This window comes from Tursiops truncatus, chromosome 16 (assembly GCF_011762595.2).
Source record: "Tursiops truncatus isolate mTurTru1 chromosome 16, mTurTru1.mat.Y, whole genome shotgun sequence".
NCBI lineage: Eukaryota > Metazoa > Chordata > Mammalia > Artiodactyla > Delphinidae > Tursiops > Tursiops truncatus.
The window spans coordinates 14,041,962-14,285,754 of record NC_047049.1 but is presented as its reverse complement, the minus strand read 5'-3'; the positions used below and the strand labels follow the sequence as shown (position 1 = coordinate 14,285,754).

The window sequence follows — 243,793 nt, the reverse complement described above, 5'->3', positions numbered from 1 at the left end:
CAGGGGACACGGGTTCGTGCCCCGGTCCGGGAAGATCCCACATGCTGCAGAGCGACTGGGTCTGTGAGCCATGGCCGCTGAGCCTGCGCGTCCAGAGCCTGTGCTCCGCAGCGGGAGAGGCCACAACAGTGAGAGGCCCGCGTACTGCAAAAAAAAAAAAAAAAAAGAGCCATCCTCTGGTCACCCAGGTTAAAGCCACGCCCCAGTCCCTTTCATCATCACACCCTATTTATTTCAAAGTAATAACCACTTCCCATGTATTTAGTGCTTTACTGCATGCGCACACCATAGGCACCTTGCCTGAATTAGCTCACATGATCCTCAGACCCACCCTGTGACATACGTGCCGTTATCATCCTCATTTCACAGATGAGTAGACCGAGAGCACGGGCCAGCTCACATTTTATTTGTTCACCGTCATAAATTCTCCTCCCACGACTGTGTAAGCCCAATGAGAAGAAAGGCATGTCCTCTCCCATCCCCCACCCCATCCCCTCTGCCGAGAAGGATGCTTGGCACAGAGTAAGTGCTGACCTATGTTAGGAAACCCAGTGGGTCAGAGGAGGTGGAGGGAGGAGGACTCCTTTGTGGGCAGGCTGGCTGAGGAGGGGGCTGGCTCTTCCCAGGGAGGTGGGAAATACTGGAAGCGAGTGGGGATGTAGGGAAGACAGCCCTGGGTCATCACTCCAGGTGGCAACTGAAGCCTGGCAATGAAGGAGCTCTCCAAAGAAGGCAGGGCAGCAAGAAAGAGCAGAGGAACAGAGACCGAGCCTTCCCCAGCAGGGAAGCCACCATCCTCTGCCTCTGCTGCATTTGTTGGTCCATCACAGCTGAGGCTTCTGAACCAGTGAACAGCACAGAGCAAGGCCGCCCAGCAGACAGGCGCGAAGGATCTGGATCTGGCTATCCCTAGATTACAGAAGGCATTATTCAAAGAACACTTAATACCCTCTAAAAACTGCCTTGAAAAACTCAGTGGAATTAAAAAAAAAAGACACTCTAGATGCACTCGGCAAAAGCTGAGAGTCCATTAAAATAGTTTGCAATTTCCCAGTGAGCGGGAAGATGCCGGCAAAGAGACAGGAAGCTAAGGAGAAGGTCACACGGTGGGGGGATGAGTGAGAGCTACCGAGCTGCAGGGGCTCCTCTGCCACTCACCCGATAAGGGCCTTTCTGGGCCTCCATTTCCACATCCATAAAATGGGGGTGATCAACTAGTTCCCCACCCGCCAGTGGGAGAATGGAAGGAGAACGTGTGTGAAGGAGCTTGGCAAACTGTAAAGCCCTTGCAAGTTAAGGAGATATTGTCTGAATACCCTAAGGATCTTCCAGGGACAGAAATGTTTTGGAAGAATGAAAACAAAGGGGCTTTGCATCAAAGTGTGGTCGCTTTCCTGTTCTGATACTGGTACCCACAGACAGAGGGAGGGGGTCAGGGATTTATCCTCAATGGACTGGAAGGGAAGCAAACTTAGATGAGGAACATGCATTGCAGGAAACACCCTTTTCTTTCTGCCTGTTGTCCATTTTCTTCTCAATTTGGTAACATTTTCTTTCTGAAGATCCTTTCCCGGAGTTTGGAATGAAATCCTGGCAAACCAAGGAATAAAACCCACTTTCCATCACCGATCTTGGTCTGGCCACTTCAAAAGTAGTTGTCCCGGTCCTGAGATAAGATGAGAGCAACAGTTTGATAGAAGTTCTCCAGGTGAGGGCTGCCAAAGCGATGTGCTCTCTTCCCCTACATCTTCCAGCTGTCGGGCAGAAGTGGGAGAGGTCAGCATTTAGGGCAAGATGGGTACGAAGGACTAAATGGTTTTCCTGAGCCAACCCCCCTGCCAGGGGTCTGCTTCCTGCCCTCACCACGTCCCCAGTGGCAAGAGTTCCGGTTCTCTGGGGCCACCATCATTGTACTGAAGACAGAGGAGGCCCAGGAGTGACAGCTGCCAGGGCGGGGGGAGGTTCTGAGGAGGGTGACAGGACACCCCTCCGAGTTGGAGCTGAGTCAAGTGCTTCCAAAGTTGCACAGTAACAGGCCAGCCATGTTTTTCTGGGCACAGTCTGTGGGTAAATTAGATCTTTAAAGCAGTTAGGCAGGCTTTTGTCACTTGGTGTTAACTGTGTATGTTGCAACGACTTTAATTGGTTTCATGTCTAGAGTGAGGGACTGAGATGGAAGTGGGACTCTCAGGGGAGCGGTCCTGGCACTCAGATGGCTTGTCACATTTCTTTTTTAATCTGCTGTTCTTTTCCTTAAGGCAAGGGAGGTAATGTAATTATCTTTTGAAGACAAACGCACGCTGCAATATGTCAGCTTGGGCTGCTCTCATAACACAGCCCCAAGTGTGGGTAGAGGGAAATGAAGTGGGGATGCGGGTGGGTCTGTGAGCTTTCCAACTCAGAAGCCAGGAGAGTTTTCCCCATAAGGCTGCAGGGCAGAGTTTGGGCACTGGCATCAAAAAACTGAATTCCAGTCCCGCTCTGCCGTCCTTAGCTGTATGACTTTGCATCAGTCACTTGCCCTCTCTGCCCTCTCTTGCCTCAGTTGCTTTCATTGCAAAATTAGATTAATTCTACCTGGGAGTTGTGAGGGCTGAATGAGATCACGTACGCAGAGCCCATCCATCCTGGTGTGGGGGGCATGTGGTGAGCACCCCGTACTACCAGCTCTTATGGTCATGAGTGTTCTGAGGGCGCAATCCACAGGGTGGGCTAACCCTTGACACACCTGCCACCAAAGGAGCTGACCCAGTCTCCCCTTGGGCTGTGTGGGCCCTGCGTAGAGAGGACTCATCCTGTGTCACCAGCCACAGAGTAAGCAATTATTTAAAAATCCTCCTATGCACACAGTGCACACAGAGCCCGTGAGGTGCTTCTTCCCCAAATTGCAGCAATTCATCTCTGAAGAGGTTCTGCGGGGCAGACAGTTACTCTGCGGGGCTTTGCTGGACTCAGTAGGAACCTTTAGTCCTGAGCGTGCACTGAGCCATGGCCACATCTGCCTCTTTCTTCCAAAGAGCAGGGGCCAAACCCTGAGCTGGGTTCCAGACATTGCACAGTTCAGCTTACTTTATTTTTTATTCTCTAAAATGACTGGTAAAAAAAAAAAGTTGCATAATATTCCCTTATCCAGATGCACCATGAGTTCTTTCACCAGTTCACTGTGGATGGACATTCAAGTCGTTTCAAGTGTTTTGCTATTGCAAACTATTCCGCCATGAAAATCCTTTTGCATGGATCTTGCCACACTGTGTAAGAATGCAGGGTAAATTCCTTACAGTGGAATTGTTGGCTCAAAAGGGATGAAGATTTAAAATTATGATACATATTGTCAAACAGTTTTCTAAAAAAGATTGCCCTTTTTTTTTTTGCGGTACGCGGGCCTCTCACTGCTGTGGCCTCTCCCGTTGTGGAGCACAGGTTCCGGACGCGCAGGCCCAGTGGCCATGGCTCACGGGCCCAGCCGCTCCGCGGCATGTGGGATCTTCCCAGACCGGGGCACGAACCCGCGTCCCCTGCATCGGCAGACAGACTCCCAACCACTGCGCCATCAGGAAAGCCCAAGATTGCCGTTTTTAACGTACCCGCCCAAGGTTTTCTCAGGCCAAGCGCTCACTTTATCTTTGAAAAATGGTGAATTCTTTGTCTACAAGCCTGGATGGGAGAACTCGTCACGAGGATAAAACCCATCAGTGCAGCCAGCGCTGCCAGTTTATGTGACTTTTATGGGTACTCCTGCTCGTATCTTTCACATCATTGTGTTTTCGTTTATGCTTTATTTATATCATCACACACAAGCAGTCCTGTATCTGGTTTCTGCCACAGTTTTTATTCACTTTCTTGGCATTCCTCTCAGGGTTTTATTAGTCATTTCTTGTTCCAGCTCCTAAAATTTCTATCACCTGCATGCTGAGATTTGGTTGTATTAGGGAGGCGATCAGAATACTGAGGACTGTGGGAGGAAATTCCAGGTCCCCAGAGTACTACTCCCTCCCCCTTTCTGTTTGATGGTTCAGGGGACATCAGAGTCCTTCCCTTCCTGGGGCCAGCCCACTGCTGCTGGCAGGAGACGTTCACTTCCCTGCGACTAAGCTTAGAGATTTCTGCTCAGCGACCCAGAGCCGGGTAAGATGTTGGGATCTAGGGTTTTGCTATACCTTTGAAATACCAAGCTCAGTTCCAAAGGCTCACAAACTTTGGATCCAAGCTGTGGAGTTTGGCAGAAGTCATCCTAAACTTGGTCAACTGAAAGCAGCTCAGAAAGCAAGGGAGTAGGAAAACCCAGTTGAATGAAAAAGAACAAAAGTGTTCTACAGAATCTCAAGTGAAACACAAGCTTCTGTCCTACAAAACAGCAAGGTCTTCTTGGGGTTGAGTGGGCTGCGATTTTCAGACTGAAGCGAACGACAATGGTGAAGTTAATTACTGCGATTTGGGTTTTAATAATTCGCCTTAAAAATCCTGGAGGTGATAAGGTGCCAGAAATGATAACTTCCACAGGGAAGTGGGGGAGTCATATTTTGAGCAACCATGATTATGATGCTAATTCTAAAAGAGAAAATCTGGCCTCATGTGATATAAAGTGATTCTTCCTTTTTTTTTTTTTTATTGGAGTATAATTGCTTTACAATGGTATGTTAGTTTCAGCTTCACAACAAAATGGATCAGTTATATATATACATATGTTCCCATATCTCTTCCCGCTTGCGTCTCCCTCCCTCCCACCCTCCCTATCCCACCCCTCCAGGCGGTCACAAAGCACCGAGCTGATCTCCCTGTGCTATGCGGCTGCTTCCCACTAGATATCTACCTTACGTTTGGTAGTGTATATATGTCCATGCCTCTTTATCGCTTTGTCACCGTTTACCCTTCCCCCTCCCCATAGCCTCAAGTCCATTCTCTAGTAAGTCTGTGTCTTTATTCCTATTTCACCCCTAGGTTTTTCATGACATTTTTTTTTTCTTAAATTCCATATATATGTGTTAGCATACGGTATTTGTCTCTCTCTTTCTGACTTACTTCACTCTGTATGACAGACTCTAGGTCTATCCACCTCATTACAAATAGCTCAATTTCGTCTCTTTTTATGGCTGAGTAATATTCCATTGTATATATGTGCCTTGCCAGCCACTGAGCTGGATGCTGGAAGTAAGAAAATGGCTCACTCTGTCTTTACTTTTGATCAAAACACTTACTATTTCTAAGTTTATACAAATAATTCAATACACATATGAGAGTAACGAGAGAACCCACCCACTCTATCCTGTCAATATAAAACTGCATGCTGAAGACATGAGATAGCTATCAGCCGTGGCCCTACACTAGAACCTAGTTCCTTTTGGTATTACACGTATGGGCTGTTAGGCTGGGTCTAAACAGTGGCCTCAACAAGGCGGGCCTCGTTGCTGCCTCCCCCTCCTAGGGATTTGACATTGTCTTTGGCAGAGGGGAGACGTTGCCACTGGCATCTAGTGGGTAGGGACCAGGGACCCACAGGACCAGACACCCCTCAATGTCTCGACACTGGGGATTTCTAGTATTTGGAGATCTCAATATCACTTTCCAGTGAATTAAGATAAAAGAAGAAGACACAATAATCATTGTTTTTAAGAAAGAAAACAACGTTTATTAGGATATTCTGGGGTGAGGGAGACGGCTGAAGGGACTACGTACATACATTCTGCAATGCTTAGGCAATATGCTAACAGAAAATTTAAACCTCACAAAACTACTTCCAAAGTCCGAAGAACAAAACGTGTACTTCTGCGTGGAGATGGTCTTCCGTGGGTGACGGCAGTAAAGCACGTTGCAAAACAGCTGTGTGAGGAAGCCGCGAGGGAAGGACCCCAGGAGAACATCCAGGTCCTCAGGAAGCAGGTACACGAGATGATGAAATAAACGCGTTATCTTCTACATGTGGAAAACTCAGGCAACACACAATATAAAATGGCGACCGGAAAGAAAGCTGCTCACCCGTATCCTCTCCTAACTGGGGGCTTCAGCGGGGCTCCCTCCACCCCTCACCCCAGCTCTGGCGAGGCTGAGGGTCTGAACCCCTCGCCCGGGACAGAATTCTAAAAAGATCCTAAACACCAGAATCCTTCTTCTCTTCCACCTGTATTGTGAACTTGCATGAAACAGAACGAACGCAACTGAGACTACCCTCGGGTTAAGAGTAAGAATGCAACACCGTCCAAAAGATACAGCAAAACAATCCCACTTCCTACAGCTCACACAGCTTCTCAGCAGGAGCTGGATTAAACAAGAGAAAATAATTTCAATATCAAGGGAAAAGGCACAGAGGATGAGAAAACTCTTTAAAGCAAACTCTGGTAAAAAGCGTTTCCCCACCGCCTCTGGGGGAGAGAAGGGAGAAAAAGAGAAAAGACAGATAATTAGGAGAACTGTAAGGCCCTGCATTTCAGGTTTCTGAAATCATTTCTTCAACCCTCTGAGGACAATCTGCTATTTCTGAATCCAGAAAAGCGCATCAGAAGTGTCTGATTACTGGGAGACCACACCAAATAGGCAGGGCAATCTGTGATTTGGTTCTATGGCTTCCATTCTCCTTCCCCCCGCCCCGCCCCCATTTCAGAAATGCCTTCAGCTAAAGCTAAAAGATAGAAAAACCAAATTCCGGATCAAGCATGCTTTGCGTGCCAGGAAGGTAAAGCTGGATCACACAGCCCTGCAGCAGCTGCGACACAGAAAGAGAGAGGGAGCTTTATCGAGACAGCTTTAAGCGCCACTGGTGTCAAGAAAGCCGAGTACCTTCCCCTGGACCTGCAGACGCCCGGCCGGCTGGCTGACAGACGACAGGCCTTTACCGACTCCTAACAGCCTGCGTTTCCTACACCCAGGCATCTACTGGGTGTTCCAATTCCTCATCCTACTTTACTCTGGTTCTAAGATCTGTGTTATGTTTGGCGGACAGCTCTGGTGTCTCCCATTCCCACCAGCACCACGGCTGGTCCCTGACAGCTGGGACTTCCACTGGCCTACAGGCCTGGCCGTGCTCACGGCCCTCTGAGGATCAGAGGGGTGACCCCACTGGGCTCTCCATGGCGGCCTTGCGGGCACAGGCTGAGGGTGGGTGTATCTGCCTGCTTCACGATGGGTAGGCTGGGTGGGTTGTACGCATGTGGACTGGGACTTACCTCTTAGAGACTGAGTCTGAAAAACAGCTTCACGGACTATATATAAAGAGAATTTAGATTCTCCGAAGGATATCAAAGTGAAGGATTCTGCCAATCTGGAAACGACGGTTGTTCCCCTAAGCTGCTGTCAAAGGGCCCTAGATTCTCAAGTTACTCGTGCGGGAGCTTCGGCTCCAAATGAAGCTTCATTCAAGTACAGTAGATGTTCCCTAAGTGTGCTGAATTGTTAAGCACCTGAGTTCACTTCTCAGGATGCTGGCGGAGGCTGCATCTCTGGGGTTGGTCAGGACTGGCAGGGTGGTCCATCTTTCTTGCCAGCATCCTGCACTTGAGGCAGATTAAAACATCATCAGACTCACCGGCTAATTTCCCACAAAGTCTACCCCATTTGGGGTCCTGTCCTTCCTGGTGGACGCCGTGAGCCTGCTGGGACTGGCTGGTCATGCTCAGCTCTTCTAGGGACAAATGCTAGTTTTCCACCTCTCGGCAGGGAATGCATCAGACAAAGCCGCTTTGATCCTAACGCTTTTTATCACCCTTTCTCCCAAGTCACCCTCAATAACCTCAGGAGGACACCTTCAGCACCAATGCATAACAGCTCAGTGCCGTGAGATGATGCAAATGGGCCAGTCCTTGCTACTGGATTTCAGAATGAAACCCTTCAATGTCCTAAAGTTTTTCATTCACCCAGAAGTGTTTAATTTCCTACTATGGGTCATGCTTTCTGCTAGGGAAGCTGTTAGGGTGAGCGGGAAGAGAGGTTCAAAAGAAGAAAGGGACTGATGGTCTCCGGCCAGTCTTTTGGCACGTCCTGCAAAACGAAAAGTGGGGATTGGTAAGACAGCCGGACCTGGGATGAAGAGAAGAAAATCAGAGAAAACCTTCTATTGATGCTGGTGCTGGGTTTGGCAGCTGCCCTTGAGCAAAAATAAATTCCCTGTGGCAGTGGAACAAGATGCTGCTATGGGCACCTGCCAGAGGCAGACTGCCGAAGTTGCAGCTGCGCTGGTCAAATGAGCCTGGGGACCTCAGGGGGCTGGGAGCTCGATGACTGTTACAGGCTGCGGTTCTCTGCAGGCAGTTTATTGAAACAGGGCTGGCGTGCCTTCCCCACCCCTCTGGGCTGGGTCTCAGAACAATCAGGAGTGCAGGTGGTGCATCCCGCTGAAAGACCCAGGCTGTCTCCGGGAGGGAGGAGAAGCTCGTCAGAGAGCTCTGGGAACTACAAAGGGATGCTTGGCGAGGAGGCAGGAGACAAGACAATCCCAGAGCTAAGAAGGGGGAGCTCAGGGGAGGGCTGGATGGATGAACTTTCTACTCTGGGATTAGCATCCTCTTCAGATCGCCTGGCTCCTTAGAGACTTCTCTGTCTTCAAAAAGCCAGGGTTACGTGCAGGATGGGCATCTGACAGAACAAGAATGAATTTGGGTAGGACTAAATTTAGAATGATTACGATGGAGAATTGATGGGAAGGGACTCCGTTAAATACTTGGGCAACAAGAAACAAGGGTGGGGACCGGGGTTATCAATAATCGATACGCGAGAGAAGGGAATCCGCCAATGTCTTAAGATAATGACCCTTGGGAAATGAAAGTGTCCCACTGAATACATCCCAGGATGGAGGCGGTGGCAAAACCCACAGATTTAAGGCCTCTGCAGTGAGAATATATTTCAGAGGTACAGTCGTCTTGAAGAATTCTAGACAACAGAATTCAAATAAATGGTCACTTGAGAATAAAAGCTGTGTCAAAGTCAAGAGGTATCAGATCTACACACGAGATGCTTATCTCAGGGATGAGCGAAAAACATAGCTTGTAAGGATATCTAACCAAATTCCCAGCTCCTTTGCTGTTTTAGAATTTCTGAAAAGAAACTCCTTCCTCTGCCCTCCAGATATTAGCTCTGGCATGCTTCCTACAAAGGCGCTGGTGTCTAATTCAAGGAACTCTGGGTGTTTTGTTGGGACAAGTTTTCTGTTTGGACCAGACTGCATGCTCCATTCACCAAGGGCACGTGGTCTCTTGCGGTACCTTGATTTTGCTTCATCTCTTCAAACTCCCCAAACTCAGTGCAGACAGGCACTTTGGCCAACAACATGTTCAGGCCATTGGTAACTGACTCTTGTGTGTTGTCATTGCTTTTCGGTCTTTCTTGAAATGATGGGTCTGACATGGTCTCGTTTGTTTTATCAAAGAGCATAAGCAACAAAGATCGCGGGGGTATGAATCCAAGAGCTCAAGAACAGCTTGAAAGAGAATGAGAAAATGTGCATTCATTTAAGCAGGTCATTTTCTGGCCCGCAGTTTATTGACTCAAATAAGTCGTGCATGCCTGACGACATGAATGAAAACTTATTTTCCAAAAGACAGCTCCTCCGAGGCCACTGTTTTGTAAATAATAACAACAGAAATACATTTTTGTTGGATTCTAAGAACAGAATTTGCTAATTATATAAACTCTCACTGCTCTTACATGTCTTTTTCCCAAGCACTTAACACTGATTTAGAAATGCTTCCTCTCTCCCACTTTCCTAGCTCAGCAGATGGAGTGTTTGGGAGTGTCTGATTCAGAGTACAAAGAGGCAGGTGGGAAATGGGGATGCAGCTGGAGACAACCCATCCTCGGAGCATGTGCAAGATAGAAACAATCTTAACATAGACTAGATCAAAGGCCACAGCAGCTCTGGAGGAGCCCTGTCCTATATTTGTTTTCCTTGAAGAAGTAGCTTCTAAAACATTTTTTACTACAGAATAAAGAATCGTTTAAAAAAATTTTTTTAATGGAAAACCACGCTCCTTTCACACTTTGCATACAGTTTGCTATACTTAATGTAAAATAATCTATGTCATTCTCAACTTACACTTTTTTTTTACTAGAGGCTTGAAAAAAACGAGATATGGAAAAATATATTCAGGTGGCATTCTGAATTCCCTCTCTTTACTGTGCCCTTCTTCCTTCGTGTGCTCTATTTAAAAAGATCCTCAAACACCTCTCGGTCAAATATTCAACATCAAGGGGACTGAAAATGTGCTTCTAATCAGTTTGGCAATCTTGCCTTTTTTTCTCTGAAATGGGTAGAGCATAGCCAGACTTGATTTGGGAGCCACGGTCTCCAGGGATGTGAGTTACTGTTTTTGTTTGCCAGAATCAACTACAAGGAGATGCCTTCTCCAACAGGCCCAAACCTCAGCAGGCAGCCCTTGTATTTTGGTGACACTTTCCATGCAGGGCCTGCAGGACCGGAAGTAGTGAACCATTTTTTGCTTTTAGCACTGCCAGAGGAAGCTGGGTAGGTAAAAGGTTTTGCCTGCTCCAGTACTGGGGCAAATGATGGTGTTTCTGGGGCACCGTGTTCAACTGAGATCACCCCAAATGGCAGAAACACTTGCTTGGCATGATTTTATAAGAATCTCTCTAACAAGTTGTCATGGAACATCCTTCCCTCTGTTTACTTAAGCAGTAATTTATTTTCAAATGGACGATTTGGTCACTCTCCTATGCTTCTATCTCTGAAGAAAAATGAGATCTGTGTTGGTGAAAAGATGAGGCTTTTCACAATTTAATTTATGTGCTGCACATCCATGGTTCTTCACTGAAAGCCACGCGTTAGCTCTGATAACTCCTATTTCCTCTTTGGTCATCTGAAGCTAATTAGAGCTGCTGTTTATTACAGAAGTAATCAATAGCTTTCTACAGTAGATTACATAGAATCAGACCTCTATGCAGTTAGTCCAATGTAGATACATAGAGATACCTTAATTAAAACAAAATATGCTCTGTAAGAGATATGCTTTCACAGATGACTGGAATTCCAAGTATTTCGACATGTTGAATGTGTTTATTCAAAGGAAGAGTCTTTAGGAAACCTTTCACTAATTGAATTTGTTTGATGAGTTCCCCTTGAAAACATTTTGAAGTGAAAAAACTCGGTACTTAGTATATACATTTATGTTTATTAACATTTGGATATAAATGTACTTCAAACACCAATAGAGCTAAAAGGCTATGCCTTCATCTTGGGTTTAATAGATTTCCCACCCTAGTAATCTGATTAATTCTTACAAGGCAAACATCCGTGGGCAAAGGGAATCAGGACGAAATGTGCACTGTGGGTCTCCCCCCTCCACCCCTCTACTGATATGGGAAGAAAGCGAACGCTTCCAATACTCTATTGGGTGGAATCTCCTCGCCTCTATTCAGTTTCAAAGAAACATGGCTACTAGCACTCGATCCTTGTAGATTTCGAATCTCACCATTTCAACCAGACTTCAAAAGTGCACTTTTGAGTCTATTCGTTTAAGGAAAAGAACGATAGAAGAGGACGTGCAGCAACAAGCCAAATGCCTTATATCCAGAGTCCTGTTCTGTTCTGTGTCTCTGTGCCAATCAACTCAGCTCCACAGACCTTATTCGTGACCCTCTGGATCCACAAACCTTTTTTCTTTGTTGCAGAATCAGTCACAGTCTGTCATGGAGGACACAGAACAAGCAAGCAGACTCCCCATGACCTTCAGACCAAACTGCTCTACGCAGCGGCCAAGCCGTGACAGATGGGAGTCAAGACAATCCTTAGGAAAAGAACCGTGTACCCTGGCATGGATCTGCTTCCGAAGAAAGGGCAGCAAGTCCCAACCCCCGTCCCAGTCAAGTAACATGAACACCAAGGTACCGGTCTGTGTCAACTGGCAAGGGTGCCCCTGGACAATGTAGAACATTTACGAGTGGCTGCTGGTTTCCTCACAGGTATGCACGCTTGCGTTTCAAGAAATGATAAGACAACGCTTGGCTGCTCTGTGTCCTCCTGCCTGTCCACAATCACGTGATGCAGAGCCCGCTTTTGAAGAGCTGTCTTCGTGAACATCGGAGTTAACGCTACTTATGAGAGGAAAACAAGCTCCGTGTATTTTGTATTAAACCACCAGTAAAAAAAACGAAGACTATGTCATTACTTTCAAAATACAGAAAGCCAGTAGTTGAAATCATTTAGTAGTAAAATTTTTTTCTACATATAACCTGATATGTGTAAAGAGTATTGGAATGGTGCTTCAGCTGTATTTGACTCTTGTTAGTTTAAGGGCTTCTCACTCAGGTAAGGCTTAGGAAAATGTCTCAGTGGTCAAGGTTCTGTGAAGTCTCATGCCCACTCTCACTCTCTATTTTGACTAGAAGACAGACACTACACTGGGATGTGACAGGTATTTTTTGTTTTTGTAGGAGAGTGCAGAACTGTTTACAGCACATAAACTTAGCACGGAAAATACTAGTACATATAGAAAAGTGAACATTGGTACAAGCCTGTTTGCACAAAGTCCATCAAGATTGTCTTGATGAGGATCTTCACTTTGTGACCAAAAAACCCTGGCATCCATGTACCGCTGCAGTCATGTCATCAGAAATAAAACCTATTACATGAGATATGGAAGATTCTTTAGAAATACTAACTCCTTCTCTAGCTAGTGAAGGCCAGAGTTAAATTGTTAAAATCACCATCCTCATCGTCCTCTTGAAAAACATGGCCCCAGTTTGCTTTACAGCCAAATCAACAAACTGTCCCCTTACAATACAGCATGCCCCAAAGCCTTCTGAGTTTGGAATGTAGCACTGTATCGGGGATCCCATATAAGCCCTAAGGATCACAAGAAGCTTTCTTAGAAAAAAAAAAGAAAAAAGAAAGAAAAAAGTTCCAGTTGGATGAAACTGTTTTAGCAGTGTCTCAACTGAGTTCCTAAAACTGGAATTTCAGATATACAAGAGGACAGGAAACAGATAACTTGGTTTTTGTCTTTTTACATGTCCATATTGTTTTTTAAATGCAGCTACGATGTGTCAGCCAAAGATAAAGATAATAGGGTGGACAGGGCAGTTACCACCAGGACCAGCAGTGGGCTCAGACTGCAGCTTGGAGAGGCAGCCATTGATTTTGTGGTTATGTGGCTGGAAGCCCCAGCAAGACCATCCTTTTCGTAATCACGCTGTAAGAAAGAATGTTTTCATTATCACCCACTGCACGTGTTCGTTCCATCAAGGCATATTTTAACCGCACTCTTTCTCTCTCACTGCTCACCAAAGCTGACCCGAGATTTTACCCCCACTCCCAAGGTCCCCCAGCAACTGTGCAACATGGAACCATTCTCCTTCTGGGTACCAGGGACCGAGGAGGGATGCTTGCTGTCTCTCTCCATCATGAAGGAGGGCAGGAAGAATCATCTTGGGAAACTTGCCCAAGCAAGTATGAGTTCATGCAGAGATGGGTCACAAATCGCATTGGAGACTGGCAGAGAAGGCAGTAGCCTTTCCCTCCACTGGCTGGTTCAACCACGGACTTCATAGATGAAGGATCTCGCCCTGCTTTTCAGAGAGTCCCGACCAAAGCCCAGGCTCCCAAATTCCCAGTCAGCACAGCTGTCCTTCCCCAGGATTGATTCCTTCATCCCCATCCCTAGCACCTGCTCAATCCCATAATGCCACATCCCGCCACAATGAGCTATGATTGTGACAGAATCAACCACCCTCTCACTTGTAGATCGGGGAGTGTAATGCGGCCCGCCTTGGCTACTTCTGGGTTGCTGTGGAGGTCAAAGGACATCTGGTAAGGAGCGAGAGTTGTTATGTATCTTCTCTGTGCCAGATGAATTTATGTGACTGTGACCACAGAGATTATCATGGTACTGGGACAATGGTATTTGTGCTGGTCCAGTTCTGAGATTAGGATCCTGGGGTCCACACTTGGTTCTCACTTTGGGCACTAGGATCTGAAGACTGCACCTGGCTCAAACGGCAGAGGGACATTGAGGGTGACTTAGATTTTTTCTGGACCTGAAACCTTGTTGTCTTTGAGCCCTTCACATCATATCCTGTTCCAGGGTCCCAAAGGCTCTGTTTCTATAAATGCAGGGAGACTCAGAAAGAAACAACTTACATCAGAAAGACAGAGGTGTGGACTTCCCGACATATTGGATTTCAGCTTCTGTGCCTGGAAAGAGACAAAAACGCACACACACAAAATCACTCATACATACTATGGAAGAGTAATTACTGATGATTAACTGTCTAGGACCGTGCCGTTTACAGAAATATGTGAGCCACAACTGTGAGCCCATATATAACTTAAATTTTTCTCCTAACCACGTAAGTGATAACAGGTGAAGAAAATTTTAATCACATTTTCTTTAACTCAATATATTACCATTTCAACATGTAATCAATATAAAAGATGATTAATGAGATACTTTACATTCTTTTATTTTCATACTAAATCTTCCAAATTTGGTGTGTTTGACATAGTACATCTCAGTTTGTACCCACCTCATTTCAAAGTCACTGCACAAAGTCATTTACATTTTGAACTCATTTATAGTTCTGAAAGTTAATGTTTAGGAACTGCCTTCTAGGTAAAAATGGTGCAATAAAAATCCACATTTATTAATAATATAAAGATAGGTCTTCCTGAAGCTTGTGTGTTTGTTCATTTGTTTATTAGTTGTTCCAGTCCACAAACACTTACCGAGCTATTTTCCAGCGCTGGGCATACGGTGATATGACAAAAACGGATGTGGTCCTGGGCTCATGTGGCTGCCCTCTAGTGGGAAAACCACTCAGTGCTTGGGGGCTAAGGCACAGGGCAGGGACTCTTTCAGACAGGTCCCCTTCAGGAATCGTGAAGGGCATTACGGACCCCAGATCCATCCATCTTAAAACTGCTTTAGGTGGTCACAAAGCACCGAGCTGATCTCCCTGTGCTATGTGGCTGCTTCCCACTGGCTATCTATTTTACGTTTGGTAGTGTATATATGTCCATGCCACTCTCTCACTTTGTCCCAGCTTACCCTTCCCCCTCCCCGTACCCTCAAGTCCATTCTCTAGTAGGTCTGTGTCTTTATTCCTGTCTTGCCCCTAGGTTCTTCATGACCTTTTTTTTTTTAGAATCCATATATATGTGTTAGCATATGGTATTTGTTTTTCTCTTTCTGACTTACTTCACTCTGTAGGACAGACTCTAGGTCCATCTACCTCACTACAAATAACTCAATTTCGTTTCTTTTTATGGCTGAGTAATATTCCATTGTATATATGTGCCACATCTTCTTTATCCATTCATCTGTTGATGGACACTTAGGTTGCTTCCATGTCCTGGCTATTGTAAATAGAGCTGCAATGAACATTTTGGTACATGACTCTTTTTGAATTATGGTTTTCTCAGGATATATGCCCAGTAGTGGGATTGCTGGGTCATATGGTAGTTCTATTTTTAGTTTTTTAAGGAACCTCCATACTGTTCACCTAAAGGGGTGGGATAGGGAGGGTGGGAGGGAGGGAGATGCAAGAGGGAAGAGATATGGGGACATATGTATATGTATAACTGTTTCACTTTGTTATAAAGCAGAAACTAACACACCATTGTAAAGCAATTATACTCCAATAAAGATGTTTTAAAAAAATACATGTACATTACCTATGCAATACAAATAAATACATATTTTATTGAAAACTGCTTTAGGGCAGTTACAAGTTCCTGAGCTGTGAGGGCTTTAAGACCCCTATTTCCTCACAAATGAAGCAAGTTTCCACTGGGTTTCTACCTGAGAACTGAGGTGGAGGGAAGGTTCCATTGCTCAAACAATTACAATAAAAACTGCTAACCCAGTGCAGCTCTCTTGTTTTGTAAAGGAAAACAAATTAGAGTGCAGAGAAGTTAAGTGACTTATCCAAGGGCACACAGTGAACTACTTTAGAGTCAAGATTTAGATAAGTCTCTGAAACTCCTGAATGGAACTGTGCTCTTTCCTGCTTTACAGTTTCTCCCAGGCAACCCTGGCATGCTTGGGTCTTCATGCTCCCCCTGCCCCCAAAAGCCACACAAAGAATCCCTCCCATAGCCCCCTCCCCCTGAAACTAGGAGACCTTTGGCGTCGAAAGACCAAGAACTCATTTGTCGACAGGATGACCCTGGTTAAGCAAAACACCTGAATCTAGGAGTATCTGGGCAACCAGCTCTGTAGGAATGCCCTGGCAGGCTGCCTACTGCGGGACAACGTTTGCAACTTGTTGAAGACGTGCTAGCCTGAAATGATAGCATGTTCACCCAAGGAGTAATTTATTGACCATAATGCTACGTGGGAGGTGTCATAACCTTTACCTCTATTTGCATATGCCCGCTGTGAATATGAAATAGAAACCTTTAAACAGGCGTCAAGAAAAAGACACTGTGAAGCATCCCTGGGCTATTCAAAGGTCACTAAATGTTATGTATAAGAAGATCAGAGGGCAAATCAGAAGAGGAATTGAGCCTTACTCAAAAGCCTACTTTTAATCCATATTAATAGCAAATCTGGTCCATTGCATTGTAACCTGTAGAGAATAATATGTAGAACTTTGCACGTTTTATTTCTGTTCAAGGTTGGAATTGTGCCAGACACCAAAATGGCCCTAAAACATCACATTCTGTCGTTTCTAGGCGGTAATCTACAAAAGACAACCCTCATTAAGGGCTTTTGCATAACTAAGTAGTTCACTAAAACGTGCAGAGAAGGCAGCCTGACTTCTAGTCTGGGCCACATTATTTCTTCAGGTTGTTTCTGTTCTGTGCTGTGGTCACAGCTAAGCTCCACCTCAGTGTCCTAGACTGCAGTGCCCTCTAAGAGATCCAAGGGCTGGTAGGCCTCCTCCTCCTTTGTTCTATATGATTAGCACCAGCATGCAGTGTATCGCTCATCACCTATAGCATCTGAGATGCATCTAGTGACTAAGCTACACTTAGTCACTTCAGGGACCTGTTAATGTACTAGTAAAATGCCCATCTATTACATGATTGTAAAGGGGGCTTCCACCAATGGACTAGAAAAGGTCTCTATCTCAACCAATTTTCTTAACTGGACTCTACCTCAACATAGGTAGATTCTGGTCCTCAGTGGTCACTGAGAGCTCGACTTTGTACAGGATTAGAGTCATACAACCGGGTAGACATGCTCTTGCCTCCCATCTGAGAATGGCTGGGATGACTGTTTGATCACACAAGAAAATACATTGAGACCAGCTCCAAGTCTGTGAAGGCTCTGGGATCTTCTTCCCCCAAAGCAGGCATCTTGTTGGCCTGTATCTAAAGCAAATAATCAACCTCTGGCTTTGTCTCCCTGTATCTCCACTGGCTTTACTTAAGGTGGAGGCAGCAGCTCCAAGCTCATCTGGCCTTGAGAGCCATTCTGGTGGGCAGAACAGGACGAACCGCTGAGTGAATATAACCGTGCGCCACCAGGCCTCTGCAAAGGCTCTGAGAAAATGCCTTCTCTCCTGTCCAACCTTTTCCTAACCCAGCAGAAGCACCTAGCGCTCCAGAGGCTTAGCGGTCCACGCACACTGGCCTCAACAGCCTCTGCCTACATAGCGTATTAACACTGCTTCCCACTGAGAGGTCTGGGGGGCCGGGAACCCCCCAGAACTGCAGAGGCAAAGAAGAGCAGCCCCCCCAGTTCCGCCAGAACTTTGCATGAACCACACTAACACCTGTGAGTGTGATTAGAAGGCAAAGAACAGATGTTAGTGGTTGTTGGACTAGCAGGCAGCACCTGGGTAGAATAATCGAAGGGCTGCACATAGACATGAGATCTTTAAAAATCCTACACCAAACCTGGGGTATATATTACAAAATGAGGGCCAGTGGGTCTGCTGCTTGGACTGAGTGGCATCAACTGGGCGTCCAGTGACTCTAAGGGCTCGTAAGCTGCAGATGGAGGGGCAGAGCCTGGGGATTCAGACCTACGTATGTCTAGCTGGCGGCATGCTTATAAGTCCTGTATTCAGTCTGAACCCCTCGGGTGACCACCGAGGGTCAGAAATCTACCTATGCAGATCCAAAGTCCACTTAGGAAAATCTGGCTCTTAAAGCCCCTTGTAGAAGCCTGAACAACCTGCTGTTTCCACATTTTAAAGGCTTTTATCCTGAGCCTTTTTTAAAACATCAAGCTATCGCTGTCTTGCTAGTCAGGTTTGATAAACGCAAGAAGATAAAATTATAGGGCATCTCTCACCTTCAACTATTGCAAAGAGTATTTACATATTTTAAACATTGCCTCCGTTGATGAAAATTGGGACCGTCCCAGGAAAATTAAAGAAACAAAAAGAAAACCAAAACTTCTGAGATCTTGCAAGTTAGAAACTGGAAGAGCACCATTGCCGAGCCCTAAACGGGTAAAACCAGGGATGTAATAATGGAACAAGTCCTGTCTGCAAGCTCGACAGCCCTGCTCATTAAGAGGATAGGCAGGGGCCCAACATAGAGCCTGGCCAGCCCAGACCTATCTAGGCACCAAACCTTACAGTTTGTGGCTTTAAAATATCGTATCTCTTAAAAAGGAGACAGGGATAAAGAAGAAAAGAGAATGGATTTCAATTTTTCTAAAAGTCAATTTTAACCATTGTTACAGCATGTTGAAAAACGAATTATTTAATCCCTTTTATGAAAGCGGGTTTCGTAACAGCTCACTCATAGTTACGCGGTTATGGGAGAAGCTGCCTGACTCGGAGTTGGGGGAAACAACACCACCAAAACACAGTACCACGAGGTTTTCATCGTGAGAAGGTGAAGAGGATACTGGAGACACCATCCACAAACCAGTAGCTTTGCTGTCGTTCTGGAAAACCAGGGGACTTGCTCTTTAGGCTCTTCATAAGCCTTGTCCCTGCAGCAGTCTCATAAAACTGTCGCTGGCAGTAATCCCCAAGTCCAGGAATGTCGCATAATAGAATCTCCATGGCACCGTAATTGTGGCCAGACCTCCCCAGGCCCTGGCACTAAAGGGTTAATAAATGCATCGGATGCCGTTAACCTCTGTTACTCCCTTGCTTTTTACCCCTGTGATTAGCATTTGGAAAGCCTGCCTGGTGCCGACTGCTCTCCGGTACAGGATGCCCAGGCACACATACAGTTCATAGCTCTCAGTCAAGCCAGCTCGTCGGGCACCGTGTACACAACACGTTCTGCCCGCGGTGGGTTCTCCCCGAGCCTCGGGTCAGATCAGGCTTTGGAGCTGCACGCTTGCTCTGCTTATGGAATTGGAGACTTAATAGCATACCCACTTGCAGTCTGGCCTTTGCTGCCCCAGGACTCCATTTCTGTAGAGAAGCCAGTGTTTAATCTTGGGTTTTTAGGCAGCTGTCAGCCAGCAGGGCATGGAACATTTCTCTACTCTCCTCCATGTATAAGAAAAGCCAGTTTCTGCTCTACCTCCAGAAAATAAAACCAGAGGAAGTTGCTCAATCCAATAGCAACAGATTGTCCAGGCCGCAGCCAAATGGTCATAATTAATGATGCTTCTGCTTCTCTTCTCCCTTGCTTTACTGATTAGAGCGATTTGCTATATTAAGAACCTGTTTGCTTAATGACAGAATACAAGCAATAAACAGAAATACACAGACTGTAAAACGCCATCAACATTGCTCTCCAGTACTAAGTACCGAGCTGCATCTATCACCCTTGTCAATATCAGTTTATCAGCATACCAGCCTCTTCTGCAGCATAAATTGGACCTTTGCTAGGGAAAACCATTGCATGAGTTCTTTCCAAAATAGTCCAGGACTCAAAGCCATTTCTCCGTTTAAATCTACGCATCTTACATTTTCTTGTAAGGCAAAACATAAGAAGGCTGTCTACCTAATTTGAAGGATAACTTATTACTTTCTCATTTTTCACTTTGCATTTTAATCAAATGGATTCACCAGATTATAGACTTTTATGAGTAGAACTTACTACATAACAATTCTGTTGTGCACTAGACACATATTTGCCCAAATTAATTTCTACGCACACAAAAAAGACAGAAAAAAGTAGTTGCCTGCTTAGTGAATCCAAGCTAAGGAATGGTCGTGTGCTCAGTGCGCTGTAGTCTTATACTCTTTTCAGCTTTTTGGATTTCGCCTGTTGGATTTGGGAGAGCCAGGGGAGGTTTTATTTCTGGTCTGGTCACAAGCAATTGGCCAGTCTTTCTAAAATCCTTGTCACTGTCTATTTTGAAACTCACCTTCCCGGTGAGTTCTGCTTTCCTATGAACTTGGTAGCAACCACTGGTCTGAATAATGTGTAGTCAAGTCAGTGCTTAAAACAAGTGGACACATAAATAAGGTCTACTCTGAGCCGCTGGGCGTGGGCGTTTGTCTCTCAGAGCCTGTGTTCAGCTCTGTTTCCTCTAAGCCGATTTCTGCCAGCCCCATGGGCTCTGGCACAGGTTGGGGAGGGGCTGAGGGGCTATGAGGAGGGACAGAGCGAGATGTGGGTGGTGATAATTCTTGGGCAGCTTTCCTACCATGTCTCATCTACCTTCTCCCACCAAGACACTGTGTCTACATATTACCTGAACCTCAGCCCAAAGGCTTTCATTACATTAAGCTCTAAGAAGACCTTGTAAAGATGTTTCACCCTGCACAGGTTTAGGAAGGCCCACTGGGTGCCAAGTTTAGTTAGTCTGGCAGGCTCTGGGCAGGTCGAGCCTGGTCATAAAAAGGGGCGGGGAGAGGACTGGAGGCCTGAAGTCACGCTTCCTTAGCCCAAGGAAGCACAGGCTCAGATCCCAGATGTGCTGTTTAGACAAGGCCCCCATGAAGTGAGGCCAGATTGTGTGTGTGTGTGTATATGTGTGTGTGTGTGTGTGTGTGTGTGTGTGTGGTGGTCGTAGCCTTAAAGGTGATATGGTTTCCTGTCTTAGGGCCAAGCCTAGAGTAGAAACTCTTTTACCTGATGGCACTGGGGGCTGGGGGCTGGGCCCTTAGGTCATTGGTCAATTGAGAAATGACGTTAAAGAGCAAAATCATTAAATCACTTAAAAATTACACATTTGTATCTAATTTTTTAATTTAGAAGCTTTTTTTTTTTTTTTTTTTTTTTTTTGCGGTACGCGGGCCTCTCACTGCCGCGGCCGCGGCCCCTCCCGTTGCGGAGCACAGGCTCCGGACGCGCAGGCTCGGCGGCCATGGCTCACGGGCCCAGCCGCTCCGCGGCATGTGGGATCCTCCCAGACCGGGGCACGAACCGGCGTCCCCTGCATCGGCAGGCAGAGTCTCAACCACTGCGCCACCAGGAAAGCCCCAAGAAGCTTCTTTTTTTAATGATTGTGGTAAGAATACTTAACATGAGGTCTACCCTCTTAAATTTTGAAGTGTACAACACAGCACTATTATCTACGGGCACAATGTTGTACAGCAGACCCAGCACTTACTCATCTTGCATAACTGAACCTACATACCTGTTGAACAGCAGCTCCTCGTGTCCCCCTCCCCCAGCCCCTGGAAACCAAAATTCTGTTCTTTGCTTCCACGAGTTTGACTATTTTAAATACCTCGTATGAATGGAATCATGCAGTGTTTGTCCTTCTGACTGGATTACTTCACTAAACATAATGTCCTCCAGATTCATTCATGTTGTTGCATATTACAGCATTTTCTCCTTTTCAAGGTGAATGATATTCCCTTGTATGTATTGTATCAAACGTTTTAATTTAGAATTTGAATGTCATTCACTGATTTTTGGATACATGATCAAGGCCACTTTCTTAAAAAGGTTTTTTAAAGGAAGAGTTTGCTGATTGGAATTCCCTGGCTTACGTTCTGCACAAGCTACGCCTATCATTTACAAGCTACAGTTTCCAGTTTTCGTTTCATTAAAACAGGAATGGCATTTGTTTGACACCCACCGAGGGATCTCAGTGCAGAATCTTTCTACATTTTTACAATTTTTCTCAGTCTTTTAGAATTGTCTGGGCCACACCTAATCAAAGGCATTTTTTTTAAAGGAATTTGAACTTTTCTAATGTATTCAACCTAGTTTTCATTGAAACAACTTTCTTTCTTTTGTGCTCCTATGTCAATCATTCATGTAATATTTAATTAAATTATGTAAGCAAAATACCAAATACAGCAGCACCCAAAGGTTTCAGAACAAATGCTCCTGAATCTTTTAAACCTGCGCCTCCACTGGAGAGAGCAAGGGGCCCAGGTAAGCAGAAGGAGAGAATGCCCACTAGCTTGGGGCATTCAGCCTGCCTTGGGCATTGGATCTTTACAGGAGAATGGCAGAGAGGTTGGCTTCTGTGGTGAGTTGGTGAAATGAGGGTCAGTTAAGAGAGCTTCTACTATGATTTAGAACTTGCTCTTGGTACCAGATTGACTGATAAGGTATGCTAAAAAGAGGACAGGTTAGGAAGGTCCTGGTCCTAGCTTTTCAACCATCACCTCTAATGACAATAACCCCCGCCCTACTACGGCCTACCTCACGAGTTGTTGTGCGAATCAAACGTGATACTCGGGGTGGAAATCCTTTTAAAATCCAAGTTGCTGTTGATGATCTCTTAGCCTCTCTGCGGTCCCTATACTGGATGTTCTTGGATTCAAGCAGGGGTGTGAAAAATACAAAAGATTAAGCTAATTTGGCTTGTGATAATGTGATACTGAATAGAACTGGCTCATGATCTTCTTTCCTCGGATTTAAAAATGAATGCAATGAAAGAGATACAGTCCTGTAAGATATATCAACGGTCCTCCATTAGCTAAGCAGTCCCTCGGGCTTGCCTGTCAGTCTCCCGCACACCATAAAAGGATGTCTGCAGCCCTGCGCTTGTAATTTAACACTAATGGCAGGATGGCAAGCAGCGCTGTGCGCAGACACTGTCTACAGCAGGGAGCTTACCAGGGCGCTTGGGCTGGCCTTTCTTCCTTCCCTTTACTCCACAGGATCATCTTACATCTATTTTGCTTTTCCCCAAGTTGGGGCGAACACAGGTTGCCAACTACATTAGAGAACTGTGTGTTTTTGTTCATGGTTAACTTGCTTGATTAGTAAACTATTCAGACAAGAAGCAATTACGAGCTGCATTTTAGAAAATTATGCCCAATTAACAATAAGATTATGCCAAACACTGTGTGAAAGATGTTTTAGTTTGGGGTGGGGGAGGGGTTTTGTAGAGCAAGCATTCAGTGATCATGGTGTAATGGTAACTAGGGGGATGGCCCTAAAAGGAAACATTTGTTTTCTCAAAACGTGCATTTGGAAACGCAAGTGTGCAGAGAGCAGCAGCAAAGATTCATCGTGGTCCCTGACGAGAAGTGCATGAAGCCGATCTCATCAGACACGTGCCCTCATCACCATCAGATAATATTTATTAAGCCTCTCATTCTCTTGTGCATTTATGTGCAGCTGAGAGCAGCCCTGTAATGGCTCTGTGACTTATGGTGGTAACTAAGGTCTGATAGAAAATGCCAGGTCTGGAGACAGCACGGACCCAGGGCTTTTGTTCACTCTCTGGGTGGGAAGACGGAGCACTTGTGGTGCTGCAAGAAGCAAGGGGAAAGCAAAAAATTTAAAAACTTAAAAAAAATGTACTTTCAGTAGACAGAGAAAAATATTGAAGAAAATAGAGGAAAACCAAATAGACTAATAGTGATAATGACTGTGACGATTACTCTTAAGAAAAGCCTCCATTGGTAATGATCCCATCCACATTTTACTGCATACTCCCCAAGGACTCATATGACTTTCGGAGGGGGGCTACTCCCCTTTTGTACAGATCAGGAAGCAGAGGTTTCAGAGAGGTCGGGACCTGCCCAAGTTTCCACAGCCCCGAGTGGCTGCGCTGAGATTTGAATCTCTTTGACTTCAGCCTCTTCGACTCTCAAGCCCACGCATACTGGCTCTGCCAGACACGGTACCATTATCTCTCGTAATCCTTAGATCAACCCTTAGCATAATAAGGGTGCTAAGCCCGGGGTCCCACAGCCAGCACGCACAGAGCCAGCGCGGCAGCCTAGAATCAACCCAAGGAGTCAGAGGTCAGGCCAGCGCTGGTGATTTTCACTCCCCCGACAGCCTCCACAGAGGAGCACCCCGCATGTCATATCTGAGGTCCCTGCAGCCCTCAGGGTGGCAGGGGACAGCCACCCTGGGGAAAATTCCCACAACGTCTTCCCAGTGCCCCCCATCCTGCGTTTCCTCTCTAGCCTTGTCCACAACGTGACTCCTCTTGGGCCTTGAATCTGAGGAGCACACGGGAGGGGAGCTCTTCACTGAACCTCACCCCCAAGAGAACCAGAGCCATTTTCCTCCCACAATTGTGCTCCACGGCTCAAGCGCATGGCAGAGTCTATTATGCAGGGAAGCACGGTTGGTTAGAAGTCCTAAGGATAAAAGGTCAGTAGGGGATACAAGAAATTGGATTTATTTATAGTATGTGATCTAAGTGTGCGCAGAGGTATTCTCGTAGGTTGCCCAGAACGAGAGCATGTTTATAGCCAAGATGGTGCAGACGTCCTATTCCTTTTTATTAAGCATGTTTATTATGCAGCAATTGGGTTACACAATTGTCCGACTGCTGAATTACTATCCTTCTGATGGGCCAGCCTCACTACCCTCTGGACCACAGGGGCGGGTGGCCTAATGGCTTTTCCCGAAATGCACTGAGGGGGCCTGGTCTTCCCGTCCCTATCCTTAAGTGGTTATTCTCACTTTTTGAGAAAAGTAGAAGAAAAAAAAAAAAGTTTAGGAGAAGACATCAAAAAAGGGTGACAATAAAAATTGTTTCAACCACAGGGTCCACACCCTATACAGCACCCAAGTTCATTTTCCAGATGAATTTTGGGATAAAAGTCACCAAATTGTCCCTCAGTGCTCAGGCTCCTTCTGTCTCACGGTCAGCAGAGACGAACCAGGAGGATAAAATAATGATAAAAAGTTACTGTGCTGGAGGCTCAGTTACTATGCTGAAGAATTTTAATTTGTTTAATTATCACAACCCTCCCAGGTGGCTGTGCTCATTATTCCCACATTACAGACAACAAACCCAAGGATTAAGGAGATGCGACTACTCTCCATTGTAGACCACAGGAAGGCTTGATTTTATTGTAGAGAGAAGCCTGGTCCTTCAGTATTTTCCACTCTTAAGCACAACAGCCTTTTTCCTAAAAAAGCAACTTTGAGCAATTACCATGCCACTGTTTGCCTACTGTCTGCACGATCCCTTGTCAAGAATCGGAACAGCAAGGCTTGAGTTACATTACCTGAAAGTGAGCTTGGTTTTGGAGTAAAACAAATGATGGCGCTGCCTTGAGTCTCCAAAGGAACTCAGAATCACTAAGTGCTACCCTCACCCTGATATAACGTAGGGGGTGCCGTGTGCTGGGGCCGGAAACAGCTGAAGCCTGGAGCAAATGCCTGTCCCTGGGCAGCAAGAATACCCTCCAGCTGTGGCCTCATGGCTGAGATGACCGTGACCTGGCAAAAGATACCCAAATGCTGTTGGGATGCACAGCCTTATGTTGTTCTCAAGCAACACCAAACGTCAGCTAGAAATTCTCTGGAGCTGACTAAGACGGGTGAGGCAACTAGAACACTGAGTGGGAGACAGAAAAGGAGGGAAACTCGTGTCATCTCGGGGTGATGCAGGAGAGGGGCTGCAGCCCCTGCCGGTGACCTCTCCCGTGCTTCCTTCTCAGGCGGGCAGCTCAGAGCCAGCCTCCCCGCCACCCGCATCACAGACACAGCTGCATGTAACACAAAGCAGAAATGGACTGTGGGCCCCGAGTCCCTGGACTGCACCTTAAAGAGGAAGGAGCCCAGCCACATGGGACTTCCTCTGACTGTTGCCATTCCTCTGTAACAGAAACAGGGCTCCGAGCCAGGGCCGGCTCGCTCAAGAATCTCACTGCACCCAAGGATCCTGGGACCGCATCCCCAAGGTATGCTCCGTAAGTTCCATGGTTACTGTGTTTGTGTACCTGGCTCAGGGCCTCCTATTTATCGACTTTAGTGGTCTGACAATACACCCCGGAAAATCCCAGAAATATAATAACGTGAATTACAATTCCAGTGACAAGATGACACAGTGCCTTCTCCCTGATGCTATCTGCCAACACTTTTATTAAGCGTAATGATAGTGTACAATTATATGATAATGTAGGCCTCCCCATTTTGCCACTTACTTCACAGAATGGTGAAGTAGGGGTTATTTGGAGGCATAGATAAGAGACCTGATTAGAGTTAAGAGTTGGGGTTGAAGTGGTGAGATCAAGGGGCCATTTGTAAAATAAAGAACCTTCTTAAGAGAAAACCAATTCACTCCCTGTTCCTACTGAAGCTCTTCTGACCCGGCTGCTGTTCACCCTGTGGGGGCAATAGGCTTATTCCAGCTCTAGGAGATTAGGGATAAAAGAGGAAAAAAGAAAAATTATAACTCAGAGATACTGCACTCTACGTGCTTAATTTGCAGGGCTTTGTGGTTGAGAAAAATAGATGCCGCGATCTGCCTTTGTTGAAAAGGTGACATTTGGGTTCATTAAAGGTGTACAATAGATTTTCAGAAAGGCTATTTTTCTAAGTCACTAAGTTGGTTTTTAGGAACTTTACACTCTCCTTCATTTGAACAATTATTAAACTATATAATAGAATTGTACAATTGCTAAAATTTTACAGCCGGGTATAAAATGCTGTATTATTAAACTATAATGAAGATGCTCAAGCCCATTACAACTTTTTAAATGAATTATAAAACCCTTTGCTGCTGGTAAAATATCTTAAATTACAGTATTGTGTATTCTAACAATATGTTGAACCAAAGTTTGCTACAATGCAAATATGCCACTCACAAAGAAACCATTACTTGAATTAAGTTTGCAGAAGCCCGAAATCTGATAGCATCTGATTCAGCAAAGCAGACAACACCTGATGTTTGCAGGCTGGGTGAGATAGCTGGTCCCCTGAGGGAGGTGCCTTTCCCCACATTCCTTTGACCACAGAACCAGCCAACAGTCAGAGCCTCTCATATTCAAAGGCTGTACAGGTGACACTTAGCAGGGCCCTGGGGACTGAGGAAATGCTTGTTGTAATAGCAGTCTTCTCCCCTTAAAGTCACCCCATAGGTGAGATTTTTTAAATGTCAGATGTTTAGTTGCTGAGTACCTGCCACTTACATGTATGTTACGGGCTGTATGGTGTCCCTCAAAAATTCATATGTTGAAGTCCTAACCTTTAGTACCGCAGGGTGTGACCGACTATGGATGGAGACAGGGTCTTTAAAGAGGTGATTAAGTTATAATGAGGTCATTAGGGCGGGCCCTCATCCAATCTGACTGGTATCCTTATACAGAGAGGAAATTTGGACACACAGACACCAGGGTGCACACACACAGAAGAAAGGCCATGTGAGGACACAGCAAGAAGGCAGCCATCTGCAAGCCAAGGAGAGAGGCCTCAGGAGAAACCAGACCTGTTGACACCTTGACCTTGGATTTCCAGCCTCCCAAACTGTGAGAAATACACTTCTGTCGTTTCAGCCACCCAGTCTGTGGTACTTTGTTACGGCAGCCCCAGCAAACGAATATGATGTATGACACTGCACTCTGTGATATAGGGTGATATGCATATGTACCTGCCAGGAAGCCGGGCCTCCGAGATGAAATTCCTGTTTTTTGGTACCAGTTATACCCTGCAAGTTTCCATTTCCAATAGGGTTTGAATACACAGCTGAAAATGCCTTTTGCATCCTGGATTGTACGGCAGCCTTAACAGAGTAATACCCAATTTTGAGCTCTGAATTCAAGCACTCTCCTGGATGAAGGGCTTTGAAAACACTCTATAAGCAGTTATTTCAAAAAGCGTTTTTACAACAGCCTATTTCCTCCCAGGGCTACCATGGGTGGATGCTGGGCTGTAGCTTCCCTCTGAGCTCATCCGCTGGCACCTGAAGCCAGGAAGATTAAATCCCAGGAGGCCACTGTCAGTCTCTCCATTGCTGCGAGTAGCCGGGCCCATCACACAGGGCCCCGGGGCCACTTGGCAGGCTGGTCCTGAGCTCCGTCAGGAGGCTGCCAGGGGAGCCCAGAAGCAGCCTGGGTGGTGTGCCCTGTGGCTTCACACTCCTGCTAACGTAAGACCCTCCCACAGCTCATTTCTCCCAGGACTTAAACTCGCTCTAAGCAGGAGAGCATTATGCAAAGGAAATGCTAGGTAGAGCCAAGATTTGGAATTTTCTTTATGAAACGAAAACAACAGTGGGTGCTAGAAAACACTGTGGATTACACAGAAATGATGGCAACTCACAGAAACCATAAACCAAATGCCACAAACAACATGCTGCACCAAGACCGTTTTCTTCAACAAAAGGCCCAGGAAATGGCACCTAGAAGCCACAATCATTTAGATTCAGTGCACGTGCTGAAGGCTCAGTGCTGACCTGTCTGGTCAGCAGTCAATGTCAGCCCCTCCTAAAACTCCCCCATCCTCAAAGTCCATGCATGAGAACCCCAGCTGTGGTTTGGTATAAGCACTTCCATCTACTGTGGTGGTCCAGCGAAAGTCTCCTTTGACATGTCACCTGCAGGGTACTCATCTGGGATGCTGGATGGGGGAAAGCATCACTCAGGGTGAGGGTGGGAGGTCCTAAAGGCCGCGGACTCCTGCGGGCCCCTGGATGATGGGAACCTGGTCAAGAGCCTCGGTTAACACCACATGAGTCTACCCCGGGGGTCACTCTGAGGGGAGTGCTGCCTTGGGGAAATTAATTTAAGTGTCCCCAGTTGGGCATCACGTGGTCACCAGAGCCCCGTTTCATTGTTCGCGCTGGCACGGATTAGGAAAGATTTGGTCCAATGCACCCGTCTACTCTTCGATCTCCTGAAGCCCCTCACCACACAAGGAGAAGGAAACCTGAAAAGACTCTTACATGCCTCCATTTTCCATGTTGGCAGAAAGAAAAGGGGGTTTTTGAGGCAGCCCTCATTTCCCAGGCAGTGGTCTTCAACCAGGGGCGATTTTGTCCTGCAGGGGACGTTTGCTGTGTGGCGGGACATCTTTGGTTATCACAGTCGGGGAAAGGGGCTCCTGGCATCTAGAGGGCAGAGGCCGGGGCGCTGATCAACATCCTACAAGGCACAGGGCAGCCCCACAACAAAGAATCACCAGGCCAAAGGGCAGTGGGGCTGCGGTTGAGTAAGCCTGACCTGGAGAGCCGTTCAGTTCATAGCCGAGAAGTCACTAAACAACCTTTATTGAAGTTTCCACGATGGGTAGTGAGGTGTGTAGCCCATCTTCAGCAAAGATGCCAGGGAAGCAAGTGACTTCCCCTGGAGAGGCATCTGACACTAAACCATATTTCAAAACCATCACTGTGACAAGGCCTCACATTTTCTCATTTACTCTACAGGTGCAAAGCCCCACAGGCCACCAATATCAAAAAAAGCCACTGGAAAACAGGACCCACAAGCAATGCATAGTTTAGCCTGGCCCCTTGGAGCACTTCTCTGCTACTAAAGACGGGACAAAGGGGGCCAGTGATACCCAAGTGCTAAAAGTCCTTTGAAGCTTACAGCGCATAAAAACTTCCTTAGGGCAGAGCACTGCCCTGAGAACGCATGACAAGTAGGATCACATTTAATCCTCATAATACCCGAGGAGGCACTCTTACTGCCGTCCTCATTGCACAGGCGATAAAACTGAGGCAGAGAGGATAAGTGATTTGCCCAAGGTTTCAAGGCTGGTAAGTGGTGAAGGGAGCCCATGCTCAAAATTTCAACTCCAGCTTCCTTGTGAGAAGTTTCACAGTGTGTCCCTAGAATTAAAATTCTGCTAACTTTTATTCCCGGTTCCTAGGAGATAAGTTCTAAATCCTTGGAAGTTCATGAATGATAGGAGTGTTTTGACTATGGTGATGGTTATGGCTCTGTTTAGACCAACCGTGGGTCAGGGGGTTGGGGTTTTGAGCCACATGAGGTCAGCCTGATCTCCTGACCTCCAGGGAGCAAACAGGAATCAAATACTGCGTTCAATCCCATGCCCAATGGATCAGTCAACCATGCCTATATAATGAACCCCAATAAAAACTGGTCACTGAGGCTCAGTGGGGCACCCTGGATGATGAACACACTGATGTGCTGGGAGGGTGGCATGCCTGAATTCCACAGGCATTTCACAGGGAGAGGGCATGGAAGCTCTCCTCGCAGGCTCCAGCTTAAGTGTCTCTTCATTTGGCATATCCTGATTTGTACCCTTTCAAATAAAACTGTACTTGTAAGTATAGTGCTTTCCTGAGTTCTGAGTCATTCTAGTGAATTGAACCTGAGGGCATCACGGGAACACCTAAGTTTGTAGCCAGTTCGTCAGAAGAGCCTGGGAACTCCTGAAGTACGGTTGGCCTCTGCAGTGGGCAGTCTTGTTGGGGACCGTGCCCTTAACCTGCGGTATCTGTGCTAACCGGGGGCCGGTGTCAGAAGTGAGTTGTACTGCAGGATGCCAGCTGGTGTTAGACTAGGCATCATTCGCTTCCTTTATGCTCGTTTATGAACCGGCCTGGCACCTCAATTTGCCAGATGGTCGACAAGAATTTAGGGACTGATTTAGTCTCTATTGAATGAATAATGTTATCCAGAAACAAAAAGGTCAAATGCTCCGTTTTAGGTATTACAGTGTAGCCAGTTAAAATGCACAGAGGAGAAACATGCTGCTGTTCTATTTCCCTTCTGATCAAGCCTCTCTGTGTCTCAGGTCTATTGTCGGAGAAATGAGAATAATAATAGTACTGACCTCATGAAGTTACTGTCAAAATTAGTTTATATATATACGTATATATGCACACATACATATATGTATGTATTTATATAATGTGCTTAGAATAGCACTTGACCCATGGAAAGTACTATTTGCATATTTGCTTTATTAATACAAAACCACAAAAAGCAGAGGTGATGCAAGTTACCGCAGAAAATAGCTCTAGGATCCGTCATACGATTAGATCGTTTGTAATGTTTCCCAAAGTGGGGTTTGGGAACCAGTGGTGTATATGACTTTATTTAGGTGGCATAAAACCATTTTTATTGCTTTCATTTTAATATTTATATAATGACTTTTTAATATAGAGAGAGCTATTGCATTGATTCATGTTTCACAAATGTTATTAATAGTATATTTCGATACTGAGTTTAAAGATGAATATTAAGCAAACAATAGCACTGGTGGAATGCAGTATGGGAGAGCCTGCGAATTCCTGGTCTTTGAGGCTAAGAGGCAGGGCTAGCTCTCAAATACCATCTTTTCTGCAAATAAGAGTGTTTCCTGTTTACAATTGTGTCACCTCTTCCCACTGTCAGCACTAGTTAAAGAGATATGGCAATGGCCTCTGGCAGGTGGTCATACTCTGACACCCAGGCTGGACCAAGACCTGACTACTGTCACAGCTCCAAGTTCACAGCACCAAGAATCTGATGGTTAGGAGGATCTCTTGAGAGACTCCTGCGCATGGAGAGATGGAATCTGAAACAGTTCTAAGCCCAGTTCAAGACCTGATCCTTTCTTTATTGTCTTGTGGTTTCCTTCTCGTCTTCGCCTGGTGTCCATAGAATATCCCACACCTTCCCCTCCTTCCTTGGGACTTTCTACAATGACCGCATCTTAGAACCAGCAGGATATCACTCAGTTCAAAGCCTTCTTACAAATGAAGGAAGCAAAACCTAAAGAGCTCCATCTTTTTCCATCCATGTGCCCCTACCCCCACCCCAATCCCTGGGAACAACCTTCCTATATGGCCCCAGGGTCCACAGTTAAAGCTCTAACATGTGTCACCAACCACGACAACGGTGGTGTCCACTTCCAAGTGCAGAGGGTTGGCCAGTCGTGCTAGGCCCTCTGCATACTGGCACTAGTTCTTTAATCCTCACAACAAACCCCAGAGGTGGGCGATAGCTTAAAGGAGACATTCAGAGACGGTAAGAAACATGACCCAGGTCATGACAGAGCAATAGGAAGTGAGCTGGGAACCTCGCTCCAGTTCAACCAACTCCAAAGCTCATGCTCCCCCCCAGCAAAGCAACTCGTAGGCTGTCAGCCACAGGGTGAAATGGAGGTACCGGAGGGGGGCTTTAACCACTGGCAAGGGTGGCGTGAGTACAGGGGATGAGTGTCCCCGCGCTAGGGGCCTGGTGTGGAAATAAGCGCCTCTCTCCATCTCCTTCCAGCTTCCCACCTTCCCACCAGTCAGCCTGTGCAAAATCCCACCACCCTGTCTTTGCTCTCAAGTATTCTTCTCCAGAAGATTAACAGGACGCCAAAGCTCCCCATTGCTCTGCTAGCATCAGTTGCAAGAAAAACATTTAGAATATTGATTAAGTGCTTCACGCTAGAAGATTTAAATTTACCTCCTGTATTTCCAGGATTAGCTGACACATGGGGTCAGCCTGCTGGCACAAATGATTTACAAAACACCCATTGGCAGCTTTCCTTTTTAAACTCAACAGTTAAAATGTTCACTTGGTCACAGCCAGTGGAGTCCTGGGTGTTCAGCAGGTTTGGATAATCACCTTCTTGCCACATTGAGACTTGTGGGGTTTGGCCCTGGGAAGAGCTTCAAAATCATTTCCAGTCTGGTCTGGCCCTATCCAGTACAGATGGACTCCGTTTAGGTCTGAAGAGGTACCGGGGCAGTGAGGGGGTAACACATACTGTTCCTCCGGGATGGAAGGTCTTGTTTCAGAGAGAGATTTTTGCAGTATTCTAATATCCAGTGTTCTAATCCAATATTCAAATATTCTTCACATGTAGGAGTTAAACGGGTTATAAGCAGGTGTTAAGGAGGCAAAGTGCATCTGCCCCCTGCCCCTACTACCAATCTGTAAACGTTGTGCTGCAACATACAAGTGCCCAGTGCGTTTCTATAAGCTTCAGACTGCACTTGGCCAAGAGAGGGATTGTACTGAGGCTTTCCTGGGAGGCCAGGGAGGTACAGACCTAGACTGAAATCCACTGAATCCAGGTTCTCTGCTCCAGGAAAGATGCCCACCTCAAGGCATTTGCCCCCATGGCCCACGGACGGCCAGCACTGTTCCTCTTAGGGCTAGCATAGTCTGACTGCCAAAGTAGGTGACACGATTGCTAAGGCGGGTGAAGGGACAGGGAGCCTTTGCATTGCTCATTTTAGCAGTAAGCATTCTTGCAAAAGCTATTCATTTGGACCCTGCTCACATCTCTTTTATGAATGAGAAAGCTGCTTTGCGAAGTCCTTTTTCTATAGAACGCTGCTTAAAAGTTCCATTAAGATGAGGGGAGGAGACTTGAGATCCACAATTGCTGTACCTCCATGTCTCACTCATAGATATGTTTTATTCGGTTCCCAAAAAAACTGACTTTGGATGTGGCTCGCCCTGTTCCCTGGAGCCCCGAGTAAGTGTTCACAGCTTCCTACACCCTTCTGCCTGCCCTGCTCTGAGTGTGCGCCCCCCGTCCATCAGACTTTCTCCTCTCGGTCACACGTCACGTCTCTTCCTGAGGAAAAGCACAGAGACAGTGAAAACTTCTCAGGGGTCCTCAGCCTTAGTCCCAAGGCTGTATTCCCCAAGTTTCTACAACCCTATTTGACCATGGAAATCAAGGGCCTAAAGTCCACTTTAAGAGGTCTTCACTTCAAGCCACCAGAGTTTAGTGATGTATAATAATGCAAAACAGAGATTTTTCCAACACCTACACTTCCCAAATTTACTTTAAATAAGTGACAAGTACAGTCCATTTGATTTAAACATTCTGAGCTTTTCCAGCTACCAGACCACTCAAGTGCACAGAAGATGAAATAATTGGTAGGATTCTTAATGTTTCTTTGTCACGTGACCACTTTGTGCAAGTCAAAGGGATATATGCCAGCAACAGCACAGCCTGCGTCATGCTCGTTGCTAATACGCCTGCCAATTAATCCTGACATGGGAGCTTGGCTGGTTACCCAAAACCTGGTATTTTATCATCTCAGGGGGTTAGCGCTTGGACTTTTCTATGACATTTTATACTAATCAACCAACTTTCCTTTTTTTAAAGCTGAGCCTTTCATAGGAACTGCAGATGAGTCCTATATACACCACACGCAAGGCCACTCATTTTCCCCAAACAGAATTGTGTTTGGTTTGTTGATAATTACACTCTGAAGCCGATTTTTGAAAATGTTTATTCTTCCCTTCCGAGGGGAAATCTATCTCAAATGTTAAGACAGAAACCCAAGTCCCTCAGAGTTTTCTCATATTATTGTATATTTAAAAATATTACAAGAGGGTGCTTCTCGAGGGTAGTGAACTTTAGAGCTGCCAAAGATAGTTGACTTGCTCCAAATCTGTTACCAATGGATCCCAAGCTGGTTTAACTCAGTTCTATTCTGAGTAATGACACATATGGCTGGGACAAACGCCACTCTAAGATATTTCTAGGACCCCCGGCAAGTGGTAATTTATCTGAAGATAGCCAGGCAAAGGAAGGACAGATGGGAAGAATAAGTCTCCTGGGAGCCCTACATGGAAGCAAGAGTCCTAAATCAACGCCAGGGACCACGTTCTCATAGGCTAAGTCCCCTCTCATCACTCACCCACTCACCCCCAATCCTCTGGCTTCCAGTGATTCTTTCAACCATTCTTAATATAGGTCATTCTAAAGAGATAATCGAGCTACAACAAGTTTTAGTGGCAAACTTTCAGTCTTTCCCCTGTACCCTGTCTGCTGGGATTTCAGCATGAAGCATCCCAGCCTACAAGCTTTCTGTTTTTCCCATCATTCGAAGCACCCCCTTCAGGAAGCACTGGGACATATGGGTCTCTCAAATCCAGCTTCTCCCTTCCTCTTTTACTATTATTCACCGCCCCCAGATTTATTGAGGTATAATTGACAAATAAAAATTGTATTTACTTCAGGCATACAACTTGATGTTTTGATATATGTATACATTGTGACAGGTTTACGGCAATCAAGCTAATTAACATATTCATCACCTCACACAGTTACCATTTTGGGGGGTGGGGTGAGAACAGCTAAGATGTACTCTCTTGGCGAATTTCAAGTATATAATATGGTACTGCTAACTATAGTCACCGTGCTCTATGTATCCAGATCTTGTTCAACTTGCATGTCTGAAAGTTTGTACCCTATAACCAACATCTCCCCATTTCCCCACCCCCAGCCCCTGGTAACCACAATTCTAGTCTCTGCTTTAACAAGTTCAACTTTTTGAGAATCCACATATAAATAACATCACAAACCTGGAGGACATTATACAAAGTGAAATAAGCCAGACACAGAAAGACAAATACTGCATGACCTCCTTTACTATTTTTTTTTTGGTATGCGGGCCTCTCACTGTTGTGGACTCTCCCGTTATGGAGCACAGGCTCCGGACGCGCAGGCTCAGCGGCCCTGGCTCACGGGCCTAGCCGCTCCATGGCATGTGGGATCCTCCCGGACCGGGGCACGGACCCGTGTCCCCTGCATCGGCAGGCGGACTCTCAACCACTGGCGCCACCAGGGAAGCCCTCCTTTACTATTTTTTTACTTCTTACTCTCTGCCAATTCCTAATTCAAAGAAAGAGCCCAGGTTGTCCAAGGTCATGGAACAAGGCAAAAAGTACACTGGGCTCAGAGTCGGAAATCCTAGCCCCACTACAGAATTACTGTGTGATCTCAGTTATGTTCCTAGCCTGTCCCTGCCTCATTTGCCTCATCTGTAAAAGAGAAGGATGTTTATCATACCTGACTCATGGGCTGTTGTGAGGACTAGAGGGCACAATGCATGCAAAATGTTTTGCAAAATGAGACACACTATATACCTGTTAGTGCAACTCACACCAATGTTCCCTAGTGTAACACCCCAAGCAAGGCACAACGCCACCATCCATCTCTTGCAAAGGGCCAAATGGCCAACTGACTTGGGATTAAGCATCGCATGTGGCATTCTGGAGCATTCACTCTGCCCCAGGCACTGAAACATTACCCCCATTTAATCCTCTTAATCTAGCAGCTGGGCAGTCGTAACATTTTGTAGCTGAGGAAGCAGAGGCTTGGAGAGGTCATGATGCTGGTAAGGGCAAGAGCCTGGGTCTGCACACAGGCTTGGCTGTAAAACCCAAGCCCTCACCCCCTGCCTCATGGGTGCAAAAATGGGCTCAGACAGGTAGTCGTCGCAGGAGGTAAGGTGAGGTTTTGTGGAACCCTTAAGAGCTCCCTAGAAGTAAAATGCTGTTTAGCTTCAAGATGTGTGGATTGCGTGTGTGTCATCGGGGAGAGAGGTGTGGCCGCCCCTCCTTCCTTGGTGTTCCCACGTCTCCATTTCCCCCTCTGCTGAGAAGTTAAATGGCAGCCCTGAGAGAAACATCATGCTTTCATTTTTACTTTAATTTTACTTTGTTCCGCTGTTTATGAGGCAGAGTTCCTATCACTAATACAGCAGAAGGAAAGGCTGTTTCTTGGGAAAAGAGCTCATGTCTCCCCTGACATTGCCAGGGTGACCTTGCAGTGGCACAGAGTCCCCCTGACGGGGAGGGGTGGTCGGGCAGATCTTGCTGGAGGTAAACACCATGTGGCCAAGCCAAGCACTGTACCCCGAGAAGCAGAAGCCAGGTGATTTGGTGGGGCCGGGGGAAGGGAGACGGGGAGAACACCTCCGCATGGCTGTCAGACTCCTCTCTCATGGGGGTAACTAATTTCACGGAGTTTCCAGTGATGAGTATTCTTCTGAGTTGCCATCTATTAACTTAGTCTGACCTTCCAAAAATGCTGACGAGCTGCATCTTGCCCACTATTTGTACGTTCACTGAGGACAGAATTTTTTTTGAATGCCCATCTCCATGAAGTTTCCAGAACACAAAAGGAGCTCAATAAACAGGGTGAACACTGCCTCTGCCATCATGCTCTGTGCACTTAGACACGAGCAGAGAAGAAACCGGTTTTGCTGCAGCCAAAGCTTGCCTCTTCTTGTGGTCAGGAACCACCTCTGGCCACTGTCATCACCTCATCCTAACAGGGTCCTACCCTCCTCTGGCCACCTGTCTTTACAGATGCTGGAAGCTGAGCGGACCCGACAAGAACAGAAGGCTGACCTGAGAGGAAGCAGGACGCTGAGGCCTGGCCAGAGATAAAAAAGAAACTGTGCTCCGTGGTGCTGTGTCTGCGTCTAGACCCACCTCTAACCAGCTGGGGGACTTAGTGCAAGTCACCTCCCCTCCCTGAACCGCAGGGCTGTACTGCAGGATGGGGCAGTTAGATGCCATAATATTCCCCAAGCTTCCTCCTAGTTCTGGCATTTCCTGCACAGTGCACTGGAGATGGGAAGGGCTCAGGAAACACTTTAGAAACACTTTAGAAGAACATCTGGTTGACCTTAGCTTGTGTCTTCCCTCCCCGCCTTCTCCTCAGGCTTGTGTGTGGGTGTAGATGATGGTGTGTGTTGGTAGGGACCCAGGAGGACGAAGACAGAGACTAAAGCTCAGCTGAACGGCAGGTAGATATCTAAGAAAAAGAGGGGAGTGTTGGGGGTGAGAAGAGAGCAAGCAAGTCACAAGTGGAAAAACTGCCCGAGTACGTTCTAGGACACAGACTGGGTTGTGAGTCAAGAAGGTATTTGGCAGAGAAGTTTCCGGTGAGCGTTCTGGTGAGGATGATCTCGGCAGGGCCTGGGCCGGGGGTGGTGGGGAGATGGGAGGATGGATTCCTGTGACAAGTGTGAACACACACAGTGCCTGGCACAGGTCCCCTCTCCTGGCATGGCAGCAGGCAGAAGTCACCACGTGGTCACTGCTGCCTCTCAAATCAAGGAAGAACCGTGGAAAGAACACAAGCCTCTAGATTCCAGGGCTGGTTCTGTGACTCGCTAGCTCTGCAGGCTCAAGCCAAAGCGTCCCCTTGCTGAGCCCCACGTCCTCCAAGGCTCCAGTAACAACACAATCAAGGCATCTCTCTAGCAGCTGTCAGGAGGGTAACATCCGAAGAGGTGAAGTGTGTGAAAATACTTGGTGAGTATATGAAGATGTTCCAAAATAGCTGAATACTCATTATGATGAAAAAAATCAACAAAAAGAATCAACACTCTGCTTTGACTAAAGTTAGGAAATGACTATTTGTAAGTCATTGTGGTTCTTTCCCTTGGAGATCTGAATCAACTCCAAAGAAGTCTTTGGGCCGTTCTCACTGGACTCTATTCACACGAGGGGTTTTCAGAGCCTCACAGCTCCTCAAACCACGAAAGAGCATCTCCTTCTGCTTCCTGAAGAATGAACCCGAGCAGGACGCTACAGTTGCCTTAACACTTTGATAGTAACACTGTCTCTGGCTTATCTTTAGATAGAGTTAAATATTCCACATTCAGTCTAAATGGCAATGATGTTGACAAAGCCAAGAGCCCCCAAGACAACCCACTGAATGGGAGAAAATGTTTGCAATGATATGACTGATAAGGGATTCATATCCAACATATATAAACAGCTCATACAACTCAACATCAAAGAAACCAACAGTCTGATTAAAAAATGGGCAGAAGAGGGAGATTGGTTCAAGATGGCAGAGTAGAAGGACATGCTCTCACTCCCTCTTGAGAGAACACCAGAATCACAACTAACTGCTGAACAATCATCGACACAAAGACACTGGAATTCACCAAAAAAGATACCCCACATCCAAAGACAAAGGAGAAGCCACAATGAGATGGTAGGAGGGGTGCAATCACAATAAAATCAAATCCCATAACTGCTGGGTGGGTGACTCACAAACTGGAGAACAATTATACCACAGAAGTCCACCCACTGGAGTGAATGTTCTGAGCCCCACGTCAGGCTTCCCAATCTGGGGGTCCAGCAACAGGAGGAGGAATTCCTAGAGAATCAGACTTTGAAGGCTAGTGGGCTTTCATTGCAGGACTTTGACAGGACTGGGGGAAACAGAGACTCCACTCTTGGAGTACACACACAAAGTAGTGTGCGCATCAGGACCCAGGGGAAGGAGCAGTGACCCCATAGGAGACTGAACCTACCAAAGCCCCAGCCCTCGTCAATGGCAGAGTCAGTTCCAGAGCCCATCCTTCTCTCCACTCTAGAGAATATCACGGTCTCCATCTCTCATGGTTAAAATGCACTTTTGAGACTCAAACCTGAGCAGCAGTCTATCATTCTCCCTCCATCTCTAAATGCATTTCAGAAAATGCATCTGTGTTGCCCTCAGAAGTAAAGCACCGACAGGGAGTTCAAGCCCCTGCTCTTACCTGTAAATTTGCACAAGGTGGTAAAACATGAGTGGGGATTTCATTCTCAGAGCCTGCTGGCCCCAGGGGCTTGTTCTTGACCCGGAAGGCTGTGGTGGTGGTGGCAGTGGTGGTCTGAACTGGGAGGGCTGGCTGCCACACGGTCACATCTGAGCCATTGCCAAAGGCTTGAATTGCATTTTCTGCAGTAAAACAGGAGGAAATCCAATTTTAAAATCAAGCAGCAAATGTAACAGACAGTCTACATGAAGGCAGAGAGGCACACTAGAAATTCTGATGAGAGCACTGGACTTCTGTGAACCAACCCCATCTATCCATCCACCCTCCACACGCTGAAAGCCAGCCGTGGGTCAGGTGCTCAAAAATTCATTCATTCATTAAACCCTGAGCTGGACACTTAGCTATGCTCTAAGTGCAACAAATATGTATTGTGTCCCTATTCACGTATCAGGTGGGGAGCAAGATCCTTGCCCTGAAACACCCATCAGTCGAGCCTTTTGAAAGCCAGGCTCAGACCTGTTATTTGGGATCACAGTCACTGTTCCATCTTCCAAGAAAATGCTTGTGTCAAAATTCTATACTAAAAGCAAACTATTTAGTGTTCTTGTTTGTTTTTTGTATTTTCTTTTTAAAATTTAATTTATTCTTTTATACAGCAGGCTCTTATTATTCATCCATTTTATACACATCAGTGTATACATGTCACTCCCAATCTCCCAATTCATCAAACCACCACCCCCACCCCCGCCGCTTTCACCCCCTGGCGTCCATACGTTTTTTTCTCTACTTCTGTGTCTCAATTTCTGCTCTGCAAACCGGTTCATCTGTACCATTTTCTTGGTTCCACATATATGTGTTAATATCTTTGTTTTTCTCTTTCTGACTTACTTCATTCTGTATGACAGTCTATAGATGCATCCACGTCTTTACAAATGACCCAATTTCGTTCCTTCTTATGGCTAAGTAATATTCCATTGTATATATGTACCACATCTTCTTTATCCATTCATCTGTCGATGGGCATTAGGTTGCTCCCATGACCTGGCTATTGTAAATAGCGCTGCAATGAACATTGGGCTGCATGTGTCTTTTTGAATTATGGTTTTCTCTGGGTATATGCCCAGTAGTGGGATTGCTGGGTCATATGGTAGTTCTATTTTTAGTTTTTTAAGGAACCTCCATACTGTTCTCCATTGTTGCTGTATCCATTTACATTCCCACCAACAGTGCAAGAAGGTTCCCTTTTCTCCACACCCTCTCCAGCATTTGTTTGTAGATTTTCTGATGATGCCCATTCTAACTTGTGGAGGTGATACCTCATTGTAGTTTTGATTTGCATTTCTCTAACAATTAGTGATGTTGAGCATCTTTTCATTTGCCTGTTGGCCATCTGTATGTCTTCTTTGGAGAAATGTCTATTTAGGACTTCTGCCCATTTTTGGATTCGGTTGTTTGTTTTTTTAATATTGAGCTACATGAGCTGTTTATATATTTTGGAGACTAATCCTTTGTCCATTGATTCCTTTGCAAATATTTTCTCCCATTCTGAGGGTTTTCCTTTCGTCTTGTTTATGTTTTCCTTTGCTGTGCAAAATCTTTTAAGTTTCATTAGGTTCCATTTGTTTATTTTTGTTTTTATTTCCATTACTCTAGGAGGTGGATCAAAAAAGATCTTGCTGTGATTTATGACAAAGAGTGTTCTTCCTATGTTTTCCTCTAAGAGTTTTATAGTGCCCGGTCTTACATTTAGGTCTCTAATCCATTTTGAGTTTATTTTTGTATATGGTGCTGGGGAGTGTTCTAATTTCATTCTTTTACATGTAGCTGTCCAGTTTTCCCAGCACCACTTATTGAAGAGACTGTCTTTTCTCCACTGTATACCCTTGTCTCCTTTGTCATAGATTAGTTGACCACAGGTGCGTGGGTTTATCTCTGGGCTTTGTATCCTGCTCTATTGAACTATATTTCTGTTTTTGTGCCAGCATCATATTGCCTTGATTACTGTAGATTTGTAGTATAGTCTGAAGTCAGGGAGTCTGATTCCTCCACCTCCGTTTTTTCCCTCAAAACTGCTTTGGCTATTCGGGGTCTTTTTTGTCTCCATACAAATTTTAAGATTTTTTGTTCTAGTTCTGTAAAAAATGCCATTGGTAATTTGATAGGGATTGCATTGAATCTGTAGATTGCTTTGGGTAGTAGAGTCATTTTCACAATATTAATTCTTCCAATCCAAGAACATAGTATATCCCTCCATCTGTTGGTATCATCTTTAATTTCTTTCATCAGTGTCTTATAGTTTTCTGCATACAGGTCTTTTATCTCCCTAGGTAGGTTTATTCCTAGGTATTTTATTCTTTTTGTTGCAATGGTAAATGGGAGTGTTTCCTTAATTTCTCTTTCAGATTTTTCATCATTAGTGTATAGGAATGCAAGAGATTTCTGTGCATTAATTTTGTATCCTGCAACTTCACCAAAATCTTTGATTAGCTCTAGAAGTTTTCTGGTGGCATCTTTAGGATTCTCTACGTATAGTATCATGTCATCTGGAAGCAGTGACAGTTTTACTTCTTCTTTTCCTATCTGGATTCCTTTTATTTCTTTTTCTTCTCTGATTGCCGTGGCTAGGACTTCCAAAACTATGTTGAATAATAGTGGTGAAAGTGAACATCCTTGTCTTGTTCCTGATCTTCGAGGAAATGCTTTCAGTTTTTCACCATTGAGAATGATGTTTGCTGTGAGTTTGTCATATATGGCCTTTATTATGTTGAGGTAGCTTCCCTCTATGCCCACTTGCTGGAGACTTTTTATCATAAATGGGTGTTGAATTTTGTCAAAAGCTTTTTCTGCATTTTTTGAGATAATCATATGGCTTTTCTCCTTCAGTTTATTAATATGTTGTATCACATTGATTGATTTGCATATATTGAAGCATCCTTGCATTCCTGGAATAAACCCCACTTGATCATGGTGTATAATCCTTTTAATGTGCTGTTAGATTCTGTTTACTAGTATTTTGTTGAGGATTTTTGCATCTATGTTCATCAGTGATATTGGCCTGTAGTTTTCTTTCTTTGTGACATCCTTGTCTGGTTTTGGTATCAAGGTGATGGTGGCCTCGTAGAATGAGTTTGGGAGTGTTCCTCCCTCTGCTATATTTTGGAAGAGTTTGAGAAGGATAGGTGTTAGCTTTTCTCTAAATATTTGATAGAATTTGCCTGTGAAGCCAGCTGGTCCTGGACTTTTGTTTGTTGGAAACTTTTAAATCACAGTTTCAATTTCATTACTTGTGATTGGTCTGTTCATATTTTCTATTTCTTCCTGGTTCAGTCTTGGAAGTTTATACCTTTCTAAGAATTTGTCCATTTCTTCCAGGTTGTCCATTTTATTGGCATAGAGTTTCTTCTGCAGTGTCTGTTGTAACTTCTCCTTTTTCATTTCTAATTGTATTGAGTCCTCTTCCTCTTTTTCTTGATGAGTTTGGCTAATGGTTTATCACTTTTGTTTATCTTCTCAAAGAAACAGCTTTTAGTTTTATTGATCTTTGCTATTGTTTTCTTTGTTTCTATTTCATTTATTTCTGCTCTGATCTTGATGATTTCTTTCCTTCTGCTAACTTTGGGTTTTGTTTATTCATCTTTCTCTAGTTCCTTTAGGTGTAACATTAGATTGTTTATTTGAGATTTTTCTTGTTTCTTGAAGTAGGCTTGAATAGCTATAAGCTTCCCTCTTTGAACTGATTTTGCTGCATCCCATAGGTTTTGGATCATCGTGTTTTCATTATCATTTGTCTCTAGGTATTTTTTGATTTCCTCTTTGATTTCTTCAGTGATCTCTTGGTTATTTAGTAACGTATTGTTTAGCCTCCATGTGTTTGTGTTTTTTACATTTTTTTCCCCAGTAATTGATTTCTAATCTCATAGCATTGTGGTCAGAAAAGGTGCTTGATATGATTTCAATTTTCTTAAATTTACCGAGGCTTGATTTGTGACCCAAGATGTGATCTATCCTGGAGAATGTGCTGTGTGCACTGGAGAAGAAAGTATAATCTGTTGTTTCTGGATGGAGTCTCCTATAAATATCAATTAAATCTATCTGGTCTATTGTGTTATTTAAAGCTTGTGTTTCCTTATTTATTTTCATCTTGGATGAGCTGTCCATTGGTGTAAGTGAGGTATTAAAGTCCCCCACTATTATTGTGCTACTGTCGATTTCCTCTTTTAGAGCTGTTAGCAGTTGCCTTATGTATTGAGGTGCTCCTATGTTGGGTGCATATATATTTATAATTGTTATGTCTTCTTCTTGGATTGATCCCTTGATCATTACACAGTGTCCTTCCTTGTCTCTTGTAATAGTCTTTATTTTAAAGTCTATTTTATCTGATATGAGTATTGCTACTCCAGGTTTCTTTTGATTTCCATTTGCATGGAATATCTTTTTCCATCCCCTCACTTTCAGTCTGTATGTATCCCTAGGTCTGAAGTGGGTCTCTTGTAGATAGCATATATGTGGGTCTTGTTTTTGTATCCATTCAGCAAGCCTGTGTCTTGTGGTTGTGGCATTTAATCCATTCACGGTTAAGGTAATTATCGATATGTATGTTCCTATTACCATTTTCTTAATTGTTTTGGGTTTGTTTTTGAAGGTCCTTTTCTTCTCTTGTGTTTCCCACTTAGAGAAGTTCCTTTAGCATTTGTTGTAGAGCTGGTTTGGTGGTGCTGAATTCTCTTAGGTTTTGCTTGTCTGTAAAGCTTTTGATTTCTCCGTCAAATCTGAGTGATATCCTTGCTGGGTAATTTGGTTGTAGGTTCTTCCCTTTCATCGCTTTAAGTATATCATGCCACTCCCTTCTGGCTTGCAGAGTTTCTGCTGAGAAATCAGCCGTTAGCCTTATGGGAGTTCCCTTGTATGTTATTTGTTGTTTTTCCCTTGCTGCTTTCAATAATTTTTCTTTGTCTAATTTTTGCCAATTTGATTACTATGTGTTTTGGCGTGTTTCTTCTTGGGTTTATCCTGTATGGGACTCTCTGTGCTTCCTGGACTTGGGTGGCTATTTCCTTTTCCATGTTAGGGAAGTTTTTGACTATAATATCTTCAAATATTTTCTTGGGTCCTTTCTCTCTCTCTTCTCCTACTGGGACCCCTATAACGTGAATGTTGTTGCGTTTAAGATTGTCCCAGAGGTCTCTTAGGCTGTCTTCATTTCTTTTCATTCTTTTTTCTTTATTCTGTTTGGTGGCAGTGAATTCCACCATTCTGTCTTCCAGGTCACTTATCCGTTCTTCTTCCTCAGTTATTCTGCTATTGATTCCTTCTAGTGTATTTTTCATTTCAGTTATTGTATTGCTCATCTCTGTTTGTTTGTTCTTTAATTCTTCTAGATCTTTGTTAAACATTTCTTGCATCTTCTCGATCTTTGCTTCCATTTTTTTTTCGAGGTCCTGGGTCATCTTCACTATCATTGTTCTGAATTCTCTTTCTGGAAGATTGCCTATGTCCACTTCATTCAGTTGTTTTTCTGGGGTTTTATCTTGTTCCTTCATGTGGTACATAGCCCTCTGCCTTTTCATCTCGTCTATCTTTCTGTGAATGTGGTTTTTGTTCCACAGGCTGCAGGACTGTAGTTCTTCTTGCTTCGCTTTTTGCTCTCTGGTGTATGAGGCTATCTAAGAGGCTTGTGGAAGGTTCCTGATGGGAGGGACTGGTGGTGGGTAGAGCTGGCTGTTGCTCTGGTGGGCAGAGCTCAGTAAAACTTTAATCCACTTGTCTACTGATGGGTGGGGCTGGGTTCCCTCCCTGTTGGTTGTTTGGCCTGAGGCGACCCAACACTGGAGCCTACCCAGGCTCTTTGGTGGGGCTAATGGTGGACTCTGGGAGGGCTCACATGAAGGAGTACTTCCCAGAACTTTTGCTGCCAGTGTCCTTGTTCTAATGGTGAGGCACAGCCACCCCCCACCTCTGCAGTAGACCCTCCAACAGTAGCAGGTAGGTCTGCTTCAGTCTCCGATGGGATCAATGTTCCTTCCCCTGGGTCCCAATGCACACACTACTTAGTGTGTGCCCTCCAAGCATGGAGTCTCTGTTTCCCCCAGTCCTGTCGAAGTTTTGCAATCAAAGCCCACTAGCCTTCAAAGTCTGATTCTCTAGGAATTCCTCGTCCTGTTTCCGGACCCCCAGGGTTGGAAGCCTGACGTGGGGCTGAGAACCTTCACTCCAGTGGGCGGACTTCTGTGGTATAAGTGTTCTGCAGTTTGTGAGTCACCCACCCAGCAGTTATGGGAGTTGATTTTATTGTGATTGCACCCCTCCTACCGTCTCATTGTGGCTTCTCCTTTGTCTTTGGATGTGGGGTTTCTATTTTGGTGAATTCCAGTGTCTTCGTGTCGATGATTGTTCAGCAGTTAGTTGTGATTCTGGTGTTCTCGAAAGAGGGAGTCTATTTAGTGTTTTTTTTAAGTACCACATCCGTAATTATGATACTGGGGCAACTCAGTGGCATTCATAGAAATTTGGCAGCCAGTAAAATCAAACAGCAAAAAAGTGTGATTCGCTACCACAGAGCACCTACTATGAGCCCAGCATTGCTCAAGGTACAAACGCAACCAGTTTCTTTAAAAGAAAAATCTATCCCAAACCTCATCAATAATATATAGTGAAAATTTAAGTAAGATTATTTTTTCCCTTTTTGCTCCCAGTTGTCCAAACAAAATCTGCATAATTAGGAAGGAGCAGCCCTGTTAAATGAAAAGTTTAAAATGTAAAACTTTAAAATCCTATTACAATTTCATGGGATTAGATTGTTTTTATGTCACAAGTAAATTGGATGTGTGTTGTTCTCCTCCCTAAGATGAATAAAAAACAGTTTTTAATCAGGTCCTTGGGGATTTGGCGTGGATTTAGGAATTTTTTATTTCATATTCATTGTATAAGATATCAAACTCTTCCATTTGGGACCTGAATGTGTAAATTTTTAATATATGACTCTTAGCTGGCATTTTTCGATATACAAGACAGAATAATTTAAGCCTAGTCTTCCTCTTAGAAGGGACATTTTGTTCTAAAATTGTTGTCCTTTAAGTTTAGCAAATTGGAAGCTTGTTCTCTAAAACGACATTTTTTAGGCTGTAAGAAACTGCTTCAAATTAATATCAATGCTTCTAATGCTCCCATCCATGTGACATGGCTTAACGGGTGGGAGGAAGGTAAAGAAAGAGGTACTTGGGGGACCAGTTTCCTTAAATGACCCAGGATAACAACAAGAAAACAGCAAAACCTTCCTTTTTCTTGTTAAGGCATGTAGATTCAGGAAACCCATGTCACTTGTTGAAACTGTCTGTGATTTCTAGCGTGTTTGCCTTGCCATTTGGGAAGACCGTTTGTCCACCTGCTCATTCATTCATTCAAGTGTCAATGGAACATCTATTGAGTGCCAGTCACCGCTCTGTGCTGGGTATCGGCAGGGGACAACAATGACAGCAACAAGAGACAAAAGTCCCTGTCCTTGTGGAGGTCACATTCTGGTTGGGGAGGCAAATAAGTAAAGTATATAATACATTAGGTGGTGAGAAATGCTTGGAGGAAGATGACACAGAGGTGGGGTTCAGGGAGCACCAGGATGGGAACGGGGAGCTGGAGTTTCGATGGCGTGGCCCAGGAAGGCGAAGGTGGCACCTGAAAAAGGACTTGAGTGACAGTAACTGATGTCTCATCTCTGCCCCCAGACCATTCCGCTCTCTTCCCTTCACCTCGGCCATGTACTTTGGCTTGAAAATAACTGTCTCCTCCCCAATTACCAGAAGTACACAACAGGCTGGAATCACGCTCACGATAAGAGAACTGGAGGGTTTTGGTTAATTTGCAGGGAGCAGAATTGGGTTATTGCGTTTGGGTTGGAATCTACATATTCCAATTCCTTCTACTCCAGGGCCTGTTGCAAGAGACTGAATTTACAGCCCTGTGTCTTTGATAGGCTGTGCTCCATCTAATCAAAGTATAAATGGAATGACTATGAAAAATTCTGGCTGGCTTTGGTCACCGGTGAAGACCAAACGCATTTATTTTTATTGAAAAGTCATTAACAATAAGATACCATTATCCCCTTCACCAAAATATTATTAAGCAGGGACAACTTTAATTTCTCTATGAGGCAGTGGTTTTCCAGCCCAAGTGAGTATAATCTTTTTTCTCACACTGACCTCTGTTGTCATTGCTTTATCTTCATTAAAACTTGGATTCTGCCAGAACAGTGTGCAGGATGTGAAAAAGAGGATGTGTGTGTGTGTGTGTGTGTGTGTGTGTGTGTGCACGCGCTTATATATATTTATTTTTTTTTAGTCAAGACCAAATAAAAGGCTTAAGGTGTAGTTCCCCGGGGTGCCCAATGTCTTGGCAAACGTCTCCATACTTTCGACTAGTTTTATGGGTTTTAATTTCACTTTAGTGTCCAAAAGCTTGTTTTAGTTTTAAGATGATCAAAGCATTGGGTTATAGCCAAGCACCTACTGAGCAAATCACTAAGATTTGTCTTTTCAACAGAAGAGACAATTGAGGAGGTTTTAGAAGTAACACTTAAAAGCTTTCCCACGCGTGCAGTAAATAGTTTGCTAATTCTTTAGAAATCACTCAGAGCACCATGGAGAAATTGTCACCTGAGGGCACAGTGCTCAGAGGGGTAGGTGAAGCTTGGTCCGCACTTCCCACTGGGAAGTCATACCTGGTCCCCGACGTGCAGGCACGAGTTCTTGTCCATCAGGCCCTTCAATATCAGGCCTGACACAGAAGCCCTCAGGTCACAGTGGGCCGCAGAGGAAGGAACTCGGGCTTTGGATCCTATCTCTGGCATGGCTGGTTTAGGTGAATACCAGCCATTTATTCAACTGTGAAATGGAGGTAACACCCGCATCTCCTAGGTGCAGGTTACAGTCAGTGCGACAATGTATACGGTACAATTCTCACAGACTGAATTTGCACATAGAGCAGGCACCCGATAAGTTAATGGTGGCTGCACCGCAAAATGCGAATAAGGTATTCAAGCATCTCAGCTGGATCATCGCCTAGAGCGTGCACATCTCGGTGGACAGAAGGGAGACCTGGCACAGTGCTTACAGAGTTCATCTGATGAGGCCCATCGCTCACACCCATACATTTCTCTCTATCCCTCTCCCTTTGGGAAACATGCTTCCAAGTTGCCTAAAGGACCCTGCAATAATAACCAGTACTGTTCCCAAGCAGAGCCCACCGCCCGCCCCCCATCCCCGGCTCAGCTCATCTCCAGAGATAACCGACCTCCTGAAGCTCCTGGCTGCATCACCAGCCGATCTCGCTCAAGAACCGTTGCTTCTCCTCGGAGCCAACCCTGAACATCCAGGGGGCTATTGATGTTAACATTCTAATTTTTCTCAGAAAGCCCTTGGAGGCCTACCCCTATCTAACTCGTCTGAGCGTCTCACATTGTATATTCTGACCAGGTTTTAAGAACTGCTGGAACTGACTTGGGGTTGGTTGCCAAGATCAAAATCTCAACTGTGGGTAGAAATGTTCTTTCCCACACAATGTACCCTTGGTTATTTGCATCTCTCACTCTCCTGGGCCTCTGGACTCGCCGTCTTAGCAGCACCTAGTTCATCACTTGCTCCGGCCCCGCTGCATTACGTAGTGAGGCCAAAAGGAGCTGGATTCACTGGCAGCGATCAGGAAAAAAAGGGACACAGAGACAGAGAGAGAGAGAGAGAGAGAGAGAGAGAGAGAGAGAGAGAAGGCAGACACAAGAAACACAAAGGGCCAGCTTAAACTTAGAGGGGAAAACACGTTTGTGTGTTTGTTGCCTGTTGTTTTTGAAACTCACTAAGACATGTGTTGTCCTTGAAGAAATTCAGAAATTTCAAGCACTCCTCCAGGTCGTTTCCACTATTGTTGCAGTCACACCAGGGGGCCACGCTGAGGCTACTGGAGTCTATGTAGTTGGGGGTCATGACTGTACCTAGAAGAGTAAAAAACAAGGCGTTTTATTCTTGTGTGATGGTATAACCTTTCCTAGAGCCTAAAAAGAAACAAATGTTTCTCTGACAGTGGATGCACCCGTGGAGAATTACAGACATTGTGTTTGCTGAGTGGAAAACTAGGTTAAACAGTGCATTTTCTTGGCAATTTATCTTGAGCACATAAAATAATTTACACATTTACTTAAAAAATTCTAACGGAACTCCTTGAGCTGCGCTTAGGGTGTGTTTCGCCGCACAAATGGTGCGGATGCCATGGAGTAGCGGAGAAGTAACTTAGAACGCGTGAGCTGCCAAGTCCCTTGCATTTTCTTGAAAATGTCATTAATCTTCATAAATAGATAGAGCTGGTCTGATACATCTTAAAAAACCCTTTCAGGACTTTGCCTCTACCTCCCTCGGAAGCAATAGGTTCCTTCAGAGTAATCCAGAGAAGCTTAGAAGCTACCCTTATGGGTTACCCCACATGCTGGATGTATACAAGGCGGCCTCTGCTCACTAGACTCTCAACTGATTCAGTGTTCCACGTTGTGATGGAATTGGAACTAAACAAAGGAAATTCTCTAAGCCAATGGCTCCTCGAGTATTGTGTTAGGAGTCCTCAAAGAAATGCTGGGTGGTCACTCTTGCCTACCTCTTCCTGTGTATTCATTGTTCTTCTGATGAGTTCTGTACTGGTACAAATAAACAATGTGTGTATACTTAGCATGACCCAAGTGTCTTCTCCTGGGTGGCTCACACCAGGCAAGGCCTACTCATGCCAAGAAGCCTTCTGTTTTTATACAGTTTGTGGAATTAAGAAGTAGTAGGCAGTCCAGTGAGCCACAGGATATATTTGGTTCAGAAACAGAAAAAAAATTCTTTTTAAGCTCTTCTGGGTCAAGGGCATATCTTCTTTGCCCTACATTCCTTACTGACTTGAACTAAATAATGTCCCATTATACCTTGGGATGAAAACGTCAACCCACAGCAGAGAGAAGCTTCTAACTTTGGGTGAGAAAGGAACGGGCACCCCAAACGCTGAGTGAAGAGGCTAGAGTATGTCTACTAAGCATCTGCTGTATGCCTGGCACCAGAATGGATCCCTGCCATTTGGAAGAAGTAGGAACAAGCTTTGTCCTGAGAGAAGTTAGAACCCAATGACCAGACTGGAGGGAAAGAGTTGGACCCAAGAGAGAAATAAATTTTGGTGCACAGAATGCATTGTCTCAACCAGTTATTCCCTTAAATAATGAGGATTTCATCATCCTCAGGCCAGAAACACCTGGCAGCCCTGAGGCTTGGCGCCGTATGGAGTATTTCATGAGCGTGTGCACCTAGAAGGTACGGACTGAGGTGTAAAGAGTGATTATATCCTGGAGTGGGGCTGTACGTCTTTAACATTGTCTCCTTTGCGTTCTCTGTATTTAAAAAAAAAAAACTCTTTACAATGAGCACTCCTTACTTAATTCAGTTATTTCTTAAACCTGTAATTCCATAGTTGATAAATAATCCTACTAGGGACTACTTCATTTAAGAAAAGGGGAGAGTGGATGCGAATTTGGAGAGCTGACTTAAGGGAGATAAGCTCATGGGACCTATCCATGAGAATGGTCAATAGCTGGTGAATGGTATTACCCAAGAGAGCACAGGTATCCTTGCAAAAAAAAAGTTGGGATGAGTGTGCAGGCACCTGCAATATCCCTGCATTAAGTACAGTCAGTGATTTTCCCAGTGGCTCTTGCTGAAGACACTCTGGTGACAAAGAATTTGGTCTGTGCTGTCACTCTTGGTGGGACTTTCTTTCTGCCTGGTGACATGTGTGATCCTGGCAGGCGCTCGCACCCTGGCTGAGCCGTCAGGCTCTGACAACCGTGATTTCCCTCATCCTTCCCCAGCCTTCATTACCTGTTGCTTCTCAAACGACAATCGTGAGCGAGTCCTGCCACCAAGGCTTCTGCAGCCCTGGCACCCAGAGCCCTTCCTTTCCTCCTGCTGCCCCTGTTTATCCTTGGGTACAGATCTGCCTCTTTCTGTCCCTCTTCCGACTCGCACTGGTGCCTCATTTATTTGCACTGTTCCCCTGAATGCCAAGAACCTGGTTCCTCTAACGCCTTAGGTCTTGAAGGACAGAAAACACTATTTATGCTATGTCTGTTCTCAGGGGAAAAAATTAGGCAAAACACCCCCTACCCACCAGGAGCTGAATTACCCAGAATATTAATGGCGAGCAGGACCCCCAGTATTCAGGGATTTTCTTTCCAAAGGGCCATTTCTGGAACACAGCCTTTCTGACTTCCCCAGACTGAATGACTTCCAAGTTCCCTCTCTCCAAAGTTCCCCAATTCAATTAACTTGGTTTGACTTGCTCTCCTCTTCCATAACCACGCTTTCCCCCCTACTTTTTTTTTTTTTTTTGCAGTACGCGGGCCTGTCACTGTTGTGGCCTCTCCCTTTGTGGAGCACAAGCTCTGGACGTGCAGGCCCAGTGGCCAGGGCTCACGGGCCCAGCCGCTCCGCGACATGTGGGATCTTCCCGGACCAGGGCACGAACCCGTGTCCCCTGCATCGGCAGGCGGACTCTCAACCACTGCGCCACCAGGGAAGCCCTCCCCCCTACTTTTGTTCTGTGCGGTCAGTTCTCCAACTGAGACGCTTCCCAGGTCTTCACACTGGCTGCCTTCCAGTTCTTTAATAATCCCTGCTTCCTGCCTTTGCGCATCCATTGCATGCATTTTCCTCCTTTTTCTTCCCCCCTTCTTCAGAGGCGAGTCCTGAAGGACCCAACATCAAAACACCAGCACAGAGCATTCCTAGGAGATTTTTACATCCATGGGGAGCGGCAGGCTACAATGGAAGGAGTCTGAGTATTTGTAAACCAGCATTTTCTCCCATCCCATGTCTCCCCAGTCTTACCAATAAGCCCCGAGTAGGCGAGGAGGCAGTCAGCGTAGTTTTCCTTTAGGCAGCTGCTGACAGACCTTGACTCCGGCTGGCAGTTGGTAAAAAAATCCGCCAGGCGAGATCTGCAACAGGAAGAAAGCAGGGGGTGGGGAATAGGCTTTAAAATAGCCTAAGCTTCTGGACAGACATAACTTTTCTTTACTCCTTCCTTGATAGGCCTTTTTCCACACCAAAAAATACAGAGAACGTGAACTCTTACAATATTAGCATCCTCTCTTATGCGCGCCCCTAACCGTCCCCTCGCCCTCCTGTGTGGGCGCCTTGCAGAGAAGACTTCAGGGCCTATAACTGGAGAAATCTAGATGCTTTGAAGTTTCCATTCAATATTTATTTCTGACTAGGCTGATTTGCATCTTTAGGAAATGTGCTTCTCCACACACTCACCGGAGGCCCACTCTGGGAAAATATTTACTTTATACAGAAACATGTCCCTGGCATCAAAACAGGATCCTATAGCCCAACTGCTCCTGTAATTACTAGTGGCTTTAAAAATACGTGTATCTGTCACCTAAGTCATCTCTCAGCCACCACCCCAGGGAGGGGGCAGTGGTTTATTCCAGCCAAGTGATACTGAGGAAGAGCTCGCCTTTCCAGAACTGAAGGGAAAGGCAAAAGGGACAGGGCGATGCTGGCTCAGGGTGCAATTTCACTGTCTGACTGGGAGTAGGGGGTCCACTGATCAAAGCGAAGCATCTGTCTGCAGTTTGCTAAGCGTCCAGGGGCCAGCGCAGTCCACCCAGAAGACCTGGGTGGTGGTGAAGGTGCAGAAGTGAAGACAGGGCCGTAGACAACACCGGTCTGGGGAGGAAAAGGGCTCTTTGTGGCCAACTGGCTCTTTTTCAGTCTAAAGGGGATATTGTTGCAGAAATCCTGAATGAAAGCTGGGGCACCTCTGAGGTCATCCGAGCAGACCACAGCTCTGTTTCTATGTGAATAACACAATGGACTTCAAGAGAATTTAAATTATCTGATAATTATGGGACACAATGGACGTTTGTCTTAGCTTTCTTCCCTTCAGCTCCCCGAGTTGCCAGCCAACATACCCAGAGCTGTTTTTACTTCTATCCACCCAAGAAACTGTATTTACTTAGCATCCTTGATGATATAAGCAAGCTTGCCTGGGTGGAGCTGAACAAGGGAGGATGTCTGGAGAACACAGAGGTTTGTAAAAGGCCTGTAGGATGCACATTCCGGGTCCCTTTCCTACAACTTTAACTGGAAGGGGATTAAAAGGCCTGATGAAATTATCTAAGTTCACAGCACATTGAAAAGGATGGTTCGTATGGGATTGGTCTCTCCTTGAACCCTTGTAAACAAGGCGTGTCTGAGCTTCCCTACCTGTGCCAATCTGTACATCCCGTATGTCGTGTGCCTGGTTCCATCACGGTGACTCCCCGGGGCAGGTGTTGAAGCTCTGCTTCATTTTCTTTGCGCAGCACCTGACACTCCTCAGACAGGCCCTTTAGAACGCTTCCCAAGCAGGGCCATGTGCTGAAGCTAAGTGGCTTGGTAAACTCCTCCAGATGAGGCTCGTGCGTATGCCTGTGTACGCGCCTGGATCTCTCTCACGGTCTAAGCCTAGTTGGCGTTTTCTGACTCGAACTGAACACACTGAAAGGCATAAAACCTGTCCATTTTCTGTAGCCTGGTTAAAGGATTTATCTTTCAGAGGAAATCCCTGAAGGTGACTCAGGCTTACTCAACTGGCACTGATAGCATCCAGCTTGGATTGAGTGTTAATTTCAGAAGAGTTTCCCTGGTCATGAAAGTTAATGATCTCATGGCATTGGGCTACTAACTTTGCAAAGGCCAACTGTGGTTCAGGCAGCTGCGACTCCAGTTCTGCACACAACCTGATCAGCTCTCTGACCTGGCAGCCTCGCGCTCCCAGCTGCCCCGCAGAGACGGTGGAAAGGTCTCACTCTCTCCGAGTCTCCTGTTTCTCGTAGCCTCTTGAGCAGACTATTAACTGAACAGCACCGTGATGCGGAATACTATCCTCCAGCGCAAGGCTAATGCCACCAGATTCATTTTACTTAACAACCTCAGAACGGACTTACAATTGGACTCTGGAATGAAAGGCTAATTGAGTCAGTCTGCTGCAGAGAACATCACCCTGATTGGGAGGATAAAACTAGATATACTGCTCTGAGCATCACCCCAGACAGGTTGGTTTTGGAGAGAAGATCGTCAGCACAGATCCCGGTCCTAAGACAAAACCAAGCCAGTGGACAGCAAGAGTTTCAAAATAATCGTGAGCACATGCAGCACAGCTAAAGCACGAACATTTCCCTGTCTCCTTCACCTTTGACCCACCTCCCCTGCCATTTACACTTGGAGACAGGATGGCCACTTTCTGTGATTCACATTTTACAGATAGAAAAACTGACGTCAGAAGAAGTTTATACAGTGGCTCCTGGAGTCAGCTCATTACGGGCAGACTGGTACCTTTTCGCGAATTTTGCGAGTTGGTTAACATCACAGTGGTAGCTTGAAAGTGGCCTTGGTGGGAATATTTACACAATGGTAATCAGCAAGTGCTACAAATCAGGGTCTTGTGCTGTTCTTGGAGAACCAGTTGCTACATATTTACTGGCACAGTGCTCTTTAAAAGCCAGCATGATGTAGTCAATCGCAGAGATGAAGGATGTGTCAGGTCTTGGGAGTTGAGTCCCAGCTCTTCCAGGACAGGCTTCCTCTCCCTTTGTGTCAAATGGCATGTGAAATGGTGTCGTAAATTAACCTCCAGTCTCCAGTATTTTCCAAAGAGAGAAAACAGTCCTCCCCAAAGATCCTCACATCCCAGCAGCACAGTCCTCTGAAATCTCTCAAAGCAACGTGTGCAAATGATTACATGTATTGACAAAGGCTCTGACTTCCTGCCCGTTCCATTCACTGAATGACGGGTCAAGTGCTCGTGATAATAACGATGAATAAGTTCCCTGTCCCTGAACTCATAACCTGCCATCTAGAAGCTAAGAGAAACAAGTAAAAAGATTATAATACTACAGTGGCTAGCTCTTGATAAAAGGTAAGAAAAGCTGCTAACAAAAATAACACAACGTGAATGAAGTATTTAGTATATATTAGGTATGCCTTCATACACTTTGTATTTTTCCCTGACAACTCTAATAAGGTAAGGGCTATTACTTCGTTTTCCTAATTTTACAGAGGGGGAAACCACAGCCTGAGAGGCTGTAATATTGAGACTGAGACTTGGAGGATAGCTAGGATCCTTCAGGAAAAGGTGGAAGCGGGTACTCCGGGCAGAAGGAAGCAGTATGTGATAAAGTAACCATATTCTTAATAATTACGGAGTGTTTCTACCTGCCAGGCACTGATCTAAGTGTCTGGCATGTATTCACATATTTAATTTTCACAACAACCTTAGTAGGTGATACTATCAGCCCCATTTAACAGATGGAGACACTGAGGGAAAGAGAGGTTAAGTAACTCCTTCCAGGTTGTAGAGCTCTGTGCCGGAGCTGGAATGTGACCACATTCAGTGGGACTCCGGAGCTGGAGGACATTCTCAACCACTACACCTAACACATGCATCATCCAGAAAATTGTCAGTCGATCACTTGAGATGGTGGGACCATGGGAGGCAAACGGCTGAGTGACAGAGATGGTGCTGGCAAGATCACCAAGGGCCTTGAATGACCTAAGAGTTTGGATTTTATCCTGAAAGCAGTGGGAGTCACAGAAGGATTTTAAACAGAGAAGTAACATGAGCAGATCTGCAGAGGAGGAAGACTCTTGGGTGTCTCAGTTATTAAGCAAAGATTTGCTTGAGACCTCTTCTGTGTCCCCCCTGCTCTAACAGCGATGAGAAGAGCAGGATCAGGAAACTGGCCAAAGGCAGGAGGGACAATGGTGCTGGAGGCTGCAGCCAGCGGAGAATTGAGGGCCAGAAGGGGAGGAGGGAAGGAGGATGCCCTGAACGGTGGGTGTTGCTAGAATGAAGGTCAAGACTGCAAAAAGGAGGGGGCAGAATCAGGGTGTGAACAGCTCAGTAGACAGTGGTGCCGTGGAATGTGGAGGGGGACCCAGGAGAGGACAGTCTGCAAGGAAGACAGTGAGGTGGGCTGTGGGCGTGCTAAGGTCATGGCGCCTTGGGAGTCAAGCGTCTAGTAGGTTGTGCGAGCCCCGGACCTTCATCTGTCCAGTAGCCAACCAGCCCCAGTATCCCAGGACCGCCCCCTGCACACGACCTCCTGCCCACCCTGGGTTAAGAATCACGCCGTAACCTTTTTCAGTGGCTTCCTCCACCTGGGCTGCAGTGATGCAAACAGAAAAGCTTACATGGCCAGTGTGGGATTAACAAAGAAATTCCACAACTGCATTTCTTCTGGAGACATGAAATCTCCATGACGACAGCAGTGATGAACCTGATTGTTTTTCTCTAAGAAAATGAATAGGCACTAAAGTAGAAATGTATCTCCCTGCGAAAGAGAAATTTCCCACCCTTAAAGGGAAGGAAAAGGCCGGCAAATGCCAAGTTGGCCTTAGGAAATCTGCTGAAGAGAAAACAGTGGTTTATGCAGAAAATATCATATTAAAGGAAGCATGCTGTTAACTGGAAATAGAAAAATGATTATAATGATAAAATCTAGGCGCGTCTTAAACAGCAGATGGTCTTTTGACAGTGGGGGGAAAATCATTTACCTACTTTTTCTGTTACCATTTTTAGGAAAATAGTGTCATGGCGAACAGGTAAAAAACATACTAGGGATACCCAGTTTCACTCATCGTGGATTATTCTAATCCTTTAAATGTTTGTTTGTTTGTTTTTTTTCCCCAGGGAAAATCCCATACTTGGACACAAGCTGTGTGGTTGCTGGAATGGAGACCTGGACAAAGAATTGTGAGATCCTGAAAGAGATCCAGGCTCTGACACTAATAAGCCAGAGTTCCTGAACACGATGCTTGACTACTTAGCTCTTGGATTTCCCTTCCACTTCAGAAAGACAGTCTATTGGACACTTGAAGCTACTTGCGGGAAAAAAATCCACTTGTTTCTGAAGCATTCTTATTTTCATCCATGGTCCCGTTCCACCATTACACATGATTTAGTGCCAAGGCATTTGGTTTCCTTTGAGTACAGAGACCAGATCTTTTTAGTGGATCCCCTCGTGTCACATGCGAGAAAGCTGAGGGCCAAAGAGGTTAAGGTCCTGTTCACTGTCACATGGTAAGTGGTGGCAGAGGGGCCTTCACTGGAAGAGGAATCGCCAACTGCCTGTAACAGCCCTGGAAGGAGAGAGTGAGGAGGGTGCTGGACTTTACCCTGGGATTGAATGAAAGTCGTCAAGTGTCTAATTGCTCCGTGCCTCCCACTGTCTGACCAGCTTTTCTTCAGAGCCTTCTTCCTAAGGTTCCACTGATTTCACAGCCTCAGTGAGTGCTTTGCCTGCAGTGCTGGGGCTCAGGAGGGGCCAGAGGGTGCAGTTAGACTCTGCCCAAGAGGGTGGTGAGTTTCTCAATGAATGAGGCTCCCCTTCCTTAAGGAGCCTTTGGGACAACACCACTGCCCATACAGGACTGCAAGACTTGCCGATCCACTAGCAACTCAAACTTGGAACAGGATCCATTGATTAATCTGCTCAGGTAAGAAATCACTGGCATTTTTCTCTGAATCCAACGTGAATGTTAGGGCTTTAAAGTCTTGGTTTTCAACTCAAGCCATTTAGTTTCTGAAAGCTTTCTCAATGGGTCAGTTTAGAGGAGCCCCAAAATGACAGGCCTGGGAGTGACACGCATCTGTTTCTAATCCCAGCCCTACCTTCCATGGTTAAATACCTTAGTAAGGTACTTAACATCTCCAATCCTCAGTTTTTTCACCTGGAAAATGGGGCCAATGGTATCTAGAGGTGCCTTAAATGGTTGCTGTGACACCTAAGTGACAATTATATAAAGCACCTCGCTCAGAACCTGGAATACACGTTGCCCAATACACTTTTACTTCACATCCCTTCATCTTTTCTCCCCCATTTCTGGTCCATTCTAATGTGAAGCCCTTGCAACAAAAACATCTAGCAAGCTCGACACAGAGAAACATATATCTTTATCTTCTGCTGGCCCTTATATTACATACAGGCAGACCTCAGAGACATTGCGGGTTCGGTTCCAGACCACTGCAATAAAGTGGATATTGCTTTAAAGCAAGTCACATGAAATTTTTGGTTTCCCGGAGCGTAAAAAAGTTATGCTTCACTAAACCACAGTCCATTAAGTGAGCAATAGCATTATGCCTAAAAAAATGTATGTACCTTAATTAAAAATACCTTATTGCTAAAAATGCCAAAACAATTGCAATAATAACATCACAGATCACAGTAACAAATACAGCAATAATTTAAAAGTTTTAAATATTACAAGGATTACCAAAATGTGACACAGAGACGCAAAGTGAGCAAATACTGTTGGAAAAATGGTGCTGATAGACTTGCCCAATGCAGGGTTGTCGCAAACCTTCAATTTGTACAAAACACAGTTTCTGCAAAGTGCAATAAAATGAAGTATGTATTTAGAACAGGTTAATCAGTGTAACTGAGGGCTGTAAGTCTGACCAAAACAAATTTGATGAGTCCGAAGCCAGGAATCCTGAGGTGTTACTTAAAACCTCTCAGTCATATGAGCTTATAGAATAAAAGCATTTTAAGAAAAGCTACGTTTTCCCAGGCATTTATAGGGGGAAAAAACATATTTTTTTAAATGACTCAATATCAGTAAGTTTGTTAATACTGCTAACGTTTTATGCAGAATAAAATCAATTAGAAAAACATGCTGCCCAAGTCAGCCCTGGGATGACAAAGCAAGAGCACTGGAATGGTAATTTTCTGGAACAGCGACACAAAACAGATTTTTCCTCTTTCTGTTTTTAGAAAATTACCTTAGCCCTGCTTCTCCGGCAACCTACTGGAGAGCACATCTGGAAAGCATCCTTCAGCAAATCAGAGCCTATGTTAAACATATTTTGCAGGGGGTGTCTTCTTGCTTTGCTGTTTCCCACTTTGGATTGTACATTCTGGCTTCCCAAAGCAGAGGCCCAGTGTTTGCCAGGGGCAGGCTGTGAAGCCGGGGGGCTCGGGCTGCTCTTCAGAAAGATCAGGTCCTCCCGCTGCCTGGGAGCAAATGTGACCTCTCTGGAGCACCGGCCCTGGGGCAGGTTTGCACGCCCCAGGCACAGATGCTCAAAGCTCCACTGTGTTCCTCAGTCCCTTAATGTGGGTCCCCACTCCTGGCGGCATGAGGAAAGCCTCAGCCAACGATGTGCTTCTTGGTGACTTAGCCAGACCGTGGCCACAAGTTGTTGGGAAATAGAGCCGTGAGGTCCTAGAAGCCCTCAAGACTTGCCTAATGCTTTTGTTTCCTGGGACAGGAAGGCCCCTGTGACCAAGGCGAAATCAATGCGTGTTCCCCCCAGATCCCTGCTCAGCCTCATTCAGATTCTTAGGGAGGTTGCAGCCCGTTTAACCAAATGCCCCACACCTGTGCCCCTCCCCCTGGGGAGTCCCGGCTCATCTGGCTCCTTGGCAGCTCCCGGCTTAGCACGTGGGTCACAGGAGGCTGCGGTCACTGTCCTCTGAGCTTGACCCACAGGAAGATGGAATGCAGGTGGAGCCACGCCTCAGTTTAGCCCATGTGTCCTGCTTGGGGTCTATCTCTAAGGGTGAGGGCTCAATGAAAGCAAGCTGCAGGGCAGAGATGCGATGCCTCCTTAGCCTTTCTGATCACATCAAACTGCAGCAGCCCCGCCCCCCCCCCCCCCCCCACCACCAAGGGAAGCCCAGGTCAGCATCAGATCAATCTCAGCATCCCTCAGGAAGTCACCTTGCATGAACACTGACAGCCATCAATCAACATCTGCAGAGCAGCTGACACAGCTTGACAACTAACCTCTACGTGGCAAATCTGGAAAGCAAGTTATGGTAGTTGGCAACGGAATCCATCCCAACCTAGCAGAGGCTCTCTGCAGCGCCTGATGGGATGCCCCAGAGCTGCCCTTCAGCTGGGACTCCTCCCTTCCCCTCCCTCAGCAAATTTCTCCAATGCACACACTGATGGCCACACTCTAAGCAGACTGTAAGTCATCATGGGAGCACAGACACATTGCGAACAACCCTATGCTTCGTGGCCAAGTCAAATAAGTTGTTTTGTATTATCTGTGCTACAGCACGTCTCTAGCGCAGAAAATGTAGCTTTGGTGGTACTTGCTTTTACGGGAAGAAACTGAGGGAGAAGAGAAATAGGGGGGTTTTCTGGGTGATGAAATTATCATTAAGCTTTCAGGTATCCAACAGCTGTCTGTGACAAAGATGCTAAAACTCTTTGAGTAAATCGTATCCAATAAGTTTTCTATATTTCTGCAGGGAATCTTTAGTAATCAGTTTTGTGACTTTTGGCCATGAGGAGAAAAAGAAATAGAAATCTAGATGTTCAACCAATCCTTCGCCAGTAGAACCACACCTTAAAACTCCAGACCAACACCTTGTGAATTTACTTCATGTAGAATTGTGCAGGTACCTCCACCTTCAGGAGTGAATTACAGAAGTTGCCTTACATTCATCCTGAAATCTAAGAAGCTCTAAGTCAACTGCTCAGGTTCCCAGGGCAGGAAAGGTCACCCACCATGCTTCCATTTACTTATGCCCACTCTTGCTTCAGAAAAAATCTTGAGATGAATTCGAATGTAGCTTTGATGCAACAGAATAAATGTAAAAATTAGAGAGGGTATTTGGGGCCAAAGAAAGGTAAGACAGAGGTAGAGGTGCAGTCAGTACAAAACGCACACATACACCTGGCTAGATGAAAGCTAAGTACTTGGCTCTGTGCTTTCTAGAAACCACTGGGAAGAGGAGGGAAGTAACTAGTTCCACAATTCACGATATACCGAAAATCAGAAACAAGATAGATTCTCAGAAGAAAATCTACTGTGGGAGGCGGAACAATGACCCATGAAGGTGTGTACACTCTAGGCCCTGGAACCTGAGACCTAAGGCTATGTCACCTGACATGGTAATAGCACCTTTGCAGATGTGATTAAAGTTGTGGGCCTTGAGGGGGGTAGATTATCCTGCACTATCCAGGTGGGCCCAATGTAATCCCAAGGGTCCTTAAAAGTGGAAGCGGGAGACAGATAAGGAGGTGAGAGCAATACAATGGGAGAAAGACTGGACCAGCTTTTGCTGATTTGGAAGATGGAGGGAGGGGCCATGAGCCAAGGAATGAGGGCAAAAGACAATAAAGTATATTTGCCCCTAAAGCTTCTGGAAGGAACTCAGCCCTGCGGATGCCTTGAGTTCAGCTCAGTGGAATTGGGGCAGTACTCCTGACTTCCAGAACTGGAAGAGAATATGTCTGTGTCACTTAAAGCCACCACGTTTGTGGTAATCTGTTACAGCAGCAACAGAAAATGAAAACACTATGAAACGGCAGTAAAGGTTTTGCAGATGCAATCTGAAAATGGGCCAGGACTTAAATTTCAATTCAACCATTTACTAACCATGACATTTTGGGCATGTACCTTAACTTTTCTGAAGCTTAATTTACTCTGGTAGAATGACAGGAAGTCCTTCCAATGGTTCCTGAAGGATTATGTACGTGTACCTGGCACCTAGCACCTGTTTACAACTGTTCCAGATTCCTAGATGAGGACAGAGCTCATCAGTGCTGTTGTTTCCCGTTCTGCTCTGACCTTGAGACCTCTATGAAGCCCTAGGGTAGAGATGAAATACACTGGTATTTCCCTTAGAATCCATCTGCTAATAACTTGACAGATGAAATGCTTTTGTCCTGCGGTCACTAATTCACCTATTCAAGGTCTGTATGTGCTCAATAATCTCACAATTAACATCGGGCTTACACCTTCCATTAGGACCGAAGAGAGATTTCTCCTGTGAGTCCTCTACATCTTCAAGCAGAAAAATGAGTTTTACAGGACAATGGACTCAAACCCATGGAAAAACAGTTCAAGGCAATTCTACAGGTCACTACATATGATCCCTATACGATGTCCTCTGCTGGCCTGGCTGGCATCAAGCCTGTGTAAATTTAAGGAGGTGCTGTCTGCAGCCTCAGAAGCAAATGTCAAGCCATGATGTTTATAGCTCGAGAAATTGAACTCTAATTACTTCAGGGAAACACAGGTAAATTCTAGAAATTATCCCAAATGCTGCCTGGCCTCCTTCAGTCAAACCTTGCTTCTTCAAGGGTTCCCAGAAGATGAAAAATTAAAATTACACAGGCTCTCTTGACTTTACTAATTTGCCAAACTCCCCCCTTTGCCCCTACCCTCAAAGGACAGCCCTGTGGTACCTGAGCCCCAAGCTTCAAGCTCTGCTCAGCCGAATATTAATTTATCTTCCACACATTGAAGGAGCCTAGTTTCTGTGCCCTGGGAGGGGGGGTGGGGATGGCGGAAGACACATGGATGTCTGAATGGTAACAGCCTGCACTTGCACAAACAGACTTCAAGCAGAAACATATGAAAAGAGGATCTCCTATTAATCCTTAATAGGGTTTCAGGCTTCCTAAGGAAAATTATGTTCAATAGTAAATACACACTAGGTCATTTTTCTTCCAGGCAAGTTGTTTTAAGGTCAACAGAGACTTTGAGCTCAGCAAATAACTAGTCCCTAATATCTTCCTTCCTAGATGGGGCATCGCTCGGGAGATGGAATTGTGGTGTTACATGTCAAAAGAATAAATCACTTATTCCACCGCTATCAGATGATAATTCCCCCCTTTTTTCAGAAAATCCCTACTCTTGGTAGTGATCCATTCTCATGTTTAACATCCTCTTGTCAACAGTACCCTTCCACCCCACTCCATACCCCATTGCACCCCACCATCCCAGTTTCTACATTTTACCTAAAGCTCTCAGCTGCATTTAAAACTACATTCCTCCTTTTTTTTCCCTGTAGGGCAGAGCAGCTGTTTTCCATGGCTCGCATAAGCCATTTTCTAATAAACTGTCCCCTCAACCACTCCACTCAAACAGGGCTTATTTTGACCCATTCACAGTGAACTCAAGGGTCTCCTCTGAGCCCTCCCACCAATCCCCTCCCTGGCTCTGAGCCCCATGGAGGGCGTGGCTTTGGCCTTTCGGCCCACACCTCCCCTCCATCACTTTCTTTTTCCCATCTTCACTTTGATGATACACTGCTTGCACCATAAGAAGGTGAGCACCTGGGATTATGCCTGGCACAAAGCAGATGTTCAGAAAATATGTGTTGAATGAGTGAGTGAATAAATGAATGAATGAATCCAGTGCCACACACTATGGCTCCAATCACCTAGAGACCAATACTCATCATGGACATCTTGGCGTTACAGTTGGGCACAGGTGAGCAGAAACAGCAGCCCCCGTCTAATTCCTCCAGACACTGCACTAACAGCTATGTTCGTCTAGAGCCGGTCACTGTGCCTGACGCTTCATAAGCCTGGGTCACTTAATACCCAATAACCTGACCAGCCAGGTTAGTCTTATTTTACAGTGGAGGACCCTGGGGTTCAGAAAGGCCAACATCCAGCCAAAATCACGGAGCTGGTAAGAGTTAGAGCCCGATTTTGAAGAGAAGACCACAGACTCTCCAGCTCACGCTCACCCCCACAGCAATGAAAGAATTGATGCTCCGTCTTTTATTTTAGTTCTGGGGCATTTGCCGCCATTTTGCTGTGAACCGTGCACACAAGAAGCCGAAATCTGATTTAGGGGGATATAAGGGATCTTTACTAGGCCCAGTAAAGTGTAATGACAGAATCAGTGGGCATTCTTTCGGTTTAATAGTGCTTGCAGTTTAAAAGCATAAAAAAAATAATATCTGTTGTTACTGTTCAGTAAGGCCCAAATGCAATCCTACGACACAGCCGTGTTCATCTCGGCCCAGGCTGGGCATCCCACCTCCCCAGGCTGTGTACACCATCACCCCTCATCGAGAAGTGAGGGGGGCAAAAAGTGGGGCTCCCCAGACCCACAGGGAGAAGCCAGCAGCCCCTCAAGCACCCTTTCCTGGCTGCAGGGACCGCTCCTAAGGCTGGGGACAGGAGGCACCAGGCAGCAGCTGGCCTGGCCAGGATCATCTCCTCGAGTGCCTTCCCACTGTGCCCGGCACCCATCGGCTCCGGGAAGGGCAGACACACATGTGGGCCCCTTCCCGGAGCTGATGGGTGCCGGGCACAGTGGGAAAGGGAGTGAGCCCTGAAGTCAGACCAGGGGTTCCAATCCCAAGAGCCCCTGCTGCTGTTTCAGCTCTGCATTTCCCCAAATATGAAACACAAGCACCAACAGCAGGGCTGTGGGCAGATTAAGGCCCAGAACCCAGTGCCTGGCACAGAGTTCAGTGCTCAATGAAGGGCCGATATGAGTGTTGCCATTACTACTCTCAGGGTGCTCTCAACGCCGGCCCTCTCTCTCCAATCATAGCTTTGTGAGGCAGGTAATGGGGCAGGTCATGTCTCTCCTCTTTCACACGAAGGGACAGGTGTACGGGAAGCAAGTGCCAAGGAGGGTCACAACTTCAGCTGGGCTCTGGAGGCACCTGAGGCCAGCACACCCTGCCCCAATGTGGACAAGGACACTACGCCTGGCTCCCTCAAGAGGGCGCTCTCCCACGCAGCCTGGAATAGAGTCCCGTGGACAGGCAGCATTTCGTGGCACCTCTTGTATACCCAGAAAACACCCCTTCCTGCTTCCTCTGAGCCGAGGGATGTTGGGGAGCAGCCTAGAGAGAGCCCCGGGCCTGAGGCTTGTGGAGTGGACTCGTAAAGGTGCCTCGGCAACCAGTCGCCCGGGACCAAGGGTGCTGACCTCCAACTTGGTCATCCAGCACCTAGCTCAGTGCCTGGAGCACTGGGTTCAACAAGGACACCAACCTTCCAAGGACCAGGGTCACTAAGCACCTACAATGCAAGATGCTGTGTGGGGGGCTTCCCTGGTGGCGCAGGGGTTGGGAGTCGGCCTGCCGATGCAGGGGACACGGGTTTGTGCCCCGGTCCGGGAAGATCCCACATGCTGCGGAGCGGCTGGGCCCGTGAGCCATGGCCGCTGAGCCTGCGCGTCCGGAGCCTGTGCTCCTCAACGGGAGAGGCCGCAGCAGTGAGAGGCCCGCGTACCACAAAAAAACAAACAAACAACAAAACAAAACAAAACAACAAACAAGATGCTGTGTGTGAAGCAGTGGCTGTAGCGGGACAAGGAAAAAGATGGAGATGCAGCCCCGCTGAGACACTGCATCTGACCTCCCACCAGCTGCACCCATCACCTGCCCTCTCCTGCGACCAGCAATGAGCTGGGAGTGAAACAGCCTCTGCATATGTATTTGTGCAGGTCAAGGCTCACGGTGATCTTGGCTCACGGGATCACAGCACTTCTGAATCTTGAACGTCCGTGTGTGGTTGAGTAACCCACATCATAGCCCCACCATAGGCGCTGCCCGTCCCACACTCCCTCCTGAGAACCCAAGATGCTTCCACTTGGAAAAAGTGACAAGAAAAGCAGAGTAAAGCATGTCAGCTTTCCTTATTTGAATAGCTCAGGTCAAAGATTGCTCCGAAGGTCATTTTAGAAGGAGGATTTCTATTCAAATAATTGCTTTAAAACACTGCTTTGCTTTGCATTTTTTTCCAGCATAACTCAGACAAATGAATTCCAATCTCAGGCCAAGCTCAGCCTATGGACAACAGGCTGTCTACTTCCTCTGCACACTGAGGGCGAGGTTCCGCCCGGCAGTGGGGCCAGTAAATAGATACATGTTGGTCATGGCTCAGCAGCCTCTGTTTCTGAGGAGCTATCACCTGGGCAGACCTTAGAGTCCTTCACAGTGGATCCCACAGCCCTCCCAACAGAGCCCGACCTTAGTGCAGCCGAGAAACTGCCCAGGTGTTTTCTTCTCCCCTTCCCCAACCTGGGCTAACAGTCACCTGTCACAGCTGTGAGGCCTCTCCTAGGTCCCCTGCTGAGTCTCAGTGCCCCACAGGGCCCACCTGGCTGCTCACTCCTCATCCTCAGCTTGCAGAGCCCTCAAGCAGGGCGAAGCTCAATAGCCTAGGTCATCACCTGGTCAACATACCTTAAGGCGGTGGGTTTCCAGGTGTGGACCCCAGACCAGCAGCAGCATCACTGGGACTGATCTAGAAATGCAAATTATCCAGCCCCACCCGGACCTCATAGATCAGAAACTGATCTTGACTGCAGGCTAAAATTGGAGAACCACTGCCCTGGAGCAACGGCACCTGGGAGAAGTCCGGAACCCCCTCTTCCAGGAGGTGTGCGCATACACTCCATGTTGATGCCCTGGGCCCTGCAAAGCCCCCGGCACTCCAGTCCTGCTGAGCCAGTGAATGGACCAACCACCCACCAGAACGCTGAGCAGAAAACTTTCTCAAACCATATCTGTAGCTAAAAATGTTTCACCTCAATTTTTTTTTTTTTTTTTTTTTTGCGGTACGCAGGCCTCTCACTGTTGTGGCCTCTCCCGTTGCGGAGCACAGGCTCCGGACGCGCAGGCTCAGTGGCCATGGCTCACGGGCCCAGCCGCCCCGTGGCATGTGGGATCTTCCCGGACCGGGGCACGAACCCATGTCCCCTGCATCGGCAGGCAGACTCTCAACCGCTGCGCCACGAGGGAAGCCCTCAACTCGAATTTTTGAACTTGGAACATGGAAGAGGCATTTCCCATTTGCTTTGGTCTACTTCCACAGAAAGGTTTTCTAGCATGACAATATCAAGATCCTTTGCTGGAGTGAACATCCACAGAGAGATGACATTCTCTCTCCCCAGCCCCCATCCTAAGAAGTTTAAGGCTGTTAGATGGAGTCAGCTAGCCGTCCAATAGGAATTCCAACTGCTGGATGCTCACAGAACTCTCCATGCTTCCCGGCATTTCCGATTCTAAGGGTTATCCCAGGCCCGAGGTCACTACAATGCTTTAGTTTCCGTCATGGCAAATGATGATGGAGTTGGGAGAGCAGAGAGGGGCTGCACTGAGATGGCCCACATTCCAAGGACCAGACATTTACCTGTGACACTCTGACCAAGCCCCTACCACGGAGTCTTGGGCACAAAGTGCTTTTACAAGTCATTACAGAGTTCTGCCTGAGCTGAATACGAGGCTGAAATGCTTTGTTGAGCTAGAAACCAGAAGGAAGGTGTTGTCAGGAGGGCATCTCTCAGGGCAGGAAACCAAGCTGAGCCAGATCCCCTTGCCACACAGGCCCAGGGTGACAGCTGATGGGAAGCTCAGCAGCTTTCTGGTTACTGATACCCATTTCCAACTGGAAGGGCTATGGCCCCGGCTCCCATCCCCACCTCCCCCAGCCTCACCATCCTGACATACTGCAGTGAACAGGTTGGGCACGAGGCAGCCACACACCCACCCAGACTGTCTTAGTTCCAGGAGGCCACGGAGACGCTTGTGCACACACGTCTTCCAGCCCAAGATGATTCTGGTCCTAGGGTAGCAGTTCTCAAAGAGAGGTCTGGGGACCCTGGCAATCTCAGAGAGCCTTTTAGGGTCTTGAGGTCAAAACTATCTTCCCAGCCATACTGAGTTCTGATTTATCTTTCTAACTCTCAGGCTCTCAAGAGAGTACCATGGAGTTTTTCCAGAGGCCACGTGACGTGGGATACTGCAAAAGTCTGAGGCAGGTAGAAGAATCAAGGCGTCTTCCGGTCCGACATTAGATTTATAAAAGTGTAAAATGATGCCATGCCTCTCCCTAAATTTTTTTGTTCTGGAAAAGGTAATGATTTTTAAAAATAAAACGATGTTGTTATTTATGGTAACATGTAACGGGCATCTTGGTGTTACTTTTAAATGAAGTGATAAATACGTAAACACTTCTTCAGCTTTGATTCCCAGTATGATAAGTATAGATAGACTTAGCCCACAGATGCAAAAGTCCTTTGGGATCCTCAGTAATTTTAACAATATAAAGGAGTTCTGAAACTGAAAGGTTTGAAAACTACTGTTCTAAACAGAAGTGAAATACTTTTTTTTTTTTTTTTTTTTTTTTAATTTGCGGTACGCGGGCCTCTCACTGTTGTGGCCTCTCCCGTTGTGGAGCACAGGCTCCGGACGCGCAGGCTCAGCGGCCATGGCTCACGGGCCCAGCCACTCTGTGGCATGTGGGATCTTCCCAGACCGGGGCACGAACCCGTGTCCCCTGCATCAGAGGCGGACTCTCAGCCACTGCGCCACCAGGGAAGCCCTGAGAAGTGAAATACTTTTGATGAGGGGCACTTAAGTCTTACTTTGACAAGATCCAAAGTTCTCTTACTTACAATTTTTGTTTTAAAATGAATAAATAGAGAGTTAAAAACAAAATCACCTCCAGTCTCCAATTCCACACACTCTGAGGAAGGTGATGTGGGTGGTTTTCAAGAGACGCACACATTGCATCTGAAGCAGGGGCACAGCGGACAGAAGCCGGGCTCTGCAGCCCTGCAGACTCTCCGGGTGCTCGTTCCAGCGGCACCACGTGGGTGACTGCAGAAGTTGCTCAAGATTGCACCTCCTCATCTGCGAACGGGGGACGAGGACAGCCCTCACTTCCGGGGTCGCTGTGAAGTGCTCAGCACAGTGCCTGGCGCACTGCGAATGTCACATAAATGTTACCCTCTTCGTCATCATGTTCATCACCATCATTGTCACCCACAGCTTCCTGCAATAATGTCCCTGGCTCTGCAGATTCTGGGCCCCTGAGTCCTGTACAACGAGCCACCCTGCCCCCCCCTTGTGGCTTGCTTCCTAACAGGATGATCGGATGATTCATGGCACAGAACCACCCAGACGAGAGGAAGGTTCAGATTCAGCGGCACTGAGTCAGTGACTGCCCTTTGCTGGATGGCTCACATCACTGACTCAGACACAAGCACCTCTAAGGACCCTTTATTCACAGTTACTCTGGGTCACTGAAGCAGCACGTGTCCCCATGAGGCTGCCAGGGGTGCCCCCACTGCGTATTCAGTTTAAACAATAGTGAATCTAGGACTCCAGGCCCAACAAACTCGTGGCCAGCTCCATCCACGTCTCAGTGGGTATCTTTGTATGCTGATAACTGTTTATTCTAGACAGAAATGCTCTTGAGATGACACACGGTCCAAACACCTCTGGACTTTGTCTACCACCGCCTCTGCCCCCCACTTTTCCCTAATGGTGCCGACTGAAAAGATGGTGATGTACAAAGCTTAGCAACACAGCTTCACATAATGGAGTTGGAATTTCCATGCGCCGCTTAATGCTGTGGGTGCATAAAAGTGTAAAGCAGTAAAAATCTACCCCTTCCACCCACAAATCCTGCCTTAAAGGTCTCTGTCTGCTACTGGAGCAGGGATGGCGGGGGGATGCTGTATTTGGAATCATAAGCTTTCTTTGTCCTCTGTGATCAAAACTTGTGGAAGGTGTGAGGGAGAAAGAAAAGCATTTATTGAGTCTTTGCTTTGTTAGGTGGCAGGCACTGTGATGATGCTGTTGCAGAGACATTGCATTTAATCCTCATGGCTGCCCTGTGAAGATGGAGTCGTTACCTCCCTTTGTAGATGCAAAACTGAGGCCACGGGCTGCCCATGTTCTACAACTATCATAACCAGGATGCGAGCCCAGGGTCGCCTCACCCACAAACACATCGACAGTTACTGGGGAAGGAAAAAAAAAGTCCCAACTCCAGCTTGGTGTGGTACTTTTCACATTGATGGTTCTTTTAAATTCTTGTTTTCCTTGGATGTAAAATTTTCTGCGTAATTAATTGCTTTCGGAAATCACAGAGCAATTTCCCATTCACTGAGGTGGAAATGCCTCGTAGAAATGTAAGTGTCAACGTGACTGCAGGATATCTAACTTGGGGTAGTGCCTGAGTGGGGGTCTGGGGTTTCCTTGGGTGGAGCAGGACCCCAAGCCTGGCTGTGAGACCCGGGCTCTAGTCATACACGACAGCCACCCGGTGACGGGGGGCAGATTTCCCCGCACAAAAATGAGACAGCTCTGGGTCACAGGCTATGGGAACTTATGTCAACTGCAAACCATGCATGATCAAAAGAAGTCTTGTGTCCTGTGGAGGCCGGGACAGTGAGGTAACAGCCTCAGCTTAAGGGGTCATCATGCCAGCCAGCATGGGATGCCCTTGGACCCCAAAGGATGTTGGTCTGGATAAGGGGGCAGCCCTCTAGGAATACTGGGGTCTCCCTTTCCCCCACTCTTTGCTCCGTGGATAAAGCACATTTGAAAAAGAGAACGATATAAAACGGAGGCATCCCCTTCCCTTGAAAGAAAAAAAAGAGACTGTAAATCTGTATGGTTGGGTTTCGGTCCAGACTTGAGCGGGGAGCTAGTTTACGCTGCCTAGGAACTTCACGGGTCCTAGTGCGTGAAATGCTCACTGGGCAGAGCAGAAGGGTCCCCTTTGAAGAGGAACAGGCTGCACAAAGCAGCAGAGGGGATCAATTGGGTTCTTAGACAAAGTGGCCTGAAATCTGGGTTCCAGAAACTCCCTTCAAGTCCCCACCCACTCCCACTTCAGCATATCTGGGAACAATTCCAAGCTTCTCCGCCCCACCCCCCCACCCCCACCACCGGCACGTTTTATCAGCACTGCATTCAAGATGCAATCACAGAATGGAAGTTCTCCTATGATAATGAAATGGCCAGAGGGCAAGGAGAAGGCAGGAAGGCAAACACCTGGATGACCCCCCCCCCCCCCCCGCCCCACCCTGGTGACATAACCATGGGTTGTTTAGAGCTGGTTGTAGCTCTGTGACAGCAGAGAATTCATCACCCATGAGATACACAGCCAGGTCCCTGACATCTGCTGCCTGGGGGGAAGTGAGGGTCAAGGACTCTAAACTCCAGTGACACTTCAGCAGGGAGTTAAGAGTCCAAGCAACCAGGTCCCTGGGAGCTCCTGGGTGACGGTCACATGACTTACACACCTAGGACCCTCGGGTCAGACAGCCTGTGCTCAGTGAAGAAGAAAACCAGTGTGGTCTGGAAAGATTTTTTTCCTGTTTGTAGAAATGATTTGCAATCAGTAAGCCGTCACAGAGAAAGCACTCTATAATAAGCAATGAATGCTCAAAAGGAAATTAAAGTGAGAACTTAATGACCACATATTACCTGAGTAGCTTCTTTTCTTTTGTAATGTTTTAAGTGATGCTAGGAGGCTGTGATGGACATTATGTCCTAACGCTCTGTGAAAACTATCTTTAAAACTGATGCTGTCTTAGTTACTGAGCCATAAAGAGCGTCCAGACCCGAGGCTGGATGGGATTATCATTCTGCCCGTCTGGAACTAAAGGTGGTAAGGCTGAATGGTATAAGAACATTGTATTCTTGTCATGAAAGACAATCATTTGGAAAGAATGACAGAAGCCAGATTTTGGAGTTGGCAAGATCAGGCTGGTTCCTAGCTCCTCCACGTGGGCTGAGATCATGGGGCCCAGTGCCTCTCATCGTTAAAACCCAGTAAACGGGTTGTTGTTCCCACATCTTCCTCAAATCCACAGCCCTGGGCCTCTGTCCCGTTTCTACCCCTGGTGGTCTCTCCCGTGCCTCTCGTCCTTCCAGCCCAGCTCAGATGACAGCTTCTCCAGGAAGCCTTGCTGACCCTCCAGGCCAAGGCCAAGTTGGCTGTTCTTACCTCTGTCCTCCCGCAGCACTTTGCACCTTCCTGACCACAGACTCCACGCCAGGCTGTAATGACCGTATGTGCACCTGCCTTCTTTTCCGCACAGCCAGTGAGGAGCCAGGTCTTTACTCCTGGCACAGTAACTGCAGACCAGCTGGTTGGATGGATGGATGGGTGGGTGGGTGGGTGGATGGATGAATGGACAGATTTCCTATGTGCTGACTCTATCCTCCTGGTCACCCCTCATCTGGTCCACTGCAAGCACATCCTATCTGGCCTCCTGGCCTCTCCCCACCCCAATCCTTGCCCCACACTGCCACCTGGGCACTCTCTGAAGTCCAGCTGATCATATCTTACTTCCCCTGCCCCTTGTAGGATAAAATCCAACACTTCAACATGGCACCGGAGGCCCTCAACCTCTTGCCTTTGTATCACACTAATTTTTCTCCCTCCGCCTCCAGGACAGACCCTAGACCGCCTCCCACTCCCTTCACTATGTCCTCCCAAACCCGAGTGCCTTCTTTCTGCTTGATGTTCCCTACTTCTCACCTGCTGAGGCCCAGTCTGAATATGGGTCCTGAGACCCTCCACTATGACACCTCCTCCCCCAAAGAAATATGGGGCTCTCTTTGGGCTTTCTGGGTGGATACAGTTCCATTCCTTTTCCCTCCACTTTCATACTCAAAGGCAGCAAAAGACAGTCCTGCGGTCAAAATTCCATCTGTCCATGTGGTTCTAATAACTGGCAGAATGTACAAATGTAAAGGAGTGTCTGAATCTCTCTGTCTCAGGGCTAAGAGTGGCCAGTGTGACTCTGGTGAGGACGTGGGCAGGTGAGGGAAGGGGTGAGGGGAAGCAAGTGGAGCCCCTGAGCTTGGGCAGGCACCGGGAGGGGCTGGCTGGGGAGAGTGAGAACGCTGAGTAAATCTGGACGGGCGTTTTTTAGCAACAGGCTCCAGCAGGAACAGACAAATGGCTTCACACCCGTCCCTGCCAAAGGAGAGATAAGGAAAGAGATAGAAGGCAACAAGATAGAGCAAATTGCAGCGGTTTCCCGCCTGATTCACAGCTCAGGTTACCCCTGTTAGCCAGGGATGCAGTGAGCTCAGACCCTGCTTAGCCAGCGCTGCGTGGATGCACAGGCTGGGGGTGGAGGTTTGGAAGATCCACCAGGAGGTGTGTTCCTCCCCGCATCCAGCAGGTGCTGGAGGACGTCCGTGCTTTTCGCTTAATGAATCACCGTACACACACAGGAGCCCCCTACCTCACCTGGAGTCCAGGGGGCCTCCAGCCAAGAGATGGGGGGGCCGGAGCGGGGCAGGCAGCTCGCGCAGGTGGGGCGCATTAAAAAACAAGCTATTCTAGGCTTCCCTGGTGGCACAGTGGTTGAGAGTCCGCCTGCCGATGCAGGGGACACAGGTTCGTGCCCCGGTCCGGGAAGATCCCACATGCCGTGGAGCGGCTGGGCCCGTGAGCCATGGCCGCTGAGCCTGCGCGTCCGGAGCCTGTGCTCTGCAACGGGAGAGGCCACAACAGTGAGAGGCCCGCGTACCACCAAAAAACAAAAAACAAAAAAAAAACGAGTGATTCGGCATTCTGCATCGCTAAAGACACCCATGTAATCATTTGAAATGAAAACTGCTCAAATGAACTAGAAAATGTTCTACTTGTATTTTCTCATATTCCCGAACCTTTCTTTCCATGGTTCAGAAGTTTGCATTGTCTAACTGCTGATTTCCATTTGTGAATGAATCAGCGTAAAATAAAATTGAGTGCCAAATTAATCTACCCTTCTAGTTTTAGGCATTAATTATCCTCTGAGCCATTTTCTCCTGCACTTTGCCACATGTCAAGACAGGCCCGGATACAGTGGTGTAGAATCCAGTTTTCAGCTCAGGAATGTGGCCCAAACAGCAGAGGATGTCCCTGATTTCTAAGAGCCACAGTTTACTGTGCAAAACAGGACTGATTCCAAGCAAAGGAAATACATTCCTCACCTTTCAAAGGTGCACTAACACTGTCAGACCAAGTAAGTTACTGGAGAAGAAATCTGCTGCATGGTCTTGTGACATGTTTCCTCAGTTGTCCCAGTTAACAAATTAACAACATATTTCCTCTAAGTATAACAGGGTCAGCCTCAGTGTGGAAAATGCGGTGCTGGCTAGGGCAGAATTTTGAAAATTACATATGCTGTTCTTCTGGAGCTATACCAAGGGAGATCTTCTTGGCTGTGCTAAAAACAAACAAAAAAACCCCCCAAAAACCAAACAAACAAAAAAGAAAACCAAAAAACCCACCACCACCAACGAAAAAAACAGGTCTCCAGGATACAATTATAGGATCCTTAGTCCCTAAGGAAAGGTAGAACCATATGTACTTGGTCACTTGGTAAAAGCTACCGCTCTTGGAAACAATGAGGATACAGAGCCTGGGCACCGGGAAGAGCAAGTATATCTTGGTGGGGGAGGGGCTAGGCAAAAAGCCTTGGAGACAGAGGGCAGAGGCCCTGATCCCTTCCCTTCTGAAGTTCAGCATTATCAGAATCTTTCCAAAAGCTATGAGGTACCCTTGACCAAGCACTGTTGAAGCCTTAAAAAGGCAATGTGGAACAACATGGATTGACCTGAAGGACATTATGTTAAGTGAAATAAAACAGTCACAGAAGGACAAATACTGCATGATTCCACTTTACATGAGGTATCTAAAATCATCAAACTCGTGGAAGCAAAGAACAGAATTGTAGCTGCCAGGAACTAGGGGGAGGGGTGAGCAGGTAGTTTCTTTTTTTTTTTTTTTCATTTTTATTGGAGTAGAGTTGATTTATAATATTGTGTTAGTTTCAGGTGTACAGCAAATGAATCAGTTATACATGTACATATATCCACCCTATTTTAGATTCTTTTCTCATATAGGCCATTACAGAATACTGAGTAGAGTTCCCTGTGCTGTACGGCAGGTTCTTATTAATTATCTATTTTATATATAGTAGTATGCATATGTCAGTCCCAATCTCCCAATTTATTCCTCCCCCCCCCTCCTTATCCCCTGGTAAGGTAGTTTCTGATGAGTGGGAATAAAACTTCAGTTATACAAGATGAATAAGTCCTAGAGATCTACTGTACAATATTGTGCCTATAGATAATACCATATCGTGCACTTAGAAACCTGTTAAAAGAGTAGACTTCACGTTGTGTTCTTACCACAATAAAACAAGAAAAGAGAGAAAATGCAAATACAACACTCAAATCCATCTAGGCTACATTGCCAGGAAAGGGAGAGTCTGAGATACTGTGTGCTCAAGTTGGAGGGCTGGCTCTGGTGGGAACCCCTTAGGACCCAGCCCCCAGGGCAATATGTCACGCTTTGGGAAATAGTGGCTGCATGCTGAGTATGAACTAAGAGTTGTTACTCTGCACCCAAGATGCAGCACCTCTGCTGCAGGTGCAGAATGACCAAGAAGGGCACAGTCACCAAACCACAAAGCAACCTCTGGGCTGTCCACAACAGCGACACCGTGTGGCAGCAGCTAAACCCACAGGTCAGGCCGGCTGGCCAGTAGCCTCAGACTCCCTCTTTTCCTGGCATTGGAAGCAGAACAGGTTTTGGAAAATAACTGTATAATTCTTAGATGAAAACAGGAGGGGGCATGCTCAAGAGAAAGATGCTAGCCCTTTGGGTAATGAAGAGCAGCAGAGGCGCCTGAGTGATTAATGAGAAAAATTAAAGAGCTATGAACATATTTGTAGCACCCTGAGTCAGAGACCAAGGGCTGAGCTTAGCTTGGAGGTCAGAATTTGAGGGAAAGGAGGAGAGGCACAACTTTAAACTTTGTATATATAACCGCTTTCATCGGGAATAAAGGAATATGCTTCCTTTAGGACCAAACCCCAACCTGACATCCTTCCAGGCACTAAGGAAAGCAACCGGAGGACAATGAGTATGGGAGACACTGTGCTTCAGGGGAAGAACTGGAGGCTCTTAATCTCATCACATCCTTCTAATAACACCTCCGCATTTGCTTTTCTGCAGGCAAGCTTGGAGGCCTAAACAGTCAAGCTCTCGCCTGTCCCCAACCACCCTAAGAGGAAAGAAACCTGTCAGCTTCCCTAAAAGGGAAAAGGAGAAAAGAAAACAAAGTCAAAAGGAAAAGCTAAAGTTGCATCTCCTCTGTTTGAAGGCAAAACGCAGGAGAGAGGTTTTGCACAGAGGCACCGCTGGACCCTGGGGAAGGAAACCTGTGTGCTTCGAGTTGGAAATCATTAAGCGCAGGGAGGTTTCAAAGAGCTTCAGCAGCTCTTTGATAGTCCCTGATGTTGAGATGGCACTGGAGCATTTGCAATGTGAGCTTTCAAAGAATATGCTTTTTAGGAAGCGATTTTCCCTCTTGCTATCCCTTCGCTTTGGGGATATTCAAATTAGGCCTTTAGTCATCCCATTGGGGGTACCTCCATTCCTCCAAACGGGTCTGGGTCAGAGCAGCTTTAACATGAAACCCTGCCGAAGCCCCAGCTGCTGTTCCACGTAGTAGTAACTCCAAGGGCTTTGCCGAGATGGATTGAGATGAGATGCAATAAAAGGCATAAAATTAAAGACAAGACTAATAAAACCTGATGAAAGAAAACACCGCTAGCCTACCTAGCAGCTTAAATTACATTTACCACATCTGACAGGGAGGGGGTAATCATGAGGAATAAGCTCAGGCTCTGGAAAGAAATTACGGGATAAATAACTTAAGGACAGGTAACACCAGGGGAAGTCACTGATTCACCTTCCCAGAGAAGACGCGAGACGGTTTAAAACCCACCAATCACATGCAGGCAAATTTCACTTGGGAGGGCCCTAGAGGGTCTAGGATTTGGATTCCCAAACATCCCAGAGCCAGGAACCTGGCAGCAGCACCGAGACTGCTTCTGGTTGCAGTTTCCAGTCCAGCCCGACTTCACCCCACTGCCTGGTGGCTGTTGTCAGCACAGCCCGACCTCGGTGTGACCAGGCACAGTCAGTCATTAGGTGAGGGCTGTCCTATTGTCCCCTGTTCCTTTCTGCCCCATCAGCTTAGGCCACGCTATGCTGCCTCAACACAACCAGTTCCTGGAACCAGGCTGGTCCCCAGACAGGACCCAAACCATCCCATTATCTGCAGATTCCTCCTGCCACCTCCTTGGAACACACCAAGTTCCCAAACTTCCAGCTGTTTCTCACCACAGCTTAGCAGGGAAGCAATCTGATTCACACCAACTAACTGACTAATTCACACCAACTCTCCGAGGATTCTCTCTTTTTAGAGAGCAGGCCAGGTAATGCAAATGGACCCCTCACGGTGGGCTTTGAGCCTGCACAGGAGGTGTCAGGAGCCTCCTCTGGACCTCACGTGCAAGACAGACCGCGTGAGAAGAGAAGGAAAGGCTCCATCACCATGCTCTCTCCGCCTGCCGGCCATGGTCCAGTGGACGGAAGGCTCATGCACTGCTCCATTCCCTCCCCTGACAGCAGCCTCCCATCTCCAGGCTTCCTGGCTTGGACCCATCAGTGAACAGGATAATGTCTCCTGTAGAGACAGGGAGGGGCTGTCTGGCTTCAAGCCAAGGAAGACCCTGGAAAGTCCTGCTTTTAGCAGAGGGATTCCTCTGCTCAAAGACTAAAGGGACACAGGAACTTGGGATCTTCAGAGGACAGGTCTTCAGATTCTCTGTCCCCTGGCATCCTAATGCCAGGCTGAGCTCCCACAGCTTCTCCCTTGGTCCTGTCCTCACCACATTCATCTCGAGCAGGGCGTTCTTAGAGTCCCTGGCTGATTGCCTTCCCCAGGTTATAGCTGCGAGGAGGTCCTGCCTCTTCCTCAGGATCCTTAGAGCACAGTGATCCCTGATCCTAGCCCTCAGTTAAGAGGGTCTCAATGGAAGAGGGGCGTGAAGGTGAGGAAGAGTCTTTGGAGAAGTTGCATTGCCTGAGCACCTGACTCCTCCCAAGACAAGCTCGGCCATCTGAGTTCTTCCTCAGATAGCTTCCAACTTGGAAAAAAATGGAGGGATATTACTCCCCGAAAGTCTTCAGCATGAGGGAGTTCTACAGATAACAAGGACTTTTATTTTTCTTTGGTCACTATTAGAGCTAGTCTAAGGAAAGAATGGGACTCCATTCTATCAGAATAAAACTTAAACTGACAAAACTCAGCTTACCAGAATCCTCAAACTATCAGTTTTTTCCCTGCCCTCTGCTCTAGAAACGGGAAACTTACAAGAAAACAAACACAAAGTCACACCCTCATCTACTTGTCCACCTGTGAACATTTATCAAGTGCACAGGATTTTGTCAGCGGTGGCATTTGAAGATTCCTGGCTCTATCCTGGGGGCAAAGTACAGGTGTTGTCCGATGATGCCCCCTCTGCATCTCTGTCCTGTGCTCTGAATCTAGCACCAGCATTGCCTCAGGCGGCAAAGAGTCAAGTCTCTGCTTATCAAAATCTACTTGCTTTCTGATCAGCAATGAATTCAACCCAAAGTTCTGGAAGGACTCACATCAAATTGTTGACAGTGATGGCTGGGAGCAAGAGGAAACTTCCCTTTCCCTCTACTAATTCTATATTGCTTTTTTGCTTTAAAAAAACACACACACACACACATAGAATATATTCATGGAGTCCTTCAAACATTAAAATAAATTAATAAATGGCCAAAAAGGAAAAGGAAGTGACTCTTCAACAACACTGCCAGGTTTCGATGGGGGCTGAGATCCGGAAGCACGGAAGGCATCTATTCTCAGCCACATCGTTGACTGAATGGCCCAGAGCAGACCCAGGCATTCTGGAAGTTCTCCTCTTAGGGGCTGGACACGGCTCCATCCCTCCCTCTCGCTGCTCTCTTCCAGTTTTCTGACCTTGATGACAAGAGCCCCCGTATTTCCAGCACCTGCTACCCCACTTACTTAACGCTTTTGACCCCTGGCAGCTCTCAGGTCTAACAGAGGGGGCACATGCCTTCAAGCTCACCTGGGCTCAGGTGACCCTCTGCGCTTACGAAGTCCTATTGACCTCATTCCAGCACCTCTCAAAGCTTCCCTCAGGTTAAAGACGGGAACCTTCCTCAGCACAAAAGGCTGATCAGCTGCTGAAGAACCTCGTGCTGGAGGCAGAGGTCAGGTTTTGGCCCATCCATCCCAATGACTCCCCTCCCCCACCCCCCTGCAGAAATTCAGAAAATAGAAGCCTGGCCACTGAAGCAGCATAAAGGTTCTCTCCACCACCTCCTTAATCACCAGGCTGCTGGCACGCGCTTACCTGCAGATGTAATTCGTCTTGCAGGAGTCCTGCAAATTCAGGCAGTTGGGCTTCTCCCTCTCCTCGTAGGAGCACACCGGCACGATGGTCTGCCGTCTCCTCTCGGTGCAGGCGATGTCCCGGCAGGAGCAGAAGAGCATCCCGTAGCTATGCTTGGCCGGGACCTTGTCGAAGAACTGCCGGAGGGCCTTGTGGCATTTGCGCCGGTTGCAGACATCGTTGGACATGCTGGTGGTGCACGGCGTGATGTACGCGGACCTGTACTTCTTACAGGTGTCGTCTAGGTTGCAGGCCTTGGCGGCGTCCAGGCAGTTGTTCCCTTTCGGGATGTGCTCCACTGCAAAAGGAGAGAAAGGCGGGCATGATCACAGGGCTGTGTGCTGGGGCTGCTCTGCTTTCCTTGAGATCTGGCCATTCACCTGGCAGTGCTGGCAGCTCTGATCAACTCTGTGTCTTGAAGCTAATAACTTAATGAGTTCATGACAATGAGGAAGTATCAGGGGCACAGAGGCTGGGAGCCCACGGCAGCACACAAGCTCCTAGCGTTGTCTCAGATGTATGATTAGGAGGTGTTGAGTAAGGCCAAAGGAGCTCAGGCACCTGCCTGACTACATACAAACAAGGCAACAGAAGAACAAGTTTCCAGCTCCTGGTTGGTAAATTGAAATTAGGATAAAAGAAAAAAGCAACAAATTATATACTTGTTTATTACATAATATATAAAATGATATACTGAATGTAAGTATAATTGCCATGCAATCCTCCAGGAATATAATTATGTAATAAATGCCCATAGTACATGTTAATTACTATATGATTACAGAGTAATTGCATGGTTATTTGAGCCCAGAAGACAGAATATTATGCTAGCTCTCTAAACAGGAAGAAGCAACTACATCGAAGCTGTAGTTCTAGCTCACAGGCCACTGGAAGAGAACCAGAATAAATTACATAAAAATTTGCAAACCTCAATTACCATTTAACTTACCGCATAGAAAATTTGGGATCTATGAGTACTGAGGTTGCAGATTAGAAAAATTCAGTTAGTATTTTGGATAGAATTTCAATGGGCTTACAAACCATACGCCTTAGGCATCTCACAAAACATATGTTGCCTTCTGTCCAAGCCCTCTGTGCTCATGCTGTCAGAGAAACCAGTGCTGTCCACTGCCAGGCTGCCCACTGAGAGGCCTGGAGAGAAAGCACGGAAGAGGCAGGGCTCACTGGGGTGGGCTGGCAGCGCCAAGGCTAATGGGAAAAGTTAAAAGATGAATGGACAAGGGAAATTAAGCTCATTTCCCATAATATAGGTCTTCGCCAAGCAAGGCGAAGTGATGGAAAAACCTCCTAGAGCCAAGTTATGAGACGGTCCATGGAAAATTGATGATTAGGTGTAGCAGGGACCCTCCAGAGACAGCAAGAAGGCAGCAGACAAGCACCACACAATCGTGGGATTCAATCCCCAGCAAGTTCCTGCTCAGGCCTCAGCCCCTTCATGGGTTCTGAAACCCCCTTTCATTCTCTTTATGCACCCAGTCGGTGGGGACCATGAAAGCATTTGCGAATTAGCAAGAGAGGAGACAGAGTCTAGCTGGGTTGGGTGGGACCAAAAGACAGGGCAGTGCATTTGGTATCTAAAAGGCACATGGGATATTCAGCCTTAAATAAAAGAAGGAAACCTGCCATGGGGAACAACATGGATGAGCCTTGAGGACATTATGCTAAGTGAGATAAGCCAGTCCCAGGAGGACAAATACTGAGTGGTTCCATGTATGTGAGGTATCTAAAACTCCCAAACTCACAGAAGCAGAGAGTTGAATGGTAGTTGCCAGAGGCTGAGGTGAGGGAGAAATGGGGAGTTGTTATTCAAGAGGTATAACGTTTCAGTGATGCAAGATGAATAAGTTCTAGAGATAGGCCTTACAACATCACACCTACACTTAACAATACTGTATTGTGCACTTAAAAATCTGTTAAGTGGCATCATTTCACTCTTTTGGATGGCTGAGTAATATTCCATTGTATATATAAACCACATCTTCTTTATCCATTAATCTGTCAATGGACATTTAGGTTGTTTCCAGTCTTGGCTATTGTAAACAGTGTTGCTATGAACATAGGGGCGCATGCATCTTTTCAAATTATAGTTCTGTCTGGGTATATGCCCAGGAGTGGGATCACTGGACCATATGGCAGGTCTATTTTTAGTTTTTTGAAGAACCTCCATACTGTTTTCCACAGTGGCTGCACCAATTGACATTCCCACCAATGGTGTAAGAGGCTTCCCTTTTCTCCACACCCTCTCCAGCATTTGTTATTCATAGACTTTTTAATGATGGCCATTCTGTCTGGTATGAGGTGGTACCTCATTATATAGTTCTGATTTGCATTTCTCTAATACTTAGCCATGTTGAGCATCTTTTTATGTGCCTCTTGGCCATCTGTATGTCTTCTTTGGAGAAATGCCTATTTAGGTCTTCTGCCCACTGGGACCTAGAGATTATCATACTAAGTGAACTAAGTCAGAAAGAGAAAGACAAATACCACATGATATCACTTATATGTGGAATCTAAAATATAATACAAATCAACATATCTACAAAACAAAATCAGACTCACAGATATAGAGAACAGATTTGTGGTTGCCAAGGGGGAGCGGGGGTAGGGGAGAGAAGATATGGGAGTTCGGGATCAGCAGATGAAAACTATTATCATATAGGATGGATAAACAACAAGGTCCTACTGTACAGCACAGGGAACTATATTCAGTATCCTGTGACAAACCATGGTGGAGAAGAATATGGAAAAGAATGTACATACGTGTAAGGCTGAGTCACTTTTCCATACAGAGGAAATTGACACAACATTGTAAATCAACTACACTTCAATAAAATTAAAAAAGAAACCTGTTAAGAATGTAGATCTCACGTTAAACGTTCTACTAAAATAAAATAAAATTTTGTACAAGAAAAGAAGAACAGACACAAGTTCAACATTTCAGGAAATGAAAAACTCTCCCTGGTCTAGTGATGGTGTGTCTTGCTTTAAGAAAACCCAACATGCTGGAATCACAAAGATATACCCTGGTACCATAAGCAGTATTTTATGATGCCCCAGGTGTGTGTTTCTGCCTATGACATCTGAATTCAACAATTTCATGGGGAAGGCAATAAACAAGACATTCAGCCCTTCTTAGGTGAGCAGGGCAGGAAGCCAGAAGCTGCACGTACATCCTGCTGGTTTAACAAGCACCCCTGGTGCATTTTCTCCAACATGACTTTCCCAAAGTGGCTTCTCTCCTCTGTTTTCCTACTCAGGCACTTCAGGACTCAAGGAGTGAAATATTCACCATGTGTCCTGACAGATCACCAGGGCTTCCACCAGGCTTTGGTGACACTTCTAGCCTTCTTCTCTTTTGAGACTTTCTAATGATGTGCTGTTGGGCCCACTGGCAACAGTGATTGATATTCCTGAAGGTCTACAGCTAGCTAGGAGATTTCTAAATTATGCATTTGGGGATGATAATCTAAAATAAATTAATATGACCAGATTCTGGATCATCTGGATTAGGCCCTTAAGGTTGGACATCCGAACACAATTTCCAATAACTTGCATTGGTGTTCAATGGTATTTTATGATCTCTGGCTAAAAAGAAAATAGAGGCACACGGGTTGACTTAATACTTAAATGATGTAGCCAGGGATATATGAACAAACAGCTCATGTAAGTTCAAATGGAGAAAAATGTCAGAAAAATTAAGTCATCCCATGGCACACAGTAATGTAGGCCTGTCAAACTCAAAAGAACTCATGCTGAAACAGAGAACTACATCCTGACTGTAAGCACCAATTTAGTTTCAGCGAAACAATACCATTCCTCATATTAAATCTGTTATTGATTTGTATTTCATTGTTTTAAAAGTTTTGCTCATATCTAATTGGTGTGTGTTGCCTTTATAATTGTATAAAAGCAAAGAAGAGCTGATAGTTTTATGTTTATAAACTTCAAATAAAATTATAATAAGAATAAACTTAACACATGAGGTCCAGAACATTTATTTCTCTCTGAAAGTTCTCCGTATAATACATAAGTTTTAAAAAATTGGCCTGGAACAAAGCTCCTTGACATGGGTCTTGGCAATGACTTTTTGGATATGACACAAGCAATAACAACAAAAAATAAACAAGCAGAATTACGTCAAACTAGAGAGCTTCTGCACAGCAAAGCAAACCATCAACAGAAGGAAAAGGTGACGTATGGAATAGGAGAAAATATTGCAAATCATGTTCTGATAAGGGGTTAATTTCCAAAATATATAAAGAACTCATACAACTCAATAGTAAAAGTAAGAGTAATGATAATAACCTAAGTAAAAAAATGGGCAAAGGACCTGAAGAGACATTTTACCAAAGAAGGTATATGAAAGGCCAACAGGTACATGAAAAGATGCTGATTGGTAGGGAAATGCAAATCAAACCACAATGAGGTATCACTTCAGGCCTGTTAGAACAATTGTCATCAAAGGAGACAATAAATGCTGGTGAGATGGTGGAGAAAAGGGAATCCTTGTGCACAGCTGCTGGGATTGTAAATTGGTACAGTCACTATAGAAAACAGTATGGAGGTTCCTCAAAAAATTAAAAACAGAGCTACCATATGATCCAGCAATTCCGCTCCTGGGTTTTTGTTTCCAAAGGAAACAAAATCACTTTATCAAAGAAATATCTGCACTCCCATGTTCATTAAAGCATTATTTACAATAGCCAAGTATTCACCAAGGAATAAACAAAGAAAATGTGGTATATATTTTTCAATGGAACACTATTCAGCCATAAAAGGAAGGAAATACTGGCGTTTGCAACAACATGGATGGACTCGGAGGGCATTATGCTAAGTAAAGTAAGTCAGACAGAGGAACACAAATACTGTATGATCTTACTTATATGTGAAACCCCCAAAAACAAAAATAAAAAACAAACTCATAGGGAAAAAAAGCCTCATATTTGTGGTTATCAGAGGCAAGGGGAGAGGATGGGGGAATTGGATGAAGGTAGTTAAAATGTACAAACTTCCAGTTATAAGATAATTAAGTACTGGGGATGTAATGTACAACATATAACTATAGTTAACACTGCTGTATGATATATTTGAAAATTGCTGAGAGAGTAAACCCTAAAAGTTCTCATCACAAGGAAAAAGACATTTTTTTCTTCTTTTTCTGTATCTGTATAAGGTGATGGATGTAAACTTATCGTGGTAATCATTTCAAAATATATATAAGTCAAGTCATTATGCTGTATGCCTTAAACTTATACAGTGCTGTATGTCAATCTCAAGAAAACTGAAAGAAAAAAAATTGACCTAATGTATGCCTGCTTTGTTAAATAATGTTTACTTCCTTTTCAAAGTTGTTAAAACTCCATAAAATACTAAATAATTGTTTTCCTCTTGGTATTATCAAAAAAGAAAAGCAACATATCAAAGGAAAAGTTTTGCATGAAGTGGGAATAGGCTGAACGATTTAATGTCCAAACCAATTGCTCTGAGTTCGCTCCATTTAGCACCTGGTGTACCTCAGCCTCACTTTGAGCTGATTCTGTTTTCATCAATAAATGACGCTGCCAGAGCACCATCTCTTTATCATGATTTCCGAGCCTGTGACAAATTCCAGAATGCACGACCTGGCACATTCAGAGAGGCGAGAAACGACGAACTGATTCCCAGATTACAGGGAAATGTGTGACTTCCTTTTTGCTTACGATTCTCATTCACACACAACATTGTCATAACCATTCCCAACTTGATATACGAGGCCAGCATTACCCAAATAGCAGAATATGATGAAGAAAAAAGAAGAAAATTACAGACTAATATTCCTTACAAATATAGATTCAAAAAGTTTAGTAAATAGAATTTAGCAATATGTTAAAAGGATAATGTACGACGACCAATTAAGGTTTATCCCAAAATGCAAGGTTGGTTTAATATTTAAAAATCAGGGGATTCCCTGGTGGCGCAGTGGTTGAGAGTCCGCCTGTCGATGCAGGGGACGTGGGTTCGTGCCCCGGTCCGGGAGGATCCCACGTGCCGCGGAGCGGCTGGGCCCGTGAGCCATGGCCGCTGAGCCTGCGCGTCCGGAGCCTGTGCTCCGCAACGGGAGAGGCCACAGCAGTGAGAGGCCCGCGTAACGCAAAAAAAAAAAAAAAAAAGTCTCACATGCACAGAATATATAAAACCACTCTTAGCACCAATTTCACCTCCCTTCTTAGTGTCCTCACAAATTCACCTCCAACTCTCTCTCAGGTATCCTGCTTAATGAAGTTCAAAATAAACACTCCTGAAATCACAGGACAGATAAATTAGAGTTGAGTTTTTACTTGGTAAGAAGATTGATCCCCCGTATGTATTAAATGCGTCCGCCAGTGCACAAAACTGCTACGTCAGTGACTTGAGGGCAGAGGGAGGAATGGGCAGAAGGATTCAGTTTAGGCCACTGAGTCACACCCAACTCCCCATCAACTCACACACCGCCTGGAGGAGAGCTCTCATGCCCCTGGTTTATGGTCTGGGCACGCAAGCCTTCTGGCCTGCGTGGGAAGGCTTCTGAACAGCTTTACCGTAACTCTGAGTGCCATCCTCTCCACAGCTCATTTTAGAGCTCAGCATTAAAATGCTGCCCCCCCCCCACCTCCTCCACCTGTAATCTCTCCCTCCATCTGTTGTTATGTTTTTGTTTTTTTTTGCGGTACGCGGGCCTCTCACTGTTGTGGCCTTTCCCGTTGCCGAGCACAGGCTCCGGACGGGCAGGCTCAGCGGCCATGGCTCACGGGCCTAGCCGCTCCGCGGCATGTGGGATCTTCCCGGACCGGGGCACGAACCCGTGTCCTCTGCATCGGCAGGCGGACTCTCGACCACGGCGCCACCAGGGAAGCCCACCTCAAGGTTTTTGATTTGATGATTACAATGTAAACTGCCTTTTCTGATTATAAAATCAAGTATTTAGGATAAAACTTGATCAGGGACAGAATGTAAAAAACAAAAAGCAAAAACAACCCAGGGCTCGATGGCGCTGACCTCTCAGCTGTTTGCTGCTCCAAAGAGTATACACGGACCAACGATCTCAACCCTGACCTACAGGCAGAGCAAATGTAAAACATCCCTCCAACGACAGGGAGACGTGGAGGTGTCAAGGATGAGTTATGCACTGGGAGAAGCTTTCACATTCTAAATTCCTCTGCAGCAAGGAACTGCCTTTATCCCAAGTACAATCCTCACACTGTCCCAAATCAAAGAGGCTATCGCTGTGGCTGGCAGCCCCTCATTATTTACACTTAGTAAACGCCACTGTTATTGGCAAATGCCGGGGCCAGCTAACCAGTCAAAATGATTTAGGATGAAACACAGATGCAAGGATCTAGAAATCCATTTCTACAGATTAGGAGGTAGAATAGAACAGTAACTATATTAAAATTTGCATGGCCCACATGAAGATGTGCTTCATTAAGCAGAAAGTTCACAAGAGACAGTGAGAGACCATTGTTTACAAATGCTTGCCAATTTCCGGGTATCTTTCTGTCTTTCTTTTTAGGGCTGCAGAATTGAGTTCACAACCCATTTTCCCTTTCTTTCTGACTTGATTAATTGCCATGTTAACATAACTACTGTTCTTCTCCTAATAGGCTCCCTCTAACGTGTTATCCCAGCAAATAAAAAAATGGATAAAAAGCTCCAAGATCTTCACAGGGGGTAGGTAGGGCAAGCTTTTCTGGAAGGTCACATTTACAGTCTGGTCTTCTGCTATCCACGTGGATCAGATGGCAAATCTGATCATACAGGTTGTGACCCTTGTAATCGATCCTTCAAGAGCTTGGCCTTTTCCAGCCGGGGTGCTAAAAATTACATTTAAAAGGCACATGTTGGCTCTTTGGAGCCCATTTTGTCATTCATACACCATTTCAGACACATTGTATTACACGATGATGAATTTCCTCCTCACCGTTTTTTTTTATACCTTCCACAACTACATTAAGCCTCAAGCCGTACCCAAGTTTTCTCTGGGGTTCACAGTGGCTGAATTATTTTGAATACCTGTGAATCTGGAAAAAATTCTTCTGTCTGGTGAAGACAGCATCCAGTGTTCACCACAAGTCATGGGCTCACCCCATGCTCACTCACCCCAAGTTCACCCATGAGAGCTTCCGTTTCCATAAAGTACACACTGTGCCCCCCCCACCCCCCCACCATCCATACCTTAAAAAATGAGATGCCTCCTATAGGTGGTAAGTCACATGCTTGCTGCTGCAAAATGATTAATAGTGCTGTCTCAGCAAATGGGATCATTACATTTTTAATTAACCTTTCCAACCTCCTCTACCTTTTCCTTTTGTTATACATTGGATCTCTGAAGTTTCCTACTTGTTTATGTTCATCTAGGTTTGAAACAAAGGCATGAAAAATGATAGCAGGTGATGCAGGAGCTGGTGCCCAGGTGAGATGCCTGGTGAGGTGCGGTACCTCACTGTACACAGGATAAAGGGACAGGCGCTCAGAACTCGATGGCTGGGTTCCCACCTAATTTTTGTCTTGGGAGCTTAGCGTTGTTTAATGGCCTTGGCTACCAAGAGCCTGGCTTTTTAAAATCTCTTTCAACCTAATTATAATTACTGTGTATAAATCATACAATGATCAATTATAAAAATGCCGGGTTCATAAATATTTAACTTAGCATTTAAATCCACACTGCAGGAGTGAATGAAATTTCCAAGCTCATCTCTTTGCAAACAACTGCTTTATTGCAGTTCCAATGCCAGTTACTGAGAACTGAACCAAGTCTGTCTTGCAGCACACTCGGGCTCATAATTGAGCATAATGCCTTTCCGTGTATTAAGACAGCACAATTTAGTTATTTCTAAAATAGGCACGCCTCTCATTAAAAAGATATTTTGCAAAGTCTTCTATCGCCATCTTTTAACTCCTCAAGTATGGAGAGGCACAATTACAATATTAGACACAAAAACACTCATTAAAATATATTTTATCTCATGTAAGATTGATTCAAGATAATTGAGGTCAGATTTGTTTGGAAAATATATTGTGACAAGTGCAAATGCTGATGCAAAGAGGAAATGATCTTCTACGAAGACTCAAGCAAAACAGCTAAATATTTTCCAGCAAAATCATAAAGCCATAATTAGATTTCAATTTAGTAATATTCAGCCTAAGACAGGCCATTTTTAATAATCTAATTATGTGTTCGGGGGCCTACCCCAGAACTCAACCACTGCTTCAGAACTATTAATTGTACCCCATGCTGTCGCATCTTCAAGCATGAAATGTGCCATTACAGGTAGGACTGACTCTCATTTATGAGTATTTTTTTCCCAGTCTCAGATCATCTTTAAAACATCCCCAAATGCCTACTCCTTTAATTTTCCAAAAGCGAAATCTTTTAATGACTTTCTCTGGACCAGAACACTTGATCCTAACTAGCTCAGATTTGTGGCCCTCCTACAGACAAAAGTTACAATGAGATAGATCTACAAACTATCTTTATGAAGACACAAAGAGCAGCCCTCGCTTTTGTCTGATTTTCATTAATTAAAGGTATTTAATTACTAACATCTCATTAGCAATAAAATAAATGAGTACTTCAACTACAGGAAAAGATCTGCATGATAATGTAAACCTCATTCATTTTATGGGGTACAAACTAATCCACTAATATTCAGCCTGTGCAAGCTTCACTGATATTTAGTCATTTCAACAGTACTGTGCTAAACACATCTTCAAAACGGATACTCCTTCTTCCCAGAGAAAACAATAAAGGTGGGCCAACCAAGTAACCAAGAACCTAAGTTCCCTGTCACTTTTCCACCAACATATCACCAACTGGAAGGGAAATATGGAGTGGTTTGTTTTTAACAGTTTTCTAAGTTACCATAAAGATTAAAAGGTAGCTTTAAAATAATGTGCCTGAACTTTTAAACTAGCATACCTAAATTTAGAAATTTCTAAGTGTGTGCCATGCAAAGTCATTGCTCTGAGAAGCTGGACACTTATCCCAAAGAGGCTGCCAACACTCTAGACGTTTCATGGAACTCTTCCCTAGAAGCCCAAGGCATGTTCTTTGGAATACTCTGAACAGCAGCAAACCTCTGTATCAGGGATGGATTTTCAAAGTCAAATGTCATTTAGCACTAAGTGTGGTCATGAAAAAGGCAATGATGTTGGGCAGTGTTTAGGGGTAGAAAATAAGTGATGAATATACATAAGGATTTTTTCATATGGGGCACCTACAAATTGGCCCTGAAAGTAACCAATGAAGTGGTTCTCCTAAAAAGGTTTTGAGCCAATGATCTCTCTGGAATAAGCGTTTAGTTTCTCAAGGTGACTACTTTGAAGGACAATATGCATTTGGATGTATGTGCTCTTGGTAGTCTTATTATCCATACTCATACTGTACATGTGCTGTGTTTCTCCAATGAGCCAGAGCACAAGGATGCTACCAGAAGGCAGGATACAGGCTGAAGTGTCACCTCCACTATACAGTCTACAAAAATTGTTCTGACCCATGATATATATATACAGAGAAGAAGAAGTATGCATTCTAAAGCCAAAGAATCAGCTGAAACAATGAAAAATGAAGAGGTTGAAGATCCTATTAAGTAGCCTGGCTGATGCTGAGATAATAATGAATCATTGATGATGTTGACGGTTGTCAGGGCCCTCACAGTGCAGGATTTCAGCAAAGATAAGCTAAATATCAGGCCTTTATTTTTAGTTAAAGAGCATAAAATTCAATGCCTTTCTTCCCACGAGCCTATTTACATACCTGCTGTGCTACCTATTTGCCTTCACCTGCTTCCCAATTAATACCCCATTAAGCCACTCCACCTGCAGTGGCTTTTACCTTCGCCATAGCCCTGCAACCATCACTAATCTGCTACAGCTCAATTGTTTCTTTTGGGAAGATAAACAAAAGCTGCATAAATAATAATGGCAGGGCTTTGTGTTTACAGCGTGTGCATTCTCAAAAGACAGTAGCCAGAAGCTGGGGCAGATTTCAGGGAGAGAAAGACACCAGCTGGGCAGAATGTCTACAGTGAGTGTAGCCACGTTCCAGAAGATGAGGGGGAGAAGGAATGTACATCTTAATTAGCCAGATTTGTGAATCTGGATTTTATATATATGTATATATTTTTTAAATGATGTTTCTGCTTCATGCAAGAAGGTATTTCATATCAAGTTGGGTTAATAAAATTTTGTTTGGTTAAAGGTTCTTAGGTGACCTATTTTAATGAAGATTCGCATATTATTTCTCTTTTTTTGCAAACAGATTTTTTTTAACATCTTTATTGGAGTATAATTGCTTTACAATGGTGTGTTAGTTTCTGCTGTATAACAAAGTGAATCAGCTATACATATACATATATCCCCATATCTCCTCCCTCTTGCATCTCCCTCCCACCCTCCCTATCCCACCCCTCTAGGTGGTCACAGAGCACCGAGCTGATCTCCCTGTGCTATGTGGCTTGCAAACAGGTTTTAAGTGTGAAAAGTTGGTTCCTTCGAGCAGTGACCAAACCCAGGGGGCATCAGAATCCCTTGGAGAAGAAAGTTTTAAAACGTAAATAAAAACCCAAAAAACACAGATTCCTGGGTTCTTTCTGTCCTACCCTCTGAGAATCTGTATTTTTACAAAGCTCCCAGGTACTACCAATGATAAGACTTGGAATTCCCTGGTCTTCAGTCAGTTAAGTCATTCTTTTTACTATCTACCTGCACACCCACTTATCTTCCTGATAAATCTAGGCTTTCTGGTCACATTTTCTGGAGTGCAGTCCCTAAGAGGTGCCTTCTGGTGGGTGGTTCATTCCGGCCTCACTCCATGAAGATCTTGCTGAGAAGAAGACTTTCTTCGCCTGTGTTCCCAGTGCAACTTCATAATTCAGCCCAGACTAGATCTGCCAGGTAGCCCCAGCCCAGGCTCTTCTGAGGTGGGCTAAGACAAGGCCCCTCCCCCATCAACCTGCCATGGCCTCCTGTGAGCTGCAGAGGAAGCAGACGGCAGGACAGGCGTGTGTGCGCCCCTCAACGTGCACCTCAGTGAACCTCTGGGTTTTATTTTAATGGTGTGTTGCCAAGTATCCCTGCTCATTTCATCTCTAGCTTTAAGTTTGTTCCAAATGCATTCGCACATTTACCCTTCTGAGCCCCAGTATAACTCTAGTTAGATCCCCATCTGAAGGACTACACCAGTTAGCTCAAGGATTAAGTTTAAAACCCCAGAATTTTTACATTAAAATTCCTTAGCCAGGACCTCCATTGTGTCTGTGCAACTTAATCTGCGGCTGTGTCTCCGGCAGGATTTGCAGTGTAAATATAGCTATCTCCGCATGGTGTTCGGTGGGCACCAAGCCACATCTCCTCCCCGGAGGCGTTCTCCCACCTGGCTCCTGTCCACCGGATGCTCTAAGGCTGCTGAGGCAGGCTGAGGCAGTGGGTAACCCAGCACTCTTAAGACTGCTTCTGGAATGTTTCTTTCCTCAGTTTCTCACAGGAGCATATCAGCTACAAAGTGGTTGTGTCACTGATGTACGTGGTGTGTCCCTGAAGTACACATAAATTAAGAACCCTGGGCTAAATGAGAACAATCTCAGCTCCTAGAGCCTGATATTTCCACTTAGCTATTTGCTTAATAAAAACAGGTATAGTTTAGGCAAAATGTATGTGTTCTACCCCAAAACTTCTTCAAACTTCAAAGAGTGCCTTTTCTGTTAGAGATCTGGACTTGCATGTTAGCTAGTTTCTTTGAGAAATGGCCACTTGACCGGTTACATTAAACCATTGGCTGAAGCTGGATATGAGTGTTGGGGGGGGTCAAGACGATTCCATCAGCTTTATGCCTAGCGAGATCAGAATGACATTCAGCACAAGTGCCAGGACGCAGGCCAGCTGTTAATGCTACTCTCAGCACCCCTGGACATGCCAGAGGTACACAGTCACCCTTTTGCTAGGGCATTCAGGGACAATAGAAGTGAGCAAGCTAGCCTCAGAATGGCCAGCCACGCTGCCCTTGGGTGGGGAAGGGATGGAGGGGAAAAAAGCAGCTATGAATTTCTGCCCTACAGGAAGAAGACCCGGGTCCCCAAACACCCCTGCATTCGTGCAAGAGGCTCTATGTTGCAGAAAATCCTGTTTCAAGACACAGGAAGAACCACAAAAAGCCAGACCTTATGTCTCTGTGATTTAGCCTTCGTACCATGATATTGTCAAACACAGGTATTAGCCTTTGACCCTTTGGGCTTAAAAAATGAATAATGAACAGCTCCTAAGAATTTCCCTTGATGTGTCTAGAGCTGCCTCTCTTACCAGGAAAGACTGGATGGTCTCCTCTCTGTGGTGTTAGCTAATGAAAGGCCCCAGAGAGTTGAGAACGTTCCTAAGGCAAAAAATATGGTAGAACTATAGTTCCTAGAGTAGAAATGGGGACTGCTTTGAATCAGTGAGAAAGCTGGCATCCCCAGGGCCATAGGGTACCCTCCAAGGAGCTCTTGAAAGAAAACAAAACAAAATGGAAGCTCACTTGGCCGTCTGTTGGGGAACAAGTTTCTCCCAGTTCCTACTTTATTTATTACATGGGACGGATGTTAGATTTAAGAGCTATTAGTTTTAACTGAAAGGAGACCCATCGCCTAGAGTCTTCTATGAGCCCTTCAAGGATTTCACATAAGAAGTTCTGTTCAATATTAAAAGTGGGAACATATTTAGTGATGTTTGAGGGTTATAGTGGTGGGTTATGCAGTTCAGAGATTTGACTTAGAAATACATTTGTAAAAAGAAAAGCAAAAATTAAACGTAGCTTTAAGAAAGATAGGTCAAATAGCATAATAACAGAGAATCAAAGTTTTGGAAGTCTAACCTATACCCTGAAATTGGGAATTAATTTCTAGTATGGTGTCTGCATACTAGGAAGTTAAAAGAAAAGCAGTTGTCTACATCTATTTCTGGACACCAATGAGAGGTCCTCTTAGTGTGGTGAAGACTTTTTTAAAGTACCAATAACTCAGGAGTGCTTCTCACTGGAGAGAGAATAGAAATTATAAATGTGACTACGAACCCCACACAGTCTTCTGAGGAAAGTGATCACAATCGTCTGCTAAAACTGAACATCACAGAGGGGAAAAGGTATCCGCAAGAGACGTGTGTGTCAGTAAATACATAAAGTACAGAAGTCTCACATATTTGACATTTGAAGAACAAAGCTATCCATCAATGTCCTGGCACAGATCGATCACACAGAATGCTACTGCTGAAAACCTAATCGTATGATGGTGATAATGTAGCCATAAAACCTCTGGTCTATAATTGACTGCTTCCACTTGAAGCTAACATGTCTAAAGCAGTGACTAATGTTCAACTGAAGATTTCCCTTGCGTTGAATGACAATCAGTTACACCTGACACTAGTCTGGTGGATGACTTGTGCTGGATAATGGCCCAGGTACAAGCGCCAAGGGGCGGGGGGAGAGCATATCCCCAAACAAGCAATGCAGGTACGTGATGCTTAAATGTGGATCTCATATCTAAATGCCGCCTCCTTTAGATCTGATGAAGCTGCCACTTTCTGACAAAGTCATTAGAAATGTACGAGGCTGTAGCATCCAGTCCCATTATAGCAAGTTCCTCAGGGCATCCAGGTCTTAGCTGTTGAGTTTTGGTTAGTGAGCATATTACTGTAAATCCCATTCCTGGACCATAAGGGCTTATGCTCCGTCTCTCTCCTTGAAATAGGTAACCAGATGCACAGAACCCAAGTGTGGGGGACTGAGCGGGGGGGGGGACAGCATTCACATTTGGCCTTCTCTTTTTCTTTAAGCTCCTGGACCGTCTGTGATTCTGGGGTCGGTCTGATAAATAGTTTGGTTAAATGAGTCTTCTCAGACGAGAGATGTGGCTGGGCTGTTGGCAGTGAGAACTGAACTTTGAAAGGAAAGCTTATTGGTATTGCTGGATGACAGAACAAAAGATTATTTACCTCTCGGCACAAATTCAGAGCCTTCCATTAGTACAAATAGCTATTGAAGGGGCAGAGACCATGCAGTGGGGATCATTCATTGTGGGCTTCTACCACAACCAGATTGATCAAGTTCAACGATGCCCAGCCACACAGCAGGATCAGAAAGGGCTGTATTAGACACGTCTTAGTGTTTTGTTTCGTCTTTAAACTCCAGTGAAGTTTTTCCTGCACCACTACCACTTTGGTAACGCTTAATTTCAAATTATGAGAATTTCTCCCTTCCCCTCAACACACACACACAGGAGAGAAGCCTGCATCTTCCCATTCACAGTCCTGAGTAATAGCCCTTTATATGTTGGATTCAAGTAAGATAAAGTCATCCCAGACTTTATTTTCAAAAAACCCCAAGACGCTCCCATGTCCCCAAATAGATTTGCAAGCTTCAGCTTCTCGGTTAGCCTGTAACCATTTGTCACCCAAAGCAGAAATCTTTATGCACACTGTGAAGTTCATTGTAACTAGAAATTTTAATTAATATGTCTGGCAACTTCTAATGGACTTTTAGTATACGTCAGATTGCTTTGTGCCCTTTGATAGATACTTAAAGGTAATTGGGTAGTCCTACTGATGTATTTTTAAACAGCAAAATATTGATTAATAATGTTTCAGTATTAATATAACCACTTTGTGTGGATCAAGAAACGTCAATGGTAGAAAACCCGTATGTATCTACAAATTAACAAGTCTATATAGATCTGTTACTTTAAGCTAAATGGGGTGCAGCCACTCATTACATTCCAACAGGGACTAGCCTCCTCATAATAAAGATTAAAGCGGAAGTTGGCCTTATTTTCCCACTGCATGAAATGAATGCTTTTCACCACTTCATGCCCTGGTGCAGCTGAAGAATAGCTGCAGTAAAGCACGGGTCCGCTGCCCCCTCTGACAGGCCGATATTTTTAATGCCTGACTTGATGAAAACATTTCATACTTTGGGAGCTTTAATTGCCACCACTGCCGAGCAGAATGACATAATAAATGATTGTACCATTCAGGCTGGAGGTGGGGATGATCCCAGCTTTATCTCTGCTTAAAACCAGTTGTACGGTTCATATACTCCGAGTGTATGTTCATTCAAACTGAATTACTGCAAAGAGAAAAAGCTGGAGAACTTTGGAGACTGGTGAGGAACCAGTTCCTGAGGCTGGATTTTAGGACACTGGGCAAAGCACTTCTCAAACAAACAGGAACTGTCAGTTCTCTTTTATTTATTCTTTTAATACCTAGAAGTCCTAATGACTCTACTAAAAAGGCTGGTTTGAATAAAATTCTTCAGTTGTCTTTAGCATAGCATGACGGGTCCACCAACCCTCAGGCAGTCTGTGTAAACAGTTGTTTGAGTGGCCGACAACCTACAAATGGCAGTGACGGCAGTTTCCAGGCTGGGACCCCAAAGCCAAATTTCAGAAAGGGTCACTTTGCTCTGAGCTGATGACACAATATCTGTACATTGCAACTGCTACCTGAATGCTATTCAGATTTATGGGGAGAGAACAAGAGAGCTGCTGGCAGGGCTTCTGGTCTGGGTTTAATTCTCTCTCTCCCCTACCAACGAACATGGCCAATTTAATTGTACCTCTCCAACAAGCAGGAAGAGCCACAGATGGGGAAATTAATACACAAGGAAGTAAAAACATGCACGAGGAGGTCACATGACCTCCAAAGAAGCCTGGAATATGGGACTCCAGGATCCAATCCCAGGCCAATGTTCTCTCCCCTCTAATGTGTTTTGACCTGCAAATGTGATGGCTTTGCTAGAAGAGGTGAGGCAGCCTACATGACACTGCTCTGCTGGGTACAACACCTGAATAGGGGCTCTGAATGACATTTCATTAAACCGGTGACTCTTAAATTTTGATGAGCATAAGAATCTCCTGGAGAGCTCAGATCTCACTCCTACAGTGTCTGATTCAGTGGATCTGGGGTAAGATCCAGGAATCTGCATTTTAATACACTTCCCATGTGATTCTGCTAGACCACATTTTGAGAAATACTGCTCTGCTAAAAGAAAATGGCTTCCTAGAAAGCCAAATCCATTAATGAGATCAATTTCCTGCATCCTACAGGACAAGATAAGCCAGTAATAATCTAAGCTATAACAAGCATCCTTCAACAATTCTATCACATAACTCATTCATCAATTCATTCATTCATTCACTCATATTTTAACATTAAGATTTATAGTGTTTACTATGAGGCTAAGCCATATAAATTTTGCCAAGACAAACCTATCCACTCACATTCAGGTCAAGTTTGTGAAATATTAACTAAACAAATTGCGTGGGTATAACTGTAGTGCTGGTTACCAGTGAGGTATACATAATAATGTAAGCTAAGCAAAAAAAGCCCCTGCTTGTTCAAAATCTCAAGGAACAAGTACACGCAAGGAATAAAATAGAGCTAGATAGATACAGGAATCCGGCAGAAACCATCAGCTGGCAAAGGATGAACTACCTAGAAACAGTCCTATGACAACTGGGTATTCCCGTGGAAAAAAAATAAAATTAGATTTCTCTAAGACATCCATACACAAAAATAAATTCTAAACAAATGAAAGAATTAAATATGAAAACAAAACTTTAAAACCTTTGGAAGAAAACATAGGAGATTATCTTTATGACTTTAAGATAAGAAAGAAAATTTTAAACAAGACACACAAACCCCCAAGCCATAAAGGAAATATTAATAAATTGCATTAAAATTAAAAACCTAGTACAACAAAAAACATCCAAAAACACAGAACAAAGATAAGCCACAACTAGTAAAAGATACTAAACTCACAAAACAGGAGCATGATATCCAGAAATCACTTAGAACTCCTCTGAATCAGTAAGAGAGAAATTTGATGAGATTATCAATAAAAGACTGTCAAGCATAAAAATATATTGCATTAAGATAAAATTCTGAGAATGGAAAAGAACATAATTTCAAGTTCAAAGGGCAAAGGGAGTAATATAAACTATTAAGGAATATCTTAGTAGTATATTATTTAAATGGATGCCAGTGAGAGTCAAATCACTATAGTATTTTCATTTCACTGAATTCTTTTTCAATCTTCAGTTTTATCTTTAAATATCTATATTACAATGTATGCAAATTAAATCCTTTCCAACTACATAAACTTGGGTTGAAATAGTTTAGATGCCAATTAAAGAATGTATGAAGATGTACACAGTTTTTCAAAATTCTTTCAGGGAATACCTGAGCAAAAAGAGTTTGCAGACCACAGCTATAAAGAATCTCTCACTCAGATGAATAAGATTTTCACTCTATGCTGTTCACTTCCATTTAGTCATTATTATAACCCAGCGTCCACTGACAGAGGATGGGACAAATAAATTATGGTACAGTCACACCATGAAATACTATAAATGGCAATGAAAATGAATAAACAAGAGCTATATGCATCAAAACGGATAAATCTCAAAACAACTTCTGAAAATAAGGCAAGTTGTAGAAGTACATGTACTGAATTAATAACAGTTATATAAAGAAATAGCTAGAAAACAAGTGTACACACACACATATGGTAAAAACAACATGCAAGAGAATGAGAAACACCAAATCAAGAGGGGAACAGAATCCAATATCTAAGCAGGCCCCAGGTTTGTGGGGTCACAGCAGATACAATAGGAGGCGCTCTTTGAAACATGAACACAGAGTTTTGAACAGAAAATACTATGTGTTTATCACTGCACATGCTACATTATCAAGTATATTCCTAATAGGAGAGCACTTCCAATTTGAGTTGGGGTTGATAAGAGTAGAATAAATTGCTTATAATTTTACTTGTTGAATGACGTGACATTTTTTCCATAGACTAGTTTCTGGCTCTATACCTTTCAAACTGTTTCTCCTCTACCACCCACTGACATCACGTGTGGGTACCACAGGACACATCCATGTTACTCCATGACCTCCGGTCCTGTGCCTGTGTGTCATGTTGCTGGTGAGCGGGAACAGTGGGCGGGGAGGGTGTTCCTGGAAGCTGTGCCTCCACCGGGACGTCTAGCGGTAACTTAAAAATACAGTGAAGTAACTGGGAGGCATGTAAATATATCCTGCTAAACCCAACCTAAATGCATGCCCAATGTCAGCCTCCCCTTATCCAGATGCTCGAGTATCTGAGGACAGTCCAATCCTCTGGACACAGGCGGGAACGTGTGATGGAAGAAAGGTCAGAGTGGAAAGAGATGGTGATTTCACCAATTGCAGCTAAAATCTCTTACTTTTGCGCATTTTACAAATTTTTACTAAAACACATAATCATGGAAACACTTTGCTAGGGCCTCTCCTAGGGATTGTGGAAGGAAGGGACCAACATCTTAAGTTTCATTAGCTTCACAGTAAACCCATCCCTGGGGAACTGGGAATGATGAGGGGGTCTGCAATGATTTATTTATCTGCGTGTGTGTGTGTGTGTGTGTGTGAGAGAGAGAGAGAGAGAGAGAGACAGAGACAGAGACAGAGACAGAGATCAGATGCAAATACGGCAAAATGTTAAGATTTGATCAAGTTGGGTTGGTGGGTGCTTGTATGTATATCTATGTTACTGATTACATTTGTTCGTATATTCGAAATGTTCCATTAAGAGATAGAAACAGGGAACACAGAACCCGCTGAGCGCGCCCGCATCCTCAAGTCTCCCGGGAAACAGCGGTGGAGGGTTCTGTAGATATGGTTGTGAGAGAGCTGCTTGGCTGCAGGGGCAGGGACAGCACGACAGATTTTGTGACAGCTGTCAATCACCAAAGGTCAAGCTCATGTGCACAACTGGCTGGAGGTGGTGGTTCACACCACACCTTTGCCTCTAAAAACGCATGCGGTGACACATCCTTTCTTCCAGAAGAGGCCAGCCCATGCCCCCGCTCCTGACTCTCCACAGAAAGGCTACCTGTTTTATCAGCACAAAAGCAAGCGCTGGCCCCCAGCGTGACTCTGTCACCACATGTCACTTCACATCGGCTGGCACATGTCAAAGATTGACACAAGAAGCTGCCACATGCCATCCTCTCACAGAGCACATCGAACCTCTTTTTGTAAAACACGTCAACAGCAACCAAGAGAAAATTTCCTTTATGAACCACGATGCCACGTCGGTGAATGAGAGCGAAGTGAAATCTCATTTCCTACCACTGGAGACAACAGAGGAGGAAGCAACTCTACAAAGGGTCTCAAGTTAAAAACAGACCCTCCACTCTCCCCCTGACGAACGTTCCTCCCCCCAGATACCCGTTTCCTGGGGACCACCGTGGAGGTGTCAAAAAGCCACACAGAGCCTTTTTTGGAATATGAGTGGTAACCAATTCTTCATGAAACGATGGATATTATTGGATGTGACTGCTGGAATTCTTTCCATTGTGCTCTCATCGAGTGTGATAACAATGAAAATTATTTGGTGGGAGGAGGGACGGAGGATGTTTTGAGAATTTTGCCTTTCGTCTGCTGGCGTAAACTTCAAACACTTTATTACAATTACGAAGAATTATAAAACTTTAGGGCGAAATGTGAACTCAGAGATGATCTAGTCCAATATTCTAGTTTAAAGGTGAGAAAAAGCCACACAGCTAAGCTATGAGCACTCAGTCTTCCCACAGCAAGTACATAAGCGGCTATGGGCACAGACCCTCAAACCAGACCCCTACAGTCATGGGACTTTGGACACGTTACTTAACCTCTATTCTTCTTCATCTGTTAAATGGGGATATGGTATCATAGTAAGAATCTCATAGAGTTGTTATGACGATTAAATGAGATAATATATGCCTCACACATAGACGGGCCAACAGTGTTGGTTGTTTTAGTTTTATGATTAACCAGTTCACTTCTTCCATACTGCCATGATTCCACTATCACAGGACTTGTTCCAGAAAGAGCTTTACTGGGGGGTCCTACTGACAGCCTAATAAACAGAAAATGAGCACTTCCATACGGTGACTTCTGTAAAATAATTGGCTTTGATCTTAAGAAAAGAATATTAACCACGAGGAGGCAGCTTATTCAGGACATGGAGGAAAGAGGATGAGAGAACGAGGAGGTGGGTGAACTAGAAATAAGACACATGAGAAAAATGCATCTGAATATTCTCATGGGGTCAATTTTTAGCTTGATTCCAATTTAATCTCAAACAGTATTTTTTTAAAGGAAAGAAATTGCTCTAATAACAAGAGCACACCGGGTCTAAGGGTGGCTACACACATCTGGACAAGGGACTGGCTGGGCACTGTCACCACGCAAGCTCCCCACAAGCCTGGGGGGTCACCAGTAAATTATATGGATTAACTGTCTCCAACGTTATGTGTATCTTTAACATATGCTTCCAGGACGTTCCTGGAAAACAGTCACTGTCACGTTGGAGAAGTTATAGCACATTAACAAGGATCTCAACATGCTTGAGAATACCACTGCGCCACCAGGGAAGCCCTACTGGAACAGTTAATATTTATTGAGGGTTTAGTATATGTCTAGCATGGCGCCAACTAAGTGCCTTACCCACATTATCTTACTCTGTTCTCCCCATTTTAGAGCTGAGGAAATGGAAGCCCAGAAAGGCTAAGTGGTGGGGCTGGGCTTTGAATTCAGGCAGATGCCTGACCTCTGGGTCCACTGCATTCCTGAAGGCCTGCTATTCCTCCCGTCTCCCTGACTCGCTCTCCCCGGCCCAGGCCACCACGTTCCAAGTCCTCCTCCTCCCTCCACCCTGGTGAGCAAGATTACTCTAACCTTCTTAGCTATCCCACTGCTCTTCATTAAAGAAAAACCCTGGTGCCGTGGTTGAGAGTCCGCCTGCCGATGCAGGAGACACGGGTTCGTGCCCTGGTCCGGGAAGATCCCACATGCCATGGAGCGGCTGGACCCGTGAGCCATGGCCGCTGAGCCTGCGTGTCCGGAGCCTGTGCTCCGCAACGGGAGAGGCCACAACAGTGAGAGGCCCACGTACAGCAAAAAAAAAAAAAAGAAAAAGAAAAACCCTGGCCATACTGCATTTCCTCCAGGAAGCTTCCCAGATCGGGGCTGATCAGCCTTTCCTGACATGTGATCTCCTAGGCAAGGGACAGGGAAATGTCTCTGAGGGGTTCCAGCGTAGGGGTCCCCCCTGGGTGTCTGCACAGTCCACATCTCCATAAGAACTGTTCTTACATTCAAAAAGCACCCCCCTGGAAGTTCCCCACCCTGACCACATCTGATTGAACCAGAGGTCACCACCTGGATCAATCAAAGAGTGTCTCCCAGAAATCTGGTGCTGGTGCTCTCTGCTGACCTCTTAAACCAAGAAAGAATATCAAGGTAAGGCCCCTTATAAGCCCCGAATATGCTTTTGGCGCCTAGGTTTCCATAAGACACATCTGAGTTCTTATTTCCCTCTGTGAATTCAGCAGGTTGAGTTGGTTTCTGTTATCCCCAATCAAGAGACCACTGACTGAGAAACATTCCAAAGGGGAGCCTTGACAGTTTATGCTACTGATGAGGAAGTGCCTCCCCAGGCAGGGATGCTATGAACTCCCACACCTGCCACAAGGCCAAACGCGGAGTTGGGAGGGGGGCGGGCACCCATTACGTCAAAACCACTAACTCTTCAGGGGGAGGTAGCCGATGATCATTAACAGGGGATTGGAGTAGTAACTTGTCACTGCATAAAATGGGATTTAAGAATATACTTGAATGGAACCGATGAATCTGCCAGGCAGGTGAGAGGTTGCAAGCTCCTCTGGCAAGATGGAAGGAAAAGGGCCCATCTGGAATCTGTTAATGACACTGAAGGGGGAAAAGAGCAGGCCTGGTGGTGGGTGAGGGGAGCATGCAGGAAAATAAATATATGATGAAGACCTGGCAGGCTGGTGTGGTGGTCTTAAAATCCAGGATGTGGAGAGGCTGGTAACAAATGGTCATTCACTTATTTATTTGATTATTGAGCATCTACTGTGTTCCAGAAGTGAACCACAGCTTCGATTCCAGTGAGGGAGAGAAGCAAGAAAAATAAACAAATAAACAAGACATGTATTATGGAGGGAATAATATCATGGTTAAGATGAAGAGTCAATTCTACCACCTACTTTTAGGGGGAGAAGTCAAGGAAGAGCTTTCCCAGAAGTTGAGGGTTGAGCTAAGCCTGGTGATTTGGAGACACCAGGAAGGAGACTATTGCGTCTAGAACACAATGTGAGAGGGAGAAGTGGCAGGAAATAAGATAGAAAAGCTGGCAAGAGTCAGGTATGCACCGATTCATAAGCATGGAGAAACCTGTGGATATTGTCCTAAGTGCAGTGAGAAATCACCGAAGGGTTCTCAGCAGGGAAGTGACAAGACCCAATTCACAGTGGATGGGCATGGTGGTGTCAGGTGGACCAGAGAGGAAGCAGGAATACCAGTTTGGAGGCTATTGCAATAATTCAGTACCCCACGCTGTGTAATATCACAACATCTTCTTCATGACCACCATTTAAAAATCACCCAAAGGACCTCTCTAATAGCATATTCACCTACTCAGTAGCAGTCAGGTACACTCCTATTTAAACACTTTAAGGCAGTGTCTTTTATGTATTTATTTATTCGGATATTATTTCAAAATCACACACATTTGCTACAATGATCGTATGGCAAAGCTGCACTGCGGACTTCTTAACATAATTTAAACTTGTTTTAGTGTCTGCTGCACTAGATTAGCTAAGCTGATGACATTTTACTATTTAGCAAATAATTATTGCTGAAGTTAGGCAGGGAGTAGAAGACAAATCCTTTTATTGAATGCTGAACTGTGTGTCCACACTGGACTGAGTACTTTATAAACCTAGTCTTATTTAATGGACAGCACAATAGATCAACCAACCATCCATCCATCCATCCATCCAACCAACAAATAAATACTCTAAGTGGTCCCAATTTTACAAATCAAGAAACAGACTCAGGACAGTTAAGTGATTTGTTTAACACTACAAAGCCAGCAATCTATGGGGTTCCTGAGCCAGGAGAGCTGGTTAGAAGGTGGACACAAGGATTTTCAAAGGATGCAGAGACAGGGTGAGGAAGGGAAGTTCTGAAAAGAGGATGAAGCCTTTCTCAGAGCCCACAGAGCTACCATTTCACCATGCCGCCTCCCTTTATACATCTTTCTGGAACTTCTAGAACAGAAGCAGGTTACTACATAGGAGGACTAGGATATTTGTGAAAACTGAGCAATGTCCTATGACTACCTGGTCAGGGTCAGGCCCTTCGTGGAGCAACAGGGCTTTGTCAAATCCATCCCAACTAAACAACGCTAGAGGTCCTGCCAAGTTGGGTGTTATCTGCTGCTTTGGAAATTCAACAGCCATCACCTTAAGACATCACTTTGGATAGCTTCCTATTATTTGAGAGTTCTTTAAAAAGTAGCCACTCTACTACCTGTGAAAGTAAAACAACTTCTAGAGAATAGGAAAATATATTAATGACTTGAGACGGGCAAAGATTTCTTAAACAAAACACAAAGAGCACTTACCATAGAGAAAACTATGTTGGACTACACGAAATAAACAAACTTCTATTCATCAATCGATACCATTTCAAAAATGGGAGGCAATCTACAGTGTGGACTGCAATATATTTATCTGACAAAGGGCTGGTATCAGGATTTTATAAGTACTCTACAAATGAATCACAAAATGACAACCTAGTAGAAAAACGGGCAAAGCACTCAAACATGCATTCACAAAAGAGAATAAATACGGCAAGTGCTCAACATCATTAGTCATCAGGGAAATGCAAAATAAAACCGTAATGAGATCACACTGCACACCCACCAAGATGACTAAAATGAAGGGACAAAATTTAAGAAAAGTACATGAGGGAGAATATGGAGCTTCTAGTACTCTTTTTTTTTTTTTTTTGGGGTACGCAGGCCTCTCACTGTTGTGGCCTCTCCCGTTGCGGAGCACAGGCTCCGGACGCGCAGGCTCAGCGGCCATGGCTCACGGGCCCAGCCGCTCCGCGGCATGTGGGATCTTCCCGGACCGGGGCACGAACCCGCGTCCCCTGCATTGGCAGGTGGACTCTCAACCACTGCGCCACCAGGGAAACCCTCTAGTATTCTTATAGTCTGCTGGTGGGAGTGTCAACTGGTACAACCACTTTGGAAAAAGAAACGGGTAGTGTTAAGCTGAATGTAAGCATTCTCTTAGGACCTAACAATTTTACTCAGCAGAAATGTACATACATGTTCACCAAAAGAAACGTACAAGAATTTTCATTGGAGAATTATCTGTAGCCCCAAACTGGATATGACCAAATGTCTAACAACTATAGAGCAGATAAACTGTGATACAGTCACAGGATGGAATACTATACAGCAATGAAATGTACAGACTGTCACTCCATGCAGCAACATGGATAAATCTCATGAACATAATAAACTTGTGCAAAAGAAAGCAGCCTCCAAAAGTGCATATCACTTCCATTTATGAAACGTGCGAATGGGCAAACCTAATGCATGCTGACGGGATGCAGAATGGGGTGGCTGCCTCTGGGGGGGAGAGTGACTAGGAGGGGAAAGGAGGGTGTTCCTGGATCCTGGCAACGCCGTATTTCTCCATCGGTGGTGCTTCCATGGCTGTGTTCACTCTGTAAAGCTGCATCTGGCTGTAGAGTTATGGTTCGTTCACTCCTCCGCTAACTTCAATAAAAAGTTAACTTCAAAAATACCGACTCCTGACACCTGCATCGCAAACACTTATTAAGCACCTACAATATACGAGGTCCTGGCCTGAGGCAGAGGGGAGAGGGGATCTGCCCATGCATAAGACCAGGTTCCCACCCAAGTGGCCCTCCAGCTTTGAAGTCCCTGGGCCCCTCCCCCTCCCCCTGGCTGCTGCTGAGTAATCGGTAGAGACTATTAAATCCATAGATTATAAATAGACACTAATCAGGGGAGACCCTATAGAAAGTCACTCTACCAGTTCTTCAGAAAATGGAATCACCTTGAGTAACACAATCAACAGTGCAGGACCTTACCTGTGTTCCGGGTGGGAATTTATATACCAGATATAGTAATGCTGAAAATACTTGTTATTTTCAGCCTCCTCTTAAAGTTATACTATTGTAAGAGCTTCTCAGAACTCTTACATGTCAAGAACTTGATGTCATTTAATCCTCACAGTAATCCTATGAGCTATATCTTACTATTCCCATATTTAAAATACGGAAATAGACTTAAAGCAGGTTAAGTAACTTGCCCCAGGTCACAAAGCTGGGGACTGGAAGAGCAAAACGAATTAAATGCACCCTTTAAGAACTGGTGATGCTGTTCCCAACACAGTGACACACTCTCCCTCTAAATCCTCCACCCTCTAGTGGAGGGAGGGAAGAGGTAAACAACAGAGGCCACCTGTCACCTGCCTGTCACTCACGGAGTGCAGACAGGCAGCCCCAAGATGAGAGTGATTTGCTCCGAGTCACCTGCAAACATCTAGAGAAGGCCCCGATGGGCTTTCTTCCAGAGCCCAGAAATTGATAAAACATTAATGGAATATAAAATGATAAAATATGATTATATTTCACCCCCAGATTCACTGATTTGCTGGGAAATTTTTATCAACAGTCAGATTCAAGGAAACACGGTTAACAAAGGCAAGCTCTGAAGGCAATGTGCTGGGGAAAATGCGGGAAGGCACAATTAGTCCTCTAGCACCTAATGAAAAATTTAAGGTTTGGCTATCAGGGTGTAAACAGCCCTGCTTCTGTGCCACCAAGTCATCACGCTAGATGCATGCTGGAGTCGCGGGCAGTGCCAGCGCCATAGAGCTTTATGGACTTCGTAAAAAATAGATGGTTGTAAAGACCAGCTCTGCTCTGGGTTATGAATCTGGCCGGGTAGAAAGGGAGAAGCCCTCTGTGAACAGGAAAGAAAATGCTAGAAAACCAAGAAGGCCACCATTCCACGCAGGCCTGGGTGGCCCAGGCAAATCGGTTTCTCGTGAAGCAGGTACTGAATGAGACTATTTCCATCTACAAATGGGTCTCTTCAGTCACCCAAGGAAGCAGTGGAGGGCTCCACAACAAACCAAAGTGCGGGGTGGAAACATAGCTTTCTGAACTGTTCCTGGTTCGAGGATTTAGATGGTAGATGGGAAAGGGCCACAAAAGAATATTCCTTTTAATGAGAATAATCTATCACCACTACATCAATCGGATTAATGTAATGGGACCATTTCAAAAGGAGGAAATTACAGGTCATTAGGAGTAATTTCAAATTAAGTTACGGGTTTAAATGATTCCCTTCAGTTTTCTGAAGAATTTACCAAAAATTTTATCTTGCAGGTTTCATTCAGAAGACAAATAATATTTACATGACTTTATAAACCTTTCATGTGCAAAGAACCGTGTGGAGGCCTGAATGCTGAAATACAACCAAAACTGTCTCAAACCTCTGTCTTGCTCCCACCCACCCCCCATGCAGTGTTTTTCTGGTTCAATCGATCATGCATTCCATCCCAACCTATTCTTTATTTATTTTATTCAGTGATAAAACAAACACCTCAATTTCAGGTTGTTTACAAAACGGTTTGATAATCTGCTCCCAATTAAACGGCTAAGAACTACAATAAGAACAAAAATATAAATCATGTTAACCATCTGTCTTTGGCTGACAAAGGCGGCAAATGGAAAGGTTACGTTGATACCGTGCATTTAATCTGTGCTATTGTGGAAGGAAACCCCAATTAGGGATGATATTTCATTGCAGGCTTTACACTGTTTCCCTTTTGTTCTTTAATTTGAGTTGTACCAATTGTGTTACCAAACTAGGGGAGGGTTCATTATCTCCTCCTCCGACATGTTGCACTGGGCTGCCCTCATTTATAAATTTAATGTCGCCAATGCCGGCTAATTATAACCAGCAACTCTCAACCGCCAAATGACTCCTTGGCAGAGTTTAGCAGCAGGACTGTCTTCAAACCATCAGACAACAACAGACTCGACTGCAACCCGCGTTGCTCTCTCAGGTAGAATGAATAAGGCGGGAACTCAATGAAAAGGTGCTTTCAAAGATTACAAATTTAAGGCGAAGATTAATCCAAACATTTCCCCTGGCGTTAGCTCTCTGGGCGCCATTTGTGAGTGGACAGGGAAATCTGGAGGTGGAACATTCCGAAGTTTTTTGTTTTGGTTTCTTTTTTTTTTTTGCGGTACGCAGGCCTCTTACTGTTGTGGCCTCTCCCGTTGCGGAACACAGGCTCCGGACGCGCAGGCTCAGCAGCCGTGGCTCACGGGCCCCGCCTCGCCGCGGCATGTGGGATCTTCCCAGACCGGGGCACGAACCCGTGTCCCCTGCATCGGCAGGCAGACTCTCAACCACTGCGCCACCAGGGAAGCCCATTCCGAAGTATTTTATCGAGGAAATCCTGCTGCCTGACCTGAATGCAAACTGCTCTCCCTGTGGATTCTAAAGTAGGGTTTTAGTGACTTCTTCTGAAGGTCCGATACTCAAAAGCTGCGAGATCGGGGTGTCAAACGCCCAGGAGGGACAGAGATGCTGTTTCTTGCATGTTTCTGAACTAGCCACCTGGGGAATACCCAGCACTCCAGCATCTGGTCACTAATGGCAATGGAAGGCGCCACCGGAGTCACCACTCTCCCTAGAATCTAGAGTTCTGCTCGGCCAAGCCTTCATTCTTCTGAACACACTGCTCCTATGCCTTGAGCATCTCCTTTTCCTCCTGCCGATTTCCTCCTTGTCCCTGAAGAAAAAGCCTTCCCCGCCAACCTCACCATCCTGCCTTTGCCTCCAAGGAGGCTCGTCTTCCTCCTGGCCCTGCCACACCCTCACAGAGTCAATGACACTTGTCCCAGCACCTGTTTGCATGTCTGTCTGTCCTGCTACATTGGGAGTTCTTTACTACAAAACTACCTTAATAAGCTTTGTATTCCCAGAACCATATACAATGCTGATTCCTGATGAAGGACTGAATGAACTGACGGACTGCCACACACACAGTCCGGTTCTTCTTTGTGTTTTTTTTAACATCTTTATTGGAGTATAATTGCTTTACAATGGTGTGTTAGTTTCTGCTTTATAACAAAGTCAATCAGCTATACATATACATATGTTCCCATATGTCTTTCCTCTTGTGTCTCCCTCCCTTCCACCCTCCCTATCCCACCCCTATAGCTGGTCACAGAGCACTGAGCTGATCTCCCTGTGCTATGCGGCTGCTTCCCACTAGCTCTCTGTCTTACATTTGGTAGTGTATATATGTCCATGCCACTCTCTCAGTTTGTCCCAGCTTAAGTCCAGTTCTTGTCTTGAATCTCAGGGGTGGTGATGAGGGGCATCTCTGCTGTGCTCTGATGTTCTCCTGGCTTTGCACAAGCACAGCGGTTTGAACAGACCCGAGCCTTCCATTCCTCACTGGGTAAGCTTGGCAGGTCTGAAAACCTCCGTAATAGGAAGGTCCCCAATCTCTGGGTTACTCTCACTGACTAGTCCTGGTGGTGTATGACTTGTCATTCCCACTTCACTAGGGACTGTCCCTGAGTTGTGTTGATGCAGAATTCCTATCAGATCCATCTGCCGCCCACCCCCCAACCACCAGTGGAGGCAGTAAGTATACTCTGCAAGGAGTCAATGGCCATGGGCTGGAAGGTGAGATCATCCCTCCCGGTCAGCCTGCTGCCCAGAGAGCAATGGAGTGAGAGTGACCCCATGACTGAAGAGCTCCTTTGTGCCAGTGATCAAGTGCATTCAGAAATTCCATGACCAGACTGCTGGAATGTAAGCTCCACAAGGGCTGCGACCAATGATAGGCATGGTGCCAGGCTTGAAAGATGCTTGTTGGAGGAATGATTCAGGCAAAAACTTGGATGGTGGGCAAAACAGGTGGTTTTCTCTCCATTTTATTCATGAGGAAATTCTCAGACCCGAAGAGGTTGCTCTGTACGAGTTAGAGTTGAACTTGAGGCTTCCAATGCAAGGCAGGCGCGTGGCTTAAGGTCCTGCAGTGGGACCAGGCCACCAGACAGGAGACCATTACTTCTAGAGGAGAAGCCAGAAGTGCTGGGAGGACAGAGTCAGCATGAAGACAGTGGTGTCTAGCCAATGCTCAGCGGATGCTGGGGGCACCAAAAGCAAGGAAGGGAAGAGAAATCTGCTCCTCTTGCCCCCAGGGAGAACCTAAAAAAGAGGGTTCCCATACAAAGCTGGAGCCCAGAGTCCAGGGGGCTACCCTGGTGCAAAGGCAGTGGGTGCCCTGGGGCGAGCTCACAGGCGTGCAGGGAGCCCCAAGCTTGGTACTAGTGCTGAAGGCCCCCCACTGACACACAGGCTCGGGCCCCCATGAGCGATGCACGTGGTCCTTCCAAACAGGCACACACCTTGGACACCTTGATGCCACCAAACACAGCGGCTGCCCGTCCTCCACACCAGAACATTGCACTTGAAGGAAACAGTGCACTGCATACCCTGAGATACGGAGTATGATACAGCTAGTTCAAAACCAACGCCAACATGTATCCTGACTGTATTCAACTATGGACGATGTAGCCGTGGACCCACATCGGTAAGTGTAGGTCAAAATGGTGCCGGGGACTTCCCTGGTGGCGCAGTAGTTGGGAGTCCGCCTGCCGACGCAGGGGCCACGGGTTCGTGCCCCGGTCCGGGAGGATCCCACGTGCCGCGGTGCGGCTGGGCCCGTGAGCCAGGGCCGCTGAGCTTGCGCGTCCGGAGCCTGTGCTCCGCAATGGGAGAGGCCACAACAGTGAGAGGCCCGTGCATCACAAAAAAAAAAAAAAATGGTGCCGGAAAAATACATCTGTCTCCATCATGACCTCAAGTCACTAAAATCAGGGCCCCAGGTTACCTTCTGACCCAGCCTCTCTGCAGAGGGCAGAGTAACCTGGAACCCCACTCCACCTGGCTCCTTCTAGCCCCACGGATCTTCCAACACAGCACTTCCCAAATGTGCTCCTCAGAACTGGAGGAAGGGGCACATGAAGAAGCTTTCCTCAGTCCAATAAACTCGGACCATCCTGCTTTAAAAGAAGTGGAGCACGATTGTTTTTGTTTGTTTTTGCCACATTGGGAGTTCTTTACTACAAAGCTACCTTAATAAGCTTTGTATTCCCAGAACCATATACAATGCTGATTCCTGAAGAAGGACAGGAAACTTCCCCACAGGACCGTGCTCCTTTCAGGGTCTAAAGCTCCACATTGCCTGGGCCCTCGGTCTGGCTGGCGGGAAGCGAGAGCTCGGAAAGCTCACTTGAGCTTGCCCTGCTTTTGTGTGGTTCACCTTCTCCACGGACAAGTGAGGTGAGAGAGCGTGGCTGCCGGGGAGGCTGGGGCTCCAAGCCCGCTCTGCTGACCACCAGGTGCCCCCCTGCAGCACGCGGGCCACAGGTGACCACATACAGAGGGCCAGAGGGTAGCACGTCCACCCCCCACCCCACCACCCCCAGAGCTGCTCTTAGACAGAGTCAGAAAGCAAAAAGTGAAGAGCACCAATAATTTTGCAATTTCCAAATCATATGTAATTAATCCCACCTCCCACTGATAACTGAACCCTAAAGATTTCAATATGCAGAATCGTTTTCTTTACCAAACAGAATGGGGTGAATGTTTTTTTTTCACCAGCCAGTATATCAAGGACACCTTTCCTGGTCGACACAAGGAACCTCCTCATCTATGCCATCAACTTCACTTTACACACCTGTAAGAACTGTCACTTATTCCCCAGTCCCCTGGGGCTGAACATAAAAGACTTTCCGTTTCTTTTTCTTTTGGCTTTTATTATTTGTTGCTACAAATAATACTGCAGTAAGTATGCTGGAATTTATGTCTTTATGTACCACGTTTGTACCCTAAATTCCTAGAGACGGGATTGCAGAGTCAAAGGAAAGGATATTTTTAATTTTAAAAGTCTGTCAAATTATTCTCCCCAGACTGCTGTAACCATTTTACATTCCTGCCTACACTAAAGAAGGGTGCTTAGCACTTTCCCATGATAGTTATTTGGGTGTATGTCTTATTTTCACAACCAGTCAGAAAATGCCTGGATGGCAGCAAACATCACTTATCCATCTCTGTGTAGCACATACTTGGTGTTTCATTTCACTCACAGTAGATGCTCAAGGAACATTTGCTGGATGAATGTCAGTAAGAAATCATTAGACATCATTCAAGTGCCTGGGATGAAACCATAATCCACAAGCAATAAACTAAGACCTAGTGTTATACAACATGACAAAGGCATGCAATTATCTGTAAGAGTAACTGGCCTAAATGGGCTGGAGATCAATGACCAATTAATGGGCAATATAAGTTTCACAAAAGGATGTATTGCCTTTAACAAATCATGCCTTTAGACAACCCCCAAGTGGCAGGGACCACCAGGCACACAGCCATGAACAGATCGGAATCTCCACTCACATGCCACATTCAATGCTACGCAAGCCACCGTGGGTTCCTGAACTACTTGGAAAGGAGGACACCTGTCAATAACAACAATGAACGATTAATTCTACGGTTGCAGAATCTTAATTTACTGCTCACTTCCTCATAGGAAATCCATGCAAGAGTAGAAACCAGGACGTACCCGGGACAGTGTCTCCTCAGCAGGTAAGCAGAGAGACAGGCTGGTTTTCAGCCTGTAGGATGGACCTGGGAGGGAGAACTCAGAATAGGCATGAGAGCTGTGATGCCAACTGGGAGAAGAGAGGTGACCCCCAGTGCCCCGTGTTCATCCATAAGACTATCCAGATTGGGCGGGGGGCGGGGGTGGGGGGTGCATCTCTCAGCACAGTCTGGGAAACTTTCTACTAGAAAACACACTGTCCATGGGCTTCTGAAACTCTAAGTTTTCTTCAGTGAGGTCACTGGAAGATCAATTTTCTAACCTGATGCTTCTGCCCCGACGCACAGCATCTGATGTGCTGTATTTCCTGTTGGTTCTGAATCCAAGACTCTCACCTTCTAACTCCCAAACATGCAGATTCTCATTTATGATGAATCCCACCATCTTTTACAAGAATAAATGTGGAAGTAGTGGCATTTCTGTAATACAGCCTGGAAACTTCCTATGTCAAGAAGGAAGCTGGGGCTTCCTTGGTGGCACAGTGGTTGAGAGTCCGCCTGCCGATGCAGGGGACACAGGTTCATGCCCCGGTCCGGGAAGATCCCACATGCCGTGGAGCGGCTGGGCCCATGAGCCATGGCCGCTAAGCCTGCGCATCGGAGCCTGTGCTCCGCAATGGGAGAGGCCACAACAGTGAGAGGCCCACATACCACAAAAAAAAAAAAAACCTAGCAAACAGAATCCAACAGCACATTAAAAGGACCATACACCATGATCAAGTGGGGTTTATCCCAGGAATGCAAGGAGTCTTCAATATACACAAATCAATCAATGTGATACACCATATTAAGAAATTGAAGGATAAAAAGCATATGATCATCTCAACAGATGCAGAAAAAGCTTTTGACATAATTCAACACCCATTTCTGATAAAAACTCTCCAGAAAGTGGGCATAGAGGGAACCTACCTCAACATAATAAAGGCCATATATGACAAACCCACAGCCAACATCGTTCTCAATGGTGAAAAACTGAAACCATTTCCTCTAAGATCAGGAACAAGACAAGGTTGCCCACTCTCACCACTATTATTCAACATAGTTTTGGAAGTTTTAGCTACAGCAGTCAGAGAAGATAAAGAAATAAAAGGAATCCAAATCGGAAAAGAAGAAGTAAAGCTGTCACTGTTTGCAGATGACGTGATACTACATATAGAGAGTCCTAAAGATGCCACCAGAAGATTACTAGAGCTAATCAATGAATTTGGTAAAGTTGCAGGATACAAAATTAATGCACAAAAATCTCTTGCATTCCGATACACTAATGATGAAAAACCTGAAAGAGAAATTAAGGAAACACTCCCACTTACCACCGCAACAAAAAGAATAAAAATACATAGGAATAAACCTACCTAAGGAGAAAAAAGACCTGTGTGCAGAAAATTATAAGACACTGATGAAAGAAATTAAAGATGACACAAACAGATGGAGAGATATACTATGTTCTTGGATTGGAAGAATCAATATTGTGAAAATGACTCTACTACCCAAAGCAATCTACAGATTCAGTGCAATCCCTACCAAACTACCAATGGCATTTTTCACAGAACTAGAACAAAAAATTGCACAATTTGTATGGAAACACAAAAGACCCCGAATAGCCAAAACAATCTTGAGAAAGAAAAATGGAGCTGGAGGAATCAGGCTTCCTGACTTCAGACTATACTACAAAGCTACAGTAATCAAGACAGTATGGTACTGGCACAAAAACAGAAATATGGATCAATGGAACAGGATAAATAGCCCAGAGATAAACCCATGCACATATGGTCACCTTATCTTTGCTAAAGTAGGAAAGAGTATACAATGGAAAAAAGATAGCCTCTTCAGTAAGTGGTGCTGGGAAAACTGGACAGCTGCATGTAAAAGAATGAAATTACAACACTTCCTAACACCATACACAAAAATTAAGTCAAGATGGATTAAAGACCTAAATGTAAGGCCAGACACTATAAAACTCTTAGAGGAAAACATAGGCAGAACACTCTATGACATAAATCACATCAAGATCCTTTTTGACCCACCTCCTAGAGAAATGGAAATAAAAACAAAAATAAACAAATGGGACCTAATGAAACTTAAAAGCTTTGGCACAGCAAAAGAAAACATAAAGAAGACAAAAAGACAACCCTCAGAATGGGAGAAAATATTTGCAAATGAAGTAACTGACAAAGCATTCATCTCGAAAATTTACAAGCAGCTCATGCAGCTCAATAGCAAAAAAACAAACAACACAATCCAAAAATGGGCAGAAGACCTAAATAGACATTTCTCCAAAGAAGATATACAGACTGCCAACAAACACATGAAAGGATGCTCAACATCACTAATCATTAGAGAAATGCAACTCAAAACTACAATGAGGTATCACCTCACGCCGGTCAGAATGGCCATCATCAAAAAATCTACAAACAATAAATGTTGGAGAGGGTGTGGAGAAAAGGGAACCCTCTTGCACTGTTGGTGGGAATGTAAATTGATACAGCCACTATGGAGAACAGTATGGAGGTTCCTTAAAAAGCTAAAAATAGAACTACCATATGACCCAGAAATCCCACTACTGGACATATACCCTGAGAAAATCATAATTCACAAAGAGTCATGTACCACAATGTTCACTGCAGCACTATTTACAATAGCCAGGACATGGAAGCAACCTAAGTGTCCATCGACAGATGAATGGATAAAGAAGACGTGGCACATATATGCAATGGAATATTACTCAGCTGTAAAAAGAAACAAAATTGAGTTATTTGTAGTGAGGTGGATGGACCTAAAGTCTGTCATACAGAGTGAAATAAGTCAGAAAGAGAAAAACAAATACCGTGCGCTAACACATATATATGGAATCTAAAAAAAAAAAAATGGTTCTGATGAACATAGGGGCAGGACAGGAATAAAGACACAGACATAGAGAATGGACTTGAGGACACAGGGAGGGGGAAGGGTAAGCTGGGACGAAGTAAGAGAGTAACAGTGACATATATACACTACCAAATGTAAAATAGGTAGCTAGTGGGAAGCAGCTGCATGGCACAGGGAGATCAGCTCAGTGCTCTGCAACCACCTAGAGGGGTGGGATAAGGAGGGTGGGAGGGAGACGCAAGAGGGAGGGGATATGGGGACATACGTATGCATATAGCTGATTCACTTTGTTCTACAGCAGAAACTAACACAACACTGTAAAGCAATTATACTCCAGTAAAGATGTTAAAAAAAAAAAAATGAGGGCAGAAATCAGCATAAAACCTAAAAAAAACAACAACAAAAGGCTTTCAACCAACAGAAAAGATTTTTAAAAAGACAATTATTCCACTGTTCAAAGGACCCTGTGCTGTGATGGTTGCACAGCTCTGGAACACACTAGAAAGCGCTCTGAAGGGCGATGATGTCTATGGTATGTAAATTATATCCCAATTGTTTAAAAAAAGACACTGACTTAGAAAAGATGTTATTTGCCAGAGCTGTGCATGCCTTGGGTGGATGGACAATGTGACTAGATTCACAACATCTGGATATGGATCTCCTGTCTTACAAAAGGCCAGATATACCTGCATGTGGAACAGGATAGGAAGATAGCCACGTCCTCATCATAATGGTCACAAGGCCGCTGACCACTCTAAAGTCACACGCTGCTGCTGGCAGGCGACCCCTGGTCACAGGGTGGGAAAGGCCAAGTGCCCCACTCTTAATCGACCCAGGCCTGGATGGGGAAATCAATGTAATGACCCGTAAGAGGAACACGCTCGTAAAGAAGGTCACTAAACACCTCTGGTTATTTGCTGGCTCTTTAGGAAAGAGAATATCATAAAAGTCTATGAAGAGGGCATAACCCCACACTCTATTAACACACGTGATTTGGGGAGGAAAAGGACTCGTGGGCACTTCAGCTAACATTTTTCCTCCTCTGTACAGCCCACGGCCCTTGTTTGGATCCAGCATTTGCTAAGTACCTCCATGCCAGACACTTGCTGCAGAAACACCAGACGCCAAAGCACAGGCCAACACCACAGACGAGCTCTTCGTTCTCAACTCACTGAAGACAGATGTTGTTCGAAAACAACCTATCCACAGACCAAGATGTCCAGCATCACTATGGTACCTTCAAGGCCCATTTCCTTTTGGGTTGTCAGTTGCTACGTGCAAACGCCCAGTAGCATCCTAAAATTCATGTGAATTCATGAATAAATACAATTTGCTCCTTGGGAACAGGCCTTGGCCTTTCCCACGAGGCCTCCCTCCCCGCTGGGCTGGGTTGCCTCCCTCCCTCCCGCCCCCTGTAACAGATGGCCTGAGGCAGGTCCACAGAACACAAAGCACATGGCCTCCACTTGGGGGTTCTGGGTCCCCCACCTTCTGTTTTCAGCCTGGAAGGCACATGGTAACTGTGAGGGTCGCGGAGGCAGGGGGACTTAGGTGAGCCACAACCTCACACCCTCCTCCAACGCTGGCCGCAGACCTCCTTCACGTGGCCCTACTCGTTTAGGAACTGGAACTCAAGTGAACCTTCAAGGGTCTGTGTCATCAAGTTTAATCTGTCTCTCCAGCACCAGGGAGATGGCAGACGTCCAAAGCCCCTGGACCCTATGCAACGTCAACAGTCCTGGCTGTGGATGTTCCATAGATGCTCCCACTGAACCCACTGGTGCTTTTTCAGCTGACACCATTCCTACCCCTGAAGAGGTCTGCACAGCACTAGATCCCCTGAGGGTATCGACAGAGGACAGCCGCTCTTCTCGGCCCCTCTTGTCACACGGGTTCTGTATGCCACCGACAGAACGCCGGCTAATTCAGACTGACAAAGCCCGAAGATCAGACTCTCCTGGACGGCCTGTCACACCCCAGCTCATCACGGGATGTCTGAATGCACCGTATCCGTGAACAGCAAGACACAACCTGGGGCTGGCTACCACTCACCGGGCTTCAAAATTTACAGCACCTCTCCAATTCTGCATTTCCCTTTAAATAAAAATCTAACGCTGACCCCCCCAAAAAATCTCAGATTGTTTTGTTCTTTGGTAGGTTTTGTATCACCAATTAGTCTCTTTTGTGCTCTTGGCCCTGCTTGGGTTTGGGCCAGAGTGAACAGCATTTAAAATGAAGGCATTGTGTATTCACAAATCAAATAAGTTCCTGACAGCTGCCCCAGTGGCTTCCTCATTCAGTTAAATTAATGCCCAAGGCCTCAGGGTGAATGGTCTTCTGGGGAGAATGCGGGCATTTATTTTCAGATTCCCATTTGGTGTTGGGCCTTTCAACGCCAAATCCTGTTTAATGTACTCGTGTTCTGTTAAACTGTGAGCAAATTTATTCTATGGACTACTTGACAGAATTCATACGATTAAAGTCAAATACGATTTGCACTTGAAAAAATAAGATCTTTGCTTCACTTTCAAACAGGAGCAACCCAGTGTTGCCCTTAGCAAGTGTAAGCCCGACCAGACCTGTCCTCCCTCCAAAAACCACCCCTCGTTTTCTTCCCAATGACCACTGTCAGAAAGGTCTTTTAAAAGGACTGCAGGCATTTTGCTCCTCACTCATGAAATCATTTATACAAAATTTTTGTAAGATTTCTTATAAAAACTACTGTCCTTTTTAAGTATGTTACCAGCACTGTTTTCCAATATTGTGTTTTCTCATTGTACCTTGCAAGGGACAGACAGTTCTTAATAATGGGTTATTGAATTTTATATCTGTCCTTCAGACTCTATTCTCTGGAAACACCAAGCTTCTCAGAGCTTTTAGTCCTCAAATCTCTGAGTCTGAGGTGAGTTTTGAATAAACTAGTCTCAGTTTTTTTGGCAGTTCTATCTTAAGCACCTTGGCATGCCTTCAACACCTCGTAGTGCTCAAGAACATCTTAGGAATGCTCAAAGTAGCAGACGTATAAAGACTGCATTGCGATATTTTGTTTTTATCACTCGAGTATGGGTCTCCTGTCATGAATAAGAAATTACTTTAAATATCCCTGAAATGGTTGGTCCACTCCTCTCCTTACAACACTGAGGAAATCGCAAGAGAGAAACTCTTAGTCACAGTACCAGGCTGTAACTCACAAGAAATTATACTTTCTGCTCTCTCAGTGGTAATTCAGATCAACTCTCCAGCCACAGCCACTAACAGCATTTTCTTTGGTCCCTGAAATCACTTCTAACCAGGATAAGTCTGGGGGATTATTGTTACCCTCCCAGCCCACGAAACAATTCTGGAAGTTACTGTGCACCTGTGAAGTTTCCAGTTCCTGCATTGGTCTCGGTTTGTCTATCTGTCTCTATCTCATCGATCTCTTTATCTCTCTCTTACACACATACACATACACACACACACACACACCCTCATATACACATGAGAGAGACAGAGACGACAGAGACAGGAACAGGACCTCATGCTACTTAAACCCATCGCACTAACGCTCCCAAATCTATCCTTGTTTTGTGGGACCACTTCCCCTCTCGCTTGCATCTTCAATAAATCGCTCTCTCTCCATGAAGTCCTTTTCTGTGCATAAACATATTCAGACCTCCTTCTCCTAAAAACACCTCCCCTCAGCTCCTCAAATTGCCATCCTACTGCTGACTATCCAGCTCCCACCCTGGAGTAGGGAAGAGTGGAGTTGACACTTCAATCTCCTTTTCTTATCCGCCAGTTCCACCCATTCCTTGAACTCTGATTTCAGCCAAAACGTGCCATGGAACTTCCTCCCTTGAAAGATTCCAACGATCTCCTTAATCTCAAATCCAACAGCGTGTTCTCAGACATATTTTCTTTAACCTTTAAATAGGAGACTGTCAACTGTTCCCTTTATGGACTTCCCTGACACCAGACTCTCAAGGTCTTCTTAATTTGCCATCTGCTCTGCAAGCCTTTCTTACATCAATACTTAGGCTAAAAAATTCCTCAAACTTGAACTTTGTCCTCCCTGCCGTCACCCCCTGTCTGATTCCCACCTTTCATCACAGGTCCAGCCCCACGAGGCCTTGCCTTTGCCCCCCTCCGTCTTTCTCTCCCTTGAACAACTGTAACACTTGTTTTTTTTAATATTTTATTTAATTGATTGATTTATTTTTGGCTATGTTGGGTCTTCATTGCTGTGCACGGGTCCAGCTGCTCTGCAGCGTGTGGGATCCTTCCGGACCAGGGTTCGAACCCATGTCCCTACATTGGCAAGTGGATTCCCAACCACTGTGCCAGCAGGGAAGTCCCAACAACTGTAACACTTTATCTGACACAGCCCTCTTACTCTCTACCTCAAGGTCATCTCTATTCGCATCGTCCCTCCCTGGCCAGATCCTAAACTTGGTGCTGGTGGAGACTGCCTCAATCTTCTAGAAATTTCTGTGCATTTGGCCCAATGCCTAGTACATAACCCCTGCTGAGTGCCGAAGGAGTTCATTTTCAAAATGAGTTGTGACCAAAGTCGTTTTTTTCCTTTCCAGTTTCTTTGTTAGACTCTCATTTGGCATCCCTGGAAGACCAAAGTTCTGTGCAGACAATCCAGAGAACCTGGGGCTTAAAACAGAGATTCCCCAGGCTCCACCCTCATAGCAGCTGAAGTGGTGGGTCTAGGGGGGATTCCAAGAATCTGCATCTTTGTCAAGCACTCCATGAGACCAGACCACACTTTGAGGAAGCTGGCTTTATATTCATAATTTCAATATAACCATTCCTACAAAATACCCATGAGAGTTAACCTCTGGATCAAGTGCAAAATTCAGTTCTGATTCATGAAATTCTTAATTCTTAGTAAGAGTCCATGGTCAAAGCCTTTTAGGTCAGGCAGGCAAGTGTGATTGTCCATCAACAATTACTCACTGAGAGCTTACTAGGTCCAAAGAACTATTCTAGGTACTTGGACTATGGCAATGAGTTAAACAGACAAAGCAAAAAACACCTGTCCTCCCGAGGCCTCAGTTCTGGAGGAGCCTGGGTGCCGGTGGACGCCCCACCGTGTTTGTCACCAGGTCTCAAAAGAGAACAAGGCGGGGGAAAACTGGCTCCTGAGGTTTCCAGTAGGGTCAAACCACAAGTGTGTCCACAGCCTGTGTAACCAGTTTCCACACTGGGCAGCCCTGGCCCAACGTCCTTGTGGACCAGCTACTTCCTTCCCCAAATGTCTAGCTGCTGTTGCGTCACCCTTGGTCCTGGTCTGGTCCCACCTGCTCAGCAGGCCTTTGAAGGAAGGGCAGGGGTGCTGGCCCATGGAAGTAAATGCTCAGTCCCCCTTCAGGTGACTACGGCCATGGGGGGCGGAGGGTGGTCAGGGCAAGCCTGAGGGGTCTGGGCAAGGGGTTTTCCGAAGGTCCCCAGAGCCTCCCTTCCACTGTCTGGCAGGCAGAGGCGGTGGGGCTGGTGCGGAATCTTTCATGTGTACCGGCTGCTGCTAGAGCTGTTTTATTCATCGTTACCTTTATTTGATCCAACTGTTTCTTGACGCCATCCGCATCCGGCATGCAGATTACATGTGTACCAGAATTTCTTTCAAAAATAAAACCCACCATGACTCTGCTACGTAAACAATCTCTTAGTACTTCTGAGCACTTCAATAGCTTCCCTTCGAAAACAAAACCCTAAGTGGTATTTAGAGGTGGGTTCCAGAAGGGACAGTCAAGTGTGTCCTGCCCCTGGGAAATGAGCAGCCGTTTCTCGCTACAGGCCGAGGGCTGGGTCCCATTCCCTGTTCTCCTCCTTCCTTTACTCACCTCGCACCCATTCCCTGCACTGGTTTTCCCTCGCCACCAAGGAGTCCTGCCTCCAAATTCAGGACACAGGACTAACTCCAGGTCCACTATCATACTCACCCAGCACCCCTGCGATCATTAAGATTCTCCTCGACTTGACTGTTACAGTTCATTCTTTGCTTTCCAAAGGCTCACCTGGACCCTAAACTTTAAAAAGTGAAATAAAAAGCTCCTTCCCCCAAAGCTGATCCCAGCCACCCACTAATCAAAGGCCTCCAATGAACTCACTTTAAGGTTAGGATCAAGAGGTAAACGACCAAGGTTATCCACAATGTGACACCAAGCTGGTCGAGTCTATTAGGTAAAGAAGACACTTCAAGAAGAATCCTTAACTATTTCTTAGCATCTACTAGGTGTGTGGCGTTGCAAAGGAAGGGGGAGGTCAACCTCCTCTCTCCGGGCTACACGGCTCACACGTGTCTCACTCTTTACTTTCAACTTCTCAACTGACATAATTCACACTGAACGCCTGGAATATGACCTGGACATTATAACTACTCAACAGACGCTGCTCCACTCACCCGGCTAAACTCCTGGCTTTGGGGCCAAATCAAAGGAAACCTATACCCTCTTTGTTATCGACTGCAATAGCAGAAGTCTCTCCCACTCTCTCCTCCCCCACCCCGGTCCTTAAACATTTAAAATGCAGGCTCCAACCCAGTGCCCCCGGGGTGCTCAATAAATATTTGATGACAACTTATTCCTGTTGTTCAAGGCTTTGGGAAGTTTGAGGTAAAGACTCAGGGAGGCTCAGGATTCTCTTCTCCAAGAGGCCCCTGCTTTTTCCAACCTGATCGTAATAAATCAAATGAAACAAACTACACTTTATGTAAATTTAAACCTATCGGTTAATAAAGCTGGGCTCAGATAAGCAAGAAAACCCCCAAGAGTTCAGACGAGAAGGCACCAGACAAAGAGCTTCTCCCGAAAGCTTATCTGTTCTCCAGGGACCTTGATTTCCATAGCTCCTGTTAACCTGATGTCTAAACGTCCTGGAAGAATTCATTTTCAATGTTAAATACTCACAGGACACCTCCTCTTGCTAACACACCCTGGCCAGCGCTCTAAAGTCATCTGCACAATATTTGCAGGCTAATCTTTCTATGCTTAGTTGTAAAAGCTGTCAGTTAGGAAAACCTCTCTCTCTTGACAGTCAGGACCTGCCTCCTATTTTCATGCACATAGACACACAATGAATCACAGGCTTCACTAATCCTTTAAGAGTGTTAGAGGTCCCAGGAGACTGTTGGGATGCAGGCAAACCCTGCCCTGTATTATGCTATTTCCTACTAATCCTAGAAAAATGAATGTTAATTTATCACAAAAAAGGGTTAATTATGCATTTATTTCCAACATAGGTACGTAAGATCAGGCTCAGAAATAATACTGAGTATAATTTTCTTTTGAATGAGGATTCCATTTTGAGCATTTTTACCAAACAGAGGCTAAACTCGGAGCAACTGTGCAGAAGAAAAAGAGTGGCTGGGTAATGACAAGACCCAACTATAATTTTAATTAACCTTCTGATCCTGCTTAAATATAGTTTGCCTTGTAAAAAATCTGTAATAACATCTATTTCAATCTCCTCTGCTATTAGTTATTAAATTGAAAATGGATGCCTAGACTGATTTGGCAAAGATATTCAAGAAATTTGAATTCTTTATTCTCTCTTTATTAAAGTAATAATTGGTAGCATTAAAAAACTTCTCTGATTAAGTCATTCAGTGTAATTAAATCACCAGATTTATTAGGCTTCCTGAAGCCGCATACACACAGCTGGAACGATGTTGATTGTTGGCAGGTGCTGAACCACAAGCACATCTTGGCAGTAGCTTCCCTTGAACTTCCCTGCTGCTCAGACCAAGTGTGCATCGGTTTCACATGCCCTCTCCCACGGCCTCTAGGGTTCTGAAGGCCCCTGCCTACTGACTCCCTCCTGCTCACAATGAAAGAAGAGTCCTCAGGAAGGGTCACTCTGTACGTGTTGGTGTGGAAAGAAGGAGAGAGAGGTGCGCCAGGGAAAAAACACTCAGATTAGCCCAAACACAAATGTTCCACGCCCCGGTTTGGTGGTTTCGCCTCTTCCGTTCCCCTGAATCTCCAGCAGCTCCATTCTGAATGCCTTCCTTGTCCTGAGGTTACACTTCGGGACTTTAGCCTCGGCTATCCTCAGCCCTGAGAACCCCTTGGAAGATGAGACCAGGTCAACTGTTTCTGAGCCAGACGCTGCCATCTTTACAAAGCCTTTGGGTTTTACTGGAGCGAGAGCAGAAAGAATCTGGGATGACTCACAAACTTAATAGCATATGCAGTCCCTAATCTCTCTGTGGGGCCATTCCCTCCTAACAATTGATACACTAGAAGTTACCAGCTAAGACATGGGAGCTTTCATACCTCCATCCATCCATCCACCCACCCACCCACCCAACAAATATTTACTGAGAACCTATGATGCGTTTCCTGCTGAGGTGGTATGGAGGAGAAATAAAGGCCCAGGAATCCTCCTCTCAGTAAGTTCAGAGTCTAGTAAGGAAGGTAGACACGGATCCTAAAAATGAAAGTACAGCACGGTGAGGTAAGTCTGTGGGAAACAGGAGGAAGCCCAGACTTAGCTGGAAGAGAGGATGCAAAGGTTTTCAAGGGAAAGTGGCACGTGAGTCCCTTCTTGAAGGGGAACAGATTCAGAGAGGGCGTGCCAGAAAGAAAGGGGAGCAGGTGTGAAAGCAGGAGGCCACAGAGGGACTGGCACTTTGGGGATATTCGAGTAGTTCCAGCTGGCCTGGAGGGAAGACTGCATATGAGGAGGCTGGAGACTTGGCCGGAGTCAGAAAGTACAGGGCCGTGTGTCTCAGGCCGAGGTGCGGGGATCCTATTCCAACAGGGCTGGGCAGCCACCACCTGAGGGTTTCAACCCCCCACCCCCTTGCTCACAGGACAGACCCACTTGCTCAGCTCGGTGCTGGAGGAGGACATCTCTAGCAGCTGTGAGAAGACAGTATTAAGAAAAGGCATACTCAGAAGCCAAGAGCCCCTTGGTTAGCTGCTGCCGACATCCAGGACTGTAAGGACAAAATACTGATATGAAAACATCCTCAGTGGACTGAGAGCTGCACCTTTCAGGGGTCTACTTTGAAGGAGCCAATATCAATTTTGATATATAAATTCGTTCACTAACACTAATATATATATATACCTATTTGTGGAATATATTCTGTGTCTGGTATTGGATACATTACTCTTTTAAAACTGGAAGTTGTTACATGCTCAGTTTCTTACATCAATACACTTTGAAAAGCACTTCCATACAGATGATTCGGTCTCATCCTCACCCACACAGCCCTGGGTACCAAGCACACCTCAGTTCCTGGGGTGGGTGCTAAGGGGCTGGTGCTTTTGCTGATTGCTGAGCCATGCTGTCTTTGATTCCTTTATAGGAGAGGCGGGATTACAGTTCTGAGGATGTATCTGATGGAGGCATGATGGGTGTCATGGCTCCCATCTTACAGATAAAGAAACTGAGGTTCAGAGTGTCCAGTGTCACCATGGCTCAGTGATGGAGCTGAGACAAGATGCCCCTTTCAAACCTTCCCTGTGCAATGATTTCTCCTGTACTACACTGCCCCTGGTACAAGGCACATTTTATATTCCAACCCATGTACGACGAAGAGTACACCTATGGCTTTCACAGACTGCCTTTTCAGTAACTCTACACACTCCCTTTGAAGGGCACAAGATAGACTAGTACCCCCAAAAGATTCAGAAAGATTCCCCCATTCTAAACTGAGGCATAGAATTTGATAGTTTTAAAACAAAACATTGCATTAAATACCACCCTAAACTAGAAAAAGCGTTCTGTAATGCGTCTGTTTAGTTTGGGCCGAACAGGTATTTTTGCAGGTGAAAAAAGTCCGCCAGTGGCCATATCTGCCAACCCTGATCTTTTCGAATTAAGCTTCTTTAAAAAGTCACTTTGCTTTTTCTTTGCAAACCTCCAAAGAGTGATTGTGTCCTTGTGGGCTAAAATATGATTCCAGTGTATTTCTGATCCATATAAATTTACCACGTAACCAAGAAGCCCTTTCCAGACTCAGATATATCTATATCTCAGGAAAGAGCGCTAAGTGAATTCTAAAAAACAAAATGAGCTAATTTTGTGAATCTTCCAACTAGTCTTTTCCTGCATTTTTCTCCTTAATAACCTATAAATTTTAGTCATGAGAATCATTCTTCAGTGTCTGGGGCAGTAAAACTCTTGCTAAAAATCAATAGTCTGCCTACTTTTAAGACTTCAACATGTTGTTAGGCTTGAGCGGAGGAGGCCTTTCTTTATAAAACGCCATAATGACCTAAAACAGATTTGATTCTAGAAATCAGAATTCTCACACTAATAGACTTTCATTTAAGAAGGCTCTCTTAACTGAGAACAGACTACCAAATGGGTTAGATATTTCAATTTTATTCCTTAGTCCATAAGTGCTAATTTCTCAGTGGAACGGTCAGATAACATACTACTAGAGATTACTGAAAACTCTAGTCACAGTACTGAATTATCAATTTAAAAGGCTATGCACCAGTGCTAATATAAATTATCTTTTAAAACTATCTATAAGGGTAACATTTTAATAAGCTTTAAAACATGATTTTTCTCTCTCGATGTTGAAAGCAAAATATAATATGTAAATGGCTCTGAGAGAGGTATGGATTTGTTGTATTCTTTTCCAAAAGATCTGCACAACCACTTCCCATAACTGATGAGAAAGCCCCAACTGCGGGTCCTGCCTGCAAATGTACCGTCCTAATCAATCTCAGGTGGCAGGTGCACCTCGCTCCCTCTGTCCTAGGACTCTAAAATGAAATCTCGTTCTTCCACAACCTGTTAGAAAACCTGCACACAGCATTCAAGCTTCACCTGAGCACATCACAGCGAAGAGGCAGGATACCGCCAGGCCCCAAGGGAAGCAAATAAAATACCAGCACTGCGGCAGCCTGCAGAAATGTCAGCTTTCCTCCAGGTTAATAGCATTTGTTCTGTGCCGAGTGCAGAATGTGCACTGGGTTTTATCCTCAACATGGAGCCTCATCCTTGGGAGAAAGGGTGACTTGGAGGAAACGTGTGACTTCTTAGCTGTCTAACTACATGCCAGCTCCAAAAGATAGGCTTGACATTTATCAGAAAAGCCTGAGCAAGCGGGAGCCCAGCAGGCTGCCTTCCGCCAAGGACGGAGAAGGAAAAAAATGCAGCGTTAGATTACCATGCATAGATCATTAAAGGGCCAGATGAATGCTGGTTGATTTTATGCTCATTACAATTCTTGGCCGGGAACCTCATCTTAGAATTTCCTTGCTTAGCTTTACTTTGTGAGCTAAATTAGGAACTTCAGAAAAATCAGTAAAGGTAACCGCCCAGACTTCGCCAATCCTCAGGGTCCCTATGTTTCGCCATTGTCCTACCACGGGGAACCGCTTACCCCACATGCCTCACCATAGGGCTGCTCCATTCTACCCTAGGTACAAAGCGTAAACATCAATACAGTAATAAAAGGAAAGAATTCAGTTGCATTGCTGTCCACATTCAGGAGGAAATGGATATTTTCTTGATTTTTCTCTTTTTATTAAGTTCATTGCCTTATTTTCCAAAGGGACCTGGCCGTTTCAACTTTGCAGGGCCTAAGCATTAAGTCAAAAAAGCAGGCCCAGGGCTTCCCTGGTGGCGCAGTGGTTGAGAGCCCGCCTGCCGATGCAGGGGACACGGGTTCGTGCCCTGGTCTGGGAAGATCCCACATGCCGCGGAGCGGCTGGGCCCGTGAGCCGTGGCCGCTGAGCCTGCGCGTCTGGAGCCTATGCTCTGCAACGGGAGAGGCCACAACAGTGAGAGGCCCGTGTACCGCAAGAAAGAAAAAAAAAAGCAGGCCCGCATGGGAGATGGAGTTTCCTGCTGGTTACCAAATGCCCTTCCTTTAGCTTTGTCCTAAGTGGATGCTTTAAAAAATATAGGGGCTACTAATGTCTGATGCAGGCAGACAGTTTCCACCACAAATAACCCGGCAAATGCACTATTTTTAAAAAATATGACAAACAAAATATTTAATTTATAAGCAGAAAAAATACCAACCAGTTGCCTGTTTTTTTTTGTTTGTTGTTTTTTTACAGCCCAAGAGTTTTAAAGCACATTTTCCACAGACATGTCAGTCGGTAAATACATACTAAAAGCCTGCTATGTGCCAGTGCTCCTGGTTTTATATGGAGCAGGAAACAAAAGTACATGACATCCTTAGGCATCAGGGAGATGGGACAGAAGGCCTGCATGGAGAATAGGATTCTAAATGGAATTCATTGCTTTCTTCCATCTTTCCCCCTCTTTCCTTCTTTTCTTCCTTCCTTCCTGTCTTCCCTCCCTCCTTCCTTCCTTCCTTCCTTCCATCTAGCAGCCATCCCTCCTTCCATCTTTCTAACCATCCCTGCAGCAATAAAATCAAGGCTACAATGGACCGGACACTGGAGATACAAAGATAAGATTCAGTGTCAGCCACCTCCTAGAGAAATGGAAATAAAAACAAAAATAACAAATGGGACCTAATGAAACTTCAAAACTTTTGCACAGCAAAGGAAAACATAAACAAGACGAAAAGACAACCCTCAGAATGGGAGAAAATATTTGCAAATGAAACAACACACAAAGGATTAATCTCCAAAGTATACAAACAGCTTATGGAGCTCAATATCAAAAGAACAAACAATCCAATTAAAAAATGGGCAGAAGACCTAAACAGACATTTCTCCAAAGAAGACATACAGACTGCCAACAAACACATGAAAGAATGCTCAACATCACTAATCATTAGAGAAATGCAAATCAAAACTACAATGAGGTATCACCTCATACCAGTCAGAATGGCCATCATCAAAAAATCTAGAAACAATAAATGCTGGCGAGGGTGTGGAGAAAAGGGAACCCTCTTGCACTGTTGGTGGGAATGTAAATTGAAACAGCCACTATGGAGAACAGTATGGAGGTTCCTTAAAAAACTAAAAATAGAACTACCATACGACCCAGCTATCCCACTACTGGGCATATACCCTGAGAAAATCGTAATTCATAAAGAGTCATGGGGCTTCCCTGGTGGTGCAGTGGTTAAGAATCTGCCTGCCGATGCAGGGGACACGGGTTCGAGCCCTGGTCTGGGAAGATCCCACATGCCGCAGAGCAACTAAGCCCGTGAGCCACAACTACTGAGCCTGCGCGTCTGGAGCCTGTGCTCCACAACGGGAGAGGCCGTGACAGTGAGAGGCCCACGCACCGCGATGAAGAGTGGCCCCCGCTCGCCGCAACTGGAGAAAGCCCTCGCACAGAAACGAAGACCCGACACAGCCAAAAATAAATAAATAAATTTTTAAAAAAGAATCATGTACCACAATGTTCATTGCAGCTCTATTTACAATAGCCAGGACATGGAAGCAATGTAAGTGTCCATCAACAGATGAATGGGTAAAGAAGATGTGGCACATATATGCAATGGAATATTACTCAGCTGTAAAAAGAAATGAAATTGAGTTATCTGTAGTGAGATGGATGGACCTAGAGTCTGTCCTACAGAGTGAAGTAAGTCAGAAAGAGAAAAACAAATACCGTACACTAACAGATATATATGGAATCAAAAAAAAAAAAAAAAGAAAATGGTTCTGAAGAACCTAGAGGCAGGATAGGAATAAAGATGCAGACATAGAGAATGGACTTTAGGACACGGGGAGGGGGAAGGGTAAGCTGGGATGAAGTGAGAGAGTGGCATGGACATATATACACTACCAAATGTAAAATAGCTAGTTAGTGGGAAGCAGCCACATAGCACAGGGAGATCAGCTCGGTGCTCTGTGACCACCTAGGGGGTGGGATAGGGAGGGTGGGAGGGAGACGCAACAGGGAGGAGATATGGGGATATATGTATTTGTATAGCTGATTCATTTTGTTATACAGCAGAAGCTAACACACCATTGTAAAGCAATTATACTCCAATAAAGATGTTAAAAAAAAAGATTCAGTGTCATCCCTCAAGAAGTTACCTGCCACTAACGCCCCAATAGCCAAGCAGGAGACTGCCAGGCAGTGCGGCAGGTGATGTGGAGGTGTGGTCTGGGTGCAGAGCTTCACGGAGAAGAGACTTTTGAGCCCGGGCTTGAAGGTTGAGCTGTCATTCATGAGGGAAACAAGGTAGACAGAGGCGAAAAGACAGCATGATCGAAAAAACGGAGGCTGTACCAAATCTGGCTTGTCTGGGAAATGGTAAAAGTCATAGAAAATAGAGGATGCTAGAGAAAATGAGCTGGAAAGGAAAGTGGAGGACTGACTGTGAAGAACATCAAAGGCTTATAAGAGATGTAAGTTTCCTCCTCCCGCAACAAGGAGTCACCCAGGTTTCTTGAATTAGACAATTACAGGGACATATCTACGTGTGATGGCGGTGACCGTAGTGACAGTGTGGAGGACAGAGAGACCGTGGCCCATCAAGAGGCTTGTGCGATGGTGCAGGGAAAACACCTAGGGCCTGGGCTAGGAGAGGAGACACGGGAATGGGAAAGAGGGGAAGGACTTGAGATTGACCCAGAAGGTGGAATCCCGGCTTCTAACGAGCAGCCGTGAGATGAGTGGAGTTGTGGGGGGCGGGGGGGGGGGTGGGGGTGGGGAGGAGGTACACAGGCTGAGTCCAGGCTCAGGGCAGAGGAGGTGCTGCCATCTGTGACAGGAAACAGGAAGACGGCAGGCCTGGGCTTGGGGGCAACAATGAGGCCGAGGAGGCCAAGGGAAAAGCATCAGAAATAAGGATTGGCAGGTGTTGGCAGGTGTCGGAATCCAGGTGGGTAACTGAAACCAGGGTGGTAGACGGCACCACGCATCCACTCCCGGTCTCCGTAGGAACGTGAGGTACCATCAAGGAGAGGAGGATTTAGGCTGGAAAATGAATCACATGGGCAACAAACAATAAAATTGCCTGCTGAATATCTGAGTGCTGTCACTATAAATATGAAACACCTCTACCCAGCCCCTGCTATTTCTTCCTCCTGACAAATAAGTCATACACCTGTACATCTGGGAGCATCGAGGACAAAGCCAAATGTCCCGACTCCTGAGCTACCACGAAACAGCGTCCACCAAGGAGCCCAGGATCGTGGCAGCCAGAGGCAGGAGGCCCTAGAGACCCCAGTCTGAGCCCGTTCTGCCACATCCGCTAACAACAGGGTCCAACTACTGCCACGACTGCATTTTCCAAATCTGTACTTTGGTACGTCTTTATAAGTAGGCGCATTGGACTTATAAGATGCACACTTTCAGAAGCAGGGGCAGTTCTGCTGAGGTGGAACTGCATACAGATCTCGTCTGGCCTTGGCTTCTTCCCAACTGGTAAATCGTGAAGATTTCCAATAAAGCAGAAGTATAAACACAGGGACGTTTGCTGTGCCAGGAGCCCTTCCCTGGAACACTCCAGCCCACAAGGTGTGTGTGGGGTGGGCTGGGGGGGGCTTTCTCTCCCCCAAGACTCTTACAGAATATATTATTAACTACTTCTTGATTTATTATTATTTAATTGTCATTTACCCACATGTCAGGCTTCTTAAGAACGGGCAGATTTACACTATTCTATGGGTTACCAAGCCAGAGTGTACTCAACGACTTCAACACTTCACGAATCTAATTCACTTGTTTGGAGAAGCAATCCAAGGTTTCAAAATTGGGTGGAGGAGACAGATTCATATCCGATGAGTAACTGTACCAAGTTCTAGAAGAGGTAGAAATGGTGGGCAGTGGACGCCCAGAAGAAGGCAGGGATTAATTCCCACCTCTGATCTGATGGGCGTCCCCCATGGTATGTGTCTTTGCTAAAGTCAGTAAATACACTCAAACCAAGGGTGCCCTGAGTGGGACCAAAGAAAGACCGTCCCAGAAGGAAGAGAGGTGCGCAAATAGAACAGCATCACCCTGTGCTTTCCGCAGACTGAGGGCTTTCTCTCCTGTGCTCTTCTAGGGCCCTTCCCTTTTTTTTTTTTTTTTGCGGTACGCGGGCCTCTCACTGTTGTGGACTCTCCCGTTGCGGAGCACAGGCTCCGGACGCGCAGGCTCAGCGGCCATGGCTCACGGGCCCAGCCACTCCGTGGCATGTGGGATCTTCCCGGACCAGGGCTCGAACCCGTGTCCCCTGCATCGGCAGGCGGACTCTCAACCACTGCGCCACCAGGGAAGCCCGGGCCCTTCCCTTGATGGAGTCATCCTCTCGGGGTCACTGAAAGGAATCTTGGGTCCATCCTTTGAAGCTTCCGTGTGCACTGGAGCAGTCTGTATGTAGGTGAAGCACCCCTGTTTGCAGGAGTCAGGGCTCTCCCCAGCCAGGGCCCTGCTCCCGTCTACTCCCCCGCTTAACCATGCCGATGTGCACCGGACAGTGATAGATGCAGAGGGAATTACTCAGAAGCATGGGGTTGGCTGGCCCCCAAGAAGCTTACAGTCAGGATGAGAAGACCAAATGCAACCCCAGCCTAATCAGCTAGGCCCTCAGTACCAAACAGCTATACTCTCGGGACTTAATTTAACACATTACGCCTACGGTAATATGTCAGGCGCTGATATAAGCACTTTATAAATGGTAACTAATTAACTCTTCATCAAAACCTTATGAGGTAACTACTGTCATCACCGTCTTACCAATGAGAAAACTGAGGCATGGAGGCTATGTGACTAGCTGGTGGTCACATGGCTGGTAAATGGTAGAGCAGGGATTTGAACCCACACTCTTCACCATCACAGTACATTGCCTTTACTCACGGAGACACCAGAGCTGGACCCTAGAGACAGCAGACACAGCCAACTCTTTGGGGCCAGTGGTCTGAGAGAATGGTCTGAGATGGAGAGGCATGGCATGGGTCTGGAATAATAAGCAGGATTTAGACAGAAAGAGAGGGCTGGGAACAGGCCACTCCATGCAGTAGAGGGGTCGGAAGGAGTCGGGAAAGCACTGAGGGACCCTGAGTAAACTGACTTGGCCGGAGAGTTGGGAGCATGGAGAGAGTCATGGGAAAGAAGGCAGGATGTGTCCTGTGCTCCCCACGGAGCAAAGGCTGCCTGTACGTGGCAGCTGGAGACAACTAATCCCAGTCCTGAAGGCTCTGGAGAGCCACTAGGGTTTGCAAGTGAGCAGACGCTCTAGAGAGATGCATGTTCCGTGGCAACAGAAGAGCAGGGTGCAGATTCTAGAGTTCCAGGGTCGCTGGCCCAGAGAGAATGGCCCTGTGCACTGTCCCCTAGAAATGAAACACAGACTCTAGGTCACCCACCAAGCCGACCTTGCAAAGGTTGTTTCCTGTGCTGTGACTCCTGTAACTCTGGTAATCTGCAATTTGCCAAATGAATTAGATTCCCCAATAATCGTTATTCCTATCCATGACAGTCAGCAAATATTTCTTCCCAAACAAATACATAATTAAATCAGACAACACCTTTTTGACTCATAGGTTTTAAAGTGCCTGGCTGAGGTGAACATTCAGGAAAAATAATGGTATTTCCAAAGGAAAATTCATACATAGCTCAATTTACAATATTGTAATAAGAATCTGTAGCATAAATTCCAGCACTGGACAGAAAACCTATTTGTGTAGCATGTGAGAACATAAATAAAGCCAAACACTTATACTGTCCTCACAAATAGGAAATTTTCTTTTGTGAATCTATGCTCCCTGACACATATTCCAAGAAAGTAGGGTGCCGTGATAAATATTTTGGCGTAAAGGTCTTCATCAATATCAACTCTCTCATTATTCAGTTACTAAATAATAAGGGTGGTAATAATAGAGTAACAAATGACAGAAAGATATAATTAAAGTTATGTATCAACTTTCATTCAATATTCAGTCACTACAAATTTTGTCACCTTCTTAACTTTTTCTCCCAACAAAACTAATTACAGGCAGACCTCGTTTGATTGCACTTCACTTTATTGTGCTTCACAGATACTGCATTTTTTACAAATTTCAAGGTTTGTGGCAACCTGTGTCTATTGGTGTCATTTTTCCAATGCTCACTTTGTCTCTGTGTCACATTTTGGTAATTCTCGCCATATTTCACACCTTTTCATTATTACTATATTTGTTATGGTGGATCTGTGATCAGTGATCTTTGATGTTACCACTAAGACTCAGTGAAGGTTCAGATGATAGTCAGATGATGGTTTTTAGCAATAAAGTATTTTAATTAAGGTATGTACATATTTTTAGACATAATGCTATTGCACACCTAACAGACTGCAGTACAGAGTAAACATAACCTTTACATGCACTGGGAAACCAAAAAATTTGTGTGACTCACTTTATTGCAGGGGTCTGGAACCCAACCTGCAGTATCTCTGAGGTCTGCCTGTCCCTAATCCTTACTTTCTAGCTTCTATACTCAACAATGGACAACCACTGGCCTCTTTTTACCTGTTTTACTGCTCCTTCTGTCTTCTTTTAAGGGTTCTAAGTGCTCTGTTTTGGTTTTGAATTCTGGAGTTGAAGCTTCTCTTTTTGTTCCAATTGAAAAGCTCCATCCCTTCTGGGCTTCCATAGCCCCACCACCACCCCCTCCAAATAATATTCTTTCTAGACCCTTCTATAATTTGTATCTGCAGTCTCTTTTGAGAAAGCATCCCTTTTCCAAGATCTTTATTCCATTTCTGAACAGTGTTTATAAGCCTTTTATGGATCCACAATTTTAACAGGGAAAGGCCTTGGGTTCAGAAGCCCAATCTTTTCCCTGCTTCTAAATCATCACATGCAACTACTGTCATCCATAAATAATGTGTTTCCTGGTAGAGAGTCGATTTTGATGAAGCTCTTGAGGTGGATGATAATAATGAACTGAAATAAGCCCATTGGACTCCATTTGTGAGAATCTAGGAACAAAGACACTATTATTCTTATGCCCACAAGAATCATCACATGCTCGGGATACTACCTTTGTACTAGTATGGGGGAGGCACTGCTCTCTTGTTGAGTAGCTAAGAGCAGAAAACATGGGTAGGAATGGTCTGTGAGCACAGCCATTTTGAGAATAAGAGAATAGGGCTGGGAGAGAGGCCAAAGGCCTGGGTGCCCAGCCTCTGCGCCAGGGCTTGATAAGGATGTAACCATCGAGATGACCAAGGCCAAAAGCTTTTACAGGCTCAACTCACCAAGGGGCTTGAAAAAACTGAGGTCACTGGCCCAGTGGTGGAAAGGGCACCGGCCGGGAGTAGGAGTAAGGCCTAGCTCTGCCGTGTGCCTTCATGTATGTCCTTGCGCTAGAAGTCTCAGTTTCGTTATCTGTAAAATGGCCATAATAACACACTTTTTCATAAACTCCTAAGAATTTATTTACTCTAACTTCTGCAGCAGAAGTTATGAACTAGCTCTACCTCCAAAAACATGGGTTGATCTTTAAAAGTTTTGTGTGGAGATATAAGAAACTGAGCAAGCTCTAAAGTGCAATATCATTTGTATTAAAAAAAAAAAAGGGCACATAAAAATATCTTTTTCAAGGATACACATATTTTCAAGGATACACATATATTCAAGAACACACACATACTCAAGAACACAGACTAAACACACGTGAGTGGGGGTCAGGAGCAGACAGCAGGGCAGAGATGGGAAGTAAAGGGGAGAAACCTAGATAAACCAAAGAGAGGGACTGCCCCTTTGACAATGCAATGACAAGTGTCTTCCATAAATCATGGAGGATGACTGACCGAATGATGATATTAATAATAACACAATAACTCTCTTGCTGGCTCTGTATTTTATTTAAGAACCATAGAAAGAAAACATGTCTTAAATATTTAGTTAAAAAGTAAACGTGTTTTAAGTGGCAGAGTCTGGACTGAACATTGCTCTGTCTGTACTCACTCCCCTGCCTCAAACCCCCAAAAGTCAAAGCTTCACTAAACAAGAACCTCAGAAAGTTGCCGAGTAAGCAGATCTGGAGAGCTCTTGATTCTGTGGCCAGTAGCAGTTACTATACTACATTCACGAACACCCTAGATGCTAAGGCCGGTTCCAAAACAGATCAAGTTGTTCCCCACCTCCTGAATTGGAGATGACCCAGAAGGAGCTCAGTAACTCGGGAGCCAACAAACTACCAGTTACCTCATGTCCAACTTCTGGGAGCACTAGGAATCCTACTCATCCTGTTCCCAAGTACCACAAAAGTAAAGAAATGCAAAGGACTCATTGCTATCACTTTGCCAGTTGTGAGAGCTTCCCCAGGCCCAAGCTTGGAGGGCCGCAGGAAGCAAGCCAAGTCTAGGTCTGAAGGCTGCAGTCACTCGAGTAATGACCTCCACCTTCAAGTCTCACCAAGGGGTGAACCCGCCAGGAAGACACTTCACAGGAATCTTGAGATCCTGTTTCCCCATGCTTCCAGCCTAAAGTAGCCCAGTAGTTTGTGATGACCCAACACCGGGCAATTTATCTGTTGGAATCCAGGTCACCCAAGGGCTTTCCCAAACATTTCGCCCTCTTCATTTTTCTTTACTTCTTGACTCTTTCCAAGTCTTTAGTAGTGAAGGGAAAAATGTATTCTTTTCCTCTGAAAGAACAAGCATGGCATTTGTTGATCAATTTCCTTTTCTTTCACCATTTCAATATCATCTCATCAGTACATTCCAGAAAGATGAGGAAGAGGCTTTGCTCACTGGGACTGGGGTTCAATGCTGATTGATCCCCTTAGGTGAGATAAAGCCTGGTGGGCGAGAACAGCAGCTCACACTGGGAGGTTACCCCCCATTCAAGGAGCACACCAATTGATCCAACCTAATTCTAATAGCTCATACTCACTGCTTGCAGTGCGTGTCATGTGTCAATGTCCACTAAGGACTTTAAATGTATTATGTTATGAAAGTGTCTCAATAGCCCATGAGCTGCCCTTTATTATACCCATTCAATGGAGGAGCTCAGGCTCAGAGACGTTAAGTTGCTCAAGATCAAGAGGCTGGATGTGAACACTGTTGGGTCTGAAGTCAGGCTACTTCACCCCACTTTCACACCAAGTGGGCTGAGCCCAGTGGATGTAGGACAAGGTGCTCATATGCCATCAACTGATAAAGGCATGAGGAGCAGGTAGAGAAAAGCATGACCGGGCTTTTCCTCCTCCCACCCCCCTCCTCTTTGGGAAAGGCCCAGGGCTCCTGCAGGCTGGGAGGAGATATCTAGTTTTTGGTCCTCCATCTTCTTTCACCTTGTCCCCCTCTCTTCCTTTGCTCATTCATCTATTCTTTCTCTATGTTCACTGGGGTCTCTTACTCAGACAGGGCAACAACAGCTGATACTGCTTGACCGGGCATTTTGGTGCCAAGCTCCTCTGTGTTTGGTGACCCACCAGGGCCACTGATCTGAGCATCACTGCCCACCTATCAGTCCAATTTCTGCTCGAGATCCCTGAAGGCTGGGAGAGTGTTTCCTCCATCTCAGCACCCCCAGGGACATGCTCCAGTTTCACTATCGGGACCTGGGACAGATCTCCAGATCACCAGATGAATGTTCTTCACATCATACCACTGCCTCCCTTGGGAAATTTATTGGAGTAAAGGTTACTGCCTGGGCCAGTGCTTGGGAGCATTCCAGGGCACCGGCTGCTAAAAGTGTTTCCTGAGGTTGCATGGATCATTTCCACAAGGTGTGGTGCCCACCACACCTGGAAGCCTTCTAAGAAAGTCACTTGCTTTTGCCTAAGCCCAACTACTCATGAAATGCACACTGTTAACAGACCCTTTGATTCTCCTTATGCTGTAAAGATAGGCCCGGCGGGGGGGGGGGGGGGGGGGGGGGGGGCGCGCAGATTTCCTGACCTTCTATTACCCAGTTTGTGGAATTTCCAGGCATACGAAGAGCTGCCCACCAAAGCCCCCAGATGGCTTGGGGAGCCCCAGAAAATCGTGGGCTGCCAGGACCTCCTTGCAGGCTGTTAGCAGAGAGGTCCACACAGCTTGGATGGCAGCCTTCTGTCTGGATGGCAGCCTTCTCTCTAGGCCCATTTGCCAGCATCCATCAGCTTCACCAGTTTTCAGAAATGCCCTCACTCACCAAGCTGACAATGAAAGACAGCATTCCCCAGAGGAGCAATGTGTTCCCTTACTGGGCTTGGCAGGGACCCGCAGCTCCTGGATACAATGCCAAATCAATCTCCCAACAGGCCAGGGGTGGCTTTTGGCCACCAGAGAAGGCTGCCTCTCTCACAGGCCCTGATCTCCAAGGGGAGGTGGCACTGCAGCTGGGCTCCCTGGCTGGCTGCCCCAGGACTAATTGAAATGTCGCCTCAGAGGTCACAGCAGAGACATGAGGCCCTATCAGTGCCTCCTCCCTGCCCTGGTGTGAGGCTGGCTTGAGTTCTCAAAACAGGAGGCTCAGGGAAAACTGGCCACATCAGTTACCCCAGGGTCTCGGCTGTTTAACCAGAGCCCTGGCCGTTGAACTGGGAGCTTCTTGGCCCCGGAGCCAGGACCAATGCGGAGAGCACCCCTGGTGGGACACCCCTTCCACCGGAAGCCCACATGCCCCCAAGAGGCCTTCATCTGAACCTTCATTGGCTTCTTCTACTTCTCTGTCCTGCCTCCCCTGCTCCCTTCCTAATTTCCTCAGGGAGCTCTTCCTGAAGGAATCATGTGCACACGCATTCTCATCTCAGAGTCTGCTGAACGCTAGCAGGACAGTAAAGGCTGGGCACCATTATTATTGTAACTATTATTGTGCCTTTCACAGTGTCTTACAGGACTGCATTGCCTTAGCTGATATCCGGGCATGGTCTCTGTGTACCTCCAGGAAAGCTGCAGTTTTGAGCCTTTGAAATTTATTTTCCTTTATTCTTTTTTTTTTTTTTTTTGGCAGTGGAGGGGGGGGTGGTGGAGGAAGTACCATGGGGGAATTTCTCAGGGCCTTAGAACACTGGGTCAGCCAGCAGCAGCTATTCTGGGGTTTGACCACGCCCTCGACACAGGACCCCAAAATGACACCACAGGCATGAAAACCGCTGGCGCTAACTGGAGTGGCAGCAGGCACTCCTGTCCCGGTGACAGTCCCCAGGAAAGAGAGACACTGCTGAGGGTTCAAATGCAGTTAAAACAGTCCGGGACCACCTTGTCATTTTCCAAATCGGTTTGCATTTTACCAGTGATGAAATGTGACTCTCCACAACCCCCCGAGGAGCTAAGTGACAAGAGAAGAAAGCCACGTTACTTCACACAGAGGTGGTGGCGGTTCCTAATTACTGATGCACCACTAAGCAAGGTCTTGCCAACAGCCAAATGAGCGGGGCACTTACAAAATGAGGGCACGTGGCACAGCTGATCGGTTTACACATGAGTCAGTGACACTACATCACGCTGAAAGGCCAGATTCTTTATCTATATAAGTCAAAGGGGAAAGGCTCTTTAAAAAAAAAATCCACACTTAAATGCCATATCGTTTCCCATCCAATTAACTCTGTACTCTGTATACAGACAGGAGAAAATGCTGAATGTTCATTTTAAGCGCCATGTATCATCTGCTTAATTAATCGCAAGTAAACTCCAATTTGCATTTCGGGTGAACAGAACATAAAAGAAATCAGATTTTCCCAGTAAATGAAAGTATGGTATTTATAAGGAGTATGTCTTCCCCCTCAAAGAAACAGAACAATTTTTTTTTTTTTTTTTGTGGTATGCGAGCCTCTCACTGTTATGTCCTCTCCCGCTGCGGAGCACAGGCTCCGGACGTGCAGGCTCAGCGGCCATGGCTCACGGGCCCAGCCGCTCCGCGGCATGTGGGATCCTCCTGGACCGGGGCACAAACCCGCGTCCACTGCATCGGCAGGCGTACTCCCAACCACTGCGCCACCAGGGAAGCCCGAAACAGAACAATTTTAACAGCAGTTCATGTCTCAAGCCCCTGTGAGCTATAAGCAAACTTCAAGTGCTTCTTCTGCTCACCAGCCAGGCTCAATCTAATGCCCCTTCAAGCTATTAACCCAAAAACTAGAGATGACCTGTTCATACAGGGTCACATCTCCGTTCTTTTCTCAAGAACCAGTAATGTTCCTGGGAGCTTTACCGTGAGAAGGTGCATTCAGATAACTGCTATTTAAATGATCAAAGCATTGCATTTCAATGGAAGATGAGGTTTCAAGGCAGCAAGTGTATAAAAAGCAATGAGGGCAATACTTATATTAGTTTAAAAAAAGCACCAAGTATTCTAGAAAAAGACTTAACTCTTCCTGAATATAAATATTCTCTGAATATTTTGTATTTGCACATTATTTTTTTCATTCAAAAATGCCCATTTGGGGTCATGAGGCCAGAACCCTGGTCCAGTGTTTGCCTGGCCAGCATTTCTGGAGAACTCAGGGAGTCCCCTGATGTCACCTGCCTGCGATTTTCTCCTCCGTACAATGAGTGAGCCGGACTATGTGTTCAGTGAGGCCCCTCCAAGACTTCAGCCTTCTTCAAGGAGTTATATTCTAATTCCCCAGGCCTGAAAACTGCTATCTTATTTTCAATATTAATAAAGTCAATTAACATAATAACCTAGGAGTCAGTGGCTTGAAGAATCCAATGAAAGAGCTCCTCCAGAGGCGTTTTATCGGGCACAAGAACACAGGGATTGACTTTCTGTAGCAGTTTTAGCTTTGGTGTTTTATTTAGGTTGGTACTAAAATATGTTTACCTTCTGTGAGCACACACCCGTGGAGGGGCTAGAGCAAAGCAGTCCACAACCTTGTCGGGCTAGGAGAGGGGGCAATTTGAAATCTCAGCATTTGTCCTATAAACTCTACGTGAAGGCTGTGCAGACTCTAAGGAGAATGGCAGCATTGAGTTAGCGTTTATCTCTGAGGCACTCAAAACACAGCCACACGTACGACATCATAAGGGTTCACAGCCAAGGCTAGAGACAGAGATGCCTTCCTTCACCCTCTGACCACATTACAAGTGTTTACTGAGCACTTACCATGTGATAAGTAAGCACTGGGTTACGCTCCAGATAGATATCTAGATGGTAGACGTCCCAGCCCTCTCAGATCTTATAAGCTGGTGGACCAGTCAGCCAATGAGAAGGAAACCATAAACCTATATATAATTACAAGCAGACTGGAAAAATCAGGGCAACAAGCAGAACATGGGGACCAAGAAGGGGAAAGGGAACCTCTTACAACAGGATGGTTGGGGTGGGGGAGGCTTTTGAGGCAACACCATTTAAGCCAAAATCTGCAGACTGAGGGGTCCAGACATATGAAGAGACGCCCACGGGAGCTGAGGTCCAGAAGAACAAATACCAGCATCCCTGCTACAAAGGCTCCTGCCTATGATAAACAAGGATCCAAAAAGGTAGGCAACAGTGAAATAAGCCAGGCACAAAAATGACAAATACGGTGTGATTCCACGTGTACGAGGTACATAGAATTGTCAAATTCATGGAGACAGAAAGTAGAATGCTGGCTCTCAGGGGCTGGGGTAGGGGGGAATGAGGAGTTATTGTATGAGGGGTACAGAGTTTCAGTTTAGGAAGATGAAAAAGTGGTAGAGGTGGACAGTGGTGACGGCTGCACAACAATGTGAATATATTGAATGCCCCTGAACTGTACACACAAAAATGGTTAAAATGGTAAATTTTATGTTAGGCATATATTACCACAGTTACAAGAAAAAGACAGGTGGGCGAGCCATTGGGCATTTGCAATGCACCTAAGCACACTTCCTGGACCAGTTAATGAATCCACCTGCAGTCAGAGACTTGGTTCTGCCTCTTCACTGACTCACAGGTTCTGTGACGCAGGTTCTGAAATTCATTCATACAGCCATTCATTGATACTTCTTGAGTGAAACATCTCTTAGGCAAGAGAAATAAGGAAAGTAGGTTGAAAACCACTGACTTCCCCAATTTTATTCAACGCTTTGAGTTTCATTTTCTATTACAGCTTACAGTTCCAATTTTATCCAGTACAATGCTTTTTTTCTAAGTCAAAGACAGAATTTTCTATGAACTAGAGATATATAAAAGTTATCCAATTCTCCATTTATAGCACTCATCATTTTAGAAGGTCAAGACAAAAGCATTAGTCCAGAGGGTTTTTTTTAAGAACTTTTTTCCTGATGAAGGTGAAGATGGGCATAGCTCTCTAGGAGAAGACAAATGCCCCCCCCCCCCCCAGGGAGGCATTTCAAACATAATGAGAGCCCCAGGCAAGGCAAAAAGAGAAACCAGAGCTCCGGAGGGCTCCCATGTGTCAACTGGGATGCAGCTGGGGGAAGCAGTCAGGAGTCAGGCCCAGAGCTGACAGAGAAATGAACACAACAGCAGGTTCCCATCCAGTAAGAGAAGAATTGTTCATTCTCTGTGAAGTACCCAGTGCCCACCACGACACACAGCAGGGGTACCCAAAACTTGATGGGTGTCTGAAATCAAACTTCTAGAACTTAATCGTCACCAGACTGCTCTTCTCTCAACCTAGACAAAAGAGGTGAGCAGTACACCCCTCTTGTGCAAGTTCAAGAAGAGCAATGGGCTCCCAGGAGGCCAGGTCCACCCGGGGCCAATACTCCCAGACAGGAAGTGGGAGGAAGCCATTTCTCCCCACTGCGGGCTCTCTTCCTGCAGAGTGCTGCCTGGATCCCACCCCGTGCTCCACTTCCTATGTGGGAAAATGGCAGAATCTGTGTTTCATTCAATCCTTCCCCAGAAGTCTCAAAAATTCTTCCCCCAAACACAGAATCAGGATCTACCAATTCCCAAAAGCCATTTACAAGAGGTTCTGAAAGAGAAAAAAAGGCAAGGAGCTGGGACGGAAGGAAGAAAGAAGGAAGGAAGCTGGATCTGACTCTGCCTAAGGAAAAAAAAAACACACAAAGCCTTTCCCTTCCTTCCCTTTGGGCCACCAATGTGCGTCATTTATTTGGTGACAAAGCTCTGAATGTTAATTGAATGCATTAAAGGTATAATAACACAGTCCAGAGAACTGTTCTGCTGTATTTTTAAACTTCCATGTGCCTGGCTACCTACAGCTGAACAAGAACAGGTAAAAGATTTCCCTGAAATAAAACACAAGGGAACTCGAGAAGGGGAGCAGGTACCTACCTGAGAGTTTGCCGGGCTCCCATGGAGAAAAGGGCAACTGCCTGGTGCAAGGCAGTTTGGTATCAATGCAATAATTTCTGGATAGCTGTCAGTGCTAAGGTTAAAAAACAATATTTGAAGGCTTCTATGATGACTGCCTACTGGGAGACATTTGTTGAAAATTGCTTTGCCTATCATTTAGTCAGCAAAAACCCCCCACAGGACTAGTTCTGCTAGAACTCTGTTGAGTGTGCATCTATAAATGATTCAAATTGTAAGCACATAAAGCCCCCATACAGGTAGATGTAATCACCATAAAAGCCTAGAGCCTCAGCTCTGTTCTTTTATATTCATAGGCTGTATAAATTTTCACCATGTGTTGCCAAATAAGCAGCATAATTATAAAGAAAGTATATTCTGAGTTTTAAATTCAACTTTCAAAAATGAAATCAGAATGACTTTTTTCGGCACAAGGCGATAAACTTTTCAGCAGCCACACGTATTCTAAACCATCCAGCATCCTACAGCCTGACTTAATTTTAATTGTTTCCACCTTGTAAGAAGGGCTAACTCACACACTGCCAGGGAAACATGACAAGGTTTTTACTAGACTGTCTCCTCCAAAAACAGTTGGCCCCTGTATCCACAGGTTCCACACCGTGGATTCAACCAACTGCGGGTCAAAAGTACTCAGAAAAAATGAAATAAAATTCCAGAAAAGTTCCCAAAAGTAAAACATAGCATTTACAACTATTTACATTGTATTAGGTATTAGAAATAACCTAGAGATAATTTAAAGTATATGGAAGGATGTGCGTAGGTTATATGCAAATACTGTCATTTTATATAAGGGGCCTGAGCACCCTCGAGTTCTGGTATCCAAGGGGAGGTCCTGGAACGGATCCTCTACGAATACGGAGGGGGGACTGTACTTGAAAACACGTTCAAATGAGCTGAAGCATTTAAAAGAAAAAGAAAGGCCTGGTATTTCAGCGATCAGGACAATGTGAACAAATCCAAGTTAGTTTGCAGTCACCAGGAGGTTAGGAGTTGTCTGGATAGCAGTGCAGAATTCAAATGAATCCTTTCTTTTGTTCCTCACCATGAGTTAAGGAGTAATTTCATTCCTTAGTGGTTTGGGGCTTTTTGCCTGCACTGATAAAAAAATAACCTTGTTTTGAATGCCCTGCCCCGGACCAATTCCTCTTCCCCATGGGCCAGGAATATCTATCTTAATGCAAACAAATAAATTCTCATTCCTACCAGAGACTGGGAGTTGGGGTTTGCAGGTTGGGTGTCTTGAGGCCTCTCATCTAGAAAAGGAGCTGAGGTAGGCCTCTGCGTGCACCCCGGCCCCGGGGCCCCAGATGTTAGCGGTAGGTCTGCCCAGGAACCACCATTCAATTACCTGCCCTCGGCACCAGCACCAGCTCCTGAAAACTCTGCTAGGATGGTCCTCCCTGGGAGTCCCTACTTCCAGGGCATCCCAAGTCCGACCAACGCAATGGTCTAGTGAAGGGTAAGTGAATTGTCCAAAGCAAATACAGAGCTGGCTTTGTTTGGAGGCTGAATCTACAAAGAGTCAAACTGCAGCATCTGAGAATCCGAAGGAGCTGCCTAGTGCACCTTCACCCCAGGGGAAGACCCCTCTCTCAAAGCTGACAGGCTCTTGTCCACCCAGCCTCAGGCTGTGCGCATCCTCTTAGAAGCATGGCTTATAAAAACACAGCAAACTCCATATGAATGTGGCCGGGTCCTCCACAGTGCTGAAGATCCAAGGTGGCTGTCCCAGCAACCAGTTCTGGGCACCAAGAACAGTCAAGGAATAAGAGATGCTTCCTTTCATTCCCAGCCAAGCCTGGAGAAACAGAGGCAGTCCCAGGGGAGTGTTAGAAAGTACGCTTTCTATCTTTACGTTTTCTTTTAAGTGGTCAAGTGAAGGCAGAAACAGCTGCCGCCTAGGAATCAAATCCTACACCCTTTTTACAACTCCGCCCCCTCCATCTCTGCACAGCTCCCCTCCACACACACAGCCAACCCCCGTGACAAAGAGCCGTTCTTCCATCAAGCTGGGAAACCATATTCACCAGGCTAATTTTCAGAAGTTACTAAAGTGGCCTAGAAAAATGGAAGCCAAGGAGCATCAAGATAACGAAATAAAAATAGATTTTTTTTTTTTATTACCAAGGCATTTTAAGAGCAATTATGTTGCTGCAGTCATAACAGCCACTTGTGCAAACAGCAGGTTTAGAAAGTACAAAAGACTCCTGCTACCTCCACACCCACTCCAGGGGCTATTAAAATTTGGGGAGGGACAGGAAACAGAAAGGATTTTTAAGACTTTGGGGTTTTTTGAGTTGATTCCTAAAAATCTATTAACATATTCTTTACCATTCAAAGGAAATTAAAACCAAATACACTTTGGGGAGAGGAGGTGGAAAAAAACAATACTTTGGGGATAAAAGATAAAGGGCTTCGTTAAGTTCCAAGTTCATGGAAATGTCACCAATCCCTCACCATCAATTACATCTGTTTTGTATTTTCCGATGTAGGCAGCAGAGAAGGACCGGTCTCCTAAGAGACACAAATCCTGTCTTTGTTGGGAAAATTCTGTGCTCTGCTACCTGAGAAGACAGGCAGAGGGATGCAGACAGTCTCTAAGCCAAGCCTAGTGGGGGTCCTCTTGCATTTGGACCTGCTTCCAGGTAGCCCTCCCCCACGTCCATTTACCTGTGCCGGCCCTGTCCCAAAGCCAACCAGAGTCAACAATCTCTGAAAAGGAAGCTCATTATAAACTCTTAAATGAGAAGCCTTAGGATGGCGAACGAGTTACTAATAATTTTCTGTCTCTCAACCTGCTGTATATGCAGAAATTAGTTTCTAAATATTCCCATGAATTTATTTTACTATTTACAAGTTAGGTCTGTTAGGTAAATCGATGTTGCCAAAGTTGACTGATAAATGAGAATAGAAAATCTAAAACTAACCACATGAATTCTTTCCCACCAGAAGGTCAAGAAAACAAAGCCATCTCCAGTGAATCATTCCTGACCCAGCTCACCTTTCTGGGTCAACTTTAAACTACCCCTCACTTCGGATGAACCCAGTAGACACTCTATGCTTTCTAATTTATCTTGAAGAAATCGAAAGGGAGTTTAAAAGGTTAATTAAAATTTCTAGTATAGCTCTTGTCCATATCTAACTAAGTACACAATATTTAGCTGGATCCAGGACCAGTTTCCTGAATAATTAAGTATTCTGGTTAACAGAGAATTACCCTATATCCATGGATTACCAATGCTCAACAATTAGAACAGAAACAAAACCACTGAGAAACTCTTTTTTTTATGACCAACCTTTAACCTACTGATTGACACACAGCAGAGCATCAATAATTTTTGGCCATATGAATGAATTAAGAAGATACTCCAACACTTAGGAGCCCTTCTGAGACACTGGTAAGCTCACTTCATCACTCTATCGATATCTTCATCTTCATTCCCTCAACAGATTGAGAACCGTCTCTGAAACTTCTGACTCATTATGTCTGCTGACCAAATACCTGCTGTGCAGGCAAAGGAGAGCAGGGGTCAGCAAACTCTTTCTGTAAAGGGCCGGATAATAAATGTTTTCAGTCTGCAGACCATATAGTCTTTGTGGAAACCATTCAACTGCCACTATGGCGCAAAAGCAGCCATAAACAACATTTAAATGAAGGGCCTCGGCTGGGTTCCAATATAACTTTATTTACAAATATAGGCAGCCAGCCAGCAGCCACGGTTTGTTAACCCCTGCACTAAAATCATGTTTTTGTTTCCTTCTTGCCCAAGTTTAGAAAGCTCATCTCCCACTGAGCCTTCTTTAGTGCCTTCTGAGAGAACTCCTTCTCTATTTTAAATCGATTTACTGATTTAGTTCTATCTTTTTTTGGTTATACTTCCACAGCCAAGTTTAGAAAAAACATCCCCCATTGAGTCTTCCTTAGTGCCTTCTAGGAGAACTTTTTCTCTACTTTAAATTGACCTACTGATTTGGTTCTATCTTTTTTGTCATACTTCCATATGGTCAAACTGAGACACATGGCACGCCAGGCAGAGCGCTGATTCTGTGTCTTTCAAACTGATAGCCTTTAAATAGTTGCTCAGTATTCTTGCAGAAGGCAAACTAAGTGCTGTCTTAGGGAAGGGTAACAAGGACCATCAGTGGGGCACTCATATTCCCCTACCTAGTTCCAAGCAATTCTGCTTAGACTCAAACTTGCCAACACTAGGCAGTGAAACCTACGCCTCACCAAGGAAGGGGCTCCTTTAGGGCTCCACTTCTTATCACAAACTACTTATCAAACAACCTTTTCCATATACAGCCCATGCTCTTTTTAAGAAGCCGTATTTGATGATGTTTTAGCACCCTCACCCCTGCGTAGATGGGTGCAAATGTCTACAAAGTCCTTTTTACCATGTGCATCATAACATATTCGCAAGTTTCAAGGATTTGGACGCACAGATCTTTGGTGGGCCACTGTTCTGTCTACCATCCTATCTTTAAAGTCTAAGAGAATGAGGAAAGTAGAGACAAAGAGACAGGCATTAGTTTCTGAAGGAGAGCTGTGCTGCCCGCTGAGCTGTTCCCCACTGGGAATCCTCACCAGACACAAAGAAGGGCAAGGACCAGCACGCTTAGCTTAGAAACCTTTTGAATAAGGCTTCGAAATCTCCCTGAAAATTCGGATCGACTTTTCAGAAAGCTTCATACCACTATTTCAAACAAGAAGCAAGTTCACAGAAATGTCACAGTCCTAAGCTGCTCCAAAACCCACGACAGTCTCAGGGTGATTAACACTTAGTCCAGAGTGAGATGAAATACACGTGCCAGTCTCAGCTCACCATGCCCCTGGGGATGCCATGATGGAGGAGAGGCCTAAAAGCTAGTTAAGAAGGAAAGATCCAAATTGGGGGGCGGGGCAGGGGGGAGATAGACAAGGTAAACAGTTTAGAGTATCAAAGCAGAAGCGGTTGACGTCATCATTTCTCAGAATAATAGACTATACAGGATGAGTCTTCAAGATGATGTCTAATCCCCTCATCTTATAGATGAGAAAATTCAAGCAGCAAAACTAACTTTCGTGATATCACACAGTAGTTAGGTATGGCGCCCCAAAAAGTCCCCAAGTCCCCTCAATGCCAGTCTACTATGACGTGAATTTTCTACTTTGTATCTATACTTTTTCTAGATTATAGAGCAACCACACTTTGGTGGCCATAAGAAAACATAAGACAAGAATTTAATATACCGTTGATCCACTCAAATACATAAGCCATGACCATACAGCCAGGGGCCTCCTTGAACAGAACAGAATGCTGACATGTACCTTCAGAGTGGCCACATGTGTAAACATTTTTCTAAATGCTATAGAAAATTATTTTTCAGAATAAGGCTCACCGTAAGGCTATTAGTCATCCATTCACCCATCCACTCATTCAAACATCCATTAAATACCGACTGTGTGTGAGGCCTGGAGATAAAAAGATGACTAAGATAGGTCCCACCAACAAGAAGCCTGTAGTCTAGTGGGGGCGGACAGGAAAACCATTCTGCTAACCCTAACACTACATCCTATTTCAGACCCAGACCGGCAATACCACACCTGATGATTTGCTCACTTTATTTAGCAAAATGAACTTTGAATGACCTTGAACTTATTTCCAAAAGCCAGAGTCATCCTCATATAACCAGCACATGCACTAGGAAAGGATATTAGAAAACCTATACTCTATATACTATTCTTTTTCTTAAGAACCAAGTTTTATTTATTTACAAAAAAAAAAGAGAAAAAGTTGGAGTAAGGGGCAAGACAAGCTTTACACCAAAGTCCTACAATGTAACTCCCTTTGCTTCAAAAGTGTAAAAAATGTGGGCTTCCCTGGTGGTGCAGTGGTTGAGAGTCCGCCTGCCGATGCAGGGGACGTGGGTTCGTGCCCCAGTCCAGGAAGATCCCACATGCCGCAGAGCGGCTGGGCCTGTGAGCCATGGCCGCTGAGCCTGCGCGTCCAGAGCCTGTGCTCTGCAACGGGAGAGGCCACAACAGTGAGAGGCCCGCGTACCGCAAAAAAAAAAAAAAAAAAAAAAAAAAGGTGTAAAAAATGTACGTTTGTACTAAATATGAAGCCACATAGTCCTACGGTACGCGGAAACTAGAGCAGTTCTGCTGGCGCATCAAAGCATATTTCCTTTAATAAAAAAGTGAAAGTATGTACATATTTTACCAAAAAAAAGTTAAAATCTTGTGTGTGTCTGAGAGAGAGAGAAAAAAAGCAGGTGGACAGCACTAGGGTGGACTAGTAAAGAAGCAGGTACAAGTAGTTCCACAGGAGCTAAAAAGGATGAGTGACGTGAGCTTGTTGAAGTTGAGAACTAGAGGTGAGAGTTCAGGGCAGGCATCAAGGGATCCATAAGGAGTCAATTCCACAAGATGATCAACCCCAAGACAAAAAGCAGGCCGCAGATAAAACCTAATGGGTGATATAGATGAGCTTGAGTGAACAGGAAAAAGAAAAGTCAAATGCAAGTCTTCTTTTTTCCTTTTGCAGGGAGAGGAGAGGAGGAGTGACCATCAGAGTTACAATCCACCTGAGCATTGTGCCCTTCCCAGTCTGTCTGTAAACGCACACACATCCGGCCAACGTGTAATCAGCATCCAGTGCCCTCATGGAAGGTCAGGCCACAGGACAATCCGGTCTTGGCTCTGCTGGTGTGTGCATGCAAGCTGCATGTCTCTATGCCTACGAGAACTTCCTTCCCCTCCAGGGCAGGCTAAGATCCCAAACCTCTCAGAAAGTTCCAGCTCTGACTTGTAAGGTATAAAACTATACTATTTTGGGAGGATGTATTTCAAAATAAGTTGTAAATTTATTAAGGATAATTTTTTTTTTAATTTCAATAAAGCTGTGGTGATGCAGCAGAACAATCCTGAAGTTGAGGACCCAAAGGTCCGAGTGTGAATCCTGACTCTTCCAAACGTGTGACTTTGAGTGAGGCAATAAACCTCTCTGGGTGACAGTTTTGTCACCCAGAGAGCAAGACAGCAATGTTTATCTCACAGGGTTCATTAACTTGACAAATACTTATTGAGCACTTACACTGTGCCCAGCACTGTTCTAGACACTGGGATGTAGGGATGAATAACACAGCAAGGCCCTGGTACCTGGGTAGTTTACATTCCAGCTGGAGAGACAGGCAAACAAGAAGTAAACAAAAAAATGAACAAATAATTTCAGACAGTATTGAGTGCTGTATTAGTTTCTTAGGACTGCTGCAACCAATGACCACAAATTGAGTGGCTTAGAGTAACAGACATGTATTTTCTCACAGTTCTGGAGGTCAGACGGTTAAAATTAAGGTGTCAGTAGGTCTGTGTTCCCTCTAAGTTTCTAGCAAAGAATCCTTCCCTGTCTCTTGCAGGCTCTGGTGGCTCCAGCTGTTCCTGGCTTGTGGCAGCATCCCTCCATCGCTGCCTGCATCTTCACATGGCCTTCTCTCTGCATCTCTCTGGGTCCTCTCCTCTTCTTAAAAGAATGACCAGTCATTGAATTTAGGGCCCACTCTAAATCAAGGAACATTTCATCTCAAGATCCTTCACTAACACTATTTCCAAATGAGGTCTCATCCTGAGGTTCCAGGGGTCATGAATTTCAGAAGCATTCTATTCAACCCATTCCCCATTTTGCACAAGTGCTGTAAGGAAATAAATGAGGCAATGGGCAAAGTGTCTAGAGGTAAATCTTCAGCAAAGATGGCCAGGGAAGGCACCTCTGAGGAGGTGATTGCCTAACTCTAAGAGTAGCCCGCTACAGGAGGAACGTTCCGGGGTCCAAGTGTCCAAATGGAGGCCTGAGGAGGCGACTGAGCTGATGTGAGAACTGAAGGTGGTAAAAGATCTCAAGAACTACGATGCATTACCTCCCTCCCCCAGAGAGCTCGAAGGACTGAACTTGTAATCCCCTCACCAAAGAGAGTGGGTGGTCCAAGCTCAGGAAGCCCCAAACCACAGCCAGCCTCCCTTCCGAGAGCACATTAATTTATAGACCTCCCCTTGCGATGCAGGTGGTTTCCTGATGCAGGATATTAACTTTCAGCTGCTGGAGGTCCCTAACCTCCATGCTGGCCTAAAAGGTTTCGTCAGGTTTGGATAAGCCTCAGATAAGGAGCTGAACTTTTGCAGGCTTATAAGAACTGCACCTCCAATCCTTCAGAGATTCGCTCATCACTAGCCTTAATCCATCTCAAATAAATTCTGTGCATACAGACGTGGTTTCCCACCATGGCTGTTTCACAAGGAAAAAGAACAGCTTTGTCTGTTCTGCAAAAGCCTCCTCTGTTTACACTATGCCCATGGATTTAATTTCCGAGATTTACATTTTAATTCTTTAAGATATTCAGGAGAGGGGCTTCCCTGGTGGCACAGTGGTTGAGAGTCTGCCTGCTGATGCAGGGGACACGGGTTCATGCCCCGGTCCGGGAGGATCCCACATGCCACGGAGCGGCTGGGCCCGTGAGTCATGGCTGCTGAGCCTGCGTGTCCGGAGCCTGTGCTCCACAACGGGAGAGGCCACAATAGTCAGAGGACCGCGTACCGCAAAAAAAAAAAGAATTCGGACTAAGTCCAATTGTGTGAATTCAGACTCTATCCTTTACTAGATGGGAGACCCTCTGCAAAGTAAAACTAGGTAAGCTTTATGAATCTATTTCAGCATCTGAAAAATGGGGATAAAAATGGAGACAATCGGTATGTGAAACTCAAAGGGTTATTTTGGGGAAGAAGGGAGTTAAAGTATGTGCCTGGCACACTGTACTTAAGTAAGCAGAGCCCATCTTTATCCTCTGCCACCCAACACACAGCACTTTTATCGTGTGCACAGTGCATGCTATTTCTCTGCTCAAAAAGTTACAATGGCTTCCCTGTGCTTCCTAGAACAAGTCTAAATTTTGCTGCCTAGATGTTAAAATAACCAAGAAAACCATTGTTCAAGCTATCTAAAATATCAAGCTGGTTTTTTTTATGGATTGGAATTCCATCAACTCAGGGGCATAACTAATTCACTGTAAAGATCAACAACACTGATTGGTCATCCTTAAATAGCAAAAGGAGTAATAGAATGAATAATAAAAAATGGGATAACTCAATAACAATACTATGCATGTGATAGACCAAATCTTTTCAGTCACACTGGGAGTGTTGGGGGCACAAGAAGACAAAGTTGTTTTGGCTATGGACAGGCTGTGAAGGCTCCATAGCTGGTCCCATCCGATCCCAACCTTGAGCCTGGAGGGTTCACTGCCCTCTCGAAATTCCATAAACGCAACACCATGCTTGTCTTTTTCTCCACCTCCATTCAGACTGTCCTCTCTCCAAGCCACCCACCCACAGGCCTACCCTGGTCCTGCCCACTCAGGCCTTCTACCTCCTTCAAAACCATCTCCAGCCCCACTCTTTCAGCAGTTCTGCCCCTTTCCCAGGGACCCCCGTCCTCTATGACTTCCTCCAGCACTGGGAAAGGACAGAGCCCACCAGCCCACAGACTGGCTGGCTGTGAGTTTCTAGTGAAGCCGTCAGCATTTGGAGGTAGGAACAGTGTCTGCTAAATATCCCATGTTCCGGCTCATACCCGCACAGACAGAAGCTGGTAAATGTCTGCTGATTCATTCTAAGTCCAAATACCGCCCCCTCAAAAAACAAATAAATAAATAGTGGTGAAGGAAGAGAATGGAAAAAGACTGTTGGACTCACGGACGGGAAAATGATTTGGCTTGGCTGTCAACATGACCAGCTGCTACACTGCCAACATCCCTCTCAACTTTATTAAAGAACCTAGGGCTTCCCTGTGGCGCAGTGGTTGGGAATCTGCCTGCCAATGCAGGGGGCACGGGTTCGAGCCCTGGTCCGGGAAGATCCCGCGTGCCGCGGAGCAGCTAGGCCCGTGCGCCACAACTGATGAGCCTGCGCTCCGGAGTCTGTGAGCCACAATTCCTGAAGCCCGGGTACCTAGAGCCCGTGCTCTGAAACAAGAGAAGCCGCCGCAATGAGAAGCCCGAGCGCCACAGCGAACAGAAGCCCCCGCTCACCGCAACTAGAGAAGGCCTGCGCGCAGCAACGGAGACCCAACACTGCCAAAAATAAATAAATTAGATAATTAAAAAAAAAGAACCTAAACCATCAAACATAAAAGAAGTCTGTGTACAGGCTCACACGTGCACATGCGTACATGTGTGTGCACGCACGCACACCAGCGACACACAAAATACCGGTTCCTCTGAGCATTGTCGTTTTGTTCCACTGTCATTCGTCAAACACCTATTGAGCACCTACTCTGTGCTAAGCACTGCATCTGGTGCTAGGAGCTCAAATTAGAAGACAATTCCTTCTGTCCCGGAGTGGGATGGGGAGGCTTAGACGGATCATTACGACAATGTGAGGGAAGCTCTGCCAGAGGCGGGAGGAGGCGATGGGTAACTCCAGAGTGGAGGGACGAATCCCCCACCGGCTGGGGTGGGAGTGAGTCAGGATCACCCAGCACAGGAGACTCCGGCTGAGTTTTACAGAGTGAGCAGAAGGGGCATCTCTAGGAGGGGGGCTGCGAGGGGAGCTGAAATCTCCACCATTTCCAGGTAAACTGTCATCACAGTGGCTGTACACACTGTCCTAACAAGACAGCAGAGGACCGCGTGGAAACGAGAGTCTGCTTCTCACACACACACTGGAAGCATTAGCATCAGGCTGAAGACCTACAGCACCCACTATGGTGGCAGAACCTGGGGACCCCCCTGAGGCCAGGGTGCAGAACAGAACAAGGGTTGCTGAAAAGAGGAGAAAGCATTCCAAATAAAGCAATCAGTTGATCCAAAGGCACAGAGGTGTGGACGAGCATTTTTAAGACTCGGGATCAATCGGGTAGAGCCTTCTGGGGATAAACAGGACGAGATGGGGGAGGGATGCCAGAAATTAAGGTGAGCATGGCTTGAGGAGGCCTGGCCTAGTGTCTCCTAGAAGAAAGCAGCATGTCAATGAGCGTCCACATCCAGCCATCACTGTGAGAACGCGTTGCCAAACCTATTGTCAAGTATAAAGAACACATTTCTATCAACTGGCAAAATGCTTCCCAAAAGATTGCTTCAGCTAAGATCAAAAAATTTGAATGAATCAGCTAAGGATTGTTTGTAATGTTCTCCAGCTTCCAGCAAGCCAAGCTCCAGAGAGGATGGAAATGGAGTTCCCTAACATCATGGGGTTCAAGAGCCCCATCCCTGACTGCTGGGCTAGAGGGGACCAAGTGCACCACAGGTAGCAGAGGACATGGGTAAATGGGCACCACCTGTCTCCACAGGTGCTCCCATCAGCGGGCCTGATGAACGCAGCTGTCACAGGCAGGCCTCCAAGTCAGAACATCCCCTCTGCCTGGAGGGGAGAGTGTACCAGCCTGGGCATCTGGAAAGGGGCGTCAGAGAGAGAAAGCTGGGGAAAACTGGCAGGTGGGTGACAGTCCAAAGAGACAAACACGCTCGGCCTCTCATGCTCCCACCTGCGTAAGCTGGAAACACTCACAGCCTCATAATCTGTCTCCAGGACAAACTCGGTGACTTAAACGATGGTCTGTCTTGGACTCCAGTGAGCAGCACTCAATCTAAGGAAGGTGCAGGGAGCTTAAGCACTCAACAGCTGGGATGTTATAAATAGGCCAGTCGCCTTCTCCCTAGCCTGCCCAGGCTATGGAGGAAGTACAAATGCCTTCGCTCAGAAACAAGGCACTATGCAATCTGCTTGAGATAAGGCAAACCCACTTAGAAGCTTCTGGAGCTAGAACTGGCTGAGCAGTCATGAGAGCAAGCCTAGGTGTGACGTGTAGGCAGAGGAGCACTGCGATGGACAGAATGTCTGTGTCCTCCCAGCATGCATATGTTGAAATCACATCCCCCAACACGATGCTATTAGGAGGCGAGGGCCTCCGGGAAATGATTATATCATGAGGGTAGAGCCGTCATGTGGGATGAGTACCCTTATAACAGGGACCCCAGAGCGATCCTTTCCCTCCTTCTGCCTCATGAGGACACAGAGAAAAGACAGCTTTCTATGGACCAGGAAACAGTCCTTAGCAGACGTGGAAACTCCCAGCACCTTGATCTTAGACTTGAAGGGTCCAGAACCATAAGAAATAAATGTTTGCTGTTTGACACCCCGCCCCACCCCCCTGTTTATGGTATTTTGTTATAGCAGCCAGAACTGACTAAGATAGGTACCTAATAAACTCACTCCTCTGCACCAGGTGGTTCTGTGGGGCCTGGTGTGGGTCAAGGATCTGTGACCGTGTTTCACCAGGAGTAGAAGAAAGTCCTCCAATGGGAGTAGAAGAAAGTCCTCCAATGGGAATCAAGACATTGTATTGCAAACCCTGAAGTCACACTACCTGCGTTCAAACTCCTGGCTCAGGTGTCACACCTTGGGAGCGGGAAAGTACAGATAAGCAAGAGGAGGAGGCTAAGCTGATCTATGAGTTAATGGATAAGAGTTACAGACACCAGTAAGAACTCACACTTAATATAGATACAACTGGTTACATATAGAAATAGACATGCATATATACATGGGTTAGTATACACACACATATTTTTCCTTGCTCTGCCAGCTGAGAGGGCCTAAAAGAAATGACACCCCAATAACAACAAGCACACCTAGCACCCAGATGTTGGTTTCTAACATCATTCTCCAATAAAAGGAACCAGTGCTCCTTAAAGAAATGACAATCTAGGACAGAGGTGGGAAATATACAAGACGAACTTGGAGCATCTTACACAATAGTATCAGAAAGTATTGAGGAAGGGCTCAAAAAATAATTGACAAGGATATATCAAAGAGACACAAGGAGCCCACTGAAAGAACTCCTGATGGACAAGGCAAGAAAATAAAATTTGTATTGCTTTATAGCCCAAGGTATAGAATAAATATCATGAGTCCACACTGATCTAAATAAATGATTGAATAAATTAATAAATGAAGGATAAGGGCCAAATCTCCTTTGCAGAAAAGTAACTTACGTAGATACCCTCCCCTCAATGAGATGGAACATAACTCCGCACTCCTTAAGAGTAGGCTATGCACAGATTTCCTTCCAAAGAGTACAGTATGGAAAGGAGGGGGGAAAGTAACTTTGCAGTGGAGAAACTTGACAAACACGACTTCAGCCAAGTGTTAAAGATCAACATCGATAGTCATAGATCACGTTGACAGTAAATGCCTTTGATCTGATGTCATGCAAATGGAGCTTTACCTCTGTGATCTTCCCCAAAACCCATAACCTCAGTCTAATCATGGGAAAAACATCATTCAAATTCCAAGAGAGGGGCATCTACAGTACAGACTCAAAATACCAGGACTCCTCAGAACTGTCAAGGTCATCAAAAACAAGGTAAGTCTTAGAAACTGTCACAGCCAAGAGGAGCCTAAGGAGACACGGCAACTAAATGTAATGTGGTGTCCTGGATGGGATCCCAGAAGAGGGAAAGGACATTAGGTGAAAACTAAGGGAATCTGAGTAAGCTATGGACTTTAGCTAATAATAATGGATCAATATTGGGTCATTAGTTGTAACAAATGAACCACACTAATGTAAGATGTTAGTAACAGGGGAAATGGGATGTGGGGTATATGGGAACTCTCTGTACTACCTTCACAATTTTTCCAAAAATCTATATCTGTTCTGTAGAATAAGGTCTTTCAACTAAAAAAACACCCAGGCTCTATCACTCACGAGTTATATAACCATCACTAGATGGATTCTACTCTGTGCCTCAGTTTTCTCATCTGTACGGTGGGATTATTGGTTATAATACCCACTTCATAAACTATGGGGGCAGATTCAATGAGACAGTGTGTGTAAAGCACCTGCCCCAATGTCTGGAATACAGGAAGTGCACAAATGTTGGCAACATCATTATCATCCTCATCACCCCTATAAAATAAAATTTAAAAAAGAAAAACTGTTCTTCTTATTAGTGACCATCTCAACAATAAAACTTTCCCCCTTTATTTATTTATTTATTTTTTGCGGTATCCGGGCCTCTCACCGCCGCGGCCTCTCCCATTGCGGAGCACAGGCTCTGGACGCGCAGGCTCAGCGGCCACGGCTCACGGGCCCAGCCACTCCACGGCATGTGGGATCTTCCCGGACCGGGGCACGAACCCGTGTCCCCTGCATCGGCAGGCGGACTCTCAACCACTGCGCCACTAGGGAAGCCCTCCCCCTTTATTGATCTGGCAGTCTTGAAACTCAAGTACGTGGGAGGAGAGGCTCTGAAACTTCACCTGAAACTCATATCACGGGATTGGAGTGAGGACACTGAATCTGCTACAAGGAAAAGCCCACCCGAGGCCACCTGGCAGGGAACAGGCCACCCTGCACAGCCCATGCAGAATGTGATTATTTAAATATGCCTATCATTTTCCTACCACAAACACACAAAGTGAGTCAACATGAAATGAAATGGTAATGTTGTTCAGTTTGTTCCGGAAAGATGGATGCATTTCCTACATGACTTGGATATTCTACTGATTCTGGACAGAATGGGGGATGATATATATACACGGTAAAGATTAGCATATAGGAAGTGTGACCAGGAAACCAACCACTTTCCACCATAAAAAATGTTCATGCATTTTTCTCATTTACTAGTTAGCATCATATGACAACTTGGAGTTTTTCCCTGGAAGTGGTAACAACAGTTTTAATTTATTCACCCAAATCCCACACTCATAAAGCAAACAATATTTCATAATGTGTAACGTTACCAGGGGGACCGTAATTCATGGCTAAAGGATCAGAGCTTTATAACAGATGGGTTTTCTTTTTTTCTTTTTCTTTTTATTTATTTATTTAGTTAGTTAGTTAGTTACTTTTGTCTGCATTGGGTCTTTGTTGCCACGCCCGGGCTTTCTCTAGTTGCTGTGAGCCGGGGCTACTCCTTGTTGCAGTGTGCGGGCTCCTCGTTGAGGTGGCTTCTCTTGTTGCAGAGCAAGGCTCTAGGTGCGGCGGGCTTCAGTAGTTGCGGCACACGGGCTCAGTAGTTGTGGTTCGTGGGTTTAGAGCACAGGCTCAGTAGTTGTGGTGCACAGGCTTAATTGTTCCACAGCATGTGGGATCTTCCCGGACCAGGGCTCGAACCCATGTCCCCTGCAATGGCAGGAGGATTCTCAACCACCGAGCCACCAAGGAAGTTCCCAGATGGGTTTTCTGAAGTGGTTGGGGAAACCTAAGATCCAGCCCCAGCAGTTTGACCAATACATTTGAAATACGCAAAAGAGCTTAAGTCAAGCACATTATAAACGGCAGTGGTTGCTGTCACCACAAGCCCACCTCAACAATTAATGGGCTGGGCTGGGCTGCCAGAAAGCAAACTATGATTTATTGTTCTCTTCAGATTAGTAAAAGCAATGCTATCCAGTGTGAATTCCAGTATTAATCCACGTGGGAAAGAACTGATGTTTCCAAATGGCCATGAGAGTAGGTTACACTTCTGAAACCACATTTCTTTTCACCTTAATTCTCAGCCACTCAGAAATCTCTGCTTTTACCCAAGTTCTCTGGATAATACTCAAAACCTGCAGCATGGGACATTTTGTACTCTATTAACTCAAATCCACTTAAAACTGATGAAGATAGAGCATCAGCAGAAAGCCACGTTGGGTCAGGGATATCCCCAAGTCTCTCATTTTACAGATGGGAAAACTGAGGCTACAGGGCAAAGCAGCTGGCCCAAGTTCCTCAATAAAGGCAGCAACACTGCTGGGAGCAAAACTGGGATCTCCTAGGTATAGCAATATATATACATTAATGATGTATCAGTATATGTAATACAGATGATATACACTTCAGTATGTATTGGAGAAAAGTGGCTTTTTAAAATCTGAAGACACACAGAGGAATATTTTAATGATGAGCATAATTTTCCAGCCTTAAGTCATGGCACAAGACTCGACACATGCAGAAAGTGTGGCGCTCAGTAGAGGGGAGCTGGCTGGGAAGGGGGCCATCCGTTCCCACTGCCCAGGGGCACAGAGACCCACTAAGGGAGCAGCTAGGGTCTGTGGGCAGGGTCCCATCTCAGCCCGGCCTGAGCCTGCTCAGCAATCAGCCTTGGTCCTGGTTTTAACTTCTCACACATTCTGGTGCATTTTCACAGCAGCCGGTGTGGCGACTTTAAATGTAAATAAGACCAGGTGACTCTTCTGCTTAAAACCCACCACTGACTTCCTTCCTCTGATCCCGAGACTACACGCCTGCTCTCCTCTCCTCATTCATTTCATACAACTTCCTCTCTCACTCCAGCTTCCTTCTGATCCTGGAACACTGGGGTGTTCCTGCCCACCAGGCCACTCCCTTGCAAGTTCCGCAGCTGGTCCCCCAGATTCTCCAATAGCTCGTCTTCCTTGTCGTTCTCTGGCCACCCCATCTAAAACGGCCCTCCCAGCCTCTATCGCACCCACCATTATATTTTCTTCACTGCTTGTACCCCTCTTGGAATTTGCCTTGTTTATTAATTTGCATGCTTGGCACCGAATGTTCCCGAAGCTAGACTGTGAATTCCAAGAGCACAGGGGTCTTTGCCGTCTCGGTCACTCCTTTATCCTCAAGGCCTAGAAAGTGCCTGGCACACGGTTACTGGTTACAAAATAAACGAGCACACTATGTTTGAAAGGTATCAAAAAGTACTTGAGCTGGAAGAAACATTTCTCTAATAGCAAGATCCCAGCCCCGGGTGAGCACCGAGGAGGAGGGAAGGCTATGCCTCTCGGGCACAGAGTCTATAAGGGACTTCAGTTCACTGAGCAGAGAATCAACTCAATGGTGAAACCTTTACACGGTGCTCACTGATGCTCTCAAATGCCCAGCTGAGAGGTCGTGTTCTCAATTCCAAGCCACCCTCTTGGTTTCTGTTCGACTTCAGAATCAAGGCTAAGCCTATTGGTGAGCATTCAAAGGTGCTTCAGTAACTTCAAATGAGCTGTGTGTGCGTGTGTCTGTGTTTGTGGTCTTGACTTATTAAATAATCGGTATAGAAGTGCTCTAAAACTCGAGATTCTAGACACGTGTGCACGTACAGCATTTCCAATTGCATTTGACGTGGTGAAGAGCAATTCTGTGGCTCTTCAGAATTCCTGAGAGCCATCCAATGGCTCATGAGCTCTGTGGACAACAGAGAATGTGGGTCAATTAAGGCTCCTTGGAAACGTGGCCCTGGATCTCATACATACAGAAGGCCCAGCTGTGGGCCCACGGGTCCCTGACCGTCCACATGCCCTGTGGTCTAACAGCCACAACAAGGGGCAATTTACAGATGAAAGAACCTAGATGAGCTCGAAAATGGCACAGGGTAGAAATCCACTCCCACGTGCACACACCACAGATACAGCAGAGAAAGGCCCGGCAGTAGCTGCTGCGCTGTCACCTGCTGTAACAAGATTCATTTGTAGGGAAGTTAAAGATAATGCGATCCAGAGGAAAGAACTTCGGTTTCCTCTGAGAACGTCTGATGTTGTCAACTTGCAAGCCTGCTTCCCTCTTCTGCCCGCCCCGGTGCACGGCAGCCCAAACACGCAGGGACTCCTCTGGGCAAAGAGGCCTCAGTCACTCACCGCCAGAAGTACACATTACAAAGCAGCATCCCCAGGCTGCCCGTGAGTCCCTGGGCAGCAGGGCCTGGGTGCCCACAGCGTGGCCAGTCCAGAGCCCCTCAGAGCTGTCCTGTGTGGATGGGCTGCAGAACCGACCCTGTGGCTTCTGTTCATCTGAAGCCACACAGCTTTCTACTGTTTATTGCTAGCACAATTCATGGCCCCTCTGTTTCAAGTTAACGGCACAATTCTGGAACAAGAGTTTAACCCCAGAAGATGCTGTGCAGTCATGTTTCAGATTCTGTCTGTAAGACGCAACACCTTTGTTTTGGTCTGATGTTACTGTCACTGGCACATTTTTTTTAACATCTTTATTGGAGTATAATTGCTTTACAGTGTTGTGTTAGTTTCTGCTGTATAACAAAGTTCATCAGCTATACGCGTATGTATATCCCCATAACCCCTCCCTCTTGCGTCACCCACCCACCCTCCTTATCCCACCCGTCTAGGTCGCAAAGCACCGAGCTGATCTCCCTGTGCTACGCGGCTGCTTCCCACTAGCTATCTATTTTACATTTGGTAGCGTATATATGTCAGTGTTACTCTCTCACTTCGTCCCAGCTTACCCTTCCCCCTCCCCGTGTCCTCAAGTCCATTCTCTACATCTGCACTGGCACATTTTTACTGTCACGTTTTACTGAGCATTCATTTCACAGGCAGAATGGTCAGAAGCAAAGGTAAGGAGGGGGTACCAGCTGGCAATTCTTTGCCATCATTTTAGAGAACGTCTCTCTCCGTACAAAATGGTCCTGCAAGGCCAGGGCCATGTAAATAATTCACAAAAGCAAGTTCAGTTCTCCCCATCTGAAACCCTAGTAATATCTTATGAGGGAGCTGCCGCCCGCCATCTCACAGGGCCACGGGTAGCTAGCAGCTTCCGTCTCTGGAAGATGCTATTAAGTCTCGATAGTCTGTGATTTGCAGATGATTATAACTTTTGCTCTGCATATCATTTTTCCTGACAGGCAAATCCCATCAATCGAATAGCATGACTGATTAAAAAGGAGGCAAACTTGACATAAGCAGTCTGATAAGCCGTTTTTCATACCGACTACAACAGCCGTGAACGCTCACGGTTGTGGGTAGAAAAGCCAGATTTGATACCAACCTTTTCTCTCCCCATCCTCCAGGGGCCTCGGCACACGTGCTCCAGCAAGACTTTCCTAACTCGAGCATTTTATGTATCAAAAGGAGAAATGCAATTCAGTGTTGGGGGTAGGGGCGCTTGCTCTCTAGTTCATTGAAAAAAATTGTCCTCCCAGAGCATCCCACTGAACTCCCAATCTGTCAGGGGAGAAAACGCACCGCAGCCAGTGCCCTGACAGCAGCACGTGCGTTACACCCACAGTCACGGCACCTTCTCAATTTTGCTCATGGCTTCGTCTCTAGCCAAATGGAACTTATTACTTATGGCTTGTTGGGATTTATGAATTATTTATAAAAGTAGGTCTATGACTCCAGACTCTTAAAAGACAACACAAGTCCCCTCATTGTTACCCGCAACTGCGCTTCTATCAGAGAGAGCAGACCGACTTTCTCCATAACACGCTGCATGTTTAGGATGAAACAATCGTTGTGAAAATAGCCAGCCTGTTAAGATTTCTTTGGAAGCTATCTATGGGATGCCTGGATGTATTTTTAAACCGGTCTCTTTTATTCTAAGCCAGCCTGGGATTCAAGAAAGATGTGGCGGACGTGGGCGACAAACGTATTTCCCAACTTGAATATAAACAGGCAGGTCCTGCCACTTTCTCCTGGTGGTTTCAGGCTGCCATAAAGAAAGGGAAAGAGGCAGTTGCCCCTGAATGTGTATCTAGCAGGTTCAATAAGACCATGCCTGTGAGTCTTCCAGAGCACAGTGGCTGTGTATCCTGAGTGGGGACTAAAACACGCACTGGAAGACACAGTCTAGGTTACACTTTCCCTCTCCAGCTCCCCCACACATGTGAACGTGGCTGGCAAAACACCTAAGACAGTGCACACCCTCGCCAGGCTCTTCTCAGTCACTGGACCAACTGGAGGGGCTGTGAGGCGTCCCTGGGTTGAAGAGCAGAAAGCGACCAGCCAGCCATGGTCTGGGCCACACCTCCAGGTCAGCGACACTTTTGCTTGACAAAGAAAGCCCCAGGTGGAGGTGGCCTATGGGGGCCCTGACCAAGCTGCAGCTGGCCTTGATGCAGGAGCCCTGAGGGACAGGGGCCTCCACCCAATCCCCTCCAGAGACATGAGCTCCCACCACTCTCACAAGCCCACAGCAGCCCTGCCCTTGGAGAGGCACCCGGCCATGAGCCCCTCCCCAGTGGCTCTGTCCCAACTGTCCAGCCCCGACTCTTCCCCCAAGCAAGGTCCAGAGGAAGAAGCAGAGACTGGACAGTGGAGGCCCGGGAATGCTGATGACACTTCAGGCCGCCTCAGGCCATCATCCTAAAGCTCCCATGATACGTCCACAGAAGAATGTAAAGCCCCACAACCCTCTGCACGCAGATGATACTCTCCCAAAAGAGCACAACCAAAGGAAAAGCAGGCAGGAGACAGTGGGCTTACCTTGCTGGAAAACATCTGCCAGGAGGAAGGAAAAACAGAGGCGGAGAGAGGGAGAGAGAAGCGAGAAAAATAAAATTAATAATAATGTTGAAAATGACAGTGATACTCATCATAGCTAACATACACTGACTATGCTAAACACTCCTGGTACAATATTCCCTCTACTCAGAGACAGTGGTTAAGAGCTTGAGCTCTGGAAGGCGGCTGCCTGGGTTTAAATTCTGGCTGCACACTTATTAACTCTGTGGCTTACAGGTCCCTAAACCACGAATAGATTTGTACTGCAAAGATTAAACAAATGATGTCCCATGTTTTAAAGGTTTAGATCGGTGCCCGGGACATAGTAAACATACAAAAGTTGCCAGTTATTATTCATGTTAATATTATTATTTTCACAACAATGCTATCAAGCAAGTTGTAATATTATCCTCACTTTATAGATAGGTAAACTGAGCTTCTGGAAGGTTAAGTAACTCGTCCAAGGTCACAGGGGAATAAGCTCAGGATTGAACTCAAGTCAGTCTGATTCCCAAAACCATCATCTTACCCCCTACTACGCTGCCTGGCTGGTTTATAAATAACAACAAAAGCAACAAAGGCACACAACAAGATAAACAGAGGAAGGGCCTATGAGTAAAGTTCCATATTTAAATCATAATAAGCACATTTGTATGAATCCTCCAAATTTTAACTCACAACTAATTAACACTATGTCTTCATATTAAATCCTAGGTCAAAATCTGTTAAAAGGTGAAAAAACATTAATTCATCTTTTTCAATAAATATTTGAGAAGCTACCATATGCCAAGCACTAGGTCTGGCACCAGGAAACATGCCTATTAGCGAAAAGCATAAACGAATAAGCAGTGGCCAACACCTGCCGAGGGGAACCGCTAGCATGACTTACAACGCTTCACATTTGTTCTGCCTGTTTCTGAGCTTTACATAAATGGACTGAATGTGTTCTGTCTGCCTTCTTTGCTCCATAGTGATTATGGGAGCCATCCATGCTGTAGCATGCAGTAGGTCATTCATTCTCACTGCTGGATAGTATTCCACCACATGATTTTATCATAATTTATTTCTCCATCCTAACGTGGATGGATATTTGGATTGTTTGCAGTGTTGAGCAATTAGGAATCGTGATACTTTGTCCGTATCTTTTGGTGAACATATGTGCATATGCAAGGTACTTTTTGACATCAGGCTCACCCTGCTTCTACCGACTTTCAATCACCCCCAAAGTATTCTTATCTCCTCCTATTTTCTCATCCAGTAACTTAAAGATGGAAGATAGCACTGGCAAGAATACAGACAGCACCACCCAGATGTGAGCCGGTTCCTGCCCTGCTCATGAGGTTGTAAATAGGTATAAAACTTCTACAAGATAGTTTGACAGTATGTATGGCAATGTTAAATATACGTCCTTACCCTAACAATACCACTGCTAGGAATTTCATTTAATGAAATACCTAAAGGTCTTCAAGTACCTAAAGTCTACAAAGATGTTCATTACAGCATTGTGTATAATGGACAAACACCACAGATTGCCTATTTGTTTGTCTACAGAGAATCAAACCAAAAATAATACATTCCATACAATGGATTATGGTTCAACCACTGAAAATGGTTCAAGTTTTTTACTATTTTTGAGTGAAGAAATCAGACATGGAACATGTATCCTGAACCCGTGTATGTGCATGTATGAACATGCCTCACATTCATAATCTGAATTAAAACTTATCTGCATCTTAAACACTAAATGAGAATTATATCATCAACATCTAAATCTGCTGTCAGTCTTCAGCTAAAACGTCAGTTCCTACAAGGTCACAAAGAGCCAAGGGGTCACAAATGGTGTGGATGAAACATGTACCTGGTGGGTTAAACAGACGCAAGGAAAGAACACCAGTGAGAGCAGTTTTCATTCCACTAGTGCACCCGTGACCCCCGTGAGGGGGTGTCATTCACGTGCAATACACATGCTCCCCAGGGCATGCCCAGGCCGATGGCTGTGGGACGGATAAGACAGATGCAGGCTCACAACTCCCAGGGAATTGGCTAAATCACCACCCCTTCTCTCACACTCAAGAAAGCCAGATGGGATGTAAATGGGCAATACTGGTGTCATTATGGGAAAACTTTAACCCTGCTTTAATTTATATATGCTATACATTATTCTCTAACCTCAGTAATTCATCACCGGCATAAGTTCTGACGCAGCAGTGTGTAGAATGCCACTCAGCTCCCATGCCCTGACTGTCCAGAGACGGTGAAAAGGACCACGTGCAGCTCCCTAAATATACCATGGTGATCACGCGCATCTGCTGCCTGCAACGCACAGTCTGAACCACCCACCCTCTAACCAGCTCGCACACCTGGAGGAGCCCTCCTCCGCCGCCTTCAAGTGTCACAGCCCCACCGTGAAGTTTCTCAGAGCCTATCCCCACGAGAGGAAAGTCACTCTTTCCGCCTCTGTGCTCCCAGAGTAACTTGTGCATGTTCCAAGTATACGTCATATTATAATTAGTTATTTATGTAGACCACAAGCTCCTGAGAACAACAGCTATGTGTCTTGATCACCTTTGTGGAACCTAACTGCCTGGCATGGTGTGCTCCCACACAGGAGGGAAGGACAGAGGGGCTGGGCTGTCTCAACACCCATTTGGTCCAACTCCCTCATTTTATGGACGAGGAAACTGAGTCCCAGAGAAGTAAGAGATTTTTCCCCAGGTCACACATGGCGTCTGTTAAAGGCTGAGCCGGGACTACATGAGATTCATTTAACCTTAATGAAGCACAAAAGCTCATCCTTATTATTAGCAAAGTACAAATTAGAGACTTATCATTCTCCTCTAATGAATACAGACAAAAATTTCCAACATTGAAAACATCATTTAAATGAGATTAGTCTTTCAAATACGAATCTAGTCTCGACATCCATCCAGAAACCTCAACCTCCTCTCCTTTTGACAGGCTTTTGACAGGGTGCACTTCCTTTGAAACTCCGTACTGATTTGAGTCACTGGAAAGTATCAGTGGTCAGGGAGGGAGGAAATTCAGGCAGGGATTCAGGAATAAGATACCTTATTCCTTCCAATTCCACTGCATATATCATGGTTTAGCAGACAAATCTGCATAGAGTACTATTCATATCTTTTATTCCAGAAAACTCTCCTGATTTTCATATAAGCTCTTTTAGATTTTTTAAAAACCCCTTTTCAGCTTCACTTACATTTTGCACCTTTTTATTCAAATGTAAATGTTAATAAACACTAGTATAAATATTACAACAATTTGGCACGAGTTATCTTGTAATTTACACTCTAAATTTATGTCTTTTGTAGTCTATGGCATAAATCATTCCATTCTCAGCATTATTTAGCTCTTTGCTCTGAATTATAACTGCTTGGGTACCTTCTTTAAAATTTCACTTTTCCACACTGAAACAGCCATCCAGGCTCACGCTCAAATGATTCATGGACAGAAGAATGGAAAATAAGCGAGAAGAAGGCAGAGTCTGTGCTGTTTTACCCCCCACCCCGCCCCGAACTGTAGACCTCAGAGGACATTAGCCATAGAAATAGTCTCATCATCTTCCATTCTGGTGTACACAGCCACGACCCCCAGCTCCCAACCCACAGGGACTAGTCACTTACAAAAATCAAATGGCGTCAAATTTGAGCGCAATCATCTCCTTCCGGTCTAACCAACCACTAAGAATTATTTGGGAGTCAATCACTTATAATCTCTGAACTTGAACTGACCTGGAGATACTTAATACCACGGTGTTGGGAAGGTTAAGTTAGATGATTCACACAAACATTTCCCCGTCCCCCCATCCAGGGCTAAGGAGAATCACTCTGAGAGTAAGACTCAGCAACGTCTTCTCTGCTCCCCCAGAAATCAGAAATCATTGAAGTAAGGAGTTGGGAGTTGCCAGCGCCCAGCCAAGCCTCAGTCAGGTTGAGTCCAAAGGACACCAGAGACACTTGTGCGGAGGAAATGAACTCCTTCAGACAAAGCTCCACTCACACTCACTTCCCAAGGGAAAAAACCTCAACCCCAATCATTCAAATAAACAAAGAAAGCCTGTTCTCCAGACCCACACGCACCCCCTGGAGCCATTCTGGTCCTATATATAGATGAAAGGGCATCTTCATCCCCATCAGATGTGGGGAGAAGAAAATAAGAAAGAAAGAACTCAGATTTGCCTTTCTTAGCCTCAATGTCCAATTTCTACTGTTAGGGACGAGCATCCAGGATATTTGCCCACCTCCTCCAGAGCTACCGAGAGCTTCACACCCCAGAGATCATTAATGCACTGAGTCCTCCAGAGACAGGAGCCATAAAGAGACTAGATTATTTATTATTATTAATAAGTTATGGCAATTAGGCTGGGTGATTCCTAAATGTTGCTGATTAAAAACTTTCTTGAGTGCTACTCATCCACATGGCTAGTGTTTACCTCTATTAAAAATGATTTAACCACACTCTGGGTGAACCCATCTCTTGTGCCTGGGTTAATAATTAGCAGTGCACAGAGCCACGTGGGTTAAGTGGGTTGGCTCTTCTTTATTTATCTATTGCTTTGTTTTATGAGGAGAACTTATTGCCCATTCAGTCTGCTAGGAATAATTTACTATTTCAATCCACAGCTCGTAACTACGGTTAGAGAAACCCTCACTATTATTACAATATCACATCTAGCCCACACCCCACAGCATTAAAGATATGCCAAACAGTGAAAGCGTGCATGACTTCCATAAGACTGGGGAAGGTAAAGTTACTAGTCCTCAAACAATGTAATCATACTACTCTCTCAATTTTGCTTCCTTTTCTAGGTTAAATTATATATGAGGGGAGTTTAGTTTCTTGAAAATGCATGCACTTAACTCCCATTTAAGAAGTCTCATCTGGGGAGATAGCTGTCTTGCGAGTCCTCCTGTGGTTTGAGCTACAGAAAGAAAATTCTCTTTCAAGTACCAGTGCCGTTACAGTAAAGCACTATAAATGTCACTGGGACCCAACTAACCAGGGACAGGAGAAAGGATGTAGGGAGCAGCTGGAATGAACGCTGCTTCCTTGAATGGGGTCAAGTTCACCATTAACCAAAGTCAATTCAAGATCAGTTGAGCTGCCCCTCACCAAATTTCAAAAACCGGCAAGCTCTGTGCATGGCTATGAGGATTTCTAGAATTCAGTCTGTATACTTCTGCACATCTCTGTAAATCAAGTGAATTATTTCTTTTCAAGGTTGAAAAGTGGGGCCCACCAAAGCCTCCCCAGTACTCCAGAGTAGTTCTGCTTCAAATTGAGGAAGTCTAGGTCCAAAAATGGCAGGTGGGCTTCCCAGGGAGGGCAGGGTTCATTCCTTCTCTCCCCAATACAGTCCAGTGCCGGGTCACTACATGATTGTGGCCACCGGATCCCAGGACCTAAGATTGGGTCCCAGCCCCTCACCAGGTGGAAACTCGAGGTGAAACTTCTTGCAGCCTAGGTTCTCATCCATAAAAATGGGATGATACAGATAAGCTCTCACCCTGCCACAGGAATACCATGAGGATCAAGTTAGATCATTTAATCAGTGTGAAGCACATGGACTTTGGGGTCACATAATACCAGGTTCAAATTCTTGCTAGTCCACTGGACAGCCATCTTGGGCAACTATCTAACCTCTTTGAGTCTCAGTTTCTACATTTATAAAATGAGAATAATACAACTTCTTTCAAAATTCATAAGGAGAATCTAGATCATACCTGTAAAGCAGTTAGCACATGTAACTGGTTTATGGTACATGCTCAACAAGTGAAAGTTAATGTTATTATAATAATAAGCAATAGAAGAGGGTAGCAAAGAGCTCAGGTCCTGACGTCAGAGCTGGTCCCATTTCTTGCTGTGTGATCTTAGGCAAATTACTTAACCTCCCCAAGCCTTGCTTTTCTCATCAGCAACACACAGATAATAAGAATAATTAATTTTTGTGCTGTCTCATAAATTGCTATGGAGATTAAATGAGGTAAAGCATATAAGACTGCACAATAACTAGTATTCAGAAAAACTTCTATAATTGTAGCATCATTAGTCAACAAATATTTATCGATTGCCTACTATTTGAAAATATCGCCAATTGTGACTTGTATAGGACTGTAAAATATCATAAGAGGAAAATCCATTAAAATTAAATGATTGTTTTGATTCCTTCTTTTTTTTTTTTTGCAGTACGCGGGCCTCTCACTGTTGTGGCCTCTCCCGTTGCGGAGCACAGGCTCCAGACGCGCAGGCTCAGCAGCCATGGCTCACGGGCCCAGCCGCTCTGCGGCATGTGGGATCCTCCCGGACCGGGGCATGAACCTGTGTCCCCTGCATCGGCAGGCGGACTCTCAACCATTGCGCCACCAGGGAAGCCCTGATTCCTTCTTGTCATCATGTAGCTACATGCCATTAAGAAACTCTAAAGCAATTATCAAATATTATTTTATGAATGAATTATTTTTAATCTTTAAAATCAGAGGTCCAATGACATCCTATCTCCAAACACCAAAGATCTAAGGGGTTGTGATTAGTACCCAGATGTTCAAGAAACCCAGAGCCCAGCCTTCATTTTGGGCACCACTCACCTCTCTGACATTGCCTGTCTCCTCTGGACCTGTCGTTATTTCTCAAGGCCACCACATAAGGAGCTCACCCATCCCCGCCCTGGGGTGTGATGAGTGGAGACCCAGGGTTTACAAGAGGTAGGGACTGCACGGGGCAGCGGAACTGAGAACCACTCTGCTCAGCACTGTGGGGTGCTACGAAGAATTTGCCTGAGGAAAGGGTTCTGCTGCTCCATTAAGTAAATTAGTGAAAGTCTGAACCCAACAAACCACTTAAGTGGAACCCCTTCCTGTCCAAGCGCAGGTCTGTGCTCTCTTGGAGCACGGCCAGAGTCAAGGGCTCCTCCAGAGCCCGTGCTTGGCTTCAATGGCACCGTACGGGGACTGTGATTAGTTTTCTGTGTCTCCAAAGCCAGACAGCTCAGGCAGCTCAGGCAGCCGCGTGCCTCATCTCCCCGCCCCTCCTGCCTCCCCCAGGCGCACCCAGGCAGCTCCAACTGCACGCAGCCCGCACCAACCGGAAGGCCTCACTCCCGGTCTCCAGCCCTCCGTGCCAAATACCACCGTTCTTTAATGTGGATCTGTATCTCTCTCTCCTTTTTCTTCTCTGTCCCGTTTTGGATGCAGGCCAGGGAAAGTTTTCCTTGCTCCTGGCCTCCCCTCACCTTTTACCGTGTTAGAAATGAAGACCGATACTTTGCATGTCATTGTTGTTCCTCTGAAGGCACATGGCGCTCTGTAAATGTCTCTTATTTGTGAGTAAGAAAAAAATTTTTAAAGCCCCGAAGTCTCTTCCTGCTCCATTTTCTAGGGAATGTACGACCAACATCAATCTGAGGCCCTGTGCTTGTGACCCAGCAGCCGACAGGGACTTGGGAAGGCAGCGCAAAGCCCATGAGTTGGTAAGTCCCTAACATTTTTATGACATTCTATCCAGAGTATATCTCATTCCTGGCACAGAAGAACAATGCTCTTAACTACTGAAAGAACATAAAAAAATAGATTTAGGAATAATACTTTTTATGACTGCATTCTGTGTACTGTGAAAGTTATGTACAAATCTGCTAGTACTTTATGGAGCTGATAAAGTAGAACAGTATGGCTTCCCAGCTAACAGGGTATTTTATATCCATTTAAAATATTTTCTCTTAAATTGAATTACTTTTTGAGTAATTATAATAAGACTAATCTGGGCTTAATGAATTCATGTACAAATACTTCAGACTGCATTATTAAAACCTCTATGATATGAAACTATATTAAGCTCAATTCCTCTAGCAACCAGTGCTTTTCTTTGAAAAGAACAGCATACATGACTTTCTCCGAATTCTTTTAAATCAGCTAACTGAGAAATCATAAGAAGCCGCATTAACAGGTCAAACTAAAGAAGAGGTTGACAAACAGTATTGTTCTAATTTCCCTGAACTTCTTTAATTGAGCATTCATTAGAAGTCATAGAAAATACTTTTATTAAGCATCCTCATATACCAAGGGCTGAAGAATTCGTTCATCTTCCAGAAGAAATCAATTAACTATGATTAGCCATGCTATAAAACCACTATGGGTAAAAATACTAAAAGTGAGCCTGTGGGTATCAAGTCTTATGTTCTAAAAAGTCTCCAAACTGAATCATCTCAATATCTGGATTCTAGTCCTCACTATAGGCAAAGCCACTCATCGCCTCTGGGATTTGGTTCCCCCATCTGCAAAGTAGTTTGCGCCAGATGATCTCCAAGGTCCGTTACAGTTCTTAAAGATGATGGTTTTCAGTTTAAATTACACACATTATATATATCAAACGGGCTTTACTGCATATAGCTTATTTGTCACCTCATCCACGTTAAATTACATTCACAGAAAAAGAATTCATTCCCTACAATTCACATACATCCACAAACATCCATAATACAGCTGGTTATTTCAAATTTATCCCAAGATATTATCTCGATGGTAAAGTATTTTTCCCATTACAGATAAATTATAAACCATCTGAAAGTTTTAAGGTTATAGTTCCTTGAATCAGTTTCTATCCAACCCCCCACTCCTGCCCAACGTATACTTTCCGAAAGATGCTCTTTCGTCTCCATTTCCAAGTCAACTGATTAGTTTTATCATATATGTATTTGTTGGGCAGATCTGTGAGATCCTAGTTTTAGTTGGATTGGTTACCCAGTCTCCTAACTTCAAACTAGATATTTACAAATGTCCAGCAGAATAAATCTCTGTTTTCCAGGTGATCATTACCAGTATGGACAACTTTAAAGTAAACATAAAACAATGGCCATCAGAATTATTCTGATGGTTTGGCACAAATTACCGTCAGGAAAGCTCCCAGGAGCCAGAGATAATTAAAGTCTGAGTTCGGAGAAGCTGCCCCCAACATCAAGCATTGCTGATGAGAATGATGTGGGAGTAAATATGTTTCAGCAAATTGGCCCAAGTCTTCAAGGAGGAGGTTTGGCCATGTGATACTCATCGGCCTGACCTCAGTTTCAGGAGGTACAGGTTCTGTCCTGGCTCTTCTATAAATCCCCTGTATAAATGGGGACAAGTCATTGAAGTTCTCTAGGTTCCAAAGAAGGTGTGACTAGAAAACCTCTGCAGTTCTTTCCAGCTCTAAAGTTCTTTAATGAACACAACCAGGATCTTTCATTAGGAACCTCTGCTACACACCTGCACCTCACCTGTATGTCTCCTTGGTGCACAGATACACACTTGTAATTTTCTCTCTCTCTCTCCAACTAAGCTGAAAGCACTATGATTCCAGGGATATTCTGTCCATTGTAGTCCCAAAGTCCAGGGCAGAATATCAGAGCACAGCAGGCACATTTTAACATTAATGATAACTCTTACCATACATCAGGCACTATTTTAAGTGTATTACAGACACTGCCTTAATCCTCTCAATCCAAACTCTTAACCACTACACATACTGTCTTTCAATGAATGCCCAGTTGGTAGGTGTGTGGAAGGATGAATAAGCAAACATACACATTCTTTCCAAAATCCCCCAGAGAGTTAACTTGAGCCGTGCCCATAACATTTTTAATATCATAATCCCTATAAATCTAGAACTCCAACCTTCATTACCTGTGAATTTGGAGTCCAATTGCAGAAAACACCTAGATGTGCCTTTACTTTTTAAAAACCTTACAAATTCTCTTTTTTTAAAAAATGCAACTATCTCAGTAGGTTTATGGCAACCGCTAAGGTAAGGTAGAGCATGGGGAAAGGATAAAAAGATGAGAATTCCAAGAAGAGGGTCCGGAAAAGGAGAACAATACAAGGACACATGGCTGAGCTACAAAGATCTGTGCAGCTGCCCCTGATCCAGCTGTCATCCTGCTGGAATTCATGGAAAGGAGGGTGTGAGAGGTGGTGGGAAGGAAAGAACCAAGGTGATTGGTAACTCAGTACAGGCAATACACATGCAGGCTCTGGAGTCAGAGTGCTTGCATTTTGATCCTGGCTCTGCCACTGACAAAGTTAGATGCCCTCTCTAAGTCTCAGCATCTCCATATGAAACAGTGGGAGTGACAGAGGCTGTTGTGAGGATTAAAGGATATCAAGCGCCTAAAGACTTGACACAGTGTCTGACACATGTAAGGTACTTAACGGAAGCAGGTAATTTGGACAGAGACTTGGGAGAAATTAAGTTCCAGGATGTCATTAAGATCAATGAAATTCTTTGGCACCCTGGCCACTGTGCTTGTTGTGATGAATAAAATGTATTTGCATGGATTCTAAAACCAAAAACATCAGACTCCAGTAAAATATCACAAAGTCTACTCCCATGCCCCCCAGCCTCCGGCGTGGAGTAATGCAGCTGCGGGGAAGATATGAGAAAACATCTCTAGCACAGGAGCACCCATTCTCTCCTAGTCATATGTGTTCTTGGGAAGCAAGATCAATGTTTATCACGTGAACAAACATTAAACCCTAAAAGTATTACCCCACACTCTAGAACACATAAGTGCCAGTATTTTCCAGAGGTAGCTGGGAGCAAGTAATTAAAGGGGAACTATAGATACATCATGAGTTTGTCAGAGCACAAGCCTTTCTTCTGGAAGACAGTACATTTTTTAAAGTCACCCACTCACAGGCTCAGCAGCTAACACAGCTCCTCTCCTTCCATCGTTCCACATCAGTCACGGCTGTGCATGGTAGGACCTCACACGGGACTGGGCTCTGCTACAGTGAAGCCAGGCATTTCGGAGGGGCAGGGAAGGGAGAATGCTGAGGACCCCTTACAAACAACCTCTGTAGTTGTAAATGTTCATTCTTGTGAAGAAGAGTCAGCAGGCAGTAAATGTGATTACCAGAGATCATACCCCACTGAGCGCCTTTTCAAAGACAGAAGGGGAAGTTCACTTGGTGGTTTAAGATACTTTTAAACCTGTATGATATTATTCACTGGCTCAACACAGTCATGAAATGTCAATGTCATTTTCATGAAGGATTTGTGCAGCTGGCTTGCCCTGAAAAAAGGGATTCCAGCATCTCACAGAGCTTAAGAAATTTTCATATATATATAAAAAATGTATATAGTATACTGTATATACATACTATATATTACATATATAATATGCACATAATATATAATATGTAACATAATAAAATGTGCACATATACAATAGAATATATAATATATACATAAATATAATATAATGCATAAATAATATATAATATAGTAAAACATCATAGCTATTATTCTTCAAGTCCAGAGAGCCAGGTTCTAGTTCTAGCTCTGTCCCTAACTGGTTATGGCTAGTGGCTTAGCCTTTCATGGGGAGCCTCAGTATCCTCATCTGTAATTGAGAATAAAGCCTGCCTTAACTATTTCTTCAAGGAAAAAGTAAGACAGTGGATGGGATCACACTAAGAAAAAATAAACTTAAAATTCTTGATACTTTTTTAGTGTCCACTGGAGCTGACACACTATAATGAGCAATTAATGGACCCAAAAGAAGCTAAAATTCAGACTCTACAGTCAAAGAGCTTACAGTGATAAGGAGAGTCAGACACGCTCAAGGAAAAGGCACTAAATTCTACACAGGGAGGAAAACAACACACTGAGGAAAAGAGACGTTTCAGGGTTGGGACTCTGCGCAGTGTTCAAGGACCAGGTACAATCTACGCTAGATACTGAAGGGCAGTCCTAAACAAGGCCAATATCTAGAGCGCCCTCACTCCTAAAGGCTTTTCTTAAACATTTCACATCATGCTCCCCCAAACTCTATGAAGTAACTATCATTCTCATCCCCATTTTCCCAGTCAGGTTAATTTTCCAAAGATCCTACAGGCAACCTGACTGTAGGGTACTTCCTTGCCACCACTCCCCTTAGGACTCAAAAGGTGGAAATGAGAGAAAAAGAAGCAGCAGGATAAATGAGTCAGAAAACATGCCAGTATTCACAAACTGGAAGACTCAATATTATTAAGATACTGATTCTCCCCAAATTGATCTATGGATTCAACATAATCCCAAGAGTAATTCTACCAGACTTCTTGTGGGAAATGATAAGCCAATTCTAAAATTTATAGGAAACATAAGAATCTAGAATAGCCAAAAACATCTTTAAAGAGAAGAGCAAAGTCAGAGGACTGACACCCCTTGACTTTAAAACTTATAATAAAGCTATAATAATCAAGATAGAGTGTTGCTGGCATTAGGACAGACAAGTAGATCAATGGAGCAGAACAGAAAGTCTGGAAACAGAACTTCAGTTTTACAATCATTTGATTTTTGACAAAGGAGACAATGCAATCCAATGGGGAAAGGCAAGTCTCTTCAACAAATGGTACTGGAACATCCATACAGAGAAAAAAAAAATTTAGACCCCTACTTCACACCATACACAAAAAGTTCATGATAGGTCATAGACCTGTAGATAAATGCTAAAACTATAACGTTTCTAGAAAAAAATAACAAAATACTCTAGTGACTTTGGAATAGGTAAATTTCTTAGACCATATACTGATAACAATAAAAGAAAAAAATAAGTTAACTTTAAAATTAAAAACTCATTAGGAAAACGAATCAATAAGATATTTGGGGGAGAAAATATTCACAAAATCTACATCTAACAAAGGCCTGGTATCCAGAATAGGTAAAGAACTCCTTCAACTCACTAACAGAAAGACAAACAACCCAATATTTAAACGGGGAAAATATCTGAACAGGTACTTCACAAAGGAAGATATACAAGCGACCAATAAGCACATTAAAAAAGTGTCCAACATCATTCGTCATAAAGAAAATGCAAATTAAAACCACAATAATATATCACTATACATTCAACAGGATGGCTAAACTTAAACAGACTCACAACACCAAATGTTGGTGAAGATAAATAGCAGCTAAAACTCTCATTCACTGCTAGGGTTGAAGTAGAATTGCACTACTTTGGGAATAGGTCTAGCAATTTCTTATAAAACTAAAAATACACCTACACCATGATCCTGAAATTCTGCTCCTAAGTATTCACTCTAGAGAAATGAAAACAAATTCCTCAAAAACAACTTGTATGTAAATCTTCTTCATAACAGAAATAGCCCAGATGTCCAACAACAGAAGAATGGATAAACAACCATAAGTACAATATATTCATCAAATAGAACACTACTCAACAATATAAAGGAACAGAAATAGTAACAATACACAACATGAATGAATGTCATTAATATTATGCTAAGTGGAAGAGGCATTACATAAAAGTACATACTGTGTGGTTTCACTAATATGAAATTCTAGAACAGGCAAATTAATCTATGGTTAAAAAAAAAAAATAGGTAATACTCCCCAAACTGATATACAGATTCAACAAATCCTATCAAAATTCCAGATTTCTTTGCAGAAATTGGCAAGCTGATCCTAAAATTCATATGAAATCGTAAGGGATCTTGAATAGCCAAAATAATCTTGAAAAAGAAGGACAAAGTTGGAAGACTCATATTTCCCAACTTCAAAACTTACTACAAAGCTACAGTAATCAAGAAACTGTGGTATGGTTATAAAGTTTAGGCACATAGATCGATGGAATAGAATTGAGAGTCCATAAAATGAACCCTTACATTTATGATCAACTGAAGTTTGACAAGACAATTCAATGGGAGGAAAATAATCTTTTCAACTAATAGTGCTGGAACAACTAGATATGTACATGCAAATAATTAAATTGGAACCTTATCTCATACCATACACAAAAATCAACTCAAAACAGATCAAAGAGGTAAAACTATAAAACCCTTAAAAGGAAACACAGGCATAAATCTTTGTGACTTTGGATTAGGCAATAGTTTCTTAAATATGACATCAAAAGCACAAGCAACAACAAAAAAACACAGATAAACAGATAATCTTCAAAATTAAAAACTTTTGTGCCGCAAAGAGCACCATCAAGAAAGTGAAAAAAACCACAGAATTAAAGAAAATAATTGCAAGTCATGTATCTGATAAGACACTTGTACCTAGACTATATAAAGAAGTATTACAACTGAAGAATAAAAAGACAACCCGATTAAAAAATGGGCAAAGAATCTGAATAGACATTTCTCCAGAGAAGATACATAAATGGCCAATAAGCACATGGAAAGATGTTCAACATCATTAGGCACCAGGGAGAAGCAAATCAAAACCACAGTGAAGTACCACTTCGCACCACTAGGATGGCTATATGCAAAAAGATAATACCTGTTGGCAAAGATCTGGGGAACCTGGAACACTGCTGGTGGGAATGTAAAATGGTGTAGCCATTTTGGAAAACAGTCTGGCAGGTCCTCAAATGGCTAAATAGAGAGTTTACCGTATGATCTGGCCATCCCACTCCCAGGTATTTAACCCCCCAAAAGGAATACATACATCCACAAAAAACTGGCACACGAATGTTCATAGCAGCATGAGTCATGATAGCCAAAAAAGTGGAAACAATCCAAATGGCCGTCAACTGGTAAACATTTTTTTAAAATGTGGTATATCCATACAATGGGATACTATTCAGCAACACAAAGAAATGAGGTACTAATACATGCTACAATAAGGATGAATCTTGAAGACAGTATGCTAAGTGAAATACACCAGTCATAAGGGACCACATATTACATGGTTTCATTTATATGAAATGTCCAGGATAGGCAAATCTAGAGACAGAAAATAAATAGTTTCCTAGGGCTACAGGGAAAGAGGGGATGAGGGTAATGACAGCTCAGGGGTGCAGGGTTTTTTTCGGGATAATGAAAACATTCTAAAATTGATTGTCTGATGGATACACAACTCTGTGAATATACTAAAAGCCACTGAACTGTACACTTTAAGTGACTGAATTGTATGGTATGTGAATTATATCTCAATAAAACTGATTTTTTTGGGGGAGAAAAAGAGTCCTGGGTTGTTGACTACATTTCTAACGACTGGCGACATCAACCTCCACTTCTCTGGGCCACAGTGGGGCAAGCCAATCTTGTAACTGCATCCAGCTCTTCATCCTATGACCACATCTAAAGAACCATGCTCGGGTACTGGGTACCACGCTGGGCACGGAGAAAGCTGTGCACAGATGAAAGACAGCATCCTCTCTTCTCAAGGTATCACCACCTGGTGCTTCAGCCTACACCTAGCCACGCGTGGCTACTGAGCATTTAAACGTGGTGAGTCTGAATTAAAAGTGTAAAAGGGACACTGAGTTTCAAGAACTTGGTCAGTGAAAAAAGTAAAACAGCTCAATAATTGTTTACATTGAATCACATGCTGAAATGGTATTTTGGATAAACTGGGTGAGAGTAAATGTTACAATTAATTTCACCTGTGCTTTTTGATTTTTGGAATGTGGTACTAGGAAATTTCAAGTTACTTCTGTAGCTCACATTCTATTTCTCTTGGGTAATACCAGTTTAGGTTTTTAAATATAAATAAATCACTGAAACTTTCCTGACCCCCAGTGTTTTGGAAGATTATCTTATGCAGACTTCTAAATGGTAATTAACTTTGAAGTCCACTCAGCAGTTATAAAATGCCCACTGCTCTACAATTATGGAGGCACAAAAGGTTTCTTGTTTGCTGCCCTCTGCCAATTGGTCCCTTGATCTAGAGATAAAGATGCTCGGATTGGCCTTTTCATACTGGCATGCCTGAGTCTTTACAAAGCACAAGTGTTTCCCAAATAAGGCAGGCCCAGAAAACTTCATCTGAACTCTTTAAGACTCATGATCAAAAGAGTTGCCTTTTGAAAACGATTAAAGATCAGACTGAGATGACAGACCCCCTATTCACAGAAAGAAAACTTCTTCTGAAAGGAGTTTCATCTAAAAGGGGCTTTGCATGTCATCTGTGAGGATTTCCCCCTTCACCCCTCACTTGTGAACCCTGAATTGTTAAGAGAGATTTCTGCTTCTCCTTCTTCGAATTCCTCTTTGATCCACATGTCCAGGGTAATAAGAACTGGGCCTGTGGGGCAGAGGCAAAAGCTCCAAACTTCTGGCTCTGCTGACACTTTATAAGAAATCCAGAGGTATGTCTGTGCCCCGAGAGAGGACACAGAAATGGACCTCAGATGTGGGAGGCTCTGGAGATAAAAGTGTTATCACAGAGTAGCAGAGACCCTACCAATGCGTCTCGTTGCTCCTTCTTTACTCAGCCAACGCCCAAGGAACTGTGCCAACTGACCCCTTCATTTCCTGGCTCTCTAGAGTTAAAAGAGCAGGTCTGGAGGTGAAGTAAGGTGTCCAGAGTTACAGTCCTGGTAAGTGGCACAGCCATGATTCCAAGTTGGGACCGCCTAACTCCAAAGCTAATATCCTTCTTAAGCACTGAACAATACTGTCACCCTTTCACTCCACAAACACTACTCCCTGCTGCGTGCTGTGGGAGTAGAAGGTTAGGGTGACTCTTTGAAAAGATATATGCACTAGAATCCTGCCTCCTCAAGTGAGATGCTACTTTTGTTCAGAATCTCTAGTACACTGAAATGGAAGACAGTTTCATTGGCTTAATTGCTTCCATTCTGTGCATAATGGAAGCAGAGAAAAAATATCTCAGGGTCCTTAATCTCCTCCGGGCGTGCAGTGGGTAGAAGTGGGGGACATAGTGCTTCATTCCATGTCCTGTCACATTAGACCTGTTTCTTCCACACACTGCCAAATGCAGAGCACACTGTACCGTGCCCGTTCTAGCACCCAGGGCTCACCATGCACCGTGTGCAGCAGTGGGCACATACGAAGATGAATACAACGCGCTCTCTGCCCTCTAGGATGTTCCTCAGTTTAAGTGCCTATCGAGTTAGTTTCAAGGATCTGTGTTTGGGGCAAAGTGTGTCATCAAGAACAAAGCTCATTTCTGGAGCTGCTTTGTGGCTCGAGATGTCTCACATTATAGCAGTTGTTACAAAATGTACCTGACTTCGAGTTTCAAAAGAACTGGCTGTAACATGGCTATTTCTAGATGGCCTGTTTCAGGGCCTGGGTAATCAAAGTCCTCATTAACCACTCTCCTCCCACCACTCCCATTATCTCCCAGGCCTGGTAGTAAGTAAGCAATTGGCTGCCTCAGAAAACCCTGGGTGGTGTGATTTGGAAAGTTAAGTGAATTATGATGGAAATGTCACTGCAGGCCACCATAAGTCTGGAGTCCTCTATTTAAAGGTGCCTCAATCATCTCCAGCTGGTGACTCCTAGGAGGCCAGATGGCTCCAAAGGATGGCCAGGGCCAACACCCCCTTCTTTATCTCTGGGTACACTGGGCAGAATAATGCCCCTGCAAAGATGTCCATGTTCTAATCCCTGGAACCTGTGCTATCTTGCCTTATATGGCAAAGGGGACTTTGCAGATGTGATGAAACTAAGGGTCTTGAGATGCGAAGATGACCTTGGATTATCTGGTGGGCCCAATATAATCACATGAATCCCTAAAAGTAGAGAGCCTTTCCCTAGAGAGATGTTCAGACAGAAAAAGGATCAGAGAGATGCTATGAGGCTGATTTTGAAGATGGAGGAAGGCAGCCACGAGCCAAGGCCTCTAGAAGTTGGAAGAGGCGAGGGAAGGTATTCTCCCTTAGCGGCTCCAGAAGGAACACAGCCCTGTTAACACCTTGACTTTGTTCCAGTAGACCCATACTAGACTTCTGATCTACAGAGCTATAAGATGACAACTTTCGGGCTTCCCTGGTGGCGCAGTGGTTGAGAGTCCGCCTGCCGATGCAGGGGACGCAGGTTCGTGCCCCGGTCCGGGAAGATCCCACGTGCCGCGGAGTGGCTGGGCCCGTGAGCCATGGCCACTGAGCCTGCGCGTCCGGAGCCTGTGCTCCGCAACGGGAGAGGCCACAGCAGTGAGAGGCCCGCGTACCGCAAAAAAAAAAAAAAAAAAAGATGAAACAGAAAGTACAAATTGAATCAGAGCACTGGACCACAGAGAAGGAGCCAGCACCTTGGGTTGATTCTGTATGCTCCTGTCGGTCCCAAAGAACCCTCAATCCTTATTCATCTGGAACCTGTTCACACCAACAACAGCATCACACAGACCTCTTCTCATGTGCAAGAAGATTAGGGAAAACAAGGGTAGTATTCTCAGAGTCTTGTTCCTAAGACTTTGACCTTCCCCGACCCTCCTTAAGTACTGCATGATGTGTTCAATGCAGGATAGATAGCTGGAGTGACTAATGAAGATGAGGAAGTTGCTCCTCTCCTGGCCTAAACCATAGACCCATGAGGCTTCTATACAGACAATCAGCTGTAGGATTGCCTTTCCCCCCAGTACATACATGTTTCAAGGAAATATGTTAGTTCCTGGACACTGTTGGGGCTTAGTTCATGATGGAGGGCTATGAGGTCAGAGGGACTGGTGGGCACCCTTCTCCCTCTTCCTTTTTTCCTTAAGGAGGAGATGATAGTTTATCTTAAGCAGTTCTCACTGATAGAAATATCTGTGTTGGAGCTTCTTTGAGCCATTTTGTACTTTACCAAATCATCCATCCAAGGAAGCAGTCATCACCTATTTGACAACATTCTGGAGGTCTCAGTGTTTAATCTCATCAAACCAAAGAGCATCACTGAATAGCAAATAGGGTAACTGAGAACATACAGACTTGTCTAAAGTATGGTTCCTAACCAAAGGGGTCCCTGATGCATCGTGATGATTCTTACCACCATTTCCTGAGTGCCTACTCTATTCCAAGCACTAAATATGTATTTTCTGATTTAATCCCAATAGCATCCCTGAAAGATGAGTTTATTATCCCATTTTAGAGATGAGGAAACTGAGATTGATAACGTGTTCAAGGTCACACTGATATTACATGAAGGAGCTGAATTCAAAATCAGTTTCTCTCATGCCAACGTCCAAGTTCTTCCCACTATGTTGTGCAGCCTTCCAAGATGGAAACTATTTGTTCTCCAGAAATTTCTTTAAAAGTGCTACAATGAATATACACATAGAAAGGCCGATTCTCAGTTGAAATCTAGCTTCTCTAGCTAGTTCAGGGAAGGGTTCTTGGTGATATAAACAAGACTGGTTTCAACCCTAGAAATATTTATTGAGCAACTACTAGACAGAGGCCATGCATATAAACAGGCCAGAGCCCCTACCCTCTACTAAAGAAATCAGGCCTGCATACACATGTGCGCACATACACACAATTATAAGACAGAAAACAAGAACTTTATCAAAGCTGTCAGCTAGAAAGGTGTTAGAGAAATACATGGCAGCCACAGAAATTAATTCAGTAAGCATCAAAGAGAAGGTACACTCCAAGCAGAAGCAGAAGGAAAACAAGGGGATGTGGAAATACACAGCATCTCTGGATGAATGGAGCACCTTAGTGTTCTTAGGGGAGAAGAGAACGGAGAGGAAGCTGGAAAGGTAGGACAAGGCTAGATTCCAGCTTGGGAAAGAAAGACTTTGAATATGGTGTTAAGGAAAATTTGGATTTTATTTTCTATCATTAAGATATTGTTTTATATATATATATTTTTAATTCATTTCATGGGGAGCCATGAAGACTTCTGAGCAAGGAAATGATCTGTTTACAGCTGTGCTTTCAGGGAATTCCTGAAAGAAGTATAGGGATTAGCAATGGCAGATGGGTCCCTGTACAGTCTTCAGGACTCCTCCAAGAGTCTGTGAGGTCTGAGAGCATAGATTTCCAGTCCCAGCTTGTTCACTAGCCGACTCTGCGACATGAGTCAAGTTATCAAAACTTCCTGAGACTCAGTCCTCTCATACCTAAAATGATGAGGTTGAACTATGTCACTGCTAAAACTACATCTACCTCTAAAATGTTATGATTCAAAGTTATAAATTTGTACACACCACAGCAAATGTGCCTTTGCATCATAAAAAGCATGGAGATAACTAGTCCTAAGATCACTTGGATCTCATTGTGGCGTAAAAAGACATAATTTATATAAAGTATTTTTTTCAGTGTATATATGTTAAGTAAAATCCAGGTGAAACCTTCTTATTCTGAATGCTACCTTGCTTAAATAATGTTTTCCTTTCCCAGACTTAAAAAGTAGTATTACCCTTTTCCCTTTTCAAACCTAGACCTTTGTCTTAACTAAAAAGAGCTGCTAACTTTTTCTCAACTCACCTGCTTAGTGAAGAAAAATAATCTGTTGGAATATACCCATAAATTTAAATTCTAACTCCAATATAAAAGCTAATGCTCTGTGGCAGGCATTACTGAACATTTCCCCAACACCCTAAATCAAGACCTGGGCACACAAGCTTATTTAAAATGAATTCAACCTAGTTATGAATCAACTGCACTTCCTTCTGCAAAAAAAGACCATTTCAGAGGGATTTTCTTAAAATGTGGCTGTGTCTACCGTGGACGAGCAGATGTTATTACTGGGATCGAATCGGGACCCCGGTATGAAGAGGACGAGGGTGGCCAAGGAGAAGAGAGAGAACGCAAACCTCTCTCCTGTTCAATGGCTGACGTTCTCTTCTTGCCGACAAATATCTGATGATTCAAACTGGCAGGAGTTTCAGTAACAGGGCTGCCCCTTTACGTCAAACTATCAAAATCTGCTATTGGACTCTGGAAACTGTTAAAATAGACAGGTTAAAAATTAAACACAGTCCATACTATTCAGAAATACCATGAGCAAAAACACCAGTGATTTCACCCTCCCGGGGAATATACGTTACAGAGTGTAATTTGGCCACCCTCCAGGATCTTGTCTTAAATAGCTGTTGGGTGATTGAAAGAGATGAGTATTTTAGTTCCTTGACTTCTCTTGAAATATACACCATTTGAACGAATCCATTTATTGTAAATATCAAGACATTGTGCTTAAAATTTCATATCTCAAGAAAAGTTCTCTGCGATTTTTCTTCAAACGTTTTAAGATAGTTAAATGAGTCCTGATTTTAAAAAAAAAAAAACGAATCCTGGTGTTTAATGATGATAAAGGACTTGTCTATTTTTGTAACAAATCACCAGAACAAAAAGCTATTATGGAGTAATTAAACACCACATTCGGCATAGATATGGAGAAAGGAAGAATTGCAAATACATTTCACAGCTTGTTCTGAAGTTGTCGGAAGTGGAACACATTTTAATCATTAAACTCCTCAAAGGTGTTGAAAAAATAGTTATCCGGAGGGTTATGGGACCACCTCCAATTCTGGGGCGCCAAAGGCTCAGATGTTGCCAGGACCTCCACCTAAGGGGTGTCACTAGTGTGAAGCCCCATCTTGATCTTGATAAGCCGGTTCAAAGGGAGCTGCTGGAAAGCCCACTTCTCATGTATTTTGCTGCTCAGGGGGCTCTCTGACCTTTCATTAAATACAGTTTGCTTGTTTCAGGTCAAAGGACAAGTTACTTTAAGCTCAGGCCTAAACCAGAATTCTAAGAAGCCCTCTTCAGCTCTTTCTTGTGATCGTTTGAAAGGTGTACTTACTTTGAATTGAGTTAGTCAGATTTCTGAGTATACCTGGCAGTGTGTGAGCATATTAAATTATAAGGATTCCCTGCCTTAGGGAGTTCCCAGGATTAATCCCCAGCATCTCAGAGCAATCCAGATTTCCCCGCACAGACACCCTGGGCAGATACTACCGCAACCTGGCCTGGCCCAGCCTCGATGCTGAGTCCCCTTGGTTTAAGGACCCAGGGCTCATTCTCCTCTCTGGTGACTCTCCTCTCTCTCCCTGCTCAGCCCTGTTAGACCAGGAGCTGCACGGATGCACTGCCTGCCTGCTCGCCTTGCTCACCCGGCCCTCTCACCATCTCACCCAGAGCCATGACCCATCAGACGCTCCCAATCTATTAGCATCTTCCTCCTTCAAGGGCATCTGTCTGGCCCAGCTGGCTTCCTCTTTGAAAACTGAACGATCTAAATACTTTGCCTGGTTTCTTTTAACAAAACACACTTGATTTTTCATTTTTCCCCTAACACAAATTATGTATAAATCTTACATAAAAGGGGAAAAAAAAGAATTATCTTCCTTAGACCTCACTGAACATGGCTTTGGGGAAGAGTCTGTTATGTACTATAATCGATGCCTGGAATGGGCAGCTGCAGATCGATTCATTTTTGGATATGGTTCCTTTTGTCTCGCTCCTCAGCCCCTGGGTTAAATGAGCATTTTAGATCTCCTTACTCTTTGGAAGAAGGTAGAAGTGTACTTATATTTACAACCCTGATGAATGCAGACTCTTTGTGCTAATCCAGAACAGAGCTCTGATTACCGCACTGTCACTGATTTTGGTTACCTTTCGAGAAAAATGCCCACATTGGCTTACCTTGTTCCCTGTCCAGTAAAACTTTTAAAGTGCTGGGAAGAACTTCCAGCTACGGGAACCCATTTAGTTCTCATTTGGCTAGCGTCAAACCACCTACTTTTAACTGGAGAGCATCTAGGGATCTAGTGAAATGAAGGGACAAACACAAAGAAGAAACGAGCTCCAACTGGTGTGGGGAAATAGAGGCTAGAATCCTAAAATTTAGCCAGCCTTTTCCCCCTGGGATGGGTATTTCTGAATCCTCAGAGTATAGCTTAAACTTAGGATACGCAGCAAAAGAGACTTCACTCAAGGGAGGTCCATTCATCCGGGTCCAGTTTAGCTAACTTCTCATAGACATGGGCCTGTAAACCTAGTCATGCCCTCCATTAGATTATGCATTTAATCTCTTAATGCCCCTCTTACATATACAAACATTCTGTAATATAAATTACACTACAGACATACAAAAACTGTATTAATCAGGGCCCCTGCATGGAGCCCCGAGGTTATGCAAGGACCTACACCACTAACCCAGACTAGCAGTAGGAAAATCACAACCTTCAAGCTCCAGACCCACTGAGTCAGGGTCATCTGTACTCCTCTCCGAGAGCAGACAACAAAACCACACCAAACCCTTGGAGCTGGTTTGCCAAGGCCAAAGGAAAGAGACATGTAACCGAAATGGCCACTGTAGCTTGTCTGAAAGCTTATCGTATCCAGAGTAGCCCCCAGCTGTTAATTATAGTTCCATTTTCTGATCCACACGTTTCTTTCCATAAGAAATGAGTCTCCAAGCCCTTCGGGTCACTGCACCTCCGAGCACCGAGAAACTCATGACCCACTTCCAGCACAGGGAACCCCAATCCAAACCAAGGAAACGGATCCAGCCAGTGGCTGCCCGACACTGAGTGAGGTGGGGGGAGTCCACCAGAATCAGCTCCAACAACTTTCCCTCCCCAAAGCTGACAGATGTCCATCTGTCACAGACTGAATGTTTATGAGCCCCCCCAAAATTCATCATGTCGATGCCCTACCTCCCAGTGTGACGGTACTGGGGCCTTTGGGAGGCAGTTAGGTAGAGGTGAGGTCCCTCATGCTGGGATTAGAGCTCTTAGAAGAAGTGACACCAGAGACAGCTCTCCTCCCACCCTGCCCTCTCTCTCTCTCTCTCTCCCCCGACCCTCCCTACCAGCATACACAAAGAGGTCATGTGAGCACACAGAGAGAAGGCAGCCACCTAGAAGCCAGGAGAAAAGGACTCAGAGTGAAACCTACACCTTGTTGGCCCCCTGATCTCAGATTTCCCAGCCTCCAGAAGAGAAACACATTTCTGTTGGGTAAGGCACCCAGTTTTTGTTATGGCAGCCCAAGCTAAGACACCACCTCCATGAGCTTTGTCACTGCCCTTCAGAACAGTGACAGAAGAGGAGTCCACTGAAGGGAGCGATGAAGGTCACCTCTGTTCTGACTAGAATCTATCTACGTTTGCTTTGACGTTTGTTACAAGCACATAACCAGCAGGCCATGAACATGGGTGCCCCCTAGTGTCTGCTGAGGATAACCACCCCCGCCCAATGTCCCCAGTGGGGAGGGGCACCATAACAATGGGGCTGCCACTCCCTTAACTGCTTCACCCAAATAACTCCCTAAGGACCCTGAAGGCAATGCCTTTGCCAGGAACCACAGAACTGGGAACAAAGTTACCCTTTAGCACAGAAAGGGGCCCCGGGGTGGAAAATTTTCCCTCCGTTCCCAAAAAGAAGGTTGCCAGGAACTTCTCAGATACAAAAGTAGACAAGTACATATTTTTTCATGTTTATAAAAAATTACCAAGTAAGAACAAATCACTATGAAGAAAACAAGCAAAATTCATATGGTTCCTGCCTTCCAAGAGGCAGTGATCTGAGGAAAAACAGACCCAGAGGTGGAAAAAAAAAATGATTAAAAGCAGGCAACTAATAAAAACTACTGAATAAATCCCTAATATATATACAAATTAAACATCGACTATGGGTATCCCATGTGAGGGAAGGACCAGCTGTTAAAATTAAATACCACACTTATTTAATCAAGAAAGGAGTTGGGGCTTCCCTGGTGGCGCAGTGGTTGAGAGTGCCTGCCGATGCCGGGGACACGGTTCGTATCCCGGTCTGGGAAGATCCCACGTGCCGCGGAGTGGCTGGGCCCGTGAGCCATGGCCGCTGAGCCTGCGCGTCCGGAGCCTGTGCTCCGCAACGGGAGAAGCCACAGCAGTGAGAGGCCCGCGTACCGCAAAAAAAAAAAAAAAAAGAAAGAAAGGAGTTGAAGGTATAGTCTTGTCACCACCTCTGGGAGGCTCCCTGTCTTTCCCCAAAAAACTGACGCATAACCTCATCTGTGCTTCCAGAACATTTTTTATACCGTCCCCCGGCACCACGTTGGTAATATCCTGTGATTATCTGTCTTCCCCACCACACAGGAAAGGTTTACTTCTTGTATGTAACTGTTTCAACACTACCAGCACAACAATGTTAGTAAAAACATAACTTGAGTGCTTATTTTGAGCCAGGCTTTGGGATAAGAACTTTACGTGCATTATTTCATTTAATCCTCACAACTAACTTACAAGGTTGTGCTATTATTATTTTGTGAGGCAATATATTTATATGGTCTAAAAATATAAAAATACCAGAAAAGGTATACAGTGCAGTCTCCCTCCCACTTCAGTCCCCCATATGTCAAGTTCCCACACCCCGTTCACATATAACTTATTATTATTCATGTCTTATGTATCCATCCAGAGTTTATATATAAGCCTCATGTTTTATATAAAGGTAGCACATTATACAAGTTGCTCCGCACTTTGAAATTTTTACTTATCTTCGAGATGTTTATGTAGAAAACTATCTCATACTTTTCTTAACAGCTGTATGTTATTCCACTCTGGTTGAACCAGAAAATATTTAACCACACTTCTACTGATAGACACATAGATGCTTCTATTATTATATTCTACAGATGAGAAAACTGAGGCTCAGAGAGGTTAAGTGACTTGTCCAAAGTCACACAGCTCCTATGTGGCAGAGGAAGGACTCAAGCTGGTTAGATTCAAGCCTGAACTCTCAAGCAATTTGCTGTATTTTTGGCCTAGCACAATGCCTGGTATGTAGCAGATATTCAATAAATACTTCATGAGTAGATTAATGAACCAACATACCAACAGGAAAAAACAAGAAAGAAAAAGTAAAAAGAAAAAATAGCAAGGGGAGCAACTCTGCTCTCTCTTTCCTTCATCTTCACTGCTATCATTGTTCTTTTTCACGCTCTAGATATCTGCCTCCACTCCTGTGTACAGCATCAGAGTAGTAGAACAAAGATTTTCAGCCATTCCTAGGTCCTGCAAAAACCTGAGTCCTGCCTGATCCCTGCACATTTATTCCTATTCAAGCTCTGGATGAAGGACATCCTAGAACGGATGCAACATCACCTCTGCTGGCCAAAAGCCCCAAAGGCATGCTCAAGAAGGTCACAAGGAGGTGGGAAAAGAGAGTTCCTGGGGGCAAACAACACCTGTGCCTAGATTCCCAGGGGTCACACTGACACATCTGAGCATCACTGCAGATTAGACGGTCAACTTCCAGACTTCACTCCTGGGCTTCGCAGCTGGTTTTCCTCCTCAGTGCAGACGTCCCGAAAACCTTCAACTCCTTCCACATGTGCCAGAAAGCTGACACATGTAGCCTTGTTTTTACACTGAGTTTTACACTTGGCTCAGCCGTCCAATAAATTTAACACCAGAATTATATACAACATTAAGTGTGTTCAGACACAGCTGATTTCTTCACAGGCTCTTTTGTGAGCAGCTGCTGGGAAGGTGCAGCATCTGACAACAGGAAAGCTGTGTCTTTCAACGTTACAGACCCTGGGGAACACTGTCCTGAAAGGTAACCTCCCTGTGACCTCACAAGGTATCAGAATGGTTTAATTTCTCTGACTTGTAAGTGTTAGGAGAACATGACAAACATGACCATCTGCACTCAGCCTCCCAGCCCCTCAAAAGATATGGAATGCCTGCCTTCACATGGGCCAGGCTTAAAATGACTCAGAATGTGACATATACCATTCCGTGTTCACATTCTCTGTACCTATTCCATATACATGTGAAATTTCTGGAAAGTGAGCGACGGCCTCGAGAAACACACACCCATCTTTCCTCTGATCCTTTGCTGTCGTGCTTGATAATAAGAGGTATTTATTCAACAAGGGCTCACAATTACAACTCAATTGGTTGTAATCTGCTCACTGAAGAAATAATGTCCTCTCCAATGATTCTAATCTAATCCATTTAATCTAAAATCTATGCGCCATTACAGATTTTTCTGACACAATATTTCAATCTCTTCCTCCGCATTTAATTTCAAACTATTGACACGCAATACAAATGGCCATTCCTTTTAAAGGCTGCAATACCAAAAAAAAAAAAAAAAATCTATCATTTTTGCCCATCTTGAAGGCTAGCTCGCCAGCTACGGGATTAGCATTTGCGAGTCCCCTAAAGTGAGCAACTTTTAAAGCTTATGTGTTAGCTTTTCATTTTCCTCAACTGGGCTCACCCTGAAACATGCAGAATAGAAATCAAAGTAGGAATATCATGAGCCATGTCCAGCTACATTAGAAACAAATAGAAAAATGCATTTCATCAAGATGTCCAGAGAGAAAGAGAGCACGAGACATCAGCTAGCCAATCAATCAACAAACACGTTCATCTTCATCTGCGGGTTTCCATTAAAAATGTTTATATATATGGTTCTTCCTAACACATCATGTTAATAAATTTTGTTCGAACGAAGCCTGTGTCTAAACACTGGTATGCTTTGCATGCCTTGTGTTTCTCAGGTTTCACATACAGTCAAAATGCAGATCACGACAGAACAGTTTCTTGACATTTTTGTCTTATTATTATCACAGTGCAATTCTAGCGCGTCTTTGCCAGATATATATCAGAGGTGAAACTCTTTTGAAAGTAAATCCTTATAGAATCCCTTTCCTTTATACCATGCTGGAAGTGCAGTGTCTAAAGGTCTTTTGGGAAAAGAAATAATGGAAATTTTGTTATTGATCTCATGCAGAGGCAGTGAATCTAATGAGTTATTGTTATTTTACCCACAGCAAATATTATGTGGTCCAAAACAATAACATTCAATTAAAGAAAGAAGGCCAGATAGGCTGTAAGATAAAAACATAACTTAACAATGAATTCCTTTTAGTACTTCCTAAATGCTAATTTAGTCTGTCATACATTTAGAATGACATTCTTTTAAAAAAGTAGCTTCTCATGCCACTGTAATAATTAAAATGATTATCTTGTACTAGACAAGTATCATGGTCAACAAAAGAAGGTTACTGGTCTTCATTAAAAAATAATTTATACTTGGGGTTTTGTATTTTTTTTAAAATCTAACAACAACAGCAAAACCTTAAGCCGATAGTCAAGTCTCCCAGGATGTATCAAAACTTTTGTAGAGTTCAATCTGGGCAAAAGCAATCTTGAAAATGTTGCACAATGGAGCCCCATTAGCAGGGCTCCTCATTATATTAGTTGAGGGTCATCAGACTAAAAGGTTACAATGTGTCCCTTAGAGCTTTGCTGGATCCAGGAAATCAGAGCACTTCATCGAGGGAAAAAGGGCATTTACAGCAGGTGTTTGTCTCATTTCTCTATGGTATATTATCAAAAATGGAAAGCCAATGCATTTTAAAATTCTGTATCAGTTTCATCAAGCCACCAAGAAAATCCAAGTGACTTGAGTTAGGAAGCAGCTGCCGTAATCCTAAATCTTCAGGGCAAAGCTCCTACTGTTTTGCCATGGGTTGACCCAACACACTTGCTTTTCACTCCCATCCTTGTGACCTAACTGCTCCACAGCCCTGTTCTTGCTGGATGGTGAGACCTCCCAACCCCAGGCTCACTTACTCCATTTCATCCTTGCATCACCCTTCCTGTGCTCAGACAATGCCCCACCCATCTCCCCAGGCAGCAAAAATTAAGACTGAAATCTTAGCACCCATGACTATTTTCTTTCCCATAAACAGTGACAAAACCACATTTACAAAGAGGTGTTTTCTAGAGATGGATTTCTCTTCAAGGGGTTGAGTCCTACCATCTCTCAAAAATCAAAAGAATCCAAAGAGTGAATGACTCACTTTGAACATCTGCCCTTTAGGAATACTTGGGTGGGACAAAAAGAGGGTCCTCAAATAGGTAGGAAACAACTAGAAAGGGTTTGTCTATCTACCCTCCACTCACCATAGAGTATCACAGGTAACTTTCACCTGCCTTTCAAACCCATTAGCCCTGAGCCACTTGGTAAAGGATGGAGACTAGATCTTATGCATCTCTGCCCCCTGGCAGCCCACATGAATATGTGTAGACTGAAAGGAATAAATGAATGAAACCAGCTAACGGACAGAGCGCTCACTCTATGTCAGGGATGACACTAAGCTTTTAATCTTCAAGACAATCCCATAAGGTAGCACAGTTAAGATCAACCTATTTTGCAGATGATGAAACTGAGGCTTAGAAAGGTTAAGATTATCCAGCTAAGACTTAAAGGAGTTGGGATCTAATACCAACCCATCTGCTCCAGACCTTATGCTCTCAAGCACTGTGCTAAAGTACTTAAGAGATTACTAAAATGGCTCTCAGTCCTCAAAAACAATTCCTTACTTAAGATGCACCTATTTACATATAATGGATAATTTATAATTTCATAATACACTGGATTTCCAAAACATGTGTGTTTTGGAAAAACAATACTCTCAGACATTGTAATGACAGAGTGTCTTTTGCCAGGAGAACTTAAAGACCTTTTTAAATCAACAACAGTGGGATAAAACGAATTCACACATTTCCAAGAACCTGTCACCAAGAGGTTCATGGTCCCCACGCTTTGGTCCAACTCTCCTGTTGTGAGCATTTTAAATTGCCTGGAAGAGACTGAGAAAACAGAGACGCCTTGGAGAACCAAATCTGTCAAAACAAGTCTCAGCCACACAATTTCTCAGTTCTTATCCTACTTTCATTCCGATGCAAAAATGCAGAGTCTCGAAAGGTCTCCGAAGCCTCCCAGCTGAGAGTCTCAGCATTGTCCCCCTTCACCGTGTTACCATCCTCAGCTGATCCAAGCAGCAGCTCAATGGGTATTAATCCGAATTGGCACACGATGCAGATGAGTTTGGGAATGGAATGAAAATGCATTGGCTAAGGTTCCACTTTGGCAGGAAACAGAGGCTCATCAGAAGTAGGTACCATCTGGAACTGATAGGATGGTCAAATTGGATATTCTTCTAAACGTGGGAGTATTTGCCATGCTATTTGTGATTGTTAGATACAGGTGAAGACTGAAGCTTTTCTAATGGGCAGGATTTGATAGCACTGGCTAGACATCTATTTTCTCTAAAGATTAGCTAGAAATATCACTAGATTCAGATTAGAAGTTTCTTCAGCATTAGAATTAGGAAAATCAACTTGCTACCCAGCCATTTTCCCTGGAAGGCAGAGAGTACTGTGCAAGTATCTGAAAAGTAGGCTCAAGTACACAATCCATAAGTAAGAGTTTTGATCTTGAAAAATGGTGCTTTCCAAAATGGAAATTGAAAAAAAAAAAAGTCAATCATACAACAGCTGTGTTTACACATACAAAGTGAAGTAGAAAAACTGAGGCAATTACCCAGATGATTTCAATCAAAACATCCTCTCAACTGAAACATCCAGAAAAGTGAAGATATAATATGAGGGATTCTTATTTTTTAGCTTGAATTATCCACATGATTGCTTCATCTCTCCACTATTCTTATTTACACATAGCCTAAAACCTATCCTGTGCATCGGCAATTGAAAATACAATTATTTGCAGATGTACATACTTAGGGCCACAAGTGTCTATGGTCACAATTATGTGCAGAGGTAACTCAACATAGACCAGACCAGTCAGGTCCAAAGTTTTGGAAACCTGTTTTGAAAATTTGACTAAAAACAGAGATTATTCCTTTTAAACTCCACCCTATAAAAAGTCACTTTAGCAGATAATGATGATTTATCCCCCCCAAACTAATCCATATATAATAAAACAAATCCTTAAAACTGTCCTACTCTGATTCTTCGATTATTTGAGGAAAGTATTCATGAAAACAAATGTTTTAGTAACAAAGAACCCCTTCAAAAATTGCCCCCTTTTCACTTCAGAAATATATTTCTTAAATCAACTAGAAAAATGACCTCCTTTCTAAATATCATTTCTTTTCACCTTGATTTTTGAACTATCTGCTTTTCCCCCCTCATATGTCCATAATTTCCACGTATACCCTCCCGAATCTAACTTATTTTGCAATGTATCTCCAAATACAGAATATATTCAAATATTTGTATCACAAAGGAGAAGCAGAGAATGCCACGAACTCAAATGCAGCCCCAAACTATAAATTCATTTTAATTAAAGATATTTGATAAGCACACATGCTGGAAGAAATGAAGAGGGGAGCGTGCCAGAAAAAGACTTATCTTTTGCAGAGAAATTAAAAATCACAGGAAGAATTCAATAAGCCTGGGAGGCCTCTTGAGACCTGCTATTTAAGTCCTTTTATCTAAACACACTGGTGAAAACTTGGTGTTTCTCATTTCTGGCCAGTATGATAACCTGAACTAAGGCAGATATACAAACTCCCCCCAACTCCCCCAAAAAGATACCGTACTAAATGTAATGTAACAGCAACAAAGACCCATGAAAACTAGAAAAAAACTGGGGAACTGGGCACATGCTTCTAAGGCAGTAATTTTCAACTTGGGCTGCACGTAGAGGCTTTAAAAGAAATTCTGGGGGTGGGGTACAGGTTTTGGGATACTAGAGCTCCCAGGTGATTCCAATGTGCAACCCATCTTGAGAACAGTGTTACAGGGACCTGAGAGAGCAGCCACCCGTGGTCACAGGCCTTAGACCAGGAAACTCTGGAAGACCTCCCTGCATGAAACCAGAGGCCTGGAAGATGCAGAACTTGAAAACAGGCCCAGAGTATCTCTGCTCACTGGCCTGGGGACAAGACACAGAAAGAAGCTTGAATCTTATAAGAGTGTGGAGTCCCAAGGATACCCTTCACATGATGTGTAAGTTCCAAGCCAAGGAGTTCACTTCAAGGCCCAAAACCCATGAAACCCATGAGGCCCAGACAAGCAATATTCGATTACTTGAGCACCTACGGTCTTGAATTCTGTTTCTGAAGCAAGGAGGCGGCAATTTTTGAAGGGGTTCTTTGTTATGAAAAACTCTGTCTTGTAAAACAAAATTGTAAATCAACGATACCTCAATTTAAAAAAAAAAAAGCAAACTGTTGTCATGGATAACTTCGCTTCTCAAATAATGGAAAGAAACAAAGAAGGGCAGTTAAGGACATGTTTTATTTAATGTGGATTCATTTGGGGGGACAAATTGTCATTCTCTGCTTAAGTGACATTTTACAGATTGTGGAGTTTAAAAGAAATGATCTCTGTTTTTAGTCAAATTTTCAAAACAGGCTTCCAAAACTTCAGACTTGACTCTGTCTATACCAAGTTACACTGCCTTCAAGTCTTTCACAGGGCTCCTGGGGAAAGCCATTGTCACTGCAGATAAACTTATAGCTGAAATATTAAAACCTACACCAAAATAACAGGAAAAGGGAATGGTACATTTGTTAATAATAAGGTGTCAATAGTGGCTCATTAATTGTAACAAATGTGCCACATATGCAAGATGTTAATAATGGGAGAAACTGTGGAGGAGGAGGCTATACAGGAACTCTCGTACAATCTAGTCAATTTTTCTCTAGATCTAAAATTGTTCTAAAATATATTGTCTAGGATTTTAAAAAAGAAAAAAAAGGACAGTAATTACTATGCATAGACACTTGATGAAATAACTATTAAATGATATGCATCAGCAAAAAGAACACTCAAAAGGGTTAGCAAATAAATCAGCTTAATATGTTAGTAAATCGAAAGATGTACCGACTACTTAAAAACAATGAAACTGGTTTTGGAGGATTTAAAATCAGGCAAAAATACACGTGCTCTTGTATGGTATATGAATTATGTCCCAATAAAACTGTTACAAAAAAAAAACCAAAAATGTACATGGTTGATAGCCCAGCAGCTCTATTTCCAAGTATAAATTCCGCCATATATGCACAGAAAGGCTAGAGTAAGAGTATTACTGTGGCATAATCTGTAATCTCAAAAACAAAGCAATAACCTAAGTACCCATCCAGAGTGGAATATTGTTCATGCAAATATATATGCAGTAAAGCATAAAACATGGACAAGATGAACAACAGCTCCGTGAACACGGAATTCCAGAGAGGAAGACATCTGCTCAGAAGACTAAAAGACACTTCACAGTTTAACATGTCCAAAATGGAACTCTAAATCCTCACCTCCCAAAGCAAAACTAGCACTCACCCCTGGTCTTCCCCATCTCAGAAAATGGTGCGGTCATTCACCTAGGTAAATGACAGCGCCCAAACTGCCTAGAAGTCATCCCTGCCTTCTCTTTATCTCTCATTCCTTCTACCCAATCCATCAGTAAGTCCAGTGCATCCCTGAATCCAACTGCTTCCTATCACTAACCCAATGTGAGGCCCCATAGGCTCTGGAGTTGATGCTACACAGCCTTCTAACCGGGTTTTCTACTTCTCTACCAGAGACAAGATCTACAATCAAGAGAGATCTTTCGGGCTTCCCTGGTGGCGCAGTGGCTGAGAGTCCGCCTGCCGATGCAGGGGACACAGGTTTGTGCCCCGGTCTGGGAAGATCCCACGTGCCTCGGCGGAGCGGCTGGGCCCGTGAGCCATGGCTGCTGAGCCTGCGCATCCGGCTCCTCAACGGGAGAGGCCACAACAGTGAGAGGCCCGAGTACCGCAAAAAAAGAATTAAAAAAAAGAGAGCTCTTTCTCAAACATAAATAAGATCACGACTTCATCCTGCCCCAAACCCTTTACAGTCCTTCCAAGAGCTTCTCATCACACTTGGAACAAACCCAGAGTCCTTATCACAGCCCAGTGAGTCCTCTAAGCATGTCACCGGCCCTTGCTGGCTCTCCTACCCTCTTTCATTCCACTGCACTCCCACTTGTCACCATGTTCCCAGGACCCACCAGTCCCCCCACCATTGGGCCTGGGCACTGGCTGGTTCCTCAACCTCAAAGACTCTACTGTGGCTGTAGGTCAAACATCTCACCAGAGAAGGCTTCCTCTGTCTAAGAGAGTGCCCACCCTCTACTGCTCTCACCCCCCCACCCACCTCCCTCCTCTCTTTGTCTTCATCCTTTATCCCTTTATTGACTGTCCCTCCCTGGATGGAATGTGGGCTCCTTGAGGCAAGGCCCTTTCCTGGCTTGTTCCTCACTTTATCCTCAACATACAGGACAGCCCCTTGGCCTAGAGAAGGTGCTCAGAAATTACTTGTAAAATTAATCAATTATTCAGTGACGTTTTTGTAGACTTCAGCTTTACCTCTAATAGTTCCTTTTTAAAAAGACAGGAGGCAAACTGAGGCGCCAATTATGTGTCCCATAGGCTGAATGAGACAGTTATGTGGTCCTGCACTCCTTCTAGAATGGGGCCGGGCTGGGGGTCGAGGGCGGGGGGGTGGGAACCAGAGCGGCCCCCACAGAGCTGGAGAGCAGGAGGGCCGTTGGGCTTCCCGTTTCTCTCGCTGCGAGGCTGGGGGCGAGTCCCTTACCATCTCCAGACCTGAGCTCTGCCTACAACATGTCAGGTTTGCTCCAGTTGGGTGGCAAAAGGAGCAGCTGCTCCCTGCCCGGAGCCTTAAAGGGCATGGAGGGGCTGGGGTGCCGACCGGGGAGGGGAGGTGGCCGACCTTGAGATGACCTCAAATCCCCGACAGGCAGGCCGCCCCTACAGTTCACATCTCACCTTCCACGGTTCAACCAAAAGCTCCCTCAGGCTCCTTCCGGTCCCAAAGTTCTAGAACTCATGGTTTCAAACTGTCCTGAATCCATATCTCTCCCCACAGTTGAAGGAAAATCAAAAAACACCCAAAAACAACTTGGTTTTGACCTGTGCAATTCACAAAGCATCATGCCACGGGTCATCTCATGCCAGCCGGCCAGTGAGTCTATAAAGTACCCAGGGGGTAGGAGTACGACCCCAGTTCACTGCTGAGCAGACTGAGCTTGGGAGGGTAGAGGGGCATCTAAGAGAAGGGGGGGCTTTTCTCTTTGAAAAGCAAGTGAGTGAAATCCCTAGTAAGCCAGCACTTGTGCTCTGGGGCCTCTTTTTCCCAGATGGCTGTAGTTGGTCCTTCTCAAATGTGACAATGACGACAATGGGCTGAGAAAACCATGCAGGGCCCACAGTTCCTGCCACGGTGCATTCCGACGTTTAGGCGCACAGGCTGAGCGTCCAGGCCTGCTCCACCCCAGCCCAGTCTAACCAGCCCGAGATGACTTCTCCAGTCTCCGCTCGCACTGGCCTCCTTCACACCACACGGCCTCTTCCTTGCCCTGCCTGGAATGCTCTTCCCACCCCGAGAAGCCTGACCCTCATTACAGGCTCCTATAAAGCCCCACCTGCCTCTCCTTAAGAGCACTCTTTATACCTGGAGCTTTCTATGTACATGTTTATGTCTTTCTCCCCTGCTAGACTATAAACTCCATGAGGACAGGGCTAATCTGACTGTTCACCATTATACCACCACGTGCCCAGCCAGGGATGGCATGTGCGAGGCTGTGAGGTCTGGAAATGCTGACGGCCTTCTGCGATCGTGAGGGAGGAGCACGGAGCTGCTGGAAGATGTCGCCCTGTGGTCCCTGGAGGGGCTCTCTCAATGCAAGGGGCAGATCCAAGAGCCAGAGGTCAAGAAGCCATGTCCTTGGTGACAGTGTTTGCCATAAACCTGCCCCACCTCTGGGTATCTTACACACTGTAAGAGCTAACCATTTATCTTTATCATCCAAGCCTGTTAGAGGTGAGTTTCCCAACATTTATAAGAGAAAGAATCCCAACAGATGGACCTCTCTAACAAAATTGTAAGCTCCCAGCCCCATTCCGTACACTTCCGTCCTGTCCCACCTAAGTGCTGGGCATCAGATAAGTACTTAATAATTTGTTTTCACCTACCTGGCTTAGGCTGGCTGCACATTCATTCACTCATTTATTCATTCAACACATATTTGCTAAGTGCCTACTATGTGGCTTCCTAGGATGGGGGAGAGAAAAGAGGACAAGCCATGGGGTCCCTTGCTTTTATGCAACTTAACATTCTAGTGAGAGAAGTGGACAAACAAGCGAATCAACAACATAATTTTGGACAGTGGTAAGACCTACGCAGACAATGAAACAGGGAGATGAGATAAAGAAGGAGGGAGAAGGGAAAGATTTATCTAGGTGGTTATGGAAGACCTCCGCGTTGAAAATGACAAGGAGTCAGCCAAGCGAAGATGACGCAGAAGAATATTCCAGACAACAGGGGAAGCAAGAGCAAAGGCTCTGAGACAGAACAAACTTGATGTGTTTGAGGAGCAGAAAAAAAGGCAGAGTGGCTTAAGAATCTATCCATCACCCTTCCTGCGGGGAGAACAGGACAAGATGAGGGACAAGATGAAGAGGACAGGGACCCGATTATTTAAGAATTCTTCTTCCAGGGATAGTCAGGTGCCTGCAGGGACAGAGTCATCATGCCTTCAATCTCCCCATCCTTCAGGCCTGACTTACTTGGACACACTGCGTATGTCAGCCGAGAGAGGAAAGAGTGTGGGACTTGGCCCCAGGACCAGTTTGCCCCCAAGCAAGCCCCTCAACCATTCTAGTCTCCAGTTCCATCACCCATCCATCCATCCATCCATCCATCCATCCATCATCCATCCATCCATCCATCCATCACCCATCCATCCATCCATCCATCCATCCATCACCCATCCATCCATCCATCCATCCATCATCCATCCATCATCCATCCATCCATCCATCCATCCATCCATCCATCCATCATCCATCCATCATCCATCCATCCCAGCCAAGGGCCTGGACTTGGGGATCAGAAAAGACTCTTTCAGCTCCAATGTTCTCTAATTACTTTTCTTTGCATTGTCTTTTAAGAAAGAAACCAATCAATAGAAAACACGAACCCATCCCCAAAAGAGAACTCTCACTGAAGAATTACATTTTCAAAACATACGTCAGAAGGGCAACAAGACAAAGTCAGTAAGGCTCAAACACAAAATCTCTGGGTCTGACCCCAACAGCTGCTTTGCTCGCATCGCAGAATTCTAGAGTGGTAAAATGCAGCCACGGATGCTTTCCTGCATAAGGTGCATGGAGGCGCGCCCCTGCCCCCCACCAAAAGCAGGTACCACGGCACCAAAGTCTCCTCGTGCCCCCACGAGGACCTCCCCCACCACCGCCATAGTTCCCTCCTGACGCACAGTGGTGGCCTTGCCTCCATTGCTGGCCCCCTGCCCAGAGCAGCAGCAGTAGATCATCGCTGGCAAAAAAGTACAAGTCTCCCACCACACTGGCCTCCCTGTTTGTGAAGAGGGCACCTGGGGGCCTCTGCACTCTGCTAACAACGCCCTTCAGCCAGTGCTGAGAATGGGCAGTTCTTTGTCATTTAGGGCAAAGTCACCTCCTCAGAGATGCCCCCCTGACGTCCCTGTGCAGTGGGGTTTCCCTCTCCCCTCTATTTGCCGTCGTATTGGTTTATCTTCTTCAGATTACTTACTGCCATCGAAACCACTTACTTGTTTGCACTCATTATGTCTCCTCCACTGGACTGTAAGCTCCCTGAGTTCAGAGCCTCATCTGTCTTACCCATGCCGTGTCCTCAGGACCTCGCTCAGTGTCCAGCCCACAGCAGGTTGACCTGGTAGAACTTTGTTGATAAACAGAAGGACGAAGTCATCCTAAGAGCCTTGACAAAGCATCAAAGGCCACAGTGCAGGCCAGAACCGTAAAGCTCCCAAGGAAACCAGCTCGTTGTAGCCCATCAACTTTCAGCCAAGACAGCACGTCTGGGGTGGCTGTGAGGAGAGCCGTCAGGATATCACACACCTCCCCCACAGGGCCGTGACGGCTCAAAATGCTTAATGAATGATGCGCGGTTAGAACCAGCGGCCTGGCCCATTCACTCTGCTTTGCCGGAGAGGAACAGCAGGGTCTAGCAAAGGAATGTAACTTTAATGGGACATTCAGAGACTCAGACTCAGGTGTCTGACACGGGCAAAGAATTTCTCAAGCCCCCATTGCTGGCCCTCTAGGAGTCTGAACACCTCAGTCCATAGAAGCTGGAAGCCGGTAGGGAGGGAAGTCTGCTGAAGCCAGCATCCCACACTTGGCACGTGGAGATTCATGAGGAGGGACAGGCGGGTTGGTGCCAGGTCCACATCAAGCAGAAAAGCAGAGTCACTGGGGTTGGGGGAGGGGTATGTGTATGAGAGGGGCACGGGGGTGAAGGTGGACTGAGAGAGGGAAGGTTCCAGAATGGGCAGGCCAGGGAGCACTGCTCTGCTGTCATTCCCTGTTACAAAAGGCAGCTCAGAGGAAAGGAAAAACAACAGTAGGTCTTATTTATTTATTTATTTTTTACAATTACCAAATATAAAACCCCGAGTGTAAATTTTTCTATTTCAGGGTTTCTAAACAACATTTAACTTAGTGAGTGTCTTACATCTAGGGTAAATATTTGCCAGTCACTTCTGGCCCACGTCAGAGTGCTTATCTAAAAAGCTGTTTGGTTCTGCTCCTGATAGGAAAAATCTGCATTCCACCCAGCATACCCACCCGGCATGTGACCCACGAGCACTCTTCTTCCCCCAGTCTCCCAGGTGCACCCAGGACGCCAGCAGCCGCTGGATCTGCGTAAGAGCACTTCCTGGAAGGTCTATCTGTGTGTGCTGCCCTTTCTCTTAATTAAGGGCAAGGGCGTGGAGGAACAAGTCCAGGACTGGCCCTATGCTTAGGGTGCTACTGCATCAGCTCCACCAGGCTGCGGCACGTTTGGGGAAATCAAGGAGCTGTGAGGCAGGACCGCAGATGACAGCGAGAGAAGCCTGCGGCTCGCGCACACCACGTGGCGCGGCAGCTCGGTTTTAGGGGCTGAACCAGGCATGTCAAGGTGACAACTACAAATGCACTAAGAGGGCTGCAGAAAGGAGCCACCAACGCTGAGAGAGGTCTAGAAGGATGAGCACAGGGCCCGCCGAGCCCACCCTCGGGGCAGTGCAGTGTCTTGAGGCTGATGAGTGAGTTCTTGTTTCTTTAGTAAGAACTTCCTTCATTTTTACTTAAACACTATGTCTCACAACTCAGATCCAGTTCTCACAGTGACGCTGTAGATATCATCCGTGCTGGACAAATCAAGAAATGGAGGCTTAAAGCAGTTAAATAACTTGCCAAAGTCATGAACCGATGAAGTCGGGATGCAAATGCAGGGCTGCCTCCAAACACTTCAGCACGACTGCCCCCAGCCTATAAAAACACCTCCCTAAGTTTCTAAACAGGCCTCTTTCTGGTTCCCCAGGCTTAAGAGAGAAGGTGGGTTCAACATGAAGCATGTTTGAGTTACGGCCAGGATAACTCAAAACACTTGGGGGGCACTACCCAGCAGGCAGCTGGATGGACACAGGCTCAAAGAGGGTTCCTCAAACTCAGAGTCCAGAGACTCCAAGGGAAATACTGGTCAGAGCAAGGGACTCGGCGGGAAACCCAGAGGAGCGGCATCGGCACACAGGTGGAATCAGAGACCCTGTGAGCACCTGTGCGCTAGGCGCAGTCAGTCCAGCCCAGGCAGGTACGTAACAAACTAAACCAGAGTCAAGGGCACGGAAGCGTCTGGGAAAATTTCTGACCAAGTCCAGGGTATTCTTCCTAAGCCTCCCTAAAAGGTGCCATGGTTTCTATTCAAACACAAAACCATGCTTAGACCAGAGGTACCGGAGGGCCCCTCTTGCATTTGGTGGCTTTTGTTCTTGACCTAGCAATCAAAAAGGCTACAAGCAGAAGAGCACGCAAGGACCTAGGCCTTAGGAGCTGGACAAACCTGGCTTGAACTCGACATCTTCCAAAAACTAGCTGTGTGGCCTTAGGCATGTCACTCAACTTCTCTGAGTTTGGGTTTCCTCTTATATAAGATGTAAATAATGCCCCAATGCCACTCTGGGCCAACACGCAGGATTAAATGAAATAATCTGTGAAGGCATCTGGTATCCTACTGCTGGGCAGCCAGCAGGCGTTTCGCAAGTAATGTTTTCCACAATTGCTCTCTGGCAGTCATAGCCAGCTCTGACTCTGACCTCAGAGCTGGGAACTTGAGTTCCTGGGGACCATCACAGCTAAACCTTCAAGCCTGAAGAGGCTCTGCATGGACATCTCAATCCTCGCTGGCAATGCCTACTTTCCTAAGGAGGAATCTTGTCACACGCAAAAAAGGTATTTCAAAAAGCCGGATCTTCGGAAAAGATACACATGACCAACCAGCCAGCATTCAAGAAGCAGTTGCCGTGTTTCCCTGGTGGCGCAGTGGTTGAGAGTCCGCCTGCCGATGCAGGGGATGCGGGTTCGTGCCCCGGTCCGGGAAGATCCCACATGCCGTCGAGCAGCGGGGCCCGTGAGCCACGGCCGCTGAGCCTGCGCATCCGGAGCCTGTGCTCCGCGGCCGGAGAGGTCACAACAGTGAGAGGCCCGCGTACCGCAAAAAAAAAAAAAAAAAAAGAAGCAGTTGCCACTAAATCCAAAAGGAAGTCATTTCCAGGCAATGCCCTTCTGAAAGAGGATTCTAGAGGGATCTCAAACCCAGACAAAGGGGACTGAGATGAATGGGTAGTGCTCAAGAATTCTGACCCTCACCTGACCCCATGCACAATATAGTAGCAGTAAGTTCACTTTCTCTGCCCAGTGACATAGCCCCCAACAGCTGTGGAATGTCAAAAACAAGGCTGCTTGGGTCTAAAGTTACCCCTCCTCCACCATTAGAGGAAAGAAAACACATTTCTGAGTCTCTCCTTCTTTATGTTTTGCTTATGAGGAACAAATGTTGACAAGATATAGGATACACTGCTCCGTTTGCCACCAAAATGCACAGACCATAATTTTATATGAAGCTACACCCACTTAATTGTGATGCATTAAGTATTATGTTCATTGTTTCTGAAAGTGGGTAGAAATGAATAATTTATTTCAGACAAAGGAAACTCTTGAATATGAAATGCCTCATCTTTTAAAATTACAATTTGGAAGACAAGAATGAAAAAATACCCATAGCCAGTGAACCTTATACTGCTAATAGAAAACAATGCTTCAACTGTTTCTACTTTGTTTGCAAACATTACGTTTTTTTAAACATTCTTGAGAATGATCAGGAAAAAGACACACTAGGTTTTCACCATGCTAGCAGCCGCTCAACACAGGGCTAGCATATCTAATGTTAATTTTCTGTGCTGGGTTTCCTGCCAACGAGTGCCTTGGCTCACCTGGAGTCCGCTCCCCAAAGCCCTGCACCCCAGTCTCGGCCACCTCCTTCCAGAGCTTTCTTTTCTTTCCTGCATCCTAGTTCCCTTTTTGCTCCTTTTCCCACTCCCTCCTTGGCACTCCCTGTGCTCTGCACCCTCTTTCTGGTTTCACCATCCCCCCAACAACTAGCACAGTGCCAGGCGCAGAGTAGGTTCTCAGAGAATGTGACTACTGTTATTTTTAGAGAAGATAATTGATGTTTTGGACTGAACTGAATTGGTGATCATCATTTCCAGTATGGCTATTGCTGTCTTTTTTTTCTTTCAGAGCAGAAAAAACCTACATCCACTCAATCTAGTATTGCTGTTTCATGCTAATTAATTGGGAGAGGAGGGAGAAGGGAGTTAGGGTGCATATAAAAGGAAGCAACCGGCATTCGCCTACCATTTCCCAAGCACTTTCCAGTGCTCTTCCTAAGTGTTACCACCAATAACCTTATGAATTGGATACTATTATTATCCCCATTTACAGGCAGAGTCTCTATTAACCCAGGGTCCCACAGCTAGTAAGTGCTGGAATGTGGAACTCAAATCTGGGTGTGTTTAACCCCAAAACCCTCTTTACCGCTGCTATTCTGCATTTCATAATTTCCTAGCATCATTGGGACCTCACCCCCTGTCCCTCTCCAGCCCCACCCCAATCTCTGGAATGAATACAGACAGTCTGCCTGGTGGCTCTGGAGGATAGAGCTGCCGAGCTCTGGGTGTGTTCTTACAGGAAACCGGCGGTAGCATCGCCTCTCCCCTTTCCCACCCCAACAGTATCATTAAAACAATGTCATAAACACACCCTGGGCTCCAAGAAGGACAGAGAGGGTTTGCTTACTTCTTCGGAACTGCTCTGTGAGCTGTGGTAATTACTGGCTGCAGGCCCAAAGGCCCTCCTACCTCATCCTTCTCTCACCCGGCTTGCCCTGGGGTTAGTGGGCATCTCTTTCAATTAAGACACCTCCCTGCATTTAGAATCTTTGCGTTTTTATTCAGACGGTCTCTTGTGAAATGTTCTGAAGCAAGTCGAGAATGCAGTGCAGAAAACTGCCAAGTGAGGGCTTCCCCGGTGGCGCAGTGGTTGAGAGTCCGCCTGCCGATGCAGGGGACGTGAGTTCGTGACCAGGTCCAGGAGGATCCCACGTGCCGCGGAGCGGCTGGGCCAGTGAGCCATGGCCGCTGAGCCTGTGTGTCCGGAGCCTGCGCCCCTCAATGGGAGAGGCCACAACACTGAGAGGCCCGCATACCGCAAAAAAAAAAAGAAAAAAGAAAAAAAGAAAACTGCCAAGTGAGACCCAGGACTAGGGAGTCAGAAGAACAAAATAGTACATAGAAAAGAAACAAGCCATACATCGAGTCCTCCGAACAGGTGGACCACAGACAGGTAGGTCAGGGCCATCTCTCCCAGCCAAGAGGACAGCTCTGGCCTGGAGATCCAAACGCCCATGCCTGACCACTGTCCCCAGATCAGAAAGCAGAAGCCCATCCTGATTCCAGGCTAGAGGGCAGCCCTGGGGTTGGGATTGGGGCTTTGCAGAAGGCAGATGGGGAGCCATTCCTCTGGGGGGTCCAAGACTGTCCACATTCCCACTGACCTCCAGGCTGCCTCCTTTCACCAGCTAGGTCACTCAGTGTCTAAGGGGCCCCACTGAACAATTTGCAATGACACCCTTTCTCCTGTTACAAGCCAAAATGCCTCTAAGCATGAAGACTTTTCATGAGCTGGCTGCAGACCCCCCTGCTTCCCGCACTCACTCCTGCCGGCACCTCTCTGCTCTGTTGTCACCTGCTCTCCATGTGCCTCAGTCCCTTCCCAGGACCACCCTGTGAGGCCCAGGCGGCCTCACTGACTGCTGCTCCTCTGCCGACCCTGGGCCCCTAAATGGGGAGCTGTGTGCACTGGGTGCCTTGTGCATCTTTTCCCCCCAAGGAGAAGGTGTGAGAGAGAGAAGCCATCAGAAGCTGAGGCAAACAGGTACCTTCTGAGGTGAGGAGTTACTAATCCTAACAGCAGACCTATGTCTTTCTCTAGTCTGGAAGCAGACCCCTGTGTGTGCTTTTATGACACAAATCTGTATAAAGTTGAGCCATATGAAATGTGTGCTATTCTACCACTATGACCTACAAAAACGGCAATTTCATATGATTCGACATAAAACTCCCAACAATGCTGAGTTTCATTAGCCATCATCCTTCCCTGGTTCTTCTGAGACAAAGGCCAAGCCCCTAAGCGTGGCACACCTGCCTCTCTGCCCAGCTCTTCTCCCACCACTGCTCATACCGAGGGCCCCTGCCATAGAAAGCAGCTTATTACAGGACCCTGGACACTCAGTGCCTTTGTCCATGTTGTTGCCGCTGCCTAGAATGCCCTCCCCAACCACCCCTCCTTATCAAACTCCTATCTACTCCTCAAAGCCCAGTTCAGAGTCCCCTTCAGCAAGCCCTCTCTGACCCATAACTCCATCTAGTCAGTTACTCCCGTCTTAGGGCTACATCTGAGCCTTGTATGGAGTTTTATTCATTCACCTACCACTTTGCAACATAACTTATTTGTTTTATACCTAGCCCTAAAACAAAAGAGAGAATTCTTAAAAGGCAATGGCAGGGTCCTATTTACCTCTGAATCACCTAAGGCCTCTCACTAGGCTCATAGTAAGTTCTCAATAAATACGTGATGAATGAATTTGGCAGAAATGCCATGCCATCACACCAAAATACTGAAAATTAAGAGAGATCACAGAAACTGACCAATTCTTCTCTTCATTATATTATACTTATTTTATATATAATATATAATATATATTACATATGTGTATATCATACACATACACACATACATATATAACTCAGCACAAAGCGTCTAAGACTTCTTCATGCAGTTTGTGCTCTTGACTTTCAGGGATCATCTCTCTGCTTATATGTATGCAAATGGACACTGCAGCATGGGTTCTGGAGCCAGACTTCCTGGGTGAGAATGTGGCTCTACCCATTCTTAGGCGTGTGCCCTCAGGCCAGCTCCTTACTTGGATCTCAGTTTCCTATCTACCGAGTGGGGCTAAGAACACCTTCTACTAAACAAGGTTGACACAAGTTATTGCACGTAAAACACCTAGCTCATTGCCTCTCACCGCTGTTGTAATGACTATTTTTATTTCTTTTAAGGTCTCGTGGGGAGGGTAACCATTTTCAATTGGGAGTACGTTTGGAGTTCCGGCCTGTTCACTCCTTCTCCCATTCAAATGCCACTTGCCATTCCTAAGCAAACAAGAATACAATGGTTCCATCAAGGACTCTCCAGAATTCTCCAATCTCCTGGTATCTTCTTATAAAGAGTGTATTTGAAACGCATACTAACAGGGATCAATGGAACATTTCATAAACATGGGCTTTAAGAAACCTGCTGGCCTATTCCTACAAAGAACGCAATCAATACCTATTTTCATACATAATTAACTGTACACAAAACAATCATGTACAAAAGGCAACAGAAATAACCGTTGGCACGGTGTTTCTTAGACCATTAGGAGGGACGTAAAGGAAAGTAGTACCAGCGTGACGGAAGACAAATGAATAACATATTAGGTCACCTTAAAGTGGGACTAAAGTGTGTATTCCTTTCTTTACCACTGTGTAATGCTATTTATATGACAACATGACAAAAAAAAAAAATGGCCCTAGGCATTCTGCTCTACTTTAGAAACCTTCCATCTCACACTGAAATGAAAAAAGATACAATCCAGAAATCTCTTCTCTGGTTAATATTTCTGCAGTTCCGCAGGAATGGTTTTAATAGCGTGCATGTTCTGGATTTTGCTTGTCAATTAAGAACTGATCGGAATGCAAGGCTAAATATTAAAATAACAGATACTGGCTTATATTTCAACTTTAAAGGTTTTTTTGTCAAATAGTGTTTTAAGGTGGAAGACAGAGGAAGGGAAACTGGGAATTAAGGAGGTAGAGTAGGATCTAGACAGTTCCTCCTTAATAAAGGATCAGGTTGGTACTTAAAATTTCATCACATAACAGTAGAAAGAGCACAGGCTTTGGAGATGCAGAGATAAGATTCGAAACTTAACTCTTCCACTTACTGGCTGTGTGGCACTGAGAAAATTAATCAACCTCTCTGATCTCAGGTTTCCCTCTCAAAAATCAGAGATCATTATACCTACCTTTTAGCATGATTGGGGACCAAAAGGAAATAATGGCCTTGAACAGGCAGCCCAGCCCGTGCAGGGCACTCAGGGGCTCCCCAGGGAACTCCTCTCCCCAAACTTACCTCCTCTTTAAAGAGACTGCAGGTCTGGAGATAACACAGCTCTAGGACTACGGGCAGAGTCCCAGAGGCAACTGTGGTTTGACCAAAAATAGGCCATTTGACCAAATGATTAAAAGTCTGTCATATGCTAATGCTTGGACAGGGCGGACCGAGGGCCAATTTAGTAGGAGTAAATTGCAATTGATTTTCGAAGAAATTGCTTGTTCTCTTGCCTTTCCTCAGCTGTGTCACACTCTCTCACCCGTAGCTGCCTTTGTCACAGCCAGAACCAACTGAAACACGTGTCAAGGAAGATCTTTTTGAGGCAAAATGTTTAATAACACAGACATCCACACTCACACACACTATAAATATACACACACAGGAACAGGCAGATATAGACATATATATCTGTGCATGTGTATATACATGTTTATATAGATGTTCTAGAGGGCTCAAATTTAGAAACAATTCTGTACCATGACCGTACCCTTCTGTGTGTTTTACAAATCCCTCTGTGGGTAGAGAGCTATCCTGAGTCATTTTTATTTTTACAACAGCCTACTATTTGAAGAAAGATCAGAAAAGAGCATACCCCTAAAATCTCCTCTCCATGCTTTCCCCAGCCCGATCTGTGCAAATCCCTGGCTATGAAAAGAAAATGGTTAAAAGATCAAAGAAGATAAAAAATCCTAAGAATAAAGGTTAACAGTGGCTGCTTTCACCCCTAATTTCTGATATGGTGATAGACCCTCTTAGAACATTAATTAGAATGGGAAGAGAGATGAAAGAAATGCCCAGGGGACATAATAAATTAGCCCCTTATGCAAATTACCCATTCGATCTCATCACTGACCCAGCTAGTTGAGTCTCTAAATTACGGGAAGCGGTTAGCTTCTTTAACAAAAAATTCCAGACGATAGATTAATTTTTTTTTTAATCTGAAGGCTGAGAGGGTGTAAAGCGACAAATAATTTCTCAGTTTTCCTTGCAGACAATTCTGAAGGGGGCCAAAAGATATGAAAATCAACATTCTGGCCACTGGCTCCTGTTACCAAACAGAGACCTATTAAATAATCCTTGTTCTGAAACAATTCCGAAACAATGGACAGCCACCTGCTTAACTAAAGTCGAAGGCTGTGCTTCTCACCCTAACTGTGTGAACAAAGTCTGGTATCCTAAAAGGGGCCGAGGGGCAGGTGAAGGACAATTTTAAAGGAGTTAGGGAAATGCCAGGAGATGGAGAGTTTCAAATATCCATTTAAAAACAAACACATACCTAATTTTACTTGTCATCACTGTCCTAGACAATTTATGTATTACTGTCCTAGAAATTTATGGAACTCTCAGTTTTCTTATCAGTAAAATAAGGGGATTGGACTAGAATGACCTCCAAAAGTCCTACGGCACCTACAATCCAGGGATTTTATTTACCCCTTTGTTTTCACACAGTACTTCTGATAATTTAATTTGTTTAAATATAATCTTATGACATGCATTTTGTCTTCTGAACTCACTCCTGGCTTCCTTTCCTCTCTCCTACTATCATTTTCCCCTTTTCCTTATTTTCTCTTCTTATTTCTTATTTTACCTTCTTCCATGTATTCAAATGAATAAATACATTCTGGTTCAAAGTAAGGTACATATTGAATAAATCATACTTTATAAATGTTATTAATATGAAAAATATATATGGCAAGATGATGAGTTTCTCTAGCATGAAGAAAAGACTAGAAAGAAAAACTGTAAGTCGCAGAATAATACAAGATTCACTATGCAAGCCCTTAGAGAAAGAAGGAAAATGTGTTACAGGTCATCCTCATCCTCTGCCCTCATTTTACAAAAGGAGGAGATGTCTCTAAGGAAGGGTAGACACTTGCCCAAGGTCACCAGCTAGTGAGAGGTAAAGCTGGAAGCAGAACACAGTCTCCTGACTCCTGGACCAGTGCTCTTTGGACCAAACAATCCCAGTAACTTCTCTAGAGAATTCGCCACTGTATCCCAAAGAACAAAAATGGACATCCTTTGGAAAGAATGAGCTTTGACAGCAGAAAAATTAAGAGATGGCAGAAAGAAATACTTCAGAGGACTAAAGAAAAGGAATGAAGACAGACATATTGGCTATAAATAATTTTGCACCTTGTAATAATCTTCAGTTCATGCAATTACCTGTCACTCACTGATGTTTTATCTCCCCTCTTCTGGTAACAGGACCTACAGTAACTCTATGCAAAACATTCCACTGTCTCTAAGTTCACAGCCTGCACTGGAACATTCCGGCCTTTGCCAGAAGTATCTAGACAGTGGAATGACCTGATGCTTTACTCAAGAAACTTCTTGAGGTTGACAGTTAATCTAAATAATAAAATTTGCCTTTAGGAAGTGGCCAGTAACACAAGAAGACACAGATTCCTCAGGTCATAAGGCAGGTAATAAGAAAGCATGTGTAGACTACAACTCCATTTTTGTAAAAAAGGAAAAAAAAAAGATAAATATATACACACACACACACACACACACATATATAGGAAAAAAATCTGAAAAGGCTTGTATCAAATGTTTACAGTGGTTATCTTTGAGAGCAGAGACTATGAGTGGTTTAAATTTGCTTTCCTTTTCTATCTGTTTGTAATTTCTTATTGTTGTACAATAAAAATGGGTCGCTGAGGGGCTGGAGAACGAGAGGATAAAAGCCAAAAGTAGTGGTGTGTGAAAGTGAAATGTAAGTGTACTTAGCAGAGCCTGTGGAGACGGAAGCCTCTCCCAGCTTTAAGGCATGCCCTTCTCAGGGAGCAGTAATTCTCCCTGCTATGAGGGGCGTTGCAAAGAAGATTTATGGGGAGAGGTTAGAAGAATGGGAATCAGTCAAGCTGAGAAGGGTAGGCTGATCACAAGAATCCTTAAGCACAGGAAGGGCTCCCACCCCGGGTGATAGCCAGCTGCAGTGGACTCACCTCCGACCAAAGAGCTTAAGGAAGGATAGGGCCCCAGAGGAACAGGGGGATTCAGAGCAGGAAAAAGGAAGACCTTCCCCAAAGGAGATTTAAGACTCAAACTGGGTTATTAAGAGATAGGGCTTCCTCCAGGGCCCTTTATATATTGGATAGATTTCTTATTTCTTGTCCAAGCTAGTTTATGAGCAGCCTTCCTGAAAGCTTGGGGTTGCTATCCTTTTCAAGACATGGGATCCTTGTTCCCTGACCCGGGAATACGGTCTGCGGAAAAAGAGTCCCACTCTTGGAGTCAGGAGTAAGCCAACAGCTAACACGGCCTTGGTACAGCATTAAAAATGACTGAGATTTGGGCTTCCCCGGTGGCGCAGTGGTTGAGAGTCCGCCTGCCAATGCAGGGGACACGGGTTCGTGCCCCGGTCCGGGAAAATCCCACATGCCGCGGAGCGGCTGAGCCCGTGAGCCATGGCCGCTGAGCCTGCGCGTCCGGAGCCTGTGCTCCGCAACGGGGGAGGCCACAACAGTGAGAGGCCCGCGTACCGCAAAAAAAAAAAAAAAAAAAAAAAAAAAATACTGAGATTTATTGAGAACCAATTATAGTTCAGGCACTAAGCAAAGCATTCTACATGTCGCCTTTTTAATTCCCAAGAACCTGTAAGCAAGGCATTATCATCATCTCAACTTACATCCAAGAAGTCTGAGGTACAATGAGATCAAATGACCTGCCCAAGACAAAGTAAGCGGCAGAGCTGGGGACGCACCCAGGTGAGTGGAATTCCAGAGTACATGTTCTTTCACCATCGCGTACAAAGATGAAGAGGCGTGAAGCTGCCCAGAGCACTGGTGGGACAGCAGCTGGTCAACCTGGGTTGTTCAGACATGGGGTCGCTGGGGTGAGATAGAAGGTTGATTAATAGAAGAATCTATGAAGGGAGGGAGACTGAAACCAGATCATTCCTGGAAGTCACCAAGGTGTTAAGGTAATATCTGGCAATGGGTGGCCAGGTTGGACTGGGAGAGACTAGACACAAGGGTGGGGTCAGTAAGAAGGCCAATGCGAAGTTCAAGTAAAAGATAAGGTGGGTAGATTAAGGGAATGGAGAGAGAAGAGCAATCCAAAAGACAGCAGGCAATTTCAGCAGGACTTAGCGATGGGTCCCGTGGAAGGAGTGAGGAGGGTAGAGGAGATGCTGGAGATGATTCCAAAGCTTATGAGTTAGGCAGATGATGCCATTACATAAGACAGGAGACTCAGGAAGAGAAGGATGTAAGGAGAAAAGGGGAGGGATGATGAGATCCTTTTTGGATGTGCTGACTTTGAAGGAACTGAGATACATCCAGATGGAATCATCCAGGATTCAGCTGGAAATGCTGGTGTAGAGCTCAGGAGAGGATGGCGTAGGAGGGGAGGCTCTGAGTCATCGTTGTACATGGTAGCTGAGGTCCCAGAGATGGATGAGGTTTGTCCAGAGAGTATGCAGAAGAGAAAGAGGCTGGCACTGATCTCCCCAAAGGCAGTGCCAAGTAAAGGTTCTGGAGGTGACCCTCAAGCAGTGTGGCCCTGGCCAAATTGCTTCCCCTCTTTGAACTTCAGTTCTGTGAAAGCAGAGGATTAGACGATCTCTACGTCCTTTCTCTGATATTCAACCACTCATGGTTAATGAGACGCCTGCTCAGAACCAGGAAAGATGCTCGGTGCTGAGCGAACACCCGCCATTACAAGCAAATCCCCGACTTTCCAGTGGGAAAGACAGACACATAAATAAGTCCTCTCGATAGTCTGTGATTAACAGCTATCATAAAGGCAAGAGTGAATTGCAGCATGAGAGAGTCCTGAGTGGAAGTGCCTGTCTGGGGGAATTCCAGCATGGCCCTCAGAGATGAAACCTGATCTTGGTCTTGAAGAACTAATAGAAACCTCCCCAACAAAGGCAAAGCCAAGTGTCAAGGCATGGGAAAGTGAACGCACATGAAATATCTGGGAATGGACTGCTCAGTGAGCTTGACCGGAGAGGTGATGTGGCTTAGAGAGGAAGGGCAGGGCCAAGCTAGCCTACAAAGGAATTTACCATAGGCCAGGATAGATAAAAAAGAACTTACAGGAGTTCTCAAATATAGTGACAACATGATTAGAGAGCTGAGTGGAAAGGAGAGGGCCACCATATACCCCTAGCAGCTGGTATTTACCAGCCCTTCTCTCTTATCATGATTTGACAAGACAGCAGATGATCTTATAAGGCTCTCCTTCAACATACAAACATTTTAAGAAAGTTTTTGTTTAACAGTTACACATATATGATGGTACATTAAAACAGAAATGCTAAACATGGCTCATTATTGATAGCATCATTCAAAAAGGGGACAGACTCAAAAGAGAGTTTAGGGGCATCTGATTCCGGGCAAAGCCATTTCCAATTACTTGGGGACCGATCTCAAGATCCTAAGGCTTCCTGGGAAGGTCTAAGCCACTCCTGGGACTTGGCAGGGAAATGGTGGCAAAGCCAGAGACCTAGAACTTTGTCGTTCACTAAATCAGATTTAGATGTTCAAATCCCAGCATCAGGACCAATAAAGATGTTAAAAAAAAAAAATCCCAGCATCACTCTTTCCCCATGATCTCTCCACTTGACTCTTGTTTACAATACCATCAACTTTGATTACATTTGAGGAAGGTCTGGCATTTCTTGATTCTTCTCTACAAAAATCTAACCTCCCAATTAATACTTTTAAACATTGGAGCCCTTTTTTTAATCTCTCGCTGCCACAGAGGGCCTTACATCCTCCCTCTGATCCTCCATCTTCAGGCTTTTCTCTGCACCCATCACACTTTCCAAATTTCTCCTTCTTTGCTCTCGCCCTCCAGAGAGTCCAAAAACATTGCAGACAGGCTCATCTTCCTTTCAAATCACTATTTCTTGCTGCTTCTTGAACGTTTGTGAAGAAGAAAAGGTGAGGCAGAATGGAGGTTAAAGGGCAGAGTTGTGGCTGAGAGACACAGATGTGAAACACCACCTGATAGGTCCATCCTCTGAGCCTCTGAGCGCCCACAGAGCTCTGCCCTCTTGGCTCCCAAGACACTTTCCTTGTTCTCTCCTCTCCTCCAACGTCCTCGTGCACTGGCTCACTTTTTCCGTTGTGTCCTCTAGCCCACTGCCTGGTAAGGCCCCTAAAAACCAGCATCCGCGCACAGAAAAGGCACTTCCTAGAGCCCTTCAAAGCGCCTTAGAGGCCGACGCTTCTGCTTCCGCTATTGCGTTTCCAGGAGAGTAATCCCTCCGACCTCCCACTGCAATTCTCCCCAGACGAGGCTGCTTTATTTCCCTTCTGTAGCTCAGGCCTCAGATGACAGTTTTTAGGTTCTACCTTATTCTTGTTCCCTTCCTTGTTCCTGCCATGGATAATACCTCCACATGGCCTTTTAACTGGTGATCAAGTAAACAATGGCAAAGGTGGCTGTGGGTTTGAAGAGTCCAAAAAAATGGAAACCCAAGAACGTCAAACATGTCTTGTTCGGTGAGAAGATTCAGCTCACACTTAGTGTATGTGGATAAACAGCCTCTTCCCCTTGGGCAGAGAAATCCAAATATGGAAACTCAGATTACTACCCTATCTGTAAAAGGCAAAGGCCCTGCTGTCCTGGTTACCTCAGAGACTCTCAAGACAGAGAGATTCTCATCAACCGCCACACTCATCACCCTGAACCTCTGTCCCTCTCCGTCCTACAAATGCCAAACGGGATAATATGCATTACTCAGTGACTTAAAACCTCTCAAGGCTCCATTTGGCTTTCCTATACCCACTTAAGGAACACAGTCACTGTCAGAGGTCAAAGCTCATTACAGCTGGAACCTAAATTCAACGCCCTTGAGATACGAAATGTAGCTCTAGACAAGACCTTCCTGGCTCTGAGTAATTCATTATGGCTTCTGAGACCTCGGCAGGCTGGGTCTCACAAATCGAGGATCATATTTGCTATGAAAAGACACCGGTTTGAGAGAGGGATCCAAACAAATGAATGAGGGGGACTTGGTCCGTGCGGAAGAATTTCTGACACTCGTCAAAGAAATCCAGACAAGTCAGTGGTATCGGAGAATGACCAAGTCACTTTCAGTGGAGAATGAATGCAAGGACTGAAAAGAGCAAATGTAGGAGCACAGATGAGGGATTCTGAAGGTGTCCTCAATCTTCCCTCAGAATCATGGGCTGTTAGGACTGGAGATTCTTACTCCAATGACCTCATTATACCAAGAAAAGAGAGACCCAGAGAGGGGGAAATGAGTCTATTGCAGCCCTATAGCTCATAACAGTTTTGAAATTAAAACCCAAATGAACCTTCCTCCTCACCTACTTCCTCACTCCCACTGTCCCTGGGGAAGTTCGTATCCTTCCAGGCATCAGTACAAAGACTGAGGAGTAATGCTTCCATGGAGCAGGCAGCCAGCAAGAGGCATTGCCCCTCACGGTGCCAGGAAAGCCAGGTTGGTTTCTGGCACCCCATCCTAGTTCCTACTGACCTGCTCCCATGAGCGCTCAGAGGGTCATACACTCTTGTCTGTGCATCCCCGCTTCACTGCCTTCAGCCACTGTCCTGGCTGGGCCAAAGGGACAGACAGCATTAATAGGGATTTGCGGTGGAAGTTATCAGCATTATTCAGGATAATATATGAACACCTCTGATACTAAACTTGTCCCCTTATATTTTATCTTGAAACAGACCACACACACACACACACACACACACACACACACACACACACACACACACTTTTCCTCTGAACCAAAAGCATAATACAGAGGAGTGCTTCTCAAGCTTCATGTGCATACGAAGCACCCAGCCCAGGGATCTTCTTAAAATGCGAATTCTCATTCAGTAGCTCTGGGATGGAACCTGAGATTCCACACTTCTAACAAACTCCCAGGTGATGTCCGAGCTGCTGGTCTGAGAACCACATTCTGAGTAGCAAGGGGCAGATGTTACAAAGTCTTGCAAACAAATATAGGTTTAAATTCTCGTTCCACCAATTAGGAGCTCTGTGATCTTGGGCTGGTTTCCTAAGTTCACCCGGCCTCAATCATCTCATCTCTAAAATGGAAATAACAATATCTAGGATGCACTTGATGATGACTACATAAGTTAATGATGAAGAGATCTTAAACAGTACCTGGAACATAATAAGAGCTTAATAAATGTCAATTGCTGCCTGCCTCTAAGATTCACGAGGGCAGATATGACATCTGTCTGGCTCATTGCCAAAATCCCAAAGGCGAGAATGTATGTAGAATGGATGTCCGTGAATGAATGAATGAATGTGTGTATAATACACCCACACATAATTTCAGTATTTACATACTTCCTTGGTTCTATGTCTTTCTGCAGGAAAACATAGAACATTTAGAACACCAGAACACTCTCACCAGTACCAAACCACCATATCTCACAGAAACAAATTCAACGTGAACCACCATGGTTAACCAAGAAACATACAATTTGTGATGGCTATATATACTTGAGAAAAAGTCTTAACTGTAAACAAAAAAAGTCAACATCAGTCTGGAATCTCTATGTCATTAAGGGAAATCACTGCCTTACTCATTATTTATGGGGTTGTCTGAATGCAGATGTTATGAAAAACTTAATTCGAAAACTAAGGTCACTTCCAAACCACATGTAGATTTGCAAAGAGAGACAAAACAGACTATGGGAATTGAGACCACTTTTGAAAGGTCAGTAATACATTCTCCTGTATATGTACACACTTGCTCAGGAAAAATCGGAAACAAACAAAAAACGGCTAACAAATGGTTGAGCTTAATCTTTTAAATCAAAGGCAGACAAGTGAGTCCAACCAAAATTCTTCAACAATCTAAGATTATCTTCAGGCGTCTCGTAAAGTAAAGTGGCATCATTTAAACATGTCCCATTTCCAGGGAGGCACTGTGTACAGTATGAAGCAAGAAGGGAATACGATTGCCACCTACAGACAGAAGTGGCACTCCCTTTGCAAGAGTTGGCCAATCATATTTTAACGTGGAAAAAAAAATTCAACAAAGTCACCTCCTTCCAACCTCTCTCAAACCACCACACAACATTACTTCATTTAGAATTACTTTCAAGTCATACAATCATCTCTAGGCATTCTGCCTCTTCATTATCATCATCCTATTTCTAATTTCCCAGAAACACTGTGCCATTCAACTATCTACTTATACACTACTTGAGAGCCAAAGACAATGTAAGCCAATAGATTTCAAGCAGGCGAAGGCATCAGAGTGGAAGTATAAATCTGCTTACCTGGTATGAATGGGACTACCCGGAATATATCAGACAATCTGCTGTTAACTGGTTCATACGGGGAATCTTCAAGCAGATCATTTCCTAAAAACAACAGAAAGATTGGACTCAGATCTGGAAAACAGATATATTTCAGTCAGTTTTCGTTACTGAATCTGAATTCTAATTATGTTATGATTGTGTAACAAAAAGATGCTGAAACTTTCAAAGATTTCAAATGCCTCTATTTGGCTCTGGTTATTTCTCTTCATTCCCTCTGCCTCTGTTGTCCTGGCTCTCCCCATAGTGCCATGAAAACATTGGAGAGCAACCCAGCCTGATCTTGCCAGAAAACTCTCCCACTCTTTGCAAAGGAATGAAATCAGAGAGGAAGGAACCAGTGACGTCACAAGCCCAGCTTGCCTCCAGGAGCCAATAGAAGAACAAAGCTGGCCCTTTTTCTTACTCCCAAAAAATGCCATGCAGTCAGAAAGCAGGTACCCTGGCTATTAAACACTACGTCTCTGAAACAGGTTTTCGTTAGTAGGTTCTGGAGGAAGTGGCAGCTGAGAGGTCAAATCTGTATATTACAAATTTTGAGCCTCAGACTCAGTGGAGAATGAATGCACTGAATGTTTGAGTCAGATTTACAAACGTGACCCACCTCTGGCACACAAGGACCAAAAAACTGCCCCTGTAATGGATGGCTATGACAAGTAGACCTTGCCCTCTCTGAGCCACTTCTGCACTAACCAAGGCTGAACTACACCAGCTGGTTTAAGACTCAGCTAATCTAAGATGACAAAATTTTTTTTCCCACATCTGCCTTTGATTAGGTTTGAGGGGGGTAAAGATAGTATAGATTCCACTGGACCTTTCATTCTCAATTCTTTATCTTATGTCAGTATGGATAGAAAGAAAGAAGAGAGGGGGGAAATCCAGGCAAGATGCAGTGGAAGCCTTTGGATCACCCTGGGAAGCCAGGCCTTTAACGGATTCCTACTCCGATGTTCCGACCAAGTTTCAAAGAGGTCAGCGGGGTCCCTGGGATGTCCCTTCACCCCCTCACGGGTTTTCCAACAACCAGACCGGCAGCAAACACCAGCTGCCCACGTCCCTGGGGGCCAATGAAAGGTCCTCATTCTGCAGCTGGGGAGAAGTGAGTGGAGGATGAGGTCAGCCGGACCCCGGGCCTAGGGACCCGCCTGCCTTCAGGGGCTGGGGGAGGGGGAAAAGAAGACGGTCGCGTACCCTGCAGGCTCTGGTACATGCTCCAGTAGATGCGCAGACAGTTCTTCTCCTTCTTCATACCCCGCTTGCAGCGGCAGTTATAAAGCGACTTCTGTTTGAGGGCCTCCATGGCGCTGCGGCACTCGTCCTTGGCCTCCAGGCCCGATGTCAAGCTGAAGTTGGTCTCCTTGCCCGCCACGCACTGCCTGAGCGTGCGGTACTTGGTGCTGCAGCTCTGCTCTTTCAAGCACTGATCGCTGGCTTTCACGCAGTCCAGGCGGTCCCCGCCGCTGACCTCGGCCGACAGGAGCACGTCTTGTGGGGGGGAGGGGAGGGAGCGTGAGTGCGGCTGGGCTGGGGCGCGGTGCGCCAGCCGTGGGGGAGGACGCGCGCAGGAGCAGCCTTCTGCGGCTCCCGGCTCCCGGAGCGCGTCCGCCCCCCTACGCCTGGGGGGTCCATCTTCCCGCCCGGGCACCTCCTGCCGCTAGTCTCCCCCTACCCAACCCCCGGGGCGCCCCGAGGCTTTGCGGGCTTTTTCCGGTTTGCCCGCGAGCCAACGCTGCCCACCGCGCGTGCAGGCCCTGCCGCCCCGGGACCGACCAGCCTCAGCGGCTGCTCGGCCTCCAGGGCTGCCCTCCCGCAGTTCCCGGCTCCAGCCACTCTCTCGGCCCGGCCCGACTGAAGCCCGGGGGCTTTCGGCAGGGGAGAACGGCGGCGGGCTGGGCGTTGCACGCGGAGAGGGTGAGCCCTGATACCCGGCCCGCCCGGCGGGGAGCACCGAGATGCTATTCCGGGAAAAGTTTTCCCTTCCAAGTTTGCTCTCCTGGCCCGGTGCTCGCCCACACCTCACCTGCCCCCCCGCGCCTCCGCAAGCTCCCCGGGACTTGCAAGGGGCGTCGGGCTTGGGGCTGGAGGGCTCGGACGCTTTAATTTCCCGCCAGGCTAGGTCATTAAAAACGTAGGAAACAAAAACCAAAGAAGAAAAGCTGCGGGCAAGTGCCGCGCCACCCCTGCCCCACCCCCCAGCCCGGGGTGCTGAGGATTCAGGATCCCCTTCCCCAAAACGAAACTTCGCGGTCCCACACCGACCGCGCCCGCGCCGCAATTTTTTTTTTGGGGGGGAGGGGGTACTGGGGGGCTGCCTCTAGTACTCTCCAAGAAGACTCAGCGGATAAGAAAGCTAGCGGCGGCCTCGACTTACCCAGAAGCGGCAGTACGAAGTACAGGGTCGCCAAGAACATGGTGCCGGCGCGCAGCTGGTCCCCGCCCCCCCGAAAATCCAGAACTGCCGCTGGGTCTCGCCGAGGGAGCTCAGCACGCAGCGATTCCCGGACGGCCGCGCTGCTCTGGCCGCCCAAAGTTCAGCTCCATCCAATGCGAGAGGAAACTCCCCGGTCCGTCCGCCGCTACCGCCGCCGGCGACTCAGCTCCGAGCGGGCTGCTGGCTAGAGGGCGGGAGGCGGTTCCGCTTTTAGAGGTTCAGGTCCGACCCAACCTGGAAGGGAGAGCGCGCTTTGAAACGAGAGCGGAGAGCGCTGGAGCCTCCCCCGCCCCTCTGCCCTCCCCTGCTCCCGCCTAGGGGGACTTTTTAGCGCCCGGGTGAGGGCCCACCCCCTGCCCGGGTCGGGGCGCGGGGAGGGGGTGCCGGGGGTGCATGTGCGTGTATTCCGGGGAGCCGCCTGCACGGGCAGGGTGGAGGCTGGAGAGGTCGGAGGCGGGCTCCCGAAGTCCAAGGGGGTGTCTATTGGGTCCAACCCAAGAGGCTGAACGCAAGCAAATAAATAAATAACGTTACTTTCCGAGCGGGGCGAGTGGAGCCGGCCGCTGCCTGGAGTCTAAGCACTCGGCGGCGGCAGCTCTTTCTCGCGGAAAAAACCCCTTCTCCCGGGAAAACCCCTTCTCCCGGGAAGTTCGCCACCCCCCTCGTCGCACCAGCTAGCTCGCTCAGCCAGCCCTCCCCACCCAAACCACCAATCGCTGCCCCCCATCACTGTATCCCCTCCTCCCCGGGCTCGCCTCCGTTCCGAGGCAGCCTGAAGAGGGGGAACCTACGTCCCGGTTGGAGCCGAAACCCGGCTCCTGCGCCCCTATCCGCCGCTCGGTCCTCTGCTTGCTCCTTGGCGTCCGCGCCGCGCATACACACAAGCCCAGCGCCCTGGCGTCCGGCACATCAACGCTGCCACCCAGGCCGAACGCACGGGCCCGCAACCCCGGAGCGCCAGGTCAGGTGCAGCCCCGCGCCGCGCACGCCCCTGGGCCCCAAAGTTGAGGGGCGCCTACAAGGCGGGTAGAAGGGAGTGGGGGAGTGGCGGCGGGTTCCCAAGCCGACAGAATGAGAAAACTCTCTCCAAATGCCACCAACCTGGGCTCAATCGACCGTTTCCAGCTGCGGCGAGAAGCCAGTTTATTTATTTATTTATTTATTTGGGTGGAAGGTGTTGTCGCCCTCTCCTTCCCTTTCCAGGCTCACGTCTCTGCGCTACGAAGAAAGATGCAGTAATCTCCGAGAGCTCAGAAGATCGATTTGGGCCAGGATGATTTCCCAGCAGAGCCCCGGCTCGGATGCCCTTTAGGGATGTTAGTGTTTATTGGGAGATGCGCGGCGGGCAGCGGGTTCCGAGGCCAGAGTTCTTTGCCAGAAGCCCCTCCGCCTGCCCCTGCCACCCCGCAGCACACCGCCAGCCTCCTCTGATACTCGCCGGCAGGGACGCCGCAGATACACACACTAGCGGGCGGTGGGACCCGGGGCCAGATCCCGCCAGCGCGCACAGGACACACAGCGCTCTGCAGCCGGCCGCTAGCGCCGCTTAGTCTCTCTGTCTCTCTCTCTCTGTGTCTGTCTCTCTCACACACACGAGGGCACAATGCACAAGGGCTCTTTCTTTCTCCGTCCTAGCGCAATCAAACCAGACCCTTCTTCCGAACATAAAGTTTTTCCCCACGTCACTCGCGGCTGTGACTCCAAGACTTGGCGTGTTAAAAACACACTCAGACCCAGGCCCTCGGAGCTGCGATCGCGGGATGCGCCCACCCAATCATCCACCAACGCGCTCACACTCACAGATGCACACGCAGCCTTTAACTCTCTCCTCGAGCTTGTACAAGGAGACAAAAGCGGAACCCCTGACCCACTGCATTTAAACCGCGTCAGACCTGGCTCTGGGAAATTTATAAACTGACCTCCATCTTGGCTGTTTCAAAAGTAAATTTTAAAATAATAATAAATTTAAAGGTTCAACACACGCACAGCCCTTCACCCCAATCCTTGGGACCACTCGTTCTCAGCCGGGCTGCCTACCCCCCTACCGCGCCCTGAACACACGCTCCCCTCCTCACACGCCGGGTGGGGAGGGGGGCGCCCGGGACACCGAAGTCTACGCTGTGTCCAGAGAGGGGTCTGGGAAACAGCCCGCAGTCGCAAGCTCGTCCAGCCGCTCAGGACTTGTATTGGGGATCTTTGCTGATGTCTAAGTTCATCTCTTAGGGAAACAGTTTGAATCAAGGGTGGGTGAGCCCAGCTGCCAAATATGCAAACCCATTGTACTAGACAATGGGCTGCTGAGGAGAGAGAAGATCGAGGGGTGGGGCTGGGGGTAATTGAAAAGGGCAAGTGCTTTGGTTGAAGTTTGAAAGCGGGGTGTAAGAGCGGGGAGAAAAGGAGAAGGAAAGGGGAGGGCTGGGTAGCTCTCCATTCAACTAGACATCAGCCGGGCGCGCCCCTTGCTGCTGCGGCGGCCGCTCTCTTGCGTGCGGCGCTTTGTTTGGAGTGTGTCTGCACGTCGACTGGCGCCCCAAACCCCGGGGACATCCCACGGATCTGCGCTCCTGTGCACGTGTTCCTCGGGGGCAGGTATGAGGAGACTGAAGCCCTCATCAAGCACCCCCTTCCTCACGCGCGCGAACACACACACACGTAGTCACACCACACACGGATTCCTTGTTCAGTGTATCAGTTTACACTTGGTTGTTGAGTAAACGAAGCAAACATATGTCACATTTTCGCGACAGATGGTTCAAACCAAGGGCTACTTAAGTTCTCTTCCTCTGGCAGTGGTAACAGTCTAAGTTACAGAGCGGACTAACGGAAATGTGATTGTCTTCCAATCAGCTTCTTCACGTTAAAGAAGTTTATTCCCATATTTTCACACACAAACTAGAGAAATCCTAGGGAGGTGGTTTTAGTGAGAGAAGTGTGGAAATGTGAATTAAGAGTTTATCTGAAGTCTGTTTCTCCGTGGACACCCAAAATATAAAATCCTCTTTCATCATTCCTTTTTATAAGCAGAGGTGAATGTCTCCCTTTGGAAAAATCAGTAACTGGAATCCCAATTTTCAGTGGATGGCCTATAGCTTATCATTGCTGACCATGTGGGATGGTTGGATGACAATGAGATTTCATTTAAAAACATCATCTGCATCTTTTTAAAGTGTTCTTTGTTTAGAAATGATCCTATGTTTTCCTACCATTCCACAGGCATCTTTTAAGTAAAATTTTAATAGCAAGCAGAAAGGGTGGAATAAAAGTTCTCCAAATGTAAAACATGGGACTTCTTTTAAAATATTTGTAGCTTCAAGATATTTCTGAACTATTCACTCACACTAGTCTTCATTAAGTTCTTACTGTTGATGAAAACAGACTTTTTTTTTAATAAACCACAAAGTATATACTGTGTTGTCCAATACAGTAGTAGTAGTCACCAGCCATGAGGCTATTTCAATGAAAATTAAATAAAAGAAAAATGCAGTTCTTCAGTAGCACTAGCTACATTTCAAGTGCTCAATAATCCCCTGTGGCTAGTGGATACCATATTGGACAGCACAGATATAGAACATTTCCATCATCACAGAAAGTTCTGTTGAACAGCACTCATCTATAATGTTGGTGTGAAATTAATGTGGTGTATTTCTAAAGTTCCTAGAATACTAGAACAGGGCAGGCATAAAGTGAGTGTTTTATAAGGAGCAGCAATAGTAGTTAAGGTTGTTGTGATGATGATGATGGTGGTGATGTTAATCTTCTGAGAAAGTTGCAGAATCCATGAAAACACAGCACACTGCTGTGTCTCAGAAGGAGATCAGCAAGCAAAGAAGCTAAGGAAAGGGGAATGATCTCCCAAGGATAGCTGTGTATGGAAAGATGTGGCCCTTACTCCATGCTAAGACTTCTTGTAGTAGGAGCTAATAAAAAAAAAAAAAAAAGAAACCTCTTCTTTACAACTATATCCACCACCTTCTAAAAGTAAAAGTAAGAGAAATACATGGCTGGAAAGCTCTTGGAATATAGACGATAGAAATGCAGTGTGAATTACTGTATTAGTATTATCTCTGTTTCCTTGGAGCTTATCTGTTCCCATGTGTACAGGACTGATCTCGGGATGAAAGGTGACATTGAACTATCAAATATTGTTAATAATTAGAAAGGTTCATGCCATCCTCTGTGACATGTTTTCTCAGTGGGAAATTGGTTTTAATGCTACAAAATTAGGTTCAATCCACCCATAAGCACATGAAGTAAGCAATTTTCTTGCATTTCTTGATGTAAGTGTATTTTTGTAAGTTAACAGTTGAGTCATGGTGAGTATGACAGTTTTATTCCATGCAGTATTTTGTCTCCTACTTTCGTTGCCTTGGCCCTATACAGTATAATGCAAAATACATTCATTTTGTCAAATTATACTGCTCAAAAATCACTCAAGGTTTTTTTTTAACTCAAACTAGTCTATCAGATGACATTAGACAGTTTGACAGGCTTACCTCCGTAGCTACACAAAACCACTCATCATTACCTAAACGTGCCGTGCTTTTTTTTTTTTTTTTCTGCAACATCTTTGCCCATGCCGTTCCATCTGCTTCGTATACACTTCATCCTGATAGATGAGTATGTGAAGATCCAGCTCAGCTTGAACAGGCCACTAAGGATAGCGAGGACTCCTGTTTGAAGAATCATTCTCTGTAGTGTGTACTCTCACGGACCAGTCGGAATCTTTATTACAGCAGTTGTGACATTGCATTGTAGTTGGTTGCTATAACTGTATCTTCAAATGGAATGTGAGTTCCTTGAAGGCAGGAAGATGTTCTATTCATTTTATTTTTGCATCCCCAGCATCTAGATTGATGAATGACACACAGTCACCTCCAATAAATGTATACTGATTGCATGAATAATGAGTGATGCTGTATCTCATTTTCCTCTGACTCAATAATTCTACTGAAAGGTTTACATAAAATCCCTTTACTATAGGAATAGTACTAAATATAAGTACCTCATGCAGTTACTGGCATTGCTGTTCCAATGATAGTATCAAATATGTATTATTCCTTTGGGCATTTGACATTTACTTTTTTTAAAAAAAACAACACCCATTATTGTAATAGAATGCTCTTTTTCTGGTTCACTTTAATAGTAACATATGACATATTTCATTTCTGGGAAATGATAGCTTGCCTTAGGTCATATTTTAAGGCATAAAACCAGAGGCAGAGTAAAGTTCCCACCTGAAGTTCTCTAATCATCTACAAATGTGTCTCTCTCTGGGAGAGAAGGACTTAGAAGGGCCAGAGTGCAGCTACCCTGGAGCCTTCATCCTCGAAGGCAAATTTTTAAAAGCCAAGTTCACCCAAAAGTGTTAAAAAATCTTTTATAAACGCATAAGACCTTGTGTAATCTTTTAGGAAAATGAGAAAATAGTATTCATCCAAACCCAGAAGGCTGGTGTAACGGTCTATATGCTGACATGATCTAACCTTCTAGGGCTGTACTTCAACATTTGTCCTTTGGCAATACAGGAAGAGCCAGTTGCTTTCAGATTTCAGAGCCCTTTTCCAGGCTGACTATATATTACGATGTGTCTTTTGAACATTATTTGCAAATGGAGGCTTCTTATTGGCTGTCAAGGTGCCTGACCCCTAGGACCCTATCTTAGGAAACCTCTCTTCCTCCTTAGTTTTCAAGTAATTTTCACTTCTTAGTAGTAATAAGCCAGTGCAAGGGTTTTAATGCATTTGTGAAAGAATATTGCATTTCCTGAGGGTTTAAGTCATCTGTACTTTGGCCTTATGCCACAAAATGCATTCAAGGTGTGCAGCCCTGATGAAATAAAGTGCTTGTCATGTCTTATTGCTTGCATAGTTGGCAAAAGATACCCCATCTGCAGGGGCCTTGCAAGGCTCTCTTGGTGATTGCCAAAGGTGCTGGATGAAAAGCCCTGTACATTTCATTCCTCTTCATCCAAAAAGGATGGGGAATGGCTGCACTGAGGAAACACCTTTTCTCTCCACTACTCTCCTAATAAGCCCTAAACCCTGTCCCAGTGGGACTGTTCCTTCATAAGGGCAAGAGGGAAGCTTAATCCCCAGCTTTGTCCAGTAATTAGCCTCTCTCTCCGGAGGCAGCAAACACAGACGCCGATCCGGATGAGCTTTGGGACGTGGAATGAAAACAGGACTGAAAACACGGACTCATTTCTTCAGAAGCCTTTTAGCAGGCTTTAAGACAGTAAAAACTTCTGACTTCTATTGCTACTTATTAGGTCTGAAGTGGTGGGATGGGGCCTCTCCAAGCAGTGATGAAGCAGGGAAGCGGCAAAGGTGACCAAAAACTTGGGAGTGAGTGGTTCAGAGGCCCTGCCTGCAACAAAGAAAAGCTCTGTAGTGAAGCACATCCTTGTCCTGCCACTTACCAGGCGTCTTTCAATAAATGCCATGGAAATGCACTGTTTACCAAAACCAAAACCTCTGGCAGCGCTGCAGTAGGAGCCCACTAATACAATTAGCTCGCAGTTAATGACGAAGCCCCCACCAGAACTAATTAAGCCAGCAGTGCTCGTGGCACAAAAGATTTGGGCCTGCTTTAAAGCATCTATTGTGACATCATTTAAAAGTCATCTCAAACTCATCCAAAACTGTTGCTCTGATAACAAACATAGTGTAATGTTCTTTGAGTTGTTGATTTTATTTCCCCCTGTCAAAAATCTACAAAAGTCAGTTGAAACTGTCAAGGAAAAAACATCACATGATCTGAGGTTTTCCCCAGATTTGAAGTAGACAGAAGGAATGACAAATCTGGTATATAGATTACTCTAGCACAAAAGTGAATTAAGATAGTCTGGGAGATACACTAGCACAATGAATATATGAGGCTACCCTTGACACAGTTCATAAATTTGAGGCCATGACAAAGAATTAACGTGAGATCAATTTGGTTTTGATCTGAATTATCTGTTAAGCTTAAAATACAGAAGGATCAATAGGATGGATATTTGTGTGAGTGTTTTATCTACACATAACCCATATTAAGAGACAAAAAGAATTTCTTCTTTTCCCATCCCTAGAGGACCTCTTGGTGGAAAAGCCCCTCTAGCCTTCAATATTTCATCTCAAGTGTCAGTAGAGATTCACCTTTACTCTCTGAGATTTCATTGATTGCTCAATTGATTTGTGGTCTGATTACTTTGGTTGATTTATTTATTTTCTTGTATCTCTCCAGTACTGTGGATGGTACTGTGATGTACACTCCAAAGGATGCAGGTAAATGATCTCACCTAAGGTCAGACCCAAATGCTTCCTTCCCAATGGTAGAGAGCCCTAATTACCCCCTAGGAGTCTTCTCTCGTCCTTCTAAAATAGTGCCTTTCAGATTGCAGGCCACGCTCCATTCATTCCTCACAAAAAACATTTGTGAAATATAAAAATGCATTACACAAAGAAGGGGTAAAAATAGTCTCAAACAGTTTTCATTTCTGTATGTGTATGATGCCTGTATTGTATTGTCATGTAGAATATGTTTCTTATTGTGAATCATGGTTTAAAACCTTGAAAATCACTGCTTTATATTAATCATACTCTGATGTTTATTTGGACATCTGGCCTGCCAGAATAAGGACCATACTTCTAAGCCTCAGCTGCAGCCAGTTGTGGTCCTGTGGCCTGGAACCGATGAATCAGATGTAACGGAAAGGATGTGAAGAATCTCTGAGGGCCAGTCTTACTCTACATTCTTCTGTTGTCTTCTGTGCTGCTGCTTGATGTGCTGTGTTTGACCAGGCAGGTGAGAATTGCAACTAGAGATAGCAGAGCAGCAAACAGAAGGGACCTGAGTCCCAGGATGACCTCCTGGAGCAAAGCTGTCTGCCTACCCTGGACCTTCCACCCCCATACTACTATGTGGGAGACAAATAAACTTGTCTTATTTAAGCCACTGTTATACTGGGTCTCCAATACAAGCAGGCAATCTTCTGGAACTAGTACATCCAATTTTTAATGAAAGAAGTGAAAGAAGAAAAAATAAATTCAACAGTTATTGCCTGAGCCTCTATCATGGACCAGCCCCCTGCTAGGTTGCTGTGGGAAATACAGAAGAATGTTGGCACTGAGGGAGAGTGTAATCTCATTGATGAGCTGTATATCTGAAATAATCAATTTGGTAAAGGAGTGTAGGGCGAATTGTCAAGATGAATGGAAATAAAAAATAAAGCTCTACAGAGTCAGAAGAGATAGGTAGAAAAGTAGAAAATGAGTGGATACATGGACTTGAGAAAAGGGGAAAAGAGAGGGTAATAGTCCTAAGAGGTTTTCAACTACTCCAAAGAACTGGAATGAAACTAAAGACCCCCAAATAGAAGTGGTATGTCCCTTTATCCCAGGTCTCCCCAGACCACCCCTCTACGGCGTTCAACCAAGGCTGTCAGCAGAAGTCCGTGCTATGGCCAAGCGGCCCATCAACAGACTTGCTCCTTATCTAGACACAGATTCACTCCCATTTGTCAAAAGCCCTTGTTACCATCATGACAGACCGAAGGCTCCCTTGTTTGTACCTCATGCAGGGACGGGATGTTATTCTTGTGGAAAGTTATTCTGGATTTGGTGAGAATGGCTTCCCTAGGGGGTCCCAACCATCCCACCCAGACGTACCTCCACTTTAGGAGGCATTGGTGTCGTTCTGCCTTATTCTACAAGATTTCGATGAGGTTCCTAATATTGCTTTAGGTAATTTGAGCTGCCAGCCATGTGCGTATTCTGGAATTCCGTTTTCTGCGTACCAACTCAAAGCCAGTTAATACTCTGGCTTCTCAACTTGGAAGATGCATGACTTGGAGATGCCTCACTGGCAAAGCTGGGACATATGAAAAGGAAAAGTGTTATTTCAGCAGACTTGCCGCAGAGGTATGTGTTAATTAAGTTAATTGTACCATCAGCGATACAGACGGTGACAGTAACTGCTCTCCATAATGGGACTGGGTTATTGCCATCATTTATTAGATGTGCTGTTTTTCTTAAACGCAGTCACTTTTCCTTATTCTTTAAGTGCACACACACACACACACACACACACACACATAAGTTATAGTTTACCTACCACTTCCCCATGAATTCAACTACATTATTTGATCCTGATATCTACTCTGTGATGGAGAGGTTATTTTCTCCACTGAGCAGATGAGGAAACTGAAGCTCAGAGCTGTCTAGTGACGTGCGAAAGAGTGAACTGCCCAAGGCCACTCAACTTCCTAGTCAAGGAGCCAAGCTCTAAGTCCAGTGTCCCTTCCCATATGCCACAGTGTTTATCAAAGGTAACACTTCATGATGTTCTGAAGGTCAAAACCCATATTTTTATATTCTACATTCCCCAGTACATTCAATGGGTGTGTTAAATACTAATATAGCTTTGAAAATGATCAGTGAATTGTCTAATTGCTCCTTTCGTGAAATACTAAGGTCGTAACCTCATGAGAATTGATCAAGACCAAACACAATCTGGACAAATAGAAATTTGGATTGTTACCCCAGACCCCTTCTCCTACATGCCTCTCCAAAAATATTAGAAGACAATTGGCTTAACCTGAGTCATTGCCACTGTAACTACTGTGAAGGCTAAGAAACGGTTAAGAATGTCAAGTCAGTGCAACCTTCCAGTGAACTAACTGGGACTTCTGTCAAATGCATCCAATTCTGATGCATCTGAGTGTGCAGGATGTTCATCAGGGGCTTCAGGATAGCTTCCTATCCTACCAAAATGATTCCCTGCTTTGCTGGCTGAGGAGCCATCTTTAAGGCTTTGACATACTTAGTGTCCTCTGTCAAACACCAACATCCTTGGGAGAGTTAACTTAGAAGTGTTTTCAGTCAGTTTCATTTTAGCGTGACTGAGTTTGCGGCCACTTGGTTGGAAGGAGAAAGGGCTGCAGCACCAAATGTCACCGTGTTCTGGAGCATATGAGCATCGAGCTCCCAAAAGAGACTCATTTCTGGAAACTGGCGGTCAGCTTGGAGTTGGTTTTTAACAGCACCCAAATGCTTGAGCGTAATGCTTCTTAAAAAGGTATGATAAATTCCCACTTTTACCTCATGCTCAAGTACGTTGTAGGAGTAGAGATGGAAAGATTTCTTTGCCAAATAGCCGAGACTCACTGTGTGTCATCTTCTACAGGCTTCTTGGAGGAGTCTTCTTAAATTGTTGAACAGAAGAAATCTGAATTCATTGACTAGTATATCAACTCACTATGAGTTGGAAAGAGTGTTCAGAGAAGCTGATTAGTGCCTGAAATCACTATTCCCTGTTAGTGTAAACACTTATTAGCAAAACCTAATGAGTTGTAGAAAACACACCTCGGGACTGTGCAGAAAAGAGGTAACGTGACAGGCCTGGAACCACTATCCTGAGAAAGGCCTGCTTATGAGGTTGGCCCTTGGCTGGAATTGGGGAACTTGGGTTTTAGGAGAGTTCCCAGCATCTCCTGACAGGAATGACTCGCCATGCCTAAACAGTTTGTGAAAACAATATGCTTTATCCTAAAGACTCCCTTTCCTTCTAGGAGTCTAGAATTTTGGATCATGCTGGGAAGAGTGTGACTATATGACCAGCCCCCCAGTAGAAACCTTGGTCACCAAGTCTCTAGTGAGCTTCCCTGGTAGACAGCATTTCACATGTTGCCACAACACTTTGCTGGGGTAATTAAACGGGTCCTGCGTGACTCCTCCGTGAGAGGACTCTGAAGCTTTTGCCTGATTCCCTTGGACTTTGCCCCATGTGCCTCTTCCCATTCTGATCTTGCTTTGTCTCCCATCACTGTAATAAATCATGGCCGTGAGTACAACTAGATACTGAATCTTATGCATCTTTTTAGAGAATCATTGGACCTGGGGGTGGTATGGGGGACCTCCAATACAGAAATATTCTACATGTAATTCATGAAATGAATAGACAGCAGTATAAGATTATGAAGGATTAGGTTGGGTCCGTCAAGGAAGGAGTGGCTTCATGAGCATGAGACGGGCCCCATGTTTACAAGGGGCCCGAGTTTGGCTTAAGGCTCTGCTGTCACTATTTTGCAATTCTTAATAATTTATGAACAAGGGATCCTGCATTTTCATTTTGCATTGGCCCCCACAAATTATACAACTGGACCTTGATCAGCCTGGTAGTTAAGAGAGAAAAGGATGGAATATCTTATCACCCCCAAATGCTTACCCTCTCACCCCTGGCAGTTTTTCACTCAGTTTTCCACAGGGCCTCAACGTCTACCAGTTAGGGATGCACTTTGTGGAGTAGAACGTACAGGAACGTTAAATGGCTGTTAGTTATTCACAACCCAGGGAGAACTTGTTTACTCATTCACTCACTGCATATTTGCCTCCTTAACCCTTAGCTAAGTTCAAAGTCCCGGGTCAGCATTTCCCAAAGCGTGTTCTTCAGACTACTGATTCCCATGAAATGCACTGGGGGAGAAAAGCTTTGTTGTCAAATAAGTTTGGGATGCTCTATCCCCTCTTGGAGTTTAGGATATACATTAGCATATTAAAAACTCTGAAAAGTCTTGCGTTGAAATGAGCGGTTTACCTTTGCATTAGCTTCCTAGAGATGACATAACAAAGTGCCACATTGTGGGTGGATTAAACAACAGACATTTATTGTTTCACAGTTCTGGAGACTGGATGGCCAAGATCAAGTTGTCAGCAGCGTTGGTTCCTTCTGAGAGCTGCGAAGGAGAAGCTATTCCATGCCTCTCTCCAACGTCTGATGGTCCTGATGCAGGCGCTCTTTGACATTCTTTGACTTGAAGATACATCACTCCAATCTCTGCCTTCATGTTCACATTCTTCCCATGTGTGTTTGTCTCTGCGTCCAAAATTTTCTCTTTGTATAAGGACACTAATCATGCTGAATTAGAGCTCACCCTAATGACCTCATCTTAATTTGATTACCTCTATAAAGACCCTATTGCCAAATAAGGTCACATTCTGAGGTACCAGGGGTTATGATTTCAACATAAATTTGGGGTGAGGGGACACAATTCAACTCATAACAAACTTTATCATTATTTCCCCAACATATTGAACTACTTGAGGGCCTAATTCCTGTTAACATCCCATGGAACCAGTGTTTCCCAGCATAGATTGAGAGATGAAGAGTGGAAAGCTTGTGTGGCTGCCTGGCTACGGCACAGAGCGCCCAGAGGTGAAGGGGAGGATGTGAAGAAGGGCAGAATGGCAGGAGGTCTGGCTGTTGAAGGGGATAAGGGCCAGAAACTTCTCTGGATTCTGCCCTCTGGGTAAAGCAGATGTATCAGAGGTTCATCTAGAGTTTCTCAGGGATTTCTAACCAGGAAAGTGACAGTATTAAACATGGCAGTGGAGATTGGAAAGGGAAGAGGCTGGAGGCAGGGAGACTGAATAATACAGCCTGAGGGGTGTGATGAACTAGAAACCTAAACTAAGGCAGCTGCAGTGGTGAGGGAGAAGGGCTCCACTGAAAAGGTAGTAAAATATAAAAGATATACTCACACATTCATATTCATGCATATATTTTCATATTCAAAAATATATTTGAACATATATATTACATATATTATATTACAATATACATATATTACATACATATGAATATCTATTATTTTATATATAGGATCTTTATAAAAAGATTTCAGAGGAGGTGTCTTTGCCCTTTGAGCCTTTTCTTTGCCTGGCTGGTGGCACTCAGTGGAACATCTCTCAGAGGGCTGGTCTGGGAGATGTGTCAGGCTGGGAGCATCCTGTTTTGTCCCTATCAGTGTGCCTGTACCATGAATTCTGAAAGGCAGATGGGGTAACAGGGTCCTGTGTGATCTGCCCCAGCCTCACCTTGCACCCCTCTCCCTCACTTTCCTAAGCTCCAACTGTATTGACCTTCCTTCTGTTCCGCCTCAGAGCTTTACAACTTGCTGGTCCCTTAGACTGGCTCTCGACGTGGCCCTTCTTTTGATTGGCTGAACATCATGGCTTCTAAGACCCTTCCTCTGGGAAGCCTTCTCTGCTATCCCCTGGCATTCTCTCATCAGACTTGCAATCCCTTGTTCAATGTCTTTTTCCTCTAGACTCTGAGCTCTGTGAGGGCAGAAGCATGTCTGCCATATTCTTGTATCCCCAGCACCCGTCAAGGGCCTGGCTCTAGTAGGCACTCTAAATATAAGACGGGTGAATGAATGATTTACTATACACAGAGAATTTGAAACAATGTAATAATGGAAATAGTAAAAACAGTTGAGGGACTAGATGGTGTGATAGTTTTGAAGTGAGTTTGGAACCCACCCTTACCAAATGACTTTTAAATTTGAAGCCAAAGTCAAATCTTAAAGAGTTTCTATTAATTTAATCTTATCCAAAGAAACTTCCTCTTTCTTAGAAAAATAAAAGGTATCATGATTTATTTTAACAGCTTCATAGACTTCAAATTATTTTTATAAAGAAAAAAATAGAAACCTTTGTATAAATACATGTGAGTAGAAATGGCCAGAAACATGTGGATTGCATTTCCCTTAAACTCTCTTGGGTTTGCAAATCAGAAAGAGTGGTTTGGAATAAAATGCATTTTCTATTTTCCTGAAGTCAGTATATTTGGGAAACAGTGATGTTTGAGATGTTCAAGAAACTGAAAATATGTGTGGGCACTTGTTTAAGTACTGTTATTTCCAGAAGTAACTAAAGTGGCTGATAAGAAAGGGGAAGTGGGCATTTAGCATCTGAAAAAAACCAATTCAAAAAAACATTTCTTTTTCTGTGTAGCTTTCACACAAGAGAAATCTCCCTCTGCCTCCCCCCTTGACCACATCAATATTTTTAGGGGGTGAAGGCAGAAGGAGGAGAGAGTCTACCCAGGCTTTTGTATGCGACTGAGCTGTGGAAACAGGATGAAGATTTTGCTAAATCTGTCCATTAAGTGCCTCTAAGTGCTTTTAAAACATGTCCTAGAGCAGAATGGAGGGCGCAAGAAAGGGAAACTGGGAATTAAGGCTAAATTATAACATTTAAGTGTCTTGATAGTGGAAATGTCAGAAGAAATAGCAGGAGTGACGAGCAGATAAAACTTCAGATGCTCCACTTAAATCTTCTTTTGTTGAGCAACCCTAAAAGCTGAAAAGTTGTTTTGGTTCTAAAATGGTCAAATTATATTTTTGTGGAGTGAGAGTTTATTTTTCTTGATTTCTATCACTATCCGTCTGTTTCGTTTTCTCCTGGATGTGCTAGACAAGAATTGAATTAAAATATACCAACCTAAATGCTTAATATGATTACCAGACATTTTAATAATCTACCACGTCAATAGAAATTTACTTTCTAATTTAGATTTCTGGAGGAACGCTTTCAACATAAAATCAAGAAGCTCAATTACATATAGAAAAAAAAGTAATGGAAGGGAGAAAAAAGTTAAAAAAAAAAGGAAAGGATTTTTGATATAGAGTATTGGTAATTTTGCATATGGATTAAATAATGTGTAGGTAATATTAATCTATTGATATCTAGAGATGACATTTGAGAGTCATCCACTTTTAGATTTGCAACTCTTACAGCAAATCCATTTGCATCTGAAAGGTGGACTGCTAGAGCCCTCTAGCTGTTAGAAATAATTCTGTCCTTCTGGGTGTAGGTGAATAACCTAACTGCAAAGGCAGCAAATAATTCACCAAGAAACCTACTGGAAAACAAATAAAAGCATCTGGCATGTCCTCCATTATTGTCTTACCATTCGGGTTGGTAGTAATGTCCACACTGCTGTAAGCATCCATGGACATCCATTCTAGCCTGTCATAACCCTGAACTTCTTAACAGGTCAATTATAAAGACACCGCCCCCACCCTTTCCCCTATCGTCTTGATTGGTTTGAACTAGATAGTCTCCAAAACCCAGAGGTACAGTGAACCCGATCAAGATGGATGTTTCCAGTTCCATTTTCATAAAGGGAGGGTCTATCCTAGGGACCTAAGGATACTCTGGACCTTGGGATGGATCAGGGGGTACATACTCATGGCCCATGAATCAATGTGTTTTGTTTGGTTTGCACAGAACTCTTAAAAACTTAAAAAAAAAACAGGTGTCTTTTATAAATTGTGAAATTTCAGACGGAAATTCGTATTACCAGCTTTTCTTCAAAAATCACAAGATCTGATAGCTCTGGATCTGAGTACCCATATAGTACCAACAGGCAAAAACTAGGTAATGGTAACCTCCTTTATGTGGACTATACATGTTCAGAGCTCCGCAGTTCCCACCACTTTCTATTGGGTGGTGTAAACCCAGCATGCTGAATGTAATTTCATTACCTGCTTGGAGGCTGTAGGTAACTAAGTCTGTAACTCCTGGTCTAAACCTTGAATAGTTATACTCTCCCCCTCCTAGTAATAATAATAACAACAAAATAATGCAATTAATAATAAAGCAAGCTTCTGGTAATTGAACTTTTACTATGAGTCAGGCACGGTGGGAGGTCCTTTACGTGTACTATCTCAAATCTTCATATCAAACATCTTAGGACAATTATTATATTTATTTATAAATAAGGAATATGAGATTCATGTTCAGATAAAGTAATTCAATCAATATCTAATGAGTGCTACTCTGAGCCAGGCATTGTGCTAAATGCTGGGGATGCAGTGTTGAACGAGAGAACCACAGTCCCTACCCTCGTGGAGTATATGGTCAAATTACAAGCATGATCTCAGAGTGAAAGTGTAGATTGCTTTGTTGGTATAAAACAGGGGGGATTTAATGTGGTCTGTATCAGTGTTCTCACATTTTTATAACAGTGTCACCTGGAGGGCTTGCAGGTTCCTGCTGCATTCCTGTCCCTTCCTCTCAATCTTCTGATTTAATAGACCAGAGTGGAAGCCAGGTATCTGCCCTTCCTTTTGAATTGTGGTAAAGTACAGATAACGAAATATTTACCTTTTTAATATTTAACATTTTAAAGTTACTTTTAACAGTTTAATAGCATTAATACATTCACATTGTTGTGCAACCATTAGCACTATCTTCAGAACTTTTTTCATCTTCCCAATCTGAAACTCCATATAATAACTCCCCATTCTCCTCTCTCCCCAGCAGCATGATGTCTTCAAGTTTTGTCCATGTGGTAGCATGTATCAGAATTTCCTTCCTTTCTGAGGCTGAATAATATTCTATTGTATATATATATATATATATATATACACAATATATATATATATTCTATTGTGTGTGCATATATACAATATTTTATTTATCAATTCATCTGTTAATGGACACTTGTGTTGCTTCCACCTTTGGCTATCACACATAAAGCTGCTATGAACATGGCTGTACAAGTATCTGTTTGATACTTGTAAGAATCTGCACTTTGATTAATAACCCAGATGAATCTGATACAGGTGGGTCATGAGCCAGACTTTGATAAATGCTGCTCTAGGAGTTAGGGAAAGGCTCCCTGAGAAACTGACATTCAAACGGAGTCTCAGAGCATGAGTAAGAGTTGATCAGGTCAAAGGGAGGTAACAACAATGACCCTGCACACTTGGAAGTGGGGCTCTGACATTCACTTGAAATACTGAGATTCTGGAGTTGACACAAGAACATTCATCAGCCATGAGGACTGTAGATTGGTGTCATAACTTAGTTTGGTACCTAAAACAAGAGTATTAGTCAATCATTCCTTTAACTAATATGTGTTAAGTGCCTTCTGTATGCCAGGCATCTTGCTAGGTACAAGAAGTATCATGTGCTCTTTTATCCGCTTACTAAGAATGAGCCAGCCACCATGTTAGGTGCTAGAAAGTTACAGAAAACTGTGGCTACATATAATGTTGATAATTGTTTCACAAAATCCACCTATATCGCTTATCATTATTAATAATTTCCCTCCATGCTGATCCCAGGGAATGTCAAAGGATTATTTAATACTTAAATGCCTCTCTGTAGGAACCTGAGCTGATGACATTAAATTTTTTTTCCTTAGGCATAAGGGAATTATCACTGGTGATAATTTCTGTGTTTTGGGGGCATTTTTTATTTCAATCATGAATCCATTCCTTCATTACTGATGAAATATTGGCATTGATTTCTTGGTTTCCTCATTTGAGAATGATTCTTCTCACATTTACCAGAGTTCACCAAAGCTATATGAGATTATCTTGACACATTGACTATAAAGCTTTTGTTCTTTGAGAGGAAAAATAGAGGAAGACTTTCATGGCTAAATTACTTTGAAAAGATCTGATATTATGAAAAAATGTCTAGTGGGACACGATTTTTTAGATGCTTGAGTCAGAGATAAAGGTTTTAGGCTGAGGGAGACTCAGAGAAATTCAGGAGAATGCTCTTCTGAATACTTAAATCATTTAACTTGGATGATATTTATTATAATATACCTTGTATTATAGGTTACTGTGTGTATTTCTTATTTTACTTCATCGGGTTGCAAGTTTCTTGAAGGTAGGAACTATTTCTTGATCATCTTTGAATACCTCTCAACAATAGCACTGAGTAACTCACAGTACTGAAAATTTTGAAAGAAGCAAAAATGGGTTACTATTTGATTAAAATTAACACATTTATATGTTAGAGAAGGTAGGCAGCAAAACAATTATGAAAACAAAAATGTTGCAAATAAAACTTCTGTTTTGTTTTGTTTTTTTAAAGAAAAGCAAGACTTCTGGCAGCTTGTGGTTTATCCTTCAAAAAGTGCCCTTCTCAGAAGTGGGAATACTCCCGTCTGGAAGGACAAATCAGACCAAATGCTAGAGCTGGAGAAGTTCAGGACCCCATTCTGCCTGGCATAAAGGGACCGGTCAGAGCGAGTCACAGAATATGACAGCACAGACAGACATATTTTGTAGTCTGTGCATCGAGGAAACCAGGGGCTCAGGCTGACATATGATCAGTTCTTTAGCCAGGGAAAGGGTAAGCAGAGAGAAAGGGATGGGGGACAAGCTGTGCAGAGGGAAAGGAAAGAGGAAGTTTTAACTTGAAGTTTGAAAGGCTCTTTCCCCCCTATTCCAGGGAGAGAGAAAGGTAACTAAATAAAGCAGTCATATACCATAGAATATTATTCAGCCTTTAAAAAAGGGGGAAATCCTGCAATTTGCAATCATGTGGATGGACCCGGAAGACATGATGCTAAGTGAAGTAAGCCAAGTGCAGAAAGACAAAAACTGCATGATCTCGCTTATATGTGGAATCTAAAAATGTCGAATTCACAGAAGCAGAGAGTTAAATGGTGGTTACCAGGGACTGGAGGGTGGGGGAAATGGGGAGACGTCGGTCAAATGGAATAGTTTCAGTTATGCAGGATGTGTAAGTTCTGGAGATCTAATGTGCAAGTTGATGACTATATAGTTAATAATACTATATTGTATACATGAAATGTGATAAGAGTAGATCTTAAGTGTTTTTACTACGCAAAGAAAAATTATAGCTAATAAATAAGTCAGCAAAACAAAGATGGAGCCTCGCCAGATTGTTTTCAGTGACTTTGAAACATCTTCTTCTGAAAGAATTGTTTCTAAAAAATATTTTCATATTTGGACATTTTCAGGGGAAAAATTACTGCAATCCAAGTTGTTTATGTTGAAGTTCACATAGGCCTGCTTATCTACCACCCACTATTTCAGAGCATTAATCGTGTCCCAGTTACTGCTTCACTGGTTTTAATGAAGAGTTCAAGAAAAATCTTGAATCTGTTTATTTCTATGGATTCTTCGTAACTGAATTCCTAAGCAGTTCATAGGACTGCTGATGATTCCTGGGTTTGTTTGGGTTTTTTTACCCCTATTTAACCAGAATACTTACTTTTAGGTAAAGTTCATTTGAGGCCAGATTCTATGTGAACTAGGGGAGGCTGAATTAGCCCACTGCGGGAAGAATCTAAGTCAATCGAGAAGACTTGGAAAGACAGAGGGAAGAGTTTGCAAATCCCTCCAGTTCTCTCCAGGTGCAAAAACGCAAAGGTCACGCTGGCTGACATACTGTAACTTAAACCACATTATTTCCGGAGGGTATAATGCTTATGCATTTTTATATCCTGTCTTCTCACGGGGATGACTTAGGGAGTCTGGGCAGAAGGGGTTCTCAGTATATGTCAGCAAATCAAAGTCAAGTGTGTAGGCTTCCTTTCAGCTTGTTCTGGGCTGTATCTTACAGAACTGGTAGTAAAGTCAGAACACCACCATCTGACACCATCTCATATATCATTCCTGATAACTTCACTGGCTCTGTTAAAAAGAGTGAATTTTTTTGGGAAAACTTGGCAATTATCAACATAGGGAAATGACCATGTGGTGCAATTACTTACAGTAATATCTAGTGTCTAAAAGGACACAATCTGAGGTACAGCCTTAGTCTCCAGAACACTGAGCTCTGGAGAAAATCTACACTAGGGCAGGCATCTAGTCCTTTCAGTCATCTCCCAATACCTGACACATTGGGGAAGCTTCATAAATGTTTGTGGAAGGCAGTGGAATGCATGCGATAATACTCTGCAGATAATTGTATGGCATGTAATTAGGAAGAGCTTTCTAATTCATAAAGCAAGCAGTTGCCCATGTGAAGTGATTACCCAATACAACAATTGTTAATTGCTCAGCCCTTTGGATTAACTCAGCGTTGCCAACAATAGACTGTTTTTACTAGGTTGAACCATATGAAATTGCCAACACTTGACCATTTTTTGATCCCCCAAGTGGCATTTAATAGGGTTCAGTATATTCTAATTAACACAGTAGTAGTATTAGTAGTCAGTTGAATCATATGAGATTGTTATTTTTGTAGATCAAACACTATTGATTACCAACAATCTCAAACAGTTCAACCATAGTAATAAGTATATAATAATTTGTTATTAAATAGCAATAACAGCTCCTATTACCTACTATTTACCAGGTCCACACATTTTGCTAAGTAGTTTATATACATTATTTCATTTAATCTTATGAGGTAGGTTCTAATATTATCCCTCAAATTATGCAAATACTCCAGGAAATAGTAAGACCCTAAGCTGTTAGTCACTTTCACCTCCTGAGACTAGCTTATCATTGGCCCTAGTGGCATGTTTTTAGGGACATAAGGATTGAAAGTTGAGGGTACAAACTTATAGGGAAACAACTTCAGTGAGGTAGGGGCTTGGGGCCAGGTTCTAATTCCAGGTGGTGTTTTGTGGAACGAACTTGAATTTCATACATGGTTCCCAGTTGGTCTTGAGGTCACAGCTATGCCCTGGGAAAGGTAGTGTGTCCACTAGTGGGAGAAAAGACACACATGCACACACACGCACACGTGCACACACACACACACAAATAGAGAAGAGCTCTACAGATAGTGCACTGAAAGCTACTAGGGGGACTGTATGTCTCAATGTGCCCAGGAAAGTATTGATTTCTGCCTGCTCTCCCTGTGTAATTATTGAAAGTCTCCCAAATCACCCTCAACAGCCGACCTAGAAGTAGGGGAATGAGGCGAGTGAGATATTTGCCAAGGGTGTGAAATTTAAGGGATGCCCAAAAACTCGGCAATCAAGATATATCGTATTTTACAGCAATTTTTTAAAAAAACCTTAAAAATGCAAAAAATCCATGACTAACAAATACCAAAAATTTAAATAAAAGAAGGATCAGTATTACTGATTTTTCCTTTCGCCTCAGGCTCCCATGTGGCTCCACGTGGCACTGCTCAAAAGCATCCGAGTTTGAACAATAAATTATATGGTTTCCTAATTTACAGTACTTCATAAAATAATGGCTAATGCTTACACAGTGATTCCACAATGCCAAGTACTCTTCTAAGTGTTCTACATATATTAACTATAAGGCAAATACTGTTATTACCCCCATTTACAGCTGAGGACACAGGCTTGGAAAGGTTAAGTAGTCTGTGTAAAGTCATACAACTAGGAAGCAAAGGAGTCGAGTTTAGAATCCAGGCAATTTTGTCTCCAAAGTTCATAACCATGACTCTATACACGGCTCCGAGAAAGAGCTTAACAGATGTCGCTACTCTGAATGTTATTATAAGTGACAGAGATGGAGAGGACTGTCCGGGAAAGGGACGTGGGAGGACCAGGAAACATTTTACCTGCTTCTCAATCTGGACTCAGTACAGCCTGGAATACAGCTGTTTACCAGCTGTAATTTAACCTTTCTGAGCCTCTGCTTCCTGTCAAATGAAAAGATTGGACTGACTGAGTGCTAAAGTCTCTTTCATCTCCAAATAATAGCCTTTTATTCTATGAATCCTCATTACTATAGAGCGTATCTCTGGCACTCTCCAGTCTTCCAAAGTACTTTTTTTTTTTTGCGGTACGCGGGTCTCTCACTGCTGTGGCCTCTCCCGTTGTGGAGCACAGGTTCCAGACGCGCAGGCTCAGCGGCCATGGCTCACGCGCCCAGCCGCTCCGCGGCATGTGGGATCTTCCCGGACCGGGGCACGAACCCGCGTCCCCTGGGTTGGTCCCGCGTCGGCAGGTGGACTCTCAACCACTGCGCCACCAGGGAAGCCCCACAGTGATTTTTTTCCCATCCATTTTCAGTTTCCTCTGTGTTCATCCCAGTCCTCCCTCCATATGGTTTTTCCTTGGTCATCTAATCCATTCTCACAGTGTCAACTCTCACCTCTCTGTGGCTGACTCCCAAATCCTTATCTTAGCTCCATACTCTCTCCCGACCACATTTCCAGTTGTTGGCTGGACTCTTCTCCTAAGTCTCACACTAGAAATTTTAAGTCATCATGTCCAGAATCAAATTCATCACCTCCCACCATCCTCTCCTTACCCCGGCTCAGCTCTCCCCTTGTCTCTTGCATCCTCCACTCATGCAGCTGCTGGGACCTGATGGTCTTGCCTCTGCCATGTCTCCTCTATTGCTCCCCTTCTTTGCATTCCAGCTGCCATCACCCCAATCAGCCCCTCACTGCCTTCTTCCTGAATGTCTCCCTCCAGTCTCCCCAATTTTCATGACAATAAGAACAGTACCAGGTACTTCCTAGACTCTAATAGGATCCTGGCTCTCCTACCCAAGAACACAGTGGCCTCCCAGTGTCTGCAGAGGGAAGTCCAAACTCTGTTTTTGTCATTTAAGACCTGCCCTGCCATAGTTTGGCTCCAATCTGCTTTCCCAGGCTTATCTTCCACTTCGCTACTCTTTATATTTTATATGCCATGTATACTGGATAATGTCCTGAATATACTATATATGCAATTTTTGCCTTTTTGCATGGATTCCCTTTGCTTAATGTTCTTCTCTCCTTTCAGGATTCAACTCAAATGTCCCCTCCTTCATGAAGTCTTAAATTCCCCAGGGCAGAGACAGTCTTTCCGCCTTGTAAATATTTATAGCACTATATCTGTACATATCTGCAGACACTTATCTCCTTCTACATTATCTTATAGTTCTATACATTTACTTTTTATCCCACCCTATTAGAGGCCTCTTAGCTTCAGGGGTCATGGCTTTCATCTCCCCCACCTGCATGCCCTCTGGGGTGCCTATCACATCATTCCACAGGAGGTGCTTGATAAAAATGCAAGTACTAAATCACTTGATGTAATTTTTAAATTACGTGCCTGCAAAATAAAGTAACTGACCTATACTTCTGAGTGAGTGAAAAGGACAGAATCCAGATTATCCCTCTCTCTCCCAGAGGGGAGTCATCCTGTCTGAAGAGTATTCCTCTCTTGCTGGCAATACTCCTCCAGGGACAAGCTTGCCTGCCCTGCAGCCTATATCCCGTAACCCTTTTAACAGCTTGAGAGCATCTCATACCTAGTGAGGAGTCTGAAATCTTCTCAGTCTGAAATGCTCCCAGGATTCTTGGGTGGCAGCTCTCTGACTTTTCTTGCCACATGTGCTGAATTCAGGTGTTCCTTGTAAGGGTCATGACTCAGCTATTTCCAAATCCAGACCTATCCCTGTGTGTTTGTGTGGGGTGGTATATTCAGAGAGGGCAGAGAAAGATTTTGAGATAGACTGCTCTTATGATTATTAACTGAAAACACTGGGGACACTTAAAAATGGCTAAAGATAACTTTCCACGCTACATTTATATTTGGGCTTAAGATCAAACACAAGAAATGAGTAAAGAAGAGCTAATGATCACAGAAGATCATTCGTTCTTAACCTAAGAGTTAAGAGACAACATTAAAAAAAAATGAATTTCCTGTTCGAGTTTGTCCTTGAACTAACAACTGATTATGGAATTTTAATTTAATATTACAGCATATGTTGTCTTTCTGAATTTAAAAATCCATGACTTGACTCCAAAATGTTTTCAAGTTCTGTAGAAGAACATTCTCACCAAAATAAGGACACCAGTGGTAGTATTTATAATAAATTTACAATTTCTGAAAAAAATGGAATCAATATATACAATTAATATTGCAAATAAACGTCAAAATGATATACTTCCCACCATATAAATGAACCCTGTTTCACACAGAAATGTGCTCTGTGGCAATGGTTCAAAATGCTTTTTCTTCAACAGTAAAAGCAGATTGAATGAAATAAAAAAATGACGTGCCAGAACTTAAAGGTACAAATTGTACAAATTTCAAATTATTGATTGCTGACTGTGCTTACAGACATCAGACGATACTTTTTCAGGCAGTTACAATAGTCCACTTCAATGGAAACATGATATATTACAGGAAAGTTGAAAATGCGAGGACTATTTGACTGGTATGATCATTTTAAATTATTAAGGTGTGGGGTTTTGTTTTGTTTCTAGGTTATAGAAAAAACAATGCAAACTAAGAGGAATCTCATTAACGTCAAAGCTTTCTTACCAAGCACCTTTATGAGAGTTTGAAAAGTTCCAGGATATTCAGTTAGACTATAAACTCACTTTATGTTGCAATAAGTGCACAGTTGGGCAGAAGCCATAGGCAGTGACATCTTTTAATGGAAACCCTAGCAGGCCAAAGCAATCACTCCTGAAGGACCCAGAATGTATTTATGTAGGCAAGAAATTTTTTCAGGAACTAACTTCTGATGTATAGGTAGGACAAGTGCTCTAATAGAGTCTGAATCTGAACTCTCTCAGTCTGCTCACTCCTTTAAAATCACCCTTAGGTAACATCTTCCCAAAAATAACAGCCAAGTATAGCATCAAACTTAAGTCAATGGCCTTGCATCATTGCCCTTGAAGTACTCTTCCCATAACCTGGAAATGGGAAGCAGATTTATGCATTAGAAAAGTCTATTGGTCAGAACTCTTTCAGCTGCAAGCGACAGAAACCAAACTCCAGCTAGCTTAGGCCAAAAGATAATCTATTGCCACATGTTATTGGAGAGTTCAGGTAAGGCTGGATGCAGGGGTAGGGATGATGTCATCAGGAGTATGTCTTTTTCTCTGCATTTCTCAGCTGTGCTTTCTCTGTAATGGACTCGTCCCCAAACTGGCTGTAACCATGTAGAAGGCCCCTGACAGTGATTCTGAGAGCTGGTGCGGCCTGAAGGACATTTTTTTTTTTTTCAGGTTCTCCACCAAGGTTAAATTGTTTTACATCTTCAGCCCTCAACACACACACTCCCAACTCTGTCTCCTCTCATGGGTCCACTCAAGGGCTTCCATGATAATTTCACAAGGTAAGAGTCTATCTATCTGCCTGGCTCTGTCTTTGTTTCTCATTCTCTCTTCCTCCCCTCCATGCCCCTCCCAATCCATATCAAATTTTGAAACAGGGCACTAATTGGTCCTGCTAAGGTAACCAAATCCCTCAACCCTGACAATCACTATGCCCGGTGGGGTGGAGTATTCTGATGTGCCTAGAGTGTGCCCATCCCCATGGGAATGGAAACATATCTTTTTGTGTGTGTGTGTGTGTGGTACGCTGGCCTCTCACTGTTGTGGCCTCTCCCGTTGCGGAGCACAGGCTCCGGACGCGCAGGCTCAGCAGCCATGGCTCACGGGCCCAGCTGCTCCGCGGCATGTGGGATCTTCCCGGACCGGGGCACGAACCTGCGTCCCCTGCATCAGCAGGCGGACTCTCAACCACTGCGCCACAGGGAAGCCCTTCAATTGAAGCATATCTTAATGAACAGCCCCACCAACTACATGTGCAAATGGGGTGAGGGAAGCAGTCCCCAGAAGTAAGTGTTCTACCACGCGTAAGTAAGAAACAGACTCCACCTCAACTACTGAAACCACCGTGAAGAATCAGGATTTGTTGTTTTATGTGATTTTTCCCTGATCTCAGTTTTCTGATCCAGTGGAGACCCATAAAG

General features: G+C 44.9%; 1 protein-coding gene across 1 annotated transcript; it reads right to left on the bottom strand.

The window, feature by feature from the left end:
• Positions 1–5,608: 5,608 nt before the first annotated feature.
• GFRA1 (GDNF family receptor alpha 1) lies at positions 5,609–218,877 on the bottom strand. Its single transcript, XM_019939925.3, has 9 exons — positions 218,503–218,877; positions 217,323–217,616; positions 216,093–216,176; positions 79,009–79,345; positions 52,058–52,167; positions 49,009–49,143; positions 39,168–39,349; positions 14,078–14,131; positions 5,609–13,130 (listed from the first exon to the last, which is right to left on the bottom strand). Exons 1-9 carry the CDS (start codon positions 218,540–218,542, stop codon positions 12,975–12,977), a joined length of 1,392 nt encoding a protein of 463 aa, XP_019795484.1. The 5' UTR covers positions 218,543–218,877; the 3' UTR covers positions 5,609–12,974.
• Positions 218,878–243,793: the final 24,916 nt, after the last annotated feature.

What these genes read in the sequence shown, in the direction of transcription:
- GFRA1 (XM_019939925.3), bottom strand. Translation starts at nt 218,542, where the DNA reads ATGTTCTTGGCGACCCTGTACTTCGTACTGCCGCTTCTGG. An exon ending in CATGTACCAGAGCCTGCAGG is followed by an intron (nt 216,177 to 217,322) that starts GTACGCGACCGT and finishes TGTTGTTTTTAG; the next exon opens with GAAATGATCTGCTTGAAGAT. An exon ending in CACACCTCTGTCTTTCTGAT is followed by an intron (nt 13,131 to 14,077) that starts GTAAGTTGTTTC and finishes TCTTTCTTACAG; the next exon opens with CGTGATTACGAAAAGGATGG.